The 270180-nt window shown below is 40.6% G+C and overlaps 13 protein-coding genes and 1 long non-coding RNA gene across 35 annotated transcripts; 7 read left to right on the top strand and 7 right to left on the bottom strand.

Annotated features, from left to right (window-relative positions):
* Positions 1–82060: 82060 nt before the first annotated feature.
* On the top strand, positions 82061–118208 carry rorb (RAR-related orphan receptor B). Its single transcript, XM_048983252.1, has 10 exons — positions 82061–82313; positions 104243–104328; positions 104909–105050; positions 105668–106078; positions 107576–107697; positions 109138–109270; positions 109426–109533; positions 110348–110458; positions 111076–111188; positions 111801–118208. The coding sequence occupies exons 1-10, from the start codon at positions 82307–82309 to the stop codon at positions 111954–111956; spliced, it is 1389 nt and encodes a 462-aa protein (XP_048839209.1). The 5' UTR covers positions 82061–82306; the 3' UTR covers positions 111957–118208.
* trpm6 (transient receptor potential cation channel, subfamily M, member 6) lies at positions 118043–140651 on the bottom strand. The gene is made up of 39 exons (XM_048992534.1): positions 140634–140651; positions 140064–140143; positions 139334–139372; positions 138723–138957; positions 137645–137858; positions 137326–137450; positions 136922–137093; positions 136267–136441; positions 136056–136179; positions 134831–134903; positions 133880–133980; positions 133092–133226; positions 131639–131689; positions 131292–131432; positions 130852–130980; positions 130493–130758; positions 130106–130334; positions 129823–129975; positions 128854–128919; positions 128622–128750; positions 128171–128422; positions 127887–128061; positions 127677–127791; positions 127377–127570; positions 126217–126349; positions 125213–126108; positions 124723–124829; positions 124054–124180; positions 123859–123905; positions 123654–123718; positions 122903–122928; positions 122306–122356; positions 122069–122134; positions 121279–121559; positions 120503–120585; positions 120005–120210; positions 119853–119904; positions 119552–119661; positions 118043–118972 (listed from the first exon to the last, which is right to left on the bottom strand). Exons 1-39 carry the CDS (start codon positions 140649–140651, stop codon positions 118890–118892), a joined length of 5724 nt encoding a protein of 1907 aa, XP_048848491.1. The 3' UTR covers positions 118043–118889.
* A 1664-nt stretch (positions 140652–142315) lies between these two features.
* wu:fa19b12 (uncharacterized protein LOC560551 homolog) lies at positions 142316–144164 on the bottom strand. Its single transcript, XM_048983360.1, has 2 exons — positions 143547–144164; positions 142316–142916 (listed from the first exon to the last, which is right to left on the bottom strand). Exons 1-2 carry the CDS (start codon positions 143931–143933, stop codon positions 142767–142769), a joined length of 537 nt encoding a protein of 178 aa, XP_048839317.1. The 5' UTR covers positions 143934–144164; the 3' UTR covers positions 142316–142766.
* A 315-nt stretch (positions 144165–144479) lies between these two features.
* Positions 144480–149013, bottom strand: carnmt1 (carnosine N-methyltransferase 1). 3 transcript variants are annotated; one of them, XM_048983274.1, is made up of 8 exons: positions 148799–149013; positions 147959–148106; positions 147651–147817; positions 147175–147315; positions 146350–146528; positions 146027–146140; positions 145496–145599; positions 144480–145163 (listed from the first exon to the last, which is right to left on the bottom strand). In XM_048983274.1, exons 1-8 carry the CDS (start codon positions 148945–148947, stop codon positions 144969–144971), a joined length of 1197 nt encoding a protein of 398 aa, XP_048839231.1. In that variant the 5' UTR covers positions 148948–149013; the 3' UTR covers positions 144480–144968. The 3 variants fall into 3 exon arrangements, with proteins under 3 accessions (XP_048839231.1, XP_048839223.1, XP_048839240.1); XM_048983266.1 differs by having other exon boundaries at positions 147911–148106; positions 148799–149011; XM_048983283.1 differs by having other exon boundaries at positions 147911–148137; positions 148799–148962.
* Positions 149014–150347: 1334 nt separating this feature from the next.
* On the bottom strand, positions 150348–153050 carry LOC125712818 (alpha-1-antitrypsin-like). Its single transcript, XM_048983297.1, has 5 exons — positions 152918–153050; positions 152112–152747; positions 151439–151706; positions 151046–151196; positions 150348–150849 (listed from the first exon to the last, which is right to left on the bottom strand). The coding sequence occupies exons 2-5, from the start codon at positions 152725–152727 to the stop codon at positions 150652–150654; spliced, it is 1233 nt and encodes a 410-aa protein (XP_048839254.1). The 5' UTR covers positions 152728–152747; positions 152918–153050; the 3' UTR covers positions 150348–150651.
* A 1533-nt stretch (positions 153051–154583) lies between these two features.
* On the bottom strand, positions 154584–157940 carry LOC125712824 (nicotinamide riboside kinase 1-like). 4 transcript variants are annotated; one of them, XM_048983328.1, is made up of 9 exons: positions 157670–157940; positions 157371–157418; positions 157122–157212; positions 156758–156806; positions 156240–156411; positions 155958–156027; positions 155387–155504; positions 154916–154999; positions 154584–154787 (listed from the first exon to the last, which is right to left on the bottom strand). In XM_048983328.1, the coding sequence occupies exons 2-9, from the start codon at positions 157397–157399 to the stop codon at positions 154777–154779; spliced, it is 624 nt and encodes a 207-aa protein (XP_048839285.1). In that variant the 5' UTR covers positions 157400–157418; positions 157670–157940; the 3' UTR covers positions 154584–154776. The 4 variants fall into 4 exon arrangements, with proteins under 4 accessions (XP_048839285.1, XP_048839276.1, XP_048839266.1 ...); XM_048983319.1 differs by having other exon boundaries at positions 155387–155493; positions 155956–156027; positions 157725–157940; XM_048983309.1 differs by having other exon boundaries at positions 157725–157940.
* Positions 157941–158092: 152 nt separating this feature from the next.
* On the top strand, positions 158093–165665 carry ostf1 (osteoclast stimulating factor 1). The gene is made up of 10 exons (XM_048983347.1): positions 158093–158257; positions 159948–159994; positions 160425–160475; positions 160680–160743; positions 161623–161676; positions 162752–162859; positions 163065–163114; positions 163554–163632; positions 164161–164259; positions 165034–165665. The coding sequence occupies exons 1-10, from the start codon at positions 158224–158226 to the stop codon at positions 165090–165092; spliced, it is 645 nt and encodes a 214-aa protein (XP_048839304.1). The 5' UTR covers positions 158093–158223; the 3' UTR covers positions 165093–165665.
* Positions 165666–169465: 3800 nt separating this feature from the next.
* On the top strand, positions 169466–175300 carry cd8b (cd8 beta). Of its 2 annotated transcripts, XM_049003549.1 has the most exons (8): positions 169466–169656; positions 169904–170085; positions 171487–171846; positions 172100–172186; positions 173355–173441; positions 173730–173763; positions 174286–174326; positions 174660–175300. In XM_049003549.1, exons 2-7 carry the CDS (start codon positions 170040–170042, stop codon positions 174302–174304), a joined length of 633 nt encoding a protein of 210 aa, XP_048859506.1. In that variant the 5' UTR covers positions 169466–169656; positions 169904–170039; the 3' UTR covers positions 174305–174326; positions 174660–175300. The 2 variants fall into 2 exon arrangements, with proteins under 2 accessions (XP_048859506.1, XP_048859498.1); XM_049003541.1 differs by lacking the exon at positions 169466–169656 and having other exon boundaries at positions 169817–170085.
* Positions 175301–176285: 985 nt separating this feature from the next.
* On the top strand, positions 176286–181236 carry LOC125709069 (uncharacterized). The gene is made up of 3 exons (XR_007382596.1): positions 176286–176459; positions 177261–177479; positions 180358–181236. It is a non-coding gene; the product is annotated as an uncharacterized LOC125709069 (long non-coding RNA).
* A 1226-nt stretch (positions 181237–182462) lies between these two features.
* On the bottom strand, positions 182463–186979 carry dnajc25 (DnaJ (Hsp40) homolog, subfamily C, member 25). Its single transcript, XM_049003015.1, has 4 exons — positions 186531–186979; positions 186055–186207; positions 184548–185015; positions 182463–184119 (listed from the first exon to the last, which is right to left on the bottom strand). The coding sequence occupies exons 1-4, from the start codon at positions 186804–186806 to the stop codon at positions 184000–184002; spliced, it is 1017 nt and encodes a 338-aa protein (XP_048858972.1). The 5' UTR covers positions 186807–186979; the 3' UTR covers positions 182463–183999.
* Positions 186980–195406: 8427 nt separating this feature from the next.
* tal2 (T-cell acute lymphocytic leukemia 2) lies at positions 195407–197125 on the top strand. The gene has a single exon (XM_049003026.1). The coding sequence runs from the start codon at positions 195407–195409 to the stop codon at positions 195695–195697; it is 291 nt and encodes a 96-aa protein (XP_048858983.1). The 3' UTR covers positions 195698–197125.
* Positions 197126–208849: 11724 nt separating this feature from the next.
* On the top strand, positions 208850–229783 carry LOC125721360 (UDP-glucuronosyltransferase 2A1-like). 3 transcript variants are annotated; one of them, XM_048997278.1, is made up of 7 exons: positions 208850–209607; positions 209961–210109; positions 211144–211275; positions 211678–211765; positions 211879–212098; positions 212594–212815; positions 222773–223328. In XM_048997278.1, exons 1-7 carry the CDS (start codon positions 208887–208889, stop codon positions 222831–222833), a joined length of 1593 nt encoding a protein of 530 aa, XP_048853235.1. In that variant the 5' UTR covers positions 208850–208886; the 3' UTR covers positions 222834–223328. The 3 variants fall into 3 exon arrangements, with proteins under 3 accessions (XP_048853235.1, XP_048853233.1, XP_048853234.1); XM_048997276.1 differs by lacking the exons at positions 208850–209607; positions 209961–210109; positions 211144–211275; ... (1 more) ...; positions 211879–212098; positions 212594–212815 and adding exons at positions 214976–215756; positions 216115–216263; positions 220579–220710; positions 221620–221707; positions 221821–222040 and having other exon boundaries at positions 222551–223328; XM_048997277.1 differs by lacking the exons at positions 208850–209607; positions 209961–210109; positions 211144–211275; ... (2 more) ...; positions 212594–212815; positions 222773–223328 and adding exons at positions 214978–215756; positions 216115–216263; positions 220579–220710; ... (1 more) ...; positions 221821–222040; positions 229006–229783.
* LOC125721304 (UDP-glucuronosyltransferase 2A1-like) lies at positions 225247–246593 on the top strand. 5 transcript variants are annotated; one of them, XM_048997273.1, is made up of 7 exons: positions 232728–232845; positions 239647–240246; positions 240605–240753; positions 243303–243434; positions 244740–244827; positions 244941–245160; positions 245680–246593. In XM_048997273.1, exons 1-7 carry the CDS (start codon positions 232734–232736, stop codon positions 245960–245962), a joined length of 1584 nt encoding a protein of 527 aa, XP_048853230.1. In that variant the 5' UTR covers positions 232728–232733; the 3' UTR covers positions 245963–246593. The 5 variants fall into 5 exon arrangements, with proteins under 5 accessions (XP_048853229.1, XP_048853228.1, XP_048853230.1 ...); XM_048997272.1 differs by lacking the exons at positions 232728–232845; positions 239647–240246; positions 240605–240753; ... (2 more) ...; positions 244941–245160; positions 245680–246593 and adding exons at positions 225247–225975; positions 233804–233952; positions 234889–235020; ... (1 more) ...; positions 236160–236379; positions 236991–237472; XM_048997271.1 differs by lacking the exons at positions 239647–240246; positions 240605–240753; positions 243303–243434; ... (1 more) ...; positions 244941–245160; positions 245680–246593 and adding exons at positions 233804–233952; positions 234889–235020; positions 235959–236046; positions 236160–236379; positions 236991–237472 and having other exon boundaries at positions 232714–233445.
* Positions 246594–246876: 283 nt separating this feature from the next.
* LOC125727435 (protein shortage in chiasmata 1 ortholog) lies at positions 246877–268922 on the bottom strand. 10 transcript variants are annotated; one of them, XM_049004176.1, is made up of 29 exons: positions 268113–268798; positions 267900–267996; positions 267692–267794; positions 266925–267015; positions 266177–266304; positions 264847–264997; positions 264321–264420; positions 263634–263775; positions 261816–261920; positions 260518–260647; positions 260016–260107; positions 259160–259393; positions 258978–259007; positions 258320–258646; positions 257973–258113; positions 257607–257777; positions 256981–257088; positions 256425–256606; positions 255832–255904; positions 254975–255044; positions 254292–254467; positions 253828–253933; positions 253542–253653; positions 252874–252995; positions 252365–252458; positions 251240–251389; positions 250827–250976; positions 247669–248254; positions 246877–247372 (listed from the first exon to the last, which is right to left on the bottom strand). In XM_049004176.1, the coding sequence occupies exons 2-29, from the start codon at positions 267942–267944 to the stop codon at positions 247287–247289; spliced, it is 4005 nt and encodes a 1334-aa protein (XP_048860133.1). In that variant the 5' UTR covers positions 267945–267996; positions 268113–268798; the 3' UTR covers positions 246877–247286. The 10 variants fall into 10 exon arrangements, 9 of the variants coding, with proteins under 9 accessions (XP_048860133.1, XP_048860151.1, XP_048860122.1 ...); XM_049004194.1 differs by having other exon boundaries at positions 267692–267810; positions 268496–268798; XM_049004165.1 differs by having other exon boundaries at positions 268496–268798.
* Between the last annotated feature and the right edge of the window lie 1258 nt (positions 268923–270180).

Genomic DNA, 270180 nt, shown 5'->3' with positions numbered 1-270180 from the left:
TGAAGTGCCCCCTGCCAGAAATGTTATTAACAGTGAACCATTTTAATGCAGGTCTCCCGTCTGATGCAGTGAGTGAGAGACGTTCGTATCAGAGACGGTAGACTTTGCACACACTTCAGTCACGTTGAGCTCTCCAGCTCCCATTCAGTGGTGCCCTTTCCTGGGAAACACACACTCACAGCACAAACATTGATGCTGTGTTCGGGGGGGGGGGGGGGGGGTTGGGATCCTCAATTTTGGTCCTGGAGGGGTGGTCGGCAGCACAGATTTTCCTGCTCGGACACACCTAATACACCTGGTAATTTTCCAAGTGAGATGCGTTTCAGCAGGGAAATTTGCAAACTTTGTTGGATCCCAGGACCGGAACTATGGAAACCCTGTGGAAGACCTTGGAGAGATAACCTGGATCTTCTGCCAGTCATTTGCTTCTCTGATGATTATTGATCAAACTGCAGTATCCAGATTCAAAAATATTTGCAAAAATCAACATAACATATTGTGCCAAAAATAAATGCATCCAAATGATTGTCTCTAAACAGATGTGCTATGTCTGCCTTAACTTAGTATGTATAGCCTGAAGCAGAGCTGTATATTGTGCTATAAAAATGCTTTCCTGAAAGGATGGGGTCCGTGTAATATATAAGGCTATTTACTGCCAATGATTATAATATAGGAGGCCCAAGGCAATGTCAGCCATGACCCTACAGGCTTACCCAGTTATCAAAGGCCAAGCAGATGCCTTGCCGAATTACACAAATTGTGAAGCTTCATTAAAAGGTGGTTTGAGAGTGGAGCTTTGCTGCAGAAATTTTGGAAGCCTTCTCTGTATGTGTCGGTCTTAGAGTTACCCGTGTTTCCATCTGTCTTGTCCCCACTTTGTTTCGTTTAGCAAAACATAAATTCCCCAAGTACGCATGTTTCCCAATAACCACAGTACTCATTTATTAAAATGTCACGTGACTTAGAGATGCACTACCAGTCAAAAACTTTTTGCACACAGTGAGATGTTCTACATTTGAATGCTACTAATGTAACATTTACTAAACATATACTCAATATTCTCTGCTATCAAATACATTTACAGTTTTTTCAGCATTTGAGTACCTTTGCTAACAAGGAAATATCATATCTTTCATTCAAAGTAACCTCTAATAGCGTAGAAAAATTGAGGTATTCTTTCTACAAGGGAAATTAAATACTGCTCTGATTCATGGGATGAAAGAGTTAACTAGCGCATTTAAAGTTAAAGGACATCCTACAATTTGACTATGCACTTACAACACAATTAGTAAATAGGATATCTGACATGCACTGTTACATCCTCTTTCCAAGTTATAAAGGAAACTTGTTTTGATTTGACATATTTTCATTTATACTTCTTCACTCAACTTTCCAATGCCTAAGAAGAATAAAAAAAATCTGCATTTTATGAAATAAATGGCAAAGTGGTACAAACCTGTGGTGTGTAAAATCCTTTGACTGGTAGTGCACCTACTGGACAATCCTCTGAAATATTGGTGATGCACAATTATAGACAAGGTAGTCAATGATAGTTTGGGGAGGAAATCCCAAAATTTTTATTCTCATGGATGAATGCAGATAAGGGGCGGCATGGTGGTGCAGTGGTTAGCACTGTCGCCTCACACCTCTGGGACCCGGGTTCGAGTCTCCGCCTGGGTCACATGTGTGCGGAGTTTGCATGTTCTCCCCGTGTCGTCGTGGGGTTTCCTCCGGGTACTCCGGTTTCCCCCCACAGTCCAAAAACATGCTGAGGCTAATTGGAGTTGCTGAATTGCCCATAGGTGTGCATGTGTGAGTGAATGGTGTGTGAGTGTGCCCTGCGATGGGCTGGCCCCCCATCCTGGGTTGTTCCCTGCCTCGTGCCCATTGATTCCGGGATAGGCTCCGGACCCCCCGCGACCCAATAGGATAAGCGGTTTGGAAAATGGATGGATGGATGGATGAATGCAGATAAGTGAATAAATTGTCTTTTGGATGTCGATGTTGTGATAGATTAGACATATTAAATAAACATTAATAATGAGCAGTTTCTCATTATCAGTGTTCTTGCTACTAAATAAACTGTTTCGGACAGTGTACTGGCAGTGGTGGAAGGACTGTTTAATTAGTATAATCATAGAGTTTTCCAGCTTGGAAAAGTAAACCATTGTAAGTGGTCAGATGGCCATTTATGGGTGTCATATTTACAGATTTCATAAAGTGTGTGTATACTATATGTTGTATGCATTTTGCCATTTAATATTATGTGAATAATATATTTTTCTATGAAACAATGCTTTTCTCCTCTACAACAGTGTGAAATCTTCACCATCATCCTTGTGTGTGTATTTCATTTGTCTTACAGTCTCTTTTTGTGATCTCAGTGTTTTTGCATTATGTACAGTATGGGCAAGTCTTATTTATGGATTTATTCATTTAAAGAACAATTTAATACAATATTTTATCACTGCCAACTGGCCACAATAGTTCCACTGTATGCTATGAATACTGAGTATGTTGGAAAATAAAAAAGACTAATGAAATAAAAAATGAAAGATGTTGCAGAGGACCAGAGTGTAAAAATAATTAACAACTTCATCCAGTTTGTGAGCATAACACTTATCCTAATTATTCATTAAAATCTGAAGGAAAATAATTAATTTTAATATTTTCCTGTAAATTTTTCACATAACAAAGCATTATTTTATAAAGGTTAACAGTGTGTGAAATGTTCTCAATTTATGACTCATTAGTTATAATATTTGTGGTTTAAAGTAAAGCCCTCGTTGGATGTCTTCATTCGTCATCCCAAAGAGTCATATCCTATCTGCAGGGCCGAATCTTGGGACCCTTCATGCAGCATAAAATTCTACTATAGCAGTCTTATCTGGAAATATGAGTCATAAAGCTGCCTGCTTCCAATAAACATCCACTCCCGCACTCCAGCTTTATTCCCAAATCAGCCTTTTCAGCTGATAAGATCTTCTGTGATTTGATCTTGGGAGCCTTTACATCAGTGTACATAATCATTTTAATAGGATTCACTTGTTTCCATTGCGCCATTGTTTTTACATTAACTGGAATGACTGTCATTTGCTTTCAGCTGACGTCACCGGGCTGGATGTTCATCTCTGGTAGAATAGCCTATTTTCTAGCAGGACCTTCTATGATTATGGTTGGTTATTATTGAATTTTTTTTTCCTTCCAAAGGGTATTCTAGAAAGCTAAGCATACAAATATTTGAACAGTAGGTTAATTACTTGGTCTCTTTTAGGTTATTTTCCGTAAAACGACAAAGGGTTTGGCCATTCCTAAACGTAAATTGAAGATGTTCACCCTAACATTAGGTCAATGTGTATTGTTTGTGGAAAACAAAGGGATAAATGTGATGTCATGTCTAGACTAAATGCAAATGAATGTGGAGGGTATCTTGAAAGCAGGCACGTATTCCATGGGCTGGGGAAAAAAAAGAAATAAATCTCCACAAAATAAAAATTAATCTGAATCAGCTCTAATCCGCAATTATTCATCTGATTACCCATGGCTGTCGCTAACTGCGGGAGCTCGGGCGTCCATCTGCGAACGATGGAGTTCGGCTTGATATAACCCCATCGCTGGGCCCGGAGCTGAGTAATGTAGCACACAGCTGTCATGGATATGTCTGTAAGCACCCCCGCCCTGCCCTGCCACGCTTCAGGGCACCTCGGGAATAGAAAGCATACATTAGTGCCAGTTTACTGTAACATGCCGAAAAACTTTCATGCGGGCAAAGTTAAAACAAATATTATGTGAGGAGTCCTGGTCATAGACAACATGCATCTGACGTTTTCATTTGTACAATTAAGGTAAATAGCAGCAAAATCAGGTGCAGAAAACAGGGACATCTCAACGTCTGTATTATACTGTAATAAAATGTAATTAAATTGCAGACAATGTTAAATCTGTGATTAAGGGTTAAATCGTAATAAGCATCGATAATAAGATGTCTAAGTATTTTTCATTCATTCTGATATGTGACCTTGTCTGCTGTTTATTGGCTTGTCATAAGGGAAATGGCGTATCAGAAAATTTCACAGGGTTCACAAGTAAAATACATAAAACTTCAGAGGAGTTTATTAATATGGAGTTTCTGTTTGATATTTTGGAAGCGTACGAGAAAATGTGAGGCTAATGTGAGGCAGAATTATTGTATGCAAAGTATAGCATGAAATATTCTTGGATCCACCCAAAAGTAAAAACGCCCAACAGCAAAACTGTGCTGGAATCTTGGCCAAGTGTCCAAAAAAATTCCATTAATGTATATATACACGATCCTGACTCAATCTCGTCAGGCTTATATTTGAAAGGAAAAAAAAACCTCTTAAAAATTTGCCCTGTGCATTGTTACGTTGATGCCTCATGATAATCCCAGAAATAGTTTCCTATTCTCCTGCTACTGAGGGGAGTTTCAGGCTGACCACCCTCCAAATCTCGTGGAGATATATATTCTCAAGGGCCCTATCATAATAAAAGTCTCTCTTCACAAACTGGTTAGAGAATTACATGTCTAGCTAGCTGCTTCATGTCCCATGAAATTTACATAATGAACTCAATGTGTTTATTGGCTTCCATTCCACAATTATTTATGACAATGATCCTACTTCAAAAAATTAAGTAAACTACCTTTTGATAGGTGATTATCATTAATAATTTCACTGATGACTTTAATAATGATGACTTTTCTTCGCTGTTCTTTCCCTTTTGAATATCATTGGCATTCTAGATTCTGTAGGTCACTGGAGATTTATTCCGCTCACACACTTATTTTGGAATTTATACATACTTTGACATAATTACTTTGAAAATTGATGGTGGGTTAAAAAAAAAAAAAAACTTCTTCCAAATGTTAGAGATCTGGAATGGCCCCATGTTTTCCAACTGATCAAATATGACCCCCAAAAGAAACAGCTTTGAGTACAGATAAAACAAAACCAATTTTTGAACATATGGCACGTTACTTTTTTGGGATAGAAAAGATGTTTCCTTTGTGTCCTGGATGGTTGCTTATGTTATAGGTAAAGTTGCTTTATATTTGAAAAGCCCATGAGGCATTCAGTAGCTCTGTGCATTCATCATCCAATCACTGATCATTTTGGGGCTACAGTGTTTCTGGAAGCACAAAAAAATGAACGGCAGGATTCAAACCCTGTGATTTAGTAGAAATGAGGCAACAGTTCTTCCTACTGAGCCACAGCGGAGTCCATGCAGCCAGCTTTTAAATTAAACTTTAATGGTCAGGTTTGTGCTCTTTGTCTGTACTGGTGACTTCTTCCTAAATGAATGTAGATTTCCTTCCTCTTGCTGTTATTGTGAAGTCATGACCATGCATACATCCCTTACTCTGTGACTGCATGCTGGTAACTCCAGCTCTATACCTTACATTACCTAAGATTTGCCCATAATTCAACATGATTCTAGCTGGATGACTGAGTACGAATAGATAAATGGATGGATGGATGGACGATTGAATTGCTCTTTCATTTAAAAATGGAGTGTTAAGGAAAAATGTTTACATTCAAAGGTGGGACCTAAAAAATTTAGGTACTATATAAAGTTTAGAAGGAATATGGATGGATTCACCAAGATTACACCTGACAATTTTGTCCTTTCAAAATGCATATTCAGTTCTCCTTTTTCTTGTAAAATTTGTGTAGATATGTCAGGTGAAGCGCTGAAATACGAAGCTGCTTAGGTGGCAGAAAATGCTTCTGAATTCCATGATTTTGTTGGGAAAGTGAGTCCCAGATGGGTGTCATCATTTCAGATCTGCTTGCATATAAGATCAAGAATCAAAAATGCAAAGCATATGTCCTGGACAGCAAGAATCGTCATGTGTAACAAATAAGTGCAAGTGCAAACTATATTGCTTGCTTAGCTGATTATAGAAGTACTACAAATTGTACACATCAGGCAATAAATATGTGCATAAAGAACTGAGTTTCACTGATATTTTCAACTGCCACAACTTATCTATCATCATACACTGTGCTCTCAGAAAATGTTCAACAGGGTAATTTCTCAGAAGAGTAAAAAATAATCTGAATGGGCCAAATTATGGTTTACATCTGCAGCGCTAAAAGATATCGTTAACTGAAAGTCCTGTGGCCACCTCCCAGAAATTCTGATTCCGACTTTCATACTCTGGCTCTGTCTTTCTTCAAGATTTACCTTAATTAAAGTTATGCTGTTTTTAATATTCCTGGGGACATATTTGGAGTTGTTTGTATGGCAAACTCGCCAACAGTATTGGCATCATTGTTACTTTTTTAGATTTGTTCAATATACACTGAACAAAAATATAAACGCAACACTTTTGTTTTTGCTCCCATTTTTCATGAGATGGACTTAAAGATCTACAATTCATTCCAGATACACAATATTACCATTTCTCTCAAACATTTCTCACAAATCAGTCTAAATGTGTGATAGTGAGCACTTCTGCTTTGCTGAGATAATCCATCCCACCTCACAGGTGTGCCACATCAAGATGCTGATCTGACATCATGGGTAGTGCACAGGTGTACCTTATACTGCCCACAATAAAAGGCCACCCTGGAATGTGCAGTTTTGTCTCACAGCAAAATGCCACAGATGCCACAAGCATTGAGGGAGCGTGCAATTGGCATGCGGACAGCAGGAATGTCAACCAGATCTGTTGCTCGTGCATTGAATGTTCATTTCTCAACCATAAGCCGTCTCCAAAGGCGTTTCAGAGAATATGGCAGTACATCCAACTGGCCTCACAACCGCAGACCACGTGTAACCACACCAGCCCAGGACCTCCACATCCAGCAGGTTCACCTCCAAGATCGTCTGAGACCAGCCACTCAGACAGATAATGCACGGCCCCATGTTGCAAGGATCTGTACACAGTTCTTGGAAGCTGAAAATGTCCCAGTTCTTGCATGGCCAGCATACTCACCGGACATGTCACCCGTTGAGCATGTTTGGGATGTGCTTGACCGGCGTATACGACAGCGTGTACCAGTTCCCACTAATATCCAACAACTTCGCACAGCCATTGAAGAGGAGTGGACCAACATTCCACAGGCCACAATTGACAATCTGATAAACTCTATGCGAAGAAGATGTGTTGCATTGCATGAGGCAAATGGTGGTCACACCAGATACTGACCGGTTCTGAGTCCCCAGACCCCCAATAAAGCAAAAAACTGCACATTCCAGGGTGGCCTTTTATTGTGGGCAGTATAAGGTACACCTGTGCACTACCCATGATGTCAGATCAGCATCTTGATGTGGCACACCTGTGAGGTGGGATGGATTATCTCAGCAAAGCAGAAGTGCTCACTATCACACATTTAGACTGATTTGTGAGAAATGTTTGAGAGAAATGGTAATATTGTGTATCTGGAATGAATTGTAGGTCTTTAAGTCCATCTCATGAAAAATGGGAGCAAAAACAAAAGTGTTGCGTTTATATTTTTGTTCAGTATATATATATATATCTAGTTCCATGTAAATACAGATATTTTAAAACCTATACAAAAAAGCATATTTCTATGCAAGTTCTCATTTTCACGTGAGAGGAATAGAAGCTGGTTAGATGAATCAGAGATTGCCGGGGTGTGGCAGAGTCAGTCTGCCTGCCTGCCTGCCTGTCACTCTGGTGTTGGCTTATATGAGGGCAGTTTGAGGATGGCAGGCAAGTCTATTCACACTCCTATCAGTGAATTATCCATAGCGGGGTTAGGTCGAATTTCAGCACTGGATTATCTTCAATTGAAACGTTTTAATAAGGCGGAGGAGTGGAGGCAGGCAAAAGAAGAAGCAAAAACAGAATATTTTTCAGTGTGCACCCCCATGCCACCTCCCCGCAGCTCCCCGTCCTCCTCATCATCGCACTCATACGGGAGACTGCTGTCATTGGTGCGGCCCATCCTCTCTCTGAAGCCCCTAACTGTTTGTGACAGCCCACAGCTCATTAAGAGACAGTCATTTTGTTTCCTTGTCCGCCAGCTCACTGGGACCCATGCGGGATGAATGGTCCGAAACAATACTTCCATTTGATAGGACATGGTTTCTCCTCTGTACTCGAAGAGACAGTCAAGCCTCCCCACATTCATTGACACAAAGACATAATTAGTCAAATGGGCAAATGACACAAGAAATTGCTCCTTGTACATTTTGTGAGAGAGGTTTCCATAGAAACTAAATTTCATTTTTTTTGTTTGTCATTATGGCTAAAGTAGTGGAGACTAGAGATGATGCCCCCAAGCTCACTTATACTGTACAGAGACAGTTTAAATACTCATATCAGACTTACATGTATTTTAATACAATGAAATTTTCAATGAAAATAAATTAATTCAAACACGCATACGCACATTTCAAAATGACAGAACATTTTACTTAGCACGTTTACAATTTAAACATTTAAAAACACTCTGAAAGCAAAGTGCTGGTCACAACCAGAATCTCAGTTGGCTATTTGCATTCTAAACACTAAAGGAACAATCACATTAAGTTAAGGGATTCAGACCTAATCATGAAATAACACATTATTATTGTTCCATTTCTTTTGAGGTCTTTATTTTAACGTACAACTCATGGTACAAATTAAATAACTAATGTTCAGTTAAAATGTTAGTACCTTAACAAAACGAAGTACTTTAAATAGAGTAATTGGAAACATATGTTTGAATGTTTTTTTTAACAAGGGCACAAGCTTAAAACTATGCATTTGGTGGTGTTTCATGGTGGAAGAATCTCAACACAGATCTCGAAGCAATGGGGTAGCTGTGAAGAACAAACACTTTATAAGGGCAAGGTGCAGCTGAACTGAGTTTTATTAAACAAAATAACATGTTTATGTAAACAAGCCAAAGACAAGAATGCACTAACACCTCTGTGTCCTACAAAACACAATCGAAATCTCTTATACCAGAACAGGTTGGTGCTTCTTGATTTGTATACTGATTATTTGTAGAACTAATTAAGCATGGCTTTTTACAATGGCTAGACCTTGGAGAACCTGGGGAGCTCTGGGAAATGAAGTACTAAGTGACTTGGCAGCCATTTTTTTTCCTTAGCTGCCTAGTTGCTTTGCAGCTGAAAATGAGCTCTCACACATCATCTGAAACTCATTTCTTTCTTCCAAAATACTTTCACCTACATAATCATCGACTCAGACATAAGACCGCGAATACGATAAAATTATGTTGACACATTTTGGGTAAAAAGAATGAACAGAAAGAAGTATTGTTCAAACGAACACTAGCATATTTTTGGCACCCTAAGACAGTATGCTGCATGCAGAACATTATGCTGAAATGTATGATCTACTTAGATTTAAAAGTTTTAGAGTTTCTGGACTGTAGACTGGTTTGTCTCATTAATAATCAACTTCTGAAAAAAAGAAAAACTAATTATTAATGCAAGTAGATCGAAACAGATAAACTCAGAATATGTAGTGCATGGATGCATTGAGAAGGTTACATTTATGTCTTCTGTGTAATACTTCTACACTTTCATCTATTTAAAAGTTATTAGCCAAAAAAAAAAAATCAACTAGCACATGGTGGGGTTTTGAGGACATTAAGTAATATAGTTTGCATGTTTTCTGTCTGATTCATAACCCAGCTCCTTTGTGAGTTCAGTTCCCCAAACACCGTGAAAGTGTGATAGCAGACCTGACAGAAAGCAGACTTCCTCTCTGGCGGATAAACTATAGCCAAAACAGCAGCATATAAACAGCTTGAGATTTTCAATTGAAAAAAAAATGTCCCATTTTAGTGTCTTTGAATTTTGACACATTTGGCACATTAAGTATTGGACATTAATAAATTAAATGTAATGAACTAACATGAAAGAGAAAGTCAGTCAGTACAATGCAAGTTAAAAAAAAAAGAAAAAAAACTTCCTTAAACTCCAATTAGCTATTACTTTTTATATTCATTAGAGGGTGTTTTTCTTGTTCATTTATTGAAATAAATATTGCATTATTGAAAAGAAAATAACGGTTACAAATAAATGAGAACTAAAAATTTTTGCCAATACATTTCTGAACTTAAAAATATGCGCCTTTAAAAACATTTTATTGGTCATTTAATTTTACTCATCCACAGGGTATTTTTATAGCACTGAAATACTCACAGCAGAGGGCCCCTTAGAACGTAATAAGTTACTCCTTAATTTAGCTGGAATATTTTACATGTATTAAAATAACGATGTGCATGACTTCCACGAAAGCAACATCAAGTGTATTATAGCCCAGTGTCTGAGACATGATACCCAAACTCCATGTTCCCCGGCTGGACAAAATTCCATCAGAGGGGTTACTATTATAATCCAGCCCTGAGTGCCAGACGGTGCCCTTTGCTCCTCACAAATGTCCAGTATTAGCAAAGAACACTGAACCGGCATTTATTCTATTTATTTGTTCTACTTTGCACGTTATTTATTATTGCAATGCTGTGTATAGCAGTATTTAACGTATACTTTCTTTTGCACTATTCCTTTGTTTTGTACCACTTTGTCGCTGCTGCCTTGGACTTGCATACGAGTTTTTCACTCACCAGTACTTACCAATTGTCAAATTATGTGAAAAATAAAACAATTTCATTTGACAATGAAACACATTTAATCAAAAAAGAAAACAAGAAGTGATAAAGATTTCTTATGTGCATAACAATCCTTAATGCCACTCGAATTTAGGTTTAGTTGTTGCATTACTAGTTTATTACTACAGTGATTGTACACTAGATATTCTGAATTCCTCTAAATTTTGTTTCTATATGACCAGGTCAATTACTGTGCAATTGTTTGTTTAGCAGTAAGCTGTCCTTTGGTGATTCATACGCCCTGCTTCATGCTCTGGGCTTCCTATATGTAAGTGGACTTGCAGTTATTTTATATGAAATACAGTATATGAATGTGTATATGTAAATGTATACACATAATTTGTTTATTTGTATGCAGTATGTATGCATAAGTCTGATCAAGGTATCTTAATATACTGTAGGTCTTCTCACTTTATCGAATAATTATAATACGTTCCAATGAAAGGTCAGGTCAGTTTGAGCAGCATACACTGGTGCACCTCCCCCCCCCAACATGACTAAACACCTCAGGATCCCAGTTGGCAACCCCCCCAGACGGACACGCGTTGCAGTCCCACCCCCCGGAAATGACAGACGGCCAGGTGTTGTGTGGGCGTCCCCTTGGCCTGGTCCAGCCACACGGGGCTTCCGATGAAGAAAGTGATGAAATATATCTCCTTTGTTCATTAATCTCCCAACCACTTACTGATAACAGGGAACATATATATTTCCATTCATCCATTTTCCAAACCGCTTATCCTATTAGGTCGCGGGGGGTCCGGAGCCTATCCCGGAAGCAATGGGTACGAGGTAGGGAACAACCCAGGAAGGGGGGCCAGCCCATCGCAGGGCACACTCACACACCATTCACTCACACATGCACACCTACGGGCAATTTAGCAACTCCAATTAGCCTCAGCATGTTTTTGGACTGTGGGAGGAAACCGGAGTAACCAGAGGAAACCCCACGACGACATGGGGAGAACATGCAAACTCCACACACATGTGACCCAGGTGGAGACTCGAACCTGGGTCCCAGAGGTGTGAGGCAACAGTGCTAACCACTGCACATATATATATAATTTAATATTGTGTTCATTTTACATGGCAGCATGGTGGTACAGTTCTGTTAGCACTGTTGCCTCATACCTCTGGGACCCGGGTTCCATGTGTGTGGAGTTTGCATGTTCTCCCCGTATCGTCGTGGGTTTTCCTCCGGGTACTCCAGTTTCCCCGTACAGTCTAAAAACTTGCTGAGGTTAATTGGAGTTACCAAATTGCCCATAGGTGTGTACGTGAGTGAATGGTGTGTGAGTGTGCCCTGCGATGGGTTGGCACCCCATCCTGAGTTTCTCCCTGCCTTGCACCCGTAGGCTCCAGACCCCCCAAGACCCTGAATTGGATAACCGGTTACAGAAGATGGATGGACATTCATTTTGAAAATAATATATTCTGGCTTTTCTTCAGTTAGCTATGCAGTACCATGATGTTAATGACAATCATGCTATTGCTGTCAGTGTGGGCTTGTGGTCCTAGTTCCGGTATTTCTGTCCTGTGGTTGCTTAAAATGCCTCCGGTACCTTTTATATTTGATAAGGACAAATGTTTTTTTTTTTTTTTACCTCAAGAACTTGTGTTGAAGGTCAAGAATACCAATACTGTGCTACATCAGTCTTTGTCACTGTGGACCCACCGTGAAATGATTGGCTGGCACCACAGTGAAGAGGGGCTGGTCTCGGCCAATGAATAACAAGGAGGGAGGAGAGACTGACCTGAAATCAGAAGGGAACCAGCAGCACCGCAAATACTTCAATGGAGAGAAACAAACAAGAAACAAAAAAAGCAAAGAAACAAAGTAGTGCCCAAGGTCTTTCCTCTAATTAACTGTACTTGCATTTATTTATAAGCTGTAATGAGTATTTTTCAATAGTTTGTTTTTTCGTTATATGGGTATTTCTTTTTCATTATAATGTTACATACATTAGACTTGTTTTAAACTAACTGTCTTGTTGCCCTTTAGATACTGGTGCCTGCTTGGGAAAGATAACCGATTGCACAAGAATATTGCATAATTTGAGGGATTGCTGCTAATTATTGTGCAAAGTAAATATAACTGAAGGTAGAGGACTGGAAATTTTTTCCCCAAGTAATATCAGGTGAACTTTATTAATCGCCAGATAATGCCTTACTTGTTTAAAGTTAATTGGCTTATATATGCAGGGAACACAGAACTGCTCCCGGTGCGTTTTGAAAAGGCCCCTTGCCAACACCATAAGGAGATATTCTGGTTTGTGTCAAAAATGTTCAAAGAATCAAAAATTATGCGCCGTACATTACTGTTTTATCTTAATGGTGAGTAGCTATAAAAAAAAAATCCATTCAATTACTTGCAAAAAAAAACAAATAAGAATTACTTGGCGTTGATTTTTAGGAGCAGTATATAAAATTTTATATTAAATCTCAGTCGAATTTGCCTTTTAAATTAATCATTGTCAGGTTGAGCTCTGCAACTATTTCAATAATTCATGTATCCAAGATAAGTACCATTGTTATGTTATAGAAGGCTTCTCCGCTCAGGTGCTGTCATGGAGTGCCTGGAGTTCTTCCCACTTGTCCATGGTTTCTTCAGCACCTTCTGGTTTCAAGCCATGGATGAGAAGTCTGGTGAAAAGGTCACTATATAGCCCTGCGATGGACTTCCACCAAGCTCAGGATCCCGTGTTCCTCAGAATGTCAGAATTTTAATGAACAGCATACCTGATTCTCACAGTCAAATATGAATACAATCCAAATGCATTATGTACAATCTTAATTACAGTTTACATCGTATCATTTCATGGATATATAACAGGGTCATTTCCAGCTTACAGCAGTACACCATCCATTTATGTTATTTTGAGGCAGATTTCTTACAGAATAAATCTCTGATTAATATGGCGAAACTTCAGAGGAAATCTGATGCATGTACTGTCAGCTGAGTGTTACAAAACAGAAAAGGCATATTGCTGTGTTTATTTCCTGTTTTGTTTGCATCACTGTGACAACTACCGCTGTTCAGACTTTCATGCAGAGGATCTTCCCACTGCCTGAGATTTACTCTAGCCTGGTGTCGCTGCGATTATACAACCTCTCAGCCCTCAGGGAAACTAAAGGGGATTCTCTTTAGGATGGAGGAATACACAGTCCCCTTTTCCCTTCCTCAAGAGGCCTTCGCAACAAAGAAACTGTACAACGCTGCAGTGTTTCATTAGCGCAAAATCAAGCCTGTGCATTCGCCTGACATTTCTATGTGTTTTGTCTCAAAAAATTGTTGTCCCACATGTAAAATACACCATGTTACCCATATGCATTATTTAAGCTTCAATTCTGTAATTCTACATCACATGGAAAATGTCTTTTTTTCTACAAGATAAATCATTTTTGGTTGATTCATTGCAGTCCAGGCAAGGACAAAAAAACATCTAAAGACAACTAAAATAATATTATGTAAAAATGAAACCAATGCTTTTACTTGTTTTAAATCACATGTACTGCACATATTAATAGCTAAATCGCTAATATAATTGCATGTAGTGTATTTTAACAATATAAAAAAAGTCTGTTCTTCGGTATCTTCCCTTATCCAACGTTAAGACAGTGTGGGTTCAGTACTGGGTCATAGTACTTGCCGCAAGGAAGAATAGTAGCAAAACAAAGTCATTCAAAAACACAGTAATGGTGAGATACAGAGTCTAGCTTACAGGAAAAGCTGCATGAAATCAGCTTTTAAAATCACAGTGATGTGTGTGTTCCTTAGGTGTTTTCTCTCGCAGTTCCTAATTAATGCATGGAATCGTCAATTAATTGGATAAACTGTCGAACTGGAGTATGTGCATAATATGTGAAAGACGTAAGTTTTGTGTTTTATGGTGGTGGGTTAGAAATTGTCCCCTAGATTACATTTGATGAAATGGGAAGGTATCTGCTTGAGGTTTCTCGTTATTTTAAAGATACTTACTCAGCTCAGGGTCATAAGGCATTCCGGGCATTGAAGTGGTGATGGTATGTTGGCTCCGCCCTCTGGGCAAATCCGTTTCTCGACACATGCCTAGCTAGAAAGAAAATGAGCAAGGAATTGATCCACGCGATGTGAAGGTCATCAGGAAAAATGTGGGAAACCCAAAATGTGTCAACAAATATATCAATATATCATGTCAATATTTCCTTCTCTGAGAATTAACCATCACATGTGTTTGGGAAGGTGTGTATTTGCATGCGTGTGCATATAGTCAAAGCAATTAGACAAGAAAACATGGTGAATACAAAGGGAGTATAAGGGATTTAAGCCAAACAAGTACAAGTCTTTGTACAATAATTAATTTCTCGATGAGGGAAGGCATGATGATAACCGTAATCTCGTCTTTCCCATTATTACATTGTTTGTAATTAGCGACTGAGTTTCCACAGCCTATGGTGCTCATTGGCTTCTCCTCTTTGGCTACAGATATGATCTAAAATACGACCGACCCCCCCCCCCCCCTTTGAATTCTAAGAAGATTTGTTGGGGGCTGCTAGGGGAGAAGGATCTTCATTTTGGATTACCACCCAATCTATTTCGGACAGAAGAGGTGCAGAAGTAACCACTTCACAAGATACAAAAGAAAGCTCCCGTACATGAGAGTACGGGTCCCAAGCCCTAACCGGCAGAGGTCCACACAGCGCCATATGTTTGTGCCTGCACTCGGTTCCACAATGGTGATGTAATCGCTTTTGACTGCTACATGCATGTGTGAGGGTGAGAAAAAGAGAGAGAGAGAGAGCGAGAGAAAGCAAAGGCTGCTGGGAGATGAGGGAAGTGCACTTTAACTGCAAGGGATGTCGGTTGGTCTGTGCTCGGCTGAAGATGATGGGTTCTGACAGGTGTTGTAGGCACTTGTGGTAATGGATGTCTCTGCTGCAGTGTCGAGGAGGAGGTGAAAAGGATTTAATTCCCTCAGAAAGAAGGAAACATGGACCATTATTTAATTACTGTCTAATTTGACCCCCCTTCCTACCACCCCCCCCCTCAAGCATCCACATCCTCTGATGATCTTACAAGCCAGTCTCTTCCTTTGTTTATTAATGAACAATCAAGAGCTTTTACAATCCATGGGGACTTACCATACCACCCCCCCCCCAACACATGCAGTCCTGTGTTAAGGGGGAAAGCATTCATCAACTATGTCCTATTAAGGATGTCTGATTCCTCCACAAATTTATTTAATATATGTTTATAGTCATAATGGAACATGTCACAATAGATATACGTCTTGTCCCATCCCGGACTGGTGGGAGATCTCAATTACTGAAGAAAGTACCGTTCGTGGGCCTTTATCCCGCATTTTAGTTTTACCTTGAAAAACCCTAAATATACGCTATGATTTTTTTTAAAGTACCAGAATATAAAAGTGAGCAGCTGCTACCATGGTGTTTTGGGACTTATGACCTGAGGTTTTCTAGTCAAATCTCCATGAGGGGCCCTGCTTTTACACTCTCAAACAAGGTGCAAGCCCTGAAATGAAGTAAAATGATGGAACATAAATGGGATGAATTGGAAGATACTGCAGACAGAAAAACAACTAATTACAACAATAATGGAGGCTTCCAAGATGTGTCGTAAATATTCTCACCTGGAATAAGTTACCACCGTCCAAATGATCAATGATTTCATTACGTGTTGTTTGATGTGAATATTGTGTCATTGTTTCCGCTACATGAAGTGGCATCATCTTTGGTCCCCCTCTCTCCCATCCCCCACTCTCCCCCAGGAGGGAAAGGCGTTTCAGCGGCATGTGTGTGGACACTGGCAGCGCCCAAAGCTAGCGAATAGCTCCTCGCCGATTCTCGCAAGCCATGGTACAGCCACAGTTCGGTCCACCCCCATCCCCGCTGGGCTTGGGTGACTCTTATCTGCACTGGAATACTGCGAGATGCTGGGGGCATCATCAGTACGCAGCTTCATTCTAGTATCTCGGCACCATCCTTAAATAGGGGCGCTTACGTTAATGCGGGACCCCTCATGTGATCGCTGTTTTTAACTGGCTTTTACGAAAAAAACCCGTCTCAGTAATGGGTAGAGGTAGATAAAGGAAGTAAATGCTAAGTATGACAAGCGATTGTTGCTGCTGCATAATCCATTAAGTAGCTGTTATAAGCTAAAGCAATTAAATGTCCATTCGTTCTTAATATTAATTTTAATTTAATTAGAACACTTTATGTCTCTTGACCCTATATAGGTAGGATCAGCTGAATGACATCCACATAATGAATAAAGGTATTCTCACATGGCTGATTAACAACAGGAAATAAAAAGTAACAGGCTTTTGGGAGAGGGATTCCAATAAAATGAAAAAAAAATCTCTGCTTTGTTTCAGAATTTTCTCTAACATTTAATAATAATATTTGTACTGGCAATCACAATGTGTTGAAGTTAATCCTCTAGTATATGTCAAAATGTTTCCGAGGACTTATAAAATATAATTATAAAAATTTAAATGAAACAAAGAAAAAACGTAATAATTATGAGTGAAAATATAGTTGCGGTGCAGCTTATATTCTTAAAAAACATACCTTGAATTCAAAGTATGACTGTATTCAGGCACCAATTGTTTTTTTTGGTGCAAATTTTAAATGCATAAAAATCACCGATAATTAGTTGCCAGTTGCATTGTTGATAAGAGGTGCATCTCTGGGACCTCTGTCCTTGATTTGATTGGCTTTCGGTGCAAAAAAAAGGAAGAACAAATGAACAAAATAAGCAGATGAATGCATGAATCCAAAAACAGCGAATGACGAAGGAAATATGCAAATGAGGAGCATGGGAACGTACCGGGTCAGTGCGCAGCCTTGTCAGGGGAGGGTGACGGGGGGGCGAGCATGCCGAACACAATGGGAAGCCGATGGCCTGAAATCCTTCTCAGTGACAGACAGACCCAAACACTGTGCCTTAAATGACTGTCACATCGCACTCCAGAGAACTCCTGCAACCCCACCTGTGCACAGGACACCATCCCTCCGCCCTTCCTTTCGTTAAAACAAGCACAAATAATTATTCTGGGAAAAAAAAACCACACACACATTATGGCTGAAATGAAGCATAGCAGTAGGAATGATATTTTCCCTCAAGGTGCTCTGGGACTTTGAATTAATTTTGATGTCCTTTAAAATAGTAAATGTTAATGTCTTTGGTTTAATAATTACGAATGTTAAAAATGCCCGCAGTCAACAGACATCAACAAAGACCACAGTTCTGACATTTCCTCAAGAAGATTCTTGACTGGATGTTTATTGAAGAATACACCCATGCGTAGAGTCTTAAGCCAAAAATTAATTTCAATCTTAAAAACAGCACTTAAATTATGAGTTCTTACATATCACGCACAACGTAGAACTGTGGGGTTATCTATCACAAAACAGAGAAAATTTGTTGAGTGTGCAAGTGAAATAGTAATAGTGAAATAGTAATAGTGAAATAGTAATTGGACTCAAAAAAGTATAACACAAAGTGCAATGGAAGACACATCCCTGCCGGTTGCACATCCATTATTAGTCATACATAGATTCTTTAGATGTCATAAAAATGTTACAATCTGCTAGAACAATAGGAGCACATTAATAGGCATCCTCTTTTCTTCTCTGCTGGAGCAATCAGATGGTAACCGAAATACTAGAAGAACATCTTCTCAATCAGCATTTGTAATGCTTTTTTTCTTAAGTCCAGCCTTCCTGAGAAGTTGCCATCCATCAGTTTTCCTTGCATACTTCTTTAAATTCTTCCTCCTTTTCTTCATAGTCTGTGTACGGATAATGTTACTGAATTGACCCTCCATTTGTTTTTGTATCAGTTTGACTACAATGAGAATCAAAAGGATATCAGCAAGTATCACTTCCAAAAGGGGAACAAAAGTAACATTAGCAAAGAAGCGCTCATTTAGCTGATATTGGGGGCCCTTTATTTAAAAAAAAAAAAAGTGTATTTGTGTTTAGTCTTTGAAGAACAATTCCTCTGCAACCTGGTACATTGTTGCAATGTCCGACATTGTCCCTCTGCCATTTTCTCTCCAGACTGCTTCTGCAGTACATAACCACATACAGGTGTTGTCACTGAGCTCACACCTCAGACCCTCACAAGACACTCTTCTTACCTTGTGTGTACAAGGCAGGCCAGATAACCTCCTGACACAATATCTACTTTATCAGAACAGAAACTATGAAGTTCCTAATATTACAGATAAGAAGTCATTTAAATCTTAGTATTATAAAGACATAATTAATATTACAACAGAATATGAAACAAAACATAGTTCATATGTTTCACCAGTGATTGTTATCCTTCTAAGCACACAAACAAATAAGTAAAAAAAACATGTTTTGCTATAAGGTTTGTTAATAAAACCAAATATGATATGATTTTTTTGACTAACAGAAATAGAGCTAAAATGTAAATGTTAATTGTACATACAATTCATATATATTCTTTTTATATATACTGTATTTCCACAGTACCGTTCCCAAGTAGCAGTGATTCATGATTAATAACACATTTTCATTTTCCTAAAATAGTCATAAATGGGCTTCTAGCAAAAAGAAATATATTTGATTAATCTGAACACCACATTCAATGATAATATATAATTAAAAAATCATTTTACTTCTGGAAAATTATTAACCATTGAATTGCTTTTGCAGCACTGTAAGGACAGCAGTAAAGAGTTCAATTCTGGTGCATAAAGAGGAGAGATTCACTAGATTTTGTCTTTGGGCTAAGTTGGAGAAAAAAAGATACAGGCTTTTAAGTATGTCAAGACAGCAATACAAAAGGCCATGCGGACCGCCAGGAGCGTCCTGCATGAGCGCGACGTGACCACTTTACCTGCTGAGGAGCACATCTCCCTTCCACCCACCCATTTAACACTGCTGTTCACGTGATCTGTCAGACACCCCCCCCCCCCCCGCCCCCCCAGGGCGCACTCCATCCCACCAGGAGGAGGCGCCGAATCACTCATGTCTCATGTAGCCTTTTTAACAGAACAAAATGTAATTTCTGACCAAATTGAATACTTGCAAATGTATTGTAGCGATTTATCTATTTTTTTTTTTTGTTTGTACTCGCAGAGGTGGTCTGTAGCTGAAATCGTCTTTAACCTTCTGTTCAATTCAACAGACTTCATTGTTGCAGATTCATTTTTCCATTGCATTATCTAGAGTATGTTAAATTTCTTGTTAATAAATTAGTTTTATAACATATTATGTATAAAAAAAATGTTGCATATTTTGGATTTTTTTTTTGGATTAGGAAACATTCTGTTTTAAAATACAGTGTCCTCGAGACAAAGGGGTATAATTCATCACTGTTATTATCTATTTACAGTTTTTTTTTTTTGCTCAGTTATCCTACATATTTTCTCTATATCAACATTTTGTTTCCTCATGTTTTTATACCTCTTTGACCCTTAGTTACACTGAAAAGTCTGTCAAAAGAAGTTGGGATTGTATGACTCCAAGCATCCATTATTGATGATGTCCTGATGAGATTAATCAAGCCCGAGAAAATGTGTTGTTTTTTCATGTTCAAACCAATAATTACATTGTAACATACTAATCATTGTGTTATGAATATTATAATCAAATGAAACTGTAAGCTCCATATTCATGACCTCTATGTTTTGCCATTTTAGTGCAATTTTAATTTATGCATATCTTTAAATCACAATGGCGATACGCATTACTGTAAGATTACCATGATTTTGATATTCCAGTGAATATGGGCCCTTATTATTATTTTTATTATTATTGTTACTTTATACATTCAAAACTAGTTCCACACTGCTTTCACAACTGCTTTTTACCCACTTCATTGTATTACAATGTGATAAAACTATTTACACAGCTCCACTGATGTAACTGAGATATAGAGACCAAGTTCTAGAATGCAACATCATGCTCTCCATTCAGGGTAGACACCCATGCTAAGCCATTCTAAGACTGTGAAATTGGCAGTGAGGTTACACATTCAACCAATATTTTATTCTGGAGTGCTGAGTGCACTAAATGTAAAAAACAAGGTATGAAAAGGAATCCATACATCCATACATCTTCTATCTTGGTCAGTGTTATACATGAAAAGTTATAAATAATTCAGTATAGCAAACTGATTGAATATGACGACTTTAAACTGAGTGAATTGAAAATATAAGCAAACATAAGGGATTGCATTCTCCTGATGAACCTGTACACGTATGCCAGCTGAGGTTATACTCAACTTCATTAATGACCACAGCAGTCCGTGGAAAAACAAGATTGTGGAAGTCCCTGTGCAAGGAATTTTTTTCTTCTAGGGTTATATTTTATGATTCGCCAAATTAGTCAGCAGTTCAGCCATTTTTATACGCATCTTGTATGGATATAGCCTTGACAGTCTTCCCCTGTGTATCTAATGAAGTCTATAAACAGGGCAATGGCATGTGATCCACTTGTTTGCCTGTCTTAATTAAAGCTTATAAGATACAGCCTAGGAGCACAGATGAAGCTGTAAAGGGACTCAGTTGCAGGCTTGGAAGGGCTCAATGGCTACTGGACTCCAAAGAAGGTCACTTAATGTAGATAAGGAAGTGCACAAGTACCTACACAATCCCTGCAATTTAATTATGGATAGTGTGCTACAATTACCAGGCTGATCTTGTCTCCAAACCTGATATTCTTCAATCATTCAAAGGCTTCCCCTTCTACACTTACCCATTATGAAGGTACACTGTGCTGGAAATAGCATGTACTGCACGTGAATCTCTACTACATTTGTTAAGTTTGTCATTTTTAAAATTAGTTTCTGGTGGGTGTGAAACATAGATAGTTGCTGTCAGAGGAAAGTGAACAGCAAGAGTACTTTGAAATTTCTATCAATTTCTAAAATATCTGTACAACTTTGTCTATAACGGTTGTTTTTATGCAATCCCCCCATAACTCAAACATCGTAAATTCCTGTCATTCCTCATTTATATATTATTTGTGTTGTCTGAAATTCAGTCAGATTAATATATATATATATATATATATATATATATATATATATATATATTCATATGTCTAATATATGTAAAATGATAATGTCATGGCTTTAGGGACAAAGAACTTGAGAGCAGATATTTAGATAAAACACAAGGGGTTTTATTGAATTAAAACTAAAGAAACAAACAGACTGGTAATAAACTGGACTGTATGGGATCCAAATAAGAACCACAACAAGGAAGGACACAGGCTGACAAGAGAAGCAACGTTGATGAAAGGACTGGAGACTACAGGACTGGCAAGCACACAAATACAAGAATAACGAAGGAACAAACAAGAGGCAGCCAGGAATGATCAATACAAAAGTTAGGAACGAGAGGTAAGACAAACAAGTAACAGGCATGGCTTGTTAGGACCAGCCTAAGAAGAAGAAAGGAGAGTCGGATGGATATGGCAGGTAGGACCACCCTCCACATAGCGTGTCCCCTGGCCATGAAAGACGAACAGGGGAGGGAACTAAGGGGACCAACCTATACGCCAGACACACGGGACAGGGAACAGATACGACATTGGACAGGGCAAGGCAGGACTGACAAGTCACACTGGGCAGACACCACAAAATGTTCGTGGGACAGAAGCACTGGACAGGACAGGGCAAGGCAGGACAAACAGCATAACATGGGGCACGGAACAGGCATGGGACAGACCATGGACCAACGGGACAACAGGAGAGACCAGCAGATAAAACCACAGAGACAAAACAGACCAGACACGGGACATGATCAGGTATCAGGGACAAGCACTAGACATCAACGGGGTCCTGGGAGCAGATCAAAAAGAGACACACAGAACCGGCCATATCACAACAGGGTAGACAAGTAGAGGGGCGACAGAGACAGGAGTGGGAACAGAAGAGAGAAGCACTGGGAACACAGACTGGGCAAAAGAAAAGTCAGGACAGGACACTGAGACAGGGACCGAGGCATGACGAATATGACCGGGGGTGTCCGGGGAGCCTTCTGGACTCTTGCATACTAGACGAGAACCCTGGAATGAGGATCCCCCAGGACTCGTTAACCAGCAAGGTGGGGCCCATCCAGACCTGAGGGCCTTAGAGGGCCAGCAGAGCCAGAGGGTGCTAAGGGGCCTTTGGGACAGGCAGGATGCTGAGTAAAATGCAAGATGGGAGCAGGAGGGTGTTGAGAGGCCTGCAGGACAGGAGCAGGAGGGCACTGCAGTTTCTCTCCCCAAGGACACAGCAGAAAAGGTGTCTGGGTGGACATTGCTGGGCAGACCAGGGTCTGGGCAGCTGGCCTAGAGATTGTGTCCCTTTCTCCCCCTCCTGGACACGGAAACTCAGCCTGCCCCTCTTCTAGCCCCGCTTGCACCGATGACCACACCAGCACTTGGGACTGAGTCGGTGTGAGCATTAGGCTGACGCTGGGGCCCACAAAGTGGAACTTAGGGCAAGACCCAGGATGTCTCACTCCAAACACCCTGGCAGGGCATCATCTGGGTCAGCCCAACCCAGCTGGACATTAGCCAGGGAGCCAGGCATCAGCCTAAAGGTGGCCAGAGAGTTGGACATCAGCCTAAAGGTGGCCAGAGAGTCGACTGTGCACAGAGGGAAAATTGCACAGTGGGACCACAGCAGGCTGGAGAAACGGCATGCAGTGGGACTGCACTAGGCTCTGGAGAAGCGGTGTGAAGTGGGACCACAGTGGGCTCTTGAGAAAATGTACGTGGCGGGACTTCACCAGGCTCTGGAGAGACAGTGTGCAGTGGGACAGCAGTGGGCTCTGGAGAAATGGCACGTGGCGAGACTGCAGCAGGCTCTGGAGAAACAGAGCGTGGCTGGAGCGTAATGAGCTCTGGAGAAGTGGCAGACCCACCAGCTTCAGGCAGTGAAATGGTGGCAGGCTGAGCGGTCGCACGCTCAACTATTCCCTGTACTTCCATCAGCAAGCGCTGGACCTTCTCTGCCTCCTCAGATCCATGTGTGGGGTTAGTATCATTAACAGCTCCCCCACAGACCAGAAGAGAGCTACAACCTTGGGGATCCTCCAAAGAGCGGGATTACTCATCCATTCCTGATGGGCCTTCAGGAAGGAGATGAAGTCCTTCGCTTGAAGGCGAGGTGATCCTGGTGCTGTGGGCAACCCCTTCGGTCCTAGGGTCCAAGGCACCCGGGGTATGCAGTCTGCCAGGTGCAGGGAGACATGGTAGCCGGAGCAGTGGTGGAGCCTGTCGGGATTTTTTGGGAGTCCAAAAATAAGCAAAAAGAGAATAATAAAAAAAAAAAGAGAATAAACTGGACCATGAGGGATCAAAACGAGAGGACTACTATGAGAAAGAACATAGGTTGACAGGAGGAGCGACGTTAATGACTGGACTGGGGAGCACAGGACTGAGAAGCAAGTATATATGAGACTCACGAGGGAGCTAATGAGAGGCAGCTGGAAGTGATCAACCTGAGGGTTAGGAATCAGAGGAAAGACAAACAAGTAACAGATGTGGCTGGTTAGGGTCATGCTAGAGAGGAAGCAGAAGGCTCAGGTGAATATGGCAGGCAGGACGTGACATAAAAGCTATTTTAAATGCAATACAAAAAATAGAAAAAAACAGATGTGTTTTTTAAATATCATATATCTTCCATCCATATTCCTGCAGCTTATTCAGGGTGGGGGGTGACTCCTGTCTGAGGTACAAGGCTGGGATACATCCTGAATGGAATGTCAGTCCACCACAGGGCACCTGCACTCTGAGGGCAAGGTAGTGTAGCCTTTTCCCCAACTACATGTCTAGGAGGTGTGAGACAGCAGTGCTACCAAACCAACCGCTGGGCTGCCCCAACATATCATCGCTAAGCTTGGTATTATTGTGCAAAATATCACAAGGTGTGAAATTCCCAATCAGTTTTGAAACTGGGTACATAAAAATCTAATTTATTTGTGTTTATGTTTGTCTATTTATTTATAGAGCACTTCGAAACAACCGGAGTTGAACCCAAAGTGCTGTGCAAAACAATGTAACAAGAGGAATTTTAAAGACAAAGAAGAAACAATTGAATAAGCAACCTTTGCTTCATTCAATTCAATAAGAGACTTAGAAACAATGACAACTGATAATCAAACAACTCAAACTGAATTTAAAACTAAGGAATAAAAGTGTATTTTTAGGCGAGATTTAAAAACATTTAGGGGAAAGTCATTCCACAGTTTAGGGCCCAGGACAGACAAGGCCCGGTCACCTCTCTGTTTTAACCTAGACTTTCTGCCAGTCAACAAAAAGAAATCTGCAGATCTTGTGCACTTGCAGTAAAGTCCATTTTTCCATTTGTGTCCAAGTCAACTTTAAATCTTGTCTACCAACAAATGACAGCTAACCAAGCTTCCATTTTTCTGAACTCAGCTAGGCTCCGAATCAGCCCCACCTGCCATATAATTTAATGATTCAAAGTGTCTCCTCTTTACTGAAGAGACAATATTTGTATATACGCCAACATTTCCTTTATTGCCGTTCCTTCCAGAATTAAACATAAATATTTCCTTTTTCGAAGTCAGTACACAATATACTTAGAGAAAAAAAAGCTTTTTGGTTTAAAAAAAAAAAAGATTTAAAAGCATTTTTTTAAAGGGTATAGTGGTGGTCTTTTACACATATCAAAAATGCAACACAAAATAAAAATCAATTAAATTAAATGCTATGATATGGATCAAACTGACACAATAACTGGCAAGTATTGTTTGGTCATGAAACTGAAGAGTATTTGCACATCGATCCATTTAAGAAAACACCAAGATGACTTGCACACACACAAAAACTGTAGCTTATTGTTATTATTAGATTTGAGCGTGTGAATTGAATCCCTGCACTCATTATATAAAAGAACAGTCATCCCGATCCTACAAGACAGATGACTGGCCACAGACTCAAGGGCTTGCCGAGGGGGGGGCTGCCATTTGGCACAGTAGGAATTGGACGCCTTCCACGTTTGGGGATTAGGTCATCAAATCACACTGAGCATTATGGGTTTTTCTACAGCACAAATTCAACATAAAACACTGAATAAAAGAATATGACAATGTTGTGGTCAACAGTGTATGTTTATGCTCAAATATGCCAAGATCAATGGGGTGAGGACAATTTTCTGATTTTTAATTGCTTTATTTACATTTACAGTTATAACAAATTATATATAGAGAGATTCATATTTAGTAACAGTATATTTCCTAATGCATGAAATGTTGTAATTTATTAGGTTAATCCATGTATGGTTAGCAATGACAGCAACAGAAATTCCATATTCCTCATAAAAAAAAAACTATTTTGCAGCCTCTGTTACGTAGTACAATATAAGGCACCAAATTAAACTAGACAGCATGATATTCCACATTTTTCTGAGCAAAGGTTGAAGCTGCCTGGCAGTGTGTCTCCGGGTATATATGCTAATGCCAAAAAGTGATTAAGAAGCAGTGCATTAACACGCTCCGCATATATGGCTTCCCAGCACTGCCGCCCCACTGCATGGACGGCAGCATCGCCTAAGCCGGGACAGTGCAGGACACATTGTAATTAGTCTGTTTTACGTGGGACTCAACCGGACGTTCCAGGAATGTCCATGCGGGATCCGTAGAGTTCCTGTGTGATTCTCGCTGCCCTGACCACCCTGTAGAGATTCATACATGGCTCTCACAGAGTTAAAGTTTTAAGCATGACTGACACGCACGCTCACCAAAGACCCCCATTACATTACAGTAATGGGGCAGGGGAAAAATGGAAAGGACACATGAATTGAAGTAATACAGGCAAAGGTGGCAGCAGGGTGAATAGTAGTCATGCACTTAGGTATTAATTTGCTTGTACCATCTATATTCGCTTGATAATGTCCTTTTGTGGTTTAGTTCCTGCTACATACCGCATGTTATTCTCTCCTCTCCCATTCTCTCCATGTTATTGCTGTCTGTGCTGTATCTCTGAGACAAGCAGGGCAGCACGCGGTATTAAATACACACGACGTGTGTGGGCAATGGGGGTGGCAGTACTAAAGGGAGTTGTCTGGACCTTTGGGGATCCAAAAATTGGTCAGAGCTTTTATCCGTGCCTCCCACCCAGCGGAGCCCAGTAACCACAGACATACACGGGCAGCTCACATCTCCCCAATGCCTGCGTTTTTTTCTGAAGGCATATGCCTCTGAGCTATCTGCGGTAATGGTGTAGTAATGGAGATTTTACAGTGAAAGCATTGTGGTTTTTTTATATATGTGTTTACAGTTTTTTTATATACTTAGGGGGGTGGAGTGCAGTGTTATGTTACAGCCATTATATGCAGAGGCCTGGATGTTGTGCGGATGAGATGTGGGCCCTGGGCTGCTGCTCCTTCACTTGTCCGGGATACTAACTGTCAGACGAGCTCCTTAAGACTCAACAGCAGCTCTGTCAATAGCAATACATCACAACATCCACACTGTGGAAAGCCCCCACCCCCAACACCCCCAATTATTTTGAGGATTGTTCTTTTTCTCCATTAGGGTGACCACCTGCCGGGATGCTCTGCGCATAGGTCCGGTGGCGACCCCCAAACTTTAGGTCTGGCCCCATCTGTGGGGGAACAGGAAATGGGGCGGGGGGGGGGGGGGGGGGGGAGTCACTAATTCCAGTCGCCCTCAGCTCAGTTTGTGAGGACACGGCGGCAGAGCATAATTACTTTAATTGATTGTGACTTCTTCATTTACATTACAACTGCGGGCATATTCCAGGAAACAATGGTCTGCTTCTCCAGTATTGGGATGTCTTCTTGGTGATGGGGGCGGGGGGGGGGGGGGGGGGGGGGTGGTGTTTAGAGGTGTGAGACTGGATTTTTAATCAGTGCTGAAAATAATCTTCTGTTTTATCATATATCATGGCATTTTTTAAAGCCCATTGTTAAGGGCCAACCATCAACACAAAGCAGCTGAGACACTTCAGGGCAGAAGCCACTCGTTTAAACAGAAGTGATGCTTCACAGTGTTAAGTCATTTTTACGAGGATACGCAGTTGTTTTTATTTTGTACACATACTGTTAAAGTATTATTATGTAAATAATTATTTTTTTAATTACAAAGAGGGTGCGTCTTCAAAAATCTTTCAAAAATCAACTATCAAAATTGAACTTATTTCAGTGTTGACCACGTACGGTACTGTAAGTGAGATGTGGAAACACCATGGTATGAATACTATTTTGTGTCATGTTACAAATATGTAGGTAATTTCTTTTGTTTCTAATAAAAGTTATACAAAAAATGCTTCTGAATTTCACAACCAGCCAAGTCATAAGCATTCTACACCTACATACGTTAAACTTATTGCATTTGTAAAATTTTAGTATTTCATAGTTATATTTTTACTTCTAATGTCAGAGGAAGCTAGAGCTTAGAAAAGGTTTACGATTCAACATTCTCTCTCACCGTGATGCAGAATCCAGGATTTAAATGTGATAAGTCAATGGTCAACCTGCTACAATTATATTCCAGTCTGTCTTCCCAAAGCATACAGAAAGGTTGCACAAAAATTATTGTATCTGCATTAGACAAAATGCTTCTGTTGAGGTCCATTCTGTGAAAACAATCGTAACCAGACGTCCCATGATGGTGAGGTGGATATAGAAGATGGATGGATGGATGGATGGATGGATAGAAGGATGGATGGATGGAAGGATGGATGGATGGATGGATCAAAATCCCAACACCGAACTGGCTGAGATGAACAAACTACAGATAATGCTTGACATCACCCATTTACAGGAACTGTGTACTCTCTGATCCCTGACTACAACCATAAAGGTTTCTGACAACCCTACAGTGGCCTAAGACCCATCTTTTCTAGTATTGCTTTGATCAGCCAATACCATTACAAAGCAAAGTAAAATACCGTGTGAATTATGACATCCATCCATCCATCCATCCATCCATCCATGTTCCAACCCGCTTATCCTTCTGGGTCGCGGGGGGGTCCGGAGCCTATCCCGGAAGCTACGGGCACGAGTGAGTTATTACAGTTGCAGTTAATTATTTGATCCTTGGGAGTGAACACAGGGGTCCCTTTCAAAACAACAATGCTCCAGTCCACATTGTAACTGGAAGGACTTTATCTGTAAACACCTTAATAAATATCAAACAAAATAATAACTATATATATATATATATATATATATATATATATATATATATATATATATGTGATATTTAAGTTTTCATTGATTTTGAAAAGGGCTCAATGAATACAACAACCCTTCGCAAAATTATCACAGGATAGACTGTAAAAATAAGCATCTGATGAATATAAATCACAAACATTCATGCACACTGTGAGTCTATTGAGAAGCCTGCCATCAAGTAGTTACTGAGTATGGCTATTATTTGAACAGCTTCTTGTCTGTCTTCTTCCCCATTCTGGGCTGACATGACTGCCACTTTTGGCGCGGTCTCTCTTGCCATCGACACCTCTGAGACACTTCTGTAAGACCAAAGAAGAAAGCCAATAGCCCTGTCTTGGCAGTGGCCTTACGCTCATCTACATCTTTGGTGTTACAGAAATTAAATGGGTTGATCTCCCCACATAAACTATTATAAACGCTTATGAATCCCTTCTTGACTTGTATGCAAACACAGCCGCTCGTCAGTATGACTATGTTTGGCCTTAGTGGATCATCAGAGGTCAGTCTTAGTGTTGATGGCCGTGTATATCTTTGTACGCATTGTCCTGCCAACGTGATGTATTACAACGGGCGTTAGTTTGCTTTTTCTTTTAAGTTCCTTGGAAAATGAATATGTAATTTAATTTTCTGGGATATCATTAGACCGCATAAATGTAGGATCCAAGGTGAACCTTCATGAATAAAGATCATAAATATTCTACAGGGACCATGTAGGACTGTAAAGCAGGGCGCTGTGCCTTTATTTGGCCAATGGAGCAACTCTGTCTGAGTTAATAAAGTATGAAGTTATACAGTTATACAGTACAATCTGGTTTTAGAGAACGAAAATAAATATATAACAGTGATAAACAGCTTGATGCTTTTTATATGCTAACACTCTCAATATATGCATGTAACGTACAAAAAAATCAGTCACCAAATGTTCCTCTCAGTAAAACAAGGAGGTATTTCATTGCTATTGCCTTTGATTTTTGTGGAGCAACTACAGCTCTAGATAGTCTGTTACATCACTATCAAGAAGTACAGAGGGAAACCAAAGTTTAATGCTTCAGTCTTTACAAATTTGCATGGGTTTCTGTAGCAAGAACTCTGTTAGCTTTGAGCATTTTTCATTTAATAGTTCTTGTCATAATTCAGTCCTAAAGTACGGGGGTTGCTACATTTCTGTAAATCCTCGCTCGAGGTATAACACTGGATTAGAACAGAATTAAAAGAATCCAATTCCTATGTTAACTCCCAGAAGGAATCTGTTCACTGGAAAGCCAGCCCGTCAAACCATCACGACGATTAGAACAAGAAGGTGTGTGTTCCTTCAATAGGATCGCTCCAGAGATGCCTTTGTGATCCCCATGAAAGAAAATCTCTTAAAACACAATTTCTAAAAGGAAGCAGCTGATTCTTAATTTCTCCAGATGAATTTCAGGCACACAATGACTCGATATTGACCTGATGCTTGATATGACTGAATAGAAAGACAATTTCAATTGACTTGTGCCAGCTGTGCTGCTGCCAGGTTTATTCCCGGAACGAGAAGAACATGAAATCTAAGGCTAATGCATGGTAGCAGGGCTTCTTCTGATGCAAAGCAGCTGCCCCATTCTCACGCTCTTTGGGGTGTGTCACACTATCTGAAGAAGGGCGCCTCTCATTGTCTGCAGAGTTGTAATTTACCTACCAAACATGACTGTCCATGTGCTTTCAGTGTGTGACCTCACAATGGTTTATAAATGTATTAATGTATTTTCTGATTTTATTTGGAAGATGTAACGTTAAGCCGTCTGTCCCTCTTGTCTACCATCTCTCTGTATTTCTTATGCCGTTACAAACCAGGCTCTCTTTTCTCTTAAGCATTGACTGCAATGGTTAGAATAGTAATACTTATCGTTCATGCTGCTATAGTTTTAAGCTTTTTCCCAAAATTTTATATTTTTAGATAAAAATGTATATTTATTTATGTTCAAATATTAGGAAAGTGGTCAGTCGTATTTATCGGTTTGTTTTTTCTTTCTGTTATTTTGTTTGTGTGGCAGTACACCAAAGCATTATGAAATGAATACCCTAACTACTCAGCTGTCCAAATTCAGTACTTAACTAATCCTTTCTTACACCCACAGGTGTGGATATTTGACACCAGGAAGCAAAACAGAACAATTAGCCAGTTTTACCTGCTGTAATGATAATCTCCAAGAAGTATTTTTCAGGGTGAAATTAAACTATTACAAAATTTTGGCAGCCTTAGGCAACAAGGTCTATATGCCAATTTGCAAAATGCAATATTGCATATTAAAATATTGAATATGTCAACAATCTTTCACACATGGCATTGCCTGCGGTGATAATACATTTATCAAGATATGTTCAATACCTCCTTATGAAATCAGGGTTAAAATATAAGCCTTAACATTAGCAACTAGTTCATTAAAATTGATTCAAACAAACTGTGGATGTTAACTGATGACAACATCACATCTCCCCAATGTAATGAAGCACTTCTGTGCCTGAACAATGACAGTCATTATAAAATTATTATTATTATTAACAACAACAACAACTACAATAATAATAATAATAATAATAATAATAATAATATAATAAATAGCAAACATTCTAAACAAACTATTAGCAACTACACCAATCCCTGTATCAACCAGCCTTTGCCTCCAGGTAGAGTAATGTTTCAATGATAAGTGATAATAATAACAAAAGACCAAATCTGATTCACAAATCACTAGTCTGCTCATGGTCATTAGTCAGAATTATATCAGCGAGAATTTAATTAAATCATTCAGTGAGAGAGAGAGACGATGAGTGAGAAGAGGGGAAAAAAATCATGGATGACTTCTTCTGATTTCTGAAGCTCTAATGCTTCATTGTCCAGCAAACTATGGCTATATTACTGTAGCTCCTTGTCAAGTTGCCCGTGCAATTTTTGATGAACAACCTAAGTAAACATGACATTTCTATGGGGGACTCACAAATTAGGATCACAGCATGAGCTAGGATTTTTTAAATGTAAACCAGCAATACAAAAAATGAATAGGAAAAAAAATCCACAGATTTGACTATATTGGCAAGGTAGCTACATAAAATTCATCACTTGTCTTTAACTATTCGGGATCTTGATCATACTGGTAGATCCAAAGAAGTGTAATGGCCCCTTCAAAGCAGTGTGTACCTTTTTAAAAATAGATAGATAGATAGATAGATAGATAGATAGATAGATAGATAGATAGATAGATAGATAGATAGATAGATAGATAGATAGATAGATAGATAGATAGATAGATAAAATTATATCTTATATATTGCCTTTTATTTACTTTTTACTTACATCTTGGGAACTCACTGTTGGTTTAGTTATTTATTGTTATCCAGGAGGAAGAAATTGTTGAACACAGAAGAAAAAAAAGGATTTAACCACCTTAGGATTTAACCAGCTTAATTGAGAATGTGTCACATGACCACACAATTTCCAATGTCCTGAATGGCTGGATTCATTTGATTGAGGGTCTCCTGCTAGCTGGAGGTCCATTTCAATTGAAATGAGTAAAGCACGGTTAATCCAGCATCTGACCCGGGCACGTTAGTTTTATTTAGATAACACACAGCTGGAATTCTCCACGTGTCCGACCTTCCCCATGCTCCCTCATCCAATATCCTCACTGACAAATCTTCGTATGTCTCCTCCCGGCGGCTGGAGCATTCTTGCCGGCCCCCATGGAGAGCGGCAGATTTTACATAGCACTTTTTTGTCGTGATTTCACCATAAGGCCATGCAACTGAGGGATTTCTTTGCAGCCTTTTCTGCCGCAATAACTCAAGTTTTCTAGCGCAGTCCTTCACGTGCCTTTACGAAGTTTCCTGCTTTGGAGCACTTAGGCTTTTTATTTGCACAGCCTACTTTAGTTTTGTTGCATTTCATGATTTTTTCTTTTTTACTGTAGTAAAATGCCTGGAGGGGGATCCCAACCTTTTAATGTAAAAATAAAACATCCCCCCTTTTTTCCCGCTGTCGGAAGTCTTTGCCTGCTGCACATATTATTAAACTACCAAAACCCATTAGTAACTTTGTCTTTTTTTATTACCTAGTGCAAGGTCATTAATTGCAGCTGGGACCTCGATACGCCCAGCACTGCTGATGGCTGAAAACCTTATTGTTAAACGTATTACAGCACAGGCGTCTTCAGAGATCGTCTGCTTGATTGCTTCATAAGGGCTCCGTGGCACACAGCAATTAAAAACTGTAGACCTACAGACACTCGCACGCTTGACAAGGCCTCTGACTGTGCCCTTCTATACAATACACAATTTCCATCTTTCCCAGTTGGCTAAGATTCCAGAACTGACAGCATTTTTTTTCTCCTTTTACTTCTTTCCTGAAGTGGCAGAGTGTACTGTAAAAAAGGTTAATGACTTCCTCAACAGAGAACATCTGTAATAAGTAATTGGTAAATGCTACCTACAATAATGAACAATTATGCACATCCTATTAACACATCTTACACTGAATGTCTCATTTCATTAGCGGGGAAGGGGATTATAAATTTGTGTCACAGTTACCACTTAGAGTGAAACTTTGATCCTGGATGCAAAGCTATTATTACAATCAAAACCAGAAAACATTAACCAAAATATAATTTTCGTTTTACAGCTAGCGGTTTCATGATTTCGTTGCTCTTACGTTTCATCTTTGCTCCTCTGGGTTCTTCCATATTGGCTGCAGAGGCAGTTCTGCTAGTGTGGAGCATATAACACTAAACTGTGTGTTCAAATGCTGGGACAAACTTAAGCAACCGGTTGGCGTGAATTGTTTCATTATAGCCGAAATGCCCCAAGCTGTGAGTGAGATAAACCAATAGAGGTCCCATTAAAGTCTCACCCAGATGCTTCCTGTCAGTCCTCTGTTAGTGTCCTGTGCTGACATTTCCAGTCTCATGAACACGTATCTGTGGGAACACTTGCGTAAAAGCAGACCTAACCTGGTGTGTATGTAACTTTCAGCTGACATAGAAGCCACTTTGAAGAAACATATGTCAGACAATCTTTTAGTGATTCTACATCTGTCAGTGAACCTTCAAAACCAGCTTTCATTGGCTATTTCTTTTAATAGGCTCGTTCGTTGTGTAATTTCAGGGTGTTTTAAAAGCACAAATACTTTTTCAGGAGCACATTATGCTCTTAAAACCAGCACATACATTCGGCTCAGGAAGTGAACATCTCTTGTAAAAAAATAAATAAATAAAATGATGCAGCGATGAGGTCGTGGATTAGTGCGAGGCTGGTGCTGCACTTCTGAACACTCCTGCCTTGCTTGCTACATTCAATCAAACACTCCTCCTGGGTACCATTGTTCTTTCTCTCACTTGACATTGGCAGAGGCCACATTGGCGTTTGCTGAGGCTGACCGGTTCAGGCCGTCCAGTCTTGCATCTGCTCTGATTACGGAGCTGAGGTTTGCGAATAGGATGCCGACACCATGTAATAGTTTTCATGTAAAGCCATGTGAAGCACCATGCCGGCAAATTCATGCCACCTTATGTGCCATACATTAAGGATTGATGTCTGCATCCTTTTTGATCCTTTTCCTTCTGGAACTGAAAAATCATAAAATCATAAATTCATTCTCACTTAATTAGTGCCCCAGTTTTGAAACTAACTTCACATTAGCAATAGAGTGATCAAATGCAAAATCAGAAGTTGGGCTTCAAATTTCAACAATAATGACATTCTTATCAGCTCCAAATTAGTTTTAAAATTAGACTCAGAGTAATGTGCAATAAAAAAGGTTCTATTTTCGACTTTGCTGTAGGCCTTCGGCTTTCCGTCTTTCAGCTCTCTTGACTTATTCTCTTAAAATTGTCCTGATTTTTTTTTTTCCTGAAAATGTTTGGAGAAGTTAATAGCGCAATTATTGGCCGGAAGATCCCTCTGAGAATTAAAGCAGACTTTAATTATTAATTATTGCAGTTATCATTCAGAAATTGAATAAACATAAACAGATACAGATTTTTATAGGATCCTTTAAATTAGCGTTTAAAATATATGGGTTTGCTCTGTGGAATAACGTATTAATGTAAATGTAAATGAAAATCCTCCCCCTTACTATAACCTAATGCCGTGCCCTGGGGTCATATCTCTGTGTATTAACTGAGCAGATGGAGGGGGAAACTGACGTTTGCTTTGATTATCAGGAAACATGGACTCAGAAGCCATGTGAGAGGGGGGCTAACTGAATAATGTAAAACGTCCAGTGTAGTTTTCAATGCGAAACCTGCGATATTTTAACTCCCCAGTTCATTTGCACTGAGGAACGTTTACTTAATCTTTATGCTTTCAGAATCAAATGTGCTGAAACGAGTTTGTCCCACCTGCAGAAGGCTTTTTATCGCTGTCACGCTTGTTGGGTGGGATGTGACAGGGGGGAGAGGGTGGGTTAGGGTTTTTTTTACTTATATGTATAACACATAAGATGTTATTTATTAGACGACCATTTCGACCTGAGCAAAAGTGAAACACAGCAAGACGGGATGGAGCCTCGAATGTGGGGAAAAGTCCGCTTTGCCAGAACACGAGTCCCGCGTGGGAGAAGAAATCGAAGCCAGTCCTCTATGACTACTGGTAATAAGTCGCAGGTAAAGAGTATGAATGGGCTCAGCACCTGACTCCCACACCCCCAGTCATGCTATGCACTCTAGCAACCGTAACGGCCCCACCGTGCTATTCCCTCACCTGCCTCAGCTGGAAGGTAATGGGTCAGTTTAATTAGGCAGCTTTCTGTAAAGGCTGTAAGACACCAATGATTTCAGCCTGATGACTCCAAAACAGAAATGTGAAATACTCATTCAGAAATAGATAGATAGATAGATAGATAGATAGATAGATAGATAGATAGATAGATAGATAGATAGATAGATAGATAGATAGATAGATAGATAGATAGATAGATAGATAGATAGATAATTCTCAAGTGGAAACTAGGCTTCTGATCATTTCTATAGCAGCGATGACCAGTTAACAGCATCTTGGAGACTTTTGATTCGTCCCTTTTTATGTTGCGTTTGTTTCATTCTTCATTTGCGACGATGTATTTGGAGATTTTTCCCAAGGACGCTTCCAGGGGGACAGTTCAGTAATTTATCAGGTGTGATGCCATTTCCGATGTGTCACTTTTTACAGTGTGACACTAACACTTCCGTTCTTCCACTTGAAAGCTGTGCCGATCAATACGACACACGTAGCTGGTGTATATGTGGCGTGGTGTGACATAGGCGGGCGCAGGGCGATGGCTGGAGACCCAGACACACGTGGCATTTGGACTGTGGCTGAAAGAGAGGTGGTATGCTTCCCAATGCAGAATGAAAACCATCAGCGGAAGGAAATCGCGAAAAGAGACAAAAAGTGCAACCGAAACACACAAGACCCCCAGTGAGTAACTGGGGGTGAACACAGTGAAGGGCAGTGGAATTGGCCACTTCCAGTCAGGAGAGGCAGCATCTCTAGGGCGTCCTCGTGAGAATGCTGCGGGGGCATTTTTCTGGGCCCCCTCTAACCTCTTCTGACGGATTCACAGAGCAATAGCACATAATTGACATTCTGGTTAACAGCAGCTGATAAATGACCTTGATTTTCCCTGAGCCTCTGACTTGGCAAGGAGGCGAGGTCACTAAGCCTTGTCCCATCTGCAGCAAGCATACATAGAGTTATTTATTTGAAGAGTAAGGAAAATGCATTAGGAATTCTTTAAATTGTGTTTCCATCCTAAGATTCAATAAATGGTGATACAAAACACATCAGTTTTAGTGATTTCCACCAATGGTGTCAATCTGACAGTTTTTTTTTTGTTTCACAGCTTTCATGTGCAAATGAAATATGAATATGACTCATATTTTTCTCAAAAATGTACTTCTCTCATACTTGTTTACACACGCAGACCTTGGTAATGTAAATGAATGTACGTTTCATACCTTGAATTCGTAGGCTGACAAACTGCCATCTGGATTTACAGGCCAGAAAAATAAGATTGGCAGGCGTGTTTGAGTGAAGTTTTGTACTAAAAAACACACAGCTGTGGCAAAAAGTTGGGCCTAAACAGAGAGCACAGCCAAGATGAGGATGGCAGTTACCCATCCAGTGATTCTGACAACTAAGCAAATGCACCAGACTTAGGTGCAGCTTTGTTTTCCACCTCTCCTGTCATCTTCAGTCTAGCTGGATTCAGGTAACGATACAGAAGTAGACATGGGACATGACGTTTACATCTTCCAGTGCAAATAAATGTAAATCAGCAATGGAAATAACTGTTTGTCCCTCTACAAATCCCTGGACCTGCGACAAGCTGAAATTATGCATCACTTCCAGTGCAGTGGGGAGTCTGACATCATTCCCAGGAAAAAGAAGTTTTCATATGTAACATATCGGGTAAATAAATTACGCAAACATGACACATGTTCCCCATATATTGATATGGTATTGCTCTCCTGTGATAATTTGATAGCAGTCCCTCTGTAAATGCCTTTCTCTAATAAGGATAATTAGTTTTTACTGAAGTGACTATTGTAATAGGTCAGAAAATGTCGTATAGCTTGTCGAGCTCTAACTTACACAAATTTGCCAAAATTACAAGATGCTCCTTATACTCCCCCATGTCACTGAATAATTAGTGGCTATAACATGGATGGATAGATTTTCTATATAATACGCACAAACACACGCATATGTCTGACTAATATGTTTGCGCATATATGCAGACCCAGACAAAACAGATTATATTTCCAGTGTTTTTCATTAAATCAGGCATCCAGTATTTCAAAATGTTTTATTTACATTTTTCTGTTGGCTGCTTTCACATTAACAAGAAATGTATATTTTTTTCAGTTTCCACATGGAATAATATGACTCTTTAGCATAAAAACCACAATATACCACATTTCAATGCTTTAAAACTGACAACATAACTTTCTTAACAAAGTATTAAAGCATAAAGGTATATTAAAGACAGTGTTTAATACATCATTTAATAAGTATGAAAAGTTGCTGATTTTAACTCTGTGTTTCTTGTATTACCGCTTAACAAACGTAGCTGCAACGCAAACACTATATCCTCAAAAATCAAACTGGGATTATGCTGGAAAAAAACAGCATTTTCATAGATAAGGCGAAGCATTCCTACAATTTTCCACAGGTAACAAAACCAAAGAGAATTATCGACCACTAAATGCCATATCCTCATAAAATAATGAGTTCAACCTACGCGGTTATAAGACGCTTTTGGTGTACAGTAGAGCATGCGATCGTTTCATGTCTGACGTTTCTCAGTAAGGCTCCTCCTGCCTTCTGTCCACATCTCATTTACTGTAGCCTGGGATGTGCAGGTTATTTTAGCAAAGCTGCATGAAAAGCTGAGCACTTAGGTTTGTTTCCTCGGCCTGAAACCCTGTGAGTCCCTGAAGAAAAGATATGAGTTACCAGCCTCTTCTTCATCTTCTGTGTCTCCCACAGGGCCCCCCCCCCCCCCCCCCCCCCCCATTGATGTGTCAAGGACACAGACCATAGAGTTTTCTTATGCTCCCCCACTTGTGCTTTTAGGCCATTGCAGGCAACAAGTGCCTGGGTTCAGTTGTTTTATAATATTGTTTATTACGATGCACCCAGTTACCGTAATACAAGTATTTTATTGGCTCAATAAAAACAAGGTTGTAGTTTTCATGCTTTATCATTTTTATCAAACTCCTTCTCACACAGTATTCATAGTCTTTGTCTTTCTCCCCAACTAAAGAAAATATGAAATAAAAGTGAAATTAAAAATATGACTAACTAGAGTGAACAATGGCAGATTTTATAGTAAGATATCAAGGCCTGCAGCCATATATGTGATGTTAATGAACACAAACTTTTGCACATTTCAATATTTATGAGAGAAATTAGGAAGAAATTTTAATACGTCACCTGTAATCCCTCAGCAATAGACACAGAAACAATTTCCACTTTATGTCCAAACTTTTCATTAACTTAATTTATAGATTAGTTTATCTGTGTACTGTAAGTTTAAGTTTATTGTCTGGAATGTAATGCATGCATAAGTTATATTGCAAACTACTGCAAAATCATACAAACTTTACAATCGAATCATTGTATTGGATGTACCTTTTTAAATAAAAAAATTTAAAATACATGACAGGTGACATATTTGTACATTTACAGTCTTAATATATTGAGTTTAATAGGTGGGGATAAGTACCAAGAAATCGGCTAATATTACATTTCCTGAAAGTTCTGAAAACCATCATCAAATTTGTTTGCAAATATATCCATCCATCCATTTTCTATACCCGCTCGTCCTATTTAGAGTCGGGGGGGAGGGGGGGGGGGTATACAAATATATCAGAGAAAAACAATGTATATACACATAGCTTGTTTGTGAAGTGTACCCTAATATAATGAAAGATCCTAAGTTAATCAGGTTTTGTTAAAAAAAAATACACCAAAGTGTAGTGGAGAGTGACATTAAATCCTTACTGCATAACCTTCATGGCTGTACCTGTCGTATCTGCTTATGTAGTAATACATGGCTTCTGTAATTGATGCTCGAGGCCAGCTTTCTTGCTTATTTTCTCCAGAAGCAAAAAGTTGCTCAGGAAGTTATTGCATCTACTCAGGCTTGGTGGCAGAATAATTTTCTTTAAAAGTATTTTTTATTCATGTGATATTTGTTTATGCAGATGAATTATTAAAATTTTCTGCATTTTACAAAGGTTCTAGTTTGCAGTTAATTATTTCCTCCATTTTCTCCCTATGGGTTTTATTTGTAATTTTCTTGAATATAAAAGTTGCATTATTCATGTTTATCGGCAGCATCTATTAATTATGTCTTTCTTTTTAGGTGCTTACATCTTTAGGAAGCTTTTTTTTTAATTAACAAATGAACTGTTTAACAATGATCGCACTTTTCCTCCATGCAAGACTGAAATACATTCAAAAGCCTCCAGATTCTGCTGGACAACTGGCTTGCCATGCATACGGTCATTATACATTTGTGCTGTGATGTAGATGCTGTTATTTAGTAATTTATAGTTTGGGATTTCTGTGCACTGCACAACAGAGTCATAAACTATTGATGTATCTAATCCTTCAGATCCTGCCAGCGTTATAATTATAATCTGTGTGATGGAGCAGCTGCATCTCTTCAGCATTGCTTCTTTTCCACGATTCTGACAATGGGACATCCTTGTGTCATTGTCCAGTGTCCGGTGTCCAGTGAAGTGGTAAACACTGTACCCATGCTACACCCTCAGACAATCTCCTGAAGGAGACTCAGGTTAACTTAAGAAGAACATTGGCCCCATTAAATCTCACCTAAAAAAAATACCTCACCCCCCCAATCTCACAACTATTTTTGTTTAACATTTGCACCATTGCAGTGTGTAAAACCAGTGGATTTATAAACTTAGTGGCTTAAGTACCACAGCACAATACCCAGACCATAAGCTTAGAGATCTATATTGCATTATTATTTCACTGCCCTTAAGGTTAAAAATGTGACCTAAATTGAATAGATTTCAACATCATTAACTGCAAAATTGGGTAATATGTACAGTGTAAATTCATATAATATGTACTGTGTCACTTAATGCATTCAAATTGGAAACGGGAATCTGTTGAGCAAATAAATAATGTAATATAGTTTACCTCTGGATCCAATTAAATCCTCCTGAGGCTAGTCTTTGGAGATAGTTTGTACACAAAACAAATCAAATGTACCCTATCAACAGATATTTTACATATGCCAGTTTTCATTAATAATTCAATATTATCGCTAAATTTTTAATCACTTTCCAGCTTCCCTGCTATGGGGGGGGGGGGGGGGGGGGACCAACTAAGACAATGGAACCAAACAGGGCTATAGCGTTAACTAAGTGCTCATAAACCGAAAGCAATTTACCATATAATCTATGATGGAGCATTCCTATCTGTCAGAGGAACATCTTTCCTTGTGCCTCGCTCTGCAGTATTACGTATCACCCAGGGCATTTAACAGTCTGAATGCCACACCACGTCGCCTGTCACACGGCAGTGACATGAATGTGTCCACTGGAGTGAGCAGGGGTTTCGCTCAGCCGGGAGCAAACCACACTCTTTCTCATTCGCCTACAGACATGCTTATGCTGATGTCTTATATAGTTATATTTTTTTTCCACCACATACCTGTGTACTTCAGAAAAGTTCTATATTTAGATTATATTTTGTAATGTTGATCCTCAGATGGTGGAATAGCTTGAAGATGGATGGATGGATGGAGGGATGGATGGATGGATGCATTATGATGGAGTATAAAAATTAATAAAGCATTATGGCATGTGCTATTGACAGTCACAAGGCTTTGTAGTTGATTATAATTGATTATAATACTTCATAAGCTCAAATGAAGCTCTCATTCATAACACACCATTTATACCTTCATAATGCCTTATAATGGCGAGTATACGCATTAAGGATGCTTCGTACTGCATTATAAAGGTGTCTATTGTGTATTACAGATAAGAGATTCATAAAGCATTTACCATGCATTATAAACACGGCTATTATGTGTTATGCCTTTATATAAATATTTAAAGTTGTGTTTATAATGCTCTATAAATGCATTATAATGTGTTATGAATTCTTACAGACATGAAATTCACGTGGTACGTTGCCTGATTAACTTTATTATATCTTGTAGCTTGTTGTATAGGGAGATGCAGAAATGCATCACATTGGTGTAACTTGTATTTCAGCAAGTTTCTTTGGGAAAGCTTTTTTCTAATAAAAATCCCCTCACCAAAGTAATTTACATCACAATATTTCCATGTCAAAACAAAGTAAATCAGACAGTTCCTGGTGGACTTCAGCTTTGACCGTGACCTCCGCTTACACCTTGCTTTTAGCAAGTTGACCCAGCCAGTTGACCTTGGATCCCCAGAGATTTTTGTTTTCGGTTCCTCTCCGTTCTTTCTTTCTTTCTTTCTTTCTTTCTTTCTTTCTTTCTTTCTTTCTTTCTTTCTTTCTTTCTTTCTCACTGTTTTCGTATTATTCTGTATGCATGATGTAGCAGTGTATTACAACACACCCGTGTAAAACACCTTCGGGTGACTTTGCTGTGAAAGGCGCTATATAAAAATAAATCGAACTGAGTTGAATTCCTGTATGTCTTGCCTCCTTTTTCCATTGGCACAGCTCATGAGTACATGCATTCATTTAGCCGTTGAAGATGTGCAGTGTTGGCAGTGCAAATAGGCTGACATTTATTTTGCAGTGATTTATTTGGAGATACTTGAGTCACATGGCATATAGGCAAATTGCTTGCTTATTATTTTTATTTTTCAGGTGCAAGAGTTTAACCTTCAGGCTGAGATCTTTTCCAAGATTAGCCAAGCAATTTGTACGGTTTTACAAATAGTATAATGTGTATTTAAGAATAACACAGATTTGTTTTTTTTTTATTTTGTTGCTTGGCCCAGTTTGCCCTTAACAAATGTAAATAAGTGTTTTTGTTTATTTTTGGTTATATAACATACCCATGGTAAGCATGGAACCTGCAGAGAATGTTGCAGAAGCCAGACACTATAATGTTTTCCTGCAGCAGTGAAGAATGCATAGTATCTTACAAAAACTCACTTCGGACTTGTCCACAGCCTAAGAAAACTGTGCACACATCACAGTAGCCAGCCTTCCAAATTCTTCCTTAACAGATAGAAAGTGTTGCTTACTAGAAGTTTAACACTATCCATAAACGTTAGCAATTTCATTAACATTACGCCATGTAGGGATAGAATCTGGGAAAGAGATATAAAGACAAATTTGTGCATTTAAAAGAAAATTCATAGGGATACATATAAGGTTTTGTAAATGCTATTTTTTGTAAAGCATAAGGGAATAGGGAACACTGAGCTCATCAACTCTATTATATTGGTTTATCTAAATTGACATTAGATGCAAATAAACCAATGAACTCCTTATCCTTTTGCCTGTATATGCTCCTTGTTTATTGTGAAAGTGCTATGATGCATAAGGCACATTTTGCATTCTGCATGTTCTCTTCTTCTCATGCAAGTTTCCTCCCACAGTCCAAAAACATGCACTTTGGACTTTTACTGTCACTAAAATGCCCATAATGTTGGAGTGTGTGTATGTACATACCCCGGGACGGACTGACGTCCTGTCTGCAGTGTCCCCCAGCCCCGTGCCAGATGGGATAGACTGCAGTCATGCATGTGACTCTGACCAGAATGAATGTTTGGAAGATAGACTTCTTGTCATTATCCACACGTAATGCTTTTTTTTTGTGATGGTACATGCCACTTGACATAACAGCCCTTTTTAGTGATTATTAAAACTTGTATCCCTCTTTCAAAGCTAAAGTAATTTAAGTGCTTGTAATAACATCGGCTTTCCTTTAGACTCATTTTTTTAGGTCTTTGCAGAAGTGCGTTGTACTGTAGCAAAATCATAAGGATTGTGTGGTCTGTTAGTCTGGAGAGGAATATTATCAATGCACTGGCACCGTTTTCCAAAAAAAGCTCTATAAATGTAAATAAATGGAAAGGGATCCTTAAAGGTTCATTTCGTAGCAGGAAAATATAATTTCAGTGTTTTGTTGTATAGTCGGGCGGCATGGTGGTGCAGTGGTTAGCACTGTTGCCTCACACCTCTGGGACCCCGGTTCGAGTCTCCACCTCGGTCACGTGTGTGTAGTTTGCATGTTCTCCCCATGTCGTCGTGCGGTTTCCTCTGGGATCTCCAGGTTCCCCCGGAAGTCCAAACACATGCTGAGGTGAACTGGAGCTGCTGAATTGCCTGTAGGTGTGAGCGAATGGTCCATCCTGCGTTATTCCCTGCATTACGCCCATAGGTTCTGTCTCTGGGCTCCTATGACCCTGCAAAGAACAAGCAGATATGGTAAATAGGCGTGGAGCTTTTGGCATTTGCTGTTTTTATTAACTGAAAATGGATTTTTCTTTTTCCATTTTATACCTACAAGCTGGAGAGAAAGAGGATTGTTTACAATCGCTGTTAGAAAAGATTTAATTTGAGGGTGGTATGATGGCACAGTGAATAGAATGGTTGCCTCACACCTCCAGGGATTTGCATTCCTCCTCTATCACGCTCTCTCCATGTTACAGTATGCTGGTCTCCACTGGGTACTTTGGTTTTGGCCTGTAGTCCAAAGACATATTTTGGTTAGTTGGCATCTCTGATTTGACCATAGTGTTCGGCAGTTTGTCCATATGTGTGCCCTGTGATACCTGGTAATAGGGCCCACACCACCCTGCGACCCTGACAGGGATAAGCTGCTGGATGATGGATGGATTTTAATTTGAACACAGCATGTGAGGCGTATTATCTGAACATTCTTTTTGCACTTGGCAGAAATTATTTCCTATTTCTTCTGATGGAAATTCAAGGTATCTTTGTCAGTTCCCTGCCTTGTGCCCGTAGCCTCCGGGATAGACTCCGGACCCCCCGCAACCCTACATAGCATAAGCGGTTACAGAAAATATATGGATGGATGGGTGGATGAATTTACATTATATAGACATAGCAGCACAGATCAGGAGCTAGGGGAGGGAGACTTGTTAGCAAATCAGATGTGAAGACGATTGAAATTATATGTGGATAGCTTGCGTATTTCTAGAGCCGTATTATGGCCAATAGCTTTGATGTTGTGCTCACACGTTGACCCAGGTGGCCCTGCCTGCCATTGTAATGGATGGCACTCTCTGTGTTGGCACTCTGCTCTCAAGGAGGCAGAGTGGTGAGTACATTATGGAGTCCAGATGGTATCTTGTAATGATATATATGATACTAGGACTGAATATGGAAAAATGGTTCACATGGAAACCCTTGGACCTGACCTTGTTTGTGTTTTCCATCTGACACTTCAACCACATGGTTGGTTCCTCCGAACATACACAAAGTCATAACTTTCCCACGATCCCTGGAGATTTGGGTTTGATGCTGATTCATTAATTAATCCAGCTGTTTACCTCTGGCTTCTCTGCTTTGCTTTGTTTGTCTAAGTCAGGGGTCTCCAACTCCGGTCCTGGAGAGCTACTATCTAGTAGGTTTTCTGTCCCACTTGGCTTCTGATGAACCACACCTGTTCCTGGTATTTACCTGAGAGCAGGTGTGGCTCATCAGAAGCCAGGTAGGATAGAAAACCTACTGGACGGTAGCTCTCCAGGACCGGAGTTGGAGACCCCTGGGTTACTCTTGGCAGTTCTGGCAAATACTGCTTAATGCCCAAAGATAACATGGTGTTTGAGATCGTCTCAAAAAAGAAAAAGATTCTGCCAGATGTTGTCAGACATCCGGTATCACCTTCTCGGTGACGCCCCCTGTCCTGTGTGATGTGCTCCCAGTAAGGGGGCTCCAGGCTCATTGTGACCTCCTACCGGATAGAAGGTTATAGAAGATGGTTGGTTAAATGGTTGGACAGACAAAGGGACAGATGGACAGATGGATGGTTTAAGAGATGGAAATATAAAAGAAGTGTTTTTCTCACTGAATATTCTGTCAGGCCCAGAAACTGAGAATATGGCTGGGCACCACCTATATTTTATATTTAACATCACCTAACCAGATTTGCTTTGCACTTTTTCGAGTGGTGCAAAGGAGGGTTTTTTAATGACCGAATAATTAATTTCAAATCCCAAATTCACCATGCTGTTGCCGAGAGGCTCTGTGCTCATCCCAGCATACATGCCTTAGCATTCAGCCCGACTGACGCTTTTAGAAACTGCATCCAGACAATAACCGCGAGAAGCAGGCTGCAGACAACTATAAAGCAAAAGAAAAAATAAAAGAATAACAAAATTCTGTCTATGAACTTGGAATCATGCATCATAAACGAAAGTGATTAGTTGTCTTACAGTGCACCACAATGAAACATGTCCTCTGTATTTAACCTGCATGTGACATAGCAGAGGACGACAGCACCTTGTGCAGAGTATTTCAGGAGTACCTCGCCAGCCAAAGATTCAAACCAGCTCTTTTGATTACAATTGCACGTCCTTAACCATTAGGCCATGAAACATGACAGCAATTAGACCAACAAACAAGTGTACTGCTCCAGCCTCAGTTTTGCTTTTGAAATCCTTAAATAGCTGAAAGCTATATAAAGATATATGACTTATTTATTTCTGTTATGTTATTGCCTAATGAGGTTCCCTGATCGCTGAAGATAACCAGCATGTCCAACACCAAAGCATGGCGACTTCACTTGGCGAAACGCTGTCCGTGTCATGGACACTGGATGTCTTTTTAACCTAATGACCTTTGTAATATGCCCTGTTGTAAAACAAATCCCACAGTCCCAGAATGCACTGCAGGAGTACATGATTGTTAATAATCTCAGCCATTAAAAGTGACTGCTTGCAGCATCAAGTGAAATTAGAGCGATTTGCAAATGAAACGGCCACAGCCCTACAGTGTGACTTCAATGCATTTTCTTTGGTTCTTCTCTCTTTTGCATTTTTGTGACGACGTTGGCGTATTTACACTTAACAGCCCAAACTGGTGATGGTATCTTTGAGTTATACGTGTTGTGTACTGAACAAAAAGTATAAAACCTTTCGTGTGTTCATCTCTGTGATTTAATGATAATTAATAATGCTTGCTAAAAATAATTTCGTCTGAGATTGTTATGCACCCAAGTATATTGTGTCTGTAGCTCTTCATAATATTCTGTTTGGTTTGACAGGAAATGGCAAGACATTGGCAAGAGGTGGGGGGGGGGGGCTTATCTCCTCACTTGGGACACCTACTGCTAGGTTTATTCACTAATAAGCATGATAAATGTTTTACTCTTTGATCAGTGCTAATTTAACAAGTGAGCTTTGAAACAAAGGCTTTGAGGCACCCTGGGTTCTGACTGTGTGTGTGTCGGGGGGGGCACATAAGTCAGGTGATTGATTGCACTGCTGTGGCATTTGCATGAAAAAAAAAAAATCTTCCGCTGGTTACAGCCACAGCAACTCCGTGTTCGTTTCTTCCAGCCAAGATGGAGCAGGAAGAATCCAGCCCCTCCATGTAACTTCCGTAACCCGGACGGCCCCCGTCTTGATCTTCAGTGTACCTGCTGTTTAACTCCCTGCCCTCTGTGACTCCACTCGTCCGGATCAGCGAGTCCCCTTGAAATTTAAATCGTCTCTAAAAGGCTACAACTAATTCCAATAAGCAAACTGTAAACATTTAATATCCATCCATCCATCCATCCATCCATCCATCCATCCATGCATCTCCAGACTGCTCACTCTCTTCAGATTTATGGGACTTATGGCAGGAGGTCAGCTGGAGGTTATACGTTTTTTATTTATTGGATCATTACTTATCTATATGCTTCAATATTTTACTAAAAATTATCAGTAAAAAGCCGATATTTGATATTTTAGCATCTGTGTTTCTGTATAAATATCTCTGTGTGTGTGTGTGTGTGTGTGTGTGTGTGTGTGTGTGTGTGTGTGTGTGAATATGCCTATATGTATATAGTCTTAAAGTATTCTTTTTTATGAAATACTCTTTGGCATATGTACAACAAAAAACTGTCCAGAATTCGGTGGCAATTTCTAAGTACATGCTGTTATAGCCCAGATGAGTTTGATGATGACAATGGTCATTTTTGCCAAGTCAAAGGTGATGTTACAAACGGTCTCCTAGCAACCCGCTCTCCTAACACAATGTCACGTTTTTTCACTGTTTGTTTTGAGGATGAAAGCGTGATACAATTTTCAGAAAGCCATTCAGCCTCGTACCTCTTCACTCTTTAATGCAGCTAGATAATGGGTATTCATTTTCAGCCCCGTAATTACATTATTTAGTTTTGTAACAGAAATGTATTATTTTCTTGCGACAGTTGTGGAGAACAGATGAATTATATAACCTCTTTGAAAAGAGTAATGGACGTGATAGCTGTCAGTTTAACGTCTTAGTCTCTCATTTTATGCTTTAAGAGCAACAAATGTTCCAGGCTGTGTATGAACAATACCAAACGTTACTGAAGAAAACATTACTCACCATAGAAATAGGGCACCGTAATACGCTGATACGGGGTTCTACATGTTTTCTCAATCTTTTATTCATTTGTTGTTTGCAAAATGCTCTATGAAATATGTATGGTCTGTGCCACACTTGAATCTTTAATGGCACACAAGCTGGAGGAAAAGGCAGCGGAACAATACATCAGAATCAGGCAGTCTTCAAGCACTCCGCAGTCACACTGGCCCTGGACCTCTCAGTCAAAATAGGCCCCTCAGACAAGTCAGCAGGTAAGCAGTAATTGCCAGATTAATTTGGTTCCCTAATACCGTACAGAGCTTAAAAAAAAAAAGCTTTAAGCAGAACACCTTGCCTCAGCTTCTCCTCTCCGACGATAAGCGATTCATTCCAACCTGCTAGGTCAACAAATAATGTAAATTATTATACTGTTATATAATTATATGGTATATTATACATTTCTATATGTAGGCAAGATTGACCCTGAACCTACTGGAGGTAGCTGTAGAGGAGTGGAAGAGAACAACATGTGCAATTCTGTCCTCGGCCTCCAAGGGGCGCTCTCCTAGAGCCCCTTTAGCCACTGGCCCATTCCATGGCAGTGTCCTAAGAAGCACTGCTGGGGATCCTTCCGGCCCGCTGCCATCAGGCTCTGCGATACCTCCCCCGGACGTGCCAGCCATCACTTTCAGCCACCTTTATCTTATCTAAATCACTTCTCCATTTTCAGAATCCACCTACTTCTATGTGTCCGCAAATATGTTTCCTGTGGACTTTCTGTTATGACCTATTTAAGAAAACATTTTAAGTTTTCTTACGTTTAGTTGTAGGTACAGAGACTTCATTTTTTTTTCCACTGTAAATATGTCAGTAATGTCAGAAAGTGAACTGGGAATACTGGGTGTATGGTTTTAAACCTTTTTTTTCATTTTTTTTAAGTTTGTTCTGGTTTTGGCAATCTAAAAAGAAAAAAAGTTGTCTTTCAAATCCCACAGTATAAACACTGACAGTCACTGTAATGAAAGGTGTGTGTTTGGAGAGGTATAAAAACAAGAGGCACAAGAAAGCCTTAAAAATTCAAGATCTCACTTTTTATGCCGTCCTTGCTGTTATTTATCTATCTGTCAGCTGTGCTTCTCTTTTTGTCAGGGCAGAAAAATCAGTGCTAATTATAGGCTGTGATTGTGTTTTTTGTGTGTATCTTGCGATAGACTGACATTCTTTCCAAGGCGTAGCTGGTTTTCTGTCATATGGTTCCTGGAATAGGCTCCAGGAATCACCACAAATGGCTGGGTGGATGGACATTTTATTTAATATAATATACAGTAGATTGTGTAACTGCTCTGTAATACAGCGCCTGATACAGTGGTTCTTAGCTCAGATCCTGGGGACACCCTCTGCATGCTGAGTATAGCGCTTCATTATTCAGCATGAGTGCATATTTGCCTGGGAGGCATGGTAGTGCAATGAATAGCATCCTTGCTTCACAACTCCAGGGCTGGGGGTCAAATCCTATTGGGTGCTCTGCCTCCTTCCAGCATCCCAAAGACATGTAGTTAGGCTAACCAGTGCCTGCAAATTGCTCATAGTGCATGGGTGTGCTCTGCGATGGTATGGCATCCCATCCAGGGTGTACTGCAGCCTTGTGGCCTATCCTGCCTGGGAAAGGCTCCAGGCAACCCTGACCAGGATAAGCAGTTAAAAGATTAATTCTCACTGTGATTTGACATATATTGACATTTTTCAATTCTCCCGAATTTGTGGCATGTCTATTGTGTCAAGTCTGGGCATCCACAATTATACTCAGAGAACATCAAGAATTTGCTATTTAAAAAGCTTTTGTCTCTCTCTATCAGTCCACCTAACTGGTAAGTCAGGATATTTTTTAACCCTTTGGAATATTTTTCATTTGCTCAAATAATCTAATTTAAGCTATGTGCAATGACAAGAATACAAAGGTCTTACTGCTGCCATTTAATTTCCCCGGTGGCCAAAGGATACGGGCAGTAGAGCAGTTCAAAATAACAATGAAATGTTGCACAAATTTTGAATTTCTTCAAGTAATTTCCAAAGCATTTTGTGTAATCGTCCTTCTGGCACAACAGGGCCCAAGGTCAATTGATGTTTTGTCCCTGCTTAGAAAACACCCGCAAAGGTTATCAGTGTCCATTTTACTGTTAGTACAATTCATGACATGATGAAACCTTCGGATTCTGAATAAAACACATTTGCTATTAAAATCCAGTTTAATTTAGTTGATTTATTCGTTCATCCTCCATAAGCACTTATCAATGCGCACGAAGCACAGGCCAGTATGCAGGGCATATTTTAAAGTGGAAACCAATTCATCCCTGGGTACAAACACAAACACGCAAAGGGTAATTTAGAGATTTAAGCTTTATGTCATCAGTCTGAAGGAGCAAACCTTTGCTAAAACACAGAGAACTCACAAAATCTCCAGACAGTGCCACGGTAGGAATTAAAACCATTAACTTGGAGACCACAATTAATCAATTCAAACGTTATTTCTAGACTTTAGAGTAATGATGTGATTTCAGCTAAAGTTAAGCTGAGGCCCCGTCATGCAACACCAGGGCAAGAAAATGATTAAAGTTCTTGCCTTTTGAGTCTCTAAGGCAGCCATAATTTGATTCTGGACAAGAAAAAAACCTCTCCGAGCCTCTATTCACCAATTAATACCATATTCCCAAATGTTTCAGCATTTTTACAATGTCTTCATGCATTATCAATTCAAAACCAATAAGGAGGGAATTAATTATGAAGCTAAACACAGCATATCAGATCTGGGGCAAGACGATGGATGCAAACACCTCAACTGAATGAGCTATGAAGAATGCACCACAGTGCATGAACATCATCCAAAAATGAAGCAGGAAAGTTTGTATAAAGCTGCTTCGGGACATAGATATCACATGTCTTCTAGTTTAATATCAGACTGTTCAACATACCAAGTTAGATCGATATTTAATAGAAAAGTGACTCTTTTTGGAATTTGTTGACTAGTAATCAGTTTAAAATGCCTTTATATAATTCATATACATGACTCAGGGTACAGCCGCACTACATCTTGAGTTGCAAGCAAAGGCATATAATGTGTTTGCAAATTCAATATATACTACCTTCTCATTTTAAGTACATTTATAGTGAGATAGCATATATAGTCTCTTGCACTAGCTGCAAACAATATTATTGCAGAACGGAACCCAGAACATCATGATTTTACAAAGTGCATTAGAAGATTTAGACAATTAAAGTGACTGTCACTCCAAAGACACCACCGTCACATTGCTTCATGTACTGATGTACATTTCTAGTGACTCTAGAAATGTTTATTTTAAAGTGTATATGATTTTCGCAAGTTACTGTGACTGAAATCGATACATCTCTTTATAATATCTCTATTTAAGTTATTAATTATCAAGTAATTAATTATTGTGATTATTTTAACCTAAGAAAATAACTGAAAAAACCCATGCACTATGATATAACCAATAATACTAAAAGCAATCTTAAAGCCGATTCTTAGGCATAAACATGCACTCCCCTTAAAATATAGGTTTAAAAATTGTGAACTGTACAATCACATGATTTGAATTGTCACCTGTCCTTGTTGTAATAAGACACATACCCAAGGATTTTTGAAACTGATAACTGAGTTGATATACCTGTCCAATAAGAGTAGACATGGTATTTGATGCCTTAGGATCTTTTGTTTGTTATAAGAACTAAAAAGACAGGAAGATGTAATTGGTTGGAGACTATCTTTAGGGAAAACCACTTGAGAATGTGAACAGCCGAATGACTTGAAAATATTCCAGTAGTTTAAAGTGAAAGGAAAGTCTCTAGTCAAAACATGTATCTCTATAAATATCTTGCTATAAAACAGATGGCCCATGAAGGAAGTCAGCAGAAAGCGTTGGAGACACCAAGGTTCCAGGGGAATGCTGCATAGTTGAATGGTAATAATTCTATTGATGAACTTAGATAATGGTGAGACACTTCTCCCTTTGGCATGTGAATAAAGGTTTGAATGCTTTGTTCAGCTCCATTTAGCAGAAGTGACACGGAGGTTATGAGTCTCTTTGCCCCCAATGTTTAACAAACGAAAAATGAAAGGCTGAATCGTATGTGACATGGGGTAATGTGTAACACAGTAGGTTTAGACCTTGCATCCACAATCAGAAGGTTGCTGGTCAAATCTCGTGGTCGGCACGGTGGTTTCAGCAATGGGTTCTTGATCCAGGTCCTTAATCAGATTGGTCCAGGGACTGACTGACCCCTGCTTTTTCTATTGTATACAATGCTTTGAATGAAAGTTTCTGCTAAATAAACAAATGTAACATTAACTGGCCCCCGCTGCACCTACGTTTTGCATACTGTACATTGCCTAGTTGAGTTTTTTTTCTTGGTGGCAACCCGGATGTTTGATGCTGGTCCCAAGACATGTAATTTCCTCCCATTAGATCCCGGTTTGTCTATTCATTTCCAGGAACTCAGCTGCTTGAATTAGTTTGATTTAGTATATTTCAGTTTGTTTTTGTTTGACCCTAACTCCACCCTGTCCCTGTTTAACCCTCAAATGTCAACATTCTAAGTTGAGAGTGAAGTTTCATCGAGCAGATGAGTTTCAGTTTTATTTTTACACTGCAGATTTCACTGCATTTAGAACCCTTTGACATTAAAGTCAAAGCAAAGTTTGGTGACAAGTGGTCGTAAATACCATAGTCAATCACATGACTATGCCGCTTGGTTAACTTCAAATGGTACTGATATTTTTAATTGTTTTGGCAGTTTTTTTTAAAAAGCAACCCCCTTGATCTAATTTTAATATTGTGATCTTTGAGAATTTAGCCTGGGATGTTCCTAGAAGAATGTTGTAGAGATACACATATAAATACAATGTGAAATGGTGCCGTTTCATTTTATAAATGCAAGTACGTCTGGAAATGCTGGAACGGAAAGTTAAATTTAATGCGTCAATGTGTGCAGCACCTTTTATTCCTGGCTACAGCAACTCCAACTGAACTTAGCAACAAAAACCTCGAGGCAGCATTCAGCCTCCAGATTTAAATTAAAGTTAAAACACATTCCTTAAACATCCATCCATCCATCCATTTTCCAAACCGCTTATCCTACTGGGTCGTGGGTGGTCCAGAGCCTATCCCGGAAGCAATGGGCACGAGGCTGGGAACAACCCAGGATGGGGGGCCAGCCCATCACAGGGCACACTCACACACCACTCACTTGCACATGCACACCTAAGGGCAATTTAGCAACTCCAATTAGCCTCAGCATGTTTTTGGACTGTGGGGGGAAACCGGAGTACCCAGAGGAAACCCCACGACGACATGGGGAGAACATGCAAACTCCACACACATGTGACCCAGGCGGAGATTCGAACCCGGGTCCCAGAGGTGTGAGGCAACAGTGCTAACCACTGCACCACCATGCCGCCCCCTTCCTTAAACGTGGTCAATATTATTATATTTATTTTTTATAAAAGTTTCAGAAACTGTTTGTGGTTGCAAATAAAAATGTACCAATGCTCCTTCAATTTAAAAAAAAAAATTTAGAAATCCACCAGCCCCTAGAAGGAGCCACCTGCAGCTTTAAAGGTAAAAGGGGCGTGGTTTTGGACTGATATAATCCAACGGATGTCTAGAGTCCTGTCACTTCTAAAGTTTCTCTTTGTATTTGTGTAAGTTAATAAACTCAGCCCCAATGGACTGATACCGGATGTGGCAGAACTTGGAATTTCATGTTTTACCACAGTAAAGTAAGCATTAATCTTACGGTCCACTTAGATTAACACCAATGTTGAATGACGTCATCATCCTTTGCAATTATGTCCTTCTTTTGGAAGTACGGGAATCCCTGGTTATACCAGTTTAATTCATTCCACATAAACAGCTTGTTAGGTGGAAGCTCCTGAAATGAATTAGTTCTCCAATTCTTTTTCAAGTGATACTTTTTAATTGGCTCCAGAGCTTTTCTCCCAAATCATCTAAACTTTAGGACCTAAGAACATTCAAACCATAACAGTCTTCATCAGCATCATTGGGAGTTTTGGCAAAACAAAGGGACTTGCAAGAGTGAAACTTGATTTGTGATCTAAAAATGTATACAAGTAATCAATGCTGTGTGCTGCATATAAATGAACAAGGTTTAAATGAGAAGGACACACCAGTTCACTCCCATGATTCCACTGAGTCAACCCAGGCAACCTGTGAACAGTAATTAGCACTGGCAGAAGTGATGATAAACTCAGGCTGAAAATGGAGATCTTCTGTCTAACAAAGTCTGAGATGACTTTGCTGCATTTCATCACTGAAAATTGGGGAAGCTGTCTCTTATATTAGGCTCCAATATATATATATTTTTTTGCCAAAAACCTTTTCACTCATTCAACCCACCCAAACTAGATATGCTATGTATGGCTTGTGACTTGGGAATAGCCATTGCAAGGCATATGCAAGACTTACCCTTACTCACTTACAGTATGACAGGCTTTCGCTTAAGACAGAGAGCTTGGAAATCATTTCTAGGTCTCTTGGATCTCGTCCGTAGTTGTTCTTCAGACTTAAAGTGTCAAAACTGCAGGGGTTTCCAATTTAGCCCAATTGGTTATAAGGCTGTGCCCAGAATTCTTTTGCGGTAACCATCAGTATGATGAACGGCGTAACTAGGATTTTTTGGTTTGTTTATAGAAAGCCTGTAAAAAATAAAATACCAAGGACCTTATTTATAGAAGCAGCGTCTAAGACAGCTTCATAAAAATAAAATAACGGAACGTAGAGCTATACTGTCACATTCATAACAGAGTGGGCTTGAGGGAGTAGTATTGTAAATGATACAAAAATAGAACTCTATTGTTGACAGACGATTGTTGTTATATTCCAAGACAAATTAATATAAAATAATTGCACAATCACAAAAAAATGGGTTGAGCTGGCAGAAGAACAAATAAAATAACTGACATCACCAAAACATTTGAAACATTTTGATACCCAATGTGCTTTCGTATGACTATTTTGAGTTACATTGATAAAAAAATGGGCTTCCGTTACTACTTTTCTGACAAAACCCTGAATCTTTGTGAGTGTGATATAGAACCTGTACCTTGTGTGCACATTTTTGTACACTCGTTAATATGAATTATATACATGATTTTATGCTGTTTCAAAACGCATTCTCAAGTTACCCCAGTATCTGCAATTACCATCCAATCCGACTCTGTATTCGTCAACCACTAGCACACATTGTTTGACTAATCAATACCCCATGAAGTTAATTAACTAATGAAGCTAATTAAGTGAGCTGATAATGAAATCTAATAAATCCATAACATGGCTGTAGAACTACACTCTTTGTATAGTGTGACAATTATAAATATAGATTAATTTACGAATACAATATGTATGAATTTTAGACTTTTAAACTCCTATGGATAAATTAGAAGACGAGACAATGGTATACAGTAGATTTATCCCAGTACCAGGTGGCTAAACCTACTACACGTTGATCTCCGTAAATTCTTGGCAAGCTTAACCATAGAGCCATAAGATTAATTACAAACAGCAAGCCCCTCATCATTAGACTTTGTGTAAAAAGCTTGGATAAACCTCTTTAGCCATCCGCCCCTTTTTTGTCGAATTCAAAAGGAAAATACGGATTTTTTTAAAGACGGCTAGTTGAATGGGTCAGCGCTACACTTTCATCTGAAATGCTTGTAAACAAAAAACAGCACGAAAGGTGCTTTAGCATCAGGTGAAAAGTATTTGAGACACTCATTTATGTGAGATTATGCAGGATGTTAAGATTGGTTCTATTTCCCTTTCAGAAGTGATAAATACAGTAATTGTTGAAGCTTAAATTGAGATAATTTTGCCGATTTTTGCTTTTTCAAATGATATAAATCTACCTGATCTCATGTCAAATCACAAATGATTTACAATAATTACACCCCAAATACTGCATATGGGTATTTCTTTGTAATAAACATGCAGTGGCTCCCAGCTTTCGAAACAATTGTTTTTCAGAAAAAAAGCTGCTATAAAATAATTTATTTGCAAACTTTGTGCAAAATAGAATTGTTAATAGCTTGTGTCTGTATCACGACATCAGCCTGTGATTATTACATCATCCCACAAAACCAAAAAATAATCACAGGTGAATAACAAATGAAATAAGCATATTTTACTAGCAGGAACACTGTGACATGTCAATAGCTAGTACAGACCCTCAGCCTCAGATCAATATAAATTATCGGAATGAATAGTAATGCATGATGAGGTCAAAGCCAAACTCACATCCAGGCTTAGCAGGACTAATAAATTCACAAAGGGACAGAGAATAGATCACAGTTTTCTGTCAGACATTAGTAGAAAATTGTATATAATGGCTTGGGCAGGTATGTAGACACTCATTTCTAATAATAACTACTTGTGTCCCGTCCCAAGATTCTCTTGTAGGAATGTATATTTTAAATGACTGCAGTTGGCTAAATAAAGCATATCTATTTTACTCCTTAGACAGAACTCGATATATCTGTATTGTTACTATATTTAAATATTCATACAAATTGGAACGGGAAAAAAACAAATTCGCTAATCTTGATTCTGCGTCTTACTGCTCCGAAATGCCTCGTCCATTACGCTCCTGTAAACTTCAGACTCACCGACACAGAATCACCAAGAGTCGCCCTCACCTGAAAGCTGCATAGACTATTCTATTTACCCGAGTGCCCCCCCCCCCCCCCCCCCCCCCGGGTCATAAAGACTAGCTGGGATGTTCATATCTTTAACCGGGTTCAGAATTTTTGTTTTTCTTGTCTCTAAGTGAAGGTCTGATCATAAGTTATAGTTTATAGTCTGTGTTTATGCCTCTTGTTTGTCTTACTAAAATACGAGGCTGGCTCCTTCTCAAAACCCAGCTTGAGACTGACTAACCGATGGCTAATATCGACCATGAGTACCGGTTTGTAAATTGTACTTTGAAAGTAAGTTGCAGAAGCGTGTCCCCAAACGCTACACATCCTTTACCGCACGATGCTTAATTGTAATGGTCGTATTGGACGGAGAATCATACATGACTGAAAGTGCTTTTATGTCTTAGTAGAGAAATTGTAGCTCATCTCTGTAAATGCTACCCCACCCCCCCACCAAAGCACCACCATTAATGTACACCACTGAGGGGATATTGCTACATGCATGTGTCAAATAGGCATAACTCCTGTATTTCTCTGTCATGTAATATTTAATCATTCAAAAACACAGATTACGACTTGAATAATTCTTCCTTGTACAGGGAAATCATATAGGCACCGAAAGAGTCATATATGTTGGTTATAAAAGACTCTTCCCACTGATTACATTACAGCAGACACTTTTTGACATATTAACAAATACGCTTGATTATCTGTGAACAAACTGATTGTAGGCTGGATTTTTCTCCCTACATATCAGAAGACATATCAAATTATAGACTTCACAGTGAACAATAAAACACTCCCACAGTGCCAATTTCCATTGGTTAATAGCAATGGATACTGTATGTAGTTTGAGTGAAAGTCACACCGCTGTACACATTCATAGAAGCAAACAATGGGAAATATAATCTTAGTGCCTTCTGCCAGTAATACACCCATAAGTATGTTATTGTAATAAAAACGAGTGCAAAAAATTTCAGGGATCTGAAAGCATGCACCTCAAATGACAAAGCTGATAGATGTATAATATTTCACAATAATGTTGCTATTGTGTTTTAATTCCCCATAACAAGATTTCGAGAACTTAAATATTCATTAGATTCCCTTGAAAAATCCAATCCACCAGCCTCTTCTGCTAATGTATCTCTTTTGAGGAAGACAGAGCAGCTTGAATAGATTAATAGAAGTGGTTATCTCCAATTTCCATAGATATTGACAAATATTATTATAAAAGTAGCCACACATGAATTAGATTTAGACCTCAAACCAACAGCAATTACCCAGGTGGGGTGTGAAAAATATTACACATTGTGTATAAATTATATTATACTAGCAGACATAAAATGCAGCTTATATGATGCAACTGAAATTGGTGGTGTAACTGTTACAAATTCATTTTCTCTCAAAGCCACAAAAACAATCTGACCATTACAACATGCTGTATGGAGGCAGTGCTTGTAGATCGAACTGTAGCCCAAATATGGATCAAAAATATTGCCTTTCAGACACTTGGGACATCTGTTCTTGCGTTTTTGAGCAACGTTGTGTAAAATTATACATAATGGAACAATGATGCTGCACATAGCAGTAACAAAGCAATTACCAGCATTGCAGGAGAACCATTAACCAGAGGCACTTAAGACCAAGATAATTGGACTGGGCTAAATAAGGAAATGAATTGTGGATATTCTTTAATGATGAATCTCATTAGTATCGACTTCTTACCCTTCTGCTCCGCAGTCATGATACGGACCTCTCAGATTAATGTATCTCTCCCGTTTCAGTGAACAAGCAGACTGAGATCGAAACTTCACTGCTATTGCTGTGCAAATGGAGTGAATCCAGTGTTGTCTGCGTGCATAAGGCAGTTTTTTATGACCAACCAATACTGAATGAGTGATGTATCACCTGTGTCATAAAAAGAAAGGTGCTGCGTGGAAATCTATATGGTAACTGAATATAAACTCTAATATGGCTAAAAGTACAGAGTTTCCCTGTAGCAGAAAAAGAATCGGATTGATATTGGGAGCAGTTCAGTACATCTAGCTTTGCATTGGTATCAGCAAGCAGCAGTCAATGAGCTAAAAGCAAGGATTCCTGTGAATACGGTGTGTTTGGTGGCATGGGACGGAGTAGCATAGCTATGTTGCATGTCCGCTTCTAGTGTCTGTCTGGGATTATCATGTGCTTTCAGTCAGTGTCACAGGTTTGACCAATTTCCTATTGATAACTTTGTTGGTTTGCATTGGGTTAAAATGGCACATGGTCACCCTTCCCGCCACAGATTATAAACTGCTTTGTATATAGCTGGTTAAATCCTTCAGAGAATGGAAATTGTTAAGATGTGAGCAGGCCAAATTAGACGTACAACAGCTCACCATCACTGATTTCCATCATGGAGTATTCTGGACTGAGAAGCTAAATATTCTTTTATTTACAACAAAACTATACAATTTGTCTATTTTTTTTTTAAATTTAGCTTAGCATGCTAGATGTAGGGTTAGAAATAAAACTGTAGAATGTATCATTTGTGATTCTATCACCCATAGTTGACTGTTAGTTTTGGAAAATAGTGTATAAGTGATTTTGGGAAAACATATTGAAGGTTGTTACCATGAGCAAATGTCAAAACTTATGCGTGTGTAGCATGAAGGCACAGGGTGTCACGTGCAGGTACCGGGGGTCACATGTGGGTAAGGGGCCGTCACATGTGGGTAAGGGGCTGTCACATGTGGGTAAGGGGCCGTCACGCTCACGTAAGGACCGACGCTAATCCCCCCAGCCCAGTCGCAGTTTGCTGATGGTTCAGGCTTGCAGTTGAATGCGGGCTATGTTTAGACACCCCCCCCCCCCCCCGCCCCATTCTATCGAGAATCCCACTGTTTGCTGCAGCTGTGTGGCTTGTGCTTTAATCCCCGTCTCCCTCCTGGTTCCAGTGGAGCCCACTGTGTCTCTCCCAGTGAGCCGGCACAGGAGAAGAAGAGGTTAGCGCTCACTGAACCTATCGAGAGAGAGAGAGAGAGAGAGAGAGAGAGAGAGAGAGAGAGAGAATGTACCTCCTGAGGGCTCACAGGCAGCTATGAAGGTCTGTGAAGATGGCAGGTGTGTCTGTTCTGATACGCGTGGCCTAACCCTGCTTCTTCCATGAATCAAAAACGTGTTGCATCTGCTGAAAAGCCCAACAACGATCAAGGTGCTTCTCATCAGGGTTTTAATTAGAAGTAATAGTTTCTTGATACTTTACCATTTTATTGTTACCAAGCAATAAACAAACGGAATTGATACTAATGAGGAAAAAAAAGTAATTATTGATACGATGTAACCATTAAGATAAGCATTTTCTTCATTGGACAGTCTGATTCTGACATGGCCTGATCTCTTAAACACTAAAATTATGATTTCTGCTGAACTCAGGAAACAGAGGAAGTCAAGTGTCTCAGTTTTTCAGATTCACACTAGGAATGCATTTGCCATCTTATTTTATGCTTCTTTGTTGAATTGATATGTATTTTATTTATTATATGCTTGAATGGGTCTTAAATTCTTAACAGCAATCGTAACGTTATTTAAGCAGCACATATAATACCTTAAAATCTAGGATGTGTACAGAGTTTAGTTAAATAATTAACAGGAAAGACTTTGTACTTTACTTTTGAATGTGTCTTTCCTGTGACATTCATTAGTACCCTATGTTAAGCACAAGCATTAGAATTTCTCACTCTGCAAGGAGCAGTAAAATTGAAAAAAAAAGGCAAATTTTAATTGCATTAATCGTAATCTGTAAAAGTTACAGTCACATTTTCTGTGTACTTTGGGCAATGAATGATATCAAAATATTTACATGCAGACGATTTTGTCCAAAGTGACGTATAAGTGAGGGTTGCTTAGGGAAAGAGAGCAGGGTCAGCCAATGTCACTGGAGTACCACTGGAGTCACTGGAGTACCACTGGGGTCACTGGAGTACCACTGGAATCACTGGAGTACCACTGGAGTCACTGGAGTACCACTGGAGTCACTGGAGTACCACCTTCACATGCTCATTGCGGCAGCACTGACAACCAGACTGACAGCCATCCTAAATCTACTCTGGCATCACAACCCTGACTGTGCTTCACTGGAAGGCCAGAAACATATAAATTTAGCTACAACACAATCTAAACTGGTAGGCATCAAGAATCTGATAGGTGTGCAGTGCCTCTGCCAGTAATTCTGTGGCCTCAAACCTCCATGGTTCAGTTCCTGTCCCAACTCCGTCTGTATGGAGTTTATATGTTTAAATGCATATGTATGTGTTTCTGCCTTTTTCCCTCCAGATAGTCCAGTATCTGTCCAACACTGGTCCTAAAACATGGCGCAAGGTGAACCGGAGTCTCTGAAATGCCCAAAGTAGGTGACTGAGCATGTGCGGCCTGTGATAGACAGGCTTCCCAGCCAGGATGCCCCTTTTTCCTACAATAAACAGTTATAAAAATAAATGAATGAATGATTAGCAAAGTATTTTGACAATGAACCTATTATATAACCCTTTATGTGGTTTTAGTACATTGTTTTCAAATGTCTGAATAGAAATCTTGAATATCATTAAAGAGCAGGTATATCATATATAAAAATGAATGGTCATCGCTAGAGGTGGAAACTTCATGTTCAAAAAGTAAAAATCCAAACTAAGATTTTGTTCCAACCAACCAGTTGAGCATAAAGAGTCACATTCACAGAGTGCGTAACTGGTTGGTTGGAACTAAATATCGGTCTGGACTTATACTTTCTGGACCTGAACTTTCCACCTTTGGTCATCTCTCTCAATTGCCGGCTCTTAATTGTGTTGATTTTCTAGGTACTTCCACAACAGATGCCTCACAGCAGTGTCCTTCTCTTTTAAACTACAAGCCCAATAAAATCTAAGTATAATATAGAAAGACTCTTGTTGACTCTGTGTCCAGTTACAGAAAACCATTAGCAGCTCATGGATCAATTAATCAGGAGTGGGCAGTAGTGGTTTGCTCCAAAGGTTATGTGGAGGTCTCTCTCTCTCTCTCTCTCTCTCTCTCTCTCTCTCTCTCTCTCTCTCTCTCTCGCTCTCTCTCTCTCTCTCTCTCGGAGTCCTGATGACTTTTCATCTCCAGTACATCATTACTAATCCCAACACAGAAGCTTCGGCTGCACCGAATGCAAACAAGGGAGAGGAAGAGAGATATCAGGTCAAAACTGTAGAGAATAAAGTTAGAATAGACCTGTAACATAAATATCACTGATTATGGCCTCAGTTTGGATCAAATATAGCGGCATGAAAGGTGAGAGGCGGAGATTAAGAAAGACTATCTGGTCCGGGTTGTTGGACTATTGGCACAAAGCTGAAGAGAATGACGCCCAGGATACGATCGTTTGATAAATGCAGAACTGTCTTGGTATGTCTTTTACGAGTCGTCAAGTCAGCTGAAAAAGCTCACAGTCTGTTTGATTGTTGGACAAAGGCTGGTCATTCTTCAGCTTTTTTGCGTGAGCATTCAGTAAGACGTGTTGCATGTCTTGCTCGTCGGGGATTCAGTGAACAGCGGTGATACGTTCATATGTTCGCCAGCTGCCCCTTTCCCAGCACAAGCTGCAGCCTTACATCTGGGGTCCTATAGCAGCAGTTCAGCAACATGTTATCCCAGGGCGCAGGATTAGAACCTGCAGCTTTCTGGATTCAGTTCATTTCCTTAACCTTAACTTGGGTCTGCAGCCGATGGTAACTTTCTAAATCACACCCATTTCTCAAGGTGACATTGCCTGTTCTGTGGCTTTGCCTGTTGTGTTAAAGCTTCACCTTGCAGTAGTTTTCAGGCATAGTGATGTGACAGATAGAGAATGTAACTTTTGACTGTACGCATTCTGTCGCACCTTAAGATATATATTGCTTCAGCTCTTACTCTTAGTCAAATAAATGAATACATACCATTACAACAGTATCCTGGTCCTACTAAGATTTTAGAAACATGTAAGACACATGTTCATTCATATCATCGCAATATAAGTCATTCTTGATTTTTGAGAGTGCATTTATTTCCATTTTTGTCCATTTTGGTAAATCAGACACAATTGCTATCTCTAACAGAGGCTTGGCCAGATGCAACTACTCTACCTTCTGTATCCAACTGGCCCAATCTCGACGTGATGACAATAGCGATGGCTGCGAAAGCAGCAGTGAACGGCAAGCTGGAATGAGATTTTTCTAATGATCAGCCTTTAATCAGACAAGTCCTTCCCTGATTTATGTATTCAGCGGTTATTCGTGACACTTTCATATGTTGAGATCTTATTGCTCCATTCAGACACACAGTCTGGTCGTTAAATTAAAAGACAGAGCACATCTTGGTGTTTCTGGTGCACTGAATGCAATGCAATCACTTTTACTTTGAGTTCCACGGGCCCAAAGTTGGAAACGAGTGCAACATGGTCAACATCGCACATCATTTTAAGCACAAGGCTGTGGAGACCCCGATGAAGAATCACGTTGGCTCAAAATCCATTACTTACCCTCTAAATCTCCGAGTACGTTCCTCCTGCTGTTTCTGAAATACTCGTCATCGGAGCAGAGCCCTGAGCTGTTATGCTTTTGCATATATTAATATTTTAGCATCGGAGGGTACGGCCAGCTGTTGCCAGGCAGACTTGTCTGCTGTCTGCCATTGCTGGGTCACAGTCACTAATCTAGATACAGCCTCCCAATCTTAGGAAATCGTCAACAATGTACGATGATGTGCCTGAAGGTATATTTTTCTTCATATGATGGGGCGTGAGACAAAAATATCATGCAATATCAAGTAAAAACGTGACTGACGAATTAATTGATGTGAAACAGAATTTATTATTAAAACACCATAAGGCAGATGTGCATCCAGGCCTTATTTCAATTTAAGCTGTATAACCAAACTCCTATCCAATCTACTACAGACACAGTGGGGGATTCTCGCCTCCATAGCTGCATTCCACGCTGTCTACAGGTCTGACCAGCACCCATCCTTACCTTTGACCTAAGATTCTTTCTGTACCATTTCTTCCCTTAAACAAAACAGACCTATGTTGAACCAGCATTCATCTTATATGTATGTTTAATAATACATATTGCCTACATAAGGTCATTACTGGATGACTCGAAAGTATTAGGATATATCTGTTTAATAAAATATCACCTCTTGGCTTTTGCACAAAATTCTGCCTAAAAAAAATATATTTAAAAGAATATTCTTTCCCTGCATTTTTTGAGTCCTGCTGGCAACACCTGATTAATGTAAATATCAACAAATTATATTTCCATGACATTTCAAGCTTTTGAGCATGAAACAGTGTTGTTTTTGGGGTTGGTTTTGACATGCAGTTAAAAACACTGTATTCTGATTGTGATCCTTTCAGTCCAATTGTGCAGTGAAGCTTCGCAGTTCTGATTGTGCTGGTCAATGTGCTCGTTCTGTGACTTCATGCCCTGAAGACTGAGTCTAGACACTAGGCAGCCGAGCTGGCCTGCTGACCTACATCCCGCAGTTATTCTACACTGTGCTTCCGTGAGGGGGTGGGGGGGGGGGGGGGGCACGACATTGCAGGGGCACAGACAGGGAGGAGAGAGTATGGCAAAGTGAGGGAGGGAGGGAGAGGAGGGGGGATGAAAAGCGAGTACGAGAGAGGGAAAGAGAGAATAAGAGAGGCAGGAAAGAGAGTGAGCAGAGGCAGATGAAGAGGCAGACGCGGGAATGCAAAGTAATGGTTACTGGAGCTAAGAGGACAGTCGCCATGTGTACTAGAAACAAAATGGCGTAATAAAACTACACTGTTGAAAAACGGTAATAAAGTAACATTAACAGATAACAAGAAGTATGAATGCACTGCTGGGTCAAACACGATGGAGTGACAGTTGAGACCGATGGAGGTCCCCAATGGGCAAAGCTTCATGTTAACGGTGCTTATCGCTGTATGTCAAATCCAGCGATTTACACCCTTTCCCTTCTTTTTATTCCTCACTGTGTGACTTTCTGCGCATTCAAATCATGCGCCTACTCTTGGATGCCAGGGCAGGTGTCAAACAAAATGGAAACACTTGTCTGATAACAGCCCATCATTTTGTTTTCGACTTCCCGTCCGCTGGGGTGTTTCCGCTAATCAGCAGTCTCAGAGTGACTGCCTTTGTCTGAAGACAAGGACGCGTTTCTGCTCGCATTTCTCCAGACGGCGACCGGCTGCATTACGCAGACCCCGTCTAACTTTGTTCTGGGTGAAACTTCGTCAAACCCCTGATATGCTCCGGGTTCTGTCATCCTCCCTCCGTCTGGCTGCGTAGAAGCTGAACCGCGCACATTTTGTCATCCTCCTCTAGACAATTCCGGAGAGGCATCTCCGAACTTCAACTGTCTTGTTTAGACCAAAATAATAACTTCCAGTAATTGCTTTCAAAATATCAGACTGTAAAGGAACTGCGTGTTTTGACACGAATTACAACACTATGAATTCAGCTCTGGATTCTGCTTGATTCTGCCCCTTTATGTAGTTTCCATAGTTTTTTGTTTTGTACTTTTCAGGGGCCAAATAACAACTACCTGTAGATCATATGTTTAATCCATCCATCCATTCATATTCCTACCCCTTATCCCAGTACATGATTTGAGAGAGTCTGAACACTATCCCAGGAAGCAGAGGGCACATCGCAGGGGAACAATATGGATAGAATGTCAGTCCAAAGAAAGTGCGCCCACTTGCACAATCACTTATTACGGAGCTATTTAGACATGACACCAGAGGCGCGAGGCAATGGTGCGACCCACTGAGTCTATATGAAATTACACACGAAACAAAATATTGTTAATATTTTTCATTTGACATGCAGGTTAATTTAAAAAGTTGTTCAGAAGCAGCACTTTTGTCAGACTAGAAATATAAATATATGACCCTATATTACATATTTCATGTATGTAATATGGGAAAATATATTTATAGTTTTTAGATATTTATATATTTATTTCAGTGTATATAACAACCATGTTTTAATCGAATATGTGATTGATAAGAATTGCTGGTTAATAAAAACCTCTAATCTTCCTTCTAGACTTTGGATTAATAGTGGGGTAGCCAAACATGCTCCTCTAGTCAATGCATACAATCCAAATTTCAAGATTAAAACTACTTAGTGCGGTGAGCGTTCAGAGCAGTAAGAGGATATGTTAACAAGACAGGTCCCATTTGGCTGATTGCAGCCATCATTTCAACCATCGACTGGTTTCAGAAGTTGCAAAATGTGTTTGAAACATGAGTCACGCTTTGATTTCAAAAACAGGTTTGTACTGTATCAGATGGACATATGTCACAGCATTTTGTAGTCATGGAAATGCTATTCCTCACGATTTTTAATGATCGCTTTTTGTTTGCAAATAGAGCATTAGATAGTGATAATCAAAGAATTAGCTAGCAAGTAGCTCTTTATAAAAATGACAACATGTAATCTGTCCTTTGTTCCTGTGAATTTGAAGTTGCAAATAATCGTCAAATAATGAAATCTGTGTTGACTGTGGCCTGTCATCCTTTCTCCATTCTTGTCATCGTAAGACGTACATGTTACTCCCAGTACCTCATCATACCCGGATCTTTCCTGACAGGCCTCTCAAAAGGCCCTGTTACATGAATATTAGTGGAGTCCCAAATATACGTGGCTTATCTACACAAACAAACGGCCGCTTCCGTAGTTGTCCTGGTGACTTCAGTGACAGCTCTGTGTCATTCTGTTACGTTAAGATTTAAGGTACTGGTTCAGGTTTTTTTTTTGGGACAACACTTATTCAACAGTGCAGAAACTGGAGCACCAGGAGAGAAGGGGGAAATCAGACAGATCAGACAGACAAAAAAAATGAAAAGGAGAAGCTGGTATGTCAGAACAAGACAGTAATGTCTTTACGTAATCAAAATTATACCAAATATACAAGTCCAAGAATACGAAGTGTCAGTCATGTGGTCCTACATCATTTCAACATATAGTGGCTTTTGGATATCTGATGATTACAATGTTTTGTATGTTGTCATATGCTTATGTCATGCATGCTATATGTCATGATTATTTCATATACGTTTATACGCTACAAGTCCTGCTTATATCAGGACAGGCCATCGCCATCAGGAGCATAAGGATGGTGTCTCCTGTATAAAGTACAACCACTGCACCCTGAATCCTCCGAATAAAGAAAACAGGAAAATCTGGAGAACAGATTTAGTACATTCAGGAAATATAGCTATCGGCACTCTAGTTTCCATAGAGATTAATAGGATTAAGTTATTACCTAAAAAAAAAAATCATTTTCTTGCCTTAACATTCTTCCTCACTTTTGATACGTTAGATTTATAGAGATATTTATAACAAAGTGATGAGCGGAGCGTTGCCAACATAGGTAGACTGAGAAGTTATACTTATCGTTATTATTTTACGTGTGTTTTGAGAGCAAAACAGTGAGAGAATACAAAATTGCGCTTCCATTTTTTTATTTTCCCCTGCCAGGATGATGACCTAATGTTTCCATGTTCGTAGAAACCTAACAATAAAATCTCCTAACATATTTTTAAAAATGCATCCCTGTATTCTTCTTCCTGGCCATTAGCAAAATCTGCTACCCGAACCCTTCATTTGGACGCCATATTTGTGCGGCAGTTCAGCACCCGTTCAGAAGAACGCATAGCTGTTTCACTGGGGGGGGGGGGGGGGGGGGGGGGGGGGGGGGGGGGGGGGGGGGGGGGGGGGGGTTTGAATGTTGGTGATCACTGTGGCTGCTGTCACTGTGACTGCTGTCTATGCACGACAAGTCGTCCCCTAGTGCTCTAATGAAGAAAACATGAGACAGACAGCAGAAGTCCATCATTCCTTTGACAAGCCTCCTTACCCCAATGGGAACCAGCACAGAGAACCAGTCTGCTTTCAACGCCGTACATTGGTACGAGTTTCTTCTGTATATTGTAAGCAATTATTTATTTATCTATTGTAAAAGGCTGATGGGTTGCCTCAGAAATATATGTATGAATATTTTTAGATATTGTAGCAGTAAAAGATTGTCTCTCCACCCCTCCCCCCCTTCCAATGCACCTGTGAGGTATTTTTAATTCTCATATCAATGTAAAATGAAGGTCATTTATTTTGGTTCTTTGTAAGCATAACAATTATCTTAAATAATTCTCTATTGCAGAGATTTGTGAGCAAAAAAGCCAATAGCATAATCAATGCATAAATGTAAGTGATAATTATTGATCTCAAGCGATTTTCTCTCACTCTTTCAATCAGTAGAGATGCATTCTTTAACAAACTTACCACACAATAATGTTCATATATATCATAGGAATTAAATAAATCATAGGAACAAATAAAATCATATTGATTCAAACAGCTTCCCTTCTGTACACTGTATAAAAAAAATACATAAATGAAAAAATAAATGTGCGGAGAGCAACAAAAGTAGGTTTCATCATCAGCTCTTATCCTTGGCTGTTCTTTCTGCAATAAGATCCATCGGGGACTGTCCCCAAACCTTCATTGTAGAGATGATCTGCCAAACCCCAGCTAATACAGAGGTAGAGGAACAGAGACCAGGCATAGCAGACAGATCGGGAGGAAGAGAAGATCAGCCAAATGTCCAAAGCCACGCCTGCTGTCTAAGAGATAACTTTGCTATCTTAGTGATAACTGTTTGTTGACTTAATTGTCCAGTTTTGGGCCAGGTTGGAAGCCTGATTTTCCGAAGACATTTTACTGTAAGAGATGCATCGTCAGGCCCACTCAAAGTGAATTACATTTCAAGAGTATTTGCTGGACACAAATTACCCTCATTTTCAAAATAATCTCTTCAAATCCTAAGGTGACGGGTATTTCAAGGTTGCCCCATGATCCCAGTGGACTAAAGGTGATGGAATTATGACAAAATGGCACAATATATGTCCATCAATGGACACTGACAGAATTGTTTAGGGATAATTTCTTCCAGGCAGTATTTATATCAAATGTTTGACGTGTCCTGAAAGATTACAAAGAATACTTCAGCAGTTACCCAAGAGCTTCACCCAAAATGCATCAGGCAAAATGACCATGTGACCAAACTCGAATAGCCACACCATCCACAGCGCTACTAATTCATAGCCAAAGCAAAAAACTTAAAGAATGTCATAAAAGTGAAATTAATAGTCACCTCTTCATGTCTGTATGGATTCACTTTTGCTTCTGACATCTGATGTTCATCACACGTCAAAATTAGATGCACTACAGCAGTCTATCTATATAAACTGTTCATATAATCTTTTCCGTTTCTGAATAAAAATATAAATACAGTTTACTCTTTATTATTTCACTCGAATTAAAATCACTACAATTTAAAATGTCGTTTAAGATCGTTTGAACTTTACTTACTTAAAAGTATTTAAATTGGCCTATAAAATAAATGATAACGTTAATGCTGCCCCGACTACTTTTGTTTAAATAAGTACTGTTATGTAAGTCTTTCAAAGCATTGCAACTCACGTACCATGAATGGTCAAACGTTTTATTATTATTGTTTGTATATTTATAACATAGAGCGCAGCCATTTAACAGATAGTGTCTGTCTTTTCAAGGTGACACAGCGGCGATCCTTGAGGGCTTTCATTCAATTCTATTTGGATTGAAATTATGATGAAGTACTTTTTTTTCTGAAATTGCTCATGTCACTTGTGGTATCTTCCTGCAAATTTCTCAAGTGTATTTTGTTCCTCAATAAGACAGCCCCAGACACCTTGCCAATATTATTTTTACTGGCTTGGAAGCTCATATGATTTATAATTCTTTGTCACGCTTTTCTCAAAGAAAAATGAAAAAAGAGAGGAAAAAAAAATGTTAAGCATGTTTAATAGAGAATTCGGCGAGGCCCACCATGACAGGCAATGACCTTAGACAATTCAGTTATTCCCCACTCAGAGGTAAATGCACAGATGACAAAGTGGTTTGTACTGCCTCTGATATTATAATCTGATTATGAAATGAATGTTCAGAATTTAGGGTGCCATGACGGCTCTGTGGGTAAGCTTTACACCTCCAGGGCTGGGATTTGGAAACCTGACCCCATATCCATGTGAGTGGAGTTTGCACGTTTCCGCCCTTTGTCCTTGTACATCCACAGTATAAAAACATGCAGCTAGGTGAACTGATAGTTCTGTATTACACACAATATGCCCTGTAATGGACCGGGCATCCCAACCAGTGTCCCCTCTGCCTCCGTATACCCCTGGTTCTCTATGATCCAATTATAAATGAGTATTTGGAAAATATTTAACACTTAAGGTTCTGATATTCGTTTTAAGATTTATAGCAGGCCTCTGGTACTTTCCATTTTGGCAAATATTTATTGCATGTGGTGTATATTTATCGCATTGCGTTGTGCACTTGTATTGTACAAAAAAGCAGATTAAAAGTCTGCCTTAATAAATTCTTAATTTGTTTTTTGCACAGTGTAACTAAACAAACTACTCACCGCCCATCTCCACATCTAAGTACAGCTTAGTTTCAGAATTATTTTCGCACGTGCAGCCGGCATTCCAACTCATAAAATGGAAAAAATAAGACAACCTAATACAGTATGAAACTGAAGGAGCAACAGTTAAAAAAAGTAGCTCTGAGCCGGCTGCACTAATTTGCTATAAAAATAATTGGTATGCAGGTTATGGATAATATGGTACATCTTTCCTTGTCCTGTTATGCACACACCTGCCAGTTACTGGTGAAAAAGAGCCCATGAATGCACTGGCTGGAAGCAAAGGGCTATGCATCAGAGACCAAGTGTCCCACTTTCTTTGCACTAAGAACTTAGCTGATTATATTTGGCCTAATATTTCCCTGCTCCATTCAATACCAGGGCACAGTTGTGTACAAAAGTGCTTCTCCTCCAAACATTTATTTTCCCATTGTTTCATCTCATTCTATTTCAGGATGATATGAATTGAAAATAACACAAAAGTTACATGGGTCATCTGTTGAAATCTATGCCACCTTACGTTTAAGGTTCCAAAGAAAGGTTTACAGATTCTGGGACTTACTGGGAGGTAGATGGCCCTCGGAATCTAGTTTGTTCTGCAGCTACTAGAGATACAAGTTTGCTCCTTGATCTTATCATTTCAGCACCTCCGACCTTTCGTGGGTATCAGCTATATGCAAGTTTGATGTTAATAGAAACAGTCTAGCAGTAATATGAGATGTTTAAATGCATGTACTCCTCGCTATAAGGACCTTTTTACCGTTGTACCTGAGGCTAGCACTGGCTTATCCATCCATCCATCCATCCATCCATCCTTCCATCCAATCATCTTCAATAACCACTTGGTGTCGGTGAACCCGGATCTTCATTTAGGAAGCCAAGAGCACATGGCATTGAATAGTCTGGACAGGATGCACATTTTCTCTGTATATAAACATTTTTCATTCATTCATTTTATTTGCACTTTACTGATGCATAGTAACATAAAGTTATATAGTAAATACCACTAAGCATTCCCGCTGTTGACACTGTAACACTCTATTTATAATGCAGTAAAAATACCATTCATAACACAAAAATCCCTCAGATTCTATTTCGAAGTTTGCCATTTGTTTGCTGTGTTTGTTTGCCAAGTGCTTGGTTACAGTGTAGCCACTGATATTAGATTCCTGCCATATTTATGTTATTTTTTTTGTACTTTGGCAAATGTACAGGTAGAAGGCGAAGTGTCATCGTGAAAGAAATTAGACTACAGCATCTTTGAGTGGATAAAATCCCAGATGACAGGACGCAGCCCTGCAATTGCTGGAGACAACTGTCATGGTTCTCCTTTTCGCTACATCTATGGGAAGGGTGGCGGAGATTCAAAGCTACAATTACATCTGGATTTAGAACAAATAGACAGCCACACTCAAGCTTTCAGCTTCATGTTTGTTTTTGACGAAATACTTTATTTAAAAGGCTATTGGTGGCTTTGATTAAGGGAGTCGCACCGTGGTGCACTGGTTAGCACTGTTGCCTCTCATGTCTGGCACCAGGATATGACTCCCCACCTTGGCTCCATGTGTGTGGAGCTTGAATGTTCTCCACCGTGTCGTCATGGGGCCTCCTCTCAGTACTCTGGTTCCCCACCACAGTCCCAGAATATGCTGAGGTTAGTTGGCGCTACCTATTGCCCATCCGTGTACATGTGTTAGTGATTGCGTGTCAGTGTGCCCTGTAAGGGGTTGATGCTCCATCCTGGATTGTTCCCTTCCTTGTATCTATAGGGTCCAGACCCCACAACCCTGAACAGGATAAGCAATTACAGGAAAAGGATGGATGGACATTTACTGAATGGGGATGGTGCACAGGCTCAGTGGGTAGTAATGGTGGGATGTCTTACACCTTCAGGGTTGGGGGCTGTAAATGTATCTTGTGGATACATGTATCTCATGTTGCACATATTTTCTTCAAATATTCCAGTTTCCTCCCACAGTTCACCGGCATGCGGCTAATTGGTATCTCTAAATTGCTGTATTATGTGTAAGTGTGTGTGTATGCGCCCTGCGATGAACTGGTATCCCATAATCCCTTGCAATCCTGTCCAGGATAAGCAGTTGGAAGATGGATGGTGTAGTGCAGACATTACTTTGAAGAAATAGTCACACGCACACTCACACACACACACACATATGTGTGTATGTGTGTGTGTGTGTGTATATATATATATATATATATATATATATATAAAATCAGTGTTTTTATGATACAAATTTGTCAGTCAGAGCAGCACGTTTGCAGTCCCGATTCCACACCTCAGTCTGGTCATTACATCATTGTTGTGAGGCAGCCCATTCATTCAGCCACAGGAAGAAATAGATGAAAAAATAGGTCATTGGCAATAAGCTGCAGGCAATATGTTTATGTAGGTTCTCCATTCCCTCTGTGTTCCCATTCTGTTTTATTGCCTCAGGTTGAAAGCGCGGTGGAAATCATAGCCACTGCGATTTGTGAACCTCAAGGTTCCACTCAGTAAATGGTCATCGCTGTTTTTTTTTTTTTTAATTCGCTCTGTGGAATGGAAGCTGAAGTGATAACTGACATGGTGTCTGTGATGTTAAACCAATGCACTGGTCAGTCCAAGTTGATCAAAACATTTAAATCAGCATATCCTCAGCTATGGTAACTTTAACTAGTGGTGATAAAAAAAAGCTGAAATTCGAACGAAATGATCAGAATCATAATTTAGGAATGATTTATCCAAAACAAGCATATTCACTTAATATACTTTGTATTAAAAATTAATATAGCAGAGAACCGTCTATTTTTAAGCGTAATACTGATAAATGTAACAAAACTACAAAATTAATAATCATTAGATTTATTATGGAATAAACATCAGAAGAGCATAGAAAAAAAGAATCGAACTGCCATTACATCAATCCATGCAACTTACAACTGCGTACCCAGTACACAGTCATGGGGCCTGGAGCTTATCCTACACAGCACTGGAAAAAAGGCAAAACATCCTGGTCTGGAGGTCATTCCATCTCAGGGCACACACATTCACGCACTTTTTGTACCTCCTGGATAATGAGGCCAGCTACTTTTTCTGTGACATACAGAACACAAGTCAAGGTTGACCCTCAGAGGTGGACTGGCAACAAAAAGCAGCCATTGACTCTGCCCCCTCCCCACAAAAAAAATATTTTGCCAATGACCTGGGGCGGGGTGTTGAGTCCCATTGGAATATTTTTCCACCAATGTTTTACAGATCGATTGTAGGAGCTAATTATTGGATACTACAGTATTTCATTGATGGCCAACTGGTTGATCGCGATATATCCCCATTGCGATCAACTGGTTGGCCACCAGTGAAGTACAGTGTTATCTATTAATCATCTTCTGCAATCAACTTGGAAAATCGTCGAGATCGACCAATGGGTTGGGCACGCCTGACGCATAGGATACATAATGGCAGAGGAAGAAAGACTGGCCCTCAAAGGATCGACCCTCTGGGAAAGTTCCCGAACTTCCCGTCCACGCCTGTTGACCCTTCTTGAATTGTCAGAATATTTTGTGACTTTCAGAGAGGTTATAAACATGGTAGAGCCACCAATTCACATTTATGACACATTTTAATGGGATTTAACCCACATGAAAACATGTGTGGTCCAGTTTTCAACCCTGCAGAGATAAAAGTGCTATGGCACAGAACTACCAGGACCTTGTATAAGGAGTTAAGATGCTGCTGGAAAGGGTGCTGGTAGATCAACAGAAAAGATTTATCCCTGAGGAGCAATTAAAATATCCGTGCTCACATGCAGGGAGGGGGCACTGTGCTGCAAAGGGTCCCACACTTTAGATGACATATTACACCAAGGTACCATGACCCTTAAAGATCCCATATCACTTATTGAAAGAATAAGGTTTTTTAATCTCAGGCCAAATTCCCTTTAAGGCCCTATGCAACCACCAACCTGATGTAACACTAATCTAAACAATTATTATCCAACACGATGAGGTGGGCATACTGATTCAAAATAGCTACTGCACATTGCCCAGGTTGGGGCTACATATTAATGGTTCTTCTGTTGAACAACAGGAGGTCCATTAATATTCAAAACTAGCTGTTATTCTACCTTAGCATATAAATGGTCGGGCTGTGCACATTAACGATAATCGGTTAAATATAAGTGGGTTGGATTAAATTTAGATTTTAGCCTACTGCCTAACTATCTTAGTGTTACATAGCATAGTTAGCTAGCTCGGTGGTTGAATTAAAGTCATTTAAATAAAGCGGCTTCATTCTTAGCAAGCTAGCTACATTTCTATTGCCTTAAACCAGCTATAAAAAGCTATCCAATGAGTTTTAGTAACTCTGTTGGAGCCTGCACATGGAAAGATTTGGACTATCGTTTTATAAACCTCATCATATCACCTAGGCACCGAGGATCCCTTGTGAGAATTCTCGTGGTTCTACACCTTCCCTTAACTGGCACATAAAGACAATGCTTTAGCTTACCTACAACAGCTGAAAGAAACAATGTGCATATACAAGTACAGCACGCTAACGGTCTTGCTTCCCACCTGGAGGGATGTCAAATGTAGCTGCGTTTCTTGCTTCTGACACTAATGTAGCCACTGTACTGCGTCAGCCTGTGGCAAAGCTGAAACGCTGCTCTTCCACACTGAAGGCGGTGACCCCAACAGCATCACCTACAGGTCACGCTCCCTTAGTCAGACGTCTAGAAACGCCACAGTGTGTTTTTCATGCCAGCCACCATAACATAAACAATTTATGTTATATATTTTATATAAATATATTTATTTTCGCAGGCGCCCGTACCCATTAGCTATTGCCAAATTGTAATTAATTTACTACCTAGCTGTTTGTTTTCCACATAGAATGGCTTCTATGGTGGTGGGACGTTTTTTTATCCAGTAACTTTAGGGAAATATGCCCAAGATGAGGAGAGTTTAATATATTTAACTATCACATATCTATTACCTTAGGCCTCTGTTCTCAAAGAGATAACTTTGTTTGTTGTGTTGTGGCAAATGTTGTAAAACTGAATATCAAAAGGCATAATAAAGCACAGTGAATGAAGATTTCCATGTGTGAACAGCATTTTATTTTCCATTCCGTATTTTCCAGGGGCCCTGGAGCCTGTCCTAGGAAGCATGGGGCTCCTTAATCCATCAACATCGGTATTATTATTATTATTATTATTATTATTATTATTATTATTATTATTATTGGTCTTGTTGTTGATGATTCAGTCTCTAAATTGTTATTCTACCACCCTAAAAACTCCTAAATCTTTACTGAGCATGAGATTTGGATGATATATTTCAGTTTATATTAATAAAAAATCCACATCCGTCAATTTCTTGATTTCCACTACAAAAAAAAAAGGAGAAGCAGGAACTGTGATGAAGCCAGTGCCTGTAGCAGAAATGACAGCATCGGGTCGCTGCAAGTCGCCTAGCGTCCTATTAGATAGGATAAAGTGACGCACATCTGTACTTGCATAGAATAATAGTGAATATACTGGATACTAGGAAATGCTAAGGTAAACTTTCATAGTTATTGGCGAAAGCGCAGTACATAAGTCCAGTGAGGTTGCAGTCAAACTATATGCACGTGAATCATTGTTCATTAAAAACTAAAACACGATCATAAAAGCGTCCATAAGTGAATGCTGCTTGAGAAAGAACAGAACACGCATGTAGGGGAAAGTGCCCCCTGGTGTGAACCTTTTAAATCAATGGCCCATTTCGATCTTCCCATCCTGCACCTAAACTCGAAAAGCTAGAGACCGCCCCCCCCCCCCCCTACTTAACACTGAAATCTCAGTGTTATGACATATTAATTCGAAGAATAAATAATAATACTATTTTAGTCTAAAAAATTGTACTGCTTGATTAAAGACGACTGCAATAAAGCATGTCATTTTTATAACAATCCTTGTCTAGACCAGAGTTGAATTTCATCCACATTTATAACTTTCCTCATACAAATGTGATTGTTAGTGTATGATAATATTTAAGTATCCGATCAGCTTTACCAAACTTCAGTAAATCTACTACGTTTTTACACTGATTTGTATAGCAACAATTTGCTATCAAATTGATGATAAAAATCTAAATTTTGCCCTAATAAAATTAGGCAGCTTATTAGATAACTGTCAGGTCTGGTGGGGACAGGAAATTGGAGACCCCGAAATTGGAGATGCAGGGTTTCATTAAAAGGATCGGGCAAGCAGAACTGGAATTCACGGTCATGGGTCCAGCAAGGTCGAAAGTCGGGGAGATCAGTCCGAAGGAGGCAGGGATGAGGAAATGCAGGAGCAGGGAAGGCAGGTAGGAACCAGAACTGGAACAGAAACTGGAACTGGACCCTGACCCGGAACTGAAATCGGTGCCGGCGTAGGACAAGGCTTAACTGCTCAGGTAGACTCATGAGAAAGCAAATAATACCTCACACTGAGTCCGAGGGCAGAGGGGATTATAAAAGGAGTGGCTCGGGTGAAGGTACTAATTGTCGGTAATTGGTCAGCCCCACCCTGTGAGATATGACAATGACAAGCATGTGGGAGGCTGTGTGATAAAGAGCCACAGAAAACCTGCCACACAATACATGAAAGTTTGCTCTAATCAAAACATGTGGTCAGGTTTTTAAAGAAATAAAAACCTAATTTACAACTTATGAATAACCAAAAAAACATTAGTACCATGATCACTCAGCATTTAATACACAACCCAGGAGAGCAGCATGTCATTGTCTATTTTTGGACCACATCTAAATACCCTAAAGTTTACTAGAAGCTAAAACAAAGCAATGGAAACCCCAGCCAATTCGACTTGGCCGATACCTTGTTTGCCATCTGTGGTAGTACTGGAAGAAAAAGGGCCACATCTAGGGCCAGGTCAAGGTCAAGCGCAACGTGTCGAGGGTAATATGGTTTCTTCACTTTATCCCATTACATGAACTCAGGAAACTGAGCTCTTCAGAGCATCACCAAGCTCTGGGTACGCGCGGATGACCAACGCTTCTAAATTAATCGCTGACTCATCTCACACGGGCAGCACCTGTCTTGCCAGAGAGAGTTCCCCTTATGAAGAGGCTGAGAACAGAATTACACAGAAGTGTGAATGCATCTCAGCCAATGTGCCTCACCTGTTTTCACTCTGCATAGAATTATGAGAGCCTTTCCACTGACACGTCTAGAATAAACATGTCAGGTTCCTTCTCAAAAGGAATTGCATTTTCCGCTGCTGTTTTGTTCCCTTTCCAACTGAATATTTCTGTCAAACATGTTAGTTTAGCAGGAGTTTGCTGCTGTTGTCAATATTCTGTTCCACTAAACATCAGTAACCTGGTTCCATATATTGTCTGGTTGTTCAAGTGCTTTTCCGTTTACTTTGTCATTTGTTGTAACGGAAACGGGAGCGATGTTATGAGAACAAAAGCTTGGAAAAGGCATATTTCATATCGCAAAACAATTCCTGATTATCCCCATCATTTTTATATTGCATCTTTTCGATCTTCACTCAGTCTAGCACACATCACACGCTGTTGGATGAAGCAACATCAATCTGTCAGCCGACTGACCAGCATTTTATATTTGCTAACCATTAACATCCTCGATAACAGACTTTGCGTTCGTCACATTAAAACACCATTTGTTAAAACACCATTTGTGTGAACTGTTGAGAGCTACTTCAGCATGAATGATTCCAACAAGGACATTAAACTTGACACCTCAGGCTAAACATGGATCCCGTCTCTTTAGATGCTGACCTCTGTATTGTTCTGAAATTGGAAAGAACAAGATAACCATTAATGAGTTTTCCATCCATCCGTCCATCCATCCATCCATCCATCCATCTTGTAACCACTTATGCTGGTCAGGTTTGTGGGAGAGCCTGGTTGCTATCCCAGGAAGCACAGGGAATAAGGCTGGAGTCATTATCTAATTTTACAATAGTATAGCAAATTGCTATACTGTGCAGACAAATTATTTTGAATGTGCACTGCAAAACAAAAGGTTGTCTGATGTCCAAACAAATCAAACCAATTTATTCTCATTTTTAAAAATCACACACACATAGCACTTATTATTATTGCAATCGATGGTAAATGTTGTAAATGTTTGCAACACCAGCAAGAAAAAAATACAGTGGTATAACTGGTTGTGAAGCTGTTACTGGGAATTTTAAGAGCCTGTCAGCTTTTCAACCACGAACCACATACCTGGAAATAAAAGAGATTATGATTGGTATTTATATAGCATATTATAGAAAGGAAACACGTCTTTTAATCAATTCAATTCAAGAGTTGAACATTAGAGTTACTGATCATTAGTGTTGTTTATTGTTGAAATTAACTTTTTTTTGTAACATTCACTTTACCTCCCAGGTATATTCCTGAAGCCTAGGTGATCGAAAGTTAAACTGTGAATATTGAATTATAATATCAGAGGATTATTCACATCATTTCAGGGATTCACCTTATGGAAAGAAGTGCAATTTAACATTTTTTCAGTACTGGGTCTTCATTATCTATTTAAACCAAGCAGTTCAATTATTTAAAAGCAAACTTGCTCTGGGAAGGATAGTCAATCAGTATATCATCAACGAGGTTCTAAATATGGTTGTTTGTGTTGTGATGTTGAACAGAAAACCCTCTTTGAGAATATCCACAACTTTGAAAAGATTACGGGACATTCTATATACTCTATATATAAACCAATCAGCCATAACATTAAAACCACTGACAGGTGCAGTGAATAACATTGATTATCTCGTTACAGTGGCACCTGTCAAGGGTGCCATTATATATTAGGCAATGGAACAGTCAGTTATTGACTTTGATGTGTTGGAAGCAGAAAAATGGGCAAGCATAAAGATCTGAGTGACTTTGACAGGGGCCAGATTTCGTGATGGCTAGTCGACTTGGTCAGAGCATCTCAAAACAGCAGGTCTTTTGGGGTGTTCCTGGTATGCAGTGGTCAGAACCTACCAAACGTGGTCCGAGGAAGGTCAACCGGTGATCCGGTAACGGGGTCGTGGGTGCCCAAGGTTCATCAATGCGCGTGGGGAGCGAAGGCTAATCCCATCTGATCCAATCCCACAGGAGAGCTACTGTAGCACAAATTGTGTAAAGAAGCATGTGGCTGCATAGCCCCAGATGCTGATCCCTGCCTACCGCCAAACAAACCTCTAATGGGCAAGTGAGCATCAGAACTGGACGATGGCGCAATAGAAGAAGGCGGCCTGGTCTGATGAGTCGCGTTTTCTGTTACTTAATGTGGACAGCTGGGTGAACATGGGAAGAAGGCAAACCGGCAGAGGCTGTGTGATGCTCTGGACAATGTTCTGCTGGACAACCTTGGGTCCTGGCATTCATGTCGGTGTGACTTTGACAAGTACCACCTACCTAAACATCATTGCAGACCATGTACACCCCTTCATGGTATTCCCCGGTGGCAGTAGACTCTTTCGGCAGGATTATGCGCCCTGCTACACTGCAAAAATTGTCCTTGAATGATTTTTGGAACATGGAAAAACAGTTCAAGGTGTTGACTTGGCTTCTAAATCCCATCTGTGGGATGTGCTGGACAAACGAGTCCGATCCATGGAGGCACCACCTTGCAACTATCAGGACTTAAAGTATCGGCTGCAAACATCTTGGCGCCAGATACCGCATGACACATTCAGAGGCCTTGATGGGTCAGAGCTGTTTTGGTGGCATGAGGGGGACATACTCGATATTAGGCAGGTGGTTTTAATGTTATGGCTGATCGGTGTAGGCCTTCATGTTATATGAGCATGCAATAATGTTACCTGCACGGTAATGACTGATAATAAGGCAAAAATACACAAAAAGTAATCCGGATTCTTTTATTTCAATCAAAATCACTACATATAATGTCACTAATTTAAGGTTTTTCCCACCCATCCATTTCAGGAACCGCTTATCCATTTCAGGGTCGTGGCAGGTCTGGAGCCTATCCCAGAGGAAGGGAACCCAGGATGGGGCACCAACCCATCGCAGGGCACACTCACACACCATTCACTCACACCTGTAGGCAATTTGGTAACTCCAATTAACCTCAGCATGTTTATGGACTGTGGGGGAGAACCAGAGTACCTAGAGGAAACCCCACAATAACAGGAGGAAAACATGCAAACTCCACACACATGGAGCCACGGTAGAGACTGAAAATCTGGCCCTAGAGGTACCAGGCAACGGTGCTAACCACTGCACCACCATACCACCCCTGCTCCATGTGTGTGATTGTGTGTGTGTGTGTGGATAGTGTCTGAACGGTTTCTCACGCATCACGCCGCTAAGCTGGCATTTGCAGATGACCATAAATGTGAGGCTAATGTCTACTGTCATCCCTGAAACAGGTTTGCCTCTGGAATGGCAGGACTGTAGTGCCATTAACCCCTTATATTTTGCAGATACAGCAGCTCTTCTTGTTATCTGTTCAGTAATGAAGCCTACAATATTGCGTTTTACCTTTGGACAGGAAACAGTGGTTACCAATGAAACAGAAAATCATTTATTTGCAGGTTAAGTAAATAAACTAAACATGCAAACAGCACTAATGAATCCTGAGAGCCTGGTGTCAGAGGACAAAGTTTCTCACAAGATGCTGCAACTTCATCATCCCACTGCACTATAAATGGGGGGGGGGGGGGGGGGGGGGACAAACTGAGACCTCTGTGTGCAGAAGATTTTCCAATTTATGGAAATGCCATCGACTTGCTTGAAACTTTCAGACAATATAGCATCACTGCAGGTATTAAAGTGCACAACACAATTTAAGACACATAAAATATTAGTAAAGTGAAATACTTGAAGCGGCATTACGAAATATCACAATACTATAAAGTAATATTTTCTAATGGGACTGAAAAAAGAGCCCAGAGCAAAACGTCTGCATCGTTCAGCTTTAAAAGGTGTTATATTAAACTTTATTTCCAAAGTGTTCTGACAAGTGACGTACGTATAATCTGATTCACACGCCTTTGACATAATGAATTAATAATCAGTAAACATGCACGTTACCGTACAGCACCATGAAATCCCTAAATTTAATCTAACGTGGATTAGTGGGTTTTTATTGTTTGTCATGCCCAGAGTTGAGAACGATTCCAGTTATTTGGACGATGAACTAGTTGTACCTGATTGAGTCATTGTTATTAGTGTGCATACTTCTAGTATGTACTTATATACTATTATAGCTTCCGCATTTTTTCACGTTCTGCATCCTTCAAAACACTCGAAACATCAAGAAATAAGTGGTGCAATTACCACAATTATCAGAATTTGGCCCGAGAGTTCTTGATTTATAAAGAAATCACATTTGTTAATTAATGACTATTTTTATTCATATACAGATACAATGCATGTAAGGGGAGCATAGTTCATGTTTTTCACCACTCCACACACATAATATACAAAACCAGATGAACAGATTTTCAGCACGTCCTTCATTATATAGCCTAGTGAATTTTTAAAGGATTTAAACTAATTTATTTATTATTTTTTAAAATTTGATTCCCGTACGCTGACCAAGAAACCAACAACACGCAATAAATATATCCGTCGCACGTTAAACAAAAAATCAGGGCAACAAGTAGTTCAGAGGTTCGTTTCTTACACGGATAGACAAGCGATCTTGGGTTCGGGTCCGAGAAGATGCTTCCTTAATTAAATTTAACTGCTTAATTCCGATTTCAATCTGTAAATTTCTTGAAACTTTGAGTAAAATACTGAAAAACCATGATGCAGCGGAAGAATATGTTATATTGACTTTTCTAACGCAAACAATGTATCTAACAACGCTTTGCCACATTCAGACCAGACTGCGAGTGCCAGGTAAGTAAAACTTAACGATTGGAGACTCCAGAAAGTAGGAGGAGCGGGAAGTGTCAGTCCAATCCGGTCTCCTATAAGCCTCTCAGGCGCTCTCTTTTCGCTCCTGGAAACAGTGAAAACCTCACTTGGATCTGCGGACACAGATGTCATGTGAAAACCCGCATGCTCTCTTTTTAGTACTGTTGATCGTTATTATCAAACATTAACTCCGCTCGTCGCCCTCTGGAATGCCTTTTTTACAATAAAAAAAAACTCCTGACTCCTAGGTGCTTACAAAACTAAACTTTTACTAAGGATCCTGTTTTAAATGTTTATGTTCGTATCTTCATGACTGCATTCAGAAGCGAGTCGCCACCACCATGCGAGGTAGGATTGCAACTGTTTCTGACAGCTCATTTAATCCCTACGCCACGAAATTCGTCATGTTGATCGTATTTTGTATTTCGTGTATTTTTCAAATTGACATTTAATACGCTTACGGCTTTAAAAAATTCTGATTCCACTATAGCCAAAAGCCTGCAGCTATCCCAGTTATATAGTATTAGACATCTTGTATTTATTTATGAAGTATCTAGACCTATTTATTTATCAGTATCTATCAATACATTTATTGCGATAAAGTCAGAATCCGAGAGAGGAAATAACATCTTTAACGCACCGTGCGCTTCCTGACGGCTTTTATCGTTTCGCCGTGCGACTTCGCAATACATTGCGCAACCTGGAATTAATGATCCTGAGATTCGAATGTAATAGCGAATGGTGAAGCGCAGTTTATTGCAGGACATGTTGAAGGACTTTTAAAAAGAATCGTTTCGTTTTATATATGAAAGACACCATAGAATATGCATGCATTATATGTTAAAAGTAGGCGGAACTACTCAGTCAATTTGGTTACATCACCAAATCTGGATTTGTGCAAAAACCATACTATATTTAAAGTATATCATGTTTGGGGACATCCAAGTAATATAGAGAGCACTGGTAAATATGGATAACGCTTTTCGATATTGCTCTATGTCATGAGTTCCACTGACCTATTTCCGTCAGTCAAGCGCCTCTCCGCGCCGGAAAGCCGAAGTGCAGCATCCGCGCCGCTGCTTGCGGACGGGCTGTGGAAGTTCGAGCACATAGCGGTCCTTTTGGCTTCCTCTCGGGTGCAAGATCATGTGCATCGGATAAAAGGCTTTCAAAAATGCCGATTGTTATTCCCGACGTCGTTCATTACACGTCTAACGATTATAAGGTGTTTAAAATTGTGCGTGGTTATGAACACCGATGGGTTTTTGAAGTCTTAATGTTTAATATACTATAAAGTGCATTTCAGAAAGCAACAGTGTGCAATGATGTAATAAGTAAACAAAGATAAACGTTTTAATTAAAATAATTACTTAACAGTTGTGCGTTTTTTCTGTGTATTTTGATATAGGCCTACATTAAGAACCAAAGTATCTTTAACTTTTCTGATGTATATACGCCGTCTTATTACAGCCTAAACACGTGTCTGTATCATTCACGGGTCCGTCGCTATACAATAAACATGCTAAGAGAGCAACCATATCATTTCATAACCTCCTAAATGTTAAATAAGATGTGAAGACTTTAGTGTGAAATAGTTTATAGAATAACTGGTGTGCGTGTGTGTGTGCGTTTGTGTGTGTGTGTGTGGTTGCTTTGTTTATAACAAAAAGGAACTGGGCTCATTGCAGACTGCCATACAAATCTGTGCCCTTTCATTTGTATAACCACTGCTTAGAAATATAGTAAATCCTTGTGTAAGTATGTGTATACATATGGTTTAAGTTTTGTTATAAATCCACAGACTATCTAGGTAACATGGAGTGAATCAATTATCGGAACCCTTTAAGCACTTGATTATGGAAAAATTGAGCTGTTACCCATATATGCACTGGCATGGCAAATATTGTCGATACTGCATTGTGGCATTTCTATCTTATTATGCATTGAGGTAATGCAACTCATGCAATGCAGAGAATTACAACAGAAATGATTAATATTGTGTAAAAAAACTGGGATATTCTTAATGTGACAGAAATAATGCATTGTATTCTTAGCAGCGCAAGGTAACTAATGGCTAACACTGACAGAATAGCCAATATAATGATCTGTAGAATAATCTAGTACAATTTCATCCTGGCTGAAATAAAGCATTAAATGTAAAAAGAGACATTTCAGTTGTGTAAATGTCAGTCTGTCTTACATAATCTTATTGTCTGTCTTAGTCCCATTGTATCTCCTGCCCTTGCTTATGGAATATCACGTTTCATGCAGGTCTTACTTCCATACTTACTAGTTGCATTCCTGGAAAAAAAAGAAAACTTGCAGTGTTAAAATTCAGAAGTACCATTTACAGTATATTAATACTACTGGAAATGTATGATAAGCCTAACCCTGAAATATTCAGATGTCAAGATTCCTGGATATTACAAAAGCATTGAGGTTGAGCATTAACACTCCATTGTGTGTGTGTGTGTATGTATATATATATATATATATATATATGAAAATAATTCCACAACCAATTTGAAGCCCAAAAATAATTTTTAAACGAGTCGAAATGTGTTCTATTTTTAAGGTGGTTGTTTTTTTTTACTCAGTAGCAAAGCAAATAACCCTAACGAATAAACGAGTGCTATTACAGAAAGGTTTTTTTTTTAAGTAAATGTAAAACTTGCCAGGGACCATAAAGGTAGGAAAATTCTATGCTGGTGAAGTCATGTGAAGTCAACAATGTTCAGTCTGAAAGCCCCACTGTACAAAAAGGGATCCTGGCAAATCCTCCTCTGTAACGTGAGTTTCAAGTGAAAATGTCTGATCGGACAGCTATCTTAAAACGAGATCTCGAGACAGCACCAACATATTAATTATTGAATATTAATAAAATATTAATTACTTTGTTGTTTGGGAGTTTAGTGTTTACGTAATTTTATACCACTTATATATGCAAAAATTCAAGATCATTATTTGTATATTACTAATTATTTTGAAAATAATACATTTAAAACATAACAGTTCATTTGACAGAGTGGGTAAGGAATTGGATTTATTGCAGGGAGATGCAGTCCAAAGTACGTTCATGTTAGTGTTATGACACCTCCAGTGGTATGAATGATAAAAAATGTTTGTAAATTATTTATATAAATCTAAAGCAACTGAATAATGTATTAGTTTAGGTAATGAAATAATTTATTACCTGCCTTAACTGTAAATCATTTTATCCTTATGCTTTTCTAGTCACATAATTTTGTTGTAGATCTGCTGTAGTTTGGTTCTTCACTTTACGCCTTTAATGATGCCAGCAGAACAAGTTCCCAAGTGGCCGTTCAGAAGAAGAAAAGTTTAAAAACTGATATTTCTGGTGCAAATGAAGGTCAGGGCCGTCCTTGGCCCTCCAAGCACAACAGATGCTCGCAGGAAGATCACTGTGTTCAGTGCAGTGTCTTAGCTGGGGACTTGCACTGTCCTGTTTCGAATCTCTGCGCGTTACTTGGACTTTCGCGGCTATGGACGAATCGGTGTCGTTTTCACAAACGTACTCCTTCTTAAGTCAGGCTGCTTCCGCCTCCCAGAAATCTGGACGAGCCGCGTCTGAGATACAGTCACGTTTGGTTCACTGGGTCGACCATATCAGAATGGTGAGGTTACACTTGGAAGTGAAGCATTCTTTTATTCCTGGAGTACAAACTCCGCTTTTCTGACTCCTTTGCAAGGGCCAGTCTGCTCCAGGGCTTGTATCAGCTTTCATGTACTGCAGTCCCGCCCACTAAAAATCACAAACCTACACACACACACACACACACACACACACACACACACACACACACACACACATACATACACACAGAAGTGGAGTAACTGGTGGTAGTGCCTTAAAAATATTCCAGCTCAGGCATCTTAAAAAGTCATAAATTAAAGTTGGTGGTTCACAGTTGGCAGTGCGCTTGTTGATATTCTGAGACAATTCAAGACGGATGACTTTACATGCCTTTAGTTATTTGGAGTTAAATTTCTTTTAATCTTTTTGTTCCCACAAAAAATTAAGTGGAAATTATCTAAACTCATTGGTTTTCTGTACACACCAATTCCAATTAGTTTCTGCAGTAGTACTTATCCAATCTCTGATATTGTGTCGTTCTCAAGTCTCCAGTTTCTTCTCTTTGTTACGTGTATCTGTTTTTTGGGCCCTTTTCAGGAAACGACAGCTGTATTCACAGAGCATATTTTGGCTGGGGAGCAATTCTATCTAACTGCACTTTTGTGGAGGCCTAAACAGGTGCTTAAAGAGAAGAAGTTTATCTGTTTGAACAAGCAATACACCTCAGCACTCTCTCCAGTATTGCACGATGTGTTATTACGCTATACCCTTAGAATTAAACACAGTTCTCCGCAGCTTATAATTTATTATATTTTTGAATTTCACAAAGAAATCAAAGGGTTGGCTTTTTTCGTTTAGTTTTTAATTAAATGCTTTCATCTTAATATGGCGTGTTTTTGTCGAATGATACTCCTACGAGGCGTTTAGCTGCTTAAGGTTGATTGATTTATTTCCTTATGGCTTCCTCTGTACATTTCCAGATCCATTATTTGATGAAGACTTCATTCACAGAACTGGTACAGGTTGACCCTTGATCTGCCGGCAGAGTTTCCTGTATCTTCGTGTTTCTACGGAAAGACTTCTGACTACATAATAGTTCACTTCAGTGTAGCTACTAGTGCATCCTTGATGGTTACCTTCATAAATACATAGGCATCATCATTAACATATTAAATAAGCTGAACTGGGGCATTCAACCCCTCTGCCCAGCAGCCTGTGGCTCTTCCAGAACCACACTTGATGTAATCGTATCGGCCACTAAATATGTATGAGGTGTATCTGTCTTTGCATGAATCTTAAACGTATCTTACTTCACCTCTGCTACATCTCAGAAGCTAGTCCCCGGGTCTCTGTGTGCTTTCTGGTCTTAGACAAATTGCAGCCTAGTTGACCTATTTGTGGAGAGGACAGTCTCCTATATCTTTAAGGATCTTAGTAATAGAAGGGAGCAGGTAGACAATAACAAAGATTTCAGTGTCAGAGATTCGTTCGCAGTAAAAAGCCACTGGATGGCCGAGTTACCTATTGTCACATCAGTGGGCTTTGCTGCACTGAGCAGACATCGACGTTTTGGAGCATTCTGAATGGCATTGGCCTGACCTACATGCTTCATTGAACTTCAGAGGCTGTGTGCTAAAACAAAGCAGTAGATATATGGGGCCATTTCCACGAATGATGTCACAATGCCAATATCGTTCAGTAGCCTTCTAAAGGTGGACGTCTCTGTAATCTCTGTCAATCTCTGTCAATATCGTAGTTTGTTTGTAGCTATTTTTTTTATTAAAGATTGCGATTTGTGGTTCCATTTGTTTACGTTATGTTTCTTTTTTTGGTGCAATTATTCGTTGTAGTTTTTTCCCGCTAACTATTGGCTTAGATTTGTGCAATTTACAGATGATTATCCAAATCATTAATCCCCTTAAGAATGGATGTATGACAAACATATGGCGTTTCTGTGTTATGTGGCCTTAGTTACGCATCATGTGTCATTGAATGGCTCAGTACATTTTATGAACTTAATTAGTAAGAAATAACAGAAAAGGTAAAAATGCGTCTAAAAGCCAAAAGTAGAGAAATGGCCCTACAAATTTGTGCATATCGTCATTTTATACAAGCTCTGTCAGTTTTAAAATTCTGCAATCCTGAGAAAGCCCTTTTTTATTAACAGCTAAAGTATCTCATAAGTATGTTTATTTTTATTTAAATTCCCTAAAGCTCTGAATTAAGTGATGGAAAAAGTAAACAAACAGTGCGGAACTCATCTTTTTTTCCATTTTTGCCTAAATATAGAGCTTTTTTCACTGAAGTTTTTTGGTTTAGGTTTATGTGTGTTTTTTCTGCTTTCTGTGTTTTTTTAATTGTAGGTGCCATATATTAACGTACTAACTGGAGCAATGAGGTTTCACAGTAAACTCACAGGGAGTCAGATTACTGTGTGCTGTCAATCACTGCCTGGTTTAATTCACTGGGAAGTAACCAATGGGGAATTGAACCTATGAATGACTGACAGGGAATGATAATCCCACCCACTGTGGATTTCGAAGTTGTACAGCTCCCATCGCTACTTTAAACCAGCAGATCCCTCTGTGTACGCAGATCAAGGTCACACTGGTTACAACGGGCCTCTTGACCCTTGACCTCTTGCACTTTTCCACCCATGCTGTGTGGGCACATTGTGAGCGTCCAGGTTGTTCTTTGAACCCTGCTTCACAGTTCCTTCAGGAAGCAGTTTTATTTACTGTCCACTCTCTCGATGCCTAGATACTGCTATTCCAGAGGCACCTGTTTCCCTACACAAAGAAGCCAAGGAATACAATGTGAAAACCTGTCTCATACGATTCGCTAGCTTATCAGCCTCTCCCTGAAGCTGAAGCCGTACAGCTTTATGATGCTGCTTTTTGGATAGATTTGTGTTCGCTCTTGCAGGCCTGCTCTTGTGGCTCCTCATCACTCCTGCTCTTTGAAGACTTGCAGGGTTTTTTTTTACCTTATTTATTGTTTCCAAGGTGAGCTTGCGGGACCACTAAGAGCAAATGGCGTGCGTCTTCCTGCGAGTGGACGTTCGCATATTTGCCGCCAGACCCTAGAGTTAATTTTAGTGCTGGCGTTGCTGACAAGCTCTGACTCTCCACAGAATCTCAATAGCTGAATATAAATAGGACTAATCTCTTCTTGTCTCTCCTGAGTGTGTGAGAGAGCCTCCGAACGCTATCAGCGGTTACATAATGCTGAAATCCGATCTGGTGAGCTGTTCATTCTGGTTTGCGGTAATGCCAGTGTACGGTGGCAACTCAGGACGCCCTCTCACATGCGCGAGGCCCGCAGGTCACTGAAGTGTCTTTTGCCAAGGCCATGCGATGAAAACTCGCTCAGCCTTTGAAGGGGTGTATGGGGGTGGGGGGGGGGGCTCATCATCTTCAAAGTTGGAAGAGGGTTAATATCCCAGTGTGCGCTTGTTTGTGATGTTTATCCAGCCCGGCGTCTGACGCAGCTGCTCAGCGGTCCCCCTCCTGACTTCACGTCTGCCTTGAAGGCGGCTAGTGTGCCTTTCCTCCGAGATCGGCGCTCTATTTCCACACCGTGGGTCACGTCGCTGGCTCTAAGCGAATCGCCAGTGCCAGGCTCGCCGGCACAACTTGGTAGAGTAGCAGCCATCCGAGAAAAGCCCTGGTGGATTTCAGTCCTTTGTCCACGTTAAAACCACGCCAATTACATTCCACTGTGACAGAGCTCCCAGTCACAGCTGGCAAATGACATAACAGAGCTCAGACAGTGATCTGGGTTACAGGGCCCAGCCCACATCTGCCCAGATTCCCTTCGTGTTTTCCTGGCCTTTTTCCGGTTCACTGGGAAGGTGAGTGCAATTTCTTCATAATACCTACAAAGTAACAACAAATAAGCCATTTCTGCTCCGTCGGATCATATTCTACTGATGATGGAGGCTTCTACTGAAGATATTTTTGCTTTCTAGTTACAATAAAGTCTTAGAATATGTGATGGTAAAAACAGGTTACATAAATGAACATGTTGAAATAGATGGAAATAAGCCGACAGTGGCTTTAGATAAACACTAACAAACACATTCAATGTAGGTTTGGATTAAAGCTTGCTGCTTTGTGCAAAATATCTTGTTGTGAATAATAATAATAATAATAATAATAATAATAATAACAATAATAATAGTCTTACATACATGTTTGTATGACATTGAGGTCCCAAACCGTCTTTGTGAAAAATTTGCTCTTTTAATAAGTCCCTTGAAGGCACTATGGAAAAAAAAAGTTCACTGAATTAAATTGTGTCCCACAGCAAGGCTATTACTAAGGTATCCTAAGCGACCAGGCAGTGGAAGTCCATTATAGTACCTTCTCCATTGTGCCTTTTTGGTTCAGGCCAACAGTAATGAGCTATAAGAGGCCCTCGCTGTTTCCAAGGGAGCATGGAGAACGAGTCATATCATTTCCATGAACATCTCCCTCTACACATCCCTTTTTATATTTGCTTCTAATTCTCTGGTAAAAATAAAAAGCATAGTTACATTTATTACAAATAATATGAAGGCTGTACTGGATGAGCAGTTGGAAGACAGATGGATGAAGACCTTTTTGATAATTGTACAACGCATGACAGCCATGAGGAAAAAGAGCATTGTGTTTAATAGAATGATTCAGAGAGTCAACAGTTGGGAGGATCCAATTCTCATCATTTACCATTTCCTGGGGCTGACGTTCTCACTAACCTCTTTAAGCTATGCCTACTGCATATGCACCACGATCCTGTAATAGAGAAGTGGTTATAGATGAATGAATACTCCATATGACTAGTTTCAATGAATCTATTGTAGCGTAGCATACTACATATTGAATGAAATTTTAGGGCAAAATTTGTGAAGGAGGTTATGGAAACAGAGCAGAATAATCGAATAATCGAATAATCGTAGCAGAATTGTATTCAGCGGTCAGTAAACACTTTTTCATTGCAATAAAATATAATTATCCATGCAAACTAAATGATGTCACCTCATGTCCTTTGTGATAGCTGCAGCCAAACATTATTGTCAGAGAGAAGAAATAATTTTCCTACGTACGTTAAATGTTTTGCAACTCTTGTACAATAGACTATTTTGCATTAATAGAAGGCTACTATTGTTTTGCCATGTTGATTGTACGTGTCCTAGTTTACGCTGTGCAGCAGCGCAGTGCTCTCAAACTAAGACGTATCTTGCAGTGCTCTCAAACTAAGACGTATCTTGCAGTGCTCTCAAACTAAGACGTATCTTGCAGTGCTCTCAAACTAAGACGTATCTTTTGAACAGTGTGAAAATGCAAGCTAGGAATTAAATGCTTATTGAATTTCCTTCACATGCTTTCTGGGTGAATTGAACATAATTCGGAGAAAGTACGTGCAGAAGAGGAACAGTGTGAATTTACAGCGCTTCGGCATGCTTCGAAAAGAAAAACAGCTTTTGCACCTTCAGGTCTTCAGCTAATGTTACCTGAAGACCAAAATATATACCAATGACATGGATGTAAATGAAATTACCATGAATCAAAAACTGTGGCTAAATGTGTAATTAATACTGACTAATCCCACACTGCATCGTCAGAAAATCATCAGAGTAGATCAAGTAGTAGATTTGTTTCGGGGTATCCGTCATTGAAGGTGGATCAGAAGAGGTCGGTCAGGGTGCAGTGGCGTGGAACACTTTCTGGGTGTCTCCTCTGGTGCTTGTCTGCGTTTGCAGTGGCTCTTGGCTGTGTCCGGAGAATGGGGGAAACAGTACTTTCTAGAAGGAGAAACTATTCTCTATTGTCTTCTTGCTCCCTTGGCTTCCTTCACTTGTGGAGATTACCATGTCTCCACAAAGGCGGAGGCAAAGGCCATGGCTCTTCAAGCATTCATTATGAGTGTTTAGTAGCACATCAGTGAGTTGAGTAGTGTAACTGTGGTGTTCCTGGGGTGGATGTCTTAAGCTGTGAGAACAGGGCCCTCTTGACCTGGCCATTTTGGGTCACTGGTCTCTGCAGCACTTGTCAAAGAGGCTTAGAGGTCAGTATGCCCTTCTTGACCTTCAGTCCAGGACTACGTCAGTCTATCCATGTGCTTTGACCCCAGGTTGCTCAAAATTGAAGAAGACCTCAGGACTGATATCTTCGATACCAGCCATCTTCTCCCGTGGCAAAGTCAAGGTTTTTTAGGATCCTAAACTCTGAAGAGATGATTTAAACTATTTATGTTGGTAGTTAAGAAGATGAAAAATCTTTATTCTTTACAGTATTGTGTTTGAAGATGAAGTCAGGAAGATGCAGGTATCACTTAATTTTGTATTTACCCTAATGACAGCCAATAATGACTTTTCCTGCTATTAAAGTATAATACCAATGAATACATTACATAAAATGATCATTTCTGCTGAATTTTACAAGCAGAATTAAAAAAAAAATTAAAAGAAACTTTTTCTGTTTTTGTTTTTATTTATATTCTTTTGTGAAAACAGGAGTGATTGGTGGTAGTATAGGCCAATCAGCTGTAATATAGCTACATGACACAGCACCTGCATGTTGTTGCAGCTGAAAGACCGAACAGCTAATTTGGTACCACTACAGTTACCAACTATGTATTCAAATGTGTCGTGCTTTTTTCCTTGACACATTGTTTTGTTTTATTGAGCCTTAAAAAAAGGAAAGGATTCCTTTCACTAGTCACTTTTGACAGGTTTACTTATTTATTCTCCAGTCTGTTGGAGGAGACCTTTTGAAGGAATCAGTGTATGTCCCCTCACCTCTGACACATTACACTGATAACGCAGGTCGATTAATAGTTTTCGAGTCTTCATGCTATTCATTTGACTGGCAGGGATGTGGCAGGATGAATTTTTATTTACTTGTTTTTTTTTTTTAATTACCCTGTCTGTAAAGCATTTGAATCAGATTTTTTTTTAACCAGCAAATTTCAGATATCTTTATTGGTGTCTGACTTTCTAAATAAATATTTGCGTTAAAGACTGCCCTGAGGCAGGGCAAGCACTGTGAATGACTGTTCATCATATCAGCCTACTTTTGTTTTCCTTGGCTCCCGGTAAACAATGCTGGCCCCAATGCCTGACCGCACTCCTGCGTTCGCCTTGTCTCTGCCCCTCTGCCTTTTTTTGTCTCCGTGGGTGTTTCCTCCATTATACTGATGCCAAAATGTCTGTCTTTTGTCATCGTTCCTCTCCGCCGGTTGTTAAGACCATCTCCACTCCCGTCCCCAGATAAAGGCCGCATTGCATCCTCCCGTCCCTGTGTCACAAGGTTCTGGCCTAACGGGAGCAAGTCCCACAAAAAGTCTTTTTCTAGGTTCAGATGGCACTTTGTAAGTTTATTCAACGGCTCGGTGATTCTGTTGTTTGGACAAATCTGAATCCTTCGTTGGCTACGGATTTAGTTCAGTTTTGTGGTGAGCACAGATTCTGTCTTTTAATGTCATGGTGGGAGGTTATTTATGTGATTAGTCTTTCAGCCCTCAGCCAGGGACGCTTGGCATGCGTTCTGTTAAAGGCTGCCATGAAGGTAACAGGCTTGTGCTCTGGCTGTGGTTATGGAGTATTATAAATGACAACATAGAACAGGTGCAGTGACACCTAGTGGATCGAAACATTTGATAGCGTGTGATACTGATGTCCCGGGTGCTCTGCCCTTTACAATAATCATTAAACACGTTTATGTTGTTTCCACTTCACTTTTGAAAAAACGAACTAAAATTAACAGTTCAGCGGAAGCATGTGGGGTTTTTTTATGTTTTTTTGGCCAATGTCTTTGGTCTAAAAATGTTTATCAAAAATAAATCAGTTCAAGCACGCAACAACAAAGATGTGTTACCATGCTGCAGGATAATCCAGTTTCTGCTTTTGTTCTGTTGTTTATTGAGAGTCTCTTGAATTTCCCTGCCGTCTAGAAGAAGTGCTACAACAATGAAGCTACTAAGTCGATTGATCAAATCTCCCTTTACTTCAAGGCAATAAAAAGGACGATATTAATCTATTTTCACTGCACCATGAAATTAATTCTTACTGGTAGATGATCAGTCCAAAAAAGATTGTATCTTTTTGTTAATTTTTACATATATTCCTTTTTGTTTGATGTTTGTCCTTTTATTAGTATCTTCAAAGCGCAAGAAGTCTTCAGGGTCAGGCACATTTCTTTCAGTGAAATATCCTTGGTGAATTGATTTCATATGTGGTAAAATAGGATTACATACCAGTTAACGTGACATCTCTTTTTTTTAGCCCAAGGTAACGTCGAGAAACCTTTCTAAACGATATTGGATTGTTTTCTTTTTTCTTAATTTATGCAGTGATGTTCTAATAAATAGCACAAACATTACTGGAAAATGTTACCCAAAAAACTGAATATATGTTATATATTTATTATAATTATGTGAAATTAATTTCTGAAATTTATGGTGATTAAGTAATGTCACATGATCTTTATTTTGGTACAACTTGTTGAAAGAAGTTGAGACGATTTTCCTTGCTGGATATCATTATTATGTTTATAAATATAAAAGAAAATAGTTGTTTTATTGTAATGTAAAAGAGAAGAAATGAAAGCCAGAAAACATTTTCATGAAACAGGTTGTTTAAAATCATAAATTTTATATATATATATATATATATATATATATATATATATGAGATGCAGTATTTTGGGTGATGCAATATGAAACCCGACTACAGGAATTTCATTGGTACCAAGTCTTGCTTCCTTAATGGAGATGGTAAGGTGTGATATACAATAAAGTATATTTATTATCACTGGTTTAGTATGCAGCCTGTTAGCCGTGACGTTGCATCAGAGATGCTCCTCCCACCTTGTACCCTGTGCTGCCTAGGATAGTCTGCAACCCAAGCCCCTTACCTCCGCCATGACCCCTCATTAGATAAGTGGATGGATGGATGGATGGATGGATTATTAGTTGGAAAGTCAAATACAGCTGCGACCCAGTAGGACAAGCGGCTTGGAAAATGGATGGATGGATGGAAGTCATATACAGAGTCATGGGATACATTCAAGTCCGAAGCCCTGAAGCTCTGGGCTTACAGTGCAAACCAGTGAGTCACTGGCTCACCATGGACTGAGCTACATAAATTAGTACTGCATCATATGGAAGAAAATAATTGTGTCAGTTCCACGCATACATAGTAGCTGATTATGCTCTTTGGCCTGTCAATTAATTCATCAGTTGCTTCAGTGATGAAATTTAAATTGGCACCAACGCAGTGCGGAGAGCACAGCTGATATTTTTAATGGACGAGCCCTGATGCATTCTGGCAACTCATCCGCTTTTCAAAACATCCGCGGACAGCGCATGATTACGGGGACCTTGCTGTATACACACACTGAATTGAATTATCACGGTGCTCATGTCCCCTAATTAAGCTAATTAAGTAACTATTTAGAGACTGAGAACCCCCAGAGATGAAGAGCACCTCTGATGATTTAAAATCAATTAGCTCACTTCATGTGGCACTTCTTATCGCTGGGGCAACCACGCACACTCCGGCTCCGAAATGCGTTCATCCCGTGTTGAGTGGATTACGTTGCGCATATGCAGGTCCTTTGTGTTGCAGTAGTCATTGTTTTTGCAGGTTGGTCAGTTGATATAAAGAAAATATTAAATCTAGCAAATGGGTTGCCAGATGTCTCATACTCTACAGTATATACCTAAAATTATTATACATTTTTTTAATTCCCCTTTGGTACAATTTGTTCCTTTTTTCCTCTCCATCTGATTCCTCTCGTCTGATGAACAGTACATACACAAGTATTGTCCTGCTAAATGCTTTTTAATCTGCTGTGTACAAAATTCAAAGCTTATATAAAACACTAACCGATTCTATTAACATGTACCATAATAACCAAGGTCGCTGTTGTTATTTCCAAATACCGTTCTGCAGTTTCTTAACAGCCCTTGTTATAAACCTAATGAATATAAAGAGCGGAAGGCCTGCGTTTGTTCTGGGTTCTGTTGCGGTTGTTGTGCTCTGATAGATTGAAGGCCAAAATGAGAATCGGTTATTTAAAAGTGACCTGTCTGATTGATATAGTTCAGATTGCTACCATTATAACTCAGTCATCAGAAGGATAATGTGCAATATTTATAATGGGGAACGCTGCCTAAATAGGTGGTGTGTGTGTATGTGTGTGTGTGTGTATATATATATTATTTACCAGACAGCCAGCATAATACACAAGGCAGGGGGTATGCCCTGAACTGGAAGCTAGTCCATCACAGAGCAGCATACATTATGGGCAATTTAGGCACATAAGTTGGTAGTTTATTTATCCCATGACAGAAACTGCACTTAGCTGCCCTCATCTCATTGTCCTTTGTGAAGAAACCCACAGTCATGCACAGAGAGGAGAATTCTAACCCCCCAACCCTGGAGATAAGGGGAGACAATGCTACCCACTGCATCACTCTGCCACCCCCAGATAATATAATATTTATACAGTCTTTTTTCTGTCTTTGTTGACATTGTTAAATGTGTTAATTAATTTGAATACTTTGCACACAGTGAGTTTTCATTCAGGAGCTGTAAAATGGCATCGAAAATTCCCACACAGCCATTTATAGCGGAGCAACGCTACCTAACCAACACGAATGAATGAAGTTTCCGTGTCTAATAAGTCACGCGTAGTAACGGTGTTAATGATTGTGCACACCCGGGAACAAAGAGGGTTCTGATGGGATTGACGAGCTGAGCCTTACTTAAAGCGGAAACGCTAGCGCTGCACTCCCGTTCTTACGTAAGAGCCGGCCCGCTCTCTGGGCTGGCTTTAGGGACTGTTCATTCGGGAGGACCCCCTGCAGGAGGTAATGGCCAGAGCAAGAGTCTGTGCACTGCATCAGCCTTATCATGCTGAGATGGTTACTATTATTTCGGGGGGGGGGCAACTGGAGACAGGAGCGTTTCTCTTTTGTCACAGAGTCAATTGAGGTTGTTTGTTTTTTTTTTGTTTTTTTTTTTTTTTCTCTAGCTACAACACCTGGACAAGTACGAGAAATGCACCCACAAAACTTGAACCGGTTTGTTCTAAGGATCTAGGCGACTCTCTCGTGTCCAATTCTACTTGTCAAGCTGACTCTGCCATTAGTTGCTGCAGTATGGTGATCTCAAGCTTAATTATGAGGATCGTTAAAGTTAATTTTGCCCCCTCGTCGTCTAACAGCCAGCTACACTGGTCATAAAATACATGTCTTGCTCTCTGACTTGAACAAGAAGTTAAATCCATGAGAGCTGGACAATTGTTTCTGTGCTCTCATCTTCTTTATGCCCAAAACAGTGAATTGTTGAACCCTTAACTCCGCCCCCTTCCCTGACACATGGGCACACTCATAGATAAAAATGTACACAAAAGGTACATGATCAGTAACTGCAATTAATTTCTTGTGTAGACTTTTAGCAGTGAGATGTTGGGGAGAAACACATACATAGTATTTATTACGCTTAGGATCACACACATAGTATCCGTTACCACTAGCTTAACATTAACAGCAAACAATGTACAAACGTGACAGTCGCTTTACTGTGCCAGTGTGCCAGTGATGAGTTTGGGATGTATCTGTTATAGGAGAATAAAACCCCTCGAAATCTGTCAGTCTGTCTTTAAACGTTATTGGTGATTCTTTGAGAAACAGCACCGCAATCTGCGATGATCAGCTAATGGATTCTGCACTGCTGCAGTTAAATCAAGTAAAATCAACTAGGCGAAAATAGATTAAAAATGTCTCTGTTCAGAAATTCTCTTGCATTATGAGATGGTATATTAAGCAGACAACTAGAATTATTATATACCAGAGCAAGAGACCTTTCAACCATGTTTTATGTATGAGAAATATTCAGCATTTAGGGTTAGTTCCCAAATTATTCATTTAACGCAGTTCTGTAGATGTATATTAGACAAAGGTCAATTATGTGACTATCAGAAGTCACCCTGGATTGCAGGATTCACTATCTGTCCAGCTGCTGGTTAAATATTGGCTGGAATGGAAAAATATTTTATGGCAGGTCACCGTCAGTAAAAGCAGTAATGACTAAATGTAGCTATTTATCCCATCAGGAATCCCTCGTAATACACAGATTATTGTATTGGCAGTAGTAATTTTACATTCCCAACAGATTGACATTCTGTCTTTTGTCGTCTTCCTCTTTTTTCGTGACTCCCCAGCATTCGTGACTCCCCATCTCAGTGTCCGAAATGAAGAGGGGTACGTCCTGGCAGAAGAAGCCTTATAAAATAAGTTTGACTCCCCGGTTTGCGGGATCTATAGGAGGAGCCCGGCTCTCCGCGGGCTGAGCCTTAGATTCACGGGCATCTCAGGTCGAGCGGAAGAGGATGCCAGGGCGCATTTGTCAAGCACACGGTGGCTGCTGGATATGCCGCATTCATTATGCATGTTACCGTTAGCTGGCTTTATCTCGCATGGCATTCGATTGCTTCATTATTTATTGTATTAAAGCTATGTCAAGGCTATGCAGTACTGCGCTGCTCCTCGTAAAACAGCATATGTAATATGTTTAAATTGGAGTACATATATATGTTAGCCGCATGAAATCGACTATATATGGTCAAGTTAGGAGAGAACCGTATCCTAGCCTGACAACGGCAGTGCAAAGGGATGGGGGGAACCTCTTAAGTTGCAGATGGACAAGACAAGGATTGTGAAAGCCTCCACCAGTGCATAGCTTTTTGCTGCCTGGAGAAATCGTGCACCGGTTATGAAGCTAAAGCTCCTGGTCTCTGCAGATGAATCAGACACAAAAGTGACTACAACAGACGACACGTCAGCCTAAATCTAGCTGACCTGCAGCCCACGGCTGACTCAGCTGTTTGAAATAATTAGCCATGGTTGGAGGTTCCTGTCATGTACGACGGAGAACCAGCTCCATCGTAGCCTTCGGAGGCAGGGTGCCCCACAAGGTGGCTGCTAGGAGTGAGCGCAGCACCTGTATGCTTCTAGCTACATGGAGCCAGATGTGCATCAGACCTTTAATCAGTGCTGCTGTGGTCTGCGGCACACAAGAATAACTAAAACTGGACTGCAAACTTTTTGAGGCGGAGAAGCTCATGCCAACTGACCTCTGCTTCCTAGAATGAACTTTGTGGCCCGTTTATGTCAGTGGAGCATGTGACGTAACTGGGAATGACTACATTCGGGACAAAGCGTGAGGAAAGTAATAAGAAACCGCATATAAATATTTCAATCCAATTAAGAAATGAGAGGCAGGGAGGCAAACAGTGCAGAATCGGAGCTTGTACCCAACAACATGTGCTTCAACCTAGTGATTGTGGTATGTGCAATATGACAGACATTTTGGCATAATTAAAACACAAGAATATGACAAATATTGCAACAGAGAATCTACAACACAGTCAGTTCTCGTGATTTGGCTACTGAATAATTAAGCATTGAATTAATACTTCTAAGAACTGTGGCTTCTTCATTACCAGCAAGCTTATTACAAATCCCCACTAGGTCTATTTTTCGCTTTGTTCTGATTAAGTTGGTCAACAAATACTTTCCATTTGTTTGTGGTTTCTTAAATCGTTACCATTACCGTACTAACAGTGGTACTAGGTTGTCATGATGGTGTACCGACTTATATGAATCAAAGCCTTCTTACAAAGTCCCTGTTGTTTAGGGCTTAAAATTCTCCATTATTTTATTTATATATATATATATATATATATATATATATATATATATATATATATATATATATATATATATATATATATATATATATAAATAAATATATATATATAAAGGAAGCCTTAGAACAATAAAACAATTAGAACAATAAAACATAGAAAATAATGGAGAATTTTATATATATAATAATGGATATATATAATTATATATATATATATATATATATATATATATATATATATATATATATATATATATATATAAAGGAAGCCTTTGTTGTATATAATTTACATAAAACATCGGGATATCATCAGTATCATTAATATTATCTTTGATGGGACTCTACATCATTGTCTGAATGTACGCAGGGTTAGGTTTAGGGTTATGGCGAATCGATAGGTTAAGTTCATTCATCCATGCAGAAACCTAATAGAAATTAATTTCATTACTTCTGTGTATGCAGATGAATTTACACAATGGAATCCTCATGATTTTGGTCCCCCCCCCCCCTAGAAATAAGTCTTAGATTTTTTGGGTTATTATCTTGCATATTTATATACTAGATTTTGAATTTCATTTGTGTTTACATTGTTTTGTCAAATAAGTTACTTCCTTTCCTAGCCCTCACAAAATGACCTGTTTTTGGAGCTATTTATAACACATGGTCATTGGACATGGTCTCCATGCAGTAATAATGCGAAGGCTTACAATGACTTTCTCTGTATGCGGTCACCCTGACTGGAGTTCTGTGACCCAGTTTGGAGCTGGCACCGCTAGTTTGTGGGAAGATGGCTTGGTTAAAGTGGGTCAGTAAAATTACAAGTCTATTAACCCTGACTGCTGCTTGCATGACACTGGCCTTGCATGGACAGGCACTACAACCAAAACCTACAAGAATGACATGTACCTTCGTTGCACTGTAGAGACACACTTATTCATTCATTTTGGTTCATTTTTCATATTTTTCATTAATATCTTCAGCAACGATGTTATAAAGTAAATATCCTACGGTCTGATTTCTCATTCCAGCATAAATCACATTCAGGCACGTCTTTAACGCCACTTTCCCTTGGGAAAGTCTTTTGGGTCAAAAGCTATCTGCCAAATCTAATGCTTTGTAAGTAAACCACAGCGGAGAATATCTGCTAAACAGCCAGGCTCTGTAGATAATAATTTAAATAGACGAGCATTTTCTTCATTTTTAAGCATTTTGTTAAACAGGTTTTATTTTCGATGACACATTCAAAGCCAGTGACAGTTCTCATTAGTTCTTCCACTGCAAAATCTATTGTCTTCTTGAAAGCCTTGTTTTCGCATTGTTTATACGAGTGAATTAATAACTGCCATTAACCTGACGAAGGCAGGAGTCTGATAAAAGACTCTTCTAGATTGTTCCTGTCACTGCTTCTGCATGGTAGGTTCAATTGGTAAGGAAGTGAACAGAAAACAAAAAAAACTTTCTCTTAGATCCTCCTTAGAAGTTCAACTCCATGTTGACTCGCTACTCATTAGTGATAGAAGCTCGTGTCAGTCAGTGTGAATCCATCACAATGCGCACGGATTAATTCTTAAACTGCCACATGACACATCATTAGTCTAAAAGTTTATTATTTAGTGTTTTAACAAATTATTATTATTTTTTTAAAGATGCATTAAAATATGCAAAGTTACAATAGTTAGAAAAATATTGTGCTTTTTAGAAATAAATTCACATTTAATTTCCACTGTTTAATCCAGATTGAGTAAGAGATTAAATATTTGTGTCTCGCGATTGTGCATCTTTAAAATGTCCTTAGCACCCCAAGCAGTGTCAGAGTTTCCAAACACTCACGGGTACGTGGACCTCTAATTCCAATTAGTCAAGGGCTTTTAAGATATTTTCACTACTCTGAGAAATCCCAAGTACATGTGTTTGTCAGATTCTGTATATGATACGAATTACCGTAAATTAATCTCAAAATCTATATATGCATCTTTTTGATTTTGGCAGCATTTTTAAATAATAATTTATCAATAATGAAAGATCCCATGTTTTTCTACCACATAATCCGCTACGCAAATTGCCAGGGACACAGTCTCAGTCCTGCATTCTGCAGCTGTGGCGGATGATGGTCCTCACCTCTGATTACAGTCTCGCTCCTGCACTACTTTAGCCTGCACCTGATTCTCAACAGGGTCCAAGCATCTTGACCCCACACTTCACTTTATAGAGTGCGCTCAGGGTACCTCAGACACCTTCTGAGAGGCTGCCACAATCGGGGCAAAGAGTGACAACTACAAGGAGGTGAGGACATCATTGATTTCTACCTCCTATTACTCAACTATCTTCAGATCTCGCCTTCCCACCTTCCTGTGCCTGTTACACAATTTAAATATGATTACAGTGCAAATTTATGAGAGATTTCGATGATGACATTTATAAAACATGAACAATTATATCCATCCATCCATCCATTTTCAACACCTCTTATCCTTCTGGGTAATGGGGAGTCTGGAGCCTATCCTGGAAGCTATGGGCACAAGGTGGGGAACAACCCAGGACAGGGGGTCAGCCCATCGCAGGGCACACTCACACACCATTCACACCTATGGGCAATTTTTTTAGTAACTTCAATTAACCTCAGCGTGTCTTTGGACTGTGGGGGGAAACCGGAGTATCCGGTAGAAACCCCACGATGACATGGGGAGAACATGCAAACTCCACACACATGTGACCCAGGCGGAGACTCGAACCCTGGTCCCAGAGGTGTGAGATAACAGTGCTGACCACTGCACCACCATGCCGCCCTTAATGTATATCGCATGTGAAAATATTACACAATATATATGTATAATTTTCCCTCTTTCCAATTTCACAAAACAAAATGCCAATACCCTGCAAACTCACACTGAATAAGCAGTTGCAGGGTGGATGGATGGATGGATAGATATTCACAATAGAACAGTACATAGTAACACAATATTTCTGGGTTTTCTTTAAAAATGTTTAGTCGATCTCTGCAAATTTCTTACAGTGGGACAAATTGATTTTTCTTTTTCTTCTTGATAACTTTAAAGCTATTTTCAAAACATAGAACTAAATTATACAAAAAAGCACCATTTATGAGGAAATGAATAAACATCTTTTTAATACTACTTTTAATTTGGAAATGCCAGGCCACTTTGTGAAACGTGCAGCACATGGTCTTTGTCACTGAGCGCGTTCGGTGTTACGGAAGAGAAAGCGAATGACCTTCCGTTAAGTATCCGGAGACTGAGGGTGTCCAGCCTTTCATCAGCGTTAAAACCCATCCGTGACTGAAACTTAAGCCGGAGTGGCTGATTTTGCAACTGGTCCTAGATGATGAAAGTTGGCAGGGACCAGTCAATCAGGTCCCCGGCAGACTGGTCCGTAGCTTAGCGGAATGGAACATTCCATATCCGACACGTATTCCCGTTCTAATCTTATTATGAGGCCGCTGTCTCTGCTTATCCTGTCAACCCAGAGACAGCGGTTGTACATGCATATCCACTCCTCTCACACACACACGCACACGCATCCATCTCACACACAAACACATTCTCACACACGCTCAGCAAGCCTCTGTGATACTGCTGAGTACCTTACCATACTGACACTTTAGCATAAGGCTGCAGAAAATGAGAAATGAACTTGTGGGTAAGTGTGAGGTTTGCTGTTGGCACGTGACAATGTGGATAAGTGTGATAGCAGTGAGAAATGTGCTCTTTTATGTCTGCATTTCATTGTCTCCCCGACCCTTTACTGGAGAAGCGGTTATTTCGATGGATTGATGAATAGATGGATATGCTTAAACTACAAAGATTTTGAGATGGATCGTCATCCACTCTCCACAGATGCTGCACAGAATCTTTGCAAACAAAATCATAATTGCATTTTCATTGATTAATTTTGCAGTAAACCTTAGGATTTATCTTACTGGTGTCTGTGGCCAACATGTAGAAGTGGGTAGGATTTAATTTGCATAATGCTAAAGCAGAAATGATCCTTTCTATCAATGAGGCTTCATTCAATTTTGTGTCTTGCTTGTATTCCTGACCACATCTGTAACTGTCGTCTCGCTTAAGGTTTTTACTTGAACAGAGTTACGAATCATTGAACTACGCTGTTGTTTTACAGTGTCCCTATATTTTACACTTCAGGATAGAATAATTCGTGGTCAAACCTTAACCGTGGTTTTTACCATGTTGCTGCACAGAGAACTGAAACAGACTAATCCACATATATGAAAGATAAAAAGATATGAAGTACAGTAAAGCTGCTGAAGAAATGTTTTAGGATTAGATTGCATAGCTAATCTCTTTATGGTGCGTGTGCAGTCTCAGCAAGTGCTATATGTGTTAACCCACCTTTGCATACATTGTGGGGCAGGTCTCAGACGGTTAGCTGTCATCCGTGGGCTGTCAGCAGAGCTACCACATGTTCTGAGCATGTCACATTGTGCTGTGTGAACTAATAAATAGTATGAAACCTGTGTTCAGCATTGAAACACTGATACAACTGGATGAGATAAATTCTGGTATTTTTCTTTGAAAGCTGGTCAAAACTGATACAGAATGGAGTACTGACAGCAGAATTGACAACTAATTACAATGGATACGTAATCATTTTCAATCAGTCAAGAAATCATTTAATAAATCACTCAGTCACATTCCCGTCGGATTATGAATGCATGATGCAATATGGTAAAAATCGACCCATTATCCATTATTATTTAGTATTCTGATAGGTATTCTGTCACACAAAACACAGATTGACTGTCTTCTCTTCTTGCCTTATATGCACACATTACAATTTTACAATTTTTTTTTCAGATTAAGTAAATCGCAACGTTTCTGCCGTGACACTGGAGCTGTACACAGTACATGACGAAACTTTCGAGGAATGCGAAAGGAATGTTCTGGATGTGAGAAACTGGCCTCTTCATTGATGGCTTAAATACCTGCAATGTTATTTACTTTTCAGCCCAAATTGAAGTTATACCATGCAAAATCTGTGGAGACAAGTCATCTGGAATCCACTACGGGGTCATTACATGTGAAGGCTGCAAGGTGAGGAGGAACACGCGGTTCCTGACTACGCTTCACAATAGTGTGTTTGGAAGCACTTTCCAACTAATCTTAAAAAGCTGTATTTTTTTTTACATAAATACAACTCAGGATGTCAAAGAGTAAATGACACCCACAAAACAAACTTCGACACAGTCCATAACCTGAGCTTATCCTAAAAAGTTCTACGGACTTGATAAACAGACAACTTTCTGCCATCCTTGTAATCCTCACGTCTAACTGAAAAACACTCAAACTAATATTTTTCTTCCTTGTATGCTTATACCTTACAGCTAGCTTACTTTGGAGAGCCTTAGCACTCCTTCCACTCATCGCAAAGTGTGCGATTATTCTGTATTAGTTAAGTAAATAGCTGCTTACGTCTGTATATCCGTTATGTCCGTCTGTCGAGAGCATAACATGCGTCAGTAATGTGATGAAATCTGTGTATACTTATTCCAAGTAAAATGAAAATTTAAATCCAAAATTAATCGATTCTCCCCCTTCCCCTTGTCATAAGTAGATCTGCTGAATCAGTGCCACTTTATTTTCGGTAATATTGTTGAATTTTGGGTCCATGCAGGGATTCTTCCGAAGGAGCCAGCAGAATAATGCTTCATATTCCTGCCCTCGTCAGAGAAACTGCTTAATCGACAGGACGAATCGAAATCGATGCCAGCACTGCCGCCTGCAGAAGTGTCTCGCCCTGGGAATGTCAAGAGATGGTGAGAAGAGCACCTTGTGCCTCGGTTTAGCCGCTCCATGTCACCGAGCCTTCAGCCTAACCCTAACCCTAACCCCGACGTGAACTCCACCTAATGTCTCGGTCCCACCGCCTAGCAAAGTCTGGGGTCTGAATGAAAGAATGAATATTAAATATCAATTCCAATACAGCAACTAATACACCAAATCCCAGCCACAATCTCTGCATTGTTGGAAAGTTACAGTAACTTCTCCCATAAAAGTGATGTTATTAGAACAAAAACAGTTTCAATATATCCACTGCAGGATTTCAATAAGGTCCCACAAAACAAATCAGTAGATTATATGTTTTTAATGAGAGAATGCCAGGTGGAAGCAAGGGATTCTGGGCCCCCTGACAAGATGCTACCTTGGGCCTCCTGAGTACCTTCTGCCAAATGGAAAGGGAGGGGGGGGGTTCAGGAAAAACAGTCCCTCTTGGTGATGGCCCTGGAGAATACAAATAGTTTTATGCTATGCGGTGCAGACCTCAAGTGAGACCTTCATAGTGCAGCTATTTTAACGACAATCGTTAAAATAAACAGTGTAATCAAACAAATAAGTGAAAGTCCCCCGGCCTCATTGTCTTTGTTCCCTACAGCGGTGAAGTTCGGGCGAATGTCGAAGAAGCAGCGGGACAGCCTGTACGCGGAGGTGCAGAAGCACCAGCAGCGGCTGCAGGAGCAGCGGCAGCAGCAGAATGGAGAGGCGGAGGCCCTCGCCCGCGTCTACACCAGCAGCATCAGCACCGGCCTCAGCAACCTCAACACGGAGATCGGCGGCACCTACGCCAACGGACACATCATCGACTTGCCCAAGGCGCAGGCCGGCACCGGCTTCTACAGCGTGGACTCCACACAGCCGTCCCCGGACCAGTCCGGCCTCGACATGTCCGGGATGAAGCAGATCAAACAGGAGCCCATTTACGACCTGACGCCTGTACCCAATCTATTTACGTACAGTTCGTACCCAGATGGACAGCTGGCGCCTGGCGTCTCCATGTCTGAGTTAGGTAGGCAAACCTCTTCACTGTCTACCCCCGTAAAGAACACTCTTTGTTTGCATATACCTGCCTAAGGAACCTCAGAGCTTTTACGCCAGTGAGATGTATCTTTTCGTTCGTCCTCCTTCCCTACCCTCTTCTGCACTACGAGGTCTGACATCTAATAAATGAAAATACATTTCGGCAACAAAAAAGGGGATGGAATATGCTGTTAATGTTTGACAAAAAATGCGTAAATGTGATTTCTGATATGCGGATTTCTTTCTTTTTTTCGGTTTGGCTGGTAGTAATATTAGAAGCTGGCTACAATGCCAAGCCTTGTGTTTGAGGAAGGGCCCATATGGGCCGAATGATGACGGTGACTCATGTTGATAAGCACTGACTCAGAGATGACTCCGCCTTAAAGGGGCTTCAACATGTATTAGGGTTAGCCGCTCTATCAGTAAATTTTCAATATACACCATATATAACTATATGCCTATGTATATATACCATATACAAGTGTATGATAATGATGGGGCATGACAGTATTTTCGAATTGCGAATTCTAACAATTGAATAGTCTTTATTTGTCCACTATGAGTTCTATAACGCTGAACCTCATTTTCCCATTAATGTATCATAACTTAATGCACTTCATGCATGTTGAATCCAAATCATTAACAATTCAGATCCAAATATAGTTCATGTTTAAAAAGCAAGGGAAAAGGAAATGTGCACAAAGAAAAATAAGATGCTATTGATCATCCTCGCACTCTTTAATTCCATCTCTAAGTATGAGTAACTGTGACATTCAAATTCAAAGAAGGTAACGCGGAATTAAGAACAAGCCTGAGACTCGTTCTGCCTTAAACGGGGAGCGTTTAATTACTTTGTGTCTTTAGATCTGAGTACAGTGCTGTTAAAGCGGTGTGGAGGGGCTGGTGCTCTCCCAGAGAGACGTGTGGTATATTCCATTAACCAAGTGTTGTCACTTATCAATCACAGCACGTATGCTGCCATCGCATAAGCGCTGCTCAACACGGCAACTCTCTTTCTTTTTATGTGCCTCTGGAATTAAGGGAATGTTGCAATATAGATGAAAATATAGAAACTGAAATTGCATCATGTGAACTTTTTATCCGTTTTCAGGATAAGAGCGAGAGGGTGTCTACATTTCTGAGTTTGAATTATCATCCATCCAGTTTCCAACCCACCTATCCTTCAGGGTCGCGGGTGGTCCGGAGAATATCCCCGAAGCTATGGGCACGAGTTTAATTATCATTGAAACTCAATTTAGGATAGAAGGTTACATCGCATGTAGGGTCAGGGGTTAGGATTACATAGACTTGCCAAACGATAAGGTAGTTAAGCCGATCTAATTCTGATAAATATTCAGCTACCTAAAGGGATATGAAATTCTGCGAACAACTAGTAAGTGAAGCAGAAAATCTGTAAGGTGGGATCCTCTGGTCTTGGGGCTGGTTCATTCCAGCTCCTTAGCCCACTTTCTGTGTCCTCCCACAGATCGAATCGCACAGAACATCATAAAGTCTCACCTGGAGACGTGTCAGTACACGGCGGAGGAGCTGCAGCAGCTGGCCTGGCAGACGCACACGTACGAGGAGGTCAAGCTGTATCAGAGTAAGGTGAGTGTTACGGAGGTGAGGCCCCGCCCGGTGTCTGCACTGCGCAAGGCCACGTGATAAACACACCCGCCGCTGCATCGCCCGTCACATCACTCACAAACACTATCTTTGAAAATCCCTCAACCATGTTAACCCCTGCCGGATATCTGGCCCCTTCTTGCCATCTCAGTCCGCCGTTGTCAGTGGTGTGCTCTGCATTTTTTTTCCTTCTTTAAGATTAGACCTGTCCTCTAATGGTTTGGCTACTGGCGTGCAGGAATTCCACCGCTTTTTAGATGTGGCATATGACCTCCCTAAGGCTCCATCACAATAAAGGGAAATGCTGGTACCATATCTAATCCAGCTAAGTGCAGAAATAATCCCACCAACACCGGTCTATTGTGTTGGAAATAGCAGAGGAGCAGCATCCTCCCCAATGAAAGACTTTTTTAAATTAAATGCACAGATCCGCAATTAATACCAAATATAAAATGGAATTGGAAAATGATATACAAAGTCAATTCCCACTGTGCAAAATTGATTATTGGTAATTACTTCGGAAGGCTTTGAAATGTCTTCTCTCATAAGGAAAATCAAAACTATTTTTACATTTGCTTTAATACTTTACCTTGTTCTGCTAATATTGTTTTTCGCTTAAAAATGTGGCAGATCCTTGTATTTGTGGTAGAACCCAGTAGTACCTCAGTTAAACCATCATTATTCTGAGGAAATGATCTACAGATATAGGGCACTAAGGAATGTGTCAATGACATTTGATGATAAGAATACAAAAGTGGCAAACCAAATACGTATAAATTCAAATTAAAAAAACTTTATTTGTCCCTAAGGGGCAATTTAAAAGGTAAAGAGGATCAGCACATACACATAACAGTTGTAACATTTGACACACAATGGACACACAACCCTAGTGCAGTGGTTACCAGCAGACCAAACTATAATTGACTCTGGATCGCATGATCGAATCCGCTCACTCAGTCGGCAAGTTTTATCAGGGAGGGATTCCTCTCTCCTCCGGTTGGCGAATGTTTTTGGGCACAATGGACCTTGGCTTTGTTATTGCTGATGGAATTTGGTCCACAGGGAAAAATTGTCGGGGACACCTGCCCTAATCCTTTGCGTCCTTTCTGTCCAAATGCTCGTATGTGGGACCAGTTTCGCATTTTAGGCATCTAAATGGACACACCCTATGTACTGTACTTTATTTGAAAGTTTTTAGTTAGCTCACTGTAACTGTGCTGGTTTATGCTGTTTTCATGTTTTTTTATTTTATTTTATTTTATTTCATTTTAAAGCTCCTCGTTCAAGCCAGGTATATAGTCGCTTAGTCTAGTCAGCTAAAAATCAGATCAAGCTTTTCAAGGCACTAGCAATATAAGGCACTGCCAGTGCTTCTGTTTCATGTGCGTTTCTCACTGCACTCTTTTATTGTTCGCTCTGCAGACGCGGGATATGCTCTGGCAGCAGTGCGCGATCCAGATCACTCACGCAATACAGTACGTGGTGGAATTTGCCAAACGCATCACGGGCTTCATGGAGCTCTGTCAAAACGACCAAATCCTCCTTCTCAAATCAGGTAGGTTGGAGGCGCATTGAAGAAGCAGTACAGGCTTCCGTCGGTGTTAAATTAACATTAAACTGGCACGTAACTGGGCAGGCCTTCTGCCGCGATGTCGGGCAGCAGCGAATGTGGCCGCTTGAATACGGCTCATCTCCTCCCTGTCTCTGAAGGTTGTCTGGAGGTGGTCCTGGTGAGGATGTGCCGAGCATTCAATCCACTGAACAACACCGTGCTCTTTGAGGGAAAGTATGGAGGCATGCAGATGTTCAAGGCTCTAGGTACGGCCTTCGCTGGCGGCCCTGCTGGACACGCTCAGCCCAGCGTTCCAATTTGGGTCAGAATGTTGGCATCTGATTATTAGATAATTAGTAACACAGGAAATAAAAAGCAGAACAGAGCTCCCAGCTTGTGTGATGCTGTTTATAGGTCAGAGAAGTAGAGCAGGTTTGTGGTGGGGTGGGGGGTGTAATTAGCATTGGGAGGGGAGGGGTAGAGGTTGTTTGTAACTTGTTACCGTTAACATGTAGACTTGGACATACAGAACCACCTTAAATGAAACTGATTTGGAAATTATTAAGCAGAGGAATCTCCTATTCAAAATGTATCACCCTACTAAGACACATCTTGAGGCACAGAAAAACAAAAACTGTATACCTACAGACCACCTGCAGAACAAGCAATGTCTTCTTAAAATACTCTGGACAATCATATGGTGTTCTATTTCGCAAAAATAGGGAAATTTTTAAGAGTAAGTGAATAGCAGAATGAAGAAAGCATGTATATAAAGATATCTGATCTCAATATTAAGTACAAGAGTGCCAGGCAGCAGTATGAGATGTAAGTATCTTTAAGTCCCTACAAAACTTGTGTACCATTTACTTTCCAGACACTCTCTCACGTTGCTTAGAGCCTATAGACAGCTTGTGAGGTACTAGTCATTGTTTATATAAGCATTCGTATGTAATTGTACACATTGCATAACAGTAAGTGTGTGGACATGCATCTCTGACGAGGACTGTGTGTCTGTACGTGTAGGTTTAACTCTAAGCTCTTTGGTCTTTGTCTCGCTCTGTTTCCCTTCGTTTCCATCAGGGTGTGACGACCTCGTCAGTGCGGTCTTCGAGTTTGCCAAGAGCCTGTGCTCCCTGCAGCTGACGGAGGAGGAGATAGCCCTGTTCTCTGCCGCGGTTCTCATCTCCACAGGTGAGGCTGAGTAATTTCTCCATTTCCTAGTGCAGCAGGTTGTGGGGTCAAGGGCCAAAAAAGCAGGGCTTAGGAATACAATCCCAGATGAAAAGGAACAGGGTCACGTCAGTAGTTGAAAGAATAATATTTAACAAAAGGTGCACCTCAAACTACAAGATGACCTGCATATGAGCATATCACCCTCTTTCCGGGAAAGATGCGCCTAACTCTCAATAATCAACCTGGCTGACCCAATTTTGACAAGGCGACCAAAACAATCAGGGTCAAATGGATTGTAGCAGTTTGTAACATTCGAGCCTCAGCTATTTAAAGACTTGCCTGTATCTTTGTTCATGTGGGTTCTGACTCCCACACCCCCATCGAAATCCCCAAAAAAAGTCCAACCAAAATTTGTCCATACGTCCCCTCCCAGGTGTCCCCTGCTTCCTGCACTGGACAAACACTTGTACTGGATGTATTAATGAATGGATGGAAATTATGTGTACTTTTTTCTGATTTTTGATTGTTGCAATTTTCACTACCTGTATAATGTCCTCTGTGCACGAGAAACTCAAGAGGCAAAATCTAAAATGGTCGTGAAGCAGCTTTGGCAGTTGTCCTTCTTCTTGTTTTAGATCGGCCCTGGCTCATCGAGCCACGAAAGGTGCAGAAACTCCAGGAGAAGATCTACTTTGCCCTGCAACACGTCATGCAGAAGAACCACCTGGACGAGGACGCCCTGGCAAAAGTAGGACTCTCTCACCGGCAGCTTCGTCTTTGTTGTCCTAGCAGACGGCCATGCTCCCTAGACTATAGTCGTACCTTGTTTGTGAATAACGTGACAGAATTTGAGTAGTAACATAAGTAACAGGCGATAACGCAGCCCGCCCCACACAGGATCCGGGGCCGCAGGAGGCAGTGCTCATGTTCCTTTTAGGTTTTCTGTCCTTTTATCGTGTTCAGGCAACTGGCAGACTTCACAGACCCCAGTGTAATACTGTAACGTCCCACCAGAAGAAGAGCTGAAATTTCTCATTTAGTCCCCACAGCTGTAATCCTCTGGGGGATCTCTGGAACTTCCAGTTTGATCTTCCCATCAGTTAACAAGGATGTCTAACATTGTTCTTGCAAACTCTTACTGAACCCGTCTTATTAAATAACTTTTTTCTCTCTCAAGGGAAGTGAGCTTTTATTTGTATTAAAAATCAGGAATCGATTGATTTTTAAGAAATGTTAGCATTCCCACTCAAAACGATGTCGCCGTCGTGTCTGAATAGCCCTCGTGATTCCCACACATTGTTTTTCAATGTCCTTCTTTGCTAACGGTTCCATTCTGCTTGTGCACCCTTTGTCCTCTCAGCTGATTTCCAGAATCCCCACACTGTCGGTGCTGTGCACGCTGCACACGGAGGAGCTGCAGGCGTTCCAGCAGTCGCATCCTGAGACAGTGAACATGCTCTTCCCGCCTCTCTACAAAGAGTTATTCAACCCGGACTCTTCGTGTGGGACCAAGTGACTGTCTCGAGTTAGCTAGCGTGAGCGTGGAAGTGGAGTGATGAGTGGGCCCGGCCATCTGCGAGAATTAGCCAGTGCTCACAGGAAAGCCACAAAACACAACAACAAAACAGCAACGACAAGCAAAACATCTCAACTGGTACAATGGGAATGTCCAGCACTTCCAGTTTTATTCACCGATACAGTCTAAGAATGTAAATACGCACCTGCTATGAGGAGCTTTCAAAAACTGACCAGAAATGTACAGATTTTAGAACAATTTAAGTTGTCTTTTAATTGGGTAAGTTTGTTTTTCTCTTCAGTTTTTTTATGATGTGATATTACCCGCTCAAGGGGAGGTGTTGATTTTTTTTTTTTCACATTCGATTCAGAAAGATACTGTAGATATATTCCAGTGTAGTGTGAATTTTCAGTATTAATTCTCATTCTGTTTATAATTTAGTAATAATTTAAAAAAATATTAGCCTAAAAGGCTAAGAACTGTCTATGTGTTTTTTAGTTTTTCATGTACAGAATTTGTAAAGTTGACTTTAAAAAAATGTTGTTTAACGGGAACATATAAGTAGGTTGGGTACATTTTAAAAAGCCTTGTCTGGATTCTGTAGATTTGTTCACTTTACAAGGGTATTACAATTATTATAGAACTGTAATTTTTTTCTTAAAATAACTAATTTTCCACATGAAAACGTATTTTGTGAAAAAGGTCTGGCTGAACAAAGTCTGCTCTATTGTCGGGCACTTTTTGTAGCTGCAATAATGTCGGTGTGTGCTGGACTGTTGTCGAACAATCGCTGAGAGCCACTTGCAGGAAAAAGAACACAAAATTTATATTGCACTCCAGTTGACGCTCAACGTTTACTGAAAGTTATTACAATGCTAAGTTGTGACAACACTTGATCACACAAATCCTGGAAACTTTTTGTGAACGATGTAACTATAACCTCTTAATCTGTCAACATTTTGCACACTTAGTCTGCAAAGACGTTCCGCCAGAGGCCGATTGGGAAAAGGACTCTCGGAGAAGAGCAATAATTGTTTTTTTTTTTGTTTTTTTGGTTTTTTTGTGACTCAAAATTAAGAGAGGATCCTGAAGCATGGTAGCTCTTATTACTGGGCCTGTTTAAGCCGAAACATGCCACAGGTACAAAACAGCAAAATGAAGTATATGTATAAAATAATGCAAACGGTGTAATCCAGCATTTAAATAGTTTTCATTTGTTTTTGCTCCTAATTAATTATAGAGGAGCAATTCTCGTTTAAGAAAGATAAAACTGCCACATTGTGTTTTAATTGCTTTTTATGTGTTATAGCAAACCATAATTACCACAAAAATCACATAGTTAAGATCCAGTTTTCTATTTATTTTTCATCTTTCCAGACTGAGGCCAGATAGGGGATTTGCAGCATAAAGGCCATGAAATACTTGAAAAGAGTGCTTGTTTTTCGGTCTACAGTTATTGGGATTATTATTTATATCATTATTATTTCTCATTCCCATATGCATTTCTACAAACAAGACATGCTATTTGTTTCATTAAAGCTGGGTTTGCCAAGAGTTTTCATATTAAATTAATTTTTTAATTACCCGATTGTACAGGAAGTCTGCATGATGACCAGGGGATGTAGAGGTCATGTGATGAATCTCATTGGTTCCCCTGTGCCACACCTGCAAAATTTGCCCATAGGGCTGCCATCTGTTCAGTGACCTTATAAACAGGCTTGTGGACATTTTTAAATTCCACTAACATTCTTAAGCAAATGTATGCTTAAAAACTCATCCACACAGAGATTTAATGTTATGGTGTGTGCCATCAACCAATGGGTCCATTTAAATGAAGCTTGTTTCTATATGCAATCAATAACAGGATAAATTTCAAATGTTTTTCCAGAAGAATTTTTACTTTATTTGGTAATAATAATAATAGTAGTAATAATTGCTGAATCCTTACTAGTTTTGACCTTATGGAAACCAAAAAAAGTGTGGCAATTGAGATACTACAATGAAAATGACTTTAAAATCCATTTAAACTATATATAAAGAAATGTTATTTAAATTAGCTGATAATTCAAATGATCATGTCAAATCAAGTCATGATATATTGCATTACGGTTCACTGCGGGAATACAGATGTCTGGATGTAAGTGACCCAAAAAACGCCCAGATGATTTTTGTACGGCACCGTTTGTTCACAGTCTGCTGGTACTTTTCACACAGAGCCGTTCCCCCCTGCTTTGGTTTGCAGCGTCTCACAGACGGAAACCCAGGACCCTCACACAGCAAAGCACTTAGCCACGTTTTTTTTTTCTTCCTCAAACAGGGTAAATGAAATCATTCCACTGGAACTTCTGCAGTTTACAGTTGCAATACTTTATTTGAACTTTGTAGTAACTGTGCTAGACAATCAGTGTGTTTTATTTAATTTTTTTTTGTAGTATTTATATGAAATTATCTTCATGTTTGTCTGTTGTTTTTGCATTATGTAATTAAAACATATTGTATGGCCACTCAAATAACTGCCTTTGGTTAGTATACGTCCAAATGTATTTATTTTTGACTTCTCAGGGCATCTGTCGGTTGCTAACTTTTTCTATTTTCAAGGCAGTTTAAGTCGGACATTTAATAATAATAATTGATCCCTATGTGGAAATTCACTTCACACCTCCCCCAACTTACTCTCTGTGGGTGAGAGCAAGCTGGTCATGAAGGGCAGCCCCCCCATGGCAGCACCCAGGGAGCTGGGGGTTAAGGGCCTTGCTCAAGGACCTGCAAATGGCCAGAGGCTTGAACCAGCAACCTTCTGATTACAGGCACAAAGGCTTAGCCCACTGAGCCAAATGCTGCCCCCAACTGAAAGGGTACTCTGCTAATAATAATACTGCTCCTTTTGGAATAGTACTTTGCAATTGGCTTTTGCTCCAAGATGCAATGTTTTAAACAAACTAAAAGAGGAAAAGCATAATGATTAATTTCAAAATAGGTTAAGATACTGCATTATGCCACTAGATGGAACCATCATAAAGACATTTTCACAATTGTACGCAGAAACTGGATGCATTGTGCTTTATGATGCGGGAAATTACCTAATTTATGCACTATATATAATATATAATATGCATAAAATATAACATAATATGATCCATATAATAGAGCATAGATTGTAAAAATTTTATTCAATGGGTTATTATTCAATCTGACCAGTGCAACTTACAGTATGGGAGAGAAGGAAAATATTTAGAATTTAAAATGTTAATTAAATGTATATTTGCCATATTTAAATAAATTCAGAAATATGAAAAAAAATATCCATAGAATATTCCGTAAGTGTATTAATATTATAGTTTTTTTTTTCAAAACTCCTCCTGATGCTCATTTGTTGATAGAGCGCACTGTGGTAGAATGAAAACCAGCCACTCTGAGGATCCCTTTGTCTTTTAAAAGAGTGATGATGTGCTTCTTAATTATTCGTACTGTCCCGTCCATTCCGACTGCAAGCCCTGTCGTTCCTGCTCTCATGCCCAGAGCCCTCCTCTCGAAGAGCACCTCCGAAAGACAATCACTTCCTGATGCAGCCATTGCTTGGTTGATTTTTTTTCTCAGGGAATCTGTATTTCTCCGTGGAAGAGAACACAAAATTGTGACCATTTGGAATTATTTACCCACGGTGTTTAAAGTAGGAAATACCCAGACAAGGCTTTCGTGTGTATTTTTATATCGATGACAAAAAAAAAAGGCTGAATTTACTATCTGAAACAACAGTACTGATTATGTGTGCTTGTTCAAAAGCAAATGGCAATAATCATTCCAAATGAAACCCATGCTTTTCTGTAAATAGATTTATTTGCATAAATATTTCTTTAAGCCGTTGTGGTGATTGATCAGAATTTGTGTTGAATAATCCTTATGCATTGCAAATTTAAGTTTCTCATGTAGGTCTCGGATTGCATTGCTTCTTCATACACATTCAAAAGTTAAATTATTGAAATATATAGAAAAAATCAGCCAGCACCCTCCATCCAATGCACAAGAAGCAGTGATTTCAGATGAAATCTTCTGATTTCTGTTGCAACGAGGTTATTTTTTCTGTGCGGTTCGTTTCTGATGAGACTGTGAAGAGAGAGGGTCTGGGAGGAAGTTCAACACTGTTAAGTACTGTAGCAATAATTGTAAGCATTTACTATTGTCATCTTAGCATTGAATGACTGTCTTAATTTTGTTATTATACTATGATTGTTGTTGGTATTGTATTTTTTATTTTTTTGGGGTTTTTATGCATGCTGTCCCATAACAATGAAATGATTGATCTTTTGGATTTTTTTTTCCATACGATGCAACGGGTGGGGTTATGGTAAGGGGCTGGGAGATTTCTTCTCTTTGAATGTCCTGAAGTTGCAATGAATATGTGCTGTGGTGAATGCATTATGGTACACGTGCCTCTGTAGGATTCCCATCCACACTCTTCACATTATTGCGACTCTTCACTCTGAAGTCGGTATTCTGTTTTGGGGAAGGACAGTCACCTCTCACGCTGGAGCTCATGGGTGGCTCAAAGGTAGGGGTGGGGCATCGATGTCGTACTTCAAAATCTACTTATGCAGAATGCATGCGTGTAACTTTCACTTTTGTTAACTTATTAAATAGAATGTTTCTGCCTCCCAGAACATGTAGCAACTGTAACCAAAACTTCTTAACAGTACTTAGTGTACGTGTTTTTAAGAACAGAATAAGGTCTTAATAAAAGAAAAAACAAGAAAATAAAAATAATTATTTAAGTGCCATAGCTAGGCTGAATAATTTGAACGGCATCATTGGATAGATGCATTACCATGTTAGTTAACTGGACAAGCAATCAGAAGGGGAATTCATAAGCAAATGTAATTCATTTGTTTTGTTTTATTTTTACCTGTGAACTTTGACCCAGCTGTAAAGGAGATGTTACGAACCTAGTCCCTGTATCAGCAAACAGTCTAGGTCTCTTTAATAGGCCTGCGTTTGTGATGTGCAGCGTTTGTCTAAGTTCTTTATTGATACAGCCTCTATAGTGTTTCTTCCTTCGAGTTGTAAATATCAAGCGAAGATCTAAATCGATTTTGTTAAATTCTATATATTTTAAGCTTTTGTAGACGTCTTTCTGGGGAAAAAAATAAAGGAAATTTTATTGATGCATTTCCTCATTTTATAATGCAGATATTTCATTTTTTGTTTTTCTACCACAACTGATTGTAATGCATCTTTTCAAGCATACTTTAAAAAATACCTTTTAGTACTTTACCAACACAGTTTTACTCGCGCTTTCCTGACTTTCCAAAGAGAATGGACTGAATGATCACTGAGCAATTTTGCATGCTTTATGCAATGGTCTGTCATGTACAGCTGGAAGTCACGCACAACACAGATGAGTCTTTTCAGAGACATGCCCAGCGGGCAGCTGTATTTTTTTACAATTACATGCTCTGGGCAGAGCAAAACCCTTACTAAGAGAGGTCGTTTATAAAGTCCACATGTTCAAAGTGGCATTCCTATTATGGGATGGCTTGACTCTGTACCATATTGTTCACTGGGAAGGGCACCGCTGAGGTGAATCAAAGGGGCAGGCTGGCTGCATCACGCAAAGTTTGATCCTTTGTAGAGGAAAAGGCAAATTGACAATTGCAAACAAGCCAGTGCTAAATCCACACTCCACTTCTCTACGTCATCCTCCAGCTGATACATGCAAATACAAATATAAAACCATTTTTAAGAATGAAAACAAAACAACAGAATATTTAAAACTTAAAACAAGAATTAAGAAAGTAGAATTTTATGTATATGTGACCTACGTCTTATTTTGAGATAAGTACATAAAAATGCGTAATTTATACTGAAACTACAAAAAAATCCTTAGCGATCATTCGAGAATAAAGTCTTCAGTTTAAAGAGACTTCTTCTGTTCTTTTTGTAATTCCCGAGTCATTCTAATAAATTTGGCTTCATGCTTATTTCTCCTAAAAAAATTGTGATTTTCCTTCCTAATGTACAAAAAATATTTTGGTAGCAAATACTTTTTCTGTGTTAACATCCCAGCAAGTGGTTCAATTAAAAAAGAAAAGTGAAAGGTAAGAATTTATTGTTCGTAATTGTAAATACAAAATTATGTAAAGCATCTACTGTTTTACATTACATTAGAATGTAAAATAAAGTTCTTAAAGATGTAGTTCAATGCTGTTAGAATTCATTTTATAATGTACAGAATATTCTGAATGTTTGCTGTATATGACAATCAATGTTTGTTTTTGCTCCTTTGATGCTAAGAAATAAAGTGCATAAAATCCTTGACATACGGTGGAAATGTATATGTCTACAGAAAGGATTTTTAAATTGACTATTTAGATATTTTTTTAAATGATTATTCTTCATGGTCCTGACCAGGAAAAGGGGATAGAAGATAGATGATTGGTTGGTTGGTTGGATGGATGGATGGATGGATGGATGGATGGATGGATGAAAAACTAACATGCTATTACTGGTCTGTACAAATCATCCATCCATTTTCCAAACCGCTTATCCTTCTGGGTCACGGGGGCTCCGGAGCCCATCCCAGAAGCTACGGGCACGATGTACAAATCATATTTTGTAGTATAGGGTACTAGGGTAAGTTGATTTCACATTTAACATAACAAAGCTATAAAACAACACCAATGCAAAATATGTTACTTGCCCTTCTAGCGATGGTAATGTTGTTACAGAACATTAAGTCAATCAATATAACAAAGAACCCAATGTTTCTTGAAATGGAGGTCAACTGATCAAAGATCTACTGTGAATGTTTTTTTTTTTTTTACTTTTCTACAGTAAAAAAATATCCAAGTCTGTTCAAGGAACCTAAGTTATCTAAGCTGTTTTTGGGGGAAAAAAAAAATGATTAATTATATATATATAATTTTCATTGGAGCCCAGTCAGAGCCGAGTCACAATCATGTCAATTTCTTCTTCAAAAGCAAAATTTATCTCCCCTCCGATGGTGTTACTCCTCTTCAAGTCTGACAAGAAAAACAAATAATTGAATAAAATGTACTCAGGCAACGGGAACGAATACATTATTACAAATCAGGCATTTTAATAAACTTAAAATAAAAGCCAAATATGTTTAATAAATAACAGTTTCATACTAAGTATTCTTGAAGAAGATCTGAAAAGAAACCACCTTTGAAATATCAAAACATGTAAGGATGAGGGTTTTCATTTGTTTGTTATTTCTTCAACTTCTGAGGAGACGTTCCCACTAGATCTAATCACCATCTTGTGTTTACCATGAGATAGTAATTAATATATAATCAAAGTAAATTTGGGCACAGCACAAAAGAAGGTCCAACCCCCACATCTGCCTTTGTGTTGTCATAGAAATTAAATAATTTTATATTCCATAAACATTTCTTCCAAATATTCCAGGTGTAATTAGTTGCTTTTCGTTCATTTGAAGTGCAGTATTTAATTTCAAGGAAAGAAGTGCAGGACTGTCAAGCAAAGCTGTTGTCGGCACACAGGTCCTCCTGGCTCGGAGATCTGAGAGATGGTGCTTATTGACACAGACCTCCATGTCCTTAACAGGCTGTTCTCACCTGAGAGTTGAAGCTTTCTGCAACAGGAGTTGCAAGCGTGGTTCTCGATGAAGCTCCGGATAGCACCATTTCCGAGGTTGGCAGGGCCAAACGCCATGTCGCAAGGCGCACTGTGGATGTGCAGAAGAGACGATGCCGTCAGATTACAGCCCAGGCCAAATTTTGCTGGACATCATAAGAAGATAAGACATTTAACCTAAGAATTCTCCTTAGGAGCTTATAAGCTCGTGATACCACAAATATAACTCAACACTATCTAATTTCCTGCTAAGGTTAGTTACCAGGACAAAACTGGGCTTACCTTTTATCATCCGATCTGATGACAGATGGATCTGTCAGTTCCACCCCAACACCTTGCAAAAATTGGATATTTACATTGCTACATGTACAAATTAACTGCCGCAGTCAACAGACTCTGTTAAAATCCTCTAAATGTTTGTGAATGAAACAGACCTTGCAGATCGAGAACGAGAAGGTCCCCTCGGGAGAACTGGTATGTCCAGTGAGAGAAAGCCAGGATGTTCTCTTCCAGAAAAGTGCTGGGGGATATTTCTTCACTATTGTTGTTGTTGTACTTCTGAAAATCTCCGGTTATGTACCTTTCAATGGTGAACCACTTGTCTTCCGAACACCAGTACAAAAGAGACACATCAAGAAACCTGACAGCAGAATCCAAATTAAGGACCAAGGCCATTAGTATCAATAAAGGAAACGCAGAAAAAAAGGAGAAAAACATGAACTGATTAATATTTTTAAATTAGTCTCCAGCACAAATTGGCAAATGTATTAAATCAGTAAAACTTTTTTTTCTTTTTTAATTCCTTGCATTACACAAAAACTTCAGACATTCTCAGCTATTTTTTTTTCAGTGTGATAATAAATTTTCATTATAAAAAAAAAACTTTTAAAAGAGTTTGCTGATAACACTTGGCTGTATTTCAAGCGCCCTACCTCAGAGAATACGGGATAACACAGGGTTTTATTTTGTTGAATATGTGCATGAGTTTCTGTGCAGCCTGCTGTTGCTGGACTTCCTGTGAGACAGTAATCAAAAGTGAAGAATTTTTGCAGCGACTGCCTGCGAATGTACTGAACAGTGACATTCAAAGCTATTGTTTCCGTGGTGATGTTAGAGTCATATCCTTGCACTATATCTCAGAAGTTCATTTTCACGATCTTTTTGCAATCCCCAAGGTCACGAAGCTCATAAAGCATGAAAAATTCACAATGGCGTTTGATATATACAGAGGGATACAGATACGGGGAAGCAGGGACCAAACGGTGAAACTGGTATCATATTAATATATTTTTACAAAGGACAACACAGAGGACACTTCCTTGTAATGCTATTGACATTGAGCCTCTCACTGAGCCCTATTCTTCTGCTTTGGTTGCTAACACTGATAACACTTTGAGGGGGCACAAATAATGTAGTAGCACACTCTTAATTAATGTATTAATTAACCAGAAACTAAGTGTTAATTACATACTGATGCCATGTTCGTTCATCATTAATAAATTATAATGGTTCATGTGTTTCGTGCAGGTACTACATTTGTTCATGATTTGTACTTGAGTAGTTCTTGAGTTGCTAAGTTACTTGTGCTCCTTCAAGTAAAGTGTTACCAAATACTGTTCTCTGTTGCCCACAAGGAAGATTGCCAAATAATCCTGCTCCATCAGTTTCACCTTGAGTTTGAATCAAAATAATGAGAATGGGCAGCTACCCTGAGGCAGAGCTGAAGAAGAGTGTTGCTGCGGAAGACACTCTGCCAGGTCTTCACCACCTCTGGGCGGAAGGTTTTGACGATATAGATGTTCCCAGGCTTCAATATGTCCCCCTCAGCCCAGGTGCAGACAACACGCATAGCTCTTCGCAAACCTCCATGCAGTCCTTCACAGGACAAAGGCTGCAGCAGGGCTGAGAAGCCACGCTGGGACCACGAGTTAATGCCTTCCTCGCTCTCTGCGGCCTCCTCCAGGCTGTAAACACTCACTTCTTCACCGCCTGCTCACCACCAAGACAGAATGACATATAACAGAAGACGTTCTGCAGCACTGGACAAGAGAATCTGATAAACTAATACATACATAACAACAGTTCAAGACCAGCCCTTGTAAACAAATTATTACTCTCAAAGTGTCATTTGTATTCAATTATATTGGAGGTACGCCTTTCTTCAAAGAAATTTACAGGTAACAGCATAATATAAGCATAACAGCAAAACAGATGGTAAATGGAGTTTATAAGTAGATGCTTTCATAAAATACTGAAGTCTCGAAATATTGTCACTGTGTTCCCAAAAGAAATTTTAAAAGCGTAACAAAGAATCAGACAGACGAGGTAAGGTAATGATGGGAAAACAAACTCAATGTGCTAACCAAAAATACGGAAGAGGAGAGAGAGAAGAGTTCAGGAATCATGCAGAGGGACGAGGGAACTCATGCCACGGACACAGGGAAAGAGCTCAGCATGTATGCTATCATGTGGAAGAGGTGGATTCGCTCGGTACTCACCAAGAAGAGAGACAGGAGTGAACGGTATTGTGTAAGCGAGTCTCATTAAGTTATTCCTCTCCACCGCTGAAGTACATAAAACAGACGTCAGTATTAGGACAAACGTGTGTCTCAATACAGTGAAAAAATGTTAAACTAAGGATATAAAAAAAGACAGAATTCATGCATGCATTAGTATTAAACGGTTCCATTTGGTTCTAGTTTTCAATGATTATATCTAAGAGCAAAATTCCCCACCTGAATAATGAGGACGTAGATCTTCGGCAGTAGGAAAGGAAAGGTTCTTCACTAAAACACAGAACAATACTATAATCCTTGCACAAAAGATCCAAATAAGAACACAGAACAATGATTTCACAAGTCACCTATTTTTTATGAAAATATACAAGAGCATGTAGGGCCATTTATATATAACTGAAAAAAACTATGATGAAGACAAGCATCCCAATTTAATCTGGAACATAATATACATCATATAAAATATAAAAAAAAATGTGTTTTTTATCCTGTCATAAAATATAACCACCTCTGCAGTTATTTCAGATAGTGTACCAGTTATCCTACAAAAGCACTGGCAGAATTGTAGTGTATACCGCTACAAAGGGCTCAATTGATGGAGAATATTAAAAGTTTTGATTATACTGTATATTTGCTCATTGTTATAATGTCATGTATCATATTAGAAGACTGATCCCTGACAGAAAACAAAAGCTTTCTTATCTAACGCTGTTGAAGTTTATTTCGCTCTATTAATTTTTCCCCTCACAGGCTGTATTTTACAAACAGTTAGTGTCCTTTTACTGAAAATGTTGAGTTAGCAGTAAGAAAGCTTACCATCCGCCCAAGTGCCATTCTGAACCCTATAGAAACAAACATTAGTTTAATGTCAAGTTTCTGTTGCACAATAAGGGTTTAGGGTCTCGGGGACCCCCAGACAGTCCACATTTTTGCTCCCTGCCAGACAGTCCACATTTCTGCTCCCTGCCAGACAGTCCACATTTTTGCTCCCTCTCAGGTCCCGGCAAAACTGTGGACTGCCTGCGGGTCCCTGAGGACGCGGTTGAGAAACACTGCTCTAGATAACATGATTTGCATTACAAACCACATCTGGATTTGTAACCAGTGTGGCGTGCTGGGTACCACTGTGACCTCACAGGGCCAGAGACTTGAAACCAGCCCCTGCTTTGCTTTAGCATGTTAGCATGTCGTCCCCATGTTGCGTTGCTTTCTGCCAGGTGCCCCAGTTCCCTCCCACAGTGAAAATACATGCAGTCAGTTGAACTGGTATTTCTGAATCACATAAAGTGTGTGATTGCGTGCGTATCCCTGCCTTGTAGCCCATACTGGAAAGAAAAAGCATCACAGTCCCTCCCCGCGACTCTCTACACCAGTGGTTACCAACCAGCCAATTGCAGTGGACAGGTTGATATTTCACATATTTGTACCCTATGGCACAATCAGGTACCACCCCCTACCCCCCTGCAATTGTCAACTTGAACTTTTTTTGTGATCTATTAGCTCTTTGTAAATGTAGCTCGTATTGTATGGTTGGAGACACTATATGTGATTACCCATAGATACTTACAAAGATGTGCGGCTGACTGACTTTGCCAGGCTGTTCTGCACATATGGACTGGCACGCAAAGACACCTTCATTGGAAACGAGAGACAAAGTCTGCATAAAAAAAGTCGTTGTCATTTCTTAGTCCATAAGCGTGTGACATGCTAACTGCACACATTATACACCTGTAGCTGCGTGACCAAGGTGTCCGATGTTAGCATTCATTTACCTGGCATGAAAATGAACATCTGAGAGGCAAATCCATTGGCTCAAAATCTGAAATAATGTTGCGTGAAATCAGTTAATTTGCATATTCACTTTTTAAATATAATCTCACCAAAATATACCTGTCGACAGAACCACCGTGCAAAGAGTCTGCACAAAGTGAATGCATGATTCATTTGTCAGCATGCGTAATGCATACTCAGGTGTGTTAGGCTAGCAGACGCAGACCAGTTCTTGTAAAGGGAATTCCCTTCTCGGCGCTTTCTCCGGCAACAAGAGTCCAAAATCATGTAGGAATGGGGAATGCAGCCATCACTCAGTCTCACCTGAAGGAAGGAACGTGATTTTGATCAGTGTTCCTCAACCCGGTCCTCGGGAACCCTCAGTCAGGTTCCCATTTTTGTTCTCTCCGAGCCCCCAGCCAGACAGTCCAAATTTTTGCTGGGACTGTCTAGGCGTCCCAAGGACGGGGTTGAGAAAGACTGATTTATATCATTTCTCCAACAACAGATATGGAAAGGTCACAGTTCTGTTATATTTGTACGACTCCCTTTTCGTATGATCACTGCAGGTTACATATTAAACAAAAAACTAGATACATCACCGATTATAAAATCAATATATAAACTAAATTACTTTCCGACCATATTCAAGTAACAGCAGCAATATGTATGGTAATGTAGCGATATGGTGACATTGTTTCAGTGGTAAAGCTGTTGAACAGAGGGAATGTTTTGACAAAGATTCGGTGTAATAATGCACAGGAACAGGAAAACAGTGCATCGGTATAGTAACATATAGTACAGTAGTGAAAGTGAAGAAGTATCAGTTGTCTAAAATACTATTAATACTAATAACAAAACCTTACAGGCGTGTTGCTGCTGCCCTCCAGAATCTTCACAGTCTTTCGGTTTCGCGTTTTCATTTTGCTCCTTTGTCTCTTCAATAGATGTAGTTCAGATGATTTTGATAATCCTACAGGCAAACAACTGATTTGGAGTTTACCAGAAGACCCCATTCATAGAAAACAAAGACAAGCGCTTCTCTTACACCACGCCTCCTGTATTACCCTTTACATACATTACATGTGAATATTAAGAGGATCCAAAAAAATTGCAGTAACTTATTCAGTGTTATATGGTCAGGCATTCCTGGGGCAGAGTTATTGTTTTAGGATCCCACTTAAAAACTCATTTAGAGGCACCTAGTGTAGAGACTCCATGTGGCCAGCAAGGGGCTCCATGCAAACGCATGGTTTACGTGGTGGTAATCGTTACCGCTGATGAATAGTAATGAACGGTGCACCTAAGTCTGCATGCCAGTCGAGATATTTTGAGCTTCTTTTACTTGTTCCCCACCTCTGTGCTGGGCGAAGCTGAAGAGGCTGCTGGCTCTCCTGGCCCTGCGGCTGTGACTCCCCACCAAGCTGTGTCTCTTCGACTGACCGTGACACGCCGGAATGGAGGAGTACCTGAGCCAGTGCGTATGCCTCGTAGTTTCAGGACTGGCAGAAAGAGAGCAGCAGTGTCTCAAGCGCTGCTCGTCTCCGTCTGGCCCTTGGCTTTCGGAGTCCTGTAAGGGGGATGCATCACTGGAGGAAGGGGACGTGTCAAAATCAGGACTTGATTCACATTCTTCGTATTCTCCGTCCTCCTCCACAGAGTCCCCATGACCTAGGGCCAGATGTGACTCATGGATTCCGAGTTCGTTGTAGAAGGCTTCTCCAAACTCACCGCCGAATAAAGGTTGGAAAGTCTGGGATGATCGACAAGGTGTCCTCTCTTTGTTTCCCAATGGAGGAGACAGACAAGTAGGCTGAGGACTGGTAACTGGCCTCTGGAAGCGGGAAATATTGGAATTTCCTTCACCCAAAAATTCTGAGACCACAGGGTTCCAGTCCCTCCGGTCCAGAGATGGCCTGCGACTGTGGGCAGGGCAGCGTAATAGCGATGACGGAGTGCTGCGATACTGCTTCTGCAGCTTGGGGTAAAAGTCATCAATGCCGGCTGCCAAATGAAGGTGGCTCCAGCTGTGTGGAAGCTTCTGGCAGATGTTCCCCACAGGCCACCTCTGACCTACCAGGGCTTGCTTCACCTGCCGTGTGTCCTTCGCTGAGATGACAGACAAGGTGTCCACTGCCAGGGCTGACAAGTCCTGCAGTCGACCAAGCTGACTATCCAAAGCCTGCAGGGTATCTTTGATACAGTGGACCTTCTCAGCTACCTCTCGCAGCTCTCCAGTCATCTCCTCAACCCTGAAAACAGGATGTGCAAAGCAACGGGAAATGACGAATCTTCTCACTAACGTCATAAAACAACTTCTTTAGAATTCATACAGAGTACTGTGACATTTGGAATCCTACTTCTCTGATGTAGATTTGATCCTGTTAGTTACACTGCAAACTAGATGTTCATTCTTCTTGTGAAAATACCCAATAACACAATTCTCCTCAAAGTCATGGAGCTTCTTTAGGTCCTCTGGATTCAAGTAAAGCTCTGTACAAAAAATACATTTATTTATTTATTTATTTATTTGGTTCTTTGCACAACAAAGCATATAAGGGTACTGAGATCATAAGTTAAGTCACATTTGTTATAATCTGCCCACACTAACCTGCTTTCGTAATTTTTTTTTTTTTTTAGTCCAGAGCTATCATATGAGTGTTGATTATTTTTGTGTTACCGTACAGTTTTATATTCACCTGTTAATGTTTCATTAAACATGTTAATATAAAAACCTTTTTACTCATAAAAAGCAGTCATTCATATCAACATTTCCTTGGTTTTCAAACCTAAGCGCCTGATTCCTTCTCAACACCAAGAACGCAAAGATCATATTTGTGGTCTTGGTAAGACCTGTCTTGCTAATATTCCTCCCAAGAATGAACTTGGGGTGCAATGAATCATGGGATTGGCCTCGTTTGAGGAGAACGTAACCGACGTATCCTTGATATTCGGGGCAGGGTAAGAACAACATCTAAGCATTTTCACCATACTTGTGTTCTTGAATCCTGGAGCTGGTCTTCAGCAATGGAAGATGACGTAAAACGGGAACACAAGTACGGTCAAATACGCATATGAAGAAACACCCCGTCTGTTGATAATTTCTATCGTAACTTAACGGACTTGCCACTTCTAGAGAGTAGCGTGACCTTTATAGGGCCTGTATTTTTAAGAGCACATTAGAACACTGTTAAACGCTACTGAAATAGTTTTCTTTGGAAAACTTAACTGTGCCTAGTTCATTTTATAATTTTTCATTGGTTAGCAGTAGCGTAAGTGGGATAAGCCACTTTGAGGCGTGCAGCTACACAAAAATAATCAACTCCAACTAGGAGATGGGCCACGAAACAGCAAGGCGCTGTTGATTACTTTCATATGAAATAGTGTTTTATCCCCTAATTAATACAAGAATAACGAATGTTAATAATAATGAACTAAGAACCTGACAGTTCTATGCTTCGAATTTAAATGTTGTCATGAAAGGTCCAGTTTTAATGTCATTTTTATGGCGTAGTCATACTCAGGCCAGACTGATTTTCTTGCTGGGATCTACTGGTCCGATTCCTGTAAATCGAGCAGATGCACATGCTTATGTGACTTAACACAATGAAGGGCGGCGGCAGCCAAGGCTTCTCCTGATAGGTCAAGATGTAACGGTAGCGGTTGTATTTCCAGATTTTGTCCGATATGCTTTTCATGTTCAGGTACACATTGCTGTAATGACAAGGGAATAAGCAAGAAGACGACAGCAAAGTGTTAATGTAGACAATGGTAATTAGAACTTTGTCAAGAGAAGCAAAAAAAACAAATATGTACATACTTGAATAACGCTATCAGGGTATTGACCATGATGATATACTGAACAAAAAGGTACACTGCTTGCAGAAATGGAGTTATGAAAGCACCAGGGACACACGGCTTGTCTTCCACACACACTGTTTAATACGAGAAGAAAACGGGGTTACAGAACTGCGTTATATAAGCTACTAGACTTCTGGAGCATTTTAAAGTCAAGCAACCCATGACCAACCATCAATCTCCCCAGCGTACACCTCCCCAAAGATCATCCAGTATGGCTGGAAAACCACATCTTTGGCCAGAGACCAGGATGGAGTTTCATTTGGAGACAGGATGGCTTTTCTGGACACCCCAAAGGTGACTAGCACGATGGCCATCATTATCACGATGTAAAACATGTCGGTTGTCTACATAAACAAAAAGGAGAATTACACAATTGAAAAAAACATTATCAGTCTGTCTTAAAACAGGTTAAAAACCATCAGTGAGACCCACGTCATGAGCTCTGGCACGTACCATCTTTATGATCATTGTTACATATGGTCCTACATGTTGGTGGACTGTAAATAGGTCCAAAAGCCTGAGATACCAGAAGATGATGTCCAAGCAGTAAGCAATGCGGCCTGCTGTTCTCAAGGGAGGGTCATGCCATCGCAATCCAAACCCAATGAAAAACAAGATGATAGCCGTGAAATCTGAGATGTTCCAGTACTCACTACACCACACCTCAAGCTTCTTGCTCAACTTCCTTGGCTCAGATATGAAGACCTTGAAAACAAATAACAAAAATGCAAATCATTGCAGATTAGAGGTTTATAATCTATAACTGTAGGGTCAAAAAGTTTTCTGACACACTGAGATAAGATAACAAATACACCCAAAGGCTACTTTATCACGTACATTTACTCGTCAATGCAGGTAGCCCAATATGCCTTGGCTTAATCAACATACATTCCCATGTCCTCACCTCTCTTATTTTTTCAATGGCAGTGGCAAAGATGCAAATGATTACTATCCATTCTTGGACAGTGGGTTCAGGCTCCATTTTCACCAGCACAGTGTAGGAATACAGCATGAGAAAGGCTAAGTAAGCTATCTGGAACACGGTGGGAGAGAAGCCTGTATGAAAATGAACCTGAATGCAGCGGGATGGGCTGTTATCTCGTGAGCAAGAAATAGTAAATGGGTAGAATACATACCGTATGAAACCAGAATTTAACAACCGGGGCATTGTAAAACTCAAAGACCTTTCTTGTCCAATGTATCTCCTGTGGTGTGAGGTGTTCCGAATGTTCAGATCCTTTCTCTGCATCGTAGTGTCTCTTCAGGGATCAGAAATAGTAGCGATTGAATAAAAACAGGCCTAATGGAACATTACTAATAGAACACACTGAATGGGATGCCAGTCCATTGCAGGACACACTCCTATGTAAGAGAACGTGCAAACTCCACACAGTATTTAAACCCCAAACCCAGAAGGTATGAGCTATTCACTGAGTTACCAAGCCACAGAACTTCCTGAAATATTTATTGACTATATCATCTCTCAGTTAGTCTACTGCAACTTTTACTGGGAGCTAATAAATTGTTTTGTCAAACCATTGCAGATGATTCAAAATGGCATTCAGTCAGCCGGGCTGCTTTCGTGTCGCACCCCTCCTTGTCTATCATCAGTGGCTTCTTTTAGGTCCTCACATCTAGTTTAAGTCTTTGGTACTGGCTTTCAGAACCATTAATGGACAGGCACTCATGTGCACCAATATACTCCTCAAGACCTGCATCTTGTCTCACAGTCTTTGGCCAGCAAATCAACTCCTCCTGGAGATGCGCCCCTCCCTCGCCCTCCCCACACATGAGAAGTCTCACTCTAGAGGTTTGACATGTGGTTCCCCCAATGGTGGAATGAACAGGACTAGCCGCAGCACCTCAGCACCTGCCTGTCTGATTCCTTGACAGCATGAACTATATGTTTGTAATATACAACATGACTCGCTTTTATGTTGCTTTAGACAAAATATGTAAATAACTGTAAATGTATTTAGTACTTCATGATTCCTTTTATTCAGGCACATATTCATGAACCCCCCCTACCCTTCGTCCCTCATGCACATTCAGTAAAGCACTGGAGATACAGCAAAGAACCCCAAAGGACCCAGAGGGGTGTTTACCATGCCCGCCATTCCAGTGTCTCTATCTCCTTGAGTCCCAGTCTCATGGCACGGCTGAGGATGGTCATAAGTCTGTGGGATATGTGACATCTCAGCCTGGCTCTTGAACTCCAGCATCAAGATGGCCGGGGGCAACAGGATGCTCAGTATAATCTGATACACGTGGATAGAGTCATATTTTGAATCCATTATAGCAGCAATCACCGTGACATTTCAAGTAAAAAAGAAATAATGATGGCTATGACCATCAGACAAACCAGTATTCATTCCAGGGCCTGTTTACCTTAAACCAGGAGTTTTTCCTCATGTTGAGACGGCCCATCCACAGGTCTGTCAGTAACATCTGGGTGCAACTGTGTGACACAAAGGACTGCAACCCCGACGACGCTGCCATCTGCAGGCAGGTGAAGTTACTGAAGTCCTTCATCTCGTAGGTCAGCAGTTTCATTGCCATCCTCTCATTCTGTCTGAAGGCAGTGTCCAAAAGGTCCACAGCTAATTGACCAAACTCTCTGTAAATCAAGCAAAAATGTTTTTTTTTATATACTTGACTGATATTAGCAGTAGCTAAGTAAAAGCAAAATGGCGATGACACTGGGTTCTGTTATGCAAAGACAATAAAATGAATAATACAATGCAATATGAATTGTCATCAATGGATGGCACTGACAGAGAGTAATTCTTCAGCTCCTCTTCAGTGTTGTCCCCCATGTTCATCACCCTGGCTTCATGTGCCATAGAGCGGTACAGTTTGCAGGCCACCACTGCTTTGGCCATAACCTCCTCGCCGTGCTGCCACAGAAACAGCGCCATCTCCTGGCGCCTCATCAGTACCGCCCACGCAAACAGGTCGCTGAAGCTGTATACAAATGTTAAGTTCTCGCTCTGCTCAGTTTTGTCATCTGTTCTGAGTCCCGGGGGAAGATCGGCACATTCCTGTGGAAGCAAAAACACGCATTTAGCCATTGCCATTTTTCACTTCTCTTTTTCGTCTGCTTAAAATACACGCCAGAACATGGCTTTAATGACCTTATGTCCGTATGGCTGAGCAGTCCTGCAGAAAGGAGGGCAGAACTGCACATTGTCCTCCTTTTGTGGCTGAATTCTGGGCACTTTGCCCAGCCTGTTAAATTGACTCAGGCTCTCCTTGCTGTTCTCCTTCAAAAACAAAACAAAACAAGATAAGAATGAATTAATAGAAACCATGCAATGTTCTTGGTTACATAGTACATTTCTTTATTTGCTTTGTGGAACAGGTGTATTAAGGCCTGATCTACGAGAGTTTTGCACACTACTTAAACAGACGAGCGCACATCGTTCAGTTAAAACAACTGAAAACAACAAAAGAAAAAAAAAACCAACAGCAGGATTCCGACTCGCCCTAAATTAAGCTATTAATTAGAGTTTCTGTTTCTGGAATTTATTTAGAATGACAGACGCATTGAGTGAGACGGAAAAGGATGCCGTACCGTCCTCTTTCCCGAGATGTTGTTGTAGACAGCGCGGAAATGCTTGCGAGTGTAGGTGCTGCAATATGCACTTCCAAGCAGATATTCAATCACCAGACCAACGTCGATCAGCGAGATCCTGTATCCCACAGGGAGGTGGCTCTGGAAACCGCGACGAATGAATGTAACAAAGTGACTGAAAGTGAAGAATCCTCTTAGTCCGGGATACGTGTTCAAGGTTTTTCTTCTTCTAGATTTAAGTGAATGACACTATTTTTATGTATAGATTGCATTGTCACCTAGACGGCTGATGCACATACGCTTGACAAAAAAAAAAAAAATGGCTCTTTATATTAAAAACTTCCCACCTGCTTGACATTTTCCACAAGATGATACAGAAAATTGTTTGTTGGTTCTTGCTGAAGAAATAAAAGAATGATAAAAGTAAATTGGCAAAAACACAACTAAAATATGAATGCAAGTATAAATATTAAATAATTTGGTACAAACAGATAAACAAAATAGCTTTAAATATTTAGAAACTATGCATTTGTAAAATCATTTGAGATTTAATATTTTCTGAACTATTTGGTCACTGAGATGCAAGAGGTGATTTTTTTTTTGTGAAAAAAATAACATCTAATGCAGGATATAAAAATAAAATGTTAAAACTATAGCATTCCTGCAGTGCCTGGGTAACTTCCACTCTGAGTTGCATCATTAGGTAAAAATAAATCAGGAGTGGGAATTATATATTTTTTTTGCTTTTTTAAGAATTATTAATTATTCATTGTCCTGCAACAGAATAAAGGACAGACTGGCTTTTTTTGGGTGAGGAGAAGAGCTGCGTAGCCCCATAAAAATGCACTTCGTGAAACTTCTTCAGAAAGAAATCTGCTAGTCATTAATACATAAAACATCAATAAAATCCTAAGGAAGAGGACGTGCCTGTGATATAACGGATGCTGTAAGAGATTTATAGTTTGAGAATAGATATTAAATAAATAACTGCTCTGTACCAAAACATCTGAAACAATTATTTGAGGCATCCCTTACTTTCAAAAATGTTTCCAAATAATCCTCTTGTCTGATAGACACAGCACTTTAAATGCAATATTCTATGGTTCTATTGAAATGTCGCTGTCTGTTTACATTCATTTGCCACAAGATATCAGAAACGAAGATTAACATCTGCATAGATTCAGACATCATATTACATTATTTCTATTCTTTATATCTGCAAGTTGTATCCATCCATCCATTTTCCAAACCGCTTATCCTACTGAGGCACAGGGGGTCTGGAGCCTATCCCGGAAGCAGGGAACAACCCAGGATGGGGGGCCAACCCATCACAGGGCACACTCACACACCATTCACACCTATGGGTAATATAGCAACTCCAATTAGCCTCAACATGTTTTTGGACTGTGGGGGGAAACCGGAGTAGCCAGAGGAAACCCCACGACGACATGGGGAGAACATGCAAACTCCACACACGTGACCCAGGCGGAGACTCGAACCCGGGTCCCAGAGGTGTGAGGCAACAGTGCTAACCACTGCACCACCATGCCGGAAGTTATATAATTGTAAAAAACCAAAGCTTTATGTTGAAAAATATGGCAATAATATGGCTCAATTATTAAATTATCATGTCATAATAGCACTTAAGTACTCTGTCAAAACTAATTGTACACTAGACAGCCCATTTTGATAAGATTGTTATTAATGAAACATTACAAATGATTTTCTGGGAGGGTTACAACTGGGATATCCCGCAGAATTGCATATTACACACGTGTCTGCACCGCTCCTAGGGTTTACCGCGTTGTAGAGCTGTTCCAGTCGAGACATGGTGAGGACGCGATTCATGTTCATTCCATTTTCAATCAACAGCTTCACGAAGCTGACGCGGTCCATCACCAAGGCGTCAAGCAGGGCCTGTTCCAGGGAACCTACCTTTGGCACAAAGATGATGGGTAGATCATCAATCTCCAGACAGAAACACTGTGCGTACCTCAAACATCACTCAGCTTCAGAAATGTAAGCTTAGTGCCTACCTCAAACATCACTCAGCTTCAGAAATGTAAGTCTAGTGCCTACCTCAAACATCACTCGGCTTCAGAAATGTAAGTCTAGTGCCTACCTCAAACATCACTCGGCTTCAGAAATGTAAGCTTAGTGCCTACCTTAAACATCACTAGGCTTCAGAAAAGTAAGGTTAGTGCCTACCTCAAACATCACTCAGCTTCAGAAATGTAAGCTTAGTGCCTACCTCAAACATCACTCAGCTTCAGAAATGTCAGCTTAGTGCCTACCTCAAACATCACTCAGCTTCAGATATGTCAGCTTAGTACCTACTTCAAACATCACTCGGCTTCGGAAATTTAAGCTTGGTGCCTACTTCAAACATCAGTCAGCTTCAGAAATGTAAGCTTGGTGCCTACCTCAAACATCACTCAGCTTCAGAAATATCAGCTTAGTGCCTACCTCAAACATCACTCGGCTTCAGAAATGTAAGCTTGGTGCCTACCTCAAACATCACTCAGCTTCAGAAATGTAAGCAGCATACATTTTCATTACAGTCTCCAGGGTGTAATACAGCACAGTACCTTCCAATGCTGCCCGTAGACTAGGATGTGTTTCTTTGCAATGTCTGCTCTGTTCCATGCTAACGTCAGGCTTAGCTGATGGGGGGCAGCGGCTTTAGTGCCTGCACAGGACAGCAGCATAGCAACAAAACGCGCAATAAACCTCAATGTTATTCAAGTGATTCATTGTTTATGGCTAGAGTGAGACAATATTTAACAGTGAAGCATTTGGTATAGATAATAGAGATAACAGTTTTATAAAAACATCCACGCAGGACATTCATTCATCTTCTATGCCACTTGTTCTATAAAGGGTCGTTGGGGGACAGGAGCCTATTCCGGAAACTGTGGGCAGAAGGCCGGCGCCAAACCGTCACATGCAATTCGGCAACTGCAATTTGACTTGGCATGTCTACGGAAAGCCCACACCACACAGAAGCAGGCTGAGGAACGCAACCCTGACCTGCAGAGGTGTGAGCTGACCATGCTAACCACAGCGCCACTGTCACTCACCCATGCAGGCTACATAAAATGACATACGCTCAGGGGGCACTTTGTTAACTACCCCAAGGTGGAACCTTTTAGATCACTTGGTAAACTGTGCATCTTTACTGTTATTTTTGCTCTTGTAACCTTCCTCGCAGTCTTAACAAGTCTGGCTATGCTCCTCTGACCTCGCTCTTTAGCAAGGAGTTCATGACTGAGAGGATTTTCTTTCGTTTATTGTACCATTCTCAGTAAACTCTTGACACTGTCCCCAAAAATGCTGAAACCGCTACATCTGGCAGCTACAACCTGCATTTCAGCTCTTCTAATGCTTAGCTAGCTGCACTGTGTACATAAACCATGTGATACTATGCTGAATTTATTTAGTTGTAGTCATATGATCCACTGTTTGGATGAAGGACCGCCGAGCTTATATTTTCAAGGTATAATATCAGCGTTTTAAATTGTGTACATATATATTTTTACCTTTAAGTAATGCTGTTAGAACAGATGTATCCAAGTCTTGCTGGTCCTCGGATTCCGAATCAATAATTGTTATCTATATTTTAAACGAAAAATAAGTAAATCAAATTTGAAGTGATAGAAAGAGAATAAAGTGATAAACATCAACATTAGGGGAGACCAAGCCCATTCATTCCAAAAGAACATCAGAGTAAAAAAATTATAACTTGTAGACCACATTTTTCATGTTATTGTGTTTAATTAGTTGTATTAATTAGCTGTATTTAATTAATTAATTTCCCGATACACTTCATGAATAAGCATTTGTAATTGTTCAAATATTAAATAAATGCTAATGTGTGCATAAACAAAAAATATATATATTATTATTTAAATTGAGTGACACTGCCTTTAATTGGCATTAAGTTTCTCCCCTATCATCAAATACGATCTCTTTTCTCTAGTGTAATATGTCTTTTACATAAAAGTCCTAATCGCTACGTCAAGGTATGGAGGGACGAAATACGAACACGGTTCATAAGTCTCCAGTACGAATTCAATCCTTTGAGTGATACATATCCAATTGTTCCGCGCCGGCTGTGTCCGGGGAACAAATTAATATCCTCAGTTTTATAAATATGTAAGTATGCTTCATGCTTATTATTCCAATTATTCTGTTAACGCTCAATTTAGAAATCCAAAAGCTTTTGATTTGCGGCTGACTGCAAACTATACGATTCTGTTTGATTGAGATCTAAGCGGAGCTGCGCCCCCCCCCCCCCCCTCCAGTCTCAGAGCGCTGCTGCCTTTGAAAGGCTCCGGGTGCCGAGGCACTCTCTATCCGCACTGGGCAGGTTGGCGCACAAAACAATGATTATTTTCAGCCAACAGTATAAGTGAGGCAGCGCGAGACGGGGAAAGAAAGAGAGAGAGAGATAGAGAGAACGAGAGAGAGAGAGAATCTAAGCAAGCATTAAGGCAGCCAGTAAAAACCTCGTTCATCTGAAATTCGACACAGTTAAATGAGAGAATATCCATTGTGTGCCTGAGTGAAAATGAACAGAATTGATTTATTTATAAAAGGACTTTGCTTAAACCCTTAAAACTGAAGTCTGGGGACAAAAAACTAAGAGGCACAGGTCTATGTAAAATATATTACAAATATTAAACAACTGCGGTCATTTCAATGAGAAAAATACATAATGACTGTCAGAGACTGCGTTCCAGGTTTTCATGTACATGTACTTACTGAATCCCTGAAGTCTATGCATTCCATCAAAAGTTTAAAAGTATTACTGGCTTGCGTCGTTCCAAAGTTGAAAGTCTTCTGAATCCTAAGCAGAAGGTCTTCTTTGATATCTGGATCAAGTTTTCTAAAAAGAGACAGACGGACAGACAGAATACAATATATCGTTTTGGGTAAAGAACCACTGACCTGCTGTTACGGACAAACTTCTCACCTGTCAACCGAGGTCTGTTTGTGTACGAACGCAATCAGATCTGCCGCCCTCCCAGTTCCCTCGTATACAATTGTTGGTATTGGGGGCACACTCTTCACATAATCCAGCACCAGGGAGATGAGGTCAGGGCCACCATCCATAACCACGCACAGGACAGGTATTCTCTGCTCCAGTCCTGAGAAAACGGTGGGGAGAGACACACACCTTCACATTCTTATTCTGTTACTGTGTGTATTTCTGTGTTTGAGCTACTGGATGCCTAAATTTCCTAAAAGTTCCTATGTATGTATGTATGTATGTATGTATGTATGTATGTATCTATCTATCTATCTATCTATCTATCTATCTATCTATCTATCTATCTATCTGTCTATCTGTCTATCCGTGGTTCTGTCTGTCTGTCTGTCTATCTATCTATCTATCTATTTATACAAACACACTTAAAAAGACACATTCATTCAATAATGTAAAAACTGCATTTCATATGCACCAATACCACCTGGAAGGAGTACAGGCAGTTCACCATCTTTTAAACTGCTAATAGTATTTTCATTGCTGTAATAATTTGTTCAACCGAGGGGCATAAGTACTTGGACACACACTGTACCCCTCCAGGACCACAAAGGAGAAGCAATATACACACACCCCTACTCACTGTCATGAATCCTCTGCAGTCGCATTTGACCCTCCACTTTTCTCCGGATTTCCAGCTGGCAACCGTGCATTCCCACAGTGCCATCGTCGACCAACAGAAAGTGAGAGTGCTGACTGTTCAAAGACATCCTCTTACTCAGAGGGTTCCCCAGAGTCTGGTAGGGTCGGACAACCTGGACCGGGGAACCACAGCTTGAGCAAGCACAGCAGAGGACAACCAAGAATTAAACAGCATGTGCTGACCTCTGTAATGCTCAAACATCCATAGTACCTCCTTAAATCGTAAGGATGGATTGTTTTATATAGGTTATTGCTATCATCTATGAGGAATTAGATTGTTTTATGCATTTTAATACACACCGTTGAGTTCATCTTCACTATAGGAATAATTTAAAAAGCATTTACATCTTTCCCAATCAATTCACTGTGGTTCTCAATTATCCCCCAGGGAACAATTCCAACGATGTATCTCCTACGGAAGTCACGGGTGCCATACAATTTCACGGCATCGCCCAAGTGCCGTGATACTCCTGGAAGAGTGGAAACAAGTGCAACACATAGTTGTCAAAGTTGAAGTGAACCTTTATCAATCACGGTACCCAGCAAAAGATGGAAAAATCCACACAGACTCATTAAAAAATTAAACAGTTGTGACAAGACTAACATGCACATGTAGCTCTGCTGATTCATGTGTCTTCAGACAGATATATGCTGGTGCACAAACCTTTGTTCATCCCATCCGTCAAGATCCACGCTCCTGTTGATTCTGCAGCCTTGATCAGACCCTTTCCAAATGTGTGCTTCATCTTCATGGGTAGGTCGAAGTTCTCCATGCCTCCGTGAACAGAAATGACCAGTTTTGGCATTTCCATCTGCCACTCCATCAACAGTAACTGAAGCAGCTGCTCAGGTTTGGCATCGCAGGACAGCCGGACATACTGATGAGTAGCATGAACAATAGGAGACAGAGTGAATAGAATTTTCTTATTTCCTTTAATTTATCTGATTAACACATGGACAAAATAATAAACAACTGGTATTGATTTAAAACAAAATTAACTGGTAATCTCTGCAGGTTTTTCATACCCTTGACAACATTATTTTTCCCTCACTGATTATTGATTATAATTTAAATCAGCCAAGACTATTTCCAGTCTTTTTTTTTAAGAACAATTCTTGTTCCACAGTATCGGTTAAAAGTCTGGGCGTAATTGCTTTTAATGCATTTGTCTCTTTGTTTATTGTGATATTCATCTCATAATAAAAGGCATTGATGCAATGAAATAATATATATCAAATATTACAAAGACCAAGAGAAGTGTTCATCATCTTTGAATTTCCTCATTTTTAGATTCTTCAAAATATCCCCATTTTGCTTTGAGGGCAACATTGCAGATTCTTGGCATTCTCTCAACCAGCTTCCAGATGTAGCCACCTGGAACGCTTCTCCAACAGTCCTGAAGGAGGTTCCACAAGCTCTGGGCACAAGATGGCTACCATGCGCTTACTCTTCATTCCAACCCATCCCGAAGTAGCTCTATAGGGTTTATGTCAGGGGATTGTGGGGGCCAGGTAACCTGTCACAGCGCTCCATCTCTTACCTAGGTCACAAGATAATACCTACTACTGAACTTTCGAGATGTGCTTAGAGTCGCTATCTTGTTGAAAACAAATAAATTTCATTAGGCTAGTCCATACATTGGACTGGTGCTATACATCCAGATTTTGAAGATAAGTCCTTCTGGTCAAAACTCTAGAGTGATGTCCCCTGGGCCCCTACCCTCCTTAATTTCTCCACTGACCTTGGCACGACCCGAATGGGTGCAGTCCTGGAAGTCAATCGTCCCGAAGGCATCAGTGGGGCTGGCGTGGGTGTACAACTCAACAGACCACTCCTCTGACCCCTTGCTCCTGACTAAAGGCTGTTCACTGGGGCTCACACTCAAACCTACATGCTTCCCAGCTCTAATTGAGGGTTGTGCTGATGCACTGAGATCCAGCGTGAGGTGCTCCCCGACAAGACGCCCACAGCAGCACCTAAAAGAATGGCTCCTCTCAGTAATTTAACAGCAGTAGAAATTTCAGTTACATTTGTTCTTGGTTTATAGCCTTTGACAGGCACAGTCAGTGAAGGTTACTGTGATATTGAGCTATGAAGAAGCAAGTGGTGATGTTTACATTCTTGGCTTAAATAAGGTCATAAACCTTTAAGAATATATAAGAATTTCAAAAATGTGCAAAAGGCCACAGTATATAGATGTACAGCAACATTTCTATACTGCTTTTCTTTGTCACACTGCTCTGGGTGAAGTGAAATTTACTGTATAGAAGTATTGTAATTCACATAATTATAAATATCTCACTCATGAATTAATATGACCACAGATATTCTCAGTACTGGGGAATTGCATACCTGATCAGGCTTTGGCATATTTGACACTTTGGATAGCACCTGTAAGAAACAAGAAAAGTGTTCTGTAGAAGCAAAAATGTACTAATTACAGGAGAGAAAAAGGAAAGTATAACTAAAGTTACACTTTATGTAGACTTCTAAATAAAATTTATGATATTTTTGGTTTTCCTTTTCAGTAATATTCACTCCATTTACATCGTATTAGGGCATCAAATGAATTCAATTGGAAATGTGAACGTATAGTACGTATAGTAATCATCATTACTACATAAGAAATATCATTCTCCTTGACTACCTGCCATCAATACCATTTGCATGTTACTCACTTAACATTTATTAAAAATACACTCAATATTCTTTGCTAACAATTTAATACTGCTCTGTTTCATGGGATGAAAGTTAAAGGACAGCGTAGAATTTGACTCTGCCATCACCACACAATCAGTTAACAGGATGTCAGACATGTACTGTTACATACTCTTTCCATGTCATAAAGGAAACTTGTTTTATTTGACTTACATTTTCATTTATAGTTGTTCGCTCTACTTTCCAATGCATAACAAGAATGAAAAATCTGCAGTTTATGAAACAAATGGAAATGTGGCAAAAACCTGCGGTATGTAAAACCTTCTGACTGGCACTGCATGTAATCTTGGGGTTTTAGGTATGGTAAAAAGCCATAGATTTGGGGGAAATGTAGGCTGTAATATATTACCAAATGCATCCTTACCGGTGGTGTTGCTGAGACGCCGGCATAAACCTGACACAGTCTCTTTTAAAGAAGGTTTCTCCAACCCAGGATCTCTTGCGCTACAATATAGTTTAACGCCAAGTTGTATATTTAGCAATGAACCAATGCACTGCCTTTCCACCAAATTAAAGACATTTCACAGTAACACTCACACGCTGTACCACAATTTCATTAGCGATAATTAAAAATTTATGTAATTATTGAAGCATTTTACAGTTTTGTAAAGAGACACAAACATTCTTGGCCTGTTTACTCTTAATGGGAATTGTGGTTGAGAAAGAATCAGTACAAAATCTTGCCAAAAAAACACATTTACACTTTAATATTTAGGGCATAGCAATGCATAACTAAGAAAACATATTAGTCCAACATTTTTCAACTGGAAATGCATGCTTTCTGAATTACATTAAGTATATGAATATATTATACAAACCCCAAAGAAATACGCATGTATATAAGCCCTAATAGCATCTAAATGCATGCATGGAGCAAATGGAGCAGAGGACACATACAGCACATGCACATAACCTCCCCCGAGACACACATTACCTCCTGCTGGATTTCCATTCTTCCTAAAACTTTAATGGGACATAACAAAAAAATGTTTTTGCTTTTTTTAACAGCCACGCATGTGATTCTGGTCAAAGAAAAGAGAAGGAAAAAAAATCCTCCCTCTCATTCCAGCTATGATGTGATCTTCAGGTCGATTCCCGTTTAAAGTCCAGCAGGAAGTCTCAGATTCTGAGCAATAGCAGGAAGTATGACACTTACATCGCTACATATTCACATAACTAGAAGCGTAATTTTATAAGCACCAAAAAAGAATGACAATACTTAGCTGCAAGATTACTTCCAAATATTAAATAAACTAATGCTAACTTTGAATTCGAGATTCTTTCCTGAAAACCTTGGCATCCAATCTGGTGTTAACCTTTTTTTTTCCTTGCAACTCAGACTATTACCCACATACATATTTTCTCATGATTGTTTTAGCATTTCTGTAACCAGAACAGCTTTATGATAATTGCAGTTATTGCTTAACTTAAACCATAGAAGCTAAAAGCCTACAATGGACTTTGGAAGAAAATGAAGCCATATTCTGCACAAAGATTCAAAGCTACACATGATTACCTGCTCTATTGCTATGTTTACAGTCTCTAACCTTTCGTCATTCATTGTAACTATTGTTTTCATTGCATTATAATTCGTTTTTTAATATTGCTTCACTCTGAGGTAAAAACTAACCCTAACACTTTGTTTTGCCCTATATAAAATGTGGTCAAATAACTTCATACAAAATCCATTTATAATGATACACAAACCTGCTGAATACTGTACTGGAAAAACAAGATAATCTACTTGTTTATGCCATCGACAAACATCTCACCCATCACTCCAAATGGTTCCACACTTTATCACAGCACAACAGAAAATAAAGTTACAACAGTATATTCCAGACATATCCCTCTATCACAGCTTAATCCCAACCAGGGTTGTCAGGGGGGGACCAGAGCCTATCCCAAGAACTATGGGTGCAGGAAGGAACCAACCCTGAGCAATCGCCAACACACCACAGGACCAATTTAGACTCACCAATTAACCCACCCTACACAGTTCTGGACTGTGTTAGGAAACTAGAGCCCCTGGTGGAAACCCACACAAACATGGAGATAGTGTGCAAACTCCACACAGAAAGGACCTGGGACCAAACCCAGGACTTTCTTGCTGTGAGGCAGCAGTGCTCACCACTGGACCACCCATATTACAGGCATTAATCCATAAAAAGGCTACATTTGAACATATCATAGGAGGTGTATACTGTACATTAGATGCACATTTCAGTACTGATTAAAATGCTTTTATTCAGAGTTTGGACACAAGAGAGTGTCCATCCATTTGAAACTATACTAATATTTCAGAAACATGTCGAATAGACAGCTTATACTATATATTATAGACTGGAGAGTACAAATTTGTACAAGATACTGCGTCAGGTTACCAGTATACACTAAATAGAATTACTAGTTACACAAATCTGAAACTTTTAGCACTGCAAATGCATTTGAAATAAAATTCAACAAACCAAAGGTCCAAAAGGAGTTTTCAAAGACATAAAGTTCTGTAATGTATTTAAGTATTTTTTACTTCGAAATGGAGAATTCCTATCCTCCTAAGATCAGACAAAATTTCTTAACTGCAAGACTGAAGGCAAGTGAAAAAGCCATGCAACATATGTAAAAAACTGCTTTATTTCAACTTCTCTAAAAAACAGACGTTATCAATGTTACTATATACATTACAACAAAGAATAAAATTAATCCACAATCAACCAAACCTGAAGAAGTTGCAAAACTGCTACAGCATGGTTTAAGCAATTTTGTAACACACCATGTAATGGCCATTCTTACAACAAAATTAAAACAAAATCTAAAAATCTATCACTAAAATCAACTTGGTAAAGTTTTATAACATCATGATTGTTGCTTAATTAGGCATTTGAACTAGCAAACCTTGACTTGCCATGAACTAGAGAAGGGAGAAGCACCGCTGTTGTAATTTCTTTGATAGTTATTCAAAAGATTGTTCCGCGTTACATGAATGTCACCTGCACAAGAACTAAAGTTAACGAAACTGCTTGTATGTTCGACAGTATATGCGAAGTTGAGAGGCCAGCAGTGCTCTTCACGTTTCCATGGAGTCGGCCTCCGATGAGATGCTTCTGGCAGCTTCCTGGCCATCACTCTGTAAGTCTGACAAGTCCAGGCTGGGAAGAGGAACCCTCCAGAACTGGAAGGAGTTGAAGGTGGAGAGGTCATCCTCTGGTGGAAAGCCCTAAATGGCATGAACGGGAATAAAAGGTCAGGGATGTCTTGATAGGTTCTTCACTCAGATACTTAGGTTAATTTCTTTGAATAGGCGAGATGGACTTGCTGTAGATTCATTTATTTGACACCGTCATTTAAAACTGAAAAAAAATGTGCCGAAATGATATTTTATGGAACACCAAACATTTAAGGAATATGTAGATTACAACCCAAGCTCGGTATATGGGACGAGACATTTTAACAGTCTGCATTTCAAATTAGCAACTTACAAACTCCAATAAGACAATCCATGGAACATTTAAAATATATTAATTACCGAAATCATAAAATCGGCGGAAGACATCGAAAACCCGAAATGCATAACAAATCTGGACAGCAATACTGTTGTTAAACTCAGCACCTTGTTTTCCGCATAAGTTTTGGATTTAAGATAAATATCTACCATTGTTTAAAACCACAAACACAAACAAAACTGTTTTGAAACGTGAAGTTTGTTGTACTTGTAGGTGCCTTGAACTGGAAAGTCAGAATTAAGATTTTGGCGACACCTCGCGGGTGAACAAGGTACTGTTCCTACAAAAAGCGGGGGAAACGGTAACAAAACTTAAGCTTCGCACGGAAGAACCGCATCACCCACTTCTTCGGACTTTGACATTTTATGGGGGACCTCTTCTGCCTCTCTGCGCCTTTTAGGAGTCGCTGCTGAAGCCGGCTCGGGATCGCTCATCTGCTCGAATCTTCCATAACTTCTCTCCGGCCCATTGTCTAACGTGCACTTCCCCCCCGTGCAGCTTTCGGCGTCCGCGGGCGACTTCTTGTGGGGCAGAGCCGTCTTCTGCAGACCTGGCTCCTCAAGGGATCTTTTGCGGGGGTTCCCTGGCAAGGTGGGCAGCGGCGGTGTGTCGGTAACTGCGCAGGCTACATCCCTGCCAGGCAAAGGTGTATCGATCTTGGCACACGAGCGGATAAATCGCTTACACGGGGCATTGCAGGTAACGGCGTTTTCCGCTCGTCTTTTCGTCATGCATGCAAGTCTGGCAAGAACGCTAAACGATGGTCAAGTTCGTGGACAAAATTTAAATTTTGTGGCGTAAACTACAGTCGGACGCAACGCATACTGGTCGCTCTAGCCAAACTCATGTCTTTAAAATGCCACAGCGCCCTCTATGGGGAATGGGTCAAAATAACCGACGTTGTCTAACTAATCAAACTCCCATTAAGCTAGAGGCCTGTTTAAAAGCTGCTTAATTGCAGTGGTGATATGCTTACTTGAGTTTTAATAAACTGTCGTGTTTTAAATGAAGTTATGTAAGTTTTGAATATGACCTCCTCAAAATTAATGTACTTTAACTACACTCACAAATGATCCAAACATCTCAATGTACAATAAATTAAAGTATCAATAAAGATATCATGTATGTTATCAATAACGGGGATAATCAAATTATCAAAACCAGTCAATACACCCCCTGGACCCCCTTAAATCGGTGGAGACCTCAACCCCCTAACACTTAACCCAAAGTCATGCCATTGTATACACTCACTATAGAAAAACACAGTGAAATTCAGATTTTAAAAAGTTAAAAAAACTCTTTATTATAAAGAAATCCTGAATCGAGTCAGATGTTATTTTGACGAGGTTAAAATATCTTTTCATTCCTTAGAAAATAAATACACGGTTGAATATACAATTCCCATCTGAAATGCATGCCAATGAATGAAACACTTCAGAATAAGAAATTTTTTCTACATATTAACATGACAAAAGGCACGATCATTCAAGAGAAACATACCTATCCTTACCAGACTGGTAGGCAAAAACCACTATTGTGACCCAGCCATATTATCAACCATTTCACAAATCATGAAAGTTAAAAAAAAAAAAAAAAAAAAAAACATTATTTACACAAAGGTGTTTCCATGGATACCTGCCACTCCCATCATGGGTGAAATGGATAAGATTATGGACAGCTGACAAAAATGGTTGGTACTCCATATTCCAAGTACTGTACATTCCAACACTCATACAAAAATCCTTGCCCAAGTTTCCGTCGTTTTGTTAGCTGACCGTTCCTGTACTGTCATATCTCTGATTTCTTGCTTTCTTTCTGTGGTTTTCCTCAAGATGACTCCCATCTCCGTTATAATAAATCTGAGCTGGTTTCCGTGCCACAAAGAAGACACAGTCATATAAGTATTTCAGCATGGAACGGTCATTCTCAGTGTAGGTTGTGGGGACAGACTCCCTCTCCACCTAAAGGAAGAAAACGTTTTACAATGTAACCAAGAACTGAGATTACTACGTAAACTTGTGTGTAGCATGTGCTAAAACAGTTGGACATTCTAAATCGAGTGTAGATCCCCCACAATTGATTTAAAGATGACAAAATTGCTTTTATTTTGAAGTAATTCAGATAGATCAATTAGACAGATGGGACAGGCAGACAGACAGATCATTTTGTTCAGGTATAATAAAGTATTTGAAACACAGCCCGAAATGTTTGCGAGTTGATCATTTAACACACACACACTTTGGTGAATATAAATAAAGGTGAACATTCCGTCAGGGAAAAAAAAATGGTTTACCTCAATCTGGAATCCATACTTCAGAATGGCTGCCTTTACATCCTCATAGCTGAGTTCGATCGACAGTTCATTGGCCATGTTTTCGAAGTGGTACAGCAGCGGGCCTATTTAAGTGAAAGGGTTAACCATTTTCTAAAGAAATTATATTCAGCAATATTTAAGACATTTTAGTGAATGTGAAAAAAAAATCTCTCATCCATACACCCTGGATGGAATGCCAGTCCATCACAGAGCACACGCACACACCTAGTCATAGTGTAAGGGCAATTTAAAGACACAGCTGAGCCTAACTATATGTAATTTGACTGTGGGAATAAATCAGAACAGCCTGGAGGAAACCCGTGTAACACATCATGCTAACTCCACACATACACACAGAAAGAGTAAGGACTGGGCTAAAACCCCCAACACTGGAGGTGTCAGGCGAGTGTAACACCCACAAAAAAAAAAAAATCTTTCATGTAGAAAGTGTAATGTGTCCCGTTTGAAAACTGAATTCCGAATCAGGGAGATATTCTGTAATTAACTCACCTAAATTAATCCACACTCCATCTGGTTTAAGAATGTTCCAGATAGTTTCTATGTAGTCAATGACATTGTGAGCAGTATCAATAAAGAAACAGGTTGTAACACAATCCCAGGTATCTGAAAGAACACATTAATTGAAATTTTAATTGAGAATAGAGCAAAAAAAAATTATCAGTCATGTTTTCATGGCTTGCAAAAAAAAAAAAAACACACACACACACAATACCATGAACCTAAAAGCAACAAGTTCCACAGGACAGTGTGTCACAAACAATACAGAGCCAACCTGCATTACGCCCGACTGGGTACAAGTGTGGACAACTTACTTGGTTCTGTGTACACTTCCTGGAAATCTCCCGCCGCCATCGAGAATTCAGAATCTGCTGGAAGGCTTTGAGGGTTCACATCTGGGAAAAAAATGGGCCGGGTCTGATCTGACGATCGTTTGTTATTGCTGAACTGATGGATCCAGGGATAAAGGGTCAAAGAGTTGACCTTATTGCACCTGAGAAGATACCCATCTCACATCATTCAGTTGTACAGCTGTCACAATTCTGAATAGTGTTAAATGTCCAAATATTTAGTAATATGCATGATGTTTACGGGATGGTTCTCTTTCCTAGCTTTTCCTAGCTGCCTTCGTATTATATGTGCTTAACAGTACCTGTGTGATAGGTCTAAAGAATGTATGGTAACATCACTTAAAACAATCATTATAGATACCTTCACAATCCATTATAAAGGTCAGTATAAGCCATTATAATGCATTATGAAGGTATTTATAGTACATTATAGATGAGAGCTTCATAAGGCAGTCATAATGCATAATAAACACGGCTATAATGTGTTATGTCTTTTTATAGTTATAGCCATGTCTTTAATACTTTATGAATGTATTATACTGCATTAGGAAGGTATCTATAATGCATTATATGAGTGCTTTAAGTGTTACAGAATTAAGTTTTAGATGAATGCATTTTACAGCAATACAATCTTGTCACTTAACGCTAATAGCTACAGTAATAGGAGTCAGGGCTTATTTGATAATCTGCATTTATATTCCACAGCATTGTTCCGTTATTTTTTTTACAGTTTCAGTTTGAAGGAAGCTGGTTGTACTGCAGGCTTAGGTCACAGCAACAGTCTTATACCTGTTTAAAACAAAGTGGGACGAGAAGAGCATGAAGAAACTCCATTCATTGCCTTGGCAGGCGTAGCCCAGTCGGGCAATCTCCCAGGCGAGCCGCCCAAGCCCCGCCCCCGGTACCAGGATTCTCACTTTTGACACATCACTATAAACAACAAAGAAAATTATTCACAGATCATTCCTGTTACACGCACGTTTACTGCACTGGCTAATGCCGTTTTGTAACTATAACCTATTATTGAAAAAGGATACAAGAAAATCCATTTAAAATTTCAAAATTTATCCCATATTACCTGACAATAATAAAATGGTATATATAGTTAGGAATCTATGTATATGTGGTGGGTCATAAATTTCTTTTTATCTAAAGCTTATTATTTAAAACCTCAGGTAACATATGGGGGGCAACTATGCTGTACAGGATTGCGGGGAAAATGCGCTTAATATTTTCTTTTGATCCATATTTCTGTATATAATTACCATTTTTCCCTTGGAAAAATCTTGAGAATCTCATCAATAAGCGGCTGGTAGCAGGAGTCTCTCTCAGCCTTGCCTGCCTCACTCCAGTCCCGTACAAACTGCTTTATTGTTGACTTCAGTTTGTCCATGTCAAATGTGGACGAAGGCCGTACCTTCCTCATCTCGTCCTTGCAATGAGAAAAATTGCAGAAAAGCAGATTTGGCAGCTACTTTATTACCTGGCAAAACAAACGATGTTATTCTAATACAAAGAAACTTACATCTTCACCGTACTCCATGTTTTCAAACATGTGGATACAATTACGTACAATGGCCTTAAGTACTTCCTGGTTCTGATCAATGCATTGGCGGATCTTTGCCAGGTTTGGCAGGAAGGTTGGGATTAGCGCCTGCTGGCGCTCCGGAAGAATTCGGAATTGTCGTTCTGCACGGCTTACCCGCTCCTGGATGTGAATCCTGAAAAGGGGTAAAGGCCATTCATTTGTTTCTACAAAGCAAAACCAGAAAATACCAAAATAAATCTTCTTTTCACTATTTATACTATTCATCACCAGTTAAAAAGTTGACAAGCAACGGCATTACAAAAAAAAAAAAAAAAAACATACCATGCATTGATTGGAGATCCCAAGATGCATTAAATTATCAGCATCAGAGCAAAAGCTCACAGTGAAAATTATTTGTCCTTTAAACAGCATGTAACTGTAACAATTCGCAAAATAGCAACTATTTAACTGCTAAAAGCAGAACGAGCACCTGCTTTAAAATGCAGAAATTCAGAATTACAACCCAACCTCCTCCATACTCTAGCTATAACATACCTAAGCGTTATGAGTACCATAAAGCGACATAAACTCTAAAGATACTTTCTTAATTAAGAAAGTCAGAAAAGAATGTAGATTATGTTTCGAAAGAAAGACTACAATATCCCTGTCGCTACAAGATGCGTTGAAAGAAAAAAAAAAAACAAAATTCCTGCGTTACTCTAAAGAAATATACGCATAACTGAATTAAATAAATCTAAATAGCATCCTCACGATTCTTATAACCCACATCTTAGGCAATTCAATGGAGCATGTTCTAGTTAGCTAGATAGCTAAACAGAATTAGCTTCATTCACAAATTCGGTGAACTGGTAATAGACAAATTACCTATAATATTTAAAGGCATCTATGACTTTCCAGAAATGCTGTCTTTCAAGCCTCTCTTCCTCTTCTTTCGAGCATATATCCCTGTTTTTAGAAACATATTTCCCTTCTCGCTCTCCATCTGCAGTCAGATCCCCCGGCCCTTCAGCCATCGCTAGCGACTGATGTCACCAGGCAAAATCAATCGAGTAGAAACGCGATCAGGTAAATTAATCGAGTTTAGCCAATTATCCGTGCTCGACCCAGTTCAGCCCTGTCAGTAACCCTTTAATTTATTTCACATATCTGTCTGAAAGTCACATAACTAAATTTGATATTATTTCAAACAATATTGAAAAAATGTTGATGTAAAAGTAATTTGTTGTACATGGCTGCTTCGATTAATATGCCATCATAACTTGGTACAGAACCAAAATACAGAAGTCTTTGTGTGCCTGACAATTATTATCATTTGAGTTTATTTGACGAAAGACATTTAATATAATGTTGGAATCTACGGTCTCATCCTATGGTCCAGAAACATTTGATTAGGCAAGATGGCATCTCTAACTAGCTCTGTGTGACTGAGACTGGCTTCAGGATCACTGCGATATTGTATTAGATAAGTGGTTGGAAGATGAACTTTAATCCTCACTTTCCATTAGTAATAGGGTTACCATACGTGCGGGTTTCCCCGGACTCTTCCTGTCCGAGCAGTTTGCATAGGTTTAGCGCTGCAACCCGTATGACCCAGTGTTGCAAGTTACTGCGGAGTACCAAGCTAAGGAAAAGGTACCAATTTTCCAGATACAGCAGCCACTCAGTATCAGTATCATCGCACAGCGCTTGGAAGGCTCGTGCACATGTTCAATTTAAAAATTAAAGGATATGCACACCCCTGTGTGTCACGCTACTCACGAATGACGTCTGCTTCCGGAAAGCATTGGCACTTTGACACTTCGTTTTTTGTTTTCGTGTAAATAGTGAATTGCTTGAAGTTGAACAAACTTTAGCTTAGCGTTTTGTAACTATTGTTGAAAAAGACTTATATACACGTATATTGTGCGTATATTGAAGGGTGGCTGCCCTTCATGGACAGCTTACTCCACAAAGAGCAAGCTGAGGGAGGTGTAAAGACAATTTCCCCATGGGGATCAATAAAGTATCAATTATTATTATTATTCAGCACCCATGGAGCAGTGCTTGGGGGTGATACCTTGCTCCTTTGAACCTATAATAAAGGTGATACCTTTGAACCTATAATATTTCAATTACAATTTCCATAACCATTAAGCCACCACTGCCAATCTCAAAAAAAGTATTGATCTGTTATCATTAATATGGGGAAAAGTATAACAGGAAATATTTATCATATATATATTTCTATATTCACACTGTATATATATGTATGTGTGTGTGTGTGTGTGTGTGTGTGTGATATGAACCTGGTTAACCCTAATGAAAATTTTACGCACAGCTTAAAATATAAAATTAGAATAGTATATTTGACCATAAAATTATTAACATTTATTTTCATTATATGCATCAAACAACAAATAGTCATCCAGTGAAATTTAGAGTAAATGCTGAATTTATTGCAATACGATTTGGTGGAATACTGTAAAATGTCTGCCATCTTGCAGGCATGGCAGACTCTCCACTTCATCTGAATGCCGTGCTTAAATGCTTCTGATATGACAGCAAAATGAGTCCTTTGTACAATGCCTAGAAAATCTGATGAATAAAATATTGCTAAATGAAATATCCCTGACAGTCAAGAGTCTTTTTCTACATTTATTACAGATCTTCCCCCTGACCTAGTTAGCGACATCTTAATTTATGTGGTGATGTTCTAACATTAAAGCATGACAACATATCTATGAGTCTGCTGGATTGACAATTCTTCCCAGGAAGAGTATGCTCTTGGTTTCGTGACTGTATATGATAAGCAAAAAAGGACGATTAAAATTTAGGGTATGTGGAGAAAAAAATGAAAGTGGTTTTATGGCAATTCCGGTCACTGCAGATCCCGTAGTTCCTAGTTCATCAATGTCTAGAGTAGCCTGGTGAATAACCTGAAAATGAAAAGTTAGTCTGTAAGAGTCATACAAGATTTAACTGGCAAAAATGATGGTGAATTTTAAATAGTGTCAGTTGTGCAATATATTTGCTTAACTATGTCTCCTCAAAGCAAAAGTAGAAGCTGCAAGTATATTTAAAGCAATATTTATTATAGCCCTTTTTCTGTTTTTTCTGGGGGGGGTCTCTTACCGTTGAGGTCTTCGGTATTCTTGGGTGTTCAGAAATGCCTGCAAAGTCAGCGTTCTCACTGAAAATGTCAGTGATTCCCATGTTTTTCAAAACATCTTCAAGAGAATACGATGTTGATATTGAAAATTTGGGCAGAAAGACTTCACATTCACTAGAAAGATAAAAATTGTTATTAGGCCCAATATACATTACTTTCGCATGGTATTTTGATACTGACTTTTGGGATTAGAGTTTTAGAAGGACACAGTAGTGGTAAAATCACAAAAATTCAAATCTGCAAGCAATAACGATGCTTGATAAGTTAAATCTACATTAATTATCTGTTTAACTTTACTCGCTGGCTCCTGATGTACTTCTAGTAGTATAGCATTATTAATACCTGACCATGCTTACGTTTTCTCAATCCATTTATGCCATTTTTCCACATGACGTCCCTGCAAAATCTCTTCCAATGCCTTCAGTTCGTTTTCAGGAAGAACCAGCATCATAGAAACCGAGTCTCGATAAAGCAGCTGAAGAACATCTGCTGCTATTTCTTCATCATGATATACAGGAAAATTATTCCTTTGATGCATCATTTTAACAGAAACTGTTGTATTTTCATCAACATAAAAGTTATTCTCCTTAGTGTTAAGAGGATCGAAAGGCAACTCCCATTTACCTACGTAAAGAGAAACAAATTATAACGCTTAACATAGCTTCATCAAATTATAGACAAGATATTCTTTATCCATCCATCCATAGGCACATATCCAATAAATGCCCTGGTGATGATATTTTATTTATCTTTTTGTCTGCATGCGTTTCGTCCCACGGTTCAAGAACATGTAATCGGGCTAGCTCACATCTCTAAATTTCTCATATTTTATGAGTGTGTGTAGTGGTAGCGTGTACACAGTGGTAGTGTGTAGTGGTATGAGTGTGTCTCAGTGGTAGAGCTGCGTCCTGACCAGGGAGTACTCCTCCCTTGTGTTACCTGGAAGAAATTCCAGGTCCCCCAGGTAAAAGGATGGATGAATGGATAACAAATCCAATTGTTTTTAATTCATTATTTTACACTACTTACCTTTGAAATAAATGTAACTGATTAGATACATCATTGCATCTGTGTTTAGATTTTTAACTAGGTTAGTTATTTTGCCATGGGTTTTTTCCTTTACATAATTATTAATAAGTTCCGTGGCCTCAGCAGTCTTATTGAAATCTACAGTAAATCCTTCAGCATGGTAAAATCGCTTCAAATTCTCTAAAAACTCAGGATGGGGCTTGAAGGTGTCTTTGACAAAAAGGGCACTTCCCACAGAGACTTCCATATCCTTCTTTTTGTTGAGATTCATCAGGATGCCATGGAAGGCCTCATTCACCTCTTCTGGTGCGATCTCTGTCTCATTGAAACCCAGACCATTGAAAAGCTGCTGGTGGGTTTGTCCTCGTGCCCCCAGAGAAAGAGCAGCCAGGGCGAGTGACAAGCTCATGGGGGAAAAGAAGATGTTCTTAGATTGGGACTCCGGCTGGGCAGTGATCTGCTTGTAGAGCTGGAAAGCAAAGCCAGCGTTGTTTTGGTAGATATCCAGGCCATCATTACTGTGCTCATTTCCATGGGAGTTGCTGTCATCGTAGTCATTTTGGATGGTCACCCGGGCCAACCCCAAGAAAACGCACAAAAGCAGGGCTGATCTCATTTTAGTACTCCAATAAAAATCTGAAAATAAATAGCACATTAAACCAAATAATTCAAGTTAATGCTTTTGTCCCCAGAGGAGATCTAAGTCACATTTGTATTAATTATTGAAAACTTTAACTGTGTAATAAAATGAAAAATATAACGCGCAAGTTTTAAAACCAGATACTGAAGAGACCTCTAGACCTTACCGTCCCGATCTGCCCCGGGTTTTGTCTTTCACATGATCTTCATACAAATCTATATATTTTTTGAAGATTTTTTTCTGCTCAACCGGCCTTCAAACTTTGAACTGTTTGAGCTATATTTGCTTTGGATAATCATTAACTAACAAACAAAAATACTAACTTAACAAATTATATATGAAATAGTTTTTGGGTTAAAAAAGGAGCAATCAATGTGTTTTCGAAACTCCGGTGATAAACCAGCCAATGTGGTATCAATGTAGATAATTGGAAAAAAAACTGTATCACTGAGTGTTTTTATTATGTTTGAAGTACTTAATGGAAAGCAGAAACATGAAACCTATATTATACATTAAGTGGACCAAGCTTCTGTCATTATAACATATACATTTATGAAGAGTAAATCCTGCAAATATTTTCTGTGGAGTTTCTTTATAAAACACACATTATGATACCATTGGCTAATGTGGATGATAAGAGCAACATATCACCTTTTTCAAGGTTTATGTAAATATGTCGACTCTTGAGCAAGATTGTAAACAGCAGCTGGCTCATGCTGGAAATGGTAGTTAGTTGGCATGACTAGAAATTTACGTGCTGATGGAGTATATTGTTGTTCCTTGAATTGGACACAATTTTTGGAGAAACTGGTGTTTCATGGGACTGAAATAGGACAACTGGCATGGACCTAAATCTGTTTTTTGGATTAGCACCTTTCTGATGCCATGTGGCATGAAGTATGTGTGAAATACCTCCCAGTCACAGCAGAGTTTGTGTGATTCCATCTATTTGTGACAGTCGTTTGATCTTACAAATCACCTGTTCATTTTCTTTTAGTGTCCCACTTTAAGTGCCCAATGAAGATAAAAAATGAAAATGTGTTAAAATGTGTGATTTGCTGAAGTCTGCAGAATCCAGCAAAAAAAAAACTGATATCCTGATTGATGTGACAGCATTTCCATATTGTTATATGTGAAATATAGTCCTTACCACACAGACTATAACAACAACAGCAATAATTGCTTTGCATCATGTGACCAAAAGAACATTATACTTATGTGTGATTATCGGGGCAATTTTTCTCTATTTCACATTCTAAGGCAAGAGATTTACGCAAATTCTCACACTGACATTTTGTTACTTAAATCTATCCGTAGATACTCTAACAAAGATCAACAAAAAAACTATTAATAATAATCCAGGTATAAAATAAAGCAGTACACACTATACATATTTATAAAGAAGTGCATTTTAGAGTTTTCCTTTAAGATTCAAGAAACATGAGCATGAAATATTTTAAATAAAATATTTAATGCCTTTGCACTGCATTGTTTGTGACGGTGTTTACCAATCTCAGTAGTGCCGACGTTTTCATAATTATTCTGCATATCAGTTAATGATGCCAAATTAAACCAAGGACATTTGTACCATATACACAGAACATTTCTGGTAATTAGTTAGGTAAATAAGCAAATGAGTAAGTGGTCAGTGATTTTTGATCATTTCTGATTCTGAATCCCAGTTGTGCAGTACAGGCTCCATCAATCTATGCATTCATTCATTATTAAACTGCATTCACATAAACATAAATAAATAAAGACGTTAACAGGTATCTGGATTTACCCTGTTACGAACTGACATCACATTCTGTTGGAAGAAGAATAGACAGATGGTCTTTGAAGTTAATTTTATTTCCCTTTTTGAGGTAAAACCATCCATTTAAATTAGAGTCTTAAGTAATCTGTGTGACATCTTCAACTGTGCTCAAATTAGAGCAGTACGTGTAGCTACTTTGTGTCATTTAAATGTATTTTAACTAAAATGAGATGAAAGTAACTAATCTTGAAGTTCCTTGAATACATCCTTCAGTCCTTTCCTAAAAATAGAAAACATCAAAATCAGTTTTCAAGCAATTACATGATTACTACTTTCATACACGCATATGCATTTTACTCTGCTTTTTACAATTTAAAAGTCACGCCAGTACACAAAGGTGAATCTTACCCGGCAACTTATCCATTTCCATTTTGATTCTTTTATAAACATCGGCAAATATTTTCTCTCTTGACTGCGTTCCATCTAAATACACTATAATGAAACAATGCGTCAGTACTAATAATCAAATCATCAAAAACAAATGGTTGCTGAAGCACCAGAAGTGAATTATTTCTGCATTATACTGGGCTAACCGGTATGCTCCAAATCTTGACAGTGATGAATGAAAAGACACCATACAGGACCAGAGACAGAACTGCAATTGGCGACGCACAGATAGCATCGTGTCTTTACAAAGGGGCTTTTCCACAATGAGCAATAAAATTATCAACAAAATGGCGTCAATTACACTTGTCTAACACAATAAGAATATTAACTGGCTGAGCCATGTGGAAGTCAGCCACTACTTTTAAAGTAGATATACTAATGAAATTTTTCCAAAACACTGACATTAACATTACTGTGAAATGTTTAACACACCCAGGTCTGAAACCTTGTCCTCCATCTCATTCCGGTTTTTCAAGTACATGGGCCACACATGTCCATCAAAGTATCCGCAAGGGTCTGGTGGATTATATGTGCGCAAACTCCCAAACCAGATAAAAACACGGAAGGGTAAATCAGTCGAAGAAAAGCAGCACACAGCTTTCAGTACACATCTCCCAGCCACCCTCACTATTTTCATACAGAAACACATATACATAAACCAAATATGACAATATACTAACAATTAAGGCATCACATTTCTAAATGAAAAAGCATAAACATTAACACTACTTCAAATACTGTTAATGGAGCTTAAGATTACATTTATAAAAGGACAATGACATTCCAGGTTGAAGGCACATTTCTAGAAGTTTTACTGATGGTAGATTGCATTACATTCCTATAAAGTAACTGGCTGTAATGTATGCCATTAGAAGCTTTAATTGATTGTCCATGCAGGTCTCAAAACTACTGCATGTCTGGGTGTCTGCCATATGAAAACCATTTCTGGATCAGTCCCAGATAATCTACTTTAAGTTCAATAAAAATTCTTGTAGCCTTACCACCTTCTTTCCTTGCATATCTCATAAGGAATGTGCAAGAAGTATTTCATATCTATTAATTCATTCAAGGGTCTGAAAATAACCGGAACACCAGGCACTCAATGAGCAGCGTAGTACTTCAGCAGAACATCACATCTCTTTCCACACTACAAATATTAATCAAATTTTAGTGGTTTTAAACATAAGATACTATAGGCAAAAAAATGGAGTGTTAAGACATGCTTCATTACAGTGGTGCATTTGTTCAGTAATACATCTCTGTTCCCATGTGTTTATACAGTTACCTGTAATTGTAGATAAGGAAACCCTCTATGATAAGGGTATACATATCAGCTGGTGCCTCTAACAGTTTTGGACGCTGACTTCTCAGTCTATAGGAGTCTACAAATGCTGCCGGATCCTTCTGCCAGGATTGGACTTCACGCATCATCTCATCCATATTGAGAGAGTCAATGACTTACGTAAAAAACGCACACACACACAAATGTTTTGTTAATGCCTATTCATACATGTCATTAAATGATAAGTCGAAATTAAAAATGAATATTCAACATAATGCTGCCAAAACTTATATAAACATATTACACCTGTAAGAAAAACATTTAAATAATATAAGAATAAAACACAATTTTATTTTCTGGTAAATGTTATCAGTCCTTCTTTCTCTTTTTAATGATACACATGGTTGCAACAAGGTTTTTAAAATATTTTAATATACACAGATTTTATTTGCCATGTTTAAAAACAAATTAGTAATGAATAAATTAGAACACAAATGAGTATTACGGAAAGGAATCCTTACCATCATATTGCTTAAACCCTCTGCTGTCAACGGGTACCAATGAGTTATCCTAAACATTTACCATAACAGTGACCATTACTACCACTTGCAAGATAGACATCCTTGCCCTTGGCAACTGAATATACCCATAATGCTACCCATTCATAAAACCACAAAATGACTAACTTACAGTACCCATCCGCAGGAGAAAACAGTTCGTGACTTTATTTCATCACAATTAAAAATGTTGATTTAAAACTACGAAGAAATACTAATTTAAACAGATGGAAAATGAATCTAGAAAGTTTGCTGTTAAAACTGTAGTTTCCAAAAGATATATGTTTTTACTCCTCTGTAATATTTTAACTGCATAAAGTCAAATTACCTTAAAGAACGTGTCCTGGGCAATGAGACAGCTGTTGGGAATGCGCGCGTGGAGGCTCGTGGCCAGAGTGGATTTGCCACCATTGGTTATTCTGGAGAAAAAAAAATCCTTAAAACATCGTTATTATTAACACGGACGCCTTAGCAATGTGCCTATTATGTAGTTTTCATTTTTTTAGTAAAATGAAAACATATAGCTGCATTGATTCACTCAACAAATACTCAGACATAAAACTAACATTATACTTACCCTCCGATACCAATAATCAACTGTCGCATTTTCTGATTACTGGAAACTCTGGAAAATGGGAGGAAAAGTAGTTTGTTTGCACAAAGACGCAGCCGACGATGACCCCCCCCCCCCCCCCAAATACATTGTCAAAATTAATTTTATATCGTCATCACGCATAAGAACCAGACTTTATGTTCAAGAAAAACATAATCATTTAAACAGACATGTAAAGCAGTTGCCAAAAAAACTGCATGACCCGAGCGACTTGATGAATTCAAAACTACAACTTGCAACACTGGCTCAGAAAAGCACCTCACCCAGGTATTGCTTATATTTAAAGCAAGAGAATTCAAATAGTAAAATGTTAATTACATGCAGAGAATATACAACATATAATTGCGCAGTCCAGATCTTTCACCAGCAACCCGTAAATACTACAACCCTGCACACGAGTGTGACAGAACGGCAGCCCACGTCATCCATGCTGTCTTCAGTTTGTTAAATGGGGGCGGAGGGATTTATCAGCCTAGAAAGTTAGGAGTGGGGAAGAAACTGGCAGTAAGCACAACCTCATTTTTATCATATATTTGAAAATAACAGTATTTTACTATTTATTAAACGGATTGGTGAGCTTTCCCAAACAAGTTAATGCTTTCTAACTTGTTGAGCAGAGGTTGGGGGGATGAAGTGATAGTCTATCGGTGGTCTGGCGAACGCGCATGCGCGCTGCGGCCTTTCCGCATATTGCGTTAGCGATGCCACTTCCTCATTGAAACCTTCAGCCTGGACAAGCACCGTCGGTTTGCCTTTCATTTAGGGCATTTGCTGGTTTATTTTTTGTGCCTTTATTGTGTCCCGTGGAGTACACGAAATGTCAAAGCCACCTCCTAAACCTGCGAAACCAGGTGAGGACGAAAGTGTACCTATTTTCAAGAACCTGATACAAGAGACTTCCTTTCATGGAAGAAGGGAAAAAAACTTTCGAGTTGGGCTCCAACTGTACTCCGAAGTTGGTGCCGCAAAACAGTACCTGGTTGTTCACCATTATCCTGTGTATGTGCTGCATTTGGAGTGCCATTTAAAATGCTGACGCTTGGAAATACTTCGTAAGGGGTCCGGCTCGCTTTCGGCGTTTCTTGCATCGTCTCGGCTCGCACTTCCCATTTTCGCCCTGCAGAACAGGCAGTCTATTTACGGTGCGCACCATCGCGTCAGGTGGGTGGGGTGAAAACGACGGGAGCTGTCCTCATTCGGACAGTTTCGTTTGCGTTTAACCTGACTGTTGATGTTTTAGTTTGATAAGAAAGCTGAGTGTCGGAAGTTATCATGCACGCATGAATTAAACCCTGTTGATCCTTTTCCATATGCTTAGATGCTTTGAAAATTGAGGAGTGTGTCTAATAAAATGGTCCGAAACGGTCTGCTGCTTTTATCGATACCGGTTTGTAAGGAAAGCGCAGTTGTGCTCAGCTCAAGCCGAACAGTTGCACCCCGAACTGGGGACATTTGTAAGCGCTCCGTGGAAATGGCCGCCTCACCCGTCATCCCAGTTTCTTGAAAGTGAGCACTCAGCGGAGGCTTTGGAGCAGCATCTCCCGATGACTTTTCAGAAAGTGACATTAAGTCCGTGCTCATTTCTCCTTTTGGTATGTGTTTTGGGGTATGGAGTGAGGGATTTAACGTCCGGCAGAAGCGGCGCGCGACCTCTGCAAGTCACCGCTAGCGCGATTGTCCCGAGGGGAGAATGGCACGTTCCTGCTGCGTCTCTCTCTCTCCCCCTCCCTCCCCCCATGTGCTTATCTTTTAAGCTTTAGCCTTTACATGAATTGTTTATTTTTGGAATGAACAACCAAATATATTACTGTATATAACGAGAAATATAAATCGTGTCAAGTTTTCCAGATGCATTCAGACAAGAAAGAGCCAGAATTGTTTGCACATTGCGTTTAAAAATAGGTCTTTCACTGATCCTGTTTACAGCTCCAAGTAGTGTTGTTTATTGTATAATTGAATTCTCCAATACTGAATTTGTCCTTAGCATACAGCTGTTTTGGGTCTGTTGTTTAGTTGTACTTGACCTCGTTTTCTGGGTTATCTATCTGCTGAAGTTTTGAAATGTACAACTGGTTGACAAACCTTGGGTCTTTGGTTTGTGTTCATATCTGCTGAATTCCGTGTCAGAATGGGGAACTGAGACACTGGAGTGGAATAGCCTTATTCACAAATGGTTAAGTGGCTTATTTATTATCTACAGCCTTTTTACTCATTATATGAAAATTACAGAACATCTCCAGTATCAGTCAACTGAGTGCATTCAAGAGGTGCCTTACACCGGTGCCTTTTATCTGCAGCCAGCATGCAAACCTTTACACTGTGTATCCTCTGTCAGCTTTTAATTCATTACTGGTGATTTGGTGTTTGGCATTTGTAATTGTATTTGCTAGATGTTGATTATTTCACTTGTAAGAAATGAATGTGAGACTGGATAGTAAATGCAGTATATCATAAACGGTTCTTTTTCAGAACAAAAGTAATTTAGGTACATTGTTTATAATGTGGCACTAATGCATTTACTTATTGCTTGTTTTGTGTTAGGGCAAGTCAAAGTATTTCGAGCATTATTCACCTTTGACCCTAGAACTGTAAGTATTATATTCTTAGCAGTTTTTTAAATTTATATTTAATATATCTGAACGATATTTAATGTTCTCGTAATGAAAGGTGCTCACATTGTCAACTCCACTGTTTTGTTTATCTGGATTCAATCTGTAGATGTAGATCTAGATTCAAACAAAAGCACCGTTACACCTTGCCAAACAAAAATTTGTGTATTAATATATTATCTCAGGTTGATTTCAGTTTGTTTGACAAGCAGATACCTGCTTAAAAGAGATGGCCGCTTGATTTTTGGTCTCTTTGGTAAAGGAATAAGTGTTCTCATGTTTTGCTTATAACTTTCTCAAATGATCAAAAATAAAAAAACAGGATTTCAATAGAACTATCAAGGAAATGAAAGTCTGTCTGTATTCTGCGATGTGCCTCATCTTTCTTACCATTGCTGTTACATCCTAGCCTGATGAACTGTACTTTGAAGAAGGAGATATTTTGTACATCTCTGATACGGTGAGTGTCACTTTAGAATGAAATAGATCCTGTAGTACACATTTTGTATTGTTGCTGGTGTTGGAGTATTTTATATATGTCCTAATAATATGATTTATTCAACACTGCCTGATATCAGTCTTGATACATGTGCGATGCAGATCATGTACTGTTGCAAGGTAAAGCAGTCTCAGTGTTGGTTGTGTGTCCCTCACCGCATCTCAGAGTGACAGTAACTGGTGGAAGGGGACGTGCCGAGGACGGACAGGCCTGATTCCCAGCAATTATGGTAAGTGCTGTCAAGCAGTCGTCACTTTTGCATAAATGTCACGCCGCAGTAATCTCTGGGTATGTTTCATATACTAAGCATACTTTGCCAAGCCTTTGCTCTCACAAAATTTTTTATACAGCATAATGCAGTGTGGTTCAGTAATGTTTTAGGATTTATCTTTATCTTGCTGTGAATTATCAGAATCTGTATTGTGATGTATGGAATAATACAGAAATATAATTTTAAGTAATACATTCTCACTGAGGCGGTATGGTGGTGCAGTGCTTAGCACTGTTGCCTCACACCTCTGGGACCCGGGTTCGAGTCTCCGCCTGGGTCACATGTGTGTGGAGTTTGCATGTTCTCCCCATGTCGTTGTGGGGTTTCCTCCGGGTACTCCGGTTTCCCCCCACAGTCCAAAAACATGCTGAGGCTAATTGGAGTTGCTAAATTGCCCGTAGGAATGCGTGTGTGAGTGACTGGTGTGTGTGTGTGCCCTGCGATGGGCTGGCCCCCCATCCTGGGTTGTTCCCTGCCTCGTTCCCATTGCTTCTGGGATAGGCTCCGGACCCCCCACGACCCAGTAGGATAAGCGGTTTGGAAAATGGATGGATGGACATGCTCACTGATAGATGCAGAAAAATGCAGATTGTGGCATTGTAACTTTGTATTCTTTGCATGCAAGGTAGAGCACCTTGCCTTAGTCCAAACATAGGAGTGCAGCAGGTTGTAGCGTGGAGGCAATGAATCATTTACTTCATCTTACTCTGCCGCATGAGCACAGCTATATTTTTGTTTAACTTTTATAATTTCTGCTTTAAATAACTTGCGTGAAAACAAGGGTTCACTATAAGTGTGTTTTTTTTTTAATATGATTTCGTATTTGTGAAATTCCAGTTGCAGAACAGGCTGAATCTATAGACAATCCACTCCACGAAGCTGCTAAGCGAGGTGGGAATCACTCCTTTGTGTTTTATACTTAGAAGCCGAGCACCTATATTTACAAAGAGTGCAAGAGGGTCTGCAAGTTCCACCTGAGAAATGCCCAGAGAATGAACATTTCTTAAGACACCTGCCAGTATTGATGCTCCACTTATGACAAAGGATAAACTAACACCATGTCTGACCCCTTTGATTCAATACTCAGACACACATTGAAGGCAGAAGAATACTGCATTATGTGTGCATTAATAAATTAAATGAATAAAATTAGTAATGTTGGGAAATTTATCACGTTAGCGCAATGCATTAATTTTTCAGGTCATAACACATCATCATTTTTTTGACTGCGTTAATGCATGTAGTGTTTTGTTGCCCAAATATTTGCCCTTATATTTGCTTTAAAGTAGTACTTGTGTTGGAAATTAATAATCTGTAAATTACAAGATTACGTTAAACCATGAAACGCATATGGGTCAATTTCACAAATTTGAGAATTAAAAAATATATATATATGTTTATTACCCGAGAGGCAAAATTGACAGTTTAGGATTTAGACAATGAAGTTGAATAATTTGTCTGTCTTCAAAGTAATAATAAAAAAAAAAGATAAATTATGGTAATGAGTTTCGGACAATGACCAATGTACTCTTCTTTGTGTTAATTGTACATTAATTTGTGGACTCAACGTATAAATATTTTAAATAATTTTAATATTAGTGGGATTAATTACGATTAATCATAGAAAACCATGATTAATTAGTTCTTTTTTTTATTATTAATTCCCAACCCTTAAAATCAATACATTTCACTTGATGATAATTAACTAGCTGGAAATGGCAACATCAGATGCACATTTATGTTTGAGTTTGAATTACGAAATAATTCGGAGGAAGATGGTTTAAAATCTATGAAACTTTTTTTTTTATTATTATCATCGCTTTGCACTCCATCTGATCTGAGGATTAAATACAGAAAAGATATTGTGACCTTAATATGCTGCTAAATTGTTCATGGACCTCAGTGTTGAATAGGTTTAACAAAGAATAGAGTTCATGTAGTAATCTCTTGGGTGTATGAATTGCAGGTAATCTGAGCTGGCTCCGGGAGTGTCTGGACAATAAGGTGGGAATTAATGGCCTGGACAAGGCTGGAAATACTGCCCTCTACTGGGCATGCCACGGAGGACACAGAGGTAAGGTTACAGTAATAGTTTGAACTATTTGTTCATTTTTGTGTGGCCTATTGGTATATTGGTTTCTTGGCATATTGAATTGTTTTTCTTCTCTATGGCAGGGCTGTTTTGCTATATAAAAAGTTTGTCAGTTATGCTAAAATTAAAGGTAAAAACTGACCTTTCATCTTTGATTCGTCCCTCATTTCTGTGTTCCTTTTAACAGATGTAGTGGAGCTGTTACTGGGACACGCTAATATTGAGCTCAATCAGCAGGTGAATCGGCTTTCCACCAAACAGTCTTGAGTTTAGCACATGAAGACTTGTCAGATGCAAGCAATAGTTTATGTATAATGATCTTGTGTTAGTAGTATTGGTGTGCATATGTAGTATGGTGTTAGAACTCCATGACTAGGATAAATTATAACCAAACTGTTTTTTGGAACCGGAGTTTTAAACAGTAATAAAATATTTTAAAAAATATTCCTTTATTTAGTCCAAATTGATATAGGATATTAATTAATCGTATTCCTGGTTTGAAGATACCATAACAAAATGCAAACACTGCTATCAGTTATCATTAATGATATTGTGTGAATAAGCACAGACTGTAATGGACCGATATTATAACTTATAAAAGACTACAAGCAAGGACAGCATCCTACTGATTTCTAAGATTATTTATGGTTTAGTAGTTGTTGTTTTTTGTTTCCAGAATAAACTGGGTGATACAGCATTGCATGCGGCCTCCTGGAAGGGCTACTCCGACATAGTGGAGATGTTGCTTAACAAGAGTGAGTGCCTTAGTCGGCCAGCATGTATCGCGGAGTGGCTGCTGCAGTCTGGAGTGGACAGAGTGCATGCATTTTGAATGGCTTTCAGCTGTTGTTGAGCTGGAGATACGTGACCAATTTCCCCAAGTTACAGTTCCTGTAATGCAAGCGTAGCGTCATGTTAGGTTCTGTCTAGGGGGAAGTGAAGTTTTCAGTTAAAATGTTCAGAAGTGACTGCTACAAGATAGGTTAGATAATAATTACAGAGTATGAATGACATTTTCTTTGGTTTCTCCCCAGAATTGTGGGCAAGATGAAAAACTTTGTAAATGACTTCTTTAACTTAAAGTACATTTAAGGTCCTCTTCTCCCATAAGTCTGGGTTTGTGTGTGACACGGGAAGCTAAGCTTTGCTAGCCTAGGATAAGTTTGCTTACATCCCAATTGAAATTAGAATTGGATTAGAAATTACAATTTAAAACTATTTCAGTAATAGAATTGCTAATTCCATGCATATCAAGTCTGACCTGTATTCTTGTTGTTGCGCAGATTCAAGGACGGACGTCCTCAACAACGAGAAGAAGCTGGCCTTGGACATGGCCACCAATGCACAGTGTGCCTCCCTGCTGAAGAGGAAACAAGGAGGCAGTAAGTTCTTCCCACCAGTAGAGGGCAGCCTTGCTGTTTTCATTTTATAAAATCTAACGTGAACTTAATGGTGTTTTGAATATTGAATTACCAAGAATACTGTGAGATTTATTATGTGAGATATGCTGATTGTCTATGCAAGGAATTTTCTTGAAGTGAATTTAACTTGTGGTTAAAATGTACTCATACTTTTATGCATTTTGCTTACTTTTTTTTTTACAAATTTTCCCATTTTTCTCCATAACTGGAATGGCCTGCATTCTTCACATAATTCTCCTTAAATAGATAATGTTCATTCTTACTTTGAAAGAATGCAGAGCAGCACGCAGCACATCTGATGTGTGTGCTGACCTCTCCTCCATTAATACTCCGCAGGCTTCATGCTTGCTCAGGGGCCCGGTTGACAATAGATGTCACTATAAGGCAGTTCTGGACCTACTTAACAAACAGCCAGTATGGCACAGTTCTGATTGGCACTGGTTCTGATGTACCTTGATTTGGCTGATGCAGCACTTGATCTGGTACAGCTACATCTACAACAGCAAATCGAGTGGATTCTGCTTCATACTTCTCCGAGAGCCCAAATGAATGGTTGATTTATAATATTCAAAATGTCTGTGTTGAGAATTGGCATCTAAAAAATAAGTAAAATGTGACATTCAGTATATGGGAAACGTGTATATAGTTGCATTACTGTAAAAACAGAATTTCATTCTACTACTAATCTAGTTGGAAGTATTTTTATATTTCTCTCTTTTTTTTTTAATTTAACAGACATTAGCCGAACACACAGCAATGCAGAGGAGTACCTTGACGACGAAGACTCCGACTGAACCCTAACTACTTATTATTATTTTTTTTTGTTGGGTGTTTGTTGAGGATTTTAAGTGGGTAAGAAGTATACATGCACATTCCAATATGCTAAAAAAACCATCTTTGCTTCAGGGATGGAATATTCTTTCCTTAAAAATGAATTTAAAAAATCTGACTATTTTCAATTGATTGACTTGTTTGCACCATACATCAGTTTCCAAAAAGGAGGGAGGTTCAAGCCATCTGTATGAAAACGGCACCTTTCATGGGGATTTGGGGCTAGTTAATGCACGTCTCTCTTAACATCTCCCCATTAAGTTAAATGTCGGGTCTTTTTTGTATATATATCTTCAAAACTTGTGCTGCTCCAGTACTTTTTAAATCAGTAATGCCTGAAAAGTGCTATGTTTTTTTTTTTCCCCAGATTATGAGACAAAATACTGTGCAGTAAGAATTTCTAAAATTATATCTGAGTATATTATCTTCTATCTGCGGTTTATTTTATTAGATCTAACTCGAGGTGTTCATTTTAATTAAAATTTCGCTTGTACTTCCTTTTAAGACTATGCAATAAATTTTCATTTAAAACTAAATTGTTTGTAAATGTGTTCTTTAATAATACTTTCAAGATAAAATAAGTTCTTTTGAGAACGATGCTTATGTTAAGTAAAATGTTTGTCAGTAACCATAATTATTTTTATTTTAAAATATGGATTCTGTATTCCCATATAAAATCTGAGGAAGTTTTTTTTTTTTTTTTTGCCAAATAGTTGGAGGGTGCTCAATTGTTTTTTAATTATAATGAAATTTTGTATCAGTGCTTTCTGATTAACAGTGATTCCTTAAAACCATATTCGCACTGAGGGAAATTCTGATTTATTTGTTTATTTTTAAATATCGCTTATCGAAATCTCCTGGACTTGCTCCTTATTATACCATGTATTTAGTTACTTGTATATTAGCAAAAAAATTTCCAAAACTCCAATTTGAAACCAGTTATCTTAACTATGTAGTTTGTAGCAATTGTTATTTTTAATAAAGCTCCTTTAAATGCTTTTGAGTATTTCTCACAAAACTGAAAATTATTATCTGAATGAAGAAGAATGAGAGTGAATCATAGATTGAGAAAATGAGTGGGTGTGCTAGAGGAAGCGGTAGGTGGGGCAGTGCGATCCTGCACAGTCGTCGTCGTCTTTATGCAGCTTTGGAGTCATTAACATTTATTAAATGTAAAAGCAGTAATAAAATGTTCCTAAACTTGAACAAGTACAGTATATACTTATGTAACCTGTATAAGTAAAAAAGGTCATAATCTATTTCTTACTTGCTTGTTCTAACATAGTGTTATTGTACTGGCTATAAATGTATTAAGCATGCTGTATGTGTATTATATATATATATATATATATATATATATATATATATATATATATATATATATATATATATATATATATATATATATATATATATATATATATATATATATATATATATATATATAATGGTAAAAATATTGACAAAATTCCCAATTGTCATAAGCTGGTTCTTCGATAGTTATTATTTTGACACTTATTCTGATCAAGCTTATTAGGAAGCAGTATAATGTATTTAAAAATACAGAGCAGACTAATTTTGGTCTTTGTCGTAATCGACATAATGAAAATTTCAACTAATTGAAAAAAATGTTTGCTTTTTTTGTGTTTGAAAAAATTTGGCATAACTTACCGATAAAAAAAATAATTTGAAGGTAAGCAATAAAAGAACACTATATAATACAATACCAAAGTTATTTGCGTCTAAAATATTGTTAAAAGTAAAAAATGTTTGATTTTAGTTATTAAATAGTGATCCAGCAGTGTTTGAAGTCTAATAACATTTTGAGCATATTGTTGGGTATTCAACCCTAGACTTGTCTGAGGCAGCTCATTGCGAGATAGATCTTTGCCGTGCCTGTGTTAAGTATCCAAACAACAAGGTCACAGCCTTGTAAACCTCCCCACTCTGTGTGCGACTGATGGTGCAGGAGCTTGGTGCAGCTTGCGTCCCAGTTGAGCAACTGCGCTGTGGACTGACAGGTGCTTGGTTCTGGGGGTGGGCCGAGAAAGGGAGCTACTGGAGAAAAGCTGTATTGGAGAAGGTCTTACTATGGTTCATCAGGCATTAGAAACATGTAGCAATAATAATGTTTTATTTGCCATTTGCACGTTGGAATTCTTCTTGTCATCTTGCTTTCCATATCTTGAAGGTCAGAGCACAGGGTCAGCCTATAGGCGGTGCCCCTGGAGCTGGGGGTTAAGAGCCTACAGACATGTAACTACCTGCTGTTACCAGGGCTCGAACCAATGATGTTCTGATTATAGACCCAGAGACCTGGCCCACTGAGCCACTCATCAGCACAAGCCATGTTTTGATAAATGATACTATTCAAGTCAAATTCTGTCAGATGATGTAACAGCTCACCACAAAATATTATCCTCATTTTCTGATTTTTTTTTCCCCCAATGCTTGTCACTGAGGTCTCAGTGTCTCACTCACTGTCTAAATTTGATGCTGATGGTACGCAGAGTACGGTTGGAGACAGAGGCCATGGTCTTGCTTGTTTTGTTTGGTTAGCGCCGTGTGTCTTTGCAGGTTGGGCTTCTGGGCCCATGATCAAATGATCGCTGGTCCAAATCCCAAAGCCAACAGAGTGATGCTACTGGCGGGCATTTGAGCAACACCAAATTGCTGCTGGGGTGCTGGATGATGACTGACTTTGCCCTGTGACCCCCCCAGGCTTGCTCTCACATCTATGTGTGTCTCATGGAGAACATGATGGGATAGGAGGAAAACCTATTTCTCCATGGGGATTATATTCTAAAAATGGCATCCACCTCTACCATCTGCACCATAAGGTCCTAATCATGGCTCTTCCAATTGTTTATCCTGTATAAGCTTGTAGGTTGTGGTATTTAACTCCCCATCGTCTAGTGTGTCAGGCGTTTCGTTTTTTTCTCTTACATTATGCTACATTTTGATTGCATTAATCTCATGTTCGTACTGTCTGCAATTTCACACCTCACACTTACATTTTAACTTGAACTTCAATAGATGGATTTTTTTTTTCTTATGGAGACATTGAAGTCACTTCACGTCTCCGGTTTTCAAAGAAATGTGTGGCTTACGTTCCCGTTGGCATTGAAGTGTCTTTCAAGCCTTGGCCCTCGTTCAGTGCGGTGAGCCCGCATTCCTCGTACCCGAGACCCCCGCAGGGGCGTCAGTCTGCTCAGTCTCCAACTCGACAGGCACCTGAGCAACCTGCACTCCTTTTAGTATCTTTTTCTCAATTTTTGACAGCTAGTTCCACTAATCAACTTCTCTCCTGTTACATTCTCGTCTTGTGTAATTTTGTGAAGATAAAATATGTAATTTAAATGATCATTCAAACTGAAACGACATACTTTGGTGCAACAATTGCTGCCCATAGTTATAGAATTATAAAAGTAAAATAATTTGAAAAATAATAATATATTTTGTGAAAATTGTAAACTCGATGTGCCCTGTGTTCCCTGCCTTGTGTCCGTAGCCTCTGGGACAGGCTGTAGACTCCTGCGACCCTGAATAGGGTAAGCAGTTACAAAAGATGGATGGATGGATCTAAACACCATGGAGTAAAAAAGCTATGCCATATACAAATTCCAAATATCTTCTCAGAAGTAATGGTTTCCAAAATTTATTTATTTTTAATATTCTTTCCATCTTTTTAAATTCAAGTTAAAATTATTGCAAGGCAATTTTGTGTCCCCACATTTGAACATGAATTTAAAGTCCTGTATTCCCAAGATACTCCTTCTCAAGGCCATTTTTTTAAAAGAGAGAAACAGATATTTTGTTTGAATATTTTCAATGAATTGAAGTTGTTTTTTTGCATGAAATTTTAAGCCTTGTGCCGGCGGCCTTGTTCGGTGTTCACTAGGCTGCCGTGTCCGCATAATGTGACTAAACCAATAATTGTTTCCCTGCCAGATCAGGTTATTTATGAAAGACACAGCACGGTACTTGTATTTTTCAAATATATATCTTCATTTTGTACAGCTGTACAGTTCATTCTTGAATAGCAATTAATCTCTCAATCCACTGATCTCATCCTCAGAGTCATATGGGAATTTAATATGCACTCGTTCTCCTTATTTTATTTAAAAAAAATACTAAAATAAGTGTTGTTAACTGTTTCTAGATATATATTTTTTATAGTTATTACTTGGTAGCTAAATAATATAACGAGATTTATAAATATAATATATAAATATTACATAGTACCCGATATACCACGTGCCACGTAACTTACAGAAATAACTGAAAAGGTAATTTGCTAATTGCATTATTGGAACATTTTGGAACATTTTAACGAGATGTTTCACTAAAATGTTTTTTCATTGTCATTGTGTCATGTACGTGAGGGTATGCAGGTGCACCTGCAGCTGTGCGGCTCAGACCAGGACATCTGTGAGCTGCAGTCTGCAAGCATGCACTACTCCTGGCTGAACTGCATCCTGACATACACCTTCCTATTCATCAGGCAGTACTGGGGGGTCTGACTTGGTGTTTATCATTAGAAAAAATTTATTTCATATTTATATAAAATTATTTATAATACTTTGTACTGCAGTAAATATATATTTATGTTACAATATACTTATTTAACCAAAATAATAGGCAAATAAAAAATTTAAACCTTTTTTAAAGAAAATGTATGATTACAAAAAAGCTGTGATATTAGAAAGTTTAACACTCCTGATTCTCTTTCAGTTTACTGGTGTGCCATTTTTTTTTTCTACTGATCAAAAAGGTTTGCATTGATTGGCTGAGCAATGACGTGACAAAGCCTGCATTTATAGAGAGAGGGGCTGTTGGAGACGGCTATCAGCCCTGCCCTGGATGTCAGGCAGACGCAGCACAGTAAACACTGCTGGGACACCAGGACCATGGCCCGACTGGTTCAGGTGTGGAAAGTGTCTGTATGGACAGCAGGTAGGCTAGATAATGAGAGAGTTTACCTGGGTTTATAACAAATCTTTCTGGTCTTTCATCTTTATTTCATTCTCTTTTTCTCTCTGAGCATCCCGGTCATAAAGACCAAATACATGTGATTATTTATATGTTACTTTTACTTAATCAATTGGTATTGATTTTTTAAAAATGTTTTTAATACATATGAGAAAATGCGGGTATAAAAAAACAAATGGAAATTTTAGCCAGACCTTGTCTTGTACCGTTGCGTAATACACATTTCTGTTCCGGTGTTTCGCCATCAAACTATAAAATGTTGAACTTTTTCCTCATTTCCTGATGAACTACGCAATCCAAAGCACATCACTTATAATAATTTTATTTATTACTGTTAAATATGCTGAAATATAAAAACAAATTTTTTATGGAAACAAAATATTGCTATATGCTAGTTACATACTTCGCTAGAAAAATTAAATGATCATATTTTTGAATGGCAGTTTAATTTCAAATGCATAATTTTTATTGAATCATCATGCGTATGATCGTTAAATATTTTTATAATTTATTCTTATTACATTATTAACCTTCGTAATCAAATCATAATTTGTTGATATACAAACAGATCTGACTCTTTAATAGCACCGATTTCACTGCTCCCCATTGATACCATTGATAATCTTAATAATTAATAAGATACTTAATAATTATTCTTAGTCATGCATTTTTGAATTATGCATAGTTTGAAGGTTTATTTTATTAGTAAAATTAATTGGGGATTTATGTCCTCGTATTTAGACAATAGCCTTCGTAAAAAGGATAAGACATCATGATAATCTGTTTTTATTATATTATTTAGACATCTGAGTTGACACAATAACTATATTATAATTTAACTTGGTTTTTAAGATGCTTGTCATAAAAAATTACATTTATTGTCATTGTTGCTTGCAATAATATCCAGTGTGAAATGGTGTTCATAAAATGGGTCAAAATCCATTTAAATTATTGGTTACAAGTACAAAATATCACCAGATTAGCTTTAAATGCAACAATGTATCACATTTTGCATGACTTTGAATCGTGTGCGATTGCAACATTTCCATTTTTTTCATCATTCTATGTTATACTTACGTAGGTGGAAATCTTAAATCTTTTAAAAAATATTTTTAGGAACTTGTTGTTTATTTATCCATCCATCTTTTGTATCTATTACTCAATACAGGGTTCCCAGTAAAGCATTAATATAACTCATGCAAAATATAAATCTTACCAGGTGCAGAACAGTTTATTCTTCTACGTTCGGACATTGATTTAAAAATGTCATATGTAATAAATGGCCATGATCCTGTTTTTATATTAATTCCCAGTGAAAGGCTTGTCAACTTCTCTCTCCACATTTTTGTCTCCCTCCCACTATAGTGACCTTCCATGTCCTGCACGCACTAGAGGTCCAGTACCCTGCGCTGGACACATTCCACACTGTTAGCTGCGAGTGCAATCAAGAGAAATGCCAGGCTGTGCTCTGGTTCCGGAAACGCCACGATCGCAGCCAGACTGAAATGGAGTTCCTTCTTTACTACAACAATGCAAACAGGACCGAATATGCGGAAAGAAAGCTCAAGGATTCATTCAAGGGTGACCAAAAGGGCAGCTGGAGGATAACCTACAACCTGAAGATTATGTCTGTAAAAAAGGAAGACGCGGGCCTTTACTTCTGTCTTCTGCAGGGCAGTAACAGTCTGGGGCTCGGGAACAATGGGGTTGAACTGCGACCTGGAGGTAGGTTTTCTATCTCATCAAACATTCCCTGCTTTCTTAAAAGCTAATATGCAATCTGTATTCATATGTACATTCGTATCACATTCATGTGCTGGTATTGACAGCCATCTTATTCTGCAAATGATTCATTTACTGAGCTAGTCTTCACATTCGAATAGATGCTACCAAGCTCCTGATGCATCGACATCTTTATTTCTTCACCTGTCATGACTTGGGTCATTTTTTTTTGCTCTTCCCCTCTGTTTTTTTCTAGAAACACCCCCAACTTCTGCGCCACCTGTGGCCACAATGCCGAAGAAACCCTGTCAGTGTCGCAACCTAAAGCAGCCTGAGCAGAAGGGTATGAACCAGGCAGCTCCCACTGACCATGACCCATCCCTCACTCATATCTCAATGCGTTTGTCCTCCCTCACTCATCTCTCAATGCGTTTGTCCTCCCTCACTCATATCTCAATGCGTCTGTCCTCCCTCACTCATATCTCAATGCGTCTGTCCTCCCTCACTCATATCTCAATGCGTTTGTCCTCCCTCACTCATATCTCAATGCATTTGTCCTCCCTCACTCATCTCTCAATGCGTTTGTCCTCCCTCGCTCATCTCTCAATGCGTCTGTCCTCCCTCGCTCATCTCTCAATGCGTCTGTCCTCCCTCGCTCATCTCTCAATGCGTCTGTCCTCCCTCGCTTATCTCTCAATGCGTCTGTCCTCCCTCGCTCATCTCTCTATGCGTCTGTCCTCCCTCGCTCATCTCTCAATGCGTCTGTCCTCCCTCGCTCATCTCTCAATGCGTATGTCCTCCCTCGCTCATATCTCAATGTGTTTGTCCTCCCTCGCTCATCTCTCAATGCGTCTGTCCTCCCTCGCTCATCACTCAATGCGTCTGTCCTCCCTCGCTCATCACTCAATGCGTCTGTCCTCCCTCACTCATATCTCAATGCGTTTGTCTTCCCTCGCTCATCTCTCAATGCGTCTGTCCTCCCTCGCTCATCACTCAATGCGTCTGTCCTCCCTCGCTCATATCTCAATGCGTCTGTCCTCCCTCGCTCATCTCTCAATGCGTCTGTCCTCCCTCGCTCATCACTCAATGCGTCTGTCCTCCCTCACTCATATCTCAATGCGTTTGTCCTCCCTCGCTCATCTCTCAATACGTCTGTCCTCCCTCGTTCATCTCTCAATGCGTTTGTCCTCCCTTGCTCATCTCTCAATGCGTTTGTCCTCCCTCACTCATCTCTCAATGCGTTTGTCCTCCACAGGTGGATAGAGAGAGTTCTTTGAAATGATAGGTGGCAAACGCATAGCTAAAACATTACAATAAACGCAAATATCATATACCGTACATCACGCAGGAATTGAGCAGTTGTGATGGACATAGTCATAGGTAACTACATGCAGTGGTTTTACGTGCGTTTCTGGCATGCTGCATGTGCAGAATTTCCCAGCTTTTGCTCTCATACTGTGTCCAGTAAAACACTTATACTTGACAGCTATGTTTTTTCGTGCTTTCTGCAGAATGTAGTCGGAAAGTCCTGTGGCCGTTGGTTGGAGTTCTCCTAAGTCTTTCCGTAGTACTCTTCAGCACACTCTATTACTTCAGCCGTAAGTAAATTATCTGGCATATCAAATGGAGACGTGTGTAAATAATGCACAAAAGAACATTCAAGGGATGAAAATTGCAGCCTATGCTAAATTTTACACAGTCACAGTAATTATTCTCAGAATTGAGTCGATTGAAGTTTTAAAGTTTTTTGTGGAATTTTCAAGCTAGCTGCAGTTCTTTCTGAGCTTTGATGCCTTTGAGATTGTAGCCAGTAATTGTGAATTGACTACCTTTGTGAAGTATTTCACTTGAATGTTATATCCAGTGTCCCTCTATTTGTCTTTCAGGACTTCCTAAGAAGTGTCGTCACAGGTTTGCAAAGTCAGTGTCTCAGAATACCAATATGAATATACAGCATTATTGCCTGTTACACCTGTTTTTAAATATGTCATATATATATATGGTGTATAATATGGTGTATAATATACACAAAATTTATCGAGAGACGTACAAGGCTGATGTTGTGGACGTTTCAGCACTTATTTCACTACTTATGCGGCAAGAACCAAAACAAACCGATCATTTTTCAGGACTCCACATAAAATGAAGAAATGCCAAAAGTCTCATATTTAGTTTGGTTACTTATGCTTAAGGTTAGGGCTGGGTGGGGGTTAGGGTTTTCCCCATAGAAATTAATGGAGAGTCCCCACAAAGATATAATTACAAACCTGATTGTGTGTGCGTGTGTGTGCGTGTGTGTGTGCGTGTGTGTGTGTGTGCGCGCACACATAATACCGATGTTGAAGATATTCAAAATTACAAATTTGCAGTAGAATTTTGCTCATGTGTTTCCTGAGATGATTTTTCCTTTATCTCAGTGTTCCTGTTTTTTTGTATCCTTAGGAAGCAACAACTCATGTGATATTTGGATGGCATGAGGACAAGTGAGTATTTTCCCCAAATCTATTACTTTGTTACTGCAAATGCATATGCAGTACAATGTAGATACATGTGTTTGTTGCAACATAATTTGATAGAATTATGAAATTGACTTCCAATAACATAACAATGTAATATTTCTTTTCCATTTCTAAGTTTATGTATTATGTAATGTTGTTACATTATTGGCAGCCAATAATGTATTAGCTACCATTAATGTATTTAAAAAATCGTTATTGGCAGTTATTACATTACTAACTGCTACAGTGAGTGTTCAGTATATTTGCAACATGTTGTTCTGACTGTTTTTTTATTTCTTTCCTGTTGTTTTTCTTCAGATTTTTAAGGTCCATCTTCCATATTATTCTACTTAGAGGAGTTTTTTATGTGTTAATCCATAAATGCACGACTCACCTCACACTCATTGTCAAGGGAACACCCTGATTTTTGTATCGACAACATTAAATAAGTAAAATAAATTTTCTAGTAGATTTCTCTTTAGCTGGTCATTGCATTTGTCAAAGCATTTGTATTTTATCATTGTGGCCATAGATTGAAATACGTTTCATTTTGAGAAATGTCTTCCTTCTGATGACACTGTTGGCTTTCAGTTGGGGGTCCTGGTAGCCGGTAACCCCCAGCTTCAGTCGGCTGTCACCACGGATTTCCCCTTAGTGCCTCACACTCACAATCATATTACTCTGGCAACAATTACGGCCGATGCTATAATTTTCTCAACAAAAAGAAACTAATGCCAGATCATGTGTTAATACATAACAAACAACATTGTGCTTTGTGCGGGAAGAATGGATACCATTGCTGCCATTTGTTTTAAGATGTTTTTTGTACAAACTGTATATATTGTTTTCCATTTGCAGTACAAACATGCATATATTTTAATAACATCATGTATTTAAATATATTGTGATGTGTCCTACTTCGTCTCAAAATCTTGAATAAACATGTACCTTGAGTATGATATATTTGTGGCACATTTTTCCTCGAACTTGTCCCCTACTGACTTTAACCTTTAGCTTACATTCTAGATCAGACTCTCTTGTCTATCATAACCTATGAGCCAGAACACTGACCTCCAGCAGACTGACGCAGACGCTGCACACTGAAGGTGGCATGAAACCCAGCGGCATTGGGAGGAGCTCTGAAATACTTCCAGAAACTAGCATATATACAGTGTGAGGCCCTCAAGCAGCTGCTGACCGTGATATGCAGGCAAGATAAACTCTCACCTGGCAGAAGGGTTACAAATGAGTCCTGACCTGGGCAGCCTGAGGGGAACAGCATTAGGTGACAGTTAGTTGTGATCAGAATATCATCATAACCATAGAGTAGTGGTTCCTCACCTTTTGATGACAGTGGCGGGAGTGGGATTGGCACATCACCGGTGAGCCAGATTTGTAGTATATCACAGCGATTTACATAATTTTTTTCAAATGCGATCAGAACATGCACAAGTATGTAATTTTTTAAATCTACTCTCAAACGCTCATCGTTCAACAGCCCAGTGGAATACTACCTGCGGGCTGGTGTCATATAGAGACGGGGATATATTTTGTGTAAAAGGAGAAGTGTAACATAGAATTAGGAATTAGGGTTAATGGGTGTTAAAAAAAACCTGATAGTGAACTAGCATATCATTTGCAAGGACTGTTGTAAGGTTTTCTTTATACAGGTTCCGTCCCATTTGCGAGGACAATTACACCCGTACTGTGTAAGGTTCTGGCTATACACTGATTCTGTCCCATTGAAAGAATTGCCGCAAATGATCTTGCCTCCCTCACTCTGCTTATTTCCTACACCCTCACACCTCTCCAACGCGAAACATCTCATTCATTATACTTCTTGTTTTTTCACTTCCGTTGATAACAGCCAATAAAGAGTAACGGAATTTAACTGGAGAAAAAAGTAGCAATAAAGCTTCCTGTAACACTAACATGCAGGGTAAAGGCAAGACAGTGGCGCTATCTATGGTGCTTAGCCATCGATCCATCTTCGCAAAGCACTACTCACATAAATATGTCGCTAGGAAATGGAAGGTATACAGAAGATGTGATCACGAATGTTCACAAACGATTAAGACACTTTTCCTGTTGAAGTGGGGGACGGAACAAGAGATAAAGGTACCGTTTGCGACGCTATCGCTGCATCAGCTTGCGAAGTGCAGCCACATCGGCGCTTTGCCTTAGAGCCGTTCAATAAAGAGCAGAAACAAAGAGACCACACCAAAACCACATGCCTCACCACAGGCAGAGAACGAGAGAGAAACAAGCAGAGAGAGAAAGAAACAGACAGGGTGGGTGGGTATTGAGTTACTAAGGCTGAGAATGTTTTCTTATACAACATTTACAAATATTATAAAATGAAATAATGTATTAAATGGATCATAATTTTATTGCCACAAAGTAGCATTACATTAAACACAGATGGTTTAGCAATAGGCATGATATAGCAAGACACCAAGGACACAGTCCACTAACCTTAAGGTTCTGGGTTGAGTTTCCTGAAGCCTTCTTAACGCTATGTCGTTCGTAAATTCTGTCGTTTAACATAAAACTTATGAATGACGTAGCGTTAAGAAGGCTTGAGGATACTCACACCTGGTTAGTAATATCTGCTTGAGTGCATTTGAGCATCGTGTCCAAACAGGAGTTTCAGTTTGCTGCCTATTTTCCATTAGCAACCTGTAAAAGGGGCAGCACGGTAGAATACAAGCAACACGGTACAGAACGTTTTCCAGTACATTACAACATGCACAACACAAGCAAGCTCTGCAATAATTAAACAACTACATGCATTCTGTATATGTGAGGTAATGAATAATCAGATATAGCAGAGTAGTACAAAGTATGGCTGTATGCCTTTAAAAAAACAGATGTACCTAGATTCAAGATTCAGCATTATGGTTCATTTATCTATTTCAGAGTCTGGATGGGAGGATCTATATGCCAGTTTGCTTCCTTCCAAACTGCAGTGGGGCGTGAATAGTTGGCAGCATTGCTAAAAATTCCCATAAGAATGGAAATACTAGGCATTGAACCCCGGACCACAAACATGCAAAGGTTGCTTGCTACCGCTTCACGTTACCGCCTTAAAATTCCCAGTAAAATACCCAGCACTGTGAATGGTTGGTGTCTTGAAGTGTAAGTATTCCTGTCTGATATGTGCCAGTTTGCAAGATTGGCGTAGCATTTTCTGGATATAAATGTTAAAAGCAATATGTATATGTACAGTAAAGTGAGGGTGATTTCCAGTATGAGGCACCACAGCTGTGCAACAAAGAGAGGTGTGCATGTGTGTCTGAACTCTGTGGTCGATCGTATGTAGGGCAAACCATACAGGGGTCACACTCTCTCCCTCATCCAAAGCACACATATCCTCCAGCACGACTCAGGATCACACAGAGGCACTGAGACATTACAATGAGTTAGCAGTGACGTTATTAATCTCACTAAATGTTCGATATTTCCTACATTCTACATACGAGTCAATATTCTAATAGACTGCACAAATGATAAACGTTCTTGCTGACGTTGTATCACTTTTACAACACTGTATCACTGTCCCTAAAAAAATCCTGGTTTTCTGTTACTGTATACTTGCACACACAGAGCCTTAAATGACGCTCTGCCTCACAAGAAGAGGTAGAGAACTTCAGCTCCATGATGCAGTTGATAAATGTAGTATGATTATTACAATATTAATACTGTTATTGATGTACTATTGTTACTGTATTTCAATATTTATTATTAATTTATGCGATGTATGTATGTATTCTAATGCAGGGTTGCCAACTTTGATCAGCTGGCTGGTGTGACATTATGAATTCGATACTAATCTGCGCACGCATTTACATGTATAGGGTTAAAACAGTTTTATTACCTTGTAAATAGTCTGTAGGGATTGCAACTACCCCAACGCTTTTGATGTAGCTAATTTTACAGTTATAATGTAATAATATAGATTTGCCGTAAGGATTCTTGCGTGAGCGTAAGAGTCTGACAGCGCCAGTGCCACACCAGATGCGTGAGAGTTGGCAGCCCTGATTAATGTTAGCTTAGCATATCTTAGCTTAGCGTATGTTATGTCAGGGCAGGCGTATGCAGTATGTCAACTTGCTCACTGACGAAATCCACTAACGACACTTTGATCAAAACCATATGCCGTCGTTCGGAGAAACACAACAGTAAGGGAAAAAATATATATATAAACCAAAAGGAGGTAAGAAGGTTATATACATCTGCAAAAATCCATAACACCGGGTGTTTATCTTTCTAATGTAGCTAAAGTTCAGTGTAAATGCAGAAGAACGGCTAAACGTGCCTCTGGCATTTTTCACCAACTGATTGAGTGATGGCCCAAGTTTTGATTTAATCATTTGGGATATATGAGTTACACTGGTTTGGGCTCACAGCCGCACCAATATGTGGCTGCATCGTAGAGAATAATTACGGTGCTTTTAAATCGTTCATCTGCAAATATGGAGAGAGTAAAGCTTGGGATCAGATTGAAGTTTATTGCCAACATGCGGAGTACAATGCCATACATTAATGTATCCCAAATTTTTATATTTGTACAAATTTAACTAATTGTCCTAAATTATCAAGATGTTACTATTGGTACACTTTAAGAAAAATAACTTCAACGTTCAGTAAATAATAAAAATCATGAAATACAATCTAAAGTAAGCATGGAATTCTGACTGAAAACGGACTCTGCATTTTGGTAGTCTTCCATTGTGGATCTAACATTTCACAAAGAAATAAATATTATATTACAATTCCACCCAGAATTCCTCCCAGAAGGAAAATAAACCATTAAAAAGACAAGATAAAAACAAGCAAACACATAAATAGGCACATCTTTGACTTTTATTACATCGTCATTTTTTTAAACAGCAGCAGCACAATTATATATATTGTATGACAGTTTTCTACAAAACAATTAGGAAATATATACAAATTATTATCATAAAGGCATTATATGTATTAACTCCTAGTACAGTTCTTCAATTAAATCTGATAATTGTGATATGTCTTTGAATAATGTCTAGTGTGGTGTGTCATATGAACAATGTCTAGTGATTGTTAATTATAACAAGTTTATATAAAATATCTATATTGTGTTTTATACTTGATATCTATACTTAGCATTTACTAAATATATAGACAGTTTGTAATTTTTACCCGCTGCTAAGGCCCTCCACCCCCCCCCCCCCCCCCCCCGAAAAGCTTAATTGGGTGGGGGGGGGGGGCGGTTGGGGCGCCCAGTATTTTTCCAGGGGGACGAACCCCACCAAGGGTCAAAACCTAGAATTGCCCTTGACTAAATATATTTACCATAGTGCAGCTAAACTGGCACATTAGTACATTTAAATATTTGTCACTTGAGAAATTCAAATTAAAATTATCCACATATTAAATGTGGACTGAGAATTAATATTTCGTATCACAGTAGTGCCTTAGACTTTTCTCAGTAAGAATCAATATTTAATTTCCTAAAGATCTGGTAAAAAGTACAACATGCGCTCTTATCAATGAACTATTCAATCTGTTTAGACTGAATCTCAGCTCTCGCCACACTGTGCTAATGTAAGTTATTCTTGGAACTTCATTACTGTAGATAAGATAATGGAGAATGTAATACTTTGTATCTTATGCCATTTTATAACAAGGCACTAAACTGCTGTTGGCCCCATATTTCTGTCAAATGGGTCATTCGGCACGAAATCAGCCATGATCTTTTACCAGGCCAGGATACAATCAAACTGAACAAACGCAAAGTGAGTGAGTGTAGGTGCTTCCCGTATCAGGTCAGTTGAATTAATATGTATATACAGCCATTTCAAAATGAAACTTTATACCTACAAACCTATAAAAGTATAAAGCAATCGAGAAGGTCCATATACATCAGAACTAGTATTCTAAATTTCATTCTCTTTATGTTGAATCTTGACAATACTTACAGGTTGGCCTGGTCTCCATGGTGAACACTATTAAGTTGGTCTGGTTATCCACCCAGATAATGGACACAGTCCAGGAAAGAAGCCGACGCAGCAAAAACAGCCGAGCGAAGAGAGGAACACACATGAACGCACACAAGGCTGCTGATATGGGGGCTAGTTTCAGGTGTGATTCCAGCCTCTCAGAAGCTCCCAGTGAGTCAAACAGGGATCCCCAGGTGGGCCTCCCTGATGAGAGGCACCACTCAAATAGAGGAACATCTGACTCAGTGCAGTTGCTGGTGGAAACATGAATGGCCTGACTTACAGTAAAAACCCCCCCTCGGTTTAAGGTCTCTCTGTTTGTCTCTGTTTCTGGACACCCACCTCTTCTCATAAAAAACAGAATCCCCTTGCTAAACAGAATTAATTACGCAGAAGACGACAGGACAGCACCCTACACTGTGATTAAAGTATTTTGGCGATTTTCATACCGGAACTTCCGCTATAATTCTAGAATTATGGTTCTCAAACGTTTCGATCAAAGGTTTTTGTTCTAAGTCAGAGGTCCAGATCAATTTTCATGAACTTGAATGAATTAACAGTAACTTTCAATATAAATATCAATATATGACAATAATAGGACTGCAGGGCAAAGGCTGGTTTAACTCTCGCTGATCATTTCGACTCACGGGGGGCGGAGAATCATGACAAGTTATGTGTGTGCGAGGTTTGGTGGTTCTGCATTGTATTTTTGTACTTCAAACCACGTCAAGCCTTTTTACGTTAACCATATTGATTCATAAGGTGTTTTATCAGGATTATCCGGATTAACTTGCAGTTCGGTCTGCATCCGGACCCCTTGCTCCAGAACATAATCTAAAACCCAACTGGAAAGGACTCATTACTTCACATCATTTAATAAATACTGTGAAAACTTGACATTCATATTATGTATTTTTTATATATTTATGTTTAATCTAAATTAGAAAATATTCTAGCATTAATATCGCACTTGTTACCTTTTGATTTACATTAATTTGTTTTGAGTTTGGCATTATTAATTATGCCAAATAATTAATTTTCATTTACATTTCACACTCAGTCAGTCATCATAAGAACATGCAGTGACATCCTGAAAATCCTTTCAACTTTGTTCTTGCAAATACAGCCAGAGGCTAAAAACAAAGAATAGGTACATATTTCAAGGGTTTCCTGGAAAAACTGCAAAGACCCCTATGCTCAGATGACAGCAATATTCTGTTTTGCATTAGAAACACATACAGAAGCAACAAATGCATCCAGACAAAAACTTAATTTGCCTTAAAGATGACAAGTAGAACTACAATACCCTTAAATTTAATCTGAACCACGTTGATAAGATTCATCCATGTTTACTACTTACTATCACTCTAATAAGCCTCAAGTAAATTATTAAACTAAACTCCTCTGTAAACAAGGAACATGCATCACTTAAGGATTCATAATATATACTTACTGGTAGTGCTTGAGTACAGGTAAATGAAAGTGGGTGAAAGCGGACGATTATAGCTCAGATAAACTGTGTGCCACAACCAGCAAAAATGGAGGATGCTGTTAATGTTACATGGAGGAACTGTACATCACTAACCAAACTCCACCACTAGGGGCAGCAGACTCAACAACTAAGATTGAACAGGCCAAACGACAGTAACAAGTTATTTTAACAGGTTAGTTCCCTGCATCCCTGGTCAGGAAAAGTGGATTACACTGGATTAACACTGGATTAACACTGGATTAACACACACCCTTGTTAAGCGCCTTAGGGCTGTGAGAACTGAATTGAACTGAATATGTACAGAAAAGTATTAAAGGTGAACCAACTCTTTGGAATGTCAGTTCTGGTTAATAATGTTACTAAGCACAACATCTGACCTTTGCCAAAGGTGCCTGACAGATAGTTTTAATAAAACTTTGCAAATGAAAAAGCCTGTCATCATTATGCAGATAAAAAAATATAAATATTTAATATTTAAAATGGAACAATTATTTCATGTGGGCACCCCATCCTGAGCTGTGCCTGTAGCCTCCGGACCTGCCGCCACCCTGAATAGGATAAGCATAGCTTACAGAAAATGCACCAACAGATAGATGGATGGATGGATGTCGATTTCAGTAATTCAAGTTCTAGAAAAAAAACCATCGGTTTATTAATAAATGTATGAATTTTTATTCTTCAGAAATTCATTTTACAGCTTTGCACCCAAAAAAATGGATCAAGCCAATTTATTTGAAACGCAGTTTATGGATCCACTGTCGACATGTTTTCACCAACAGTACAACGTGGACATTTTAACAGAGGGTTTCAGAAAGTCCTCGCCCTACTTCCCTGTCATTTCTGACTGATGTATTCAATTCTAACAATATAATCTGACATCTTGAACCCTGCCTCTTTTCTAAGATACTCTACGACAGTGGTTCTCAAACTCGGTCCTCGGGCCCCACTGCCCTGCTTGTTTTCCCAGCTATTCCTGCCCTACACACTGCTGACTGACTGAACACACCTGATCCAGGTAATCAGAAGCTGAAAGACAGCTGGGACTTGTGTGTGGGGCAGGGATAGCTGGAAAACAAGCAGGGCAGTGGGGCCCGAGGACCGAGTTTGAGAACCACTGCTCTATGATAACATGTCACACATATTACCTTTCACCATCCATTACGCCTTATACAATGCAACTTAAAACAGCAGATGCCCAAAAGAAGGTCAAGGAAGCTTTGATCTAATGTAAACAACTACTTAACCCAAGAATACAGGCACTGGGAAGCCGATCCCAAGCAGGACGCATTTCCGTAGACGCATCTGAGGCAAATACAACTCGTATCAGATTCCTGCAAGGCTGTTGGAAGCGATGATATTTAGCGGAATCAGCATTCATCACACTTTGACATACTTCAGTAAGTGGAGGTAACATATGTTGTAGTTTGTTTAAAAAAAAAAAGAAAAGAAAAAAAGTAACGTGGTGTACAAAAAATAAAAACCACCCACTTATCTACAGCTTTTGGTGACGACTCCAGTTGTACAACCACAATTTTCCTCCGAGGCAACCTTTAAATTTGTGCGGCAGCTGCTATTATGTAAAGACACACAGTCAGAACTTCCAAACCACGATCAAATTAATTCATAACATTACCGTGGAATTACATGTCAGATTCTGGGCAGAACAGCGCCACCTTGTGTGGGCTCTGGCGTATGTACCTCAGGAGGAGCCGTAGTGAATCTCCATTCAACACTGGGGTTGGTAATAAAAACATATTTCAAAACAGACCCAAAATTCATTTAATAAAAAAAAACCCCAGATGAAGAGGCCTGGGTAACAGATGCGCATCAGAGCTCAGACAGGGTCTCTGCTTCCTTCGCAAAGGGCAAATTAAACCCATCGTTCTGGGTTAATCTCCTACCATCTACACAGATTCCTGAGTAAAATCCCAAGCCATCAGATGGCATTACTGGTATAATTTAAATGTGAAAATTTTGATATATCAGTATCGAATAACTTTTAATATGGCACACACGTATGTATATAGAATACATAAACGTATGTAGATATTTACATAGACTCATATACAGACATACAATCACACACACACACACACACACACACACATATACATACATGACAAATAAGTGATGTACGTATATGCAGAGAGAAGAGCATATGCATGCATGTCCAAGCACAGGATCCTCAGTCTTCAGTGAAGGTCATTCTGCTAGGTCCGTTCCTCATCCATCGTCGATACCTCTTCCACCTGGGATCTGTGGCCATCTTCACCTTCATCTCCTCCTCTTGCTCCTCCTTATAGACCTAAGAAAACCCCAAGCGGTGAATAAGGAGGGCTTTGCCCAGCTTGTTTTGTATGCAAAGTCTCCCAAAGCAACTGAATTGCCAAAGAACCTTCAGTCTCAAAAATACATTTATAAGTAGCATTCTGATATGACTTAGTTGACTCTCAGTAGATCAATTATGAGGTACTACTGTCTATAGAAAATACCTCTAAATATTGATGCACAGAATAATTCTGAAACACAAACACTGACTTACACATTAATATAATTCCACAAGTACAGGAGACAGAAAACACTACTGGTTTCCCCATAGGAAACCACACTGAACGTCTGTGATAGATTCAGGTTTGTCGCATTACTCCGACGAGGGAACCAAAGACAGGGGTGACTGAAACCCCACTGCAGCTCCACCTGCGTCAGGAATCCAGTGTGGATTCGTAAACTCACCTGGTAGTTCTCCTTGATCCAGAGCTGCCTCTCTAGGAAAGTGTTCCTCTGGTGGTCCTCGAGGCTGTCAAACTGAGCCTGAGACATCTTCATGTACTTGCGGATGATGTAGAGCTTCTCGGCGTGCCCGTACTCTTCCCTGCAGATGTTGAAGCGGTAGACCCAGGTGCAGTACCACACTACATAAGCACAGGCGTAGTAGGGGAAAAGAACCATCTGGCACAGGAGGATATCGAGGACGTTGGGCTTCTGGTAGCCGCCTTTGATGTCAATTTTGTTTTTAATGATGTCCCGGATGATCTCCTCCTCCTCCTCCCGGAGCTCCTCCTTGGAGCGCTTGTTCCGGCCCTTCTTCGTTTTGTTGAGCAGCCCCTGCTGCTTGGCCAGTTCAGTGGCTTGGAGGCGGTACTTGGGCACAGTGGACAAGTAGTTGATAGCTTCTGTGTAGCTGCTCCACCAGCTGTAGTACTGAGGCGATTCGAGGGGAACAAAAAGCCAGGTTCATGTCATTCATTCCTTGATGCTTTAATAAGCATGTATACAGACTTATATCTGGTGTCACGATAATCACCCCTAATTCAGCTGTATGCACCAAAGCCCTGCAAGTTAAATATTTTGCTACAATTATTCTTCTTCGCGGATCTGAACCGCATCACTTGAATGGGGGCTTCCAACCCTTTCACTGGGCACTAAGAACCAGAAGCAAACCGTTCTGAGAATTACTGCCCTTGTTAAACCATCGAGTTCTGAAGCTGGAACTGAAAAAAAAACTCGCCAAACAACTTTGTCCAGGCCTAACCCTGCAGGTTACGCGTGATGTATGGAATATGGAACATGAAGATTCGATTAACCGTTAGTTTACCAATAATACTGAATTGCCAATAACACTGATCACACCCAGTGGAGGTTGCCATACACCGAACTTTATATAAACATTGAAGGGAACAAGCATAAAACATGCCGCCGAAAACAAACAAGATAATAAATATATTATAGCATAGAAATCAGATTTCTTATGTCTTCTCTATAGGATAAGAAGTAAAATAAGATTTTAAAAAGCATGACGTGCATATATTGTATTTGTCGTGATTCTGCTCACCCAGAGGGATCACTGGGATTATTATCTGCTGTGTGCCAACCAACAATAAACAAAAACAATAGAATAAATAGCTAAAAAGCAGGCAAGCTGCCATTTGATATCTTTCTGTAAAATGCTGATTGTGGTATTAATAAATATTCATGTGTTTTATGCTGCTATATCTCATCGTGATTAAAGGTATCCCTTCTCTATAGGTTTAATTATTACATTATTTCACCTTGGTGAAAACTAATGGTACCAAGCGTAGCTGGAGAAGCATAGAATCAAGGGGGGTATATATACTGTCTATTCATTACACACATGAATACAAGTTTCATTTGTACTTTACATTTAACATTTTCTGTATGAAAACATTTCCCAGAAAGAAACGTAAGGTATGTCCAAATCGCAGAAAACGTAAGTGATTACCTGGAAGACTGAAATAGCACAGACAGTAACGAGGATCACTATCCTGATGTCGACCTTAGGCGCCAGCCGCCTGCGGTAATACGCATAGTAATGACGGTAGTATTCCTCTGGATGATCCAGCATATTATCATAGTCCCTGCGAGTCTCCTCATCCTGTGGGATTGTGTGAATTCATGTTAATAACACAAGATTGTTATTATTATAATTAAGAAGAATCTTCGATGAATAAACTAGTAGCATTTAAATATGCAATTTTCATTCAGTCACTATCAATTATATAATATATATAATTTATAAAAACCAACGTAAACAGCTAGCTAACTAGTAAACATTTTCATGCAAACCAATTCAACACACAGATTCGATACATACTTCTTATAAATAGCTGTTGACTAGTTTCATGGAACACGTGTATTGCTCAGCTTTGTCAGTAGTTCTATTACTTACTTACTTACTTCTTACTTACTAGTACTTACTTTAAGCGTCTCGTAAGCTGTTGCCAGGAGCAGGAATTTTTGCTGGGCACTTTCTCTGGTTTCCCCCTCCAGACTTGCATCAACGCGAAATCTGTCTGGGTGATATCTCCTGGCCAACTGTCTATAAGCACGGGCAATTTCCAATTTGGTAGCCTCTCTTGTAACTCCAAGGACATCGTAGCATATTTTTGTGCCACAATATAACCCCTCGATCAAAGCGGTCGCCGAGGGAATGCAAACGCCTAAAAGAAATACAACATTTATAAAGGTGCCCATTCTTAAACTTTTCAGAAGCAAATCCCCATCTGCATCTGGTCGCCGGAAATAACCGTCAGCATTAGAGTCGCTGACATTGCATGCTGGGAAATGTAGGTATTCTTATTTAAAAAGCTAGACTAAAAAGCTTTACTTCATGAAATTCCGTAATAAAAATGTGCTTGAATGTTAGCTATTTTAGCCAGAGATCAAGTGTTTATTATAATAGGTCAAATGTTTCGCACGTAAGTATGTTTATCTTTAAAGACCGATATGCAGCTGCCAAGTCTTCACCTTTTTCATATGAGAATCTCACGGATCGTCATGCGCCCAAACCAAAGAAAAAATGACGACGTGTCGCAGAATGGACGTGCAGTGGATGATGCTAGTAAGGGTGGGCAAAGGCCCAGGGTGGCATCTTCAGAGGGGTGTGCCAGTTTAGCACACCACCGTCCCCCGGTCTACAACTCGTCGCCATGAGCTGATGTAGGCCCATGTGGACGTTTATTTTCTCCTACGTACAAAATAAGAACTTAAGCAAAGAAATTCAAGTTATGAATTTGTAGCATGTGGAGATTTACACATATGATAGGGGAAGAGTGGGAAATACCCAAAAGCTCAATTTTGCCATTCTGCAACATCACCAGCAATTTGAAGAAGGTTGCAGAACTGGCCTGGTGACTGGCGATACCTATACTGTGGACAAACCAATTGGAATGCCGTAACATAAATGAAATACATGAAAAGGGTGTATATGTAGCATGTCATGCAGTCTAAAACCACAGATAGATAAACTCTCCCCAGAGGGGGTACCAATTGAAGATCTCCACCCACCCAAGCAGAATGGACTCCCAGTCGAAGGAGAACTTATTAAACGTCTGCTTCATCAGATTCATCAGTTGTTGACTTTCTTGGCTGAAACGCACATTTTGCCGACTATGTACAGCTGCTACAACCTGGGCAAAGCACTGACAGAAATTCAGAATTTTGCAGTTATTAATTAAACTGCCACTAGATGGAGCCGTGGCCCCAGTGCAGCGACTATGGTGTTATGCAGTTGTGCCCCGAGTCTTTCCTTCACTACTGTAAAGCGGCAGCTCATCTGCATACTACAGGTATACTCTCTGGCATAGTTTCTTTTGATCCTCTTGTTGCGGTATGTCCTGAAGATCCACTGGGCGAGGTCACCACTATCATCCAGAATCTGGAAGAACAAGAAGAGGAAGGTTCTGTAATTAATTCTACCAAAGAAAATGCCATTTTCAGCAGTTACAGAGTTGTGCCAGTGATTTGTGGATATGGATGATTGCAGCCTACCATATTGGGCTGGCAAGATCTCTATGTTAACACAACGGTTGATGCACCACCAGAAGTCATCTTCAGAATACCTCTGGCAGCCAGACATCAGCGGGAGATTCCCCATAGTTTCCTTCCTACGGCCTGAGAGAAGCTACAAGCTTGCAGGACCATCAGAACAGACTGGTGCCCACACAAACGTGCATACTGCTCAGCGATAGCGATCTAAATCTGCTCCCGACCCTAGTTTGGCCGGCTTGATATTCTTGATGCAGAAGTCTCTTTCCTTTGGAGTTCTTCTGCTTTTGGTCCGGGGGGTCGGAGGATATCATCATCAGAGCTGTCTGAATAGTAGGCAAGATGTAACGTGACAGCGGTTTCTCTTGGTCTAAAAGGTTATAGATATACTGAGGTGCAGAGAACCTGTCGTACAGTGCAGAATGCAGGCAAATACGCAGCCATTTTCCTTCTGGCCAGCGTGTGCTTATGTAATACCTGCACTTTTATTTTTGCTGGATTTTAAAACTCAACTTAGATTTTAAATTCTTTGTAAAACGATTTTTCATTAGTGTGTGTATTATCATGTACTCAATTATTGAATGCCTCTAAAAGTAAAATATGAAGTCTGCTTTCGTATTATTTTCTCTACATCCTAAACATGCATTCAGCCATTTTGCTGTATTTTAAAGATTACCTATTGTTTCACCAGGTTAATAAATATATTGTAAACTCTAATTAAGCATATGGAGTTCATTACTAAGAATCTCTATATTACATTGTATTTCTGGTAAGTTCTACCTATATCAGATCAGTGTTTAAAAATGTAAAATTCTTACTAGATGCATTTCTGCATCATATAGTATTTGTATAGGGTGACATTACAAGCTACTCCAAGTGTTACAAACTACTTTGAAATTGAAAGGCTCCTATGCTTGGCTAATTACTTCAATTCTTCTTGTGCTTCAACCGGTTTGTTTCCTTGATTGTAAGATTCATCCAGCTGTTTCACATTAACATTAGTGACACATGCATGATTAGAGGACACTGACCAATCAGCACACAGCAAGAATTCAGCGATTAAATGAAATCCGGGTCTTTTAAATTGAAATGGTAGTTTAAAAACCCTGTCCAAGCTCATAGTTTCTCCCTGACATAGATCAGGTGGTCACCCTATATTTGTATATGTGCAACCATTTTAAAAAACTGCATTTGCATATTTTCATCACTAGAGGACAAAAGAGTACTATTAGGCCACCAGCAGTGAAATTAGTGAACTTTCTAACGTCTTACTAACCAGAATTTAAAACCCCTTCAGTTAACTGTGATTTTCTTGAAAGGAAATACTGTTGAAATACATCAATTCTCTGTGCTAGATAGGCCTAGTACATGTCTGCAGATGGAGTCATAGAGGAACCTTTGCCGATTTTATGTTGGAACCGGTTTCCTATTGACTGAATGAATATTCCATTCATCAGTCTTCTAGCTTGGACATAGGTTAGTGATAAAATTCAAAATATTCAAGATAATTAAATAATGGAAGATCAACAACATATATTAATAATAAATATATGTTACTTGTGTTTTAAAATAAATTATGCAAACAGTTTGAGGATGGCTAACTTTTCATATTTTATTATAAAACTAGAATTATACAAAAATCTCATTTATCAGCGGTAACCATACCTTTGTCAATTCTTATCTCTTTCACCTGAATGCTTAGTCATATCATTAAGGAAATCACATTCAAGTCTTCGGCTTCATAAAGGTTCTGCTACATAGATAAAACAGATAACTAAGGGTAAAAAATTATTTAATGTGGAATGACCTGTGTCCCCAGTTTGTTTTTATAAAGTAGATAAAGTGGACTTCCATTTTTATATTCAGGTTTCGTCTCTTGTCCAGTGACACACGAATGATTTAAACCCTTCAGTAAACCAGTTCAGTGTTCAAACCTTTTACAATGTTGCCTATAGATTCCTGTCATCCATCTCCTTTCTTCGGGGGTTTTATGTGATCTGACACCAAATGCCAAAAAGCAGCTGCTCAATCCCCGTTAAGCCGCTCTGTTTACTAGCAATTAGAGACAGTTCACCCACAGAAGCTATTCTGACACTAATACCAAATAAAGTCGGTTTATTTTTATACTGTCGTTCTCGACGTGATGTCATAATAGTGGTTAACAGTGACATAAACCATAGTGCCTGAAGAGAATGAGTTAGGAATAGTGTCATATTTGTATATTAGGAAAGACGAGTACTGGTATAGGGGGCATGTGTTGCTCTGGTGGAACATCTTTTGCATAGCGTGAATCTGGTTCCAGGTCTTTCAGCTCTCAAGCGTTTTCAGTGTGACTGCAGATGTGTGGTGCTAGGAGGCCAAGCAGAGACCATATCGAGATTAAGTAAGGATATAGAAATAGACGAAATAAGAAATATGCATGCTTCAATATATAATTACCATAATTACGTGGTATCAATCTATAATTACAATAGATAGCTACCTAGCACATGTATTTTAGTTAAAACAATATCAGTTATATAAATTGAATTAGGACAAACTAGCTGAGTGCATAAATTTCAATAGTAAAATGGTATATTGCCCTGTGTTTTACAATAAAAATGTGAAATAATCCTTGCCCTCATGTGCCAAAGTTTGCTTGTCATTAGCACAGCAACCCTCTTATCACTGGTCCCCAGCACCGAGGTTGCTTATCTCACTAAGCCAGCCGACTGCAGCAAGCTTATAACAGACCCAGGTAGACAAAGGAGCTGGCCAGAGCCTAAAATGCAGTCTAAATGGGTAAAACGGACACCTCACCTCCTTCAGTGGAGTCTGACAGTGGGCCACATAGCTTTCAAGTCCGCTGAATGGCACTAGAGGGGCTTCTCCTGGGACTTTGACTGGCAACTATCAGCTTATAAATCCATGTGCTTGACTATCACCATACCTACAGATTCGATTTTTCTTCTTCAATGTCATGGTTGGTTGAGACATGACTGCCCCACCTGCCCTACGTTTCCTATTTCCATCTAATCTTGATACAGAATTGCAGAGTTACCTCATTGATTGCTTTTCTGATCGGCTTCACAGCAGGGCTGACTGGGAAAATCATTTTGACAGAAATGTATGTGTGAACATTTTACATTTGAAGCTGGATAAATAGTGTGGCAAGCTGTTCCTGGTCAACTGGCCACAAAGAGAGAGAGATTTATGTGAGAATGGACATGCTGGCCAAACTCAGGCATTGTCTGTGTCCCTGGATCGCAGCCATTGGGACATGACTGCCCCTTCCTGATCTGTGGTTCACTGTGAAGATGTAACTCGAGACAAAATTAGGGTGGACAGACAAGGGACCGAGAGACAATGGGCAGGTATAACATGATAAGGAATGGACAGTCAGGGGATGGACAGGAACAATATTTAAGGAATGGACAGTCGGGGGATGGTCAGGAAAAACAAAATAAGGAATGGAGAGGAACAACAAGATAAGGAATGATTAGTCAGGGAATGGACAGGAACCACATGATAAGGAATGGTCAGTGGGGGGATGGTCAGGAACAACATGATAGGGAATGGACAGTCGGGGGATGGACAGTAACAACATGATAAGGAATGAATAGTCAGGGGATGGACAGGAACAACGTGATAAGGAATGGACAGTCGGGGGATGGACAGGAACAACGTGATAAGGAATGGACAGTCGGGGGATGGACAGGAACAACGTGATAAGGAATGGACAGTCAGGGGATGGACAGGAACAACATGATAAGGAATGGACAGTCGGGGGATGGACAGGAACAACATGATAAGGAATGGACAGTCGGGGGATGGACAGGAACAACATGATAAGGAATGGACAGTCGGGGGATGGACAGTAACTGCATGATAAGGAATGGACAGTCGGGGGATGGACAGGAACAACGTGATAAGGAATGGACAGTCGGGGGATGGACAGGAACAACATGATAAGGAATGGACAGTCGGGGATGGTCAGGAACAACAAGATGAGGAATGGACAGTCAGGGGATGGACAGGAGCAACAACCTAAGGAATGGACAGTCGGGGATGGTCAGGAACAACGTGATAAGGAATGGACAGTCGGGGATGGTCAGGAACAACGTGATAAGGAATGGACAGTCGGGGGATGGTCAGGAACAACATGATAAGGAATGGACAGTCGGGGATGGTCAGGAACAACGTGATAAGGAATGGACAGTCGGGGGATGGTCAGGAACAACATGATAAGGAATGGACAGTCGGGGATGGTCAGGAACAACGTGATAAGGAATGGACAGTCAGGAGATGGTCAGGAACAACAAGATAAGGAATGGACAGTCGGGGGATGGACAGGAACAACATGATAAGGAATGGACAGTCGGGGGATGGACAGGAACAACGTGATAAGGAATGGACAGTCGGGGATGGACAGGAACAACAAGATAAGGAATGGACAGATGAGGTGGAAAAGAAGAACATAATAAGTAACAGACAGACCGGGTTGGACAGGAAGAACTTGGTAAGTAATGGACATACTTGGGTAGACAGTCAGGGGACTAGGAAAGGATGAATGAAGGTAAGCAAAGCCACATGATCTGGAGTGAGAAACTGTGGAGGCTTCCTGGATATGATGGGGGAGTCCGAAGTTTGTGGGTTCCTGAGTGGGGTGTCTACTGCTGGTTTTCATTTGGGGGGGGGGGTGTTGCTGCTCTTCTCGCAAGTCTGAAAAAGAGGGTACACTGCAGGTGCAACTGTCGGACGCGCCGCTGGCCACTGAATGCAACCCATTCAGCTGGGCCCACTGGGCCTGTGCTACGGGCTACCGGATAATCCCTTTGGTAATCGGATTATGTAAATTCATACTCCACACAGAGAGGCTTTCATGGAAGACTGCATCTCTGAAACGACACTTGAAGGGTGGAGAGAAACAGTGACAATTGCTTAAACTAGACATTATTTCTGATTTGAGCTGGCTGGAAGTGGGGAAGAGAGTGTGGCGATGGTTTGCCGATAGGGGGGCCTTAGTACTGGGCTGAGCCTGTAACAGGACAAGAGCAGGTTCCAGACCTGCCTGGGCTCTTCGTGACGCTGCCCCGTTGACTCACACTCTCATTCTACCCCATGCCTATGCTCCCAAAATGGCTCAGCCAGATTACTGCACGACACTGTCTAAAGCCTTCTTCTGCTATTGTATGGTTTTCTGCTGCCATAAGGCACGGAAGCTCTCTTTCTCTTGACTGCATTCTGGAGCATCTCTTTAAGACTATTCCTCAGCCCTCAAAATGAATGAAGATGTAGCACCGGGCATTTGTGTGAGAAATTCTAGCATTTACTGCGAAAGTTCTGAAGGCAGGATAAGACTGTCAGCTAAGGTAAAAAACACGCAGCTGGAGAACAATGAAGGAAAACAATGGCTGCGCAAAAACATAAGAAACCTGGAAAGGCTAGTCTGGGCTTAGAGATCATCACACAATGCCTCTTACTATGATGCCAAAAGAATTGTAAATACATATGCCAACTGCATAGTCATATTCTTCCTGCCACATTTTGTAATGACACCGCTAATACTTTTGTAAGGTTTTTAATCAATAACACTTATTAACTGCTTATTAATTTGCGAAGCGTTACTAACATATGGCTATGTTTTTATCAGTTTTATTAATTTTAAGTATAACAGAAATAGCAGAAAATAACAGAAATAACTAATTGATAATTATTAACTATTACTGGCTAATGGAGACTATATATAACCAGATCAACACGGCCCTTTTTTGCATATTTTTTTGTCTTGCAATTGAAGAATACTAGACTGTAATACATGTTAATATGCGGTCTCACAGGTACCGTCAACTTTATCACAGATGCTAACAGGAAAATACGTTGTAAATCTCCTAGCTTAGCATACTTGTATTGTTTTTAGCTTTGCATGGCAAGCTTAGTAAGTACATAACGTAATGTAATGTAAATGAATGCCTGTCGTGCCATAAAGCAGGCCGTGGGAAGAGCCCAGGGGCAGCACGCGTCACACAATGAAGTCCAAGCTGCTATAAAGGGGCAGGCGTGCCTCCCCTTCCAACAGAGAGCGCTAGCATAGAGAGCGGCCAGAGAGAGCTAGCAGCACAAACCACGCAGAAATCCATCACCGAGAGGCTGTGGTCAGAGTCAGCCGCTCTGGCAGCCAGCAGTGGGGGACATCTTTAAGACCTAGCCAAGGGTATGGAGCGGACATAGGAAGCCGGAGCGAGCAGTGACTCAACTGTGCATCGCATCCGCCAGTCCACAGGTGAGCAGGCGTCTGCACGTATTCATATAGCCATGGCGAGATTGTACACCATTAAACTGCATGAGAAATGATGTGACTCGTCATGTGATGTCAAATCCCTAGTACATCCGCGAGACTATAAAAATACTGCCATTCTGTGTTATACTGTAAATATTATGCACTGGAAGGCACTGTCTCACTGTAAAACATGCATGTTAAAATATATATGCTGCAATATTCCAGTTTCATTTCTATTAGGCTGCACTCACTTATTTTATTGCATGGAAAGTATTAAATTTGTTTAATAATTTGTTGTAAAAAAAGCTATGCATTTGAACGACATTACTGCAGGTATTATTAAATGCATAACTATACAATATATTTTAACATAAAAAATACATTTTGACTTTCTTTTAAAGCAAACATACGCTTCAATTTCAGGGGTATTCAGATTACTTACAGAAATACTTTTCCGGTTTATATTCTGTTTATGTTTGTAGAAATGAGTAGTATTCTACAACAGCTGCTGTCAGTAACTTGCGCAGTAATGTGTGCATATGTACCCAGTTATTTAAACAAAAATTTGTTTAAGAAATTTCATTTTTCCAGTTCTATGCAAATAGTGTTACCTTATAACCAGTGTTGGGCATTTCAGGTCCAGAAGCTACAAATCCAGACCAAGATTTTGTTTCTACCAACCAGCTGTGCAAAAAGAGTCACAGTCACAGAGGACTCAGCTGGTCGGTAGAAACAAAATCTTAGTCTGGATTTGCAGCTTCTGGACCTGAAATACCCAAGATTGCTTATAACTTACTTTCACATTACTAAGGGACTTTCACATTACTAAGGGACTTTCACATTACTAAAGGACTTTCACATTACTAAGGTATTTTCACATTACTAAGGGAATGTGCAATTAGAGCCCATGGCTCCAACAACAAGGCATAATAAAAATAGTGTTAGTCGTTAAGCAGCTGCCCGGGTTCTTTCTGCAGATCGAGACGCCTACACTCCCCTACTCCCGCCCCCCCCCCCCCACCCCCCCCCAGGCCCACGCCACCTCACCATGACCAGGAAAGTGTTCACCAACACACGGGAGCGCTGGCGGCAGCAGAACGTCAACAGTGCCTTCGCTGAGCTGCGCAAGCTCCTCCCCACCCACCCCCCGGAGAAGAAGCTGAGCAAGAACGAGATCCTGCGCCTGGCCATGCGCTATATCGGCTTCCTGGTGCAGCTGCTGGAGCGTCAGGGGGGGCGGCCCACCCTGCTCAGCATCCTGCACTCAGCCCAGGGCCTGGCCAGTGACACAGAAGCCCCTTCTCCCGGCTCCAGCTGTGACAGCTCTGAGGCCTGGTAGCCCCCCCTCCCCCCCTCCTCATGTGGCCCTGCTGTCTCTGTACATGTTCAGCCTACCAGAACTGCTGCCAAACCAGTGCCAATGCATCCCATCTTCGCGCCACCTCCATTCCATCTTACCACAACCCAGTTCTATCCCCAGCCAGGCTGAGCTCTTGAGAAGATGAGTAGGGGGGTTTTTTCCGAACACGGTTAGAGGATATTCCGTTGGGATTGGCCGCTGGTCTTCAACCAGGATTCGATACTTTAACTGGGGTATACCGAACCTTTGTGGCCAGCTTAGCACTTGCACATATCCAGGGATTCTAGTCCTAATTATATATAAGGTCAGTCTGTTTTAGATACGACAGATCGCACACATCACACAGCCTTGCACAGCAGGGATATCCTGCAAGCAAATAAAATCAGGAACCTGACACCAAAAGAGAGAATTCATCATTTGATGCATTCAAGCATATATCTGAAACACATAAAATAAATTCTTGTCAAGGACTGCTGGGAGATTTGAGGGAAACAAGGAAGATTCCCTAACCATCTCATCAAGGGCAGCAGTGAGTTCACACAAAAGACAAAGGGAGCCCGGATGCCTTGTTCTGTTTAAATGTCAATAGGAAAGAAAGACGGTGCTTAACAAAAGCCAGGAACGGTGATGACTGGCTGGGGTAGAGCTCTGCTTTGGCTATAAACAGTGCTGTGTGGACCCATAAAGACAAGCTCATCTCATCAACAAGGACCATAGGAATAATATGTAGGATTTTTTTGTCTATTTATTGGGGCATCAGGGATTAGACTTGTGGGAAAATAGACAATCCTTTTAGTAATATGTATAATTCAGTTTAATCACTGCATATCACAGCTTAATTTGCTGTTTGTACAAGAACTATGTAGCCAAAGATTGTTGTTTTTTTCTGATCAATTTTTCTCATGGGTTGGCTATTAATATTTAACATTATATCGATATCTGTATTGTTTTCCATGTTAATTCTATTGGATTTGTTTTTATGTTGAAATGTATTTATTATAATTGTATTTATTTGTCAATAGAAATGTGTGAAAATACCCCCTTTGCTTATCTGGAATTCTGAAGAATACCATTCTATCATTGCTATCTAAAGGAGTAAAAACAAATTTCAGGATTTGTCGTTTTTTTAATCATTCACAATGTTATTTAACGCTGTGAAATAGAGTTGACGAAGGACTGATTGAATTTTCCTTTAAAACAAACATCTTTGCTACGCTGACTGTGGTTTGCAAATCTATGAATGAATTATGGGCCATTCTCTTTTAAATGTTTTCTCCTTGAAATGTTCTATAGAAGTCAGTTCCCTAGCCAATGGGCAGTACTAATGGTCCATTACACAGCCTTTGATCCCCAGACGAGCACAGTGATGACCCCTGGGTCATGTCCGAAAGCAGTGAGGACAGAGAATGAAAGGACAGCTTAACTTGTGACCTGGAGTCAGAGGTTGGCCTGCAGTGATGCCCTCGACCCTCTTTCTGACCATCATGAGCCAAAAAGGCTGAACTTCAAAAGGGGTGTGGCCAAGACCCTGAGATGTGCTTTGCAGGACAACAAAGCGCTGTTTGTTTAATCCATGACTTAGCATATTTAATGCCCACTGACTGAACTCTACGGTCCAGAGCTATCCATTTAGTCCTCCCATTTCTTCCTGTCTTCTTTTCATAAATCTGATATAATGGAATAATTTTCCGAGTATTAAATCTCCCCTTTTGGTATGGCTGACCTTAACATGGCAGAAGATAAACAGTGAAATGTCTATATCATTAGTCGCTTTAATGGTATACCTACCAGCGGCCCCGCTGAGAGTCTGAAGTAAGACGCAAGACACTGTCAGTTTAAAGCCAGGAACACACCCAGCCAATTTTCATTGTCTGAAGCTGTCTGGTTGTTGGTGAATGTTGGTAACAGCCTGTCATGCCGATTTGCGTGGCGTGGTTGGACACGGTTGGCGCCGTCTTGACTGATTGAGCATGCTGAACCAGTGTTGAAGCTAGTTGGTGAGACGACTCTCTGACCAGGCTGTATGTCAACCAAACTCCCCTAGTCAACCTAGCGTGTTCCATGGCAAAATTACACAATGGACAGGAGCTGTCTGTTTGTCATGGGTTTCATGTGCACCCAGCTTAAAGCACACAGTCGTAGCCCTGCCTTCAGACTTCAGCACCCACACCGTCAGTCCTGCTAACACAGATCACAGCTGCAGCTGAACACACAGAGTTGCCAGGAACAGGCAGCTGACACATTCATGACTGTTGTAGTACTCTTCACGTTATAATACTTCGCTTTTGTTTCTGGCTACTGTACATCCCATGATACGTACGGCTGTGTCAGATACATTCTAATTTTTGTTGACTATCTTTCCGTTCACCTTCCAGCTGCTCCGGTACAAGTTTGCAGTGGCTTATAATATAGAAGCATTCAATGTATTTAGCCAACGCATTTTATGAAGACAGCATTTACAGTTTTACCCAAATGATTTACTCTTTTCAGATGATTTACTCTTTTCACACTCAACGGCCAATTTATTAAGTGACATACACCATACCAGAAACAATCTTCTTCCTATGTTTCCAGAACCACTTCAGTGGTTGATGAGTTCAGGGATTCCTTTCTAAACACCACTTCCTACTCGAAACTGTCGTTTTTGCACGTTTGACCTTCCTGTTAGCTTTAACAAGCCGGCCCATTGTCTTCCAACCTGCCATTGACACAGTGTCTTTACTATAGTAACTACAGTAGTACTCCTTTCTTGACGATATTTTTTTGTATTACCATCCTCTGTAAACTCTGCATGAAAATCCAATGATGGTGGTTATTTCAGAGATGTCTGCATGCTGCATGTATTGAGTTGTACCACATGAGTAACTGTTTGTATTTACCTAATAAAGTGGCCTTTGGATGTATGTGTGTGTGTGTGTGTGTGTGTTGAGGGCGGGTATACCTATCGTTATGGGGACACAATGTCCCCATAACGTGATAAATATAATTTTTTTTCCCTTATGGGGACCGGCCCCATAAGGATAGGTATACCTTACATGTGTGTGTGTTTGTGTGTGTGCGTGTGCATGCGTGTGTGTGTGTGTGTAATGCACACATTGTTTGCTGTGAATGGACTACACTAGAATACCTGTCATATGTCGCACGGAACCTGTCACTTCAGCCAGATGACTCCACTGTGCCCGTAAAAGTCCACTTCGTATTCTGTTAGTGTCCACCCAAGTGCACGTTTCTGATAGGCTATTCCCTCTAGAGGCTCGAGGTAATGGCCTATTGAGGGCACATTTCCTTATCTGTGCGTAGCACACTGTGTGAGCCTGCTATCACAATGGGCCATGCCGCTGCCTCTCTTCCAGGCTGAGGACACATGAGAAAGGCTCTCAGAATGTGGCTGCCAAGCGTTTGCTCCTGAGCTCTTTATCCTACTAAACTGATTCATATTATGCGTGTTTTGCTCGCCCACTCTGCCTTTCTCCCTCACTCTCTCTCGCTGCTCCACCACCTTATCTTCCACTGCAGAACGGCCCCGCCATGGCTGCAGGTGCAGGCTGGAGGGGTGGGAATGGAGGGGGGGGGGGGGGAGGTCTGAGGACTGGGCAATGCCCTCTCCTGTGAAGCACTTTTTATGGGCTGCTGCCCCACATTTTAATCAGATTATGTAAATATACACTTCAAAAAGCACTAAAGTGTAACACACACCAGAGTGGGAGGTGGGAGGAGTCAGGCCCGGGAGGTTGCGGCCTGATGACACCTCCTGTCACCCGCACGGATGACGTCCTCTGTCTGCGTGTGTGTAAGTCACCATTCACTAGGGCTGTTTGCCCGGGTACCCACTGTGAGAAGGTACTGGCACTGCTCACTGGTATTATTTCTTTAGTTCTGCTACAGTTCAGTCACTGGCCACTGCTCATTGTATTCTCACACAAAGGAAGGCTAAGCTAGTTTAAAATAAATTTTAACTATGAGCTAAAGAGTTGAAATTTGCTAGAATTTCCAGTATGCTCAGTTGGGGGATTAATGGCCATTAATGAGGTGGGAAGGTCCAGTGGCCAGTGAAAAAAAAAAACCTACAGCAAAATAGGTTGCATTGTAGAGCAGGATGAGGGAGCCCTCCAGTGGTGAAATGAGCTTATACAGGGACTGACGGCATTGCCAGTGAATGCGAAGCACATTTTCTGAGTGCAAGCCTTAATTCTGGGTCAACAAATAAGCTCCTGTCTGTATTTCCCAATTTATCGCACCAATCAACATTCATCAGTTGTCATTGTTTATCTGTGTAAACCACTGATTGGTGATCTAAACCTAAGATGTATCTAAATAACCTAAGATGACGCAAATCATTTTTAAATGTGGTGGGATTGTCGCTGCCACAAATGGTGAATCCAGCATTTCCACCCAGAGATTCATGTACTGGACAGTCTGATGTCGAGTCGCACAGCGTATTATGTGTAGATTTACGATGCTAGATGAAGTCCTGATATACACGCCACTTTGTCTGCCTGTTGACTTGCACAAAGTGAACACGCAGACAAAATCTGTGAGAAAAATTTAATTCAAGTATATTGAATTCAATTTTATACAATACCTTGGTCCATGGTTGGCCCAAAGCACTTAATAGAGAATCAAACTCAAATCAAAATCAAAATTTTAAATATAACACTTAAAATAAAAGTCGGACCTCTCAGTTTGGTGAGTAAAGGAAATCTCTTTTATTCCAGCAATTCCAGCAAAGCCTCCCGTCACACTTGGTACCAAGTCACCCGGAGCACACAGAGCAACCAGCTGATAAACCATAACTCCCAATTCCCAATAAGGACTTCTAAGTCCTGATTGGTCACGAAACACCAACAAACTGAGCTCAAACGTATAACAAACACCATTCTCCTGCTCTATTGGTTTACCTTGGTGGCAAGGTAAGATCCACCCATCTAGCTCAGTTTACCAGAACATGTCTCGACTGCTGGGCTCCTACTTGAGATATGAATATAGATATTGATCATATGACACTGAATCACTATTAATGTTTGGGTGTTCTATTGATTAATGATTAACATATTGACGTCCTTGTCATTGAATCACTGCAAATACATGGTTAACATATGATTAGTATGATTAACATAATTACTTATACATTTGCACTACTGCATAGCTTGCTATATATTGTCTGCCACAACTATTTTATAAAGCTATAACTCGTTGTGCACCAGTTGGGGCAGCTTCGAATCTCTTCCTGCAGGTGGTTTCTCCCCCCCTCACCCCCCTTTTGTTCTACTGTCTGCCTCTCCAAGGTCCGAGCTTTCTTCAGGGTCTGCGGAACTTACTGCAGGCAGCTATCGTGAAGCGAGGTCACACAGTATTCAAAACAATCTCTTCTTGCCTAAGGCCTAAGACATAACAGACCCAATATGCCAACCTCCCGGACCTACTGATGTCCAATTTTACTTCCACATTCCCCCCTTTTGAACATGCGAGATCTGCACAGTTCACAAACAATCAGAGTCCGCAGCGTAGTAAAATGCCGGACCAATGTGCAGTGGTTGGTGGCGGCTGGATGGAACAGGAGTCACCAGCGGTGTTGGCGTTGCTGGTCACATTGATGACAACCTGGGGCTGAGGGTCGTAGAACCAGGCGGGAAGAAGAGGATCATCCGCGTAGGGAAGAGGGGGAGCCCGTAGGAACATAACAGAATTTGCCTGGGAAGACAGAATACTAGAACAACACCTAAACAGCAAAAAGATTAGCAGCAATACTACAAGCAAGAACACTACACTAAAAACTAAGGGTCTGAACACCCCAGATAAACCTGGAATCAGTGAGGAGAACCAATAGTCCCAGCTGTACTCAAACAGGCCATGCTCTTTGTGTATCTCAGACATCTGCTTGTGCACCACGTCCTCTAGATCCTGCACAGCCTGAGTGGAATCAGGGATGTACGTGCAACACTCTCTCCCCACAATAGCACAAACTCCACCTTTCTCAGCCAACAGGAGATCCAATGCCATACGGTTTTGCAGGGCTACCTGCCTAACCGCCGACAATTCACCCGAGGCGACCTTCACGGTGTCAAGCGTTTGATTGGCCACCTTTTCAACTGCAGTCTGCAGGGCAGCCACCTCTGTCTGAAGGTCTGCCACCCCAACCGATGGAATAAACACCCCAAACCATTGCTCAGTCCGACTAAGAGACCGTCTGCTGCGTGTATATGCACGCACGGCTAATGACATCTGCGCCCTGGGCACCACGCGAATAGGAGGAACAAGATAAGCTAGATAACAATACCAATCAGCCTTCGCTTTTGAAAGAGACAAAACAGTGTAACCTTTAAGGGAGTCCTTGCGACCACAGATAAACGCAGAACGCGGCGGTGCCACTAGCAGGACATCAACAAGGACAGAGAAGTTAACATAAGCCTTACAGTGAACAGGTGGGGAGGAAGGGGTTCGAGACTGGGCTGAATTAGACAGACGGAAATACACAGGGATGACAGCCAAGCCATCCTCAGGCGGCGTCACTCCCTTCGCCATCACGGTCGAGTCCGATGGACAGGACACTGCAGAATAAGAACAATTATCAGGGCTTCGTCGGCATCGCAGAGCAGGTACAGTCAGTTCTTGCACCCGTGCGCCGTAGCGCTCGGGGTCCCCAGCCTCCCCTGCCTTACAAACAGCCCACGTGATAATTACCTGGGCTGAGCAAACCCAGGCCTCTATTGTTTTATTCATGCCTACCAGCAAATGGACTGTAGTGAAGCCCCAGTGATTAGACTGATCTGCCTGAGTCAGATGGAGGATTGGATTGTTCTCAGCATACTCCTGTTGTAATCGGTCATGCGGTTCACAAGGGCCGCCTCCACTGCCCGCGACTTAACAACAATACCAGAAACGCAAGATACAGGTGGTGGTGGAGTTGAGGACGATGACCGTAGCTCGCGGGTCAGCAGCCCAGCCGTTACAGACAAAGGGCCGACAGAAGTGTGGGGCATATAATGGCAAACCCAGCAGTTTGAAATATTCAGCTCAGCAGTCACTGCTCGGGCCAAAAGCTCCACAGCGTTGGCATCAGCACTGGCATCCATCACCTGCCTTTTCCCTCGGTCCAAAACCGGTCGTGGGCTCTATTGCAATACAGCAGGTGACACAACTGGAATAAGCAGTTCTCCACCACAATATAGCATCAATCCCAAATATAACTATAACAATAAAAATGGCTATCATGGCAAGGCAACACAGTTGTGACCCTTTCAGGGGCCAGTCTCGAAAGAACCACCAGGGTCGGACACGCGTCTGCAGTGGACTTGATGGATCCAGGCATTGATTCCCTCCACTTTCACTGCGTGAGGGGTCACCATCAAGACCTGGTGTGGTCCCCTCCCTCTCGGTGTGTTCCATCTCTTCCTCCTCAGATCGCGAACCTACACCCAGCTTCCTGGCTCGAGCGGTATCACAGTTCGTGGCAGCTTTCCCTCTGGATTCCTCCAATTGCCATGAGCCTGGTCCCAGGCTGCACCTATCGCCTGCCGCAAACCTGTAAGATAAGTCAGCAAATCCCCATCCACGGTCTCCAGTGTGACATATCGCAAGGCATCGGCCTTCCTGTCAACACTTCAAAAGGAGCCAACCCGTCTGGCGGTGTGTCCTGGCTTGCATGAATAACAAAGCCAGGGGCAGGGTGGAAACGGAGCGGAGCATGGAATGATAGAGAAGGCGTGTGGCGACATTCTGGGACTAACCGACCTTATCTCCCTAGATCTGCGTATCCAGGGATGGCCAAAGCCGTTCATAGCCTGGATCATGTGTCTCGTGACAGGTTGGTGGCAGCTGTGACTCGGGTGTGGCATGCCCCTGGGTTTGCCACAGCTGCTGCCCAATTCTGCGGGAAGTGTATGGTGTGCATGAAATTCAATGTGGGAAAGGGCATTCCAACCGACCCTGCAGTGACCCCGAGTCCCCAAAGCCCATTCGATCACCTGCAGATGGATTTCATTGAGCTAACGCCGTGCAGGGGATATAAGTATTGCTTGGTGATTGTAGATCTGTTTTCCAGATCGGTGGAGGCATTTCCTTGCCATCGCCCTGATGCTCTGAACGTGGCTAATTGTCTGCTAAAGGAGGTGATTCCACGATGGGGCATTCCATCTAAAATCACCACAGACAATGGTCCTGCATTCATCGCAGAGATCCTGGCTAAATTGTCCCATTGGGCATTGAAGCATTATTGTGCCTATCACCCCTCCAGTGGGGGGATAGTGGACAGAGCAAATCAGACACTTAAACTGAAATTGGCGAAAATTTCAGAGACGACGGGCCTGCCCTGGATGGATGCCCTGCCCCTGGCTTTGTTATTCATGCGAGCCAGAACACACCGCCAGACACAGTTGGCTCCTTTTGAAGTGTTGAAAGGGAGGCCGAGGGGAGAGCGCTCATCCACCTGTAATAGGGCGCGGTCCAAGGAGAGACCTGAATGACCTATTACGTGGGTTAGGTGGATGCACGAGACCTTGGGAAAGTCTGTGATTTTGAGTGGCACCACTGTGTATTGTGTGACGGGGCACAAGACGGCAGGGAAGCCGTCAGACAGCAGGGAAGCCGTCAGACAGCAGGGAAGCTGTCACCCGCGAAGGGCCAGACACGACGGTGAAGGCTTGGTGCATCAGGGGCAGAGGGCAGGGTGGTGTGTGCACTGCATGGCGTGGCATTGTATGGCGGAGGCTGGACAGTGAATGCATTGCATGCGGTAGCACAGCACTGCGTAACAGGCCAAAGACGGGTAAGATTCCTGTGTGTGGACAGGGACGACCTAAGACAGGCGCTGTCGTAGACCCCTGACGCCAGGCTGAGGGACTGTTCGGGGTTTGGTCCACTCTCGGTCCCACGGGAGTATAAAGGGTGTATGGTTTTGGAGAATGTGTATGTGGTAAAGGGTGTGGGGTCTCCCAGGTGCAGTATCCTCATTGAGATAAATTGATACATGGAATTGATTTCGCTACACATTGACGCATGCAGGTGTCAAAAGTCAATGGAATAGCACAAAAGTGTTGTGTGTTGGATCTGAGATATGCTGGGATGAACTTGTTAATTGTGTTTTTAGAACATCTAATGTTTAGAATTACACTTGGTTTTGTAATGCAGTAACAAGTTGTCTTGTTTAGCTTAATGGTCACCCAGCAGCCGCGTGGTTTGTACAGAAGGCAGCTACCTTGCAGAGGGGAGCGTGTATTAGGGCCAAACCAGATATTTCATAAAGCCTGCATTTGACAAACGTTGTTTGTTGAGGGGTTAATAATGGGGAGCGTGTCAAGAAAACATTCGCACCCCCCTGAAAGGGACTCAGACACTGAGGGAGAGATATTGAAATGTAAAAAAAGGGGATAAGGGAAAGCCATCCCCTCGGCAGATAATGGAACGGGTGACTGGCCTGAGTCTAAAGAAGGCATGTAGAAATTGGTATCGTCAGACTCGGGGTAGATGGCCAAAGGAGGGAACTCTAAACATATTGGAGATAGAATGTTGTGAAACGTTATTGGAAAGGAGAGGGAATGGTTGTTGTAGTAGGGGAATGTACAAGCCAGAATATTATTTTCGGTGGAAGTCTGTGGCCTTGCTGAGGGCCAGGAAACCTAGAGAGCAGCTGACTGATAAGGAAAGTGTAATGGTTAGCAGAGAGGAAATGGGGGCCGATCCGACTGCCGCTGTTTCTCCACCTGTGGCTGATGCTGAGAGGAGGAAAAAGCCTAATGCAGGTCTCCTGTATCCGGTCCTGCCTGAAGTGTCCCCTCTTCCACCGCCACCACCTGCACCTCGCCCTCCTGCTCAGGTCCCTCCTCCTCCAGAAAGAGTTGAGCCCTCTGCCCCTGCTGCAGAAGGGGGGGGGGCGGTGGGTCCGATACCGCAGCCTTCTGTAAAGCAGGAAGAGTCTTCCTACGATGAGGAGGATGAAGGTGATGATGAGGAGGATTCCCCGTACTCAAAGGCCGGGACAATTAAGGTCGCTCACGCCATCCGCAGCGTACAGGGCAGACAGAGGGAAAACATCAGTTTCCTCTGGTGGAGGTCCCGAACCCTCGACTTGAAGGAGGCCCTGTCATGATGGTGCAAAGGAACTGGGAGCCTGGTGACATCAAGGAGGCGGCTGAGTCTCTGCCCAACCCACGGAAGTGTGGGGGGCTCAGTTTTACGCAGCAGTGAAGGACATGGATGAAGTGTATCAGCCCAGCGCTTGGGAGCTGAGCCAGGTGTTAAAGAAGAAGCTGGGGCCTGCATGGGCTGCTTTGGGAGACTCATGGGACACGGGGATCCAGAGGATAGACAGTGCGAGGTGGGCCCAGCAGATGAACTCTCTGGAGAATGCCCTTAAGTCTCGTTTCCCTACAGTGGTTGACTGGTCCCGCCTGTATGCGGCCCGGCAAGGTGATAAAGAAGATGTGTATGACTGGGAGCTCCGGTTGCAGAGCCTGGTGGAGCAGCACTCGGGCGCAGGAGCAGAACAGCAGGGACAAATGATGACTGCCCTCTATGTGGAAGGGATGCGGCCCGAGATCCCAGAACTCCTGAAGCAGGTTTGCCCTGACTGGAGGGAGAAAAACATGGGTGGTGTGAGAGCTTTCGCCCAGAACATTGAGCATAATCTGAAAGATGCGGAGAAAAGAAAAAGCATTCAGGAAGAGAAGAAGAAAGGAAAAAGGGAGCAGGAACATGAAATGCTGCAGGCAGTGGCTAATTTGGCTACAGGGAGTCCCCAAGGCAGAGGCAGAGGAAGCAGGAGAAGACAGGGTTCACCTGGTCCACCTAGAGGGGGGGACAGGAAATGCTGGAACTGCGGAACTTACTGCAGGCAGCTGTCACGTAGCGAGGTCACACAGTATTTAAAACAATCTCTTCTTGCCTAAGGCCTAAGACATAACAGACCCAATATGCCAACCTCCCGGGCCAACCAATGTCCAATTTTACTTCCACACCGTGAAGGGTAGCATTAGTGTTAAAGCCAGCAGATTGACATTATAATACGTGTAATTTGATTATATTTACATCTAGTTACGTTGCCTACAGTTGCTTTTTGAATCACATTATAGCAAACAGATGAGACCAAAATCTAAAGGTACTCTTATTGCTGTTGTTAAGGGCAGCGGTAAGTGGCATAATGGTTCTCTGTGAAGGTATTGCCCCCAAGCACTGCTCCCTGGACGCTGAATTAGCTGCCCCCTGCTATGTCACGTAAGGGTTAAATGCAGAGAACATGTTTCAATCATTAGTCTTTTTATTGTTTGCAATATAGATACCGTTACTGTGGTAAAGGTGACATTAATAGTTTCAATGTCCTCTATGGGCACCAAGTCTAAAGTCCACAAGTGTGACATATTTTGTGCATGTGTTGGCTCAGTTATATGCTGGAGGAATCCAACAGAGATAATGATAGACAAATAACTTTAGTAATTTTTTACTGATGTCTGTGCCCAGATAAATATATGTTAAAATCACCTATTATTAGGATTCCATCTAAATGTAACGATAACACTTTACTTGATGGGGCACAAAAACTTAGTAACAGCTTAGTTACTACTGAAGTACAAATCATAATCAAATGATGTAGTCTCATAGGCACTTGAGATGTGTCACAATTTAGTAATGATGAGCAAAAATGAGATCAGTATTTCAGTTATGTTATTCATTAGTTGTTCCTTCGGTAGTTAACAAAGATTTGTAGAATTAACAGCAATAGTAACAAATATAGTAACTGCTTGGGATAAAACATGCATCATAATTGATTAACGATGAATTAACATGAGATTAATATGTTACAAAGACTTAGTTTGCGGTAAATTAATGCATAAGTAATAGCATAATACTATATTTGTGCGCTGTCAAGTAAAGTGTTACCAATGTAACACTAAATATCATACAATGCAAATTCTTTACATAAAAGTCCCGAGTAAAACATCAGTCCTATAATCCAAGGTTTCTCTGTTCTGGTGGCCCTCAGTAATGTAAAGGTCTGAATGATTTTGCAGTTTATACGATGCCCATGGGTTTGTGCCAGAGGTGGGAAAACATTTAGCCAGGGTGGTGCTGTGAGAAGTCAGGGAGGTGACCTGCTTTCCACTCTGTAAATAAGAAGTCTCCATCCAGACCATCCCTGAAATAAAAACCAGACTTCGTTAGTAAAGGCTGTGCTATTGGATACACACCAAGGCTCTAACTACAGTGTAGTGAGTATAGCCTACTATAGAGTATAGAGAATTGCTAAGCGATAGTGGTAAAATGGACCATAGTTGATCCATGATCCATAAGGATCGGAAAAATCAGTGCTACAGTATATTGACATATGATGGAAGAAGACTGTATTGTTAATTGAAAAAGGCCAAGCCTGTGCAGGCTTTTTCAGATTTCTGAAAGTCACTGTATATAGTTAAACATCATGTTATAACACAGGGTTTGCCTTTTCATCTTGATGTTTTTACTTCCCATACATTTATTGACTTTACAGTAGTGTTTAAACATTAACTCTGCTTATCTTGCATATTTGTATGAATTGAGACAGTTTAAAGATGCAAAGCGTATTTTTGTATTGGCTATATTTTTACCCTTTATGTACTTATTTACTGCTCCACTTTTAGTAGGTATTTGGTATTTTTATATCCTGGTCAGGCTTGTGGGAATACATGGAGCCTAAATGTAATTCAGTGAAATGCAAAATGACTTTGATTCTGAAGCATCCAATTGAAAATTAAGAAAAAAATGAACAAAAATTTACTATTTCAATTCACCATCACAGTAAGCAGAGTAGAAGCACATGAATTTGGTTTTATTAACCTACAGAATTTAGCTTCAATAGCTTCAAAGATAGAAAGCATTATATTTTTCAAAGGGTACATTGTTTGTTGTTGCTGAATCTTGTGAAATAGCAGAGTTGCACTTGCAAGTTCACATCAGATTTTCACAGAAGAGTGTGCAGATGTTAAATTTATACAGCTTATTTTGAAATACTAGATTTTGTCAGATAAAATGCGGTGCTTCCCATAATTCCTGCAGCTCGGTGAAACTATTCGCTTATCAGTCATACGTCAAGCACCAAGGGTGGGGCTCTTAAACGTTTCAAACGTCTAGTTAATGATTACATTCATTCAGTAAAGTATGAGATAGTGTCAGTTCTAGTCAGACTTTCTTATTTGTCATCATGAAGTTCATGTTTTACGGACTTGCTTATTTGTTTCTACAAAGTTGTACATTACAGAGTACAGACTGTAGCAAAATTTTGGTGTGGTATGCCGAAAACAGTCACTGGATTAACCTGAAACCTGTGCTGGGAAGACTAGTAGAGAGAGGGCATGAAGTCACAGTGCTGGCTCCTAATGCTTCCCTTTCTATGGACCCAACTGAAGATTCACCCTGGAGCTACAAGATATTCAATACGTCAGTTTCGGTGGAGCAAATGAACAGTTGTTTAGAAGAGCTCATTAGCTTTTCAATGTATGAAATGGGGCACATGAACCTCTTGGAGATATTCATTAAATTCTACCAAATAGTAAATAAAAACTTGAAGGCACTGTTTCAGACTTGTAATGAGCTAGTGGAGTCAGAGCATTTAATGGAGAGTCTGAGAAAAGATGGATACCAAGTCATACTGGTTGACCCAATCTCTCCATGCGGAGAGCTGGTAGCTGAAAAATTCGGCATTCCTCTGGTGTACACGCTACGCTGCTCCGTTGCCTATGTCATGGAAAGGCTCTGTGGGCAACTGCCAGCACCCCCATCGTTCGTACCGGGTCCGATGAGCAAGTATACTGACCAGATGGGATTTATTGAAAGAATGATGAACTTACTCTTCTACTGGTCTCAGGATCTACTTGCTACGATACTATGGAGAGACTTTGACAAGTTCTACAGTGAAATTTTAGGTAAGCAGATACTATTTGGGGCACTAAATTGAATTACTTTAAGGCTGTCACAGGCCTGTATATGGCAGGATTGTGGTCTGCTCCACCTGTGTTTTACACCGTAACATGAGTTTGCTGATTGTTCCAAGAACAGGAAGCTCTGGTATTTGTTGCTTGACTTCAATTGTATAAAGGATGTTATTTATCATTTATGCTGCTGTAGTTACTATTATTTTACAAGAACATACTACTTCATACCTATAGTGCCATTAGAACACCAGACACATAGAAAGTGTTGAAGCGATACTGCATAATAAGTCATCATGAAATATTATTGATGGTTTAGTTTGACTCGATTGTTCTTTTTCCAAAAGGTAAACCCACCACCGTTTGTGAGACAATGGGGACGGCTGATATCTGGCTGATTCGCACATACTGGGATTTCGAGTATCCACGACCTTTTCTTCCCAACTTTAAGTTTGTTGGAGGACTTCACTGTAAGCCTGCTAAGCCGCTCCCTCAGGTAAAAACAAACCGATTTCCCCTTCATACACGGTATTTCCTACCTACAGCCACTGCGTTTCCTTATCATGGCTATAATCCTTAATCACTACAAGAAGTTATTTTCACATTGACTTATCTACTTGTCCATATAACTTGAATTTACAGTAATAAACACTGGGAGCAGAGATACTGAAGGAGTAGTAATAAGCTCTGACTGAATAACTTAATAACAAAAGCAGCAAATAACATTAAATTAATAAGGATTAAGAGGTAATGGAAGATGGATGGTAAATAACATAAAGAAATGTAAATTAAGGATGTTTTGACAAAGAAAATAATTTTTAACTTATAGACAGAAAATACAAAATAGTTATAAAAACAAAATGCATGTACAAAGGGGGAATCCAGGGTTAAGAAAATCTTACAATCATATTTTGGAAAACAGCACATATATTTCAGATGAATAAACATGACATTTTAGGCCCGAAGCAGCCAGTGATGTAATAACTGTCAATAATGTAGTTCTTTATCCATTTTTAGTGTAATAAAACTCGACTATCAGGGTTGCGGGTTGCGGACGGGCAGGTTGGCAGAAAGGTAGCAGGGAAGGATGAAGCAGGGAGGCAAAAAGCAGGGAAAACTGGGGATTTATTAAGGGAAGGAAGACTACGGGTGGAACAGGACATCAGTGACAACACCCAACATCAATGACGGACCAAAGGCAAGGCAAGACGTGGACTCAAATAGACAGGACTGGGCGAAAATAATAGGGCACAGCTGGGCAAGATCAGGGAAGCACTCGTGGATAATCAGGGGCGTGGTACACACGAGGATCGGACGAGCCAGGCATGAAACTCGACGGTGTAATAGCTTACCAATAATGAGCATGATGAAATAAGTTATTACATTTTTGGCTAGTTATTATGCTACAGCGTAATTAATGCATATAGAGGCCTATGAAAATTAACATGTTCACACAAAATACACATGAAACACAGTCTGGATAAATGGCTTCTTTGTAACCAACAGGTAAATGTTCGATTTCTCTTTCAGGATATGGAGGAGTTTGTGCAGAGTTCTGGGGATGATGGTATTGTTGTATTCTCACTCGGGTCAATGGTGAAGAACCTCACCAAAGAGAAAGGAGAAATGATTGCTACAGCTCTGGGACAGTTACCGCAGAAGGTCAGGCATCTAGTTTTGTGCGCATAAGATTAAGTCGCTGCTGGTCCCTTACAAACTGATGGAATATTTGTAGGCTATCTGCCTGAAAAAACAAGTCTTGCAGGTAAAAACACAAGGATGCCAGAGTACAAAAACACTACATTCATTTCTTAAAATGTCTTCAGTGAAGGAATATATAAAAAAAATTACTGTAAATTACTGATAGAAAAGGGAGTAGAGCACAGAATAATTATGAATATTTTAGTTCTATGACAAAAATATATTTTCAAACGTTTGAAAGATACTTTGTACAGCTGGATGGATACAGAATTTTAAACTGCTGATTTTCCTGCCTGCTGTTGAACCTGCAACCTGGTATCCGTCCTCTTAACAAAGCCTTTGTATAACCATCATACTGAGCAGGTTCTCTGGAGATACAGCAAAGAACATCCAGAGAATTTGGCCCCAAACACCAAGATTTATGACTGGATGCCTCAGAATGATCTATTAGGTACGATGTTAAACGGAGACGTCCAAAAATATACAACATAACAAAGGAATAAAATGTAAAGAGTAATGTAAATGTAAATGTATTACAGGTGAGTTATCCTGTTTTGTCTCTAGGCCACCCAAAGACCAAGGCCTTCATCACTCATGGTGGGACAAATGGAGTGTATGAAGCTATCTACCATGGGGTACCCATGGTGGGAATCCCCTTGTTTGCTGACCAACCAGACAACATGATCCACATGCGTGCTAAAGGGGCTGCTGTCATCCTCAATTTTAACTCCATGCAGGCCAAAGATCTCGTTGATGCCATCAGGACCGTGATCCATGACCCATCGTAAGTAATACATCCATCCATCCATTTTCCAAACCGCTTATTGGTGCATAGGGGGTGTCCGGAGCCTATCCTGGAAGCAATAGGCACGAGGCAGAGAACAACCCAGGATGGGGGGCCAGCCCATCACAGGGCACACTCACTCACCATTCACTCACACATTCACACCTATGGGCAATTTAGCAAGTCCAATTGCCCTCAGCATGTTTTTGGACTGTGGGGGGAAACCAGAGTACCCCACGACGACATGGGGAGAACATGCAAACTCCACACACATGTGACCCAGGTGGGGATTCAAACCCGGGTCCCAGAGGTGTGAGGCAACAGTGCTAACCACTGCACCACCATGCTGCCCCACAGTTTAACATACACAGCCCATATTGTTTCAAGACTTTCAAAATACACGGAAACATTATTTTTAGTTATATGAATCAGAATGAAGTTGATTAATCACAGTTAACCAAAAAGGCATGTGTGATCTTTTTATGTGATGGGCAGGTATAAGGAGAATGCGATGAGACTGTCAAGGATTCAACATGACCAGCCAATGACCCCACTGGACCAAGCAGTATTCTGGATCGAGTTTGTGATCCGGCACAAAGGAGCCAAGCACCTCCGTGTGCAGGCACACAACTTGACCTGGTATCAGTACCACAGTCTGGACGTGTTGGCCGTGCTGCTAACCACGGTGGCACTGGCGGTACTCCTCTTCCTCAAAACCTGCAGATTCTGCTTCAGGAAGTGCTGCAGGAAACCAAAAACGAAAAGCAAAAGCGAATGACATCTGTATTCTTGCATCTTATTGTGTATTTCATAAGTGACAAAACATCTCTCTTCTCTAAATGGCAGAATGTAATGATTACCTTTTATTTGTGTGGCTCACTGTTGAGCATTAGATGTAAAAATGCAATCAGCCATGACTGCAAATTGTACATCCAAATAAACCAAGATCATTTATCTAGGATTAAGGATAGTGGTTTGTTCTAGTCCACCTTAGCCGAGTTTGAAACCGTGTCCTTATCAATTCCAGTCTGAGTCATGACCGAGTCCAACAAGGCTGCTAGTCCAAGACAAGACCGAGTCTTTTGCCGAAGCTCAGCAGTCGATTCCAATTCCAAGTCCAGAAAAACCAGTTCAATTTTAGTCTTTGAATTGGAATTCTACGGCTGACTGGAAATTCATCCATCCATCCATTTTCTGAAACTGCTGAATCCCAACTGGGGTCCTAGGGGGGACTGGAGCCTATCCTGGGAACACTTGGTGCAGCGAGGAACCAACCTGCACACTGCAGGGCGCACACACCCACACAAGTACAGGGCCAATTTAGACACACCAATCAACCTAACCTGCATGCTTTCAGACTGTGGGAGGAAACCGGAGCCCCCCGCAAAATCCCATGTGAACACAGGGAGAGTGTGCAAACTCCACACAGAATCCAGAGCCCCCAGTGAAAAAGGGGAGAGTGTGCAAACTCCACACAGAAAGGTCTGGGACCAAAGCCTGAACCTCATTGTTGTAAGGCAGCAGTGCTAACCACCGTGCCACCATGCTGCCCCAAACAACGGCTGCAAACTGAAAACTGAACAAATCCATATCACCCATTCATTTAAAATAGTTATTTAAAAATGATATTTGAAATACATTTCATTTTCATTTATTAAAAAATTTAAAAGTATTGTAACATCATTGTAACAAGATTGCATCCTGCTGAACATACTTTAAAATTGGTTCTTGAAGCAAATATGCATAAATCAATACAAAGCTCCTCTAAAGGATTCTTTTTAATTTAATGCTTTTTAAATTGAACATTTATATGATGTGCTTAAAGATAAAGTGCACACACAACTATGTAATAAGGGTGTACCGGTACACGTACTCGTCGTGTACTATTCGATGCATCATTTTCAGTTAGGTATGCACAATGAAACAAATGAATACATATATGAACTAGATGTTCAACACGCTCCTTATGTTTGTTATGATATTACATTTTTGATTTATACATTTATTTCCTATATTTATTTTAACATGCAATTTTAAAACAAATAAGTCTTAGGTTTTTTCATTCAGACACATCAACAGACCCATTGGCTTTGATTTTCAGCTGTTCTGAATTGTGTTTGTAATTCTAATAATTATAAACAAATTATATTGTTCATGGTCAGTGGTCTCTGCCTGGGTTACATATGTGAGGAGTTTGGAGTTACTAAATTGCCCGTAGGTGTGAGTGTGTGAGTGAATGGTGTGTGAGTGTGCCCTGTGAAGGGCTGGCCCCCTATCCTGGGTTGTTCGTGCCCGTAGCTTCCAGGATAGACTCTGGACTCCCCGCAACCCAACAGGATAAGCGGTTTGGACAATGGATGGATCGATGTTGTATTGAAATTGCACCAAACTCTGACCAGGCTATCAGCGGGGAAAATGGGAAACACTGATCAATCCGAAGGGTATGTTTCTCATATTATTCTTTAATTAAGCCTGTTATTGCTGTTCGGATGTTGAATTGGAACTAGACATTAATATGAAGACTTAATTTTGTGGTAACACAAAATTAATTTTGGGTAAAATTAAGAGATTCATTTCAGGGCATCCAGATTGGGACATTGATGAATAAAGAAAGTTCTGCTTCATGAATAAATGGCAAGAATCTCATGGAATGGCAGAGATACACTTGCAGGTTCGAGACAGACTGCTGGTTGGATTACAGAAGGGTATACAGATGGCTAACTTATACAGCTTAATTTGATACACTTTATTTGTGAGATGAAATGCGGCGCTTCCCATGATTCCTGCAGCTCGGTGAAACTATTCGCTTATCAATCTTATTTCAAGGACGTGTCTTGGGGCACTTAAAAACTTTCAACCTTTTAGTTAATAATTACATTCATCCTAATACAAATATGGCACAGTGCGGGTTCAACTCAGACGTTCTCATTTGTCATCATGAAGTTCATGTATTACGGACTTGCTTATTTGTTTCTACAAAGTTGTACATTACAGAGTACAGACTGTAGCAAAATTTTGGTGTGGTATGCCGAAAACAGTCACTGGATTAACCTGAAACCTGTGCTGGGAAGACTAGTAGAGAGAGGGCATGAAGTCACAGTGGTGGCTCCTAATGCTTCCCTTTCTATGGACCCAACTGAAGATTCACCCTGGAGCTACAAGATATTCAATACGTCAGTTTCTGTGGAGCAAATGAAGAGTTCTTTAGAAGACTTCATTAGCTTTTCAATGTATGAAATGGGGCACATGAACCTCTTGGAGATATTCATTAAATTCTACAAAATAGCAAACAAAATCTTGAAGGTAATGTTTCAGACTTGTAATGAGCTAGTGGAGTCAGAGCATTTAATGGAGAGTTTCAGAAAAGATGGATTCCAAGTCATACTGGTTGATCCAGTATCTCCATGCGGAGAGCTGGTAGCTGCAAAGCTCGGCATTCCTCTGGTGTACACGCTACGCTTCTCTGTTGCCAACGTCATGGAAAGGCTCTGTGGGCAACTGCCAGCACCCCCATCGTTCGTACCGGGTGCGATGAGCAAGTATACTGACCAGATGGGATTTATTGATAGAATGATGAACTTACTCTTCTACTGGTCTCAGGATCTACTTGCAACGATGCTATGGAGAGACTTTGACAAGTTCTACAGTGAAATTTTAGGTAAGCAGATACTATTTGGGGCACTGAATTGAATTACTTTAATCCTGTCACAGCCCTGTATATGGCAGGATTGTGGTCTGCTCCGCCTGTGTTTTACACCGTAACATGAGTTTGCTGATTGTTCCAAGAACAGGAAGCTCTGGTATTTGTTGCTTGACTTCAATTGTATAAAGGATGTTATTTATCAGTTATGCTGCTGTAGTTACAGTACTATTATTTTACAAGAACATACTACTTCATACCCATAGTGCCATTAGAACACCAGACATATAGAAAGTGTTGAAACGATACTGCATAATACGTCATCATGAAATATTATTGATGGTTTAGTTTGACTCGATTGTTCTTTTTCCAAAAGGGAAACCCACCACCCTTTGTGAGACAATGGGGACAGCTGATATCTGGCTGATTCGCACATACTGGGATTTAGAGTATCCACGACCTTTTCTTCCCAACTTTAAGTTTGTTGGAGGGCTTCACTGTAAGCCTGCTAAGCCGCTCCCTCAGGTAAGAACAAACCGATTTCCCCTTCATACATGGTATTTCCTACCTACAACCACTGCGTTTCCTTATCATGGCTATAATCCTTAATCAGTACAAGGAGTTATTTTCACACTGACTTGTCTACTTGTCCATATAACTTGAATTTACAGTAATAAACATTGGGAGCAGAGATGCTGAAGGAGTAGTAATAAGCTCTGACTCAATAATTCAATAACAAAAGCAGCAGACAACATTAAATTAATAAGGATTAAGAAGTAATGGAAGATGGATGGTAAATAACATAAAGACACATAAATTAAGGATGTTTTCACAACAAAATCATTTTTAACTTATAGATAGAAAATACAAAACAGTCATAAATACAAAACTCATGTACAAATTAAACTAACAGCAAATGCATTCTACATTCTACTCAACTTTTCTTGCAAGAATGTATATGTAGGAATGAATAAAGCATATTTAAAAAAAAAAATTTTAATGATTGATTTCTGCAAATCTCTATCACCCTTATCATTGTAGTTGCTAGTACCTTATTTGGTCCCTTCTAAAAGACCGAAGAGGGAATCCAGGGTTAAGAAAATCTTACAATCATGTTTTGGAAAAGAGCACATATATTTCAGATGAATAAACATGACATTTTAGGCCCGTAGTAGCCAGTGATGTAATAACTGTCAACAATGTAGTTCTTTATCCATTTTCCATCCATCCATCCATCATCTCCCGCTTAATCCGGAGTCGGGTCGCGGGGGCAGCAGCCTCAGCAGGGAGACCCAGACTTCCCTCTCCCCGGCCACTTCGTCCAGCTCCTCTGGGGGGACCCCGAGGCGTTCCCAGGCCAGCCGAGAGACATAGTCTCTCCAGCGTGTCCTGGGTCTTCCCCGGGGCCTCCTCCCAGTGGGACATGCCCGGAATACCTCCCCAGGGAGGCGTCCCGGAGGCATCCTGATCAGATGCCCGAGCCACCTCATCTGGCTCCTCTCGATGCGGAGGAGCAGCGGCTCTACTCTGAGTCCCTCCCGAATGACTGAGCTCCTCACCCTATCTCTAAGGGAGAGCCCAGCCACCCTGCGGAGGAAACTCATTTCGGCCGCTTGTACCCGCGATCTCGTTCTTTCGGTCACTACCCAAAGCTCATGACCATAGGTGAGGGTAGGAACGTAGATCGACTGGTAAATCGAGAGCTTCGCCTTTTGGCTCAGCTCTCTCTTCACCATGACAGACCGATGCAGCGCCCGCATGACTGCTGACGCCGCACCGATCCGCCTGTCGATCTCCCGCTCCATCGTTCCCCCACTCGTGAACAAGATCCCGAGATACTTAAACTGCTCCACTTGGGGGAGGACCCCATCCCCAACCCGGAGAGAGCACTCTACCCTTTTCCGGCTGAGAACCATGGTCTCGGATTTGGAGGTGCTGATTCTCATCCCAGCCGCTTCGCACTCGGCTGCGAACTGCTCCAGTGAGAGCTGAAGGTCACGGCTCGATGAGGCCAACAGAACCACATCATCCGCAAAAAGCAGAGACCTAATCCTGAGGTCACCGAACCGGACGCCCTCAACGCCCTGGCTGCGCCTAGAAATTCTGTCCATAAAAACTATGAACAGAATCGGTGACAAAGGGCAGCCCTGACGGAGTCCAACCCTCACCGGAAACGAGTCCGACTTATTGCCGCCCATGCGGACCAAACTCTGGCACCGGTCATACAGGGACCGAACCGCCCTTAAAAGGGAGCCCGGTACCCCATACTCCCGGAGCACTCCCCACAGGACCCCACGAGGGACACGGTCGAATGCCTTTTCCAAGTCCACAAAACACATGTAGACTGGTCGGGCAAACTCCCATGAACCCTCCAGAACCCTGCTGAGAGTATAGAGCTGGTCCACTGTTCCACGGCCAGGGCGAAAACCACACTGCTCCTCCTGAATCCGAGGTTCGACAATCCGGCGGACCCTCCTTTCCAGGACCCCCGAATAGACCTTACCAGGGAGGCTGAGGAGTGTGATCCCCCTGTAGTTGGAGCACACCCTCCGGTCCCCCTTCTTAAAGAGGGGGACCACCACCCCGGTCTGCCAGTCCAGAGGTACTGCCCCCGATGTCCACGCGATGCTGCAGATGCGTGTCAACCAGGACAGCCCCGCAGCATCCAGAGCCTTGAGGAACTCTGGGCGAATCTCGTCCACCCCCGGGGCCCGGCCACCGAGGAGCTTTTTGACCATCTCAGCGACCTCCACCCCCGAGATAGGCGAGTCCACCCCCAAGTCCCCACACTCTGCTTCCATATCGGAAGGCGTGTCGGTGGGATTGAGGAGGTCTTCGAAGTACTCCCTCCACCGACCCAAAACGTCCCGAGCTGAGGTCAGCAGCGCACCATCCCCACCATAAATAGTGTTGATGCTGCACCGCTTTCCCGCCCGGAGCCGCCGGATGGTGGACCAGAATCTCCTCAAAGCCGTCCGGAAGTCGTTCTCCATGGCCTCACCAAACTCCTCCCACACTCGAGTTTTTGCCTCAGCGACCACCAAAGCCGCATTCCGCTTGGCCTGCCGGTAGCCGTCAGCTGCATCTGGAGTCCCACAGGCCAGAAAGGCCCGATAAGACTCCTTCTTCAGCTTGACGGCATCCCTTACCACCGGTGTCCACCAGCGGGTTCGGGGATTACCGCCGCGACAGGCACCGACCACCTTGCGGCCGCAGCTCCGGTCAGCCGCCTCCACAATGGAGGCACGGAACATGGCCCATTCGGACTCAATGTCCCCCGCCTCCCCCGGGATATGGGAGAAGTTCTGCCGGAGGTGGGAGTTGAAACTCTCCCTGACAGGGGATTCCGCCAGACGTTCCCAGCAGACCCTCACTATACGCTTGGGCCTGCCAGGCCTGGCCGGCTTCCTCCCCCACCAGCGGAGCCAACCCACCACCAGGTAGTGATCGGTTGACAGCTCCGCCCCTCTCTTCACCCGAGTGTCCAAAACATGCGGCCGCAAGTCCGACGACACGACTACAAAGTCGATCATCGAACTGCGGCCTAGGGTGTCCTGGTGCCAAGTGCACATATGGACACCCTTATGCTTGAACATGGTGTTCATTATGGACAGTCCGTGACGAGCACAGAAGTCCAATAACAAAACACCGCTCGGGTTCAGATCGGGGGGGCCGTTCCTCCCAATCACGCCCCTCCAGGTCTCACTGTCGCTGCCCACGTGAGCATTGAAGTCCCCCAGCAGAACAAGGGAGTCCCCAGGAGGAGCGCTCTCCAACACCCCTTCCAAGGACTCCAAAAAGGGTGGGTATTCCGAACTGCTGTTTGGCGCATAAGCGCAAACAACAGTCAGGACCCGTCCCCCCACCCGAAGGCGGAGGGAGGCTACCCTCTCGTCCACTGCGGTAAACCCCAATGTACAGGCGCCCAGCCTGGGGGCAATAAGTATGCCCACGCCCGCTCGGCGCCTCTCCCCGCGGGCAACTCCAGAGTGGAAAAGGGTCCAACCCCCCTCAAGGAGACTGGTTCCAGAGCCCAAGCCGTGCGTCGAGGTGAGTCCGACTATATCTAGCCGGAACTTCACAACCTCGCGCACCAGCTCAGGCTCTTTCCCCATCAGAGAGGTGACATTCCATGTCCCTAGAGCTAGCTTCTGCAGCCGAGGATCGGACCGCCAAGGTCCCCGCCTTTGGCCGCCGCCCAGATCACCTCGCACCCGACCCCTATGGCCCCTCCCATGGGTGGTGAGCCCATTGGAGGGGGGACCCACGTGCCTTGTTCGGGCTGCGCCCGACCAGGCCCCATGGGTGTAGGCCTGGCCGCCAGGCGCTCGCCATCGAGCCCCACCCCCAGGCCTGGCTCTAGGGGGGGGCCCCGGTGACCCGCGTCCGGGCAAGGGAAACCGTGAATCCAAGATTTTTCTCATCATAAAGGGGTTTTTGAGCCGTACTTCGTCTGGTTCCTCACCCAGGACCTGTTTGCCTTGGGTGACCCTACCAGGGGCATAAAGCCCCAGACAACATAGCTCCTGGGATCATTGTAACACGCAAACCCCTCCACCACGATAAGGTGTCGGCTCCAGGAGGGGTTATCCATTTTCAGTGTAATAAAACTCGACAGTGTAATAGCTTACTAATAATGCAATAAAATATTTGAATGAAAAAGATAACTGTGCATAATGAAATAAGTTATTACATTTTTGGCTAGCTATTATGCTACTGTGTAATTAATGCATATAGAGGCCTATGAAAATTAACATGTTCACACAAAATACACATGAAACACAGTCTGGATAAATGGCTTCTTTGTAACCAACAGGTAAATGTTCGATTTCTCTTTCAGGATATGGAGGAGTTTGTGCAGAGTTCTGGGGATGATGGTATTGTTGTATTCTCACTCGGGTCAATGGTGAAGAACCTCACCAAAGAGAAAGGAGAAATGATTGCTACAGCTCTGGGACAGTTACCGCAGAAGGTCAGGCATCTAGTTTTGTGCCCATAAGATTAAGTCGCTGATGGTTCCTTACAAACTGCTGGAATATTTTTAGGCTATCTGCCTGAAAAAGCAAGTCTTGCAGGTAAAAGCACAAGTACAGCACAATTTCAACCTTTTAAAAAATAATAAATATATCAGTAGGCTTTAGGGGGCGGCATGGTGGTGCAGTGGTTAGCACTGTTGTCTCACACCACTGGGACCTGGGTTCGAGTCTCCGCCTGGGTCACACGTGTGTGGAGTTTGCATGTTCTCCCCATGTCGTCATGGGGTTTCCTCTGGGTACTGCGGCTTCCCCCCACAGTCCAAAAACATGCTGAGGCTAATTGGACTTACTAAATTGCCCGTAGGTGTGTATGGGTGTGTGAATGGTGTGTGAATGTGCCCTGCGATGGGCTGCCCCCCGTCCTGGGTTATTTCCTGCCTCGTGCCCATTGCGTCTGGGATAGGCTCCGGACCCCCCGCGACCCAGTAGGATAAGCGGTTTGGAAAATGGATGGATGGATGGATGGATGGAGTAGGCTTTAGGATGCCAGAGTACAAAAACACCACATTAATTTATTAAAATGTCTTTCAATGAAGGAATATATTAAAACATTTACTGGAAAGTGCTGATAGAAAAGGGAGTAGAGCACAGAATAATTATGAATTATTTAGTTCTATGACAAAAATATATTTTCAAGCGTTTGAAAGATACTTTGTACAGCTGGATGGATACAGAATTTTAAACTGCTGATTTTCCTGCCTGCTGTTGAACCTGCAACCTAGTATCCACAGAGGGGCAGAGTACTGAGGTCCATCTCAAGAGTGTTTCACTTGCATGATGTTAGTGACTGAGTGTAGTGTACTGTCCTCTTAACAAAGCCTTTGTATAACCATCATACTGAGCAGGTTCTCTGGAGATACAGCAAAGAACATCCAGAGAATTTGGCCCCAAACACCAAGATTTATGACTGGATGCCTCAGAATGATCTGTTAGGTACGATGTTAAACGGAGACGTCCAAAAACATATAACATAACAAAGAAATAAAATGTAAAGAGTAATGTAAATGTAAATGTACTTCAGGCGAGTTCTCCTGTTTTGTCTCCAGGCCACCCAAAGACCAAGGCTTTCATCACTCATGGTGGGACAAATGGAGTGTATGAAGCTATCTACCATGGGGTACCCATGGTGGGAATCCCCTTGTTTGCTGACCAACCGGACAACATGATCCACATGCGTGCTAAAGGGGCTGCTGTCATCCTCGATTTTAACTCCATGCAGGCCAAAGATCTCGTTGATGCCATCAGGACCGTGATCCATGACCCATCGTAAGCAATACACAATGATTAAAATTCTTTTCAGATATGACAAGCTGAAATAAAACATCCATCACCATTATTGCTGCACAATTTCATTTCTGATACAATGTATCAGACCATCACAGGGCACAGTCCAACCACAGACCATTCACTCACACATGCACACCTACGGGCAATTTAGCAAGTCCAATTGGCCTCAGCATGTTTTTGGACTGTGGGGGAAAACCAGAGCACCCAGAGGAAACCCCACGACGACATGGGGAGAACATGCAAACTCCACACACAAGTGACCCGGGATTCGAACCCGGGTCCCAGAGGTGCGATGCAACAGCGCTAACCACTGCACCACGCCGCCCCCATTTCAAGTACAATGTGTCACAATTTAACATACGCAGCCCATATTGTTTCAAGACTTTCAAAATACAAGGAAACATTATTTGTAGTTATATGAATCAAAATGAAGTTGATTAATCACAGTTAACCAAAACGGCATTTGTGATCTTTTTATGTGATGGGCAGGTATAAGGAGAATGCGATGAGACTGTCAAGGATTCAACACGACCAGCCAATGACCCCACTGGACCAAGCAGTATTCTGGATCGAGTTTGTGATCCGGCACAAAGGAGCCAAGCACCTCCGTGTGCAGGCACACAACTTGACCTGGTATCAGTACCACAGTCTGGACGTGTTGGCCGTGCTGCTAACCACTGTGGCACTGGCGGTCCTCCTCTTCCTCAAAACCTGCAGATTCTGCTTCAGGAAGTGCTGCAGGAAACCAAAAACGAAAAGCAAAAGCGAATGACTTGTGTATTCTTGCATCTTATTGTGTATTTCATAAGTGACATAACGTCCCTCTTCTCTAAATGGTACTGTTTTGAAATGGCAGAACGTAATGATTACCTTTTATTTGTGTGGCTCACTGTTGAGTATTAGATGTAAAAATGCAATCAGCCATGACTGCTGTCATGCCCGGCTCGTCCGCTCCTCGTGTGTGCCACACCCCCTGATTACCCACGTGTGCTTCCCTGATCGTCTCCAGCTTTGTCCGCTTACGTTGATTAGTCTCTGTGTATTTAAGTCCTGGTCTGACCTGTTCCTCTGGTCCATCATTGATGTCAGTCAATGTTCGTGCTTCTGTCCTGTACTGCCCTGCCCGATCCAGATTAAACCCCCGTTTTTCCCGTACTTTGCCTGCTTGCCTGTTCCTGCTCGTTCGCCTGCCTGCACGCTCACCCAGCGATCGCGAGCGACCTGTGACAACTGCAAATTGTACATCCAAATAAACCAAGATCATTTATCTAGGATTGAGGATAGTGGTTTGTTCTAGTCCACCTTAGCCGAGTTTGAAACCGTGTCCTTATCAATTCCAGTCTGAGTCATGACCGAGTCCAACAAGGCTGCTAGTCCAAGACAAGACCGAGTCTGTTGCCGAAGCTCAGCAGTCGATTCCAATTCCAAGTCCAGAAAAACACCAGTTCAGTTTTAGTCTTTGAATTGGAATTTGACGGCTGACTGGAAATTCATCCATCCATCCATTTTCTGAAACTGCTGAATCCCAACTGGAGTCCCAGGGGGGACTGGAGCCTATCCTGGGAACACTTGGTGCAGGCAGGACCCAACCCTGGGTGGGCACCAACACACTGCAAGGCTCACACACCCACACAAGTACAGGGCCAATTTAGACACACCAATCAACCTAACCTGCATGCTTTCAGACCGTGGGAGGAAACCGGAGCCCCCCGCAAAAACCCATGTGAACACAGGGAGAGTGTGCAAACTCCACACAGAATCCAGAGCCCCCAGTGAAAAAGGGGAGAGTGTGCAAACTCCACACAGAAAGATCTGGGACCAAAGCCAGAACCTGATTGTTGTAAGGCAGCAGTGCTAACCACTGTGCCAACATGCTGCCCCAAACAATGGCTGCAAATTGAAAACTGAACAAATCCATATCACCCATTCATTTAAAATAGTTATTTAAAAATAATATTTGAAATACATTTCATTTTCATTTATTAAAAAATTAAAAAGTATTGTAACATCATTGTAACAAGATTGCATCCTTCTGAACACACTTTAAAATTGGTTCTTGGAGCAAATATGCATAAATCAATACAAAGCTCCTCTAAAGGATTCTTGTTAATTTAATGCTTTTTTAATTTACCATTTGTGTACTATTCGGTGCATCATTTTTGGTTAGGTATGCACAATGAAACAAATGAATATATATATGAACTAGATGTTCAACACACTCCTTATGTTTGCTATGATGCTACATTTTTGATTTATACATTTATTTCCTATATTTATTTTAACGTGCAATTTTAATACAAAGAAGTCTTAGGTTTTTTCATTCAGACACATAAACAGACCCACTGCCTTTGATTTTCAGCTGTTCTAAATTGTGTTTGTAATTCTAATAATTATAAACAAATTATATTGTTCATGTTGTACTGAAGGGGCAGCATGATGGTGCAGTGGTCTCTGCCTGGGTTACATATGTGAGGAGTTTGGAGTTACTAAATTGCCCGTAGGTGTGAGTGTGTGAGTGAATGGTGTGTGAGTGTGCCCTGTGATGGGCTGGCCCCCGTCCTGGGTTGTTCGTGCCCATAGCTTCCAGGATAGACTCTGGACTCCCTGCAACCCAACAGGATAAGCGGTTTGGACAATGGATAGATGGATGTTGTACTGAAATTGCACCAAACTGTGACCAGGCTATCAATCCGAAGGGTACGTTTCTTGTATTATTCTTTAATTAAGCCTGTTACTGCTGTTCGGATGTTGAATTGTAACAAGACATTAATATGAAGACTTAATTTTGTGGTAACACAAAATTAATTTTGGGTGAAATTAAGAGATTCATTTCAGGGCATCCAGATTGGGACATTGATGAATAAAGAAAGTTCTGCTTCATGAATAAACAGCAAGAATCTCATGGAATGGCAGAGATACACTTGCAAGTTCGAGACAGACTGCTGGTTGGATTACAGAAGGGTATACAGATAGCTAACTTATACAGCTTAATTTGATACACTTTATTTGTGAGATGAAATGCGGCGCTTCCCATGATTCCTGCAGCTCGGTGAAACTATTCGCTTATCAATCATATGTCAAGGACGTGTCTTGGGGCACTTAAAAAGTTTCAACCTTTTAGTTAATGATTACATTCATCCTAATACAAATATGGCACAGTGCGGGTTCAACTCAGACGATCTCATTTGTCATCATGAAGTTCATGTATTACGGACTTGCTTATTTGTTTCTACAAAGTTGTACATTACAGAGTACAGACTGTAGCAAAATTTTGGTGTGGTATGCCGAAAACAGTCACTGGATTAACCTGAAACCTGTGCTGGGAAGACTAGTAGAGAGAGGGCATGAAGTCACAGTGCTGGCTCCTAATGCTTCCCTTTCTATGGACCCAACTGAAGATTCACCCTGGAGCTACAAGATATTCAATACGTCAGTTTCGGTGGAGCAAATGAAGAGTTCTTTAGAAGAGCTCATTAGCTTTTCAATGTATGAAATGGGGCACATGAACCTCTTGGAGATATTCATTAAATTCTACCAAATAGTAAACAAAAACTTGAAGGCACAGTTTCAGACTTGTAATGAGCTAGTGGAGTCAGAGCATTTAATGGAGAGTCTGAGAAAAGATGGATACCAAGTCATACTGGTTGACCCAATCTCTCCATGCGGAGAGCTGGTAGCTGAAAAATTCGGCATTCCTCTGGTGTACACGCTACGCTTCTCTGTTGCCTATGTCATGGAAAGGCTCTGTGGGCAACTGCCAGCACCCCCATCGTTCGTACCGGGTCCGATGAGCAAGTATACTGACCAGATGGGATTTATTGATAGAATGATGAACTTACTCTTCTACTGGTCTCAGGATCTACTTGCTACGATGCTATGGAGAGACTTTGACAAGTTCTACAGTGAAATTTTAGGTAAGCAGATACTATTTGGGGCACTGAATCGAATTACTTTAATGCTGTCACAGCCCTGTATATGGCAGGATTGTGGTCTGCTCCGCCTGTGTTTTACACCGTAACATGAGTTTGCTGATTGTTCCAAGAACAGGAAGCTCTGGTATTTGTTGCTTGACTTCAATTGTATAAAGGATGTTATTTATCATTTATGCTGCTGTAGTTACTATTATTTTACAAGAACATACTACTTCATACCTATAGTGCTATTAGAACACCAGACACATAGAAAGTGTTGAAACGATACTGCATAATACGTCATCATGAAATATTATTGATGGTTTAGTTTGACTCAATTGTTCTTTTTCCGAAAGGGAAACCCACCACTGTTTGTGAGACAATGGGGACGGCTGATATCTGGCTGATTCGCACATACTGGGATTTCGAGTATCCACGACCTTTTCTTCCCAACTTTAAGTTTGTTGGAGGACTTCATTGTAAGCCTGCTAAGCCACTCCCTCAGGTAAAAACAAACCGATTTCCCCTTCATACACGGTATTTCCTACCTACAGCCACTGCGTTTCCTTATCATGGCTATAATCCTTAATCAGTACAAGAAGTTATTTTCACATTGACTTGTCTACTTGTCCATATAACTTGAATTTACAGTAATAAACACTGGGAGCAGAGATGCTGAAGGAGTAGTAATAAGCTCTGACTGAATAACTTAATAACAAAAGCAGCAAACAACATTAAATTAATAAGGATTAAGAGGTAATGGAAGATGGATGGTAAATAACATAAAGAAATGTAAATTAAGGATGTTTTGACAAAGAAAATAATTTTTAAGTTATAGACAGAAAATACAAAATAGTTATAAAAACAAAATGCATGTACAAAGGGGGAATCCAGGGTTAAGAAAATCTTACAATCATATTTTGGAAAAGAGCACATATATTTCAGATGAATAAACATGACATTTTAGGCCCGAAGCAGCCAGTGATGTAATAACTGTAAATAATGTAGTTCTTTATCCATTTTTAGTGTAATAAAACTCGACTATCAGGGTTGCGGGTTGCGGACGGGCAGGTTGGCAGAAAGGTAGCAGGGAAGGATGAAGCAGGGAGGCAAAAAGCAGGGAAAACTGGGGATTTATTAAGGGAAGGAAGACTACGGGTGGAACGGGACATCAGTGACAACACCCAACATCAATGACGGACCAAAGGCAAGGCAAGACGTGGACTCAAATAGACAGGACTGGGCGAAAATAATAGGGCACAGCTGGGCAAGATCAGGGAAGCACACGTGGATAATCAGGGGCGTGGTACACACGAGGATCGGACGAGCCAGGCATGAAACTCGACGGTGTAATAGCTTACCAATAATGAGCATGATGAAATAAGTTATTACATTTTTGGCTAGTTATTATGCTACAGTGTAATTAATGCATATAGAGGCCTATGAAAATTAACATGTTCACAGAAAATACACATGAAACACAGTCTGGATAAATGGCTTCTTTGTAACCAACAGGTAAATGTTCGATTTCTCTTTCAGGATATGGAGGAGTTTGTGCAGAGTTCTGGGGATGATGGTATTGTTGTATTCTCACTCGGGTCAATGGTGAAGAACCTCACCAAAGAGAAAGGAGAAATGATTGCTACAGCTCTGGGACAGTTACCGCAGAAGGTCAGGCATCTAGTTTTGTGCCCATAAGATTAAGTCACTGCTGGTTCCTTACAAACTGCTGGAATATTTGTAGGCTATCTGCCTGAAAAAGCAAGTCTTGCAGGTAAAAGCACAAGGATGCCAGAGTACAAAAACATCACATTAATTTCTTAAAATGTCTTCAGTGAAGGAATATATGAAAAAATTAACTGTAAATTACTGATAGAAAAGGGAGTAGAGCACAGAATAATTATGAATATTTTAGTTCTATGACAAAAATATATTTTCAAGCATTTGAAAGATACTTTGTACAGCTGGATGGATGCTGATTTTCCTGCCTGCTTTTGAACCTGCAACCTAGTATCCACAGAGGGGCAGAGTACTGAGGTCCATCTCAAGAGTGTTTCACTTGCATGATGTTAGTGACTGAGTGTAGTGTACTGTCCTCTTAACAAAGCCTTTGTATAACCATCATACTGAGCAGGTTCTCTGGAGATACAGCAAAGAACATCCAGAGAATTTGGCCCCAAACACCAAGATTTATGACTGGATACCTCAGAATGATCTGTTAGGTACGATGTTAAACGGAGACGTCCAAAAATATACAACATAACAAAGAAATAAAATGTAAAGAGTAATGTAAATGTAAATGTACTCCAGGCGAGTTCTCCTGTTTTGTCTCCAGGCCACCCAAAGACCAAGGCCTTCATCACTCATGGTGGGACAAATGGAGTGTATGAAGCTATCTACCATGGGGTACCCATGGTGGGAATCCCCTTGTTTGCTGACCAACCGGACAACATGATCCACATGCGTGCTAAAGGGGCTGCTGTCATCCTTGATTTTAACTCCATGCAGGCCAAAGATCTCGTTGATGCCATCAGGACCGTGATCCATGACCCATCGTAAGTAATACATCCAAACCGCTTACTGGTGCATGGGGGGGTGTCTGGAAGCTATCCTGGAAGCAATAGGCACGAGGCAGAGAACAACCCAGGATGGGGGGCCACTCTCACACCTACGGGCAATTTAGTAAGTCCAATTGGCCTCAGCATGTTTTTGGACTGTGGGGGGAAACCCCACTGAGTACCCAGAAGAAACCCTACGACGACATGGGGAGAACATGCAAACTCCACACGCATATGACCCAAGCGGGGACTTGAACCCGGATCCCAGAGGTGTGAGGCATCAGTGCTAACCACTGCACCACCATGCCACCCCTATTTCAGGTACAATGTATCACAGTTTAACATACACAGCCCATATTGTTTCAAGACTTTCAAAATACAAGGAAACATTATTTGTAGTTAGATGAATCAGAATGAAGTTCATTAATCACAGTTAACCAAAAAGGCATGTGTGATCTTTTTATGTGATGGGCAGGTATAAGGAGAATGCAATGAGACTGTCAAGGATTCAACACGACCAGCCAATGACCCCACTGGACCAAGCAGTATTCTGGATCGAGTTTGTGATCCGGCACAAAGGAGCCAAGCACCTCCGTGTGCAGGCACACAACTTGACCTGGTATCAATACCACAGTCTGGACGTGTTGGCCGTGCTGCTAACCACTGTGGCACTGGCGGTCCTCCTCTTCCTCAAAACCTGCAGATTCTGCTTCAGGAAGTGCTGCAGGAAACCAAAAACGAAAAGCAAAAGCGAATGACTTGTGTATTCTTGCATCTTATTGTGTATTTCATAAGTGACAAAACGTCCCTCTTCTCTAAATGGTACTGTTTTGAAATGGCAGAACGTAATGATTACCTTTTATTTGTGTGGCTCACTGTTGAGCATTAGATGTAAAAATGCAATCAGTCATGACTGCTGTCATGCCCGGCTCGTCCGCTCCTCGTGTGTGCCACGCCCCCTGATTACCCACGTGTGCTTCCCTGATCGTCTCCAGCTTTGTCCGCTTACGTTGATTAGTCTCTGAGTATTTAAGTCCTGGTCTGACCTGTTCCCCTAGTCCGTCATTGATGTCAGTCAATGTTCGTGCTTCTGTCCTGTACTGCCCTGCCCGATCCAGATTAAACCCCCGTTTTTCCCGTACTTTGCCTGCTTGCCTGTTCCTGCTCATTCGCCTGCCTGCACGCTCACCCAGCGATCGCGAGCGACCCGTGACAACTGCAAATTATACATCCAAATAAACCAAGATCATTTATGTAGGATTGAGGATAGTGGTTTGTTCTAGTCCACCTTAGCCGAGTTTGAAACCGTGTCCTTATCAATTCCAGTCTGAGTCATGACCGAGTCCAACAAGGCTGCTAGTCCAAGACAAGACCGAGTCTGTTGCCGAAGCTCAGCAGTCGATTCCAATTCCAAGTCCAGAAAAACACCAGTTCAGTTTTAGTCTTTGAATTGGAATTTGACGGCTGACTGGAAATTCATCCATCCATCCATTTTCTGAAACTGCTGAATCCCAACTGGGGTCCCAGGGGGGACTGGAGCCTGTCCTGGGAACAGTTGGTGCAGCGAGGAACCAACCTGCACACTGCAAGGCGCACACACCCACACAACAACAGGGCCAATTTAGACACACCAATCAACCTAACCTGCATGCTATCAGACCGTGGGAGGAAACCGGAGCCCCCCGCAAAATCCCATGTGAACACAGGGAGAGTGTGCAAACTCCACACAGAATCCAGAGCCCCCAGTGAAAAAGGGGAGAGTGTGCAAACTCCACACAGAAAGATCTGGGACCAAAGCCAGAACCTCATTGTTGTAAGGCAGGAGTGCTAACCACTGTGCCAACATGCTGCCCCAAACAATGGCTGCAAACTGAAAACTGAACAAATCCATATCACCCATTTATTTAAAATGGGTTATTTAAAAATAATATTTGAAATACATTTCATTTTCATCCATCCATCTGTTTTCCAAACCGCTTATCCTATTGGTTCGCAGGGGGTCTGGAGCCTATCCCGGAAGCAATGGGCCCGAGGCAGGGAACAACCCAGGATGGGGGTCCAGCCCATCACAGGGCACACTCACACACCATTCACACACACCTACTGGCAATTTTGCAAGTCCAATTAGCCTCAGCATGTTTTTGGACCTTGGGGGGAAACCGGAGTTCCCGGAGGAAACCCCACGACGACATGGGGAGAACATGCAAACCCCGCACCCAGGCGGAGACGCGAACCCAGGTCCCAGAGGTGTGAGGCAACAGTGCTAACCACTGCACCACCATGCCACCCCTGTGACCTGCTTTCCACTCTGTAAATACAGAAGTCTCCATCCAGACCATCCCTGAAATAAAAACCAGACTTTGTTAGTAAAGGCTGTGCTATTGGATACACACCAAGGCTCTAACTACGGTGTAGTGAGTGTAGCCTACTATAGAGTATAGAGAATTGCTAAGCGATAGTGGTAAAATGGACCATAGTTGATCCATGATCCATAAGGATCGGAAAAATCAGTGCTAAAGTATATTGACATATGATGGAAGAAGACTGTATTGTTAATTGAAAAAGGCCAAGTCTGTGCAGGCTTTTTCAGATTTCTGAAAGTCAGTCAGTCAGAGTCAGAGAGTTTTATTGTCAATTCCTTTACATGTACTAGCCATATAAAGGTATCGAGATTACGTTTCTCACTATCCCTTGAGTACGATAGACAAACAATACAGGACGGGACGAACCATAAAGTGCACAGAACAACAACATAACAACAACGTATCCTGTGTGTATAACAATTTTTGCAGTATGTAATCAGGGAACAACATGTAAAGTGCATGTGAATTGAACTTGAGGAGACTTAAAGTCAGGGTCTGGGAGCAATGAGTTGTCAGTGCAAAGTCAATAGCAGCCTTGATAGATAAAAAATAAATATAATAAATAAAAAATAGCAGCAGGTTGTGCAATTTCCATATATGAGGATAGTCTTGCTATTTTTGTGAGTCAGAGGATACAGGGTCCGAATTGTTTACTCTGGGGCTGGAAAGAAGAGGAGTTCAATATCCTGACGGCTTGGTGGACAAAGCTGTTAGTGAGTCTGGTGGTACGGGAGCGGAGACTCCTGTACCTCCTTCCAGAGGGCAGGAGGCTGAACAGTCTGTGTGCAGGGTGACTGGCATCACTTGCGATTGCGGTTGCTTTCCGGAGCAGGCGAATGGTGTATATGTCTGTCAGGGAGGGGAGTGACGTGCCAATGACCTTCTCAGCTGTGTTCACTATGCGCTGTAGTCACTGTATATAGTTAAACATCATGTTATAACACAGGGTTTGCCTTTTCATCTTGATGTTTTTACTTCCTATATATTTATTGACTTTACAGTAGTGTTTAAACATTAACTCTGCTTATCTTGCATATTTTTATGAATTGAGACAGTTTAAAGATGCAAAGCATACTTTTGTATTGACTATATTTTTACCCTTTATGTACTTATTTACTGCTCCACTTTTAGTAGGTATTTGTAAAATGTAATCCATCCATCCATCTTTTAACTGCTTATCCTGGTCAGGGTTGTGGGAATACATGGAGCCTAAATGTAATTCAGTGAAATGCAAAATGACTTTGATTCAGAAGCAGCCAATTGAAAATTAACAAAAAAAATGTACAAAAGTTAACTATTTTAATTCACAATCACAGTAAGCAGAGTAGAAGCACATGAATTTGGTTTTATTAACCTACAGAATTTTTCATTTTACCGTGTAACTAAGTAAATATACCCATGGTTGTTTACTGAACTGCATAACTGCAGTATGGCTACAATTTAACTGTACTGTATAGTTCAGACTACAAAAAAACCCTGTATCATTACAATTTGGGTTAGTACTGCAAAATGCAGTCAATAGCTTCAAAGAGAGAAAGCATTATATTTTTCAAAGGGTACATTGTTTGTTGTTGCTGAATCTCATGAAATAGCAGAGTTGCACTTGCAAGTTCACAGCAGATTTTCAAAGACGAGTGTGCAGATGTAAAATTTATACAGCTTATTTTGAAATACTACATTTTGTCAGATAAAATGCGGCGCTTCCCATGATTCCTGCAGCTCGGTGAAACTATTCGCTTATCAGTCATACGTCAAGGACCTGTGGTGGGGCTCTAAAACATTTCAAATATGAGATAGTGTCAGTTCTACTCAGACTTTCTTATTTGTCATCATGAAGTTCATGTTTTACGGACTTGCTTATTTGTTTCTACAAAGTTGTACATTACAGAGTACAGACTGTAGCAAAATTTTGGTGTGGTATGCCGAAAACAGTCACTGGATTAACCTGAAACCTGTGCTGGGAAGACTAGTAGAGAGAGGGCATGAAGTCTCAGTGGTGGCTCCTAATGCTTCCCTTTCTATGGACCCAACTGAAGATTCACCCTGGAGCTACAAGATATTCAATACGTCAGTTTCTGTGGAGCAAATGAAGAGTTGTTTAGAAGAGTTCATTAGCTTTTCAATGTATGAAATGGAGCACATGAACCTCTTGGAGATATTCATTAAATTATACCGAATAGTAAACAAAATCTTGAAGTTAATGTTTCAGACTTGTAATGAGCTAGTGGAGTCAGAGCATTTAATGGAGAGTTTGAGAAAGGATGGATTCCAAGTCATACTGGTTGATCCAATGTATCCATGTGGAGAGCTGGTAGCTGCAAAGATCGGCATCCCTCTGGTGTACACGCTACGCTTCTCTGCTGCCAACGTTATGGAAAGGCTCTGTGGGCAACTGCCAGCACCCCCATCGTTCGTACCGGGTGCGATGAGCAAGTATACTGACCAGATGGGATTTATTGATAGAATGATGAACTTACTCTTCTACTGGTCTCAGGATCTTATTGCTACGATGCTATGGAGAGACTTAGACAAGTTCTACAGTGAAATTTTAGGTAAGCAGATACTATTTGGGGCACTGAATTGAATTACTTTAATCCTGTCACAGCCCTGTATATGGCAGGATTGTGGTCTGCTCCGCCTGTGTTTTACACCGTAACATGAGTTTGCTGATTGTTCCAAGAACAGGAAGCTCAGGTATTTGTTGCTTGACTTCAATTGTATAAAGGATGTTATTTATCAGTTATGCTGCTGTAGTTACAGTACTATTATTTTACAAGAACATACTACTTCATACCTATAGTGCCATTAGAACACCAGACACATAGAAAGTGTTGAAACGATACTGCATAATACGTCATCATGAAATATTATTGATGGTTTAGTTTGACTCGATTGTTCTTTTTCCAAAAGGGAAACCCACCACCCTTTGTGAGACAATGGGGACGGCTGATATCTGGCTGATTCGCACATACTGGGATTTCGAGTATCCACGACCTTTTCTTCCCAACTTTAAGTTTGTTGGAGGACTTCACTGTAAGCCTGCTAAGCCGCTCCCTCAGGTAAGAACAAACCGATTTCCCCTTCATACACGGTATTTCCTACCTACAGCCACTGCGTTTCCTTATCGTGGCTATAATCCTTAATCAGTACAAGAAGTTATTTTCACATTGACTTGTCTATTTGCCCATATAACTTGAATTTACAGTATTAAACACCGGGAGCAGAGATGCTGAAGGAGTAATAATAAGCTCTGACTCAATAACTTAATAACAAAAGCAGCAGACAACATTAAATTAATAAGGATAAAGAGGCAATGGATGAATGGAAAATAACATAAAGAAATGTAAATTAAGGATGTTTTGGCAACAAAATAATTTTTAACTTATAGATAGAAAATACAAAATAGTTATAAAAACAAAATGCATGTACAAATTAAACTAATAGCAAATGCATTCTACATTCTACTCAACTATTCTTACAAGAATGTATATGTAGGAATGAATAAAGCATATTTGAAAAAAAAAAAATTTAAATGATTGATTTTTGCAAATCTCTATTACCCTTATCATTGTAGTTACTAGTACCTTGATTGGTCCCTTCGAAAAGATCGAAGAGGGAATCCAGGGTTAAGAAAATCTTACAATCATGTTTTGGAAAAGAGCACATATATTTCAGATGATTAAACATGACATTTTAGGCCCGTAGTAGCCAGTGATGTAATAACTGTCAATAATGTAGTTCTTTATCCATTTTTAGTGTAATAAAACTCGACAGTGTAATAGCTTACTAATAATGCAATAAAATATTTGAATAAAAAGATAACTGCGCATAATGAAATAAGTTATTACATTTTTGGCTAGTTATTATGCTACTGTGTAATTAATGCATATAGAGGCCTATGAAAATTAACATGTTCACACAAAATACACATGAAACACAGTCTGGATAAATGGCTTCTTTGTAACCAACAGGTAAATGTTCGATTTATCTTTCAGGATATGGAGGAGTTTGTGCAGAGTTCTGGGGATGATGGTATTGTTGTATTCTCACTCGGGTCAATGGTGAAGAACCTCACCAAAGAGAAAGGAGAAATGATTGCTACAGCTCTGGGACAGTTACCACAGAAGGTCAGGCATCTAGTTTTGTGTCTATAAGATTAAGTCGCTGCTGGTTCCTTACAAACTGCTGGAATATTTTTAGGCTATCTGCCTGAAAAAGCAAGTCTTGTAGGTAAAAGCACAAGTACAGCACAATTTCAACCTTTTAAAAAATAATAAATATATCAGTAGGCTTTAGGGGGCGGCATGGTGGTGCAGTGGTTAGCACTGTTGTCTCACACCACTGGGAACTGGGTTCGAGTCTCCGCCTGGGTCACACGTGTGTGGAGTTCGCATGTTCTCCCCATGTCGGTGTGGGGTTTCCTCTGGGTACTCCGGTTTCCCCCCACAGTCCAAAAACATGCTGAGGCTAATTGGACTTACTAAATTGCCCATAGGTGTGCATGTGTGAGTGAATGGTGTGTGAGTGTGCCCTGCGATGGGCTGGCCCCCCGTCCTGGGTTATTTCCTGCCTCGTGCCCATTGCACCAGGGATAGGCTCCGGACCCCCCACGACCCAGTAGGATAAGCAGTTTGGAAAATGGATGGATGGATGGATGGATGGATGGGTGGATGGATGGATGGATGGATGGAGTAGGCTTTAGGATGGCAGAGTACAAAAACACCACATTAATTTATTAAAATGTCTTTCAATGAAGGAATATATTAAAACATTTACTGGAAAGTGCTGATAGAATAAAGAGTAGAACACAGAATAATTATGGATATTTTCCTTCTATGACAAAAATATATTTTCAAGTGTTTCCAAGATACTTTGTGAAGCCAGATGGACAAAGAATTTTAAACTGCTGATTTTCCTGCCTGCTGTTGAACCTTCAACCTAGTATCCACAGAGGGGCAGAGTACTGAGGTCCATCTCAAGAGTGTTCCACTTGCATGATGTTGGTGACTGAGTGTAGTGTACCGTTCTCTTAACAAAGCCTTTGTATAACCATCATACTGAGCAGGTTCTCTGGAGATACAGCAAAGATCATCCAGAGAATTTGGCCCCAAACACCAAGATTTATGACTGGATGCCTCAGAATGATCTGTTAGGTACGATGTTAAACGGAGACGTCCAAAACCATATAACATAACAAAGCAATAAAATGTAAAGAGTAATGTAAATGTAAATGTACTCCAGGCGAGTTCTCCTGTTTCGTCTCCAGGCCACCCAAAGACCAAGGCCTTCATCACTCATGGTGGGACAAATGGAGTGTATGAAGCTATCTACCATGGGGTACCCATGGTGGGAATCCCCTTGTTTGCTGACCAACCGGACAACATGATCCACATGCGTGCTAAAGGGGCTGCTGTCATCCTCGATTTTAACTCCATGCAGTCCAAAGATCTCGTTGATGCCATCAGGACCGTGATCCATGACCCATCGTAAGCAATACACAATGGTTAAAATTCTTTTCAGATATGACAAGCTGAAACAAACATCCATCACCATTATTGCTGCACAATTCCTTTCTGATACAATGTATCACAATTTAACATCCATCCATCCATTTTCTAAACCGCTTATCCTACTGGGTTGCGGGGGGTCCGGAGCCTATCCCGGAAGCAACGGGCACGGGGTAGGGAACAACCCAGGATTGGGGGGCCAGCCCATCACAGAGCACACTCACATACTATTCACTCTCACATGCACACCTATGGGCAATTTAGCAACTCCAGTTAGCCTCAGCATGTTTTTGGACTGTGGGGGGAAACCGGAGTACCCGGAGGAAACCCCACGACGACATGGGGAGAACATGCGAACTCCACACACGTGTGACCCAGGCGGAGACTCGAACCCAGTTCCCAGTGGTGTGAGGCAACAGTGCTAACCACTGCACCACCATGCTGCCCCACAGTTTAACATACACAGCCCATATTGTTTCAAGACTTTCAAATTACAAGGAAACATTATTTGTAGTTATATGAATCAGAATGAAGTTGATTAATCACAGTTAACCAAAAAGGCATGTGTGATCTTTTTATGTGATGGGCAGGTATAAGGCGAATGCAATGAGACTGTCAAGGATTCAACACGACCAGCCAATGACCCCACTGGACCAAGCAGTATTCTGGATCGAGTTTGTGATCCGGCACAAAGGAGCCAAGCACCTCCGTGTGCAGGCACACAACTTGACCTGGTATCAGTACCACAGTCTGGACGTGTTGGCCGTGCTGCTAACCACGGTGGCACTGGCGGTCCTCCTCTTCCTCAAAACCTGCAGATTCTGCTTCAGGAAGTGCTGCAGGAAACCAAAAACGAAAAGCAAAAGCGAATGACTTGTGTATTCTTGCATCTTATTGTGTATTTCATAAGTGACAAAACGTCCCTCTTCTCTAAATGGTACTGTTTTGAAATGGCAGAATGTAATGAATACCTTTTATTTGTGTGGCTCACTGTTGAGCATTAGATGTAAAAATGCAATCAGCCATGACTGCAAATTGCACATCCAAATAAACCAAGATTATTTATCAAGGATTTAGGATAGTGGTTTGTTCTAGTCCACCTTAGCCGAGTTTGAAACCGTGTCCTTATCAATTCCAGTCTGAGTCATGACCGAGTCCAACAAGGCTGCTAGTCCAAGACAAGACCGAGTCTGTTGCCGAAGCTCAGCAGTCGATTCCAATTCCAAGTCCAGAAAAACACCAGTTCAGTTTTAGTCTTTGAATTGGAATTCAACGGCTGACTGGAAATTCATCCATCCATCCATTTTCTGAAACTGCTGAATCCCAACTGGGGTCCCAGGGGGGACACTGCAGGGCGCACACACCCACACAACTACAGGGCCAATTTAGATACACCAATCAACCTAACCTGCATGCTTTCAGACCGTGGGAGGAAACCGGAGCCCCCCGCAAAAACCCATGTGAACACAGGGAGAGTGTGCAAACTCCACACAGAATCCAGAGCCCCCCAGTGAAAAAGGGGAGAGTGTGCAAACTCCACACAGAAAGATCTGGGACCAAAGCCTGAACCTCATTGTTGTAAGGCAGCAGTGCTAACCACTGTGCCACCATGCTGCCACCAACAATGGCTGAAAACTGAAAACTGAACAAATCCATATCACCCATTCATTTAAAATAGTTATTTAAAAATAATATTTGAAATACATTTCAATTTCATTTATTTAACAATTAAAAAGTATTGTAACATCATTGTAACAGGATTGCATCCTGCTGAACACACTTTAAAATTGGTTCTTGAAGCAAATATGCATAAATCAATACAAAGCTCCTCTAAAGGATTCTTGTTAATTTAATGCTTTTTAAATTTAACATTTGTGTAGTATTCGGTGCATCATTTTCGGTTAGGTATGCACAATGAAACAAATGAATACATATATGAACTAGATGTTCAACACGCTCCTTATGTTTGCTATGATGCTACATTTTTGATTTATACATTTATTTCCTATATTCATTTTAACGTGCAATTTTAACACAAATAAATCTTAGGTTTTTTCATTCAGGCATATCAACAGACCTATTGCCTTTGATTTTCAGCTGTTCTGAATTGTGTTTGTAATTCTAATAATTATAAACAAATTATATTGTTCATGTTGTACTGAAGGGGCGGCATGATGGTGCAGTGGTCTCTGCCTGGGTTATATATGTGAGGAGTTTGGAGTTACTAAATTGCCCGTAGGTGTGAGTGTGTGAGTGAATGGTGTGTGAGTGTGCCCTGTGATGGGCTGGCCCCCTGTCCTGGGTTGTTCGTGCCCGTAGCTTCCAGGATAGACTCTGGACTCCCCGCAACCCAACAGGATAAGCGGTTTGGACAATGGATAGATGGATGTTGTACTGAAATTGCACCAAACTGTGACCAGGCTATCAATCTGAAGGGTACGTTTCTTGTATTATTCTTTAATTAAGCCTGTTACTGCTGTTCGGATGTTGAATTGGAACAAGACATTAACATGAAGACTTAATTTTGTGGTAACACAAAATTAATTTTGGGTGAAATTAAGAGATCCATTTCAGGGCATCCAGATTGGGACATTGATGAATAAAGAAAGTTCTGCTTCATGAATAAACGGCAAGAACCTCATGGAATGGCAGAGATACACTTGCAGGTTCGAGACAGACTACTGGTTGGATTACAGAAGGGTATACAGATGGCTAACTTATCAAAGTCAAAGTCAAAGTAAACTTTATTGTCATCTCTGCTATATACTGTACAGGCACATAGAGAGACGAGATGACGTGGCTCTTGTTTTTTTTCAATGCAGACGAGAGAAAGACATGCAACAAATAGGCACGTGGTAAACAAAGTAAATAAATATAAGGTTTACAAAAAAATATATTATACTTGGAGATAGATACAGCTTAATTTGATACACTTTATTTGTCAGATAAAATGCGGCGCTTCCCATGATTCCTGCAGGTCGGTGAAACTATTCGCTTATCAATCATATGTCAAGGACGTGTCGTGGGGCACTTAAAAAGTTTCAACCTTTTAGTTAATGATTACATTCATCCTCATACAAATATGGCACAGTGCGGGTTCAAGTCAGACGTTCTCATTTGTCATCATGAAGTTCATATATTACGGACTTGCTTATTTGTTTCTCCATATTTGTATTCTACAGAGTACAAATTGTAGCAAAATACTGGTTTGGTATACTGAATACAGTCACTGGATTAACCTGAAACCTGTGCTGGGAAGACTAGTAGAGAGAGGGCATGAAGTCACAGTGGTGGCTCCTAATGCTTCCCTTTCAATGGACCCAACTGAAGATTCACCCTGGAGCTACAAGATATTCAATACGTCAGTTTCTGTGGAGCAAATGAACAGTTGTTTAGAAGAGTTTGTTAACTTTTCAATGTATGAAATGGAACACATGAACCTTTTGGAGATATTTGTTGAATTCTACCTAATACTAAACAAAGAAATGAAGCTGTTCCTTGAGATATTTAAGGGACTATTGGAGTCAGAGCAATTAATGGAGAGTTTGAGAAAAGATGAATTCCAAGTCATACTGGTTGATCCAATCTATCCATGTGGAGAGCTGGTAGCTGCAAAGCTCGGCATCCCTCTGGTGTACACGCTACGCTTCTCTGCTGCCAACGTCATGGAAAGGCTCTGTGGGCAACTGCCAGCACCCCCATCGTTCGTACCGGGTGCGATGAGCAAGTATACTGACCAGATGGGATTTATTGATAGAATGATGAACTTACTCTTCTACTGGTCTCAGGATCTACTTGCTACGATGCTATGGAGAGACTTAGACAAGTTCTACAGTGAAATTTTAAGTAAGCAGATACTATTTGGGGCACTGAATTGAATTACTTTAATCCTGTCACAGCCCTGTATATGGCAGGATTGTGGTCTGCTCCGCCTGTGTTTTACACCGTAACATGAGTTTGCTGATTGTTCCAAGAACAGGAAGCTCTGGTATTTGTTGCTTGACTTCAGTTGTATAAAGGATGTTATTTATCAGTTATGCTGCTGTAGTTACAGTACTATTATTTTACAAGAACATACTACTTCATACCTATAGTGCCATTAGAATACCAGACACATAGAAAGTGTTGAAGTGATACTGCATAATAAGTCATCATGAAATATTATTGATGGTTTAGTTTGACTCGATTGTTCTTTTTCCAAAAGGTAAACCCACCACCGTTTGTGAGACAATGGGGACGGCTGATATCTGGCTGATTCGCACATACTGGGATTTCGAGTATCCACGACCTTTTCTTCCCAACTTTAAGTTTGTTGGAGGACTTCACTGTAAGCCTGCTAAGCCGCTCCCTCAGGTAAGAACAAACCGACTTCTTCTTCACATACACTACAGTGCCTTCCCAAATTAGTGTATTTGTCATTCATTGTTTGAGTTAATTTATATATATATATATATATATATATATATATATATATATATATATATATATATATATATATATATATATATATACAGAAACACACACACACACAGAGGACTGCTTAGAATTTCATTCTCACCACACAACCAGTTAACAGGATGGCAGACATGTACTGTTACATACTCTTTCCATGTTATAAAGGGAACTTGTTTTATTTGACTTACATCTTCATTTATAGTTGTTCACTCAACTTTCCAATAATTAACAAGAATGTAAAATCTGCAGTTTATGAAATAGATTGAATAGTGGTAAAAAGCCAGTGGTGTGTAAAACCCTCTGACTGGCAGTGTATATGCAGGGTAAATTGTATGTTTAATATTAAAAGTTATTTCTGGTAAAAAAAAAAAAACTGCATCTTGGCTTGGATACGCTGTGCATCTTTGGGCAACCAACCTCACTCACATATCAGCTGTCGTCATGAACACGGAATCTTGCATTTCTTGCAGTAAAGGGTAGTTCATACTTCAGTTTTCCATGTGCATTTTCCGGCTGCAGACTGTAGTGCACACGGAAGCCTGTGTTCATGCTACTTTAGGCCGTGGACCCCGATGGTCACGGTCGATACATGTATACAGCAGGGATATTCCACCAGGCTATTAGAGGGCTGATGTATTGCAACAAACACAAATCCGAACAGTATATTGAGACGGGCAAGGATTTTATGAATGGCTTTAAAGTTTATGGTGCATTCCATTTGAACTGGGAAGTCGGCATTTCCAAGGTCCTAGCTGGAAATATTTGCTGGAACACCATCTGAAGTTGGAGGAACCTTTACATCCCCGACCTTAGAATTCAAGATGGCTACGCCCTTCATCAATATACGTGAAAGCTATAGTTTTATGCTGTTTATTAGCACTTATGTCTTATTTGTGTCTCATTAAATCAGTCGTACACACAGTACTTTCCTACCTCTATCTGTGGACATGTTGCTACGGTGTGTGCGTGCAAAATACTGCATAATGCCTTGTTATCAACTGGTATTGCTAACAATAAACCTATAGCTAGAGCTGGTGTTACTAAATGGCTTTCCGAGTTGTACTGGAATGTGGTTAACTTGGGTGTGATGTCATCTTCAGCTCCGAATTTTGATCTGATGTAAAAATATTTGGTCAGTATTTTCCAGTGGCGCTTAGTGACAGCAAAGAGAAGGGTGAGTTACAGTATTTAGATGCTTATCCTTGTGAACCGGACTGATCTATTTGTCATTAATTTCTCTACTTACCCTATTTGATCCTTGAAAGGTCTTATTACCGCTTCGCAAAAAGATTGTATGGAGGAAAATCTACACCTAAAAATGTACACTTGAGCAGAACCAAAATTGTAACAACAACAAATGGAAGCAAAATAGTCTGCAGCTGTAAATCTTCTGAGTAATTCTAAAACTGTGGAGCAAAAGATGATTTTCTAAATATTTTATAATAAAATTTATATTGATTGTTTGTTGCTAGCCACCCCATTTGATAGATTTTATACAACATTGATAAATGGCTTTGCTCAGACAACAACTCATATATAACACATATATACACAATGGTGTACATATATAGTGGAAGAGGCAGGTGATGGAATACACAGAGGCATGATGTGGAAGAAGATAATCCTCTTTAATGTCTTTCAAAGAGAATGTCTGAAATATACATATATTTAATATATATTTATAATACAACACAGAAAGACAGCAGACAATATAAAATTAATAAGGTCTGAAATCATAGAAGATGGATGGAAAGTAACATATAAGGAAACATAAATTAAGGATATTTTGACAAAAAAAGCCAAACAAAACTTCATGCGCACTTGTGCAAATAGAATTAATGGCGAACGCAGTAAAAAAATTCTTTGTGTCATGCCCCACTCATCCGATCCTCCTGTGTGCCACGCACCCTCTCTACCTCGTGTGGAATCCCCGTGTTACCAGCTGTTTCCCGTTGTTGTTAATTAGTCTTATGTATATAAGTCCACGTTTCCTCATATATGTTTCCCCAGTCCGGTCACTAGCTTCATTGTGGTTGTTTTGCCTGTTCACTGGTCCTGATCATCTTCCCTTCGATTAAACCCCACATTCTCCTTACCCCTGGAGTCCTGCCTTTACTTCCTTGGTCCATGCCCTGATATACCGTGACACTTTCTGACTTGTCTTCTTAGGACTGAATACAGCATATTTAAAACTAAGTATCTGATATTTAAAACTAACAATTCACTGTCACCCTTATCCTTAATTCCAACAGACAGGAGAGGGAATCCAGGTTTAAGAATATTTTATATTAAGTCTTGGAAAAAGAAACAGATAGATTTCAGATTAACAAACATTGCATTTCAGGCCTATGATATCAAACATGTTCACGCAAAATTCCCATGAAACACACTGACAGGATAAATAGTTTCTTTGTAACCAACTAATTAAAGTTCTACTGTTCTTCCAGGATATGGAGGAGTTTGTGCAGAGTTCTGGGGATGATGGTATTGTTGTATTCTCACTCGGGTCAATGGTGAAGAACCTCACCAAAGAGAAAGGAGAAATGATTGCTACAGCTCTCGGACAGTTACCGCAGAAGGTCAGTCATCTAGTTTTGTGCCCATAAGATTAAGTTGCTGCTGTTTCCTTACAAAGTGATGAAATGCATATGTACAAGTAATTCTTACAGGTAAAAGCACAAGTACACTACATGGACAAAAGTATTGGGCCATTACCCCTACAGGAACCTTTATGACGTCCCATTCTAAATCCATAGGTATCAATATGGAGTTGGTCACCCCTTTGCAGTTATAACAGCTGCCACTCTTCCAGGAAGGCTTTCCACAAGATTTTGGAGTGTGCCTGTGGGACTTTCGGGTTGGCACAATGCAGTCAAATAGGTCACGTTCTCCTGGTATTAGCCAAACTCACATTTGTTCATCAGACAGTACTCTATAGAACACGTTTCCACTGCTCAGGAGTCCAGTGGCGGCATGCTTTACACCATTCCATCTGATGCATGGCATTATGCTTTGTGATGAGAATCTTGCAAGCAGCTACTCAGCTGTGGAAGACCATTGTAAGACGCTCCTGGCAGTTTTTGAACTGGGTTTGATGCCAGAGAAAGTCTGGAAATGTGAAGCTATTGAGTCAATATGGCGCTGGTGACATAACCCTGTTCTATTACATCACATGTTCTACCACTCTGTGACTGAGTCTCTGTCGTTCCTAAATGCTTCCACTTTGCAGTGATACCACTTGCAGTTGACCATGGAATACATAACAGGGAAAGAATTTCGCGAACTGACTTATTACAAAGGTGGCATCCTATGACGGTACCATTCTTGAATTCACTGAGCTCTTCAGAGTGACCCTTTCTTTCACAACTTTTTGTAAACCTGACCACTTGGCTAAATACTTGATTTTATACACCTGTGGCAAGGGGTCTGAATGAAACTTTTGAATTCAATGATTAAGATGTCTCTCACAGTAGTTTGGTCTTTATAGTGAATAATGTAATTCCAACTTGTGAAAAAAGAAATTAAAAACAAAAATAGCCTTCAGGATGCCAAAGTACATAAACACCACATTCATTTGTAAAAATTCCTTTGAGTGCAGGTCAATACCAAAACATGAATTGTGAAGTACTGATGGAAAAAGGAGTGGAACAAAGAGTAAAACAAATGCTTTTTCAAGCGTTTGAAAGATATTTTGTAAAGCCAGATTCATATAGAATTTTAAACTGCTGATTTTCCTGCCTGTTGTTGAACCTTCAACCTAGTATCCACAGAGGGGCAGAGTACTGAGGTCTATCTCAAGAGTGTTCCACTTGCATGATGTTGGTGACTGAGTGTAGTGTACCGTCCTCTTAACAAAGCCTTTGTATAACCATCATACTGAGCAGGTTCTCTGGAGATACAGCAAAGAACATCCAGAGAATTTGGCCCCAAACACCAAGATTTATGACTGGATGCCTCAGAATGATCTGTTAGGTACGATGTTAAACGGAGACGTCCAAAAATATACAACATAACAAAGCAATAAAATGTAAAGAGTAATGTAAATGTAAATGTACTCCAGGTGAGTTCTCCTGTTTTGTCTCCAGGCCACCCAAAGACCAAGGCCTTCATCACTCATGGTGGGACAAATGGAGTGTATGAAGCTATCTACCATGGGGTACCCATGGTGGGAATCCCCTTGTTTGCTGACCAACCGGACAACATGATCCACATGCGTGCTAAAGGGGCTGCTGTCATCCTCGATTTTAACTCCATGCAGTCCAAAGATCTCGTTGATGCCATCAGGACCGTGATCCATGACCCATCGTAAGCAATACACAATGATTAAACTTCTTTTCAGATATGACAAGCTGAAACAAACATCCATCACCATTATTGCTGCACAATTCCTTTCTGATACATCCATCCATTTTCCAAACCGCTTATCCTGTTGGGTTGTGGGGAGTCCGGAGCCTATCCCAGAAGCAAAGGCTACGAGGGAGGGAACAACCCAAGATGGGGGGCCAGCCCATCGCAGGGCACACTCACATACCATTCACTCACAGATGCACACCTATGGGTAATTTAGCAAGTCCAATTAGCCTCAGCATGATTTTGGACTGTGGGGGGAATCCGGAGTAACCAGAGGAAACCCCACTACGACATGGGGAGTACATGCAAACTCCACACACATGTAACCCAGGCGGAGACTCGAACCTGGGACCAAGGTGTGAGCCAACAGTGCTAACTGTTACAAACATTATTTGTAGCTATATGAATCAGAACGAAGTTGATTAATCACAGCTAACCAAAACGGCATTTGTGATCTTTTTATGTGATCGGCAGGTATAAGGAGAATGCAATGAGACTGTCAAGGATTCAACACGACCAGCCAATGACCCCACTGGACCAAGCAGTATTCTGGATCGAGTTTGTGATCCGGCACAAAGGAGCCAAGCACCTCCGTGTGCAGGCACACAACTTGACCTGGTATCAGTACCACAGTCTGGACGTGTTGGCCGTGCTGCTAACCACGGTGGCACTGGCGGTCCTCCTCTTCCTCAAAACCTGCAGATTCTGCTTCAGGAAGTGCTGCAGGAAACCAAAAACGAAAAGCAAAAGCGAATGACTTCTGTATTATTGCTTCTTATTGTGTATTTCATAAGTGACAAAATGTTCCTCTTCTTTAAATGGTAATATTTTGAAATAGCAGAACTTAATGAATTCCTTCTCCTTGTGTGGCTTATAGTTCAACACCAGAGCTCCATTAAAATGTAAATGCAAAAAATGCAAACAGCAGCAAATGCAAAATGTGCATGCAAATAAGGCACGATTATTTCTCCAGGACCCGAGGTCATGTGTATAATGAGGGTAGGATTACTGCAGCAATCTGATCGCCTACATTATCCCACAGGACTCCTTCTTCATTGCAGATATAATTCACACTATTGTTGCATAAATACAGCTTATGGTCCTGCAGGTTCCCCCAGCAATTTTTCATATGGTGTCTCTCCCTCCCATTCGGCAAATTTAATCATCAGCACCTCCAATTTCATCGGCTGCATGTATATATATATATATGGCCTCTTTGGTGAGTGGTTTGGGCCACACATCCAGAAGGCCGAGGATTTACATCCCAGGGTAAGACCCTCATACCTGACTGCTCTAGGGCTGTTAGAATCTGGGTGACCCTAATCTCTCACCCCAAACTTCCTTCACTTGTATGATGCTTTGGAAATAAACAAAGTGACGCTTGTCGACAGGTGTTCCTTTGTGTTTTTAGGGACGGGCTCTAATCTCACCACAGTTAAGAACTGAATATGTACATTTTCTTCCTCTGATCACAATCCCTGCTGCAGCATAACTGTATGTTAATTCATATAAAGTTAACACAGGTTTGAGTAAAAATGGTACTTTTGGAGTCCCGGGCAAAACAATCTCTGATTACCCATTTGTTACCTTCAGCTTAGCTATAAACTGCATGTTCTACTCCATGCCAATATAGCAGGAAGAGATGAACTACTGAGAAACAACACTGACATGCGCGTTTAAGCAGAAGTTTATTCTGAAATGTTGAATACCAAAACATTAGCTGGAAACATGAGGACACTAAGAACTACTGTAGGTCTTGCAGCGGGAATTTTTCCGCAACATGAACACTGCAGTGTCTATAAATTAGTTCTGAAATGTTTATTCCTTTCCAATTGGCGATATTCTCTCACAATGGAATGATGAACACTACAAAGGCACAAGGAAAAATAACTCCAGGGTAGCTTCTTGGGTTCTGCAAAGTAATTTGTCTCCACACTGACTACAGAATTTGTATTTAGCATAAACCACATGCTTGATATTTCCGTACCAAAGGGAAAAGGTCTTTTGCTGAACGTTTATCAAGCAAAAAGCTGGTGCAATATGAGAGGTCAGTAAGAACAGGAACATTGCTACACAGTTCGCTAGGAGAACATGAGCCGTGTTTGTCCATCACCACGACCGGGGATTCTTTCGTAGGTCAGTTTTCTCTTTGCCGCATGCGGTATAACTGATGAAATAGAAGCAAAAGTATAGTAAATAAAATATCCATCCATCTTCTATACCAGTACAGGGCTGCGGGGACATAAAATATTAATATTGGCTTATGATTCACAAACCCCGCTTGCAGAAGATCAAGCGTTTAGGTCGAATACGAAAAGCAGATAAAATTGCAGGCTACAGTTAGATTACATACAGCATCTGAAATAGGTGCTCAGTGCTGCCTTTTATCTGCAGCACCAAATTAAGGTGCCTATTATGGCTCTTAAAGAACAAGCTGTATTTATACTTTAGGTTTCTTGGTACCTTCTGTCACATCTTCCTTTTCCATCCTTTCTGCATTCCTCTTCCCTTCCACCCCCCTGTTGAAACACCCCTTCCAGTGGACAGTGATGTCATTGGTAGTGTTCCCTAGGGAGGTACTGGCCCTCCACTGGGGCCCTGTAGGGCAGGGCAGAAACAGCTCCTGTGAATATTTTGGGAGCAGTGAATTATGGGCTGTTTCAGCGGCCATTCGGAAAGGATCTTCCACAGAGAGACCATGGGGGTGGGGGTCCGTGAAAGGCCAGCTTATCTGCTGAAGCCGGGCTGTGTATTTCATGCGTGATTCCTTAGGTTCCTGTGCCATGCAGGAATCCCTGCTCGTGAGGAAACGGCCGTCGAGGTCTGTAGCCGCTCCTGAGCCACGACCCAAACCAAGTTCAAGTGCCACTGCCTCATCCTTCACACTAAGTGAGCTACTGGCATCGTAGGCTCCAAAATCCGCCGGACAGAGAGGCGAGAGGAGTTCATCTTCCCTTCCAAGGTCCCCTGGACTTAAGAAGAACCGTGATGGAGGATCCGGGGACTGGCACATGATCGCCGGGAAGAACGCTGCAGCCTCGCTGAAAAGCTAAGCAGACACATGATCAACAGAGACACATCTAACATCGCTGTAACACAAGGTTGCAAAAAAGTTTGCAGCAAAGGTGGTACTCAGTACTGTAGGGGCCCTGCCACTTAACATGGGCATCCACCAGTTTATGAACGTTCACTTCATGCCACTTCACCTTCATGAAGGACCTACATTAACATCTAATGAGGCATTTCTCAGAACGTATCCCTGTTGTTAAGCGATGCGTGACTGCATTGATTCTGATTAGTAAAACTATACTGTAAATACTTTATTTCTACTTTATACAGGCTGTGCATTTATCACACCATTCCTGATTTTACTATATGTTAGTTATTTTAGGTTTTCATGTTATTTGGTATGTGATAGATGATTTTTTTTTGGTCTTGAAACACTCAGAAATGTTCCCCTTATAAATTAATGGTAATTGCTGCTTTGCCATTTTGGCTTATAAAAGGTTTCATAGGAACCTTTTACTTTCGAACAGCGGGGGATATCTGTATTGAAGTAAGATGGACACTCAGTATTACATAAGACTGGGTATTCAATATGCAGCAGCAAACCCGAGAGAGACTGCTACCGTAGCCTTGGGAGGTTGATAAACAGGTACATCTTTTGACAGTCAAAATGCACGGTGGTGATGCTAAGCAGAGAAGACATGCAAAACCAACACGATTTTCGCTGTCAGTAGTGATGCTAAACAAAGGACCAAAATGCTCATGTTTCCTTATCCACCTTTTTCTAAGCTTTCATGACGTCTTGCATGAATTATGGGCGCAACCTCCGGCCTTGTCATACCATTGAACCAGATCTGCCGTTTCTGAGCGAAAGTGATAAGAAAATAAATCAATTTGTGGGAATGAAGCCTTTTCAACCCCGAAAGGTGATTATGTTGTCAGAGCTCTGTCTTCAACAGTCAATAGATGGGAGGATGACATGGAAAAAGAGCCCTTGGTCAATAACATCACTTAATTGCTCCCTGTGGGGAACCTCTTTCTGCTTACTCCATCTTGCTCTCCATGGCACACATGTGGAAGAGAGCAAGCTTGGCAGGGAAGGGCAGCCACCTGCAGGGGCACCCATGGATTTGGGGGTTAGGGGCCCAGGGACATGTGATTATTTTGTTGAAGCTGGGGTTGAAACCAACAACCTTCGGGTCATGGGATTAGAGTCCTGGCATAACAGACTGTAGCTGATCACCACCATCTATCTCCCCAGGTTTAATCAGAATAGTGTGAAATACAGTTTTACTGCTGTAGTCAATTTTTAAAGTAATAATTCTCTAAAATTCAATGCTACAGAAGTCCACAGAGGACATGCATTCAGGGCTCAAAATTCATTTCTCATAATGGGAGAGAATTTCCCACTTATATGTAGCAAACGGGGGGGGGGGGGGAATTTTCAATTTTTGGTGGGAATGCAATAAAAAGAGTGCGTTGATTCAATAGCATAAGCTATGGTATTTCCTCTTCCTCGTGACAAATGAGGTTTGCGTGTCTAATTACAACTTTTGTTTTCACGAGATGATGACTTTTGTTATTTTTTCATCTCAAGAAAATAAATTGTGATCTCGAGGAAAAAAAAAAAAACTGCGGCTACATCAAGATCACAAGAAAAATAGGCTGTAATCTTCACACGAGACAGAAAAAGATAATGATGCGTTTCCTCTATGGAGTTCCATACGATGCAGAGTTGAAAAGACAGAAACAAGGCAGTGGGCATGTTAATGGTTCTCCGCTTTAAGTGTTCTTTAACTAATACAGTACATGGAAAGCTGTTATATTTCTCCTTTTGTTGCTGATCCAAAAAATGATTCGATCCATGATGCAATGGAAACCGTGACTTTCGTGATCCATTGCACCCCTGACACACAGCTTCTTCATCGAGTCTGTTGCAACTGAAGGTGACATATTGAAAAATCTTTAAAGCTCTGAGGCGTATCGATATCTCCACAGCAACAAGGATGTATGGGTTTTGTTAAAAGGAGGTGGAAACAGCATTGGTTTCTCATCAGCAGAGTGACATGAACATACAGGGAGTGTCTTCCGTGGGCTCCTCGGGTTTATGTTCTTAAGCCAGTTTCGTCTCGATTCATCATGTTTTGGCAGCCAGTGAAATGTGTACAAAGACAGCTGCAGTCCCTGTTTGTTTTTGGTGCGTGATCAAAGCATTGCTGTTAAAGCCACATAGTAGCTCTGCCACGAATGGCGCAACACATTCCTGAGCTCCATGATGCCATTGCAGGCAAAGCTAAGGACACAGGAAGAATGAAACTCCCCTGAAAAGCAGTATATGTAACACCATACATGTTAGACGCATTTCAGTGGGCCACCATGGGAGGCTAGTTACTTGAAAGCATCATAAGTTGTTGCCGCTGCTTCACTGAAAGTTACACCCTATACTCATTTCCACAGTAGCACCTACAGGACTAAGGTGGATACCTTTGCTGATAAATTTCGAGTTAGTGAAGCAGCAGGTTCGATTGTATATCCATAGTACCCTTTACAGGACCTGAGCCTTTCGGTCTCAAGGCTAGTTTCATTTGAGATGACAGTTAGAGATGCATGGTCACCTTGATCACTTTCTCAGGGACCTCAGGAAGTAATCTCCGGAGATCAGGGAGAGGAGCCGTAAGAAGCCAGTGAAAGCCTGGGGCTCGGGACAGCATCAGCTGGGCAACCAGTGGGGAGATGCTAGGGAAATGTGTCAGCCATTTCTCCTCCTGCGCAGGGTATAGAGCAGCAAGTGCAACACTGATGAATGATAGTTCCCTCTTAGGAACGAGAAAGTGCTTCACCAGGTGGTGTTCGCCATCACGAAAAACGAGAATATTACAGGTAAAGTGATGAAATGGCACACAATAGAAACGCACAGTCCAAATATAGGGTGCAAACACAGTACTTCAAAGCATCATTGCAAAAGAAAAGCACACTGATCTCACATTACGTGCCTCTGCCCATTCATTGTGCAGCGATGTCCTTGTACCTGAGATGGCAGCACCGAGAGCCAGTCTCTGTCTAGCCAGGTGATGGGATCTCTGCTGCAGGTCATCAGGGTATGGCGAGCAATGTCATGCATGCATCTGGCCAGGTCTGCCATTCCAGTCACAAACAGCACCTGTGGACTTACAGGGCCCTAAATGAGCTGCAGAGAGGACCTTTCACCACATTCGTTTCACAATGTATGACAATTAAAGTGCAACATGATTCTGGTGTCCCAACACAGGGCTGTTTTTTATTCAGCACATATATTACTGCTTAATACTGGGATAAACCTAGCAGAGTATTTTAAGAACACACTGTCTTAATGGTTTACTGCCAAAAGTCAAAGGTCACACTATCACTTGTATCCCTGTTAAGACTGCGTTTCAATAATAGCCACTTTCCTGGGATTTTCACACACTAACTACAGTGTTTAGAGTTTACAAAGAATGGTGCAATAAATAAAAAAAGCCAGTCAGTGGCAGTTTTGGGGGCGAAAAAACACATTTTTAATAAAATAAGTTAATGAGGAGGAGGGTCAGATTTGTTAAAGCTAACAGGAAGACAACAAATGAAAAGAAAAAAAAACCAGGTCAGTACTTTAAGGACATGCAGAATGGCTTCTCTGGATGCAGAACTGGTCAACCCCTGAAGAAGGTCTGGAGGCAAAAGTGTGTTCTACTCAGCAGAACATAAGCCTATCTAAAAAAGTGACCACTGACTGTATTCTGAATGTGATTATAATACCTGTAATTTAGAATAAGGGATTATTATACCAGGGGTGGTGCAGTGGTTAGCACTGTTGCCTCACACCTCTGGGACCCGGGTTCGAGTCTCCGCCTGGGTCACATGTGTGTGGAGTTTGCATGTTCTCCCCATGTCATCGTGGGGTTCCCTCCACGTACTCCGGTTTCCCCCCCACAGTCCAAAAACATGCTGAGGCTAATTGGACTTGCTAAATTGCCCGTAGGTGTGAATGTGTGCGTGAATGGTGTGTGTGTGTGTGTGTGCCCTGTGATGGGCTGGACCCCCATCCTGGGTTGTTCCCTGCCTCGTGCCCATTGCCTCCGGAGCCCCTGCGACCCAGTAGGATAAGCGGTTTGGCAAATGGATGGATGGATTATTGTACCTTGACATCCATGTCTTTCATCTTCTCCCCAAACCATGAAAGCTGCAAGTAGATCTGTGGCAGGTTTCTGAAGACCTCACTGGTGCAGTTGTACCTTCCAAAACAATTAAGCCACCAATAAAAGCACGCTGGCTGAGAATGCGCCCCGGTTGAGAATTTTGTTAATTTAATAGTTAAACCAGAAGAAGGATAGTGCTCTTTACTGGATAAAACATGATCCTAATCCTATCCCAGGCAGTTCCGATTTTACCTTGTCACCATATTCAAAACATCCTGCCTAGTTCTAGATCACCAGCAGATACTCAGCAGCTTAACTGTGCAACTGGCATCTATACCATTATAAAACATTTTCACACCAAATGACAAGCTACATTTACAAACAAAAAAACTACGTGTACAATCAGCCAAAGATAAACAACTTTTACTCTACTCAATGAACAAGACAACTGAAACTTAACTGACATGCTTCATGTCGGACGCATGCGTTTTGCATTTCATGGATAACTCACCCAGAGCTAAGCTTCTCGGGGCAGAGCAGGAGGACCCAGCAGTGACTGTACTGCAGAGAGAGGGCTGTCAGTCTCTGTACCACGTTCTCAGTGATCTCATCTATCCTCAGTGCTTCCAGCTCCTGCATTGCAAAGATTGTGCAGTCAGCCTTGGTATCACGTGAAGCCCTTTGCATGCTTACCGCCAGGTGACATGGCCATTTCCCAATCAAAATCTCATCCTACATAATGAACACAGGTTCTGTTGTTATAGACAAGACACTTCTGCGCTACTCCTGTATCACATTATTATATGCATTATTGCAAAAAACTGTGCATCAAAAAAATAAATAAAAATCATAAAAATAATGCATGGCACACCGAGAATATAAACCATAGTTCCACTTTAGATATTTATCACGAATGTTTATACCTGTACATTAAATGCATTTACTTAACAGACACGTCTAACCAAAAGTGGCGCAAGGCGGGGGGGGTTAGCCATCATCCCTGGAGCAGTTGTGGTTAAGGGAGCGACAGTGACATCACTCAACCAACCACTGGAACAGCATCTTCACGTACAGAGCCAGACGCAGCCCTACTATTACTCTACACTGTATCGACCTGTACCTGTTTATCAACCTCCCAAGGCTACACACACAAATCTAGGAATCAGGTGACCCACTCGCCTGCGTGAAAATTGCTGTGCTCTCATCCACTGTGACCACAGAGTGACCATCTTGTCCACCCAGCATCTGAGGAGAGGGCTGGAGGCTCCTCTCCAGCAGGCTCATGCCATACCTGGAACAAGCAAAGAGTTCTACAGATGTGTTTTCAAGGCCAAAATGTAAATATACCTGCATGTTAAAACGCCTCTGTACAATAAGTGGGAGAACAGTAATAAATAATAAATCCTACAAATGTTTAATTTCAGAGTGTTAAGAAACATGAGGAGAGTCACGCTAGGTGACTCACGTAGACTGCAGGATCTGCAGCAGTTCCTTACTGCGACACAGACTGCCTGCTCCCAGTAGTACGAACGCGATCTTCAGCTCCACAGCACAGTCAGCCTGGGTTGGGTCTGCAGGGCTCACGAAGATATGAGGGGGGTGGATCCACATAGACAGACGTACCCGCAGGCACAGACATATTTATACACTCAAATGCATCCACAGGAAGAACGACCATATGGTCACTGATAAAGAAACACTTGGCTTTAAATATCTTAAATGGGCAGATGTAGCGCAAACTTCCTGTGTGAGAAGCTAAATGTTTCATATTGTTTTGTGGGGGTGGTGTGGGGCTTTGTGTCTGTGATGAGACCCTTAACCGTTCGAGGAACGGTTAACCCTGTTTTCTGATCCTTACTTTGTAGACGTACAAGTAAATTTACTGCAAAACAAATAAGTAAAAACGCTTTATTTTTCATGGATACTAACCAACAATTGGAATAATGGTCTGAAAAGTCATGTGACTGATGCCCATCTCCCGGCAGACAGTAGCCCAGGCTGAAGACTCTGAGCTGTTATACTCCACTACAAGGGAGAGGCAGTCCCAAGGAAAGCTGGGACCAATGTGGGAGCTGCTGACCACCGTGCACCAACTCTCCTGCAAACTGAGCCGTAAACACACTCTCACCCGTCATTTTGGATTCAGAAAAATTACTCTGGACTGTCTGAATGGCAAAAACCCAACTGCATAGCCTGCATGAAGGTTGACTACTGTGTCATTCTGACTACTATAGCTGTATGGCTTTAACAACAACACAAGAATCCATCCATCCATTTTCCAAACCGCTTATCCTTCTGGGTCACGGGGGGTCCGGAGCCTATCCCAGAAGCTACGAGCACGAGGCAGGGAACAACCCAGGATGGGGGGCCAGCCCATCACAGGGCACACTCACACACCATTCACTCACACATGCACACCTATGGGCAATTTAATAACTCCAATTAGCAACACAGGAATTGTGAATTCATTAATATCCTGGTGGACCATTTTGCATATATCGTGTGGAGAAGAGTGTTAACATCCTGATTGGTTTATAAAGGAAGACAGTTCAATGATGCTGCAATCAGTGTGGCGATATTGAGAGGTCATAGGTCAGGAGTGGCGTTGTCACCTCTTGCTCACTCTCTGACCATCCAGCTTCCTGTTCCCCTCCTCTGGATAAAGGAATGATGGGGGGACACCTAGAGGCCAGAGAAACATAAAGGAAAGTTGCAGAATTCAGATAAAACATGGAAAATTTTAAGTCCCTACCGGGTCTGGCTGAGGACTACAGTGATGCGTTAATTAAAAGGCATCGTTATTTAAATTTTGAGTTGCCCCATGTAACGAAAATACATAAACGATGCTAGAAGATCAATGAGATTGATGTTTCCTACAGCCTTCATCATGGCGCTTGCTTTTAATCGGTGTTCTAGCTAATGTTACCACGCTTCAGTTTGCACATAATTGTGCTGCTTAGGTTCTAACACAGACTGCACCATGTGAGCACATTTTCAATCGCGTGCCAGTTATGGTTCTGCAACCTTCAGGGCCACCTTCTGCTCCTCTAACTTCAACCAGCAATGTCACTATGGATCTATATGGATTATAATATATACTGTACGAGGGGGGAAAACATCCCCCCCAATATACAGATGTGCTCACAATATCCCACTCAATATATATTACAATTATGGCCTTGCCCCCAGTGTTGTGTCCATGGCTACGGCCTTGCTATGAATGCAAATCCAATACAAATCCCATGACCTCACGTAATCGGAAATGGTAAATGGTGCGTCCACTTTTATAACCTTTCACTTACTTCTTTCTATAAATATGCAGGATTTAGTTCTATGTATCTATCTATTTTCTTGGTTGGTAACATTGTGTGACAACATGACTTCTTTGTAAACAAAAAAAAAATATCCTGATTTTAGCAAACCGGACTTGCAGCTTAATCAGAGGGACCATGTGAATTCAACATTTTACCTGTGATATGACTAAGCGTGTCATAAACCTCAGCCCTTACACAATCTGTGTCCATGGCGAGGATGACAAGAACCTGCAAGAAGCAAACAATATGAAGGACAAAGTAACAAGGAGTTCTTGGAAACACTTAAGACATTCTGCCTGGAACCTTAAATTAGGGGATTATGACACATTTGACCAAGCCTTTCAAGTTTAACTGGGAGTGGCACGGTGGTTCAGTGGGTAGCGCAGTTGCTTCATACCACCGCCTGTGTATGTGTGGAGTTGGCACGTTCTCCTCATGTTACATGGACTTCCCCATAGGTATTCCCCTTTACTCCCACAGTCCAAAGACACGCAGTAAACCAAGAGTCTCTAAATAGACCCAATTCTATGACTCTATGTCTATGGGACTGGTATCCCATCCAATACATCCCTCAACCTTGTGCTGCATGGGACGGACTCTCCTGCAACTATGACCAGGATAAATGGTTGGAAGACAGATGGATTGATGGATGATTTAACTGGGTGGACTGGGCAAATATGATTACACAACTGGGGCAGACGTGGTTGGGTACTTCAGGGAGATACACGCAGTCGGCATGGTGACTGACTTTAGGAGAAGGTGTCTGACTCCTGTTCCTCAGCCACCAGGCCTTCATCTCCTGCTCCAGCTGAGCTGCTTTAGGGTTCGGTTCTCTGCTCCTCCAACTCAGGTACTGCACCACACGCAGTCTGGTCCACAGCGAGTTCAGACAGCCTCCCACATCTGCTGTCCGTGCTTCATCAAGGTAGTCTGTTTGAGGAGGGCCAGACAGGAGAAAGACTGAGGGTTTGGGCAGCTACAGCAATGCTCCACCTGCGTGGATGATAGTCTTCTAATCCGTTTTACTGCTGTTTGTGCTCCTTTTGCCATTTGTTGTTTGCTTTAATGTCCCTTTGTATAAAGAACGTGATCTGAATGGTTCTCATAAAGAGAAAGGTAAGTGACTCAATGCAGAACACAGCTAATACTATTTACAGCAGTAAAAATAGAGTATTGTCTAGATTTTGTAAGAGCACCTCCCTGGTCAGCCTTTGAAGTGCCATGTTGAAATACAGCTCAGTTAGTTTAAAAGTCCCCCCTTTCCTGGGGCTGTCAGGTTAGTCCAACTTCCAATGTACACATACCGACAGCAGCACTGAGGTCACAGGTGAGAAGCAGGTCTCTGGCTGTGACCAACACATGTACCAAGCTCAGTTCTTTGTGTATAGTAATGCCTTTCTCACTGGGCTCTCCTGAAATACACACATACTTTAATGCAATTAAAGATTATTAATGGTGTCACTATCAAAATTTACACAGGGTTCGACAGATTCATCGGATGGTACTGTATGTTCATACTAGGGATAAATATTCTTGCCAAAACAACTATGGCATGTACATATCAGAACAGTAATATCAAGCATTCTCCAGCTGCTAATTCACTAGTGTTATGGAGACCCAAGAGCCAAGCCTAGTGAGAGGATGTGTGAAGGGACACCTATTAAGCTACTGGAGCACCTTACTACTATCACTGTTCCTGCTGGCACATTATAAGTGTAATATACATATGACATGGATAAATGTATGTATCAGCATATACAGTTTGTTTACTGTTCACATCACTAGTAAACTTCAAGTTTACCTTTTTAGTGCACCCAACAAAATTGTATTTGCTGTGATCAAACTGACGTATGTAAGCTAATGTAGGTCTGCAGAGCATAAGGATTATACACAGTAATAGTACCACAGCATCTAACCTCTGACTACTCACCTTGCATCAAGCACGTGCTGAGCTCTTTTTCCTGTTGCCTAAGGAGGAACAGGGTTTGGTCTGAGGACAGGCTATGGAAATCAGTCTGGCTCCCCAAGGCGTAGGAATTGCTGTTTGACAGGCAGGACATTGTCACAGCCCGGAGCTCTTGATACGCCTGTCTCTGGCTCTCTGAACACAAAGAAACAGTCACCTGAGCAGCACTGACTCTCTGTACAGACAGACTCACAGTCCTCTGACCAGTACCGACTCTCTGTACAGTACACAGTCAACCGGCTAGCGCTAACTCTCTGTACAGACTCACAGTCACCCGACCAACACTGACTCTTTGTGCCGTACACAAATCACGCCACAGCAGTCTGTCACCTGATGCCTGCACAGCAATGACGTGACTACTGCCTCTGTCCTTAGCTGCAGTTGCATTGCAAATGTCTTTGGCTCCAGCTCTATCTCTGCCTGAAATTGTGCACACCGGCTTCTGATTGGGCTCTAGCTTCTGTCTGGGAGCTGAAAAAGACCACATTGAACTCTTTAGATAACTGATAATAAGGAGGACAAGCTATGTCTTGTTTTACAAGTTCAAGAAAAACACCCAAAGATTCAGGGATATAGCTGGCTTTCTGCAAATAGGCTTTTCTACTGCCTTTGATTTAAAAATGTCTAATTGTTTACAAAAAGTCACTAAAACTGTTACATTAAAACTGTTGTCTTGCCTGGTTCTGTTGGACGCTCTTGGTTAACAGATTTGTGCCACTGCTGGGACCGGAGTATCATGAAGGTGTGAAGGGGGTCTAGGTCCTTTCGAGGTGTCCAGGCTGCGTTTCTATTAGGAGTCCCCGTTCCACAAGCTCTGGCCAGCTGGGTTGTATTCCTTCTCTCCGAACCCCCCACTGGGCTAGACTCTGTTCTGTGAGCTCTAGGTATGTTAAGTATGTTCAGGCTTTTAGGTCTGACTGTTAGACTGACTTTTGCACTGTCAGTCATGTCATCCAAATCCTTATCCAAGTCTTCCACACCTTTCTTGGGCTGCTTTATATATTCTAAGTGTAAGAGAAGCAAGTCAATAAAGTCATTGATTATTACAAACATTTAAAAACCCCAACCTTAATTACTAGCCGTTATTTAAAGAAGGTCATTTTCTCACCAATTCTTGGACTGCAAGATGTGTTACAGTAATAAAATAGGGTTGCATTCTATAAATGGTATGACGATAAGTTGACCACAGAGTTGACCAAAGATCACGAATAAGACAAAATAAAGTTTATCCGGACAGAAAAGACCCAGCTGTTCTCTACCCTTATGACTAAGCGCACAAATTTTTGTACCATCCGTTGACTGAATGACTGCAAAGTCACATAAACCAGGACCTACCTGACTCATCACTCGATTCTGTTAGAATATCTGTTGATAGGTGAGACAAACATAGTAAAACTTGTCATGATGTGATACTTCTGAAAATGTGTATCAAATGATCCTCGATCAGAATCACGATCAGTTGCTTCTGAGCGTCATATTTAGTGGGTTCATGGCAGCGGTAAGTTTAGTTCACTCACAATCAACCTGTCTGACGGACAACACTGAGAAATCTTCAACTGGGGCAAGCGCAGAGTCTGTGTGGATCTGCTCTACTGGGGGCGTCTTCTCCACACCCAGGTCCGGGTGGAAGTTCAGAATGAGGTGCTCAATTTCGAGGTCTCTGTGCACCTCGATAAACCGCTTGATGTCCATCAGTTTGGCAGCTTCCAGAAGGGGTGGGTAATGCTTCGCACGGTGACACTTCTGTGGTTCTGCCAGATGATAGGTGGATGCGGTCATGTTTGCCACTCCCAGTACATCATCACAATGATGACAAAAAAAAGTGATTCGTGTTTCTCGAGTCAAAGGTCATGTTCTCAGTATTGCGTCGGTGTACGTGCTGGGAAGACAATATTTCTCAACCACAACAGAACTCTTGTAATAAAATATTTAGAAACCCTGCATTGCCTAGATGTACAGAAAATAAATCAAAATTAAAAGCCCCGGAGATTATTTATCTATTATATGTGCATGTTTATATTTATGGTTAACATGAACAGGCATTTCTTATTTGCCTCATTTGAATTCCCATTAAGTAATGAAATTATTGAATATTTTTTATAATTCAATATGTACAATGTTGGAAGGGGAAAAGCTGATCGAGAGGATGATCCACTTGTCCCTGGGTTGCTTGCATTAAACATAGTTGGGTTTTGTTTGCACTCTTTTCCAATAATCCTCCACAGACTGCAATTACCATCTGAGCCTATAACTGCTAACAGATGCTTGATAGATTGGCTAATACAATAGGTAGCATGAATCGCCCAGCACCGGTTTCACTCCGGGCTGTGGGTCATCCATTGTGCCTCATGGAGGACCTCTGAAGGCCCTTACCTGCCAGCAGCAGGTCCAGGACGGAATGGTGGTGTTTCTCTGCTTTCCATATTCCCTCCATTGCAGCTCTGCCACCATCATGCAGAAGGTCACTGCCAGCCCAGCACATCACAACAGTAACCAAAAAAATGTCAGACAATGGAGAACGCAGCGGAACGCAATTAAGATATAATCATCCATCCATCATCCAACTGCGCATCCTGCTCAGTGAGTCATCGGGGGGTCTGAAGACTATCCCACGTAGAACCGGGCACAAAGCAAGGTAGCACCCTGCACAGAATGCCAGTCCATGACCATTATACTCAAACCTACACTAACTGGTAAAAAGACATCCACATACTGGTCAACCTCAGGATCCAAATACACTCACATTGGTATAAATTAAGGACGTTTTTGCAAAACACGGTTTGGAACCTATCATACTGATCAGTCGTTGCTTTGATTATTGGCCTCAGCACTTCTCACTGAGTGTGAAGCAGAACAGCATCTCTCATTGACTCACAGACAATCTTCTGGTGACAGTGTCTCCTTCTGAAGCTGGAGGCAGCTGGTCCTGGGCTGGGGGAGGCAGGGTGGGCATGGGGGTCTGAGGGGAACATCCAGTTCCAGGTTGGGCAGGAGGATGAGACAGACTGAAATGAAAGAATGAAGAGCAACACAACCCACTTACTGGGAGACAAGCTGCTTACTTTTTCCATTGCTATCATGAGCCTGGCTGTGTTTTCTACCATAGAGTACCAACTGCAGACCCGCACAGCAGGGAGAACATGAAAGCACCACATGAACAGAACACAGGCAGGATTCCAATCCCCAAAGATGGTGATGCGAGGTAACAGTGCCACTCACTTAGTCATCAGGCCACCCCAGCAGCAGAACAAATTTGTTAAAAATTGATATATCAAATTAAACCTAATCTTGCCATTTCACCATCGGGTGGCATGATACTTCTGACTTAATCAGTGAAACACAAGAAAAATAATTCCCCCATTCATTATCTACAGTCTGCTTGGTTAGCAAATAAATATAATGGATCACATTGTATTTAGTATGCTTTGAAGTCCAATTCAAAAGGAAATAATCCCACTGGTTCAATTAATCCAGGAACCCCCACATCTTTGACTGAGACACATAACAAACTCTACTGCTTAGTCGTAAGCCTTTTCCACACGTGAACTCTGGACGTTATCCAGAGAATCAGGTCTGGACATATTCTAGAATTTCCCTTCCACATATGCGGCACACAACCAGAGACTGTCAGTGTCAGATGCATTCACACCTACTAGAAATACTCCAAAATGGGTGCTTGGGTAGAGCATGCAGGAAGCAGCGCATGACGCAAAAAGGATGCTGCGGAAATCAGTGCTTTGCTTACAGCATTACTAACAGTTCCCAAAATCTCAAAAAAGTTCTTGCCGTCTCTCCAGTTAGCCATGTTCGTTGGGGGTCATCCTATAAATGGCCCTTCTTCTACAGCTTCAAATGTTTATATTCTTCTGTTTTCATACCAGTCGCATGATAGAAACGTCATCAACACACCTAATCGCTCGTGGTGAATTTCCTGCAGTTCTCCCTGCCACATTCACACGTGGGGATCAGTCGAAGATAACTCAAAGTTCGTACCATGGAGCTCACAGGGTAAAGTCCGTTTATTGTCCGGTACGACTGATTTAGACAATTGCATTCACACACACAGCTCCTCCAGGCTAGAAAAGTTCAGGAGGGCAGCGCAGTTCTGAAAGCGACTAATTACTCATACATTTATCAACTCAGGGAATGGCTATAAAAAATCCCAACGGGTACCTGGAGGAGAAGAAAGAACTGGTGATTCCACTGCCAAATCACGGCTGGTTAGTTCACTAGGCATGTCATACAACTCTACCCTCATTTGGACACTTGCAGCTGTATCTGGAATGAGGAGAAGAAGAAAGGTCAGATTATTCTAAATGCAATGCATACGCAATTAACATCATGCCTCTATAATTGTACATAATCTCATGGCACAACCATTTGCTTGGGGTCATGCCAATTCACTCGCTTTCGCACAAAATTGCCCCGTTGAGGTGACGGGGCCTATGGCAAAGTCAAAATTAAAAATGTTATTACAAATTTTGGTGTCACTATAAAACAAGTAGAGACTCATTATGCAGGGATACACCCTGGTTGTGAATTCAGATCTTTGCAGGATAGAGGTATGCACTCACACACACACCCACGCACACTTTGGGCATTTTATAGATGCCAATCAGAGTAACTGCATGTCTTTGCACTATGGGAGGGATCAAGAATAGCTGCGAAAAAAACCTGCACACTGAATGCAAGAGAACATGCAAACTCGACATATTAATAACAGGTGGTGTTCAAACTCTCGTCCCTGGAAGTGAAGCCACAGTATAACTTCTGCAAAATGATCTCTGCAACAACCAGAAGCCCACAGAATCCATCTGTTTAATTTTTCATCATTATTATTATTACCTGTGTACATTCAGATTAAAATATGATTATTACCATATGTTTTCCCAAAGCATGCATTTAATCTGAACCAGGCACAGAGTACTCAACCAGCTGAGTATTCTGTGACATTGACTCTTTTCTACTATATTGGTTGGTTGATACAAAAACTTGATCTCGATTTGAACTTTCTGGAACTTTCCACCTCTGTTTTTAACGGGTTATTTTTGTGAATAACTTCCCCAACACTGGATATAAACATCCACACATAAAAAAGCTATAATATATCATCTATGGAGCTTTTAGTTCAGATTTATTTTAGATAAGAAAATCTAAACATTAATTCAGAAGTCCACAATTCCTGGAAACTGCTTATAAATCATTATATACGTACATATATTCCCAAAGTTCAAAAAGCTTTTCAGTTATTTCAAACATTTACAAAATCACAACATGAATAAATAAATAAAGTCCAACAGAAAATGAGGCCACAGCATTGTTACCGTGGGGTAAGAACCACCCAATAACTATGGGTTCAAAGAAAATAACTACAAGTCATCTTTTGCCATTAACTTAATGACAGAGCAGTTTGCAGATGACCATTCTGCAAAACACTGCCACTAGAATCACGTCATTTATCAATGAACAAAATTGCTGAAATTGTGCTTGAAAGTATATACTGGGTAAGTGGTTACGGAAAATAAATAAATGGATATATGTCAAGGGCCGGGGATCTCGATGCCGAGTAAACGGAAAGTCAAGATGAGGCACAAGAACCGTGGTCGGGGACGTAAGCAATTGTCAAGAAGCCAGAGAATCTATCCTGAACATGAAGGTGAAGGAAGGTACATGTGCAGATGAGGGAGACACACTCGTACCAAGAAAGAGGGTGGAACACATACTCCCTGGGCAGGGGATCAGGAGGAACACACATGCAAAGTCGCACTCAGGAACCCGGGGGGAAAGCAGTGCTGAGTAACGCTCGGTAACTAGCCATTCATCAGCAACTCCTCACAACGAGGAAAAAGAGATGGAGGAATTAGACAAAACCAGACCAGAATACAACACAGCTGTTAGTACTCGGGTGAGAGAGACTGGATGAGGTGATCGGGATCCACCCTCACAGGATGATGGATGGATGGATGGATGGATGGAAAAGGGGCCCCTCACCCATTCTGAGGTACTCCAGACTGGTACTGCTCTCCAGTACAATTTCTGGGACAACAGAAGTTATGTTCTTGAGGGTGCTGTACAGAGAAAGGCGAGCTGGGCTTTGGACGTGGAACTCAAGCACCACATCAAGCAGGAGACCCTGGAACAAAGGATACTCCTGGTAAACAATCAGGGCACCAGTGCACTTGAAATGGCCCTAGAATACACCCTCGAAAATACTGGAGTGTTTTCCAATTCAACACATTTTCAACTCTAGCGATTTCTACCAAAAAGTGGCATTAAGTATTATTTTTCCTCGTAGCCGGGTAATACAGCGCAAAAAGAGGTGATTTTGGCAAGTATAAAGTCAGCAAAATCCCATTACTAATATATTTTCAAAAATACTTGAGAAACCACTTAGATACCTTTGAAAATACAGAAATCCTTCAAAACATAAGGATCCTTAAAAAGAAAACTTAAAAAAAAAAAACTTTTAAAAACAGTTAATACATTTTGGGATCTCTTAAAACAGACAGTAAACAAAAACAGTTTAGCTAAATGAAAATGACTAATCTTCGAATTCTGCACATAATATACTATATCTGCTAAATTTTACCCTTAGTGCCCAATGATAGCACGTGCTGGAGCAACACGCCTTTAATCAGTGCCAATGCCACTTCCTGTCCAAAGTACACATAGCTGTACCTCTTTGTCTGCCAGAGACTCTGTGAGAAACTGCTCCTTTACATTGGCTTTCCCAGTATTGGCACCTGCTGCTACAGTGTCCTCCCACGGTACACAGTCCCTGCACAGAAGATTTTCCAGAGTAAAGCAAGAATTAGCGATGTCTGCAGAGCAAGGCTATTCAGTTTCCACCAGTAAATTGTATGAATTTCACTGATATAGATTTAATAGCTAACACAGCCAATTTTGACTGAGGTATGTCTAAACTATTTATGTAGCTGTCAAAAATGAAGATCATCTGTAATTTCATATTAGACAGAATGTGTATGTTCCTGTGATTCGTATTTCGTGGCATTAATGGCTATTTTACATAGTACAAACCGAAAGTCGTTCAAGAGACTTTAAAAGCTACAGGACAGTTATAACACTGCAGTTTACAAAAACCCATGGAGTACATGATTTATACGTTTCAGGAGACGTATAACAGTGACGCTAGTTACTTCCTATGCAGGTCTGAAAATTAATGATGATAGTCAGGGCTATGTACCTCAGAATGCAGGGCTCTGAAACAGCCATGAGCGTTAGCAAAGGGTCTGACACAGTTAGGGTTTTCAGTCTGGTCAAAAGAATGTCCAACGATGGAAGCTTCTGGAATTTTGGTAGGAAATCAACACAGAACACCTCCTCCAAGCAGAGATCTGGCCAGGACACAGAGTTCTTAATATAAGATACCATTCATTGATATATCTACAGAGCAAACCTATGTTAATTTTAAAGACAAAGTATAAAACTACAAGCTAGTGCTACAGTATTCACCATCTATTTGAGACTGGACCAAATCTAGACATTCTGTCGGCACAATGAGAAAACCTATTGAAGAGCGAAGGCTTGTATTCTTGGGAAATGCAAATACCATGCAAGGCAAATCAGCTTTAAAGGGACATGCAAAGATAAATTTTGTTACTGTTTTCGGCTCACTGCACATTTCTTTACGCTGGTAAGTTGCAGGACAAAGATAACCAGGCAAAATAAGATCTTTAAATGCTTGCCATTCGATTATGTCATTTACTTGCCAGTGCTCAAGTCTGAAATATTTCATTTTACTGGTGCCAAATTAAAAAAATCATGCTCAAAGCTAGCTAACAATCTTTTTTAATTGCTTATGGTCCAGTGAATGTGCAAAAATTTTGGAAACTGCCCCCAGTAATCAAAACCAGCCAATACAACCCCTGGACCCCCTTAAATGGATGGAAACCTCAACCCCCCCCCCCCCCCCCCCCATGGTCAACCCAAAGTCATACCCTTGTATGCATGTACAGTACTGTGTAAAAGCCCTAGGGAGTCAAAAGAAGGGATGTTCAAATGATCTCCATGTAGGTGTGAAACTTTTTGTTATGCGTGCTAAAATATATTAGCTTAACTATTTCATAACCTCCTAAAGTCACCCCAGTATTTGCAGCAACATTCCAATACACCCATGTATTTTTTGACTTGACCACTAGCACATCTCATATGGTTCTTCTAGCCAGCCCATGAGATACCAGTAACCTTTTGGAGAACAGCAGAAATTACTCTTTTTTTTATTGTATTACTCTTAACATGCATATATTCTGGTGTTAAGCACGATTTTTGTTCTGCGTAAATACTGTATTTACTACCCAGATAAATAGCTTTAAACAATTCCCAGACCTTTGCACAGAACTTTATTTTGCAAAAAAATACCACAGTATAGTTCCCTCATAATATCTGTCCATGTCGTTAAGCACTGCTATGTGCTGCACATATGATTATCTGTATCTCATTATATGTGTGTTAGATTCCCAAGTGTGCGCGGCTGTGCATGCTTAAGTGTGAGAGAATGTCGTTTATGGACTCACTCTCATGTTGTCTTATCAGCTGTTGTTCTATTGCACCTATGCTGAAAGTCTCACACCAGGATGGGTGGTTCACACCAGTCTGAGAAGTCAGACGTGCCACCCCTCCTCGAGTCGAGGAGAAACTTATCCTGAAGGAAAGCACGAGTTACGCCAGGTTATAAAAGGTAAAGGACGGAATGGGTTTGTTGCGGTTTCATGTTTAGAAATGTCACCTAACCACCTGAAACAGGTTCAAATCTTTGAAGTAAAACAGAAATCTCAGTTTACTAATAAAAGGGAACATTATTGCAAATGTAGCAAGGAATCTATTGATAACTGAAAAACCTTCCATTTTCTTATTATTTATTATTAAAAAACTAGACCCTCGGACAGGATGCCCATTCAGGGCCCATCCGCACACAACATGGGCAACTTAGCAGTAGGAATTAACCTAAGATTATTAGCCATGCAAACTCAATACAGACAGAGGAGCTGTGATTTTAGTTCACTGAGTCAACTACAACTGAAAATCTTCCTGCATATGTTCTGCTTCCACAGATTTCCAGTATAAGTCTGACAACAAGGATGCAAATAGATTTTGGGCAGTTCCTTGAACAACAGTTGGTTATCTGATCATATCACTTTTGTATAGAATTAAATGGGAATAAAATGCTCATCTGTTCCCGCTCTGTCTCTCCTATTGCTCTGAAATTCCACACAGTAATATATAAAGTACGTAAACGACAAATAAAATACAAAGAGAACATACTTTTCTGGAATGTCTACCACTTCTCTACTTGTGCACAAATCATCCAGCACAGATCCACCAACTGATAGCCTACAAGAGGACATTACTTTTGCTGTGGAAACAAAGCAGGTTATACAGCATTATGATAAACAATATCCCAGTGACAGTACTGCTCACCTGTGGCTTTGACACGTTATATTGTTTTTATATGAATTTACAGGAGTCAATACAGTTACATTTAATCAATCTGATGGTTGTATTGTCTCTCTCTTTGAAAAGAAAACAAGGATATGCAAGAAAACAAATTCCTATGCAGCTGTATCATACTGTCCTTTTTTACTTTTCCACAGTATTTTTTAACAAAAGATACACCTGTGATATATGAAATAAAAAAAATGAATGCTGTATGACTGAAGAAAGTTCAAAAATCAAAAAACGTGTATGAAATGGACAGACTCAGTTTTTACTCAATCAGCAAAAAACATAAAGTAACTGGATATAATACAAAAAAAATAACAGGAATCATATTTTAAAATAAGACTGGGTAATTGAGAAATGGGGACTCAAACCCCACAGAATTACCAGTAGGTCACCAACCTGTAGCCTGTACTACGAAGCGGGGTTACTGACAAGTTACCCCGACAAGCCAGTCCCCCCTTTTTCATAGTATAGGACACAGGTTCGTTTCATGGGGGGGGGGGAACCCTTTTGCGTGTTAAACCTTATTACTGAGAGCAAATAACGTATTATAATTATTATTGTTACTATTGTTGTTTCAAACATTCTACCTCTGGTCCATGGCTCCCGAAAAGCAAGATCAGGAAGTTCTCTCGTTCGCTCTGGCAACGGGAGGGCCAGCAAGCTCATAGTCATCTTGCATCTTGCGGAAGCCTGCGTTGGAGGGAAGCTGAGTGGTTTATGTTTCTGATCGTCTGTTAGGGCATTACAGACATAGAAAAAAAGGCAATGCTGTATGAAATTATCCGAAGCACTTACCTCAAATGCATAATCTATAGACTTGTATCTGATAGCAGAGAACATTTTCCTTCTAGACTGTATTGGACACGTAATTTCTCTATCAGACTTGTAATTACTGAAATAATACACAGAAACAGAGACATACAGACAGACATCGATATACAGATAAAATTAGCGGAGACTAACTGCTCAGCTAAAAGGTCACCAATTTTCACACGAGACGTATCATACCATGTCCTGTTTCCTTTTATTATTAATCTTACACCACTCTGAAAAAAAATAAAACATACCCAACTGGTCCCATCGACGTAAAAAAAATATTTTATTTGGTTAGTTAGCTAAGTCGCCTAAGTTAGTGCTGTTGAGACTAGGAAACTATTACATAAACAGTTATGTACTAAGTACTATTAGAGCTAAAAACAACAGACGAATGCTTACAAATTCCCTTGAATGTTATCTGTATTTCGTTAAATGATGGTAATTGGATACTTGATTTAAAAAAAATACAGCTAATTTATTAGTCAATTATTTTGTGAACATCTTAAAGAAAGTGGCGTTCGACTAAAGGATAACACTCGATGGGACTGATGGTTTAATTAAAAAATTAAAAAGACCTAAATTCCTTCGTAACGCTCCTCCAAACCTTCCGATCCGTTTACCGCCATGAACTATACGCCTCTGAAACTGTGAAGATTTTATCTGTGCCGATAAAGAGCGAGTGACAAACTCAGAAGACACCTCTGGTTGCATCGCGTGGCATTACAGATATTTACACCACTTTTAATATTGTACTACTTATCTTAGGAAAGAGACGCGAGCTAGCTAGGATCACCCAGGGCCTGCCCTGTACGGAGTGCTGAAGAGTGTCACGGGAGGGAAGTAAATAACACCAGGACTCCACAATGCGGGATCCCATGCATCATATTGCATCACCTACAGTACCTGCCACATCAAGTATCACCGTGTTTTCTGCAAACCCGCTGGTGCAAACAGCTCAGGAAAGAGGACTGCCCAAAGGAGGTTCGAAATGTGGTAAATGCACATGCAATCTATGCGTGCTACAGTCTACTTAAGGAAAATATCTCTATCCCGTGCTGCAATCCATATGCTAACTCACAGAATTTAAACGATAAGCAGGGCAGTAGTTACTATCCTGCATCATAAACCCAGGCTTGTAATTTATAGTCATAAATACTATATGTCATAGACTGCTGCAGTAATATGTAAAGTCAAAATATTTTTTAGCAAATGTTTTAAAGAATATGGAAATATTATTATTGTTATTATTATTATCATTATTATTGTTGTTATTGTCGTTATTATTAATAATAATGATAATAATAATAATAATAATAAATGAATTCTAATAATGTCCTGAAAACTATATCCTTAGGGATCAATTACTGTAGCGGTCTAATTTGGTATTTCTATTCATTTAAGGTGACTGAATTTTTTTTTTCAGTTGCATATGATGCATGCCGGTAAACCACCGGAGAGGCAATGGGGTCAGGCCTGTTGGGGATCAGTGCTGGTGTCCCAGAGTGAGGCTGCCCATCCGGGTAGGCACATGGAACGTCTTGTCTCTCCAGCATGATGACCATCTTCCTCTGCTGTCGGAGGAGCTTCATGAACTCCGCATTTTTACAACACTCTCTGAGGTACACAAACCAGGGAGTGGCCAGATCTCTGTAGGTGGGTATACCTATTATTGGTCTGGACACTCTGATGACTGCCATACTCTGGGAGTAGCTGTTGCTGTAGCGGATTGGCTCCTCCCAATTACTAACTTGCACCTTTGCTTGTCACTGGGATTGTACCCTCAAGAGTCTGCCAATTATACCTTAGCTGTAGTTTAAGGAACTCCTCAGGTTTATAAACACTACTGATTATAACAGGGCTTTTACCTGGAATTTCAAATTGCCTCAGTCCACTAGTGATTAGAGACTAAATGGCTTAGATATTACAAAAGTCCTTGCTGTTTTATATATTTCTATATTTTATATATTTTTATATTCTTAAACTGCATACTGTCAAATATTCTATGACGGTTTAAGATCAGCATGCTGGAGGCACTTAAAGACTGATCACAAACCATGGGCTGAAGTCAATCTATTTGCTTATAGATACAATGATTTTTTTGTTGCAAATCTCCATTCTTGTCATTGCAATTCATTTAGGCCTATTACATTAACACATCATTGTTATGCTGTCCTAAATACATTTTATTCTGTTCCAGTCAAAAACAAGATCGTAAGCAGGAAGCATAGACACATCTAGCCAGCAGGATAAATGGGGTGGA

Source organism: Brienomyrus brachyistius, chromosome 2 (genome assembly GCF_023856365.1).
Source record: "Brienomyrus brachyistius isolate T26 chromosome 2, BBRACH_0.4, whole genome shotgun sequence".
Classification (NCBI taxonomy): domain Eukaryota; kingdom Metazoa; phylum Chordata; class Actinopteri; order Osteoglossiformes; family Mormyridae; genus Brienomyrus; species Brienomyrus brachyistius.
Note: the sequence above shows the minus strand (reverse complement) of the source record. Positions and strands in the feature narration are given on the sequence as shown.

Bases quoted from the DNA above. Each gene is read 5' to 3' on its own strand.
- carnmt1 (XM_048983266.1), bottom strand. From the start codon at position 148,947: ATGGCTGAAGGGCCGGGGGATCTGACTGCAGATGGAGAGCGAGAAGGG. The intron at 146,141-146,349 runs GTAAGTTGTCCA...GTGTTCTTTCAG, and splicing joins GGAAGTGTACACAGAACCAA to ATACCTGGGATTGTGTTACA. The intron at 145,164-145,495 runs GTAAACCATTTT...TTCTTCCTTTAG, and splicing joins AGTATGGATTCCAGATTGAG to GTGGAGAGGGAGTCTGTCCC.
- tal2 (XM_049003026.1), top strand. From the start codon at position 195,407: ATGACCAGGAAAGTGTTCACCAACACACGGGAGCGCTGGCGGCAGCAG.
- wu:fa19b12 (XM_048983360.1), bottom strand. From the start codon at position 143,933: ATGACGAAAAGACGAGCGGAAAACGCCGTTACCTGCAATGCCCCGTGT. The intron at 142,917-143,546 runs GTGGGTGATGCG...CATGCCATTTAG, and splicing joins AAATGTCAAAGTCCGAAGAA to GGCTTTCCACCAGAGGATGA.
- cd8b (XM_049003549.1), top strand. From the start codon at position 170,040: ATGGCCCGACTGGTTCAGGTGTGGAAAGTGTCTGTATGGACAGCAG. The intron at 170,086-171,486 runs GTAGGCTAGATA...CTCCCACTATAG, and splicing joins AGTGTCTGTATGGACAGCAG to TGACCTTCCATGTCCTGCAC. The intron at 173,442-173,729 runs GTAAGTAAATTA...TTTGTCTTTCAG, and splicing joins CACACTCTATTACTTCAGCC to GACTTCCTAAGAAGTGTCGT.
- LOC125721360 (XM_048997277.1), top strand. From the start codon at position 215,036: ATGAAGTTCATGTATTACGGACTTGCTTATTTGTTTCTACAAAGTTGT. The intron at 216,264-220,578 runs GTAAGAACAAAC...TTTCTCTTTCAG, and splicing joins CTGCTAAGCCGCTCCCTCAG to GATATGGAGGAGTTTGTGCA. The intron at 220,711-221,619 runs GTCAGGCATCTA...CATACTGAGCAG, and splicing joins TGGGACAGTTACCGCAGAAG to GTTCTCTGGAGATACAGCAA.
- ostf1 (XM_048983347.1), top strand. From the start codon at position 158,224: ATGTCAAAGCCACCTCCTAAACCTGCGAAACCAG. The intron at 160,476-160,679 runs GTGAGTGTCACT...ACCGCATCTCAG, and splicing joins TTTTGTACATCTCTGATACG to AGTGACAGTAACTGGTGGAA. The intron at 161,677-162,751 runs GTGGGAATCACT...TATGAATTGCAG, and splicing joins CCACGAAGCTGCTAAGCGAG to GTAATCTGAGCTGGCTCCGG.
- rorb (XM_048983252.1), top strand. The intron at 105,051-105,667 runs GTGAGAAGAGCA...TGTTCCCTACAG, and splicing joins CCTGGGAATGTCAAGAGATG to CGGTGAAGTTCGGGCGAATG. The intron at 110,459-111,075 runs GTGAGGCTGAGT...TTCTTGTTTTAG, and splicing joins CGCGGTTCTCATCTCCACAG to ATCGGCCCTGGCTCATCGAG.
- LOC125712818 (XM_048983297.1), bottom strand. From the start codon at position 152,727: ATGAGATCAGCCCTGCTTTTGTGCGTTTTCTTGGGGTTGGCCCGGGTG. The intron at 151,197-151,438 runs GTAAGCATGGTC...TTATCTTTCTAG, and splicing joins CATAAATGGATTGAGAAAAC to TGAATGTGAAGTCTTTCTGC. The intron at 150,850-151,045 runs GTAAGAGACCCC...TTTCATTTTCAG, and splicing joins GAATACCGAAGACCTCAACG to GTTATTCACCAGGCTACTCT.
- LOC125727435 (XM_049004148.1), bottom strand. From the start codon at position 268,631: ATGCAACCAGAGGTGTCTTCTGAGTTTGTCACTCGCTCTTTATCGGCA. The intron at 263,776-264,320 runs GTACAGCTATGT...CCTTTGTTCCAG, and splicing joins AGTCTCTGGCAGACAAAGAG to GGTCTCCTGCTTGATGTGGT. The intron at 255,905-256,424 runs GTCAGTCACCAT...TGCTTCTTGCAG, and splicing joins GTCAGACACCTTCTCCTAAA to GTTCTTGTCATCCTCGCCAT.
- trpm6 (XM_048992534.1), bottom strand. The intron at 137,094-137,325 runs GTAAATGCTTTT...TCCCCGGTCCAG, and splicing joins GTGAATTGATTGGGAAAGAT to GTTGTCCGACCCTACCAGAC. The intron at 126,109-126,216 runs GTAGGATTCCAA...TCCTGTTTTCAG, and splicing joins ATCAAATCTACATCAGAGAA to GGTTGAGGAGATGACTGGAG.
- dnajc25 (XM_049003015.1), bottom strand. From the start codon at position 186,806: ATGGGCACCTTTATAAATGTTGTATTTCTTTTAGGCGTTTGCATTCCC. The intron at 186,208-186,530 runs GTAAGTACTAGT...ACAATCCCACAG, and splicing joins CAGCTTACGAGACGCTTAAA to GATGAGGAGACTCGCAGGGA. The intron at 185,016-186,054 runs GTAATCACTTAC...GAATCGCCTCAG, and splicing joins GTGCTATTTCAGTCTTCCAG to TACTACAGCTGGTGGAGCAG.
- LOC125712824 (XM_048983309.1), bottom strand. From the start codon at position 157,744: ATGTTGTATATTCTCTGCAT. The intron at 156,412-156,757 runs GTAAGGATTCCT...TTTTTACGTAAG, and splicing joins AGGGTTTAAGCAATATGATG to TCATTGACTCTCTCAATATG. The intron at 155,000-155,386 runs GTGTGTTAAACA...GTTTCATTATAG, and splicing joins GGACAAGGTTTCAGACCTGG to TGTATTTAGATGGAACGCAG.
- LOC125721304 (XM_048997269.1), top strand. From the start codon at position 239,526: ATGAAGTTCATATATTACGGACTTGCTTATTTGTTTCTCCATATTTGT. The intron at 240,754-243,302 runs GTAAGAACAAAC...CTGTTCTTCCAG, and splicing joins CTGCTAAGCCGCTCCCTCAG to GATATGGAGGAGTTTGTGCA. The intron at 244,828-244,940 runs GTACGATGTTAA...TTTTGTCTCCAG, and splicing joins GCCTCAGAATGATCTGTTAG to GCCACCCAAAGACCAAGGCC.